The sequence below is a fragment of the Cryptomeria japonica genome, chromosome 8 (genome assembly GCF_030272615.1).
Source record: "Cryptomeria japonica chromosome 8, Sugi_1.0, whole genome shotgun sequence".
In the NCBI taxonomy this organism is placed as follows: domain Eukaryota; kingdom Viridiplantae; phylum Streptophyta; class Pinopsida; order Cupressales; family Cupressaceae; genus Cryptomeria; species Cryptomeria japonica.
The window spans coordinates 373247796-373536153 of NC_081412.1; the positions used below are offsets into that span (position 1 = coordinate 373247796).

Genomic DNA, 288358 nt, shown 5'->3' on the forward strand with positions numbered 1-288358 from the left:
AAGAGCTTGTTGTTTTTGTTGTGGTGTCCATGTATTTAATGTATTATGATCAGCATGTTCTTGGTATCCACCTTCCACTAATTCCCAGAGATCTTGGGATAAAAGTAGGGTCTTCATTTTGATACTCCAATAATCATAGTTTTTTCAGTAAATAATAGAAACTGAAATGCTAAATCTTTTACATTAGCCATCTAGAAATAACTGCTGCTACCTGCACAATCAAAAATAAAAAATTCTACAACCTGCTGTGATATCATAGCTGCTGCCATGTATCGCCCAACTTCTTTGGTACCGGTGGGAAGAATGTCTGTGGTCTGGCCTGAAATGATAACACATTTGTTAAGTAGGGTTTGGTGTAGGAGGCATTTGCCGCCACCACTATGAAATCGTGGTATTCTATCTTGAAAAATAGTTGTGTGTTGAGGGTAGCACTCACGATTCTCAAGAGATAGGTCTCTCCTAGTGCAACGGGAAGCCTAAATGTGTGTGCAAAAATCATCATCCATAGATTTATTAGTAATTATCTAAGATTTCTTGTTTGTATGAGAAGGTTATGCCATGTGGCGCGCTATGAAATAATAAAGAAAAAATATCAGATCTGTTGAAGTTTTAAGGTGGTGAATAGTGTTGATATTGTTTCTAGATTGGTCTTGTGTGAAGAAAGCCAAGGCTATTGGAATTTGTGGTGTGAGTCAAATCGGCTTTATGAAGAAACTGAATGTGAATGGAGATTGGTAAATCATTGTTTTTGAAGATGGGTGTAGCCACTGATATGCTGATCATAACAAAAAGGAAAAGAAGATGACAGTGTGATTGGAGAAGAGAATGTAGCTAAAGTCCGTCTATAGACTGTGTGAATGCTGGGTAGATAATGAAATCATTTGTAAGGAGGTATGTTACGAGGAGCAAGCCACTAATCATGTTTGCAGCTATCTCTGAAGCAAATGTCATCAACAGACTGTAAAAGAGGAATCAAAGGTTCAAAGAGAGACAAATGCATATGGAGGGACAACAGACCATATACTTGTAGACAACAGTGAAAAGAAGGAAGCAATCCTTCTTATGATTGACGATGATTTTTGGAGATTTAATATTTTACTGTAATAAGTTTATTTCATGTGCAGATGTAGGTAAAAGTGAGAGTTTGAAAGATGAAAGTCATTTTCTCATAAAACAGCCATGGAGGAGGCAACAAAGTGTCTTAAAATTTTTTGGAGAAATGTCTGGTGGTGACAAATGGAAGCTAAATAGTGAAATAGCAATGGAGGCCATAAAAAAAATTTAATTTTGAAGCAGACCTGCAATGGAGCAGTGTCAGAAGCATGGATCAGCGAAAGAGTATGTTGGATATTGAGATGGAGAAGTTATGTATACTGATGAATAAATTTCTTAAGAGGAGGCATACTACAGTGAAGAAGATGGTCAGCAATAGAAATCAATTGATCACAAGGGAATACATCAGCAGGGCAAGTGGATTATTACAAAGTAAAGTATGGAAACCAGGAAGATTGAGGACAACAATAGCACATCAACAACTACAAGAGGTGAAGAGGACAGAGTCAATGAAAAAGTTCAACACCAAAATGAAATTTGTTGAACGTGTTAATGATAGTAAAGCAAGTGGACAACAACACAAGGAAGTTTGGAATCTATGGGGAAATAAGAAAATTTGAGACAAGGTACAACCAACAGACTTTGAGTCTGATGCAGGAGCATCTACTACAAAATAACTATTAAAGAGGGAGTGTGAGAGAATAATTCATACTTGTAATGTTTAATGTTTAATGATTAATATGATGAAAATGTAGTAATGCAGACTAATTCTAGATCTCTCTTTTACCAGCCCAGCAGGCACTCCGACATCAATGCATTTCGATACAATACAGTAGGCGGGTGGCTTATTGGGGTGGGCGGGAAGATAATTGGGAGGGACTATAGTTGGGTGGGAGATCTAGTTCTTCGCCTGCTATAATAAGGAACCCTTTGATTCCCCGTGCCAACGAAGCCTCCGCCCCGGCAAATAATCTACCTCTGCATGCATGCACCGGCAATAGATAGAACCCGGCTATGGGCTTATGAATAGTAGTGGCGGATTGCCGGGGTAGAGCGATATTCTATATGTAACATGCGCACCCCCCATCCCTTCGCCTTCAACTCGATCCGCACCCGGGGCATAGAATTGATAGGGGATCAATTGATAGGGGGTTTATAGGGGGGGCAATTGATAGGGGTTCAATTGTAGGAATGAGAGAAGTCTACGTAGGAATGAGAGATGGAGAGAAGTGAGTGAATATAGGGATGAAGATTGTTGAGAAGATCATGGAGAATTTATTGAGAGATCATAAGGGATGGTTAAGGAGATATGGTTAAGGAGATATTGTAGGAAATGGTTAAGGAAATAGTTAGAACTACTTTCCAATTATAATGTATTTGTTATGGTCACTTCATATTATATTAAGAGACCATTTATGCAACATGGGTACACATAAGATGAAAAATTAAATATACTCTCGGTCCCTTGCTTCATATCATTGTGCTTTTTGCTTTCGTTGCCACTCTTATTCATCACTACCCTTCTTTCGAATCATTTTTTTCTACAAAACAAGTTATTAAAAAAGTATTTTTCTATCAAGCATTGTACCTATTTTTTCTATTCTCCAACAAAAAAGGACAATCAAAATGATTCACAAAAATAACTTGTGGGTCATCTTGAGAATTTTTTATCTCAAACTTCTCTCTAAATCAATTAGAACCTCTAAAGGTTGAATTTGATATCCTTAATTAGATTATCATAAAAGGGAAGTCTATAAGGCACTCTATTTCAATTGAGGACCTTCTAAAATCTATTCCTAGAGAAAGTAACCCTATCTCTATTAAAGGCCAAAAATAAGAGGTTTACCATTAGTTAATGGACACATTTCAAATGTTTTAAAATCAAATTACAAAATAAACAACATTTTAAATATCGTCCACAAAGTAGGAAATGAAATAATAAGAGAAAAATGTAGAAACAATCATGAATAAAATGAAGAATCAATTGATCCCAAAGAATCCATTTATCTCCTAAATGGAAAGGGATAGAGATATCAAATCCTAAATCTTCTCCCAAAACAAGAAAATGTGGTAAAATGAAAAACGCCAAAACACAAGAAGAAATTGCAACAATGATTCAAATGACCCTTTAAAATCTTTAAGATCAAAGAGATTTTGTAGCCCTATCCAAGTTCAATGAATGTACTTTATTGGAATGTTAAAATGCACATAATTAAGCATCAACTAGAAAATAATAATCATGATAATATTTGGTTAAAGAAACCAAGCTTCTAAAGGAACAAGGGAAGAATATTATGGTTAAACGGTCCAAATGGAAATTCTCTTCTATTGCAACTAAAGGTGTGTTAGGGGGTGTTTAGCAATATTATGGAACTACAAAGCCATATCCTTAGAGTTAATTTCTTCTAGTTATTCTTGGATTCTTGCTTCTACTCAAAGCCCATTTTCTTCGCAATTGTATTAGATCTTCAACATTTATGGCACATCCTCTACAACTCAAAAGAAGAAGCTTTGGAACTATTTGGGTTCTATTATTTATCCACTTTAAGAGGAACATGTAATACTTTGTGGGGATTTTAATTCAATATTAAACATCAATGAAAAATTTGGAGTAATAATCCCTCCCCAAAAGGTTATAATAGATTTTAGAGATTGCATTTCGTTTAAGTACCTATGTGCTTGTGTCCCACAAAATGGCAAATTTACTTGGCCAAATAGACACAATAGGTTTTCATCAAATAACTAAAATACTAGATATATTTATCTTATTAGACAATTAATTGTCAATGCCTCAAGAATTTTCCTCAAGCATTCTTCTTAATGTAAGATTTGATCATTTTCCAATTTACCTAATAATTTTTAAAGATCGGGCTTTTGCTAAATCCTCTTTCAAATTTGAAGCCACATGGTTTTTAAACTCAAATTTTCTCCCCCTTCCAAAATCCTTTTGGTTAAATTCCCCTTTTATTCAAGGATCAAGAATGTTTTAGCTATGTCACAAGTTATGTTTCATGAAAGAAAGGATAAAGGAATAGAATAAAATCTAATTCAAAAATGTCTTTACAAAAAAGATTGGTTTGAAAGAACTCTTATCAACCTTAAACAATAAGATACTTAAATCTAGTATGGACAATGAGTTATTATATTTTGTACAAGGAATAAATTTACTAAGGGGAAAATTAAGGGAGCTCTAGTTAAGAGAAAGGGGATAGAAGTGCTATTTTATTTCATGCTTCTACCAAACACATAAGACATATAAAAAATATCATAAGCCTTTCATCCTTTTAGGGTCAGTTGTTCTCAAAAAGAGGAAAATTAAATAGGAAGCAATTCTCTTCTTTCAAAAGCTTCTCACGAAGTCAAAAGTATCTTTTCTTCTTAGGACAACTCTATTCTTGATAGGTGGAATTTATAAATCCTCCTAATGGAGCTTTCTCTATGAAAAAGAGTAAAATAGACCAAAAAAAAATCAATAAAATGGAAAGCCTCTTCCTAATATGTTCAAACTAAATTTAAATGGAATCTCTCAAAGAGATCTTCGAATATCAAGTGCAAGATTGTGCTAAGAAAATCATTCAAGTAAAATCATCGTCTCAACTTCTAAGAAATAACATTGAAGAAATAAAAATTGTCCTACAAGTGTAAAAATCACAATTAAAAAAAATCCATAATTTAGTAATTAAATAAGAATATAGACAAAGGAGATTTATGTTATGGTTTGACTTTAAAAACTTACTCCAGTTACTATATGTATGTGTGTGTGTGTGTTAAGCTAGATTTCTTATCATGTGTATCCTTGAATGGACCTTAATGAAAGAAAGAAACCTTGTACCTAAGCATTGCTAAAGACAATCTTGTTACCTTGTCTCTCCCTCTTCCCTAATTTATATCACAAACAGGTCCATAGAAAAGTGTTTGTCTTGTGGGAATTCCATTGTCTTATAGATTTAAGAGCATTACCACTTGACCTTTTGCATAAAATTTCCTTGTCATGAAGGGTGTTCCATATAGAAATATGCACCATCCATTTGTTTTCTTTTCATAATTATAGAGAAAACAATATATGAATCTATAATGATCATCTTTAAGAAAACCTTCAATCAGCTAAGATCTTTTCTTCTTAGAATAACTCTATTCTTAGATAGGTGGAATTTACAAATCCTCCTAATGGAGCTTGCTCTATGAAAAAGAGTAAAATAGACCCAAAAAAAAATCAATAAAATGGAAAGCCTCTTCCTAATATGTTTAAACTAAATTTAAATGCAGTCTCTCAAAGAGATCTTCGAATATCAAGTGCAATATTATGCTAAGAAAATCATTCAAGTAAGACCACTGTCTCAACTTCTAAGAAATAGCATTGAAGAAATAAAAGTTGTCCTACAAGTCTAGAAATCACAATTAAAAAAATATATCTATAATTTAGTAATTAAATTTTTAATGGTAAATCATAAATATCATATTTGAAACAAAATCCACTAAGTGAAAGCTAGATCATGTGCTAGACCAAATCAATCAAACTTCAAAGAAAGCTTTACTATGAAGTAGTTGATTGCTTTAGAGAAGCTAATGAATACTAAGAGGGGGGGTGAATTAGTATGCCAAAAATCTTTGCACTAAAACACTTACACAGTCTAAAGATAAACCGGTTAAGCAGTCTGACAATCAAACCGGTTATCACACATACAAACCAAAATGCGAATAAAACATTCACCCACAAAAGCAATACAACCATAACACAAGATATTTGACGTGGAAACCCAACTGGGAAAAACCACGGTGAGATGGAACTCACAAGTCACTATCTGCAGAATAGAAACCAGACCGGTTAAGGTCTTACAATGTTCTTCACCAGAACAGATCCTGTTAGGAATCTCAATCTCTGTTAGGAGATAAGTCCGATTAAAGACTACCTTGTTAGAGGATTTTAGATTCACATGTGTGAACCACCTTGTTAGAGGATTTGACAAAGGCTTTCAGGCCTACCCGGTTAAGGGCTACAAACTTGTCAAAGATGTGAGTAATCAACAAGTGTTTGATCTATTTGCTAGCACAAATTGCTTGGTTAGATCCAGTATTGCTCACAGCTAATGCATTTCAGCATTACTTCAGTCTCCTCTATCTCTCTCAATTACAACTCGATCTTCTCTTATAAGATCGCTCTCCACTTCCACCTTAAACCCTAGCTCAACATAAACCCTATTCGCAACTTCTTCAACAACTTAAAAAAACTAGACATGATGTCCTTTTAAGGAATCTGATTTCATGTCGATCCAATAGGATTACATTACAATTTCCTAGGTTCAGTGAATCTAGACATACTCAATAACACGACACAAGAATCACCGTCAATGTGTCGGCACCATCAAACAATCGGTGGATTGGTAACTCATCACAAAATGTCGGTTGGTAACTCATCACAGAGTGTTACCGGTTCATACAAAATGTCAGTTGCCGGTTTGACAAAAATGAAGACTGATAAGAATTTGTTGTGCCGCTTTGCTTCCTCGTACCGCTTGTGATCTGCAAACCGCTTGGGGTCGACATGCCGGTTCAGATCGGGAAACACATTCTGCAAAATCACCAGTAGTCTAAAGACTAGAATACAACATACCGGTTGGAACAAATACCGGTTGAGCATGAGCTCATACATATAAAGGGGATCTCAATACAAGTGTGTGTCCATCAATGACAATCACAACATAAACATAAAAAATGCCAACAATCTCCCCCTTTGGCATTGATGGCAACACTTAGGAAAATAAAATTTTGACATCTAAGTGTTTTACAACAAAAACTTGCCATTAACAAAATTGCTCCCCCTAAGCATATACACTATCACTTAATCAACAGAGTGTATAGAAATTTTGCATTCAGAGCATAATCATCAGAGCATATAGCATATATCATAGAATATATCAAAATTCCAAAACAGATACTTCTCCCTCTGATATACTTCTCCCCCTGATATATCAAAATTTCAAAATTTTAAGACCATCAAAATTTTAAAACCATATACTTCTCCCCCTTTGTCAACAATGACAAAGTACCGCTGCAAAAACCTGTGTCCATATATATATAAAAGAGTTTATGACAATAATGAATAATACTTGTCAAAAACCGCTTTGTAGTCCTGCAAAAATTGTTTCATGGAGAGAGACCAGGACTCTAGTAGGGAGGTTGCCACTTCCTTCTCTGTCTACATTTGTGATACCTGCTCCTCCATGGCATCGATTGTGCTCAATTCTTGGGTGACTGTCAGTGCATCCAGGTTCAGATAGCATTTCTAGAGAACTTGCAGTCGTGGAAGTAATACCAGTTGAAGTTCCTGCAAATCCCTAGACCTTGTGCTGATCTCTTGCTCTATCTTGGCTGACTGGATCTGGAACCGGTGAACGGTTTGCCCATATGCTACAAAGGAGTCGTAAGGAGTCTTGAATGTGCTTAAGTAGGACTGTAAGTCCATTTGAATTTGTTGCTTCTTGGCTAGCACATCATCACAGAACAGATGAGGTTGAAAAATTTTGCTGAGTAGCAAGTTTCCTTCATCCAAAGCACTCCTTATGTCCTTTTGATCCTTTGACAGTTCAGTCCTAAGCTCATTCAGTTTCTTCACCAGAGCAACATTAAGAGCCTTTTGGTGCTCTTTCTTTACATTGGCCTCAACTACTTCTTCTAGGCTTTGCACCTGATCATCCACTACAGTACACAGAAGTTTGAGTTGTGCTAATGATGAATCAGTGCCAGGAAGATTAGTACTAGGGATTAAACCGGTAAGTGTGTCTACAGCTGCCTGAATGATGTCTTGTTCCTTTTTCCTGCGAATGATCTCAAGGCGCTCTTGAGCAACCTTGATGCTCTGTAGAAGCTCCGACTCGCTTGCAGATTGGAGATCGATAGGACTAGAAAGATCAACCAGTGAGGGTTGACTTCCGGTTGCCTTCGGAGTCTCCAACTGAGATCTTCTTGCCGCTTCACGTTCCTTGGCTTCTTCAGCTTTCTTCTTTTCCGCTTCTCTTCTCTTCTCTTCTTCCTTGTCTTCTTCTGCCTTTTTCTTCTCCTTTGCTCTCCTCTTCTGCTCTTCCTTTTCTTCTTCTTCCCTCTTCTTCTTCTCTTCCTCTTCCTTTTTCTTCTTTTCTTCCTCTTCCTTCTTTTCTTCCTCTTCCTTCTTCCTCTTTTCTTCTTCTTCTTCCTTCTTCCTCTTTTCTTCTTCTTCCTTCTTCCTCTTTTCTTCCATGTCCTCTTCTTCTTTATTTTTCCTTTCTTCTTCTTGCTTCTTCTTTTCTTCATCTTTTCTTTTCTCCTCTTCCTCTTTCTTTTTCCTTTCTTCTTCTTGCTTCTTCTTTTCTTCATCTTTTCTTTTCTCCTCTTCCTCTTTCTTTTTCTCTTCCTCCTTTCTCTGTTTCTCATCTTCATCCTTCTTCTTTTTCTCTTCTTCCTTGTCTTTTGCCACTTGTTGTGTGTCCACAGCTTGTTCACCACCCTGATCAACCTGTTGCCCCTGTTCAGTTCCCTCAGAAGGTATGTCTTGAGTGACATCTTCTATATCCAGGGCATCGACATCTATGGTGTCGATTGGTTCCTCCACCAGGTTTCCTTCCTCATCAAAAACTTCATCCGGTTTGGAAATAACCGGTTCCTTTTCCGCTTGGAGGTTGGCCATTCGAGCTTTGTGTGAGCTGATAGCATGGGCCATGTGTTGATGTGTATCCTTTTCTACATCATCAACTCTCCCTTCCAACAACCAGAGTCTTCTTCTCCTTGTGAAGAAGAGACCTTTATTTTGATCTAACACATCAAATAATTCTGAATTTGAGAGTTCGGGGAAGTGTTGTGCAAAAACTTTATCCCTAATCTCTTGTTCCTTTTCAATGGCAATGCACCATTTGTTATCCAATGCTTTAAACAATGAATCTGGTGTCTGAGATTTAATCTCTGATGGTGACTGATCATTTTTGCATAAATAAAGAATGATTTCCTGCAGTACTTCATCTTTTTCTTCACTATTGAAATCATCATAATAATCAATTAAATCATGAAGTAACTTTCTCCTAATATTCTTTACTGTTCTTTGACAATGTGTCAAAGGTTTGTAAGAGGAGATATCTATATTTACCGGTGCGGATGTTGCCGGTTCATTCTTCTTCACCTTCTTGGTTTGTCTAGACTTCTTTGGCTGTTCATCAGACTCAGTTTCTTCAGAGTCCGGTTCATTTGCCTTAGTCTTCCTCTTTCTTTCGAAGACTTTTTTCAGTGTTACCTCCGGTTTCTTCTTTGCCGGTGACTGCTTGGTCACTCTTGGAGTCTCAGTGGTAGCTGGTGTCGATGCCGCAGGCACTGCCTTAGCTTTCTTGGCTGCTCGTTCTTTTCCCTTTTTCACCGATGGTTCTTCAACCGATGCGATCCTCTCCAAGTAGGTTCCGGTTCGCTTCGCCTTTGGATCAAGAGGCGAGGCAGTAAGGGTTGAAGCATACCCTTCTAGCATGTCAAACATGACCTCATAGCCCATAGGCTCCACTTCCTCCATTCTAGGCTCAACAGCCTCCATTAGACATTTGTCCACTTGAATAGTGAAACAGATGTCATCTTCATACTTCTTCACTATGTCACCTGAGATTTGCATCCTCTGACTCATCTTTCTTCTAAACTCATCAAAGTATTTGTTCAGTATCTTAGGGTAGCCGGTTCCAATGGCTTGCACACTTTCCTTTATCTGCTTGGTTACCGGTTGGTCAGGGGACCACTGGACATCTCCTACACCCAGAAAGTAGCCTTGGAAATAGAAAAACAACCCTACCAGTAGTTGTCCAAATTTAAATCTTAGTGAATTGTCCTTTTTGATTGCCTTGAGATTTAACAGGAGTTGCCTTTGCATACCGGTGCATAAGTCAAATGATTTATCCTCTATAATCATCCGGTAAGCGGCATTTACCGCTGCAGCAGACACAGAATTAATCCTGCTGGCCGAGAATGTCCTGTAGCCTATCACCATGCAGGCGTATTTTACCAGTTCATCCTTGATAGGATTAACTGTCATACCTCATGAATCACTTGTCGAACCGGTGAGCTTGGTCATTTCCGTTTTGCTTACCATTCTCAGGGCTAGCACTTCCCCTGTGTTGCAGAAACTGGTGACTGCATGAATTGCCTCAGGTGTGATATCATGCATTCTCTCCAGGTACATCTTGTCACCATGGACTCTGCTCAAGATGATTCTGATGTGATCCTCTGTGAAATCTTCCAGAAAATACACCGCATTATGGAGTTTCTTCTTCTCTAAGATACTGAACTCCGATTTGATCCTTTTGTCCTTTCCACAAAATAGACCTAATTGAGTATGAATGGCTAAGGACCCTAGGTCTTCTATCTTGCAATCAATATAGTCTGAAATTCCTTCTTCGACTATGACTCCAGCTGGAACTTGTGACAAAGCATTATACTTGGACTTCCTCTGAATGAAATTTTCTGACTCAATGGATGTGCTTGAACTGGTATGAGATGCGGAAGCCATTGAAGAGTATTTCAAGAACACGAAAAATACCTTTCAAACGCGAATTTAGGGCTTCCTGATTCTGCTTTACTTCGCTCTCCGTCGGATGTCAAATCACCGCTTTGAGTTCTCCACTGCCGCTTGCAAACTATATTTGAATCTCTTTCAAATCTCTCCAATTCCTCGAAATCTAAGCTCAAATCGCCTTCTCTTCGCTCTACACTTGAAAACTTTTCTTCGCTTGAAAAACAGATAGTGAGAAATGATTTGAAAATTGCATTTATACATGTCTCTCACCTACCATCATTAATGCTTCTATATTAGGGCGTAAACCCTAATTTTCCTCTTTACCATTTCCGGTCTTCTGCCAAGCGACAGGTGTAGTATACTAGTTAAGGTCTTTTACCGGTGTTAACCGGGGGTTCGAAAGCATTTTGTTGTTTTCTCCCCCTAAGCCTTTGAGGCTTAGTTTGCCGGTTCCGGTATTTCCACACTGGGTGCAGAAACCGGTTCCTCCTCCAATAATACTGGTTTCTTCTTCCATATTTTCTTCATGTCTTCTTGAACTTTTTCAACCTCTATTTCTCCTTCCTGAGTGACCGGTATATCATCAGATATACTTTTTCTTCTTCTGTAGAATCTTGCAATGTGACCCAGTTTGTTGCAGTGATAGCAAACAAGTCCAGGTGCTTTCCAAGGTCCATTGTACATGTTTCCATTTTTCCTCCTGCATGTTGCAGCAGTGTGACCATGACCATGATAGATCATACAACTTTCTCTCTGTCTGGTTGCCGCTTGATGACCACCGCTTCTTGACTGATGATTGAAGACATTAAACCGATTGTGGTTTCGGTTCATAAAAGATTCAAGACCAGTTCCTTTGGTCCTCTGAGGATATCTTCCAGTGTTATCCATTACAGACCTGCATTCAAATGCTCTATGCCCAAACTTGTTGCATGCATAACAATGACCATTGAACTTATCGGATCTAGGTACATTGTTGATAAAATAAGGAAAATTATTGTAGGCTTTGCTCCTACATACATTGGCAGTGTGTCCTTCTTTAAGACAATTAAAGCAAACAGGTTTGAATTTTTGCTTACCTTTTCCTTTGAGTGTCGGTTTCTTCTTTGATGCTTCAACATTTGTTCTTGAGGATTCTCCTTCCTCATGTCCAGAAAAACCAAGACCATTGGTATTCTTTGCTAGTCTAGATGACTCAAGCTTTTGCTCTAGCCTTACTGTACTTTTGCCAAACTTAGCTAGTATGTCCTTTGATTCAAAGAGTTCTTTGGAAATAGCAGTGTTTGTCTCCATAAGACTTGCATTTTCAGAGATGGTAATGTTCAGTTCTCCTTGCATGTCTTCTTTTTCCATTCTACTCTCATGAAAGCGAGCAGTTAGTGCACTAATCTCATCTTTCAACTTGGAGATCTCATGATCTCTATCTTTTACCAGATCTTCAGCTTTTCTCTGGTTCTCAAGCTCTTGGCTAAACTGAATAGTCAGTCCTTCCAACTCCTTTCTCAAATTGGAGTTTGAATCATTCAGCTTATTCACTTCATCAATCATAGCTTCCATGTTAGCTTCATCTTCAGAAATACTTTCAGATAGTTCCATTAGCCTCTCTGCATGTTCTCTTCTTTTTTGCTTTAGATGCCTTTTATTTGACCATAAGATCATCATAGGCTTGCTCAGACTTAATGAGCTGTTGAGTAAGTTCCCTCAATGTCTATTCCCCCATATCTCTTTCCAAGTGGTTAAACTTATAGAAAGGTTGGCTCTGATACCAATTGATGAATACTAAGAGGGGGGGGGGGGGGGGGGGGTGAATTAGTATGCCAAAAATCTTTGCACTAAAACACTTACATAGTCTAAAGATAAACCGATAAAGCAGTTTGACAATCAAACCGGTTATCACACATACAAACTAAAATGTGAATAAAACATTCACCCACAAAAGCAATACAACCATAACACAAGATATTTGACGTGGAAACCCAGCTGGGAAAAACCACGGTGAGATGGAACTCACAAGTCACTATCCGCAGAATAGAAACCAGACCGGTTAAGGTCTTACAATGTTCTTCACTAGAACAGATCCTGTTAGGAATCTCAATCTCTGTTAGGAGATAAGTCCGATTAAAGACTGCCTTGTTAGAGGATTTTAGATTAACATGTGTGAACCACCTTGTTAGAGGATTTGACAAAGGCTTTGAGGCCTACCCGGTTAAGGGCTACAAACTTGTCAAAGATGTGAGTAATCAACAAGTGTTTGATCTATCTGCTAGCACAAATTGTTTGGTTAGATCTAGTATTACTCGCAGCTAATGCATTTCAGCATTACTTCAGTCTCCTCTATCTTTCTCAGTTACAACTCGATCTTCTCTTATAAGATCGCTCTCCACTTCCACCTTAAACCCTAGCTCAACATAAACCCTATTCGCAACTTCTTCAACAACTTAAAAAAACTAGACATGATGTCCTTTTAAGGAATCTGATTTCATGTCGGTCCAATAGGATTACATTACAATTTCCTAGGTTCAGTGAATCTAGACATACTCAGTAACATGACACAAGAATCGCCGTCAATGTGTCGACACCGTCAAACAATCGGTGGATTGGTAACTCATCACAAAATGTTGGTTGGTAACTCATCACAGAGTGTTACCGGTTCATACAAAATGTTGGTTGCCGGTTTGACAAAAATGAAGACTGGTAAGAATGTGTTGTGCCGCTTTGCTTGCTCATACCGCTTGTGATCTGTGAACCGCTTGGGGTCAACATGCCGCTTCAGACCAGGAAACACATTTTGCAAAATCACCAGTAGTCTAAAGACTAGAATACAACATACTGGTTGGAAAAAATACCGGTTGAGCATGAGCTCATACATATAAAGGGGATCTCAATACAAGTGTGTGTCCATCAATGACAATCACAACATAAACATCAAAAATGCCAACAGAAGCCAGTGGTACTACAAATAAATGCTCTCACAAACAAGGCCATTGGCAGTATGGTTCAATGTTCAAAATTTGAGGGAATTGATTCTTCCATTACGACGGGTATTTAAATTTAAGAATCTCTTCGTTGGAAATGTGTAATGACTCTCCTCATGAGGAATCTTTCCTCTTGAGCATTCCTCTGCCTCCACCTTTATTTCCATGCCATTCAGAGCAGATCTTATCATCGCAAGGAATGTTGTCCTGCTTTGGTCTTCATTTATATCCAAATTCATTCTTGTTTATGTCAATCTCAATCTTGCGTATCATTTTTGTTGTGCAACAAAATTTAATAGCCATGTCTTTGTCAGTCGAAAGGATTCTACAAAGCTATCCAATGTCTTTATTCTCAATAGATTGTGAAAAAGTGCACAAGCTCATCCCCACAATGCTTCAACTCTCTCTCTCCAACTCCATGGACTTAATCCAACATTTCAATCTTGTTTGTTCACAACCACATAATCCATGATGCTCATCTCAGTTACAACATATTTGAAGGTCTTGGGGTTTCTTTGTTTTCCAACCCAAGACCTTGTGAGAAGTTAAATATTAATGATTTTTCTTCTACTCTCTAAAATAGTTGTGGCGTGGCCTTCAAGAATTCTTTGTTCTCTCATCGACACGATTTTTTTCCAAAATGCTAATTCAACCTTCAAATCTCTACGTGTTCTCCTGAAACGTCCATTTTCAATAATGAAGAAAGGATTTATGTTTCTTTAGGTTTTTTTATAATTGATGTATATTGGGGCATTCTTATTCCTCACCTTCCAATATCTTATGTGGATATTTAAAATCACCTTCAATTTTGTACAGCTACTTATTTATAAATCCCTTTACAAAAATGGTTTTGAGTCTACATGGTTAAATTTGATACCACAAACATTTTTTTAAGCTAAGTGTTTAAAATGGTGTAAAAAAAAGACTCATAGTTGCACAATAAGTCATACAACACCAAAGAGTTATTCAATTCAGTTATCAGCCTTTGGGGAGTGTGATGGAGGATTTGAGGCGTCTCCCAGCCTTTGTGCCAGAGGGTTGTGGCCACCTCCAGACAAGAATGGTACGCTTTGAGGAACTTGGAGTATGTCTCGGTTGGACGTGAGGTTGCCTTGGTTGATGCACAGAAGGCTCGGGAGGAGCTGACCACCAGGTTGGAGGCAGTACTAGCGTGAGACTTAGCTCAGCTTACCCAGGAGTTGGATGCCAAGAGGGCAATGCCGGTGGCTATCGAGGACAAATTGGCTAGGGAGACAGTATCATTTGAGTAGCAGTTGGTGGACGCTGAGACTGAGAAGCATGTTTTGCAGACAAGTTTGGTTTAGGCACAGGAGGATTGTGATGTCAAAGGAAGTGCTAATGGTGAAATCTGCACTTGAGCATCGGATGGTAGCAGAAAAGGGTTTTTAGGCGAGGACACAGTAGGTGTATAAGTTCCGGGCTCGACTGGCGTCAGCAATTCTGTTTAATGTCATCTCTATTTTGTATTAAGTCATCCGGAGACGACTTCTTTTCTTTTCGGGGGGATGATGTTGGTGGCAATATTGTACATGAAAATAAAACTAGTTAATTAATTTGTAATTGTCTTGGTTAGTTGGCAACGGAGGGGTGGCAGTTGCGGTGCGACGGTTGGCGCTCTCACCCCCTCAGTATCTTTATATACTTTCGAATGTAACTTGTGATGGGGAACAATTATGAATGGAATAACATCTCTTATATTGCATCTGATATCTATGGCATTATTATTCTGCATTACGTGCTTTATCTGTGTACTTTAAGTTATTCACCCGAGAGGGTAAACAAACTTGACATTGAAAACATTGTGACATATCTCGGCATTATTTTACGTATATTTGTTTTTAGAATATAGGTATACTAGTTGTATTTTCAATTGTTGACATTTACAAAATTTATAATTTTACAATAAATTATATTTTGATTTGCTATACATCATCACATTTAAAACATTTATAATTTTGCAATAAATTGTATTTTTTTTTCTATGGAAGTTCAAACCTGCGGCAGTCCAACAAGAGCATGAAGCCCACGAGCACACCAGTCTAGCAAGGGCCATGAGCCTTAGGTTGAACCCTCTTCAACTAAGAGTTAAGGACTGAGGGGTATCCATTCCATCAAATTCACCTGCGCCATGATCTCAACCTCATCCCTTATGATGTCAAAGTCTTGCACTCAACAAGATTTGATCCCTAGTGGGCTTAACTAGGACAATTCAACTGCACCAATAGACCAATGACCCATTGAATTGTATTTTGAATTGTTATGCAAACATTGTCACATCAAACAATTTGACATTTAAAACATTTATAATTTTTTTATAAATTATATTTTAAATTACTCTACATCATCACATCGAACAGTGTGGCATTTAAAACATTTGTAATTTTTCTATAAATTATGTTTTGAATTTGATTGGGCCCTAACTTTTTGGATGCAGAGGGGACCCAACTCCACCCACCATGCAAGAAAAAAGGGTCTTTTTCAACTTTCAACGTGTTGGTTAGACCCAGATGAAGACAAGGTGTGCCAAATTGGTCTCCCTATTTCTTTTCTTCTATCTACACTCATGTATTTTTGCATTTTCTTCCAAAATGGGGTAAAACAAAACTGGTACAAATCAAAACAATATCAATATGCAAGACAGTATGGGGTTTGATCTTAGTGAGTCAAAGAGAAACTTAACAGTGTTAAGTCAAGAGTCCAGTATGAAGGGGTCCCATTTTTCAGCGGGAAACAATTTTTTATATCATCCAGGGGTAATGATGGGGGCATGATTCAATGGTAATCTCCAAGCTTAGTTGATGGGCTCAATGTTAAACCTTCTTTGCCAAGAGGACCGGAAACACTCTGCAACTCAACCTTAAGCACCTCAACCTATGGCAACTTTAGAAGGTTTAACAAGGTCCTAGGAATCTGCCATGACAGATGTTCTCCAAAAGCAGGCAAGCAACACGGACGAAAGATTGATACCGAAAAATGCTAAACAATACAAAGAAATTTTAAGACGTAGGCAGATTCGAAAACTAAGGCAAACACATAAGAAATGATTTGCAATGTTTTTGCCAAGAGTGAACAATATCTTTGGCAAGACTTACCAAACTAGTGTGGAGCAATCGGTGCATATGAAGAACGAAAATGAGGGGTTACAAGAACAAGTAGAAATTAATGAGAACCCCAAATCAAATTTGTTCCAAGAAGAAGTATGCACATCAAGCAAAGATGATAGCATGGAAGATAAACAAGGCAAAAAAAAGAATTATAGTCCAACATCAACACCACTTTTGTGGTCTTTTGAGTTATATGTGGAGGAGCTCATGGATGTAAAAAAGAGACTCGAGACTCTAGAAACAAGGAATTGGGAAGAGGAGAACAAAGTGTACGAATCAATAGAGTATACGAGAGAGAGAGAGAGAGAGAGAGAGAGAGAGAGAGAGAGAGAGAGAGAGAGAGAGAGAGAGAGAGAGAGAGAGAGTCTTAAAGAGAAAATCTCAAACATGCAAATCAAAATGAAAATAGGACAACAAGAGTTGGACGCCATAAACAGGAATTAGAACAATGAAAATCAAAGAGGAATAAGGGATCAGAATTGATCAAAGGAGAGGACACAACACAAGTAAAAGAAATTCAATTAGCCTTGACTGACATGGAAACTAAAGAGGCTAAATTAAGGGAGCAGGTAGAAGAGGCTAAATCTTGGTCACAAGTTGTAAACAGATCAACAAATGAACAAAAGAGAATCGTTGAGAAACTAATCAAAATATAAATAAGGGAAGAATAAGACAAGTGTGGCAAGGCTACAAATATCATTATCAAAGGGTTGAAAGACTTTAGAAAAAAAGAGAACCAACATTCTAGCAAGGGACTTTCTTAGAGATAAGCTAGAGTGGACCAAGGGAATTTAGCAAGCAAATAGGATAGGAAAGAAGATAGATGAAGGAAGAGATAGGCATATAACAGTTATCCCGAGAAATATAGAGGATAAGAATATGATCCTTAGAAATAAAAGGCTACTTAGAGGTTCACAATTCTACCTAGATGAAGATCTGACTTTTGCTCAACAGGAGGAACAAAAGGAGTGGAATAAAGTAAAGACACCAAGAAATGAGGGAAAATGGGCATGGTTGCAGAATGATAAAGCTCAAATTAGGGAGCGTTTCTTGAATAAGAAATAGGAAATAGGGACCCCATGAGACTGCAAGTGTAGTAAGTTGGAACTATAGAGGCTATCCATGGAGAAGAGGTCTTGGGGTGGGGCCTATAGCAGAGGACAAAGATATTATCATTTTTGTTGAAACACATGAACATGTCGGTTGCAAGGTCTCGGATTTTGAAGGCTACAAGAAATTTTCAGTTTGGAACAAAGGGAATGGGACAGGTAAAGGACACAATGGAGACACAATGCTTATAAATGAGAAGAGGTATGGAATCATAAAAGTTGAAAAAGAGGACCCAAATAAACAATACATTTCGGTGCCAATAAAAGTGAATGAGATAATTTTCAGGTTGGATGCTTGTTACTTCTCTCCTAAAAACTCTAAGTTCTACAAGAGAAGGAATTTAGGCAATGAAGACTCATATGCATCTTTAAAAAAAGATATCTCCCTATTTAACACCTTACAAGAAATAATGCTAATAGGTGACTTCAAAGCAAGGACAGCTAATAACCAATCTTTACAATTGACTAGTGGCAAAAAAGGAGAAAATAATCCTCTATGGTTAGAGGAAGGTGGGGATCAATCTTGGGAAGGAGCTTCACAAGATAATAATGGGGATGTCTCGCACTTTGGGGAAGAATTATTGGGGATGTGTAGTTTGTTTGGCATGGTTATTTGCAATGGAATGAGTGGTTCGAAAACTTTAGGGGGTATCATTTGCAAAACCTATTGTATGTCGAAAATGTGGTATCAACCTAGTGGAGGAGAAAACAATTCAAACACACACATGAAAAATTGCATTAGAGGTTAGAAATCAATCAAAACAAGTTAAATGAATCTAAACTCTTAAAATTGTTCCATGTTCCTCTATCTCCAAGGATCTTCAAGATTCAAGGTGGCTCTCAGCTTGGAAGAGCACTTGATTCTTTAAGATGACAACCTAAAGAACGATATTTATGATTCTAAGATCTAAATGGAATGCAACCAAGATCCTAGTGATGATTTAGATATGAAACTAGATGATGATACGATGCAAGATATTGATATGAAGCTTAAACTAGTATGAAAATGATACTAAGATAAAGCTAACATGATATGAGATTAACATGATATATCTAAGATTATAATGCTATCAAAATGATCTAAAATGCTATTCTATCAAAGAGAAATAATATGCTTAATGTTATGAGACTATAAGTTTGATGCACAAAGACTTGATTGTTTTGAAGAAGGAATGAGCTCTATTTATAGGGAAAATAGTGCAATGGATGGTTGAGATTGAATAATCTCAACAAGGGCTAGGATTGAAAGTTAATCAATCCATGTTCACAATTCTCACCAATGAAATGCTGACAATTGTCAACATAAGACTGGTTGAGAGGAGATGTAAGAAGCATTAAATGCCTGAGAAGACCTCATGGTTACCTTAGAAGGTAAGGGTTAAGGTTAGGTTAGGGTTATCTAATGGATAAAGTTTTTACCCAAAGGATAAACTCTTGTGCAAGGATTAAAGGGATAACCATGGTTAAAGCAATGAATGCTTGATGAGACCCTTGGGTTAGATGAAGGTTGAGTTAGTCAAAAAGTCTCTAACCATGCCACTAAGGGTTAGTTAACCATTAATGGTTTGAAGACTTTGGGGACAAATTTGTAAGAGTCCTTCCAAATTTAGGGGTATTCAACAAGTTAGCTTGTTGAAGGCATAAAGGCTTTAATGCCTTTTGAAGACTTTACTCCAAATTTGAGAAGTGACCTCCTCAAATTTAGGGAAAAGGGATAATGGATGGGTTCAGGTTAATTGATTAGGATTAGATCGATTCTAGAAGAAATTAGGAATAGGGTTAGGATGCACGTGGGAGATGTAGGAAAATGCAAGTGGGTGGGGAAAATAAAATTTAATTAAAATAAAATTAATTTATTTCAATTGTGGTTGCAACTTGCATTTGTAGGATTTTGCAAGTGGGTGGGGAAAATAAAATTTAATTAAAATAAAATTAATTTATTTCAATTGTGGTTGCAACTTGCATTTGTAGGATTTTGCAAGTGGGGGGATTTAATTAAATGGGATAGAAGGGGGATTTTAATTAAATGTGAATTTAATTAAATAGCTTAGATAGAAGAAGGGTATATTAATTAAATCTTAATTTAATTAATAGGTGATTAGAAGAATAGGGATATTAATTAAATCTTAATTTAATTAATTGGAAGAATTAAGAATAATTAAATGAATAAAATTCACTTAATTCATTGTGCAACTTTTAGGTGTCTACATTTTGCCCCTCTTTGAGTTAACGTGTAACCACATGTTGATTCAAAGAAAATTTGCTGGATATGCTGTCAAAATTTGATCGATATGATGACGTGGATATGGAAATTGATTTGATATGAAAAGTCAATATGATGCCCCAGATTTGATGAACAATATTGATGATGCTCCAGATATGAAGAATTGATTTGATATGAAAAGTTGATATTCAATACTAATGTCGATATGAAATTGATGTCGAGATTGAAACTGATATGAAATTGATGTCGAGATTTGATATGATAATGCCCCCTTGGGAGATCGTTCGTGCACAAAAGGCATGAATGATCTCTCGAAAGAAGAAGAATGCTATTTGAAAGATAGAAGAGTGGATAGTGATGACATGCATGGGTTTGATAAGATTGATTAGATTGATTGGATTGAGATCAAGTCTGGTTTCAGGTATGACACCTCCTGTATAAGACATTGATGATGGAGCATCTGGTTTCAGGAATGATACTGCCTGTATAAGACATGGATGATTGAGCGTCTGGTTTCAGGAATGATACCGCTTGTATAAGACATGGATGATCGAGCGACTGGTTTCAGGAACGATATATCCTGTATAAGACCAATCAAAACGCCTAGTTTCAGGAACAATATATCCTATATAAGAGCTAATCAAAACATCTGGTTTCAGGAATGATATATCCTATATAAGAGCTGATCAAAACATCTAGTTTCAAGAAAGATACATCCTGTATAAGACATGATAGAAGATAGTTTGGAAGAATGATGAAGATAGTTTGGAAGAATGATGAAGATATGAAAGTGAAGAAAGATTCCATGATGATGCGATAGATATGCATGTGAGGGATGCAATGATGAATGATATGCATTATGTTTTGATATGAGATTCTATGAGGATGATGTGATGCTTAGATAAATGCTCTTGATCTCGATTATGACGCGAATGTATGATTCATGATGAGATGAACGAAAATGTGATGATGTATTGCATTGATTTATGAGATGTGAGATGTTTATGATAATGATAATGATAATGAAATGATACTAATGCAAGATTAAAATGATATGCAACCTAATGCAAGATTAACATGATAATGATGTGCAGCTAATACAAAGCTTAATATGCATTCTTGTTCTCAATGTTGCCATCTATTGTGATCAAAGTGCCAGTGCTTCCTTTGTTTTCATCATCGAGCCTTGATTTGTTGAAAGTTGATACAAGCATCATGGTATATTTGAACCATAACGACTTGAGTATAACTTACATGGATTTTGATATTGCAAGACGACACAAGCATCGAGGTATAATTGAACCAAGATGACCTGAGTGTTGCTTGCGTAAACAGACAAGAGTTAACCTTTGTCCCATACAAATCCAAAATATCCTCAACGATATGCCACCTGATTGCTTTGTAGGACAAATTTGCATGATAAAAGACTTCACTCACAGATAGAAAACAAATAAAACATCACATTCCTTCCTTGCTTCTCTAGTTGTTGAGACATCCTTGAGTCACTTAGGAGATATGATAAGCAAAAATTAACAACCATAAGTAAGCATGCATGCTATTTGGAATGTACTCTTGTCAAATAAAACAACTTGCAAATAGATCTTTGTTTACTTGAAATCAGTTCAAATCTGTGATGTCTAGCCTTCATGCATTGTCATTTGTCATTTGTTAGTTGTTTTGATCCTTGTTGTCTTGCTATGTTCTTTTTGGTCTGATGTTGAAAACCCTGAAGGCGAAATGCCCCTAGCGAGGTCAGGATTTTGCCCCTTGCTGTTGATACTACTTCGATATGGATATGTACATTGATCACCAAGCTAGGGTGGGATATGATTTGGATAACTGATTCAGATAAACCAAGGACAGTGACTACGCTAAGTATGTCCAGGATTGATAAGCATTTGAGAATTTCTGGTGATGTCTCAGATGGGTGGATATGATATGTACAATATGATTTATGAAACATGTACTACCATCAATTGATAAAGATAAGGCTAACTAGAATAAAATCTAGCAGTCATATTGATCTATGTCATTATTTTTATTTGTTCGATGATTGATAAGAATGTCTGGTTTCAAAGAGTGAGTACCTCATATAAGACTGATATGTCTGGTTTCAAGTGTACCTATCCTTGTATAAGACATGTTTGATGTTGATAGATGGATTGATTATCAAGACTCGATGATTGATAGGAATGTCTTGTTTCAAAGAAAGAGTACCCCATATAAGACCAATCTGTCTGGTTTCGAGTGTACCTATCCCTGTATAAGACATGTTTGATGTTGATGTTTATGTCGAGTAATGAATTGATTAACAAGACATGTGATCAGTTTGATTGCAGACTTTGAGAGTTTTCCTGTTGTTGAATTGATTTGATGGATGGTCCATGCTTTCATGATTTTATTTTATTTTTAGTTTCAATTTTTATTTGATTTTGTCAATTTTTTGATTTTTAGTTTTTGGATTTTATTTTTTTTAATTTTTTTTTGAGTTTTGGGATATTTTGATTTTTTTGTTTTTGGATTAGAAGAAAGATGCATTTGGTTGCCCCAATGTATAGCAAGACAAGGAATATTATGAATGGATGATTGAACCATTGAGGTGTAAATGGATTTTTATTGTTATTTTTTTGTCCATAGTTTTGATCAAGATCAAGGATGGAAAAGGGGATTGGATAGAGATAGGATATGGATAGGAGAAACAAGGTCATAGATAGTGATAGATGATGAAAGAAATGAAGAGATAGGATAAGGGATATGGATTAGAGGATATGGATAAGGTGAAGCAAGATTATAGATAGCACTGGATGATAGAAGCAAAGAATAGATAGGATAAGAGATATGGATTTAGGATATGGATGAGGTGAAGCAGGATTGTAGAAAGAACTGGATAATAGAAGAAATGAATAGATAGGATATGGATGAGGTGAAGCAAGAATAGAGTGGATGATAAAAGATGTGAATAGATAGGATAGCAAAGCAAGATTGTAGAAAGAACTGGATGATAGAAGATATGAATAGATAGGATAAGGGACATGGATTAGAGTGAAGCAAGATTGTAGAAAGAATTGGATGATAGAAGATATGAATAGATAGGATAAGGGACATGGATTAGAGTGAAGCAAGATTGTAGAAAGAATTGGATGATAAAAGATATGAATAGATAGGATAAGGGACATGGATTAGAGTGAAGCAAGATTGTAGAAAGAATTGGATGATAGAAGACATGAATAGATAGGATAAGGGATATGGATTAGAGGATATGGATGAAGTTAAGCAAGATTATAGATAATGATGAAGTTAGATAGGGTAATGGATATTGGAGGAAGGATAATGGGAGATATGGTAAGAAGAATAGAGTGGATGAACTTTGCCCCCAAGCATAGAGGTTTCTAATTGCAAAAAGGTGATATGTAAGATTGTCACAACATTTAGCACCATGTGAATAAGTGTTCTTGAACTTTTCAAAGATAGAGACCCAACCCACACTTAGAACCTCTGGAAATTTCAACTAAACATTTCTAGCAACTAGGAAGTAGACTCAAAAGGGAAGAAGAATCCAAAACTGGATCAAGGTACTTAGTCTTTGATTACCCATGTGTGTGCAAGTGGGTTCATTCTGGCTCATATGATCATTGTAATCTTCAGAATCCAACATGGCTAGCTACATGAGTCACCCTGACTTCAAAAGCATCCTGGATAGAGCCTCACTGCCAGCGAGCGTCCATAGCCCCAACGAGGTTATCATTGTAATCTCACAAATATTGCTCCATTGCCAGCAAAACGTCCATAGCCCCGATGGAGTTACTTGCATGTTCGCATAGCCAATCATTTTGATATTGCATTTCATTGCATTTTGCTTTTCTTGATATTCATTTTCTTTCTCATGCTTTTGATATTTCTTTTTTTTTCTTTTTTTTTCTTGCATTGGCTTGTAAGTGATCAAACTTACATGGGTCTGATAATTACAGTGGCACTGAAGCAAGATTTTAGATTTTTCACTAGCCATGTCTTCAATTCAAGAGATCACAATGATTTAGAGCAATCAATTAGGTGTATGAGATATAGTAATCAAAAGATGTCAGTACCAAGATACGATAAGTGGTTCTTTTCTGGATTGAGTGTGTATCCCAACCAAAGAAAATGTTAAAGAGGAACAACCTCGGATTCTAAAGCATTTCATGAATAGATATCTAAGAAAAGGATTGAACATTAGATTCGAGCATGGGCAAGTATGTGACAAAATGAAACAAACACGTACATCACAGATGGTGAATTTATGCGAAGGATTAAATGATAGGGATGGAAGAATGAAAAAAAGGTGTTGGATAATAGATAGAATGTTTGACGATTTTTGCAAGGATAGATGGAAATGTAATCAGGATGAGTGTTGGTACACAAATCGAGAAGTGATGAAGAGATGGAGGAAAATTGAAATTTTGGGACAGAAGGACCCAAAATAGATAGAGGAAATGATAGAAGAATAGATTTGGGAAGATGTTTAGATAGAGGGTTGAAAGAAGTTCAAAGATATGTGCCTTTGTTAATCTTTCTTATGGATCATTTGAGGTGATGGAAAGGTGGATGGATGAAGGTAAGGACCCAAGATGGATGGAAAGAATGGAGAGTTTGATTGTGGAATGAAAGGACCTAAGATAGATTTGGAGGATGAAGAGATTGACTTTGGAATGAAAGAACCTAAGATAGATTTGGAGGATGAAGAGATTGACTTTGGAATGAAAGGACCTAAGATAGATTTGGAGGATGAAAGGATTCCTTGATCTTGATCTTGACTTGGAGTAGGATCAATTGAGTTTGTGCTTTCCTCTTGCTTTGGAATTAGATTAGTGGAGGAGATGGAAGGGATATCATGCTCTTTCTTAGGAGGTGGATGTTGAATGGGACTCTGCTCTTGAAATGAAAGGGGATCATCGTGGATGGAATACCAAAATTTTAGGGGATCATCATAAGATTCTTGATAGGTGGGATCTTATCAAAAATGGGATTAGATTGGAGAGCCATGATATCTTGATCTTGATTTACGCTAGGAGTCATTTCCTTTGACTGAATTTCCTTTTTCTTGGTTTGATAATGAATGGTCATACAAATTATCAAAGTTGATGTTTTTGATAGGTTGACATAGATAAATTTACTCCCGTTGATAAGGGTTCTAGGACTAGGTTGTCTCTTCTTTAACTTAGTTTTGTGATGAAGACTTGTTCGTCTCAAAATATGAGGAGTGGTCATACACGAATGATCAATGGTTTCCTTCGATGTTTGGATTGAGATACTTTGTTTGGAAACTTAAGTCTACTTTTATCAAATGAAGGTTTAGATGCCCCCTCATGACAAAGTGTGTCAAATGATATGGATAAGTCTCCCGATATAGAAACTTGATTTGACAACTTAAGGTTTAAACATGGTATGTTGTTTGTTTGATAGAATCCGTTGGATGGCGGACCTTTTGATCAGTGTGATGATGTAACCTGATTTTGATAGGAAAAAGTGTTATCTCTAGCTAGTTTAAGATCGACAAATTTGTTCTAAGACTGACTTGTTTGATTTGGAAATGATTTCTTTGGTGTTGCTGATTTGATTTCTTATGACCATATTTGATATTGGACCTGAAAGGATACTCAAGAAGTTTGAAATTTTTTGTTTTTTTTAGAAAGACTTGTTTTTCTCTTTGGTCTTTTGAGTTTTGACCATGCGCTAAGCCAGAGACTAGATGCGCTAAAGAATAATCCAAATGTGCTACAGGAAGACCCTGATGCGCTAAGCTGCCTTTGCTATGTGCTAACTCAGATTGTTTGATTTTGATTGGTCTGGATAGATTACATGCTAATATGTTCCGATTACGCGCTATTGTTTGAGCTCAAAGTGCTATGATATGCCTTGAATGCGCTACACTGATGTCTAAATGCGTTAGACTGATGCTGACAAGTGGTACATAAAATTTCACCAGTATGATACTAGTTATGCACTATTTTGACTGATGAAAGCGCTAAGATTTGGCTTCTATGTGCTAGAGAATGTTCCAGATGCGCTAGGAAGTTGCTCCTATGCGCTAAACTATCATGATTGCTCTGTTTTTGCTGTTTTTGAATTTTAACACTTGTGATTTTGATGGATGATTTTGTTTTGGATACTCAAGCTTACTAAGTCGAATAGATAAACTCTTGATTAATTGGTTTGATATTCCCCTAATCTTGTTGGATGAAAGTCTTTCCTAAAGATAGTTGAAATGTTGATAACCATCCCAAAAGATGCTTTGTTGGATTTGGAAATCTTCTCCACTTTATGATTTTTCCTTGTTTGAACTGACTTTTGAGTTTGATTGTTGGATACTTTGCAAGATCTTTTAACATTTGTGACAAGAATACATAGCACACATGAAGACAATGGTCATCCTAATGCTAAACATTGAGTGTATGTTCTTTTGAGGATGTGTTTAAATCCCCAATGTTATCACTGGTTTGATTTACAACAAAAGACATATCAGATAGACTCTTTATTCAAAGGTCATTGACAATATCATAGCCCACTAGTCTCGATACTCCGTCAGCTCAAACAACCTTGTCACCCCCTAGGGGGTGCCCTTTTTTTGCCTTTTGCCAGAAATTAACTCAAAGTGAATTGCTTCACAGTTGAGTAGTTATCTTGGGAGATATATGGTGAGTAATCTTGGGGGCGGATTCTTCCCCACCCTTGCACTATGATATTGCCAATGTTTGGCAACTGACTCAGCTCAAAGTTTCTAATGCTAAGGTTCGTAATCAGGCTTTTATTCGGTCTTCGGTGATAAACTCCCTTAGAAAGCTTCCCAACCTTTAGAACAAAGGCTTTACACATCGTAAAGATACTGGGGGAAGGCTAATCGTTGAGCAAAACCGTTGAAGGGACTTTTGTCAACCTCCACTTTTGATTATAGTGGGTTGGAACACTTGGCGTCAAAGTCGTTTCCCACTTAGGTCATTCCCTTCATACCGACCAAAGAATGGCTTTAAGAGTTTTTCAACCCCTCGGGAAGGCAGGCTTGCTAAAGGATTTAATGCTTGAAATACGAAAAGCGTAAGAGTGGTTTGGCTTTTTGATCACCCAGTTAAGGGGAGAGCATATACCTTCCACTTTTGAGACAAAGTAAACAAGGTTCTTTTTAGCCTTCAAGACAATGATTTGCTAACTTCTACTTGGAGATGTTGCTCCAACAAGCATGATGTTCTTTTTACCCTTTCATAGCAAAGTGTGTATTTCCAAAACCATTGTAAAACAAGCCTAGTCAACAAAGTAAATCATGATTTTGGTCAACAAAATTAAAGTCGATAAGGGAAAGTTTTCCCTCTTTGTTTTGCATAAAATGAAGATGAGGTTCTTTTTCCTTTTGCAATGAATTGAGATTGATCCTTTTAGGCACCAAAGGAAGGTGAAGTTTGTTTTAACCTTGCTAAAAGTAAGTTTGCTTGTTCTTTTTAGAGCTCCAAGCAAAATGTTTTCCCTAACTTGCAGGAATGAAAGGTTTGTTTAGTTGTTCTTTTTACCTTGCAATAAAGAAAGATGAATTTTCTTTTAAGCACCAAAAACAAGTTTGAGGTTCATTTTATGCACTCGAAAATAAAATGTGAGGTTTATTTTAACTTATACAAGAAGGGAGAGTGGATTCTTTTTAACCAACTTTTGTTGAAAGAAAGTAAAAAAAAAACTTAAAGCCTCTAAACTAACTCCTTCCCCTGCATAAAAAAAAGATTAGAACCTGCACACAATTAGTAATCAAATGTTAGTGTGGGCTTCACAAGCCTAAATTCTGATCTTGGTTACAAATTTTACAATCTTGATCCTGAAATGCTCTAAAATTTGACTAAGTCTGAATTTTGGAGGATCTTCCAAAAACTAGATTTTGCATTACAACTCCTAGAGGTTTGAAACCCCTCTCAAACATCCTGACAATATATATGGAATATAACTTAAAGTATAAGAAAGAGAAAAGAGAAGAGGAAATGTCACTTAAACTTAAATGTTATATTCCATATACATTCTGCCTCCCACAAGCCTAATTTTTTACTCTATCATAAATTTTTGCCTCTGCCAACTCTATGCACTAAACTATTGCACAGATGCGCTAAGAAATAATGTCTATGCGCTAAAAAAAAGCACCTATGCGCTATTATGTGGCCCGAATGCGCTAAAACAGTGTTCCTATGCATTTGACAAGCAGAAAAGGAGATGCGCCAAAAAGAAGATCAGATGCGCTGAAAGATGGTTTCTATGCGCTAATATGTGCCATGTATGCGCTAAAGTTTAGCACAAATGCGCTACAGAAAGTTTTGGATGCGCTATTCTGATATCTTAGCATGATTGTTGTCTTCTACCTACATGAAAAACGATGTTATTTTGGGGACGTGCCCCACGGTGGGCGCCAGAAATGTATGTCGAAAATGTGGTATCAACCTAGTGGAGGAGAAAACAATTCAAACACACACATGAAACATTGCATTAGAGGTTAGAAATCAATCAAAACAAGTTAAATGAATCTAAACTCTTAAAATCGTTCCATGTTCCTCTATCTCCAAGGATCTTCAAGATTCAAGGTGGCTCTCAGCTTGGAAGAGCACTTGATTCTTTAAGATGACAACCTAAAGAACGAGATTTATGATTCTAAGATCTAAATGGAATGCAACCAAGATCCTAGTGATGATTTAGATATGAAACTAGATGATGATAGGATGCAAGATATTGATATGAAGCTTAAACTAGTATGAAAATGATACTAAGATAAAGCTAACATGATATGAGATTAACATGATATATCTAAGATTATAATGCTATCAAAATGATCTAAAATGCTATTCTATCAAAGAGAAATAATATGCTTAATGTTATGAGACTATAAGTTTGATGCACAAAGACTTGATTGTTTTGAAGAAGGAATGAGCTCTATTTATAGGAAAAATAGTGCAATAGATGGTTGAGATTGAATAATCTCAACAAGGGATAGGATTGAAAGTTAATCAATCCATGTTCACAATTCTCACCAATGAAATGGTGACAATTGTCAACATAAGACTGGTTCAGAGGAGATCTAAGAAGCATTAAATGCTTGAGAATGTAAATGTATTGTAATTTCCAATTTAATGGACAAGTTACATGTAGGATGGTGTATTTTAATTTTGATATTATGCCTATGACACTAATATTGCTATCTTTCTTTTACTGCAGGTAAGGAGGATGAACATGTATTGATTTCAATGTCATCTCCTTTGATTGGAATGATGTATAAATAGTAGGATGGCCACGATCAAGTGGCACCTTGATCGGACATGTCTAGACATGTCCGACCAAGATGTCACTTGGTCGTGACCCTTACTAACATCAACCGATCCATAACTAATCAGTGTTATAAACATACCCGATAATGAATCGGTATCTTCAAATGATAACAGTGCTTACAAACATGCCCGATAATGAATCGGTACCATTGTTAATAGTAACAGTGCTTTATAAACATATCCAATCATGAATCAGTATCATTGTTAATGGTAACAGTGCTCTATAAACATATCCGATCATGAATCGGTATCATTTGTTAATTGTTACAGATATAAAACATACCCAATAATGAATCGGTATCAAAGCATATAATAATGGATTAATATAACGTAAACAATAACAATAGCTGTTAGCATTATATGCTATTGGGTTAATAGCCCGATAGCATTTAGATTGATGCTTAACATAGTTAAGCAGGTCGTCAATCTAATCTATCATTATCAATATCATAATTATGACCAATGTTATAGTCTGATAAACATAAAGCATGAATGAGTAAACTAATAACATAATAGAGGAGATTAATGAGTTGGGAGAGTCTTATCTTGCAAAAGCTACTAATGCATTAACACTCCCTCTTAGCTTTTGGAAGATAAAGTAACCTGCATCACATTTCTTTTTCAAAAATGTTAGTCTCCAAGAATATATATCATCTATACATATGATATGAAGTACCATCAAAACATAGGATACAAATATAAAACATTACTCTAAGTATGTGACATAGAGTATCACCCAACCATGTGATATAAAAGATTCATCATTTTATTGTGACAAGATATCACCTAAACACGTGATATTAGTATTGCCTAAACACGCAATACTGAGGATAAACATATGAGGATGGTTAAATTCTCATCTTTATCCAGGTTGTGATATGTGCACAAACATTTCATTCAAATGTTTTATCACAACACCATCATGGCACATCCATGACATACCAGAGATCCAACATGATAACTAGTTTGAGAATCATAAGATCATCACCTTATGATGTCTGCATACAAGTGTTCATAATCTGAGAGATCGTCACCTCTTAGATATGAACACAGGGGGTAAAACCCAGAATGTCTCAACATGACAAAAGAAGTTTACATTTTCAACATCTTATTTACAAAGCAGATTACCTTTCTATCATACCTAAACCCTTTCTGAAGTGATCAACCTTCACTCTGGAAAGTGGTTTGGTCAGAATATCTGCAGTCTGATCTCCCGTACTAACATATTCTAATTTGATCACATTTTTGTCTACCATGTCTCGTACATAATGGTATGGGATCTCAATATGTTTGGATCTATCATGGAACACTGGATTCACTGAAAGTTTTATGCAACTTTGATTGTCACAATGGATGATAGTAGGTTTCCTCGGATTACCAAACAATCCCACAAGCAACTTTCTAAGCCATACCGCTTCTCGAGCAGCCATGGAGGCTGCAATGTATTCGGCCTCGGTGGAACTTTGCGCTACGTCCAAGATATATTGGCTGATCCTAAACTGAAGCAGCACCCAGAGGTGCTTTTCCAATCAGTCACACTTCTAGCCCAATCTGAATCTGAGAATCCGTGTATATTAAGATCAATTTTCTTATACTTGAGACCAAGGTTTAAGGTGCCTTGTAAATATCTCATAATGTGTTTTACTGCTACCAGGTGTATCTCCTTTGGCTCACACATAAACTGACTCAAGGCATTTACTGCATAGCAGATATTTGGTCTTGTATTTACTAGATACATAAGAGACCCAATCATTTGCCTGTATAGAGTGGGGTCAGTAGAAGGCGATTCTGATGCTGCTTCTTTAAGTTTATGAAGATTGGTTTCCATTGGAGCGGTCATAGGTCTGCAGTTGAGCATTCCAAATCTCTTTAGGATGTCTAATGTATACTTGCCTTGATTTAGAACAATGTTGTCAGGATTCTGTCATACTTCCAACCCTAAAAAATAATGAAGGAATCCCAAGTCCTTCATATCAAATTCTTTGGATAGCTCTTTCTTGCATTGATCTATAAGGTGATCTTCTCCTGTGATTAATAAGTCATCAACATATAAAATCATTATTAGCATATCACCTTTATTTTGTTTGTAATAGAGATTAGGATCTGCATCATTTTTAGACAAGCCTAGTTTTGATAGATATGTGTCAATTCTTTCATACCAGGCCCTGGGAGCCTGTTTGAGCCCAAATAGAGCTTTCTTGAGTCTGCATACAAGAGATTCTGCATGATGGATCTCAAACCCTTCAGGTTGCTCTAGATATACTTCTTCAAATATCTCTCCATTAAGAAAAGATGTCTTTACATCCATTTGATGTACCTTCCATCCCTTTACTGTTGCAATGGCTAGTACAACCCTTACTGAGGTATATCTGGCTACAGGAGCAAATGTTTCTTCATAGTCTATTCCTTCCTTTTGAGAAAATCCTCTGGCTACAAATTTTGCCTTATATTTTTCAATGTTGCCATCTGCTACATGTTTGATCTTGAAGAGCCATTTAGAAGAAACAACAAACTTCTTAGTTGGCCTAGGAACAATTTCCCATACATCATTTTTCATTATGGGTTGATACTCTTCAGACATAGCATCCTTCCATACTTGATGTTTAAGGGCATTTGTTACATTGTCAGGTTCGTTTTTAGATAGAACATTCATAAGAGCAACATAGCTAGTAAATTTATTAGGTCTTTTGCTTTCTCTGAAGGTTCCAGAAGGAGCAGCAAACCTTTGAGCTTCTTCTACTGTTTTGGTGGCCCATAGTGGTCTTTTCTTGAGATTTCTAGGTGAGTTTTCATTTTCATTTTCAGTTTCATCTAGATTCTCCCTCTGAAACTCAAGGGCAGGATTTTCATATAAGTTAGAGGTAGGTACATAATTTCAGGTTCTATGAAGTTCTGAGCTCTTTTAAAAGCCAGGTCCTCTTCAAATATTGCATCCCTACTTAGTTCAATATTTCTTTGACCAGGTACATAGATTTTGTAGGCTTTGGAGGTTTCACTATATCCTACAAGCAATCCTCTTTTTCCAGAAGGCTCTAGTTTTAGTCTCTTTTCTTTAGGTATATGGATATAGACATGACATCCAAATATCCTAAGGTGGCTAATATCAAGCTTAATCTTAGTGAATACTTCCTCAGGAGTTTTGTCCTCAAGATGGGAGTGAAGGCACCTGTTCTGTATATATACAGCGGTGCTGGATGCTTCAACCCAGAGATTTGTGTTAAGGTTTTGATCTAGGATCATGGCCTTGGCAGCTTCAACTATAGTCGTATTTTTCCTTTCCACTACCCCATTTTGTTGGGGTTTATAAGGTATAGTAAGCTCCCTCTTAATCCCATTATCTCTACAAAATTCTTTAAATGAATCTGATGTGTATTCTCCCCCATTGTCGGTTCTTAGGGTTTTAACTTTGTTTCCTGAGTGGTTTTCAATTACTGATTTAAATTCTTTAAACCTAGAGAGGATCTCTTCTGATTTTTTACTTTTCAGAAAGTAGATCCAAGTCTTCCTAGAGTAGTCATCAACAAATATTACATAATAAAAGAATCCCCCTAGAGAGGATATAGACATAGGTCCGCATACATCAGAATGAACTAATTCTAGAATTTTGCTAGTTTTCCTAGTACTATTTTGGAATGCACCTTTGGTATTCTTACCTAGGGCACATCTTTTGCATGCCCCTGAGTGATCTTGCTTTAACTTGGGTAGACCTGTGACAAGGTTTCCCATTGAAGATAAAGACCTAAAATTCAGATGGCCTGATGTTCTATGCCAAACTTCATTTGCATTAGTGGCTTCATGGATTAAGGCTAGATTGGGTTCCGTGCACAGCTCATACAAATAGCTCTGTCTCTGTCCAATGGTCTTTGCCTTCTTGATGGAGGAGTTCCTTGGCCAAGCCAATACTCTGTTGTCCATGAATGTCACTCTGTATCCGTTATCTTCCAGTGCCGATATAGAGACTAGATTTCTTTTGATGCCGAGGACATATAGTACTCCTTCAAGCCACAAGGTTATGCCTGTCTTCAATTTGATGGTGCAGGTTCCTACTCCTCTGACTGGATGTGTGGAGTCATCTCCGATGGTTACGTCCTCATCACTCTCCTCTGTCATGGAATCAAGTACTTCCTTAAACCCAGTGATGTGCCTGGATGAACCACTGTCAATCACCCATGAGTTGATTTTGTTAGAAACTTGACTTGTGAGTGCTGAGTAGAATACGTATTTCTTGGAGTCATCTTCCCCTTTAGTCTTTACTGCTTTGACAAATGTAGCATGTTTCTTGGTTCTCTCCAGGCATTTTGCAACCAAGTGTCCGAACTGATCACATCTGTAACATTGAATGTGAGATAAGTCCTTCTTTGAAGTATTCTTGCCTTGACGACCTTTTCTCTTTCTAAACTGCCTTTTCTTGTTTTGCTTGATGGAGTTGGTGTTTAGAACTTGCAGGTCTTCATCTATATTCTTGTGTTTCATTCCCATCTTGTTTAATCTTGATTCTTCTTGGAGACAGTCATCCCTTAATCTTTCAAACTTGGGATATTTGGACCTTGCACTGATGCCTTGGACGAATGTGCTCCATCCACTAGGCAACCCATCTAAAGCAATGAGTGTTAACTCTTTGCTTTGGATCTCGTAGTCCAGAGTTGCAAGTTCACCTTTTAGAACTAATATCCGCATGAAGTAGGCATTGATTGCCTCCCCTTTGTTCATGGTGATATGATTTATTTCTCGTTTTAATGCTAGAGTTCGACTTGCATTTGATATCTCAAATGTGCTTTCAAGAGCTTTGAACATTTTATAGGTTGTCTGATGTTTTCTTATGATGAGCATTATGTTGTTTCTCACCCCATCAACTATTATTTTTATTGCCTTTTCATTTCCCTCAATCCATGTTGTTTTGTCAGGTTCATTTTCGGGTTGAGCATTTTTAGTTTGAACAAACGAATCCACTTTGTTCTCTTTTAAGATCATTTGAATTCTGAATTTCCAGGCTGAAAAATCATCGCCACCTCCGAGTCTGTCTTCGAATCTGATAGGACTAGCCATTTGAAGAAATGTGATGTAGTATATAAACTTGTTCTTAAATTTGTTTCACGAAATTAAATAGCCTCAAGTTCGATAAACTTGGCTCTGATACCATGTAAATGTATTGTAATTTCCAATTTAATGGACAAGTTATATGCAAGATGGTGTATTTTAATTTTGATATTATGCCTATTACACTAATATTGCTATCTTTCTTTTACTGCAGGTAAGGAGGATGAACATGTATCGATTTCAATGTCATCTCCTTTGATTGGAATGATGTATAAATAGTAGGATGGCCACGATCAAGTGGCACCTTGATCGGACATGTCTTTTTAGACATGTCCCACCAAGATGTCACTTGGTCGTGACCCTTACTAACATCAACCGATCCATAACTAATCGGTGCTATAAACATACCCGATAATGAATCGGTATCTTCAAATGATAACAGTGCTTATAAACATGCCCGATAATGAATCGGTACCATTGTTAATAGTAACAGTGCTTTATAAACATATCCGATCATGAATCGGTATCATTTGTTAATTGTTACAGATATAAAACATACCCGATAATGAATCGGTATCAAAGCATATAATAATGGATTAATATAACGTAAACAATAACAATAGCTGTTAGCATTATATGCTATCGAGTTAATAGCCCGATAGCATTTAGATTGACGCTTAACATAGTTAAGCAGGTCAATCTAATCTATCATTATCAATATCATAATTATGACCAATGTTATAGTCTGATAAACATAAAGCATGAATGAGTAAACTTATAACAGAATAGATGAGATTAATGAGTTGGGAGAGTCTTATCTTGTAGAAGCTACTAATGCATTAACAGAGAAGACCTCATGGTTACCTTAGAAGGTAAGGGTTAAGGTTAGGTTAGGGTTATCCAATGGATAAAGGTTTTACCCAAAGGATAAACTCTTGTGCAAGGGTTAAAAGGATAACCATGGTCAAAGCAATGAATGCTTGATGAGACCCTTGGGTTAGATGAAGGTTGAGTTAGTCAAAAAGTCTCTAACCATGCCACTAAGGGTTAGTTAATCATTAATGGTTTGAAGACTTTGGGGACAAATTTGTAAGAGTCCTTCCAAATTTAGGGGTATTCAACAAGTTAGCTTGTTGAAGGCATAAAGGCTTTAATGCCTTTTGAAGACTTTACTCCAAATTTGAGAAGTGACCTCAAATTTAGGGAAAAGGGATAATGGATGGGTTTAGATTAATTGATTAGGATTAGATGGATTCTAGAAGAAATTAGGAAAAGGGTTAGGATGCAAGTGGGAGATGTAGGAAAATGCAAGTGGGTGGAGAAAATAGAATTTAATTAAAATAAAATTAATTTATTTCAATTGTGGTTGCAACTTGCATTTGTAGGATTTTGCAAGTGGGGGGATTTAATTAAATGGGATAGAAGGGGGATTTTAATAAAATGTGAATTTAATGAAATAGCTTAGCTAGAAGAAGGGTATATTAATTAAATATTAATTTAATTAATAATTTAATTAATAGGCGATTAGAAGAATAGGGATATTAATTAAATCTTAATTTAATTAATTGGAAGAATTGAGAATAATTAAATGAATAAAATTCACTTATTTCATTGTGCAACTTTAAGGTGTCTACACCTATAATGGTTAGAGTGTGGTAGATTGAGTTATTTGCTCTCAAAACCTTACATCTAGAGTGTTGGAGTTTAACATTGGTGAATGCCCTATAGAAATGGAATCTTATCATATGCCTCTTTTTGTTTAGTTTGACTTTGCCCCAAGAAGCCCACAAAATAAACAAGTTATGCACATGCAAAAGAAAACAACTACTGCAAAATCCTCATAAATCGGGAAAACAAGGAAATATTCAGTGTTGTTCTTAAGCAGCGATTTTATGAAATAAATAATATTTTGGCTGATGAAAGGGTCAATAGGGAGAGTGACCATGCTCATAGTAGTTTGTTGATCCCTATAATCCACAAGGTTTTGAGTGCATGTAAAGGACTTGCAGTAGGAAGAAGGTCACAAATACTTTTCTAGCAAATCCATGGTATGATGAAGAGTGTAAGGCAACCAAGAGATATTTAAAGGGGAAAGATCTTAGCAAAGGAAACAAGAAGAAGTATGCAAAATTGAATCAAGCAAAAAAAAAAAGAATATGTAAATGCAAGAAGGAAGGAGTTAATTTCCATTGGAAAACACAATCCCAAGGATTTTTGGAAGGAACAACAACAAAGGAGAAAACACATTGAGAACAGTATTACAGATGCCCATTGGCTAGAATATGCAAAGCTTCTTTATGAGCGGATACACAAGAAGAACTTCCCTCCCATAGTGAACACATCAGTGGAACTATTCACGGTGGATGATATCAAACAAGGAATAAATAATTTAGCAAATGTTAAGGCTAGTGATATTGATGGGCTTCAAGATGAATTTTTTAAATGGGGAGTGGAGCTTCCCACACCTCACATAAAGAGAATCTTAAATAGTGTCATTCGAGATGGTTTCCCGATGGATTGGACAACTAGTGGGGATATCAAAATCTCATCAAACTACCACAATATTATAGTCAACCCCCTTCTAGGCAAACTTTCTGGGAGAATGGTGGAACTTAGAATTAGCAATTGGGTAGAAGGTGAAGTAAAAGGAGCAAAAGGTTAAGTTGGTTTCAGGCCTAGACATTCCACCAATGATTGTTACATCACCCCTCAACATTTGATAGAAAAAATATGGGACAATCAAGGGGAAGAGGCATATTGTTGTTTTGTGGACTTTAAGAAAGCCTTTGGCACAGTGCTTAGAGAAAAGCTATGGAACAAAATGGAAGAATTGGGTATTCTTGACATGTATAGAGCGGTAGCACATAGACTTTATGTGTGTGTGTGTGTGTGTGTGTGTGTGAGTGTGTGTGTGTGTGTGTGTGTGTGTGTGTGTGAGAGAGAGAGAGAGAGAGAGAGAGCTAAAATCAGAACTAGCAAAGGAATCTGAATGTTTTGGTAGTGACATTGGCATTAAACAGGGTTTCTCTCTATCCCCCACTTTGTTTGGTTTATACATTGATAAATTAGAAACATGGTTAAACAAAACGAATGGAGAAGATGTCCAACTAGCAGGCTTTGTGGTGAAATTACTTTTATATGCCGATGTTCTTATCCTAATTTCTAAAACAGCTCATGGATTAAGAGATCATTTAAAGGCCTTACTGCACTTTTGTTAGAAGGTGGGGATGCAAGTGAACATTAGCAAAACCAAAATCATGATTTTCTCTTTAAAGAGGAAAGAAAAACAAATTACCTTCCTTTTTGAAGGTAGTTCGTTGGAAATTGTGAAAGAATACAAATAACTTGGGATTGACTTCCACTATAAGCTCAACTTGGAGACTTGTAGAGTGAAAAGGATACAAGGGGGATGGAAAGCATCACATCTACTCCAAAATAGATGCAGAAAATCTGAAATGTGGGATTGGAAAACCAAGAAAACTCGGTTTGATTTGTTGGTCACGCTGGTTTTTCTCTATGGATGCACAATTTGGGCAGGCAGCATGTCAAACTGTGGATGGAGAAATAGAGAATTCAAAAACACCTAATCGCAAGCAATCTCAAAGTTAAAATCAATATCATATGAAATCATTTTAGCAGAAGCAGGTACTTTTCCGTTGGAGGTGTCGACAATAACTTGGTTAATAAGTTATTTAAAAAAGGTTGAAAACATGGATAACCAACGGTGGCCCAAAATTGTGATGGAAAAGGGTCTTGACAACAGGAAGAAAAATTGGATGAACAAGTGGAACATCAAGCTACACGAATGTCTTAATACCAATGAGGAAAAAAAAAAGTTTGTCATAGAAATGTTTCAAACTACCATGTGGACTAACCATATTGGACGTAAAAAAGCGTATTACATCAAAGAGTTTAACCTAACTTGGGAAGATGGACAGAAAGCATATTTAGGGACAATTATTGAAGGGAAAGCAAGGTTGTTAGTGGCACAATTGAAGACCGATTTGCATCATCTCAGGTGTGAAACAACCCAAAGAGGTATTGGAAGAGAGAACTTGTTTGTTTTGCAAGATGGGTGCAATTGAGACAGAATGGCACTTTCTCATTGAGTGCACAACGTATGATGATATCTGTGCTCAATACGAGATCATCTTGAAGGCTAACAACATGCACCGTTTATTTGACAGGGATAAGATCAACCAAACTGTTAGCTTTCTAATCAAGATACATAGCAAAAGATCAAACATTGAAAGGAATACGCAAATAGTTTAAGGTTGTGAATCCTTGGTCCCATAAATTGATCAGTCTCATGGACATCAGTAAAATCATTCATTTATTTACAAACTTTAAAAAAGTTAAACGATCACAATTTAGTAGGCTTTACAATGATAGGCATGTGTACAAGAGGGTAGGTGTGTGGATGTAGTGTACAACTTAAACTGCACGTCATAATGAAAGAGCATGGAATTCTATTTATTAATTTTTGAATCTCAAGAAAACCCAAAATTCAAAACAGAAAATTAGAAACTAAAAAAGGGATTTTTTTTCTAAAAATTATTTTAGGTTATTTTAAAAATAACAATGATGTAGCAATGCAAAGAGAGTCAAAACTCTTATAAAAAATTGTTACCTCTTTCGTATTAATCAAAGATTACCATAGCTCTATATCTCTTTAACATAACTACCTCACTAAAACTTAATTTGTTTCAATTGAGTTCATTTCTATTGCAATCGTTTCAATTCATTAATTCCATAAAAAATTTAGTGTTATCCACCGAATTGCCAATTGAAACAAGAAAAACGAAGACATTTTACACACATGGTGCTATAATAATAGAAATGTAAGCAAGAAGAAACATTAAGATAAACCAAACCCAAATGTAAATCAAATCAGGGATGTAAGCCAGTGCTTGCAAACCAACCTTGGCCCTATTGAACAAATTATAGAAACGCAAATGTAAGTTTCCAATTGGGTAACTTTGTCCTCAGGAAACTAACCAAGCTTCAACAATTAACTGAAGGAAAAGAGGATGTGAGATGAAATTATACACGACTTGGCCAAACTACATGAAGTTAATGAGATAAAATGAGAGACATCAATGTGTAGATGTAAGGATAGAAATATAGAGAAAAACATTTCATTTATTCCAAGTACCAATAATTTGGTCATTCATCAAATTCATTTTGCAATTATGAATATCACACCAAATATATTGATTTCAACCGCTTGAACAAATTGAGAGAACTGATTATTGTGTGAGTAGAGATCAAGGAATTGGCAAGCTCTTGAAATAGAAATGAAGCTTACTTTTTTTAATCTTGTGTATCCTAGAGATTCTTCTCAGCCACCATGAGTTCCACATCTATTGAAACAGACTTGTATGCAAATATAACGAACAAATTTTTTTCCTCAATATTAGTACAATAATCCTACCCACACAAATAAAGGTGTATTTTTCGTCCCATCACTTGTATAGTGTTAGCATTGGTCATCATTGTGAGTTGTGCAGGCAATAGAACCATAATATTTCTACATTCAAATATTTGTGATTAGTGAAAATCAATTTTGGAGGGATCACCTCACTCATGGAAAATAGTCACGTGTTTATAACTTGTAATGGGGGCACATCACTTCCCTATGAGAGGTGACTAATCTAGGTAGCAGTTCCAAACAATGATCTAATGACATACTAGAAGACTATTATCATATTGTAAAGAGTCCTATAGATTCAGAAGCAAACATTTTTAGAAGAATCGGAAAGCTTGGTCCATTTACAACATCATGGAATGATGCTTAACTCTCTTGAACAAAGTTCGAGCCCTAAAAGTTACATCAAAATCAGAGAAACAAAAATCGCCTGGAATCGCCCAAACTTAGCGAGTCCGAGTCCGAGTCACACCCCACGAGTTCAGCAAACTCGGACTTGGACTTGGCTGAGTCCAGGGGGCAAACTTGCCCAACTCGCCAACTCAACGATTTTGCCCCAAAATCGCCCAAACTAGCGAGTCCCGTCGTGCAAACTTGGTCGGCACTAAGCATGAAAAAAGGCATTCAAAAAACACATTTTTAAAGTTTTTTTAAGTTGTTTTTCTTTTTCTTTATTGTCCACTGATTGGGTCGACCAAGTAGATATAGAGGCTGAGGTTGTAGCCATGGCAGAGGAGCAGAGAGCACGAGCAAAGACAGGAGAGCCAGAGGCAGATAGTGACATAGATATTCCTGATGTTGGTGAGGTTGGCATGGTGTCACGAGGAGAGGCTATGGCTGCCGAATCATCCAAGACCTACCTTAGACGCCTTCGCAGGGGGTCGGGGCCGAAGGATGCAGACTCCTCTGAGCCATAGGCTTGTAGTTGTATTTACCTTTGGTATTTGTACGGAACATTTGATGATGATCATATGATGACATAGATTTTTTATTCCATGAGTTTTGTAATATTGTATACATTTGACAATATTTATATATCTATGTTTGTTATTTCCTTCAGCTACAATTTGCGTTTATGCTTATGTGATTGATGTATACTTGTGTATGTAATCAAATGAGCCGAGTTTGATGATGCTATTGTGTCTTAAAGGTGTATTTAATAAAGGGTGCATGAAACAAGTTTTAAATATTTAAAAATCTCTAAATTTCTTGAGTTTTTCACTTTGCCGAGTCTAGCCGAGTCTGACTCCAAGTCTCGAGTCCGATTCCGAATCCGAGCCGAGTCCGAGTCTCGTTTCTTTGTCCAAAATGTCTGAATTTTGTAAATACAAAAGAGTTCAAAATGACATCAACCCAAGATATTATTTTTAATATGTTTCATGTCGGAACATATCCTTTTCTGCATCTTGGAGCACTTGTCAAATGACTTTTTGATTTTCAAGTCAAAACACTTTATTTTCTATTTTTAGACTATTCATTTGCTATCAAAATTAGCTATAAAGGAAAAATAATCAATGTGAAAATAGCACGGTGTTGTAGCATAGTAGCGAAAGCAGAAAGCATGGCATTGTACTTGTAGCTTCACATCACTTCTAATCGACTACTACCTTGTTTTTGTAATAGCGTAAAAGAAATAGCTTGCATCTTCTTCTCAGAGATTAGCATTCTAGAATGATTTCTATGCTATAATAGTTGCAATTAATAACTTCTGCCCTTAAGACATCTAAGTTCCAACAATTTCATGTGTTGCAGTTGTCTAATGTTTTCTATATACAACCAATGTTGAAGTAAACTGTATTTTCTTAGAAACTCTTGAATATGAGGAACACAGTCCAATGGTATCTCGATATACTTGTGAAAAATATTAGATTGATGTCTCCTACAAATGACTAAAATAAGTTATTATCTTAATTTGTTCTCCATTGTGTATTCTATGGTGTTTCCTATGTATGTGCCCTTGTATGAAAGCTCAGTATCAGCATTATGAAAATATCATAAAGATCAGTATCATTTCTATTAGCAAAGATCAGTATCATTTTAATTTTTAACTATGTTTACAGCTACAAGCATACAAGATTGTGAAGCAAGTAAAATCATGTTAAGATATGCATTAACATCATGGGTAGGCCAAATGAAAATCTAAAACGTAACAAAAATGGTTGCTTTGTACGATCAAACAATACTTGTGAATAGAAGTAGACCATATAACTTCAAACCTCATATTGTAATCAGACTATAGAATACATATTTTTCTATAAGCAACTTCCTTAAATAAGGAAAGCAAAGTCAACTGTCGTTACTTGAAATGGCTGTTCATTGGTATACATTGAGCTTAATCCTGAATGATTTCATAATCTTGAAACTGTTTTTACATTCTTGCGGTAACCAGCCAATAGAGTACAATGTGGGCAATGGAGAGGATCAATAAGCAAGTGCGTTGGTGTAACCAACAGAAATTCATGTGTTGTTGACCAGATTTGTCAGCTGACATGAGTTGTATGAATTTTCAAGAATTTGGAACTTATATGAAGCTAAGCGAGAGGAATGTTAATTAATTTTACTCCTTGAGTAAGAAAAAGATGACCTTGACGGAATTGCCTGGAGGAAATCAAAAGATCCTCCTGAAGTTACTTTTGCTGCAGATGGTGATTCACATAGTAAAGGCTCATACATGGATGCTTTGTTGCTATTTGAATGTGTTAACGAGAGAGGAGTTACGTCCTTTTCTTCATCCTTTAATGGCGACTCTAGACTAGGACTTGAGTAACTAGTAAGATGTGAACGCTCCAGTTGTTGTAATATATTAATAGCACTTGACCGATATGTAAAACGGAAGCACTTAAGAGCAGTTATAGGGCCCATACCAGCAATAACAATGACCTGTATGGCACAGATAAAGAACACAAGGTACCACAGATTCCAAGAATTAGTAGTGAAAAGACTACTTTTCCCACAGAAGATTAAGGACAGACAAGGGAACAAAGAACTCACCAACATAGTTAACCAATAAGCTGGTTGACCACATACACGGAACATTATTGTGTACATTCCTGCCCATGGTAAAGTGCTCACAACAAAGTTGATCAGGTAAAATGCAATGAGGTTTCCCCAGATGGCAATATGCTGTAAAATTGTGAAAGAGCTGAACAATTGCAGACACAAAATTAGCATCTAATGCAATAAAAAAACCACCTTAGAATGTAGCAAATGGCTAGAATTTCAATTCCCTCTATCATCCAAAGAGTAAAGGATTTATATAATTGCATAATCCAAGATATTAATTACTTCGTCTCTAGAGCAATGACAAAAGCTTGCAGCCAGATGCATCCCGATAGAGCTACCATGGAGAGCTCTTCCAATTCACTCTTTTCATTGGAATATACATGGATTGTGACTAGGAATACAACGGTTGCCTGCAAATGGATATAAACATTTGTTAGAAAGTCTTAACATGCAGTGAAAAATACTTAGTTGTCAAAATCAACCATAGTTCAGTGATCTTTCTACATTTTGGATCTAACCTCAAACAGAGAAATTTAAACTCAGCATACATAATCTACTAAATTACCTATAAAATTAAATACTAACTTCTCATGTATTATGAATATATATGAAATTAAGTACGACTGTCATACATATTGCAGTCTATATTAATAATACTATTAAATTCTGCATTAGAACATCATCAGGCTTCATACAATAAGCATATGTATATTAAGCACATCCCCATGCATACCCCCAAGAACAAAGATGTTACTGCCTGTAACTAAATTTCATATAATAAGCATACATATTAAGCACATCCCCATGCATACCCCCAAGAACAAGGATGTTACTGCCTGTAACTAAATAACAGTTCTGATCTGATCTGATCGATGGTGATGTCCCTGGATGCTTTTGATACCTTTCCTGTATATCTCTCAATGTGAGGGAGAGGTCACACCTCTTCATCATGTATGCACTTTGGCAAGAGATACACCCTTTCCACAATTAGATCTGCATATCTGATTCCCAAATTATCCCCCCTCCCTTTTATATCTCATGTTTGGAGTCACAACTTTTCATTTCATGTCTTTTGACCATTCATTAACTTAATTAAATTTAAATTATATTTAATTATATTCTTTTATATTTTAATTTTATTATTATTTATTATTAAATTCTATTTCAAAGCAGGGACGCTACACATTATATCTGCAAGAGAGGCATGTAAAGTTTATTAGTTGCAATGCGGTGGTTCTTTATAACAGTTTGAGATGTTACTAAAACCACGATAGCTTGTTCAATTCTTAATGAAATTTAATGATTTAAAATGTTCTAGAAAGCTAACACATAAGATAACAAAACACCTAAATGTTTTAAAGAGATTGTTTGAATTGAAAAAAAAGGTTTGACAAAGAAAACAGAGGTATACTTGCTGATATGAATGAATCTGAATGCCTGAAACATGTTTTTAGCCTATTGCTTATTAAAAATATTGAGAAGATTACAGAGGGTTCACCAACAAGGAGCATAGGTATCTGAAAAAGCCTCTTGCATTAACATATTTGTATATATTTGTTTCTTGTATTGCTGTTGAAGTGTAGCATTTAAACAATAAGAAAAACATTTAATAGCAAGAGGAGCAAATCCAATGGTGGCATCAAAATGGAACAAAAATTAGTGCAAGGTATGTTTTTGGGTGTTATAAAAATATAGGGCTGTAGTTTAAAGTTTATTAAAGTTTTTCAAATTTAATAAAGTAAAATAAAATAAAGCTCACAAGTACCAAAAACCTAAAGTATGCTGAAACATTTTTTAGCTTGCCTGAAAAAATCGTTTTAATTTGATTTAATTACCTAGGAGCAGGGTAAGAAGAATAAGATTGTAAAACACTATCCAAAAGCGTTACACTCCAGCTCTTATGGTTTTCCTTGTTTTACTTAATTTTTTTAAACTCCCATAGCGTAATTTCATCTTTGTGATCCTACCTGGATGATTGGTTTAGTTCCATATATTTCTATTCAATGAGTGGATTTGATGAGACTTCCACAGTATGTATAGTAATGCATTGCAAACCATCCCTAAAAAAAATTGTGTTTTAGCTCTCACAGCTGTGAAAAATAATTGTTTTTTTTTTTTTACCAAAGAGTGCATTGTCAGTAATACTATTGTCACGTGAAATTGCACCCTGCCAAAACTGGTTCAGCATTCCAATGAAATAATGGGATTGATCTCAAGGTGTGGGACCTTGCAGATGAGATCAAACCTCCAGAGAAGGCCAATTTCCTTTCTAACCTGCATGCAAATTGTTGAACCAACCCAGCAATGAATAACCCTATAGACTAATTCTAATCTAACGAGTTGCAAAGGAAAAAGGAGAGAGAGAAGGAGGAAAATGCCCCTACAGATAGGGAACTAGCAGTTGTAAGCCTTAAAGTTAATGTTGTTGCAGAGGAGGTAGGCAGAAGAAACGATCCTTTGGTGTCATCGACTGTATATTCACAATATTGGCATTGGTTAGAACATGAGCATCTAGAACCAAGAAAAGGTTCCACTGGTTCCAAGAACCATTGGAAGCTCTGCCAACTATTCTTCCCTTGCTTTTCCATCAAGATATATGATAAGCTATGATAATTGTATCAATAATTGCTTGCCAGTAGAAAGACCTTGAAACATTGAAAGAGATACTAGAGCATTATTGAAAATCGACTATTTCTAGCATGTGCACATTCATCTCTTTTTCCATTAAGCTATGTTTCCAAAGTTGTTTAAGCCCAACAATGATATAGGTCACAAAAAAGGAATCCACATTGCCCCTACCAATATTATATATATATTTTTTAAATTAGATGTAGATACATCTATATAATGTCGCACACATCATAATGTAGAGGTCTTTCCTCCTAGTTTAAAAGTCCATTGCTATTAAACAACCTTGCCGATGACATGTCATTAGTCCATGCATTTATCACTTTGCTTTCCACAAAGGCCTCAAGGGCTATGTTCACTAGGAACACATCCCCTAGGTGTTTCTAAGCATACTCATCCTAGGGATGTAGGGATGGGTCAGGACAATCGACCCTCCCCTACCATGTGCAATTATTTTTTATAAAGAAAAGTACTAAAATTTAAAACAGCCTATTTCATTTTTATTATTTTGTGGGCTTTCACACTAATGGGACTGTCAAATTTCTAGGGTTTTAAGTGTTATTCGTGCCTTCAAAATTTTGAAAAAATCTCTAAACCCTAAACCCTAAGTCCCTCTACCTTAATGTTCAAAATCTTCTAATTTTGTGGTGACCCGTTATTTCCATTTTTCCTTTAAAGTCATGAACTAAGGGTACCACTGTCGTGTAAGCAACCAACCCCTTGCCTAGCGCTCTAATTTTTGCCTGGTTAACATTTTTTCCTAACTTGTGTTTCAAATGGTTCCTAAGTCTTTTATGTTGCCCCATGGCCCCTTGTTTCCTAGACGTCTAAATGTTTCCACGTGCGCAATTGTTTGTTTTAAGTTTTTTCATCCCTTGCAATCCTGCAACTCTATGCTTGCAGGCTAGGTTACCGGGTTCGCCTCTGGGCCCCCCTGGTACGGGTCCAGGTTCGACCGGGTTCGTGGTACGGGTCCAGTTCGACCTGGGTTCAACCAGGGTTCGAAAAACCCAGAGTGGGTTCGACCAGGGTCGAACCCAGTCGAACCCGGGGTCGAACCCAGTCGAACCCGGGCGGACCCAGTCGAACCTGGGCGGCTGGGCAGCCCGTAAAGTCAAAAAACAATGCAAATTTAATTTTTTTTTCAATTCCGCCTTGTAAAAAGTGAAAGTTATAACCTTAAAAAGCAGAAAATTAGACGTCTTAAAAAAACAGAAAACTGATGCACGCCATGGAGTTCCGTGTGGGTTTGAAGGTTGTGATTTGGTGTTGGCGCCCTGGGCGCTGCCCCGGGACCCTGCGAGGGGCGCTGCCCCTCGACCCCGCAAGGGGCTCTGCCCCTTGACCCCGCTGGGGGCGCTGCCCCCAGACCCCCGCAAGGGGCGCTGCCCCTTGACCCCGCTGGGGGCGCTGCCCCCAGACCCCCGCAAGGGGTGCTGCCCCTTGACCCCGTTGGAGGTGTTGCCGGCAAAATCCAGGTCCTCAGTTTGAAAAATTAAACTTGGATGTTCTTAGTTTGAATCCATTTAATGATCAAACTTTAAATTGTTGAAAGTTGAAACAATGATACTTGAATATTTTATCATTTTGATATTAGACTTGATGTATATGATGCTGTTATGGTATGATCATGATGCTATGATTACAAGTTTATGTTGGTTTTGTTGTTTATATGATGCTATGTGACATGCTAATCTTAATTCATGCTTATAGGTTGCATATATATATAATTTACATGTTTTTGTACTAACGAACCCAAACGAACCCAAACCCCTTTTCAAAATTTTGCCGTACCGGCGTACCGGGTTCTTCGAACCCGAACCGGTACCCGAACCCGAACCGGTAACTTAGCTTGCAGGCCAACGGGGTAGGTCTTTGTGACCACCACCTTGGCTTTTTCTTATGAGTATGTAGGTCCCCCACAGGGGCTAATTGTTTACTGCCTTGGCCCCTGCAGGTGAGTGGGATGGTTAAGCCAAGTGGTAGGGATTAGCGGTTAGCGGTTCCCCGCACCTCAAAGCAATGGGTGATGACTTCAAATGTTAACCCGTGGGTGTGCAGGGAATGCCAAGGACTTTGTGGCTAGTAGTGAAGAAAAGTGATCCTGCACCCCGGTCAAGGTGATGACGAGGTAGTTAGGTGGGCAGGAAGATAGCAAGCACGTGACAAGTGCAAGATGGGCCTGACAGGCATAAGGACGTAAAGAGGCCGTTGCATCCCCACAACGAGATCTGTGTGGAGCCCGCACGGCTCGTGAGCATGCAGGGAACGAAGAAGGAAATAATAATGCCCTGCCACGATGGAAAATGTTGCTGACTCATTAGGTCAAGGGGTCATTGACTAAATTATGATTGTCAATTCGAATCAATCAATGTAGGAAATTTGAAAGTATTGCACAGTTGCGCGAAGGCATGGTGATATTTGCAAAGGGATGGAGTTTTAGGAAGTGACAAGGAATAGAAGTAAATGCTAAATCTCTTTTGCACTCCAAGATCAAATCATCTGATTGCGGGATGGGCTCGACGCATGACAAGATGTGTTGCAGCTGTGATATGAAGGAGCAGATCAAATTTGATCTAGAGTGCAATTCGACGAATGTAATAACTGTCTCAACTACCTTCAGGCGATGATTTGCCAGCTATTGATTGTAAATGGCCCAATGCTTGTTACACTCTTATTCTATAAAAGGGAATTTCAAGGCCATTTGAAAGGGTTCCTTCTTTTGGTTCCAAATCCAGTTTCAGTAATGTAATTGATTGTAGAGGGGTTTCTTTATTAGGTTTTAGGTTGTCTTTAAATTTCAATTTTAGAATGTTTTAGTCAGACTCTTTGATAATGGCTACCAAGCTAGTTTGTCATTTGAGTAAAACATGCTATAATGTCTCCGAAAATGTATGCTACTTCTTTTAAATCAGAAATGTTAAGGATATCTATGATTTTCATCGCACATTTGTTGTAGTGAGTCTTCAATTGATTAGCTCTATTCAAGGAGTAGATTTAATTTGTTTTCAATTGAATACTAGAGAGTATTGGGTTATATTTAAGGATTAAGAAGAATGTTATTGGTATGTTCAAAAAAGATCTCATTATTGTAATGCAATAATGGTTTAAGGATCGCTAGTTATGTGTTCATGTTGTTATTAACTAGTTATTTCATTCTGACTCTGCCCAATGGTTATTATTAACTGGTTATCTCATTATTGTAATGCAATAATGATTTAAGGATCACTAGTTATGTGTTCATGTTGTTATTAATTGGTTATTTCATTCTGACTCTGCCCAATGGACAAGGCACCAGCCTAATAAGTTTTCTTGTGCAAACCCTGGAAGGATCCAAAATCATTTTTAAATCTAGAGGTCTTTTATTTTCTTGTTTGTAGCTTAGGTTTTAGTTTTCTATTTCTATTCAAGAAGTGCACACACAAACCCTTGTAATTTTATGTGAAGTTTTATCTGTTGTAGCATTACTGTTTAATGTTGTGATATATTTAAAAGTGATGTGAATTGAGGTAGACCCGCCTAGGTTTTGTTGAGCCTGAAGTGCAGGGGATCTCAACCTTTGATTGAATCATGTTCATTGGCCAGATCCAGTGCTAAAACTGAGCATGACTTGGCATACCTTTAGGTTTTAGCAATCTGTTGATTTGGAAACCAACACACACCACTCCTAGCCCTAAAGCAACAAAACAGGCCTCCATATCTCATTATAACTCATTTTTACATGCCAATAAAAAACCGAAGTCAAGCTGGAGTCAAAAATAAAATAAAAATTGAGAAGGGTTTGAAGTCGCAGCTAGAAAATTCAGCATTAGTGGGCAGTGAGGAGTGAGGTAGCAAAAGAAGCAGAAAAGGTAAGTAATTCTTCCATTTGTTTTTTTGTTTTTCTACTTTTTCCATAATTTAAAAGAAGAAATCTACAACTTTTTTTCCTCTTTTCAGTTTGCACTTTCATTATTTTTTTAGAAAACAAAAAGCAACAACAATGAGAGTAGTGAACATGAAACGGAAGAAAGATATTAAAATCAAAATGTGAGAGTTTCAAGCTAAGTTGGGGATTCATTAAGGTGTTGAAGAGTTGTGGGTGAAGAGGGAAAGCCACAAAATCCATTTGAGTGCCCCTTTTGCCATTTAAAAAACCCTATGCAAAGGAGTCTTTTAATCCCAAGAAGCCTCTTCTCCAAGTAGTGATAACCCTTGACAAAGATAGAAACAAAAATTTGTGGGGTAGTAGAGTGTGGTTGTGACACATTTGCAAATAGATTTTAGAGGGAGCGCACAAAAGTATATTCTCATCTATTTAGCTTTTACAAGACAAGGGATTAAGGTGTGTCCAAATATAGAGGGGGATGAGAAGATAAGAGGTTCATAGATTAAATATAGAAGCAAAAGCAAGGTCTAATGGTGCGTCAATGCCAACACATTCTGCACAATCAACTATGCATATGCCCTCTATGGTTGGTACTGGTAGTAGAGATATTTCTACAAAAGGAAAGAAAAACTATTGCTAGTCAGAAGGTGAGGACAATTGCAAGTATGTTCAATATGTAAGCATGGGATGCAGTAGAGTCTTCCATTGCCAAATTGTATTATGCCCATGCCATCTCAATCCAGGTAGCACATTCTCCTCCAAACAAATGTTCAAAGATGTAGCTTTTGTTAGTTCCTCATTCACCCCCTTGGAAAACATAAACTACGAACTACCCTCCTTGACAAAGAATATTCTAAGATAAATTTGGAGCTAGAAGACATGAGGCATACTTGGATTAGGACTCATTACTCTATTATCATGGATGGGTGGACCAATATTCGACATTGGCCACTCATCAACATCATAGTCACATGTTCAAATAGCTCTTGTTTTCTTAGAGCTATTGATTGTTTTGGGAAGCGCAAAGATGTGGATTTCCAATTTCATTTTTTGAGAGATGCCATAGAGTGGTGGAAGAAGCTAGAGATATTCATAAGTGCATTTGCAACCACCACACTTTGATGCAGAGGACTATGGAAAGGATGCAAACTAGGCAAGACTCAATACAAAAGGGAAAATGTATTGGTTTCACAAATAGGATTCCACACCCAACTCATCCTAACAGCTTGGAGGTAATCAACTATGGCTACAAAGGCAATCTTCATGGAGACTATGCAACATCAATGGGACCACTGACTTACAAGCATATTGAGCATTAGGGTAACCCAATCAACCCAACAAAACACTCTACAACTTTGCTTGTTCAAGACCAATAACACTTCCTTCACAAAACTCACCTAGGCCTAGTAGCCCTCCATTTTAGGACTAGTGAAAAGAACTCCTTACTCAAGCCCTTTTTCCACAAACTGAAGCCAAATTCAAATACCCTTTTGGGAGCCTTAAATAATATCCAGTGTTCCACCGACGTTGGGGACGGGTGGACCAAGGACCTAAGTTTGGGGACGGCGGCGCGGGGGGGGGGGGGGGGGGGGGGGGTGGCGAGGTGGTGGTGCTGATATAGTTATACATATGCATATAGTACTTGAAAAACTAGTTTTGAAAAGATGTATGACAGTATAATAGTATAAGAATTACATTTCAAATGAAACTATAGGAAATTTGAAATACTAAATCTAAATACCAATATTCTTCAATGCTAATTATGTTGTTATATGGAGCCTAATCAGACTTGCAGGTTAAATTTTCCCTACTTCCATTAGTGTGGTTTCCACCTATATTTTTCGACAGGGGTTTGGGGGCAGCGCCCCCAAGTTGCGATACAGGGCGAGGTTGAGGGGCAACGCCCCGTGGGGCCAAAAATACTTTTATTATTTTATAAAGGCGTCGGGTGTTATTTTTCTATTGGCCCACGTCCAATTAGGGTTACCCCTTAACCCCCAAAAAAGTCAATTTTTTAAATTTTTTTTAAATTTTAATTTTAAACATTACATATACGTGGGGCCGATGGGAGACGTCTGGGTGTCTCCCCGTCCCTCAAGAGACGTCTGCACGTCTCTCGAAGGATGGGGAGACGCCCAAACGTCTCCTTGGGAAACACGGAGACGTCTCCGACGGCACTTGGGTGGCAGTGGCAGGACGACGGGGGACGTCGCGTCCCCATCCCCCTGTCCCGAAGACGTCCCCGTCTCCGAGACGCGGACGAAAAGGGGGAGGACGCATCCCCATGGAACACCGATAATATCTCAAAATGGCTATGTAGTGTTTTGGAGCAAGTCTATCAAAAATGAAGTTTTCTCGCTGCACTAGGGCTCAATTAGCCTTATTTTACAAAGAAAGTACCCAACTCTTGCACTCCACAACTCAGTCAATGGCACTAACAAGTGTCTCCCATCTCCAAACTGACCAATCCATAGGTTTGGATGCCTGAACTTCATAAATCTCAACAAATTCGCAGATTAGATATCACAAACATACAATCTTAGGCCTGTCACATAGGGATGCCAGACCTAGGGTTTCCTTGTTCTCCCTCCAAACTTGACCTCCTGTGCTAAAACCAATTGGAACATTGAAAAGACAAGAAGAACTACCATTCCACCAGGTATTAGTTTCCCACAGTGGAATGGGTGTTGGCATATGGACACTCCAATGAGACATTGTATGTGATTGAAGGTTTTGTCATTGATGGCAACCTTGCAATCCTATGGCACCGGCAAGACATTATACCGGCAAAGCATTACACAGGCAAGACAGTGCACCGGCATCAACAGATCACTCTACACCGGCACCGGCACAGAAGAAAATATGTATACTGGCACAGAGGCCGACAGGATTTTTGTTATGTAATATTTTGTTTATTATTGTAAGCCAACTTGGCAAATTGTAAAATGACTCTTGTATATAAAGGAGATCATTGTAGTCATTTTAAGTTGTGATAAAAAAAAAAGGGCAAAAAGAAAATTATTAAGCAAACCTAATATGCGAATTATAGGTCAAGGGTATATGTAAAGAACAGAGCAAGAACCGGTACTGAATCTGGCATTGGAGATGCTATTGTAAAGCAATACAAGTCATTGGATTAGTATAATCCTTATTGTAAGTCAGTGTGACTTCCCATTGAGCAGTGAGCTCTAGGCAGTTGGCCTTCCTGCATGTGCAGGCCCCTATTGTAAGTAATATTCTCTTATTGGCCAATGAGTGAATATTGTGGGTCACAAATCCCACCGAGGTTTTTTCCACACCGGGTTTCCTCGTTAAACATCTTGTGTTATGGTGTACTTTTCATGTGGATGTTCTTGATTCTGTTTATTGCATTATTTCTTGCATACCGGTACACTGTTATATTATGTTCTGCATGTTTTAACTTAAGAAAATCTTATTACCGGTTAGATACTGATTCACCCCCCCCTCTCAGTATCTGTGGGACCCCTAACAATGGGAACTTATTAGCATTTTGTGACAAAACCCTTGTTGTTAGGGTTTCAAACCAACTTTCAGTAAATTGCTTATATATCCCTTATTCCTTTATGAAATTAGATCAAATCCGTTGCAAAACAAACTAATTTCAATCCACTATGAAACCATGTGGGTCTCAAGGCTCGATGCAATTAGTACAGAGCCGTACTAATCAGAGAAAGACATGAAAACCAAAGAATTAGCAGGAAATCAAATTTTGTTTCAATTCAATTTCTTCCCAACTTCATCAACAACCTTACCTCGACCATAGGGAGGCTATTTAAGCATGTAGGAACCAGTTCCCAACGATCCCTAACCAATTTTCAAATGGGTGACCGTTGGGTTACAAAGTTGCACTTTTTGCATTACAAACTTGCAAAAGTTGCTTATGCAAGATTTGGACAATTTTAACCAAACTCAACCAATTGACTCCAAATGACTTCATTTCATCCTAGACACGCCTAAAGAGGCCAAATAATCCTTATTACATCATCATTCATCTTGGTTGACACTTTGTTATCATTGGACCCTAATATGACAACATTTGGCCATATAGGACCAATGACCAAAAAGACTTACTCATTGAGTTCAAACTTAGTACAAATGGTCCATAGGACCTTATTAGACCTTACATGACATGAAACAAGAAAAACGACTTCAACAAGCCTCATGGAGGCATGACATCCATTGGGTGCCCCTCCACCATACACCGGGGGTGGAAAGAATCTCATGTTCCACCTGAGATCAGTTGCTGCACAGAGGTTCCGTGGCTTTTAATGTCTTCGTCAGATATCCAAGTTGTGCATCCTCAAGAGGTAGACCACACCATTTGATCATGTACTCATTGTAGACCCGGTTCCTTGTCCTTTTCACCTCCCTAGTATCCAAAATGGCTTCACGTTTCAGTGGTTCAAAGGGGGGTAAATCTTTCACCCATTCTTCATCAGCATCAGTACCTATACCTGCATCCAAAGATCCCTTAAAGGGGTACAAGTCAGTAACATTAAATATAGGTGAGATAGCAACTCCTGGAGGGAGTTCTATCTCATAGGCATTTTGACCAAACTTGTGGACCACTTTGCAAGGTCCAATCTTCTTCATTTGTAACTTGGTGCATCTCCCTTTAGGCAACCTTTGTTTCGTCAGATGGGCAAGCACCATGTCCCCAACTTTAAACTGAACATTTCTCCTCTTTTGATCTGCATGCTCTTTGTATTTCTCCACACTCTTCTTGAGATTTTCTCTCACTTGCTCATGAATGTATTTCATTGCTGTTGCAAACTCCTCTCCTTGAGCACTTTTCCTCTCCATCCCTTTCAGATCTCTGAGTTCAAATACCCCTCTCGGGCTCATGCCATAGACCACTTCAAATGGACTCTTTCCTATGCTCCTATTAATGGAATCATTATATGCATACTCGGCTTGAGGGAGTACCAAATCCCATTGTTGACCATGTTCCTTTGTGAGACACCTTAACAAGTTTCCAAGTGATCTATTCACTACCTCTTTTTGCCCATCCTTTTGGGGATGGTAGGCAAAACTATAAGCCAAATTTGTGCCCGATTTTCTCCACAAGGTCCTCCAAAAGTGACCTATGAATTTGGAATCCCTATCTGATACAATGGTCAAAGGAAGCCCATGGATCCTTACAACTTCTTTGAAAAATAAACCTGCAATATTAGATGCATCACGAGTGCATTTACAAGGGATGAAGTGTGCCATTTTACTGAATCTATATACCACAACAAAAACACTATCAAACCCTCTTTGTGTCAGAGGCATTCCTAAGACAAAATCCATACTTATACTCTCCCAAGGTCTATTTGGTACGGGCAAAGGTTGGTAGAGGCCTGCATTTGAAGTAGTTCCCTTTGCTCTCTAACATATGGCACAACTCTCCACAAATCTCTTTACATCCACCTGCATTTTAGGCCAAAAATAAAATCTCCTAACCTGCTCCAAAGTTTTATCAATTCCAAAGTGTCCACCAAGGCTCCCACAGTGCTTCTCCCTTATCAAATTGGCTCTCATAGAGCACTTTGGCACACACAACTGAGCCCCCTTGAAAAGTAAACCATCTATGAAAACTCAGAAAACTCACTATGAAAAGTATTTGAAAACTGATTGCAAACAGCAAATGCATCCTTGAAATCATCATCATCCTGATACATACCTTTTGGGGCACCTATGCCATTGCCAACACTTTGGAGTTGAATCTCATGCGCCATGAGTGACCTCCTACTAAGAGCATCAGAAACCTTGTTTGCTTGGCCCTTCTTATGCTTGATTGTGAAGGTGTAGGCCTGCAAGTACTCCACCTATTTCATGTGCCTATGGTTCAACTTGTCTTGACTATTCAAGAAGCTTAATGCATGGTTATCAGCGAACACAATGAATTCTTTTGGCAATAGGTAGTGTCTCCATTTCTTGAGTGCTTGTACCATGGCATAGAGTTCAAGGTCATATGAGTAATACTCTCTTGGCCTCATTCAACTTCTCACTAAAGAAGGCTACCGGTCTCCCTTCTTGACTCAAAGCTGCACCTATTGCTTGACCGCTTGCATCACATTCAATCCTGCATCAACCAAAAATATTTCAAGTTTTGTTTTTAGTTCAATTTAGTTTTGTTGCACTTCTATTGGTTTTTTGTAGCTAATTGGAAAAAATTAGATTCACTTTGGGCGAATTAAGGGCATCGCCTTGTCAAAGAGCTTAATTGGTACTTCCAATTCAAATTGGTGAAGAATGGATGAAAATTGACTAAGTCATGGGCATCCGATGTTTTGGTTTGTGACCAGACTTTATGGTATTAAATAAGACATTTTTTAAAATGGTTCCAAGTTATTTTCTCACAACTAGTTTTGACTCTTATTCCACATTTGTAGGAATTTCATGGCCAGCTAGATTTGCAAGCAAACTCAACTGAGCCAACTCCTTAAGTTTAGTCAATCGATTCAAATGAGCAATTCTAATGATAATGTCAACACGACGTAAGCAAAAGATAACATCAATATGATGTAAGCATGACATCAACAAGGGCGAGGTCACTTGCCAAAGGATGGCATAAGCATGATGTAATGATGATGTCAACTTTGTACAGTTTGCAAAGAAATGCAGTTGAACCAAATGAATGCATTGTTCAAAAGGTTCAATTCAATAGGCAAAGGAACTTTTGTAGAAGGGACAATGATGAAATGGTGACACTAGCTAGACATAGAGTGTGGGTTTTTCGAATTGAGCTTGCCAACCGAATCAATTATAACATTCATGTTTGGATGGACATTAGACTTTTGCAAAATGATGTAATGATGATGTAAGCAATGTACAAAGCGCAAAAAATTTCAAGTGAACTGGAATTGTACGAATTGTGGGCTTTTAAGCAAATTGGACATGCAAAATTTTCTACTTAAACCGACTATTTGTGGAATATTGCTAGTGAACTGAACATGCAGAGTTTCATAGTTTAATTGGCTACTTGTGAGATTATATTGGTAATTTGGACTTGTAGAGTTTGCATAATAACTGGATCTTCTTATTTGTGAATCAATCAATTAAATTCCTATAACTACCCGAAACAATTTAACTTCCATGTGGCCTTAATTATAAAAGGTTGTTGTAGGTTTTTGGGGGCCAATTTTTTGGGAAGGTTTTTGAAGGTGATTGTATGAGAATTGAACATCTAATTGTACTCTTTGAGGTGTTCTCACATTTGTGTTTGCAAATTGGAATAAAAGTCAAAGCAAGATTGTTCTTGTGTTTAAATTTGTGTGTTTGGCTGCTAGATTTTGGTTGTCTGGTAAGACACCTAGATATGGACTATGTAAAGAGGCATCGGAGCGAGTTGATTGCAGTCATGTTGAGAGAGGAGTTTTGAAAATTTTGTTGTAGGAAGGTGAAGAGAGAGATGGCACACAAAGGTCGAGGAAGCCTTAAAGCAACACAAGTTGGTGAAATTGCAGAAATGTTGAGAGGAATAACAACAATATTGGATGCCATGGAAACGGCACAAAGAAGGGGAGTACATGTAGAAGATGCTAGTGAAGATGGAGAAGTGGTAGACAAAGAGACAAAAGACGAAATGGACCAAGCAGAAGGAATATTTTTGAAAGCAATGTCAATAATCAATGGTGAACCTAGATTGGATCCTAAAGAATTAATTGATTGAATATCAAAGATGGAGAAATATTTTGATTTTGGATCAATAGAAGACCCAAAAAGGGTAAAATTTGCTTGCACCAAACTGAAGGGACATGCATCCCTATGGTGGGATCACGCACAAACAAAAAAATGGTGAAAAGGTAAAGAAAAAATAAAATCCTAGGGAATAATGGTAACAAAATTGAAATAAATTTCTACCAACAAATTATCAAATCAATTTGTTCAAAAAAAAAAATGAAGTAGAAAGAGACTAATGTGTAAAAGTCAGAGTTACCCGGGGACGCGTCCCCGTCTTGAAAACCCCCGTCCCTGTCCCGGGGATGTTTCGGGGACTTGGGGACGGCCAAGGGACGTTTCCCCCCGTCCCCAAATTGCTCTATATTTTGAGGGGACGTCCCCAAAATGGGGGGACGCTTGCCCTAGCTCTGGGGGACGTCCGTACGTCCCGGGGATGGCTGGGGAAGGCTGGGACATCCCCAATCCGTCTCGGGGACGGCCAGACGTCCCCCATATCTAAGGTCATTAAAAAATATTAAAAAAATAAAAAAGTTGTATTTTCAATTTTTTATTTAAATTTTCTAATATAGGCCCCTTATTAATTCAAATTGTTATTAAAAATATAAAAAAATAAAAAAAAACATTAATTAAATTTTAAATTTATTAATTTAATTCATAATTATTAATTTTATATCAAACGTTTAAAATTTAATGAGGAGACAACACAGGGATTGGTTGGGATTCCATTGTATGAGGTGGACGTAGACCATGACAGTGGGAGAGACTCAGAGGACTCTAATTTTGATGCAATGTTAGGAGAAGCAATTTAGGGGCAGCATTATACTAATATACTTTGCTTTTTTGTAATTAGTTTTACTCAGTACTATTTTGATTTTCATATTGTAATTGACAATGAAACTATATGGCAGCAGTGTAGCCTTTGGGCATTTTGTATGTTATTTCTTTAATATCTATTATGATATGCATATTGACAATGTGAATGAACTGAAATTCGTATGAATGCATAATTGCATATTTTCTATTGAGTATTAACAATGTTGTATGTTCAGAATTTACATTCTAAAATGTTTTTCAACTTTTCATAGTATCATACACATGCTATATCCATGTTTTCATATGAATATAATGTATATATGCATGCTTTATCCATGTTTTCATATGAACATTTAGAATTTTGAAATTTTCGTATATGTTTTAAATTTTTCCTATATTTTATATAGCCGTACCCTTTGCTGTCCCCTGTCGTCCCCAAATTTGGCAAAAAAATTTGCCGTCCTGGAAACGCGTCCCGCCGTTCCCTGTCGTCCCCGTCCCGGAAAGTCGGGGTAGCTTTGGTAAAAGTCTATCGAAGAATTTTATTGACTAAATATCAGGGTTGGACATACAATTACAAACCAGTGAGTACATTCAAAGCCAAAAGTTTTCATCGTTTGGTGAGCTTCGATAGGTAGTTCATAGGAAATTTCAATGGAATATGTGCACCTATCACAAAGACTATTAAGGGTGATAGGAAAGAATTTAAGGACAGTTGCAGGCTCAACAAAGAAAAAATTTCAAATATTGAAGGAAAAAGTGACAAAACAACCAGTTTTGGCATTGACCAACTTTAATAAAGTGTTCCAAGTAGACTGTGATACAAGTGGAACCACAATTGAAGTTTTGAGTCAAGAAGGGAGACCATTGCTTATTCTTGTGAGAAGTCAATTGAAGCAGAAAGGAAGCATTCTATGTATGATCAGGAGTTTATAAGATAGTGCAAGCACTTATGAAATAAAGACATTACCTACTACCTAAGGAGTTTGTGTTGTGCATGGATCACCACGCACTGTGGTATATAAACAGCTGTTTTTCTTCAGAGCTATTGTTTTGTTTTATAACATAGACGTGGCAGATCTAATCGGGTAGTTGATGCATTGAAGCAGAAATGTTTATTGTTGAATGAGCTGAGAAAATATTGTTGGTTTTGATTCAATGGGGGAGTCATATGAAGAAAATGTAGATTTCAAAGAAGCATGGGCAGCATGTAAGAGTCCAATGGAGACGAATTGAACTCCATGGCTAGAGTATTTCATTCAAGAAGACTTGCTGTTTAAGGGAAAGAGATTGTGCATCCCTTGGGGATCAATGAGGGGGAACTTAATTACAGAAAAATATAGTGGAGGCTTGAGTGGACATTTTGGAAGCGACAAAACATTGGCACAGCTGAACAAAGGGTATTATTGGCCTAGGATGAATGCATATGTGAAAAAGATAATCCAAAGTTGTAGACTTTGCCAACATGCCAAATGAGGAAGACAGAACACAGGGTTGTATCAGCCATTACCTATACCAAAGAGACCTTGGGAACATATAAGCATGTTATTCTTGTATTTACCACAAATAGAACAAGGTAATGATTCGATATTTCTTATAGTTGATAGGTTTTCAAAGATAATACATTTTATTCTGTGCAAGAAATCAAATGATGCTTCACATATAGAACTCCAAATCCAACCATCATTTCAAAACAAGGTCACTACCGTAAACATAAGTAAACACCATAAAATAGCATCAAACTATTGTGAGACAACATCCTTAAACTATAGATAGTCCATCACTTCAAGTGCAAAATAAGTTGAGCATTAGGTGAGATTATTTATAGTAGTGAGCATACTGGAATTGACAATGAAGAAAAGTTGTAAGATGCCCCCAAACAATATTAAAAGCATTGACCATCAATCCACCCACATGATAGATGGAATAAGGCAGTTAACCCAAATTCCACTTCTTAGGTGTGATGGATGTTGCTTATCTCCAAGAAGGATTACTTTATCAAAATACTATATGATTATTCCCAATTATGTATGGCAACAACTTCAAGGTGTCATCCATGCATAGAGTGCACGGTTGATTGTGTCCACTCTTAAAATGAGTGTCACTGCTGTACAGATCTATATTTGTGCTAATTGACTAAAAAAGATATCCTGAGTGGCATGCAGATAACACCATCAACTCACCACATACTTATTTATTTCACAATACCGAGAACCAAATCTAGCATTGCACAAAGCATAATTCACAATGGATAAAGTATTTTGGCCCATAATGTCATGTCCCATTTCCAATCAATCTAAGTCTGTACTCGTGTTTCTTGTTTTCATTTATTGTGTGTTTACCCTTGTTGAGTATGTCTTTTCTTCCAACTCCACCCTTCCCTGTTGTTTGTAATTAGGGATGGCGGATTCCAACTGCCTTGGGCAACATTGGAATCCGCCTAAGGGGGCCAGCCCCTTCTCCAACGCATAAGGGCTGGGCCCTATATCTCCACGCTACACTAAAGCCAAACACGCCATCATGATAGGGCCAACCCTATCCTAAACATTTCTCATTAAATAAATTAAATAAATTAAAAGGTTTTAATTTATTTGGCAAGCCGACATGTTTAAGGGATTTGCTCCACATAAATAAGCATAAAACCCACATCACAACTCACTCATTCAGTTTTCACTTCATGCGAAATACATGACTGTATAATGCGAACTTCAGGGAGAAAGACTACATCTGCACCTACAGCAATTACCTCTGCTACATCAGCAATTTAGATCTGCTAGTTGAGGTGTGAAATCCATTATTAGGAGTCAGCGAACTTGGTGAATATAGAGCGAATTCCTTGAAGGTCTGCAATCTGGGTTAAAGGAGCAGCAAAACAGCAGCAACCATCATACATGTGACAGCAAACTAATCTGTCATTCTTCCTGTGACAGCAACATCTGCCTCTACAAGTTCTTGAGATAAGTGTTGTAATGATTACATAACTATAATCCATAATCAGATCTGAGGATCTCTTCTGGCTGGGTTTTTCCTCCTAGGAGGTTTTCCCAGGGTAACTGTGTCTTGTGCTCAATTTGTTCATTTCTATGTTGTCACTAATTCCAAATTCTTTTAGCTAATCAAACTAATTAGAAACTAAATATAAATTCTGAGTTTATATCAATCTGAAAGTGTTAAAATTAACATTCCCTCCTTCCTATTGGAGTTTTAGACTTCTCCATCTTATCATGCCTTCTGGCTCTCACCCACCACACCATTGTACTTGTCAAACTTCTCCATTCTATCATACTCGTTGCTTGATCCTCAATGCCTCATCCATTAGTTGAGTCCTGTGTTAAGTTTGACCTCCAATCTGTAATGTCCTGTTTATTTCGTAAAGTTAAAATGGAGAAAAAAGAATTAAAATTATTTATTTAATATTACTGCCTTAGATAAAATAATTTAAAAGGTTATAATATTAATAATTAATTAAAAGTGACTTTAAAGATTAATTAAAATCACAAATTTAACTGCCCGAACTGAATTGGATATTATTTAAGGAAACTTTGGCATTGATGTTGGTATGATTTTGGATTAATAATTTAATTGATTTGAGAGATTTTCTCAAACTCGTCTCCCAACGGAAATCTAAGAAGGCCATTTTCGTCAATCTAAGAAGGCCCTTTTTGGAGGATTCAGACAGAATCTTAAGTTGGATGATCAATGAAGGCTTTAAAGTTTCTGGAGTCAGAGACTAACAGATTTATATGCAGAGATTACTGGAGGACATTCATAGTATCTGCGTGTGAACATAGAGCGATGATACCTGGGCGTGAATATGGCGATGCTGTGAGTTCTTTACAGGTGTGAGTTCCCTTTCCGATGCAGCTATTAAGTATTGTAAGGAGAAGGATACTTGTTGGCCACCAGACTAAATGACTTGGTGTGAGATGGATATAAGTGATAGCCGCTTCATATAAATATTGAGAAGATGGTGGAAGTATATTCTGAGCGCTTGGTAGCAGACTACGAACTCATTCCTCCTGTTGTTCTTTAATGTAGCTGTTCAGATTCTTGATATCAGATTATGAACACATTTCTGTTGGAATATTGCAGATCATTACCTGATATCGGGTATTTGTGCAGGACATACGAACAGGTGATTTTATTCAAATGTTTGGTTTTGATATGTTCAAGTCAATTTTCTTGGCTTTCTTTCAAGTGAGCGATTCCAAGTCAAGTTAGTTATATATACTGAGCATTGGTTTCCATTGTTTCTATCTGGACGCAAGCTTGCAATGACTGTTTCTGTAGCCGTCATGCATTTGAGTGGTGTAAAGTTAATAAACAATTGAAAGACAATCAACTATTTGATGGGAAAAACATTTAAGGGACTTTCTGTTGCTGCTAGTGGGAGATAGAAGTTGTTTGAAGGTTTTGTCGTCAGGTGCGAGCTGTTTACTCTTTTCTCCGGGCTACATACTTTTAGGGCATTCACATGGAATACGAGTAATTTTATAGTACATGAAGACCATTTGGTTTGACATTCAATGGATGGGCTATGTACCGGTCAGAAAAAGTTAAAACATATTGTAATGATCCCATAATTCTGAATTAATAACAGATTTCTGCTCCTTAGTACAATTGATATATTCCATGAGGTTCATATATTGTGAAACTGTTTAAAAGAATATAAACAAAAGAGTTTAGCAGAAATACTAGTGTGAATCCTAGACTAATCTGAAACAGCATAAACTGTTCGACAATATGATTAAGGATGTAAAAGGAACGAACAGTGACAATTGAAGTTATGGATAAGTGGTAGTTAGTTTATGTTATGTATTATCTTTGAAACACATATTGCCAGTACATTCAAACATATATAGATCTGAAACATCAGTCCACACCATGAGTATCCAACTCACACAACAGTATGAAAATCATTTAACAAAATGTACTTGTAAAGAAGAGTGGAGAATTCGTGAACTCAGTGTGATTTTGGTTTGGGTTCTTACACAAGTGTTGATATTTTCGGCTGTATTTCCCACTTTGCTTCTAACTTCCCAGCACACGTCTTATTGTTTCCAAGTAGTCTATTTTTGGTACCATTATTTGTAGAATCTTTCACAGCCATGATAAATATTCAAATTTGAAGTTGTAGGTGTGCATGGTGCCGCTTGTCTATTTGTGGAGGATATAAAAGCAAGTGTTTTGCAATGTCCCTTACTATAAATATACAGATTATATTGGCCTGAGATTTACAAAAAGTGAATTAAATCAGAAACAGAGAGAGTTGACTTATCCAAAAAGACTTTCCTCCTAATTACTATTAGACACCTGCTTCACAAATTACTTACAGCAGATAATTGGAAATTAAGAGTTGTAAAGTTAATACATTTTCGTTTTAATTAGGAAACCAAAGTACGACCAGGTTGCCCAACCGTCCCATACTGAGTCCAGAAGCAGTCACACGCCCTTCTGGCCTGCTCACTATATGGCGTAGGTCTTATCTCTGGATTATACCTTATTCCCCAGTTAATTAATTATCTTGTCTAGAGAGTCAGTGGATGGTAGAGGTGGCTTAATTTTGTCAAACCCAAGCCCAGGAGCAGTCACTTGCCCTCCTGGCCTACTGATTTATTAAGGTACAGTAGGTGGTTTACCTGGGTGGGCAATAATCCCCTCTACAGATCCCTTAACCTCTCTGGTACGACATCGACTTTGGTGTGTGCTGTTAAATTCATTATGCACGCTAACAATTACTCTATTTCATTGTTTTATTGAAAGCTGTTATTATGTTTAGCCCGAAATTAACAGTGTCCTGTAATGATTCCTATTTTCATAATTTCCTCTTTCTCATTTGTTACGATAGTAATATCAAATTGCAAATCAGTAAGTACTACTGAACAAACCATTGCATGTTACAGTCATATTGGGACTTTCTTGTATGTACATATACGAGTCATTGCAGTTCAATTAAATACCGTTCAGTTAAATACAGTTCTGTGAAGTCGTTTTTCTGAGTAAAGCCTGAATGTTAGCACTGGTGACTTTTCCACTTGCTATAATTCCCCCGGTCCTGTATCATTGAACTTAATCTCCTTTATATCTCTTGTGTGTCTATTCACAAAAGTCATATTCCTTTAACCATCAAAATGTTTGTGATTTCTTTTTAAAAAACATTCTCTTAAAACTATAATTGCACTTGTTATAGGAATGATTAATATCTATAAAAAATCGTGCCCTTCCCTTATGTGACACCGCACCTCCCTCAAGCTCTTAATTCACATAGCACACTTTGTATATCGGTAGTGTAATCTAGCGCTGCCTTTTAATCCTCCTTACCAAAGCAAATCGCATTATATAGTCTTCGGCTCCTCAAAGTTAATCACACCTCCGTTATTAATTAATCTATAACACGTCTTCTTCCTCATCAAAGGTCGCTGTCTTTTCCCGTCTATTAGACTGCTTCCAGTGCTGCCCATAAACTCCCTTCCATTGTTAAGACGATTCAGATTGGAGTAATCCAAGTTGCTGTTCGTTTAGGGAGACCACGTAGTCTACGTATCCATCAATATGTGCTCCTCATTAATCGTTTCTATATTCAATTCGTTGTGTCTTCTTATAGCACACAATAATCGCTGATTATATTTGACCAAACCCCTGCCTTGGCAAATAGCTATTGTGCCATCTCAATACCTAGTCGCTGTCCAAATTGTAAGGGATGTCGATGACTTCATGGTCCAACGATGATTTCCACGATAGTCCATCTATAATTCTTTCTCAACTTGGTGAATTGTTATGCCAGCGGTACTCTGGATATAATACTTGCGATAGACTTGTTGAACGTATGTAGCCTCCACGTGGATTACCTTTGCTGAGGTAGTCTTTATTAAGTTGTTGTAATATCGATAAGGATTCTGAATTCTCAATGATCTGAGTTATTCCTTAATCACTATCGTGGAACACTTGGTATTACTTGTTGCCTTCTCATACTTCTTATTTTCTAATCTTAGCCACGTCGCTTTAGATAATTCATCATGTATGCGAACATTGATGTATTGAGGAAATTATTTTCTCTTTGCTTGATAGTTTTGACTTTCCATGGGATAGGGCATTGACCATATGTGATGAAATTATATGCGACTGTGAGACTTAGCCCTTCCTTATACATTCCTCTTTAACATGAGTCGCTGCTTAATAGAGTAATTGCAATGCTCCCGTCACTAATTCAGTTGCTTATAAGTGTCCTCCCTTGGTATATGTGGTTGGTCTTCATATTAATAGAGCTCACAAGCATTATTGTTGTGTGTAAGATGGTTAATTAGCAAGGTTACCATTATGACAATAAAGCTTGGATGCTTCCAAGTCCTTATGCCTTTGTAATTTTGGTCTTATTGATAAGGATCATATACCCAGATTGTCTACTCCCTTATTCAAATCATGTATAGAGATAATACAAGGAGCTTTCTTAATTTGTTTGGTCCTAGAGATTTAGCATTTGAATTGGGGACATCACATGTTTTCATCTAGGATCATCATCTACGCTTACTAAATTCCTTTTCTAAATCCGTTTTGAGCATTCATGTTCAAGCGTGGGAATCTGTTGATGTGTTTTTCATGCACATGCGAAAACAGAATAAAATACCTAAAGGTACCTTATCCTCTCTTGAGCAAAGTTTCCCAACTGCTAAAGATCTCGCCGAAGGATCAATCGAGGCAACTCCAAGGTTCTTGTATGTAGGTTCTCTACTCGTGGATAAGCTCTTTGTGGTATGATGTGATTTTGCTGGAATCACAAGGGGACTTACACTTGATGACTAAACGTCTGATTTGCTTTGAATATTGCTGGAACACAAGATTTCACTAGCCTAGATTTTTTGAAAAAAAGGAAAAAAGGATGAGGGCGAGGAAAGGATCTAATTCTGACACTAAGAATGTAGGAGCAATGAATAACCTTTGATGAAATTCTAACTAAGTCTTGTTTTGACATCCCAGGACCATCTCCACAAGGTTAGTGTGATCTTCGGAGGAAAACTTTATGATATTCAGATCATCGCTACAGACATAGACACCATCAGGCTGATGCATATCAGTGAGGAAGCGACAATTGAAGTTAAGCTTAAACTGAATGATTCCAGTTGACTACACAAGGCAATTCTGCAATCAACAAACTGCTAGTAGTATGGATATACGAATTTCACCATCAATCAAATACATTTCTTCCACTCATCTAATAACATGAAATCAAATATGAGAAGTATAGAGACCATGCAAATTGTTGAATCGACCCATAGATTTCACCATTTCTTCAATGAAGTTTTACAAAGTCTTTTACAACAACATCTTGGCAACAATCTTTGCCTTCTCTTTCTATTATACTTTAATTGTTATTCTATCAACTGACTATTCACTATTTCTAACTATTCACCTTCTAACTACTGACTAACTATTCTTTTACTATTAACCTTTACAAATGAAGAGCCAAGGCTTTATATAGGGAGCTCTTTACATTTCAATGGCTCAAATTGATTTAGAATGAATGGCTAGGATTACAAGATGAAAACCCTGATTAGGGTTTGTTACAACAAAACCTTTTAGCCAATGAGAAAATTACATTCAATGTATGAGAACCAATAGTAAACGGGGGTAGGTGCCTCGAAGTTTGTGTCATCACTGATAAGTCAGGTACATTGAATCTGGACATGCTGATGTGGACCTATCTGACTGGAGGAACAGTGACTGGGATGCCACCTTGTCTGGTACTTCCTTTGTGATGACTTTTGTCGATCCTCCATCGTCCTTGATATACTTGATGAACAATGTACCCTTCCTTGACTCTCTTGTGTTTGCCTATGAGATCCTCTTGAAGAGGTCTTCCTTTGACCTTGATGTTGAAATATTCTTCTTGAGATCTTCGTTCCGATCTTCCTCCAACCTGGTCTTTCTGATTTCTTTCTTTTCCTGCTGCAAAACAAACAAATGAACATCAAACACATGATATATAGCCTATACAATCTCTGATTTTATGTGATTTGCAGGTCTGATAGGTGCATGTTTAGGGTAGATTGTCCTTTTCTTGAGCAAATTTGCTCTTGCTATGATGAATTCAGTCCTTCCTTTATTGAATTTTGTTGTTGTTAGAATGTACTCTGTGCCTTAAAGTGACTGATCTCTATAAGACCTGAAATTTGCCTCCTCAATCGCCAATCTGTCTAATGAAATCTGCTTTTGAAATTCGCCTTGATGAATTCAGTTGCTCCTCAAATTCGCTCTTGTCGAATTCGGCTTGTGAAGATTGTTGACAAATCTGGAATTTGCTTCTTAACTGCTGAAGGATTTCGCTCTTTGAAGAAGAATGTTTGAAATGAATGATGAATAATTTAAGAATCAACCTCCCTTATATAGGCGCCTTTATGGGAGAATGCACTTCTTTGATGAAAGCCAACTTTGTTTGGATGAATAAATAAATTTTATTTCCCTTTAGCTGGCCGACTTCTCTTTAAAAAATTCGAATTTGCTTTTGCTGCCAAAGTGAGATTGGTTTATTAATGCATCAAATGTTTCTAGGTTGACTTGCACTTAGTCTCCTCTTGATCTTTTCGGTTTTTTACCATAATGCAATTGCCTTTAATAGAATTTCGCCTTGGTACCTTAGAGAGGGACATGAGCGAGCTAGGATATAAGTCAAATTTTCATTAATATTTGATGAAGGCAAGCTTAGTTCTCACGATCTGCATGAAGTTTAGGATGCTTGAACACTTGAAACCACCATGAAGAAGACTTACAACACACTATCATTAGCATATTACTCATCCTCAATGCATTTCGCTCCTGTACCTTTGGAAGGTACAGGAGCGAACTAAGGGCTAATCTTAGTTTTCTCACTCACATACTCAATTTTCATTATCATTAGAAGGCTCATGCTGCAACAAAGACTTAAATTACCTTCAAGAAGGCTTGTCTTGATATCTTGATTAACAAAACATTCCTCTTCAAGTGGAAGGTACATGAGCGAATTTTTCTTCCTCTTGACTCAATTCACACTTCATTCCTATCACTTTGCCTTAGACTTGATTTTTGAAATTCTCTTCTCATCGTGCTCAAGTCAATCTACTCCCAACTTTGCTTAAAACAAGATCCTCTTAGTGCTTTAGGTGAGATAGGAGGTCCTTCCAAGAGATTTCGCTCTGGACCCTTAGAGAGGGACATGAGCGAAATTCTTCTTTTGATTCAATTCCTTCACCATTCCTCGATACTTCACCTTGAACTTAGCTTTTGAATCCTTCTTCCATCATGATCAAGTCGGTTTGCTCCCTAATAAGATCCGTTCAATTGCTTGAGTGAGAAATTAGGACCTTTCAAGGATGAGAAATTAGGACCTTTCAAGGATTTCGCTCCTGTACCTTTGGAAGGGTCAGGAGCGAAATATGCTTCTTGGCTCAAATTCCTCATGTTTTGCTATTCAAACTTGTTTCAATTCAATTTCAAGGCATGCATACATCATTTCCTCTTCAATCACGCCATAGGAGCAAGGATTTTGGTCCAACTTAGAAGCAATGGAGGGCTCTAAGAAAAATTCGCTCCTGTACCTTTGGAAGGGTTAGGAGCGAAATTGACAATATTGTTCAAATTCTCCGGACTTCATCATTCAACTTGGTTTGAATTCACTTCTGAAGGCACACATAACTCAAGCTTCTTTCAATCAAGCCTCGAAGGCATGAGTTTGGATCCAAGTAAGGAGCAAGAAGGTGTTTTTAAGAAAATTCGCTCCTGAGAGGTAAGTTCAATTTGATTCCTCTCCAATCAACACTCTAAAGTGAGATTTCCATCCAAATTAGAAGCACAAAGAGAGCCTAAGAAGAATTCGCTCCTGTACCTTTGGAAGGTACATGAGCGAAATTTGATAATCTAGCCCAAGGTCTCCAATTTTCTCCAATTTTACACGCTCAAGTCTCAGGAAAACCGGTGATTTTGTCCTCATTTGCCCAAGCAATTGTGCTTAATGAAATTGTCCTAGATTGTGTTGAATTCACTTCTTCCTTGTAAAATTCAGGTTTCCTTTTCCCATAAATCTGTCACTTTCAGATTGATGAAATCCAACCTGAATCTAATATGGACCAGGTCTGTAGAAATACCCCCGATCTGCTCTTCGTTATTCAAATTAAGATCCTTCTGCCTCAACCTTGAATTAAGCACAGAACTAGGCTTCAAACAAGTTGCTTTTGCTTCATCTCAAGCAGAAATTGACCTCAAATCAGGTCTGATTGTAAATTTAGTGTTGGATGATTATGATGGCTTGCATCTAATTAGGTCTGCTCCTTTTGAATCCTTCTTCCTGAATTAATTTAGGTCTGATCTGCTCTGATTTTCCCGAGTCTTTTATTTTTTCACCTGAAAGTAAAAAAAAAAAAGACAATTTCAATTAAGAAGAATCAAACAAAACTTAACAACATTATTAGCTTTATCAATCTAGAAATGAATTATCTCTCGGTACTACTGTCTTGAAATCTAATATTCTTCACCTTCCACCAGATTGGACCCTGAAAGATGACACTTGGTGAAATTCGCATCAACATGACTGAGATTACCTTCAAAATAAGTCTGATTCACCTTTCCCCCATGCTGGAAGTTAACTACCTTTATCTCTGCCTTGTTCAAATTGAGAGTTTTATGCTCTTCTGCTGTAGATCATATTCGAGCCTGCCCTGCTCTTCTTATGATTTGATTTTGAATTTAAATCCCCCGCAATGTTTTGTTTATGTGACACATCTTCCACTTCAGAGGCCAGCTTGTTTATTTCCTAAGTGCCACACCTTACATTGTGTTTCATCGTGGCATGTGTTGGGAATATTAAGCCAAATAAAATGATGAGGTGGCTGCTTTCCTTTTAAACAAATAAAAATAAAAAATGTCTCAAAAACTTTTTCCTTCACCTTAGAGTTTGGTGGGGCCCAATCAAGGCTACGGTGGTAAAGGAAGTCAAAGGAAATACTATGCCTTAAAACAAGCTTTTAAAATCTCCATTTAAGATTTGTGGGGCCCAAGCAATATGTGGCATGGTATTTAAAAACACTTAAAATCCCCAGGCTAAAGCTCGGTGGGTCCCAACAAGAGTCTTTAATAAAAAGTTAATTCAATTCTCCATTTTGAGTTTAAAGTGGGGCCCAAAAAGGTGATGAGAGGAATGTGAGGGAAGTGGTAAGGGAAACTGCTACGTGGAGAAAGAGGGGAAATGGGATGTTGGAGGAAAGGGGGACATAAGGGATATAAATGATGGAAGTAGGAGAGGCGTCGGGTTAGGAGGTATAAGAGGTAGTGGATGGAGTTAGGGAAGGTTAGGGAGTAAAATGTAATGGGAGGTATGAGGGGGTAATGAAAGGGAAGAGGGGTGTAGGTTATAATGGGATGAGGTTTAGACTAGGGGAAGGAAAGGTGGGATAGATGGGTAAGAAGGTTAGGGGTAGGGGTAGAGGTAAGCTTAGGGAAATAAAGGAAGTGAGACTTATGGGATGTGGGTTAGAATAGGTGATTTTAGGGGAATAAAGGGGGAAAGGAAGTTAGTGTGGATGGTAGGCTAAAGGGAGTGTGAGATAGAAGGTATGAGGGGAAGAGAGATGTTAGGATAGAATAGGGATAGGGGTAAGGTGGAAAGGAAGTTAGTGAAGGGAGGTGAGGGTGTAAGATGGAAGGGTAGCTTTAAGTTAAGTGAAGGGAGGTGAGGGTGTAGTGGTAGGACTAAATGTAGGTGAAGGGTAGTAGATGAGTATGTTAGGTGAAGGTGATAAAAGATAAAGAGAGATAGAAGGTAAGGGATAAGGAAGTGGAAAGGGTAGGGTGAAATGGTGATGGTAGGAAAGGGGAAGTGGAAAGCCGTTAAGATGGAGGGTTATGGAATGAAGAGAGAGACCGAAGGATGAAAGGGTGGAATGGTGATGGCGAAGGCGAGGAATGGAAATGAGGGTGATCGGGCCTGGGCACCCACGGGCAGTGTTGGGAGAAGTGGAAGTGATAAAATCTTGGCTGGGTAAAGGAGTGTCGAACCTCGGTTCATCTTAAAGAGACAAACTTGATCAACTTCTGACCTCTTGACCCACTATACCTCTTCAATGCAAAGGTTCATAGCGAAAGACTCAACACTAACCTAGAACTAAGCTAAGAGGACTAATCCTAGAAAGCGAAAAGTAGGGGTCCCCATTTGCAATGGGGCGATGTGTGAATACGTCACAACAGAATCCTAGGACGAAAACCCTTGTGATTTTGAAGGATGATCTCATACAAGGATCGCATTTGAGCTTCATTGGATTTGGACTCCAGATGCATTTTATTGATCCAATTTACCATTACTGTTGGTATGAATTGCTGTTGCAGTTACTAATATTCTAAAACTATTTGAATGCAATGAATCCATTACTGTAATATAACATAGTTCAAGATTTCATCTGTTATGTTGTTCATTACTGTAATAAAGAGTTATTTCTATCATTTTCTATTTGAAATGTAATGATATTGCTGATGCATAAACAGCAGTTTAAATCTGAGTTATCTAAGATATGATTGAATTCTAGGGCCAAGTGCTGTTAATCAAATAATAAGTGTTTGTAGAAGGTTAAGGATCAGATTTGCATTACTATTTTGACCCGAGTCATTACAAATATTTACATCAAATCAATTTTGGCATACGGACCTTTGAATCTAGAATACATCAAACTTTTTAAAAGATGTTGTAGTTTAAGTACCTTCATGACTATTTAGTACCCTCATTGGATAACCTCCAACAGAAGTTTAAAATGGGGGTAAAGAAGACTCACATGAAATAGAGAGCGACCAAACCAGCCTGCAAATGTACTTGGATTTAATAATCTGCAGTATGAAATGCAGGTAAATAAATTCCAGTAGCGTGATACACTCTTGTACAGTCAATTATTGCTACTTATACATAGCAGTATATAACAGCAATTTAAAAGGTGGTGCTGGCCATTTTACCTTCCTGCTTGACAATAGAAAAGAATCCGCGGATGCTGCAAGACAGTTCTTTCACTTAGGTCCTTGTCAAGGACACTCATGAGTACTGGAACACTTGTGTAGAAAACATTGTATGCCATCAAACTTACAGAATTGAAAAGACTGGTTCCAGAAAGACCTGATACAAAAGAAAAACTGCCCCACAAGTTCCAGTGTTATTGCTAAATACTTTTAACTTCAAGAGTAGAAAAACTCACATCAATTTAAGTTTCTTTGGAAACACATGGCTTTATACAATTAATAAAAACTAGTAATACCAGTGGCAAACTAAAATGAATCTATCACCTATGAAAAAATGCAATATAGAACTGCAAACAAAAGTTTTGACTCACAGAATCTGAATAAAACAAATCAGCAATGATTTGTAGAATGAATATTGGGATAAAAATGCAGTTCGATTGTATGAATATCTCCCATGTATGAGTATTAGACGTTTGAGGAATTTGAATTCTGCAAGAAAAAGAGTAAAAGAAAAAACTTACTGACATGATTAAATATTTATTAGCTTTCCAAAGATAGGAGTCAAACAAACATATTTATGCCATATAATATTCACTACAAAATTTGCTTTCTTTCTCAACATCCTAGCTTAGATCCCATGCATGCATTTTTAAACATCGGAATTCATAATTCCACTAACCTTAAACAATCAAAGGATAATTAATAGACATATCATAGTTGAAAAACTCAGACTCGGCAATGACTCAGCAAGCACAAAATATTTAAAAAACTTGGGACTTGCAAAAGCTCAGGGAAAAACTCGGCAACTTTATCGAACATTTGAAAGTATATTTTTTTAAATATTCTTCAAAAACACACATTTATAAAAATTTAATGTCATTAAATTTATTTTTTAATTATTTAGAATAAACATATATTAATAGAAAACTATTTAAGTCATAATAGTATTAATTTAACATCATATTATTAAAAATTCATGTCTCATAGTATTAATTTTACATTTAAATATGTTGGGTTTTTATGTCTCTGAGTCTTTCCATGAGTGACTCGGCTGAGCAAATGACCCGCGAGTACTCGCAAGTCTTGCAAGTACTCGCAGAGTTTTTCAACTATGAGACATATTATAACCATTAGCTGTTTTTATTCTACAGCTATTGAAGAAATTTTTTAACAAATTGAAAGTCAATGTTTAACGAGAAGGAAAGTTTTAAATTGCTGTGGACTCTTCAAAATGTGTTCTTTAGATCCCTCTTTTGCAGTGAAATTTGTCTCATTATCAACATAAAAGAGATCCTTTTTAACTCTGATTTCCCGACTTTATAAAGTTCATAAGAAAGCATTTGACACAATTAAATAATCCAATCTAGCCAAAAATGTGAGTGACACAAGCCTTTTATAGAATTCAAAAATAGACATATAGCTATCAAAAGGTCTCTACAGGGCTCTTTATGTAGATGGTAGTTCAACTATGACTTAAAACTTACTAAACAGACACATACCAAGCAAAGAAGAGATCATCTACAATTTCAGTTTCACGCAAACAATATCAGCTTTAGACCAGACAGGAGAAAACAATAAAATGGGCATGTAATTGTCTAAAGGGATATCACATAATATCCATTGCCCATTCCATTATTTACATGAAATATTGAATAAAAGATACATATTATATAATGTCAGTCGAAGACATGACAACATATACTTACACCATACATTTACAAAGAGATTAGTCTCCAAAGAAACATAAATTGATGTACCCAGGCGTCTACATACCATACATGTACAAAGGGTAGAAAGACTTAAATTAACACTTGAATAACTTGAAAGAGTAGAAAAATTTAAGTTTCTTTGGAGACACCCGGGTATGGTACATAACATGTTAACACATACTTACACCATATATGTACAAAGAGATTAGTCTCCAAAGAAATTTAAATTGATGTACCCAGGTGCCCCCATAATATTAATAAAAAGTAAAAGGTATATAACATTCCCTGCCTCTGTGAAACGCTTTCCTTTAAAGCATGTTTTAAACAATACTGATCAGTCTGGCTTCAATTTGTTTCAGCATAAATGCAGATGCAAGAACCCTTTACATAATGTATAGGTTCAACCCAGCCTACAAACTAGAATAGACTTCTGAAGATAAAGCAGAGCCAAAAAGAAAAAATCAAATGACCACTGATATGAGAGACATGTTCACTACCTTAACCTCACAGTGCAAAATGTTAACTAACATGTCTGGGGTGATTGCCAGTGCCAGGGGTACTCATACAAACTAGTTGAGACAGAGAAACCAAACATATGGTGCAGAAAGGATTGTTGCCCTACATATGTTTAAAGATAGAATCAACTTTTTATACCATAAAGGGAGTCTTTTTGGCCCACATAAAAAATAGGATTTGCTCATCAACTATATGTATAAATGCACAAAAAGAAAAACTCATTTTGAACAATTGTAAGTGTTAATTTCTCTCACCAAAATTGAGCATCAGTAGCATAAATGATTCTTTAAGAACCATCCATCCATAGTGATTCATATCTTGTGTTTGCTTTATTGTTTGAGCAATTTTATTTTTTTGATAAAAAATTTGGACCATTTCTTGATTTATGCATGTCATCCTTGTGCAGGGGCCACTCTAATCTTCTCTGTATCGTTCCAATTTTATCGGATGTCTCTGAAGAGACTATTGTTTGAGTAATTTTATCAATTAAATCAAAACTCGATTATATTCATTCCACCATTGTATTGATAATATTCATCTACCTAGGTTGCACCTTTGCATTGATGATATTTGTCTACCTAAGTTGCAACTTTGTATGCAACTTAGCTTTTCAATTCTTGGAATTGTGCATTCATGTTATTCCTTCAAAATCTTATTTGCATTAGAGTGTTGGTCTTTGTTTTAACTAGTAGGAACGTGTTGGCATTTGTGGGTTTAGATTAAGTAATTTCATTCAAAATCTGTATAACTTCACTTGTGAGGCAAGACTTGTTACCAGTCTTTGTACATACCTAAGTTAATAACTATATATGTTTTGTCTTTAACTTAGTGTCAGAAAATAGTTTAAATCTCAAGGACCCTCCCCTTATAATTTGAAGAGAGGTTTTGCCTAACATACTATTCGAGTTTGAGTTGTCTCAAAAAAACAAATTAAAACACTGATACATGTTTACTTGCTAAATAATTAGACCACTATTTATCACAAAGTAAACTGGTTACATACATATGAATGATTGCAACATCGCAATTGCTTCATTTATTTATAGATGCTCTTATACAAGAACTAGAATAAGGGTACAATTCCAAAATGTGGTCCCTTTCCTTTAGCGTAAAGGTTCTATATAAATTCCTCACTATTTACCAGGTAACTACAATGTTCGGCAACTACTAAAACTATTTCTTGTAACTACCAGAAACCAAAAAGGTATTATATTACCTGCTGGTGATAACCAAAACATAAGTAACACTAAGTATAATATCTACAACGCCATTCAGTTCTTTGATCATAATCAAACACAGCACTCGAAACAACATATGTAGGAATTCTTTCTAAAAGTCATATTTTTCTTTGGCTATTTATCTAAGAAAGACACTAATGAAAAATTTAATAAAAGAAAGATCCCCAACTTACAAATGTGAACTATAAAAGGCAAAGAATGAGGATAATGTCACCACCTCGGAGTTTTGCACAGCATCAAATGTAAGGAGTGTTACTGGATTACAACCTTAAAAATCTTCACGGATGGTATACTTGGGCATTTGTCCCTGTAACTTGTGATCCTGCTATTTCCTTCTAGGCTTTCTATGTTCACTTACTATTCAGATATCTCTTTGTACCTTTGGAGATGCATCAAGCACTACCTTTGTCTATTTTGAACATAGCAGTTTCTGGAGTTGATTTGGCCAATATTTGCCATTATTGGCCACAAGTAAACATTTTTATTCAGTTCATAATATAAACATACTCTGTGGTAGGATAAACCTGCACTTTCTACAATATATACATAATCTTGCAATTGCCTATAAGCAATATAGATTTTTATGTAAAAAAGAAATGTAAAAACATGTGCAGATATGATTTACATGAAACTAATCCACAGGAAAGCTAGATTAGATGCAGCCTCATTGACTGTCTTGGTTGTGTGACACTTAACAGACACAATATGGCTGACTACTCTTCTTGATGAATGAAAATTATCTAGCAGTGACAATTACCACTATGTAATTGCTCATTTCATAGTTTAAATCCCACTGTTTCACCCCTGTCAACATCACCTGATGTCACCAAGTGGAACATTCAAGCTCATGAGAGATGAGTTCATGTAAACCATTATCCACAAAATAAGATACGCATAGATTGACTTGATACTAAACATGTAATTGATTCTCTACAAAACAATATCTGATAATCATGTACTGTACAAACACTAAATACATAAAGATTGTGTGACTGAAGATGATAGATCCACCGATAATGTTCACTTGTTGATCCTGTTATTCCCATTAATTCTTTAATCTCTGTGACGATCAATATTTGTGATATGATATTATATTCAATGTCTATTACCACTAATGACAAAATATTTACAAAACTACATCAAGATACCAGCTTGCAAACAAATGATGAGTTAATTCACCATCCATGTACACAAGACAACCTTCTCTAATAGTTCTTCAACAAAAAACTTAATTCTGTAATATATAGTTTGATAATGGGAACAGCATAACATACCGCACATAAAACTCATCTATATTTTCATCCTAGTGAGTCTTTACAATATTTTGGTAGCATAGACTGACTAAACCAAAAAGAAAAACAAGGAAAACTTGGGGAAATAAGGGGCATGCCTCACAATGAAACTATAATCAATCAAAGAATATCTAAATGAAATACTAAGAGTACATTTGTAAACCAAACATGTATAATGAAAAATGAATCCATGCTTAAAAAACATAAAATGAGAAATCAAAAATAAAGAAAGGCACATATGTTTTCACTTCAAAGAAGCATACTTCCTATGCTGAAATCTGCAGCCCTTGCAGCCTGCATGCCTTCTCGTCCACTGATGCCTACCCCTATATGTGCCTCCTGGATCATCCTCACATCATTACCACCATCTCCAATGGCCAGTGTCCTGTAGTCACATGATTTAAGTAGCTCCACCAGCTACAATTGACAACAAATAATGTGATTAAAACTACGACATTGAAAAACCAACCATGAGAAGTTTAATCTGTCTTATTCTATAACAACCTAGTATTTTTTCTATGGCTTAAATGAGCATGGGATCATTATTTCCATGAACAGAATATAATTTTCTAACTCCATAGTAGTATAGAACAAAAATATTTTACATTTCAGTTTCTATATATAGAACTATCTCAAAAATATTCCTAAAAGACAAGGTTTGTCAAGCACGCAGATCAAAAGTAGACTACCAAAGATTAACCGTACCTTTGTCTAGCTCCTTACAATGACTTGAAAACAACGAAAAATATTAATATATAATGAAATGTACAAAACATTAAATTTTGGCATTAATGTATCGATCATAAAATGCCACCAATCAATATTTTTGCGTAATCATGCATACACTATGCTATTTAACTTTTAAGTTTAATTGGGTAGTTACTTTTTTCTTAAGTTGGAAACTCTAGTTATTTTCTTATTTTAACTTATTAGGAATTTCTTTTAAGAATAGGCATGTTGTGTAAGGAGTATATAACCTAACAAACTAGAATCAAGTCTGATGTAAATTGTGTTGCAAGGTGTGTGCGCTTGGTCTCCTTGTGTTGTGCAGCGTAGCGCTCGGGTTTGTGACATGGCTTAACCACCTCCCGTGGATTCATTATGTCTCACAGTTGTATCGAGCATTAACAAGTTGATCTTTTGGTGCAACAGCAACCGTGTTTCTAACAAATGGTATCAAAGCCTAGGTCACAGGTTCAAACCCCTTGCTTGCACTGGGGATCGGGGGTTGTTGCAAGGTGTGCGCCCTTGGTATTCTTGTGTTGTGCAGCAGCACTCAGGTTTGCGACGTGATTTAACCGCCTCTCGTGAATTCATTAAATCTCACTGTTGCATCGGGCATTAACGAGTCGATCTTTTGGTGCAATGGGAACCATGTTTCTAAAAAATTGGCCAATAGAATCACTTCAAGACTAGCCTTAGTAATTCTAGAAATTAATGTGTCACAACCACTCTATTATGAGAATTAGAATCTTATGATTAATGTTCGAGATAATTATGAAAATAATTTTTTTAATTAATCTATAAGAATAATTATTTGATTATTTGAAAATAATGTTATTAACAAAATCTAAAGTTATTTTGCTCATTTTTTAAATTAAAAATAAAATAAACCAAAATTTAAATAACAGATTGATTTAAAATAAATTAAATTGCTGTCTTTGTTGACAGATTATTCTAAGTGGATAATATAAAATGATTATATAAGAGTTGCTTTTTTTAATCCATCCTCTTTCAAAATGATTAAAAAGCTGTACATTTAGACATATATTTCTATTTTTATTTCTTTTGTGTTAATAGTTTAATCTTTTTATTTATCTTGTCTAACTATTTTAAAACAAAGAAAAAAGAAGAAACATAAAACATGATTTAAAATAAAGCAGAAGGAAAGAAAACACCTGCGGGTTATAAATAGGGGAGAGGAACAAACAATTTATGATCAGGAGACCAGTATGAGCACTTGCAAACAAAAAGTATTTATGGGTAAGCAAATCTACCAACAGTTTTCCTTTATCATAGCTAAACCTGATTTTTGAATCTAAATTTAATATCAAATCTAACTTTACTAAGCTTAGAAATTGAATCTAAATTCTGAATCTTAGTTATCTTACTAATGTTTTAGTTTAATTTTCAATTCATATCAGGTTGTTACAATAGGCAAGGGCAACAAAACTTAGTATTTTATCATTAGTTCATTTGATAAAATTGTAATGTCCCCAATTTTTAAGTGACAATTAAAAGTTAAACTGATTTTTATAAAGTTGTCAAAAAATAAATAAAATATTCTGAAGACGACTTAATATTAATTAATTTAAATAGAAAACAATAAAACAATAAAATATTATTATAATGTCACTTCATTAAATATATTTCTCCAGTAAGTCCGCCCAACTTCTAGATGCTTCCTGGAGATCTTTATAGGCGGGATCTTGGTGATGTATTGGATATGCTTGGATTAGATAAACGGTTTATGATTTCTGGCAATGAAAACATTCAGGAGTTGACAGAAGGGCTGGAAGAAAACTTAGTTCTTCCAAAGGGATGGATTTGCGATGGAGTCTACATCTGGGCAAATTCATGAAGTCTCCTTTGGAGACAAATTCGTAAGGGATTGAGAAATAATGATATTTGCTTCTATCGCTTATTTGAGGAATAAAATTATTATTTTCAGAATGTTTCATATTTCTGGCTATTGGAGGTGAAAACACTATATTGCTCTATAGCCTAGCGATTGATATATTTTATATTCCGAATGCTAAGTTGCAGGGTTCGCTGGTCTGAGGGCCTGGTACTGGTCCCGTTCGGTTCTGGTCCGGTTCAGTTCTGGTACTGGTTCTGGTCCAGTTCGCCTATGGGTTCGGCCTGAATTCGTGCCCAGGTGAACCCAGACGCTTGGGCGCCCAAAAACATTTTGTTTTTGTGCAATCAGCCACTTGAAATCTGCCGGTACCTCAAAATCTCACAAATATGTCTCTGACTTGACTGATAGCATTAAATTTGTGGTGAGGATTGGATTGTGAAGGATGCATGCATAACCATGTTCAAGTGCAAAGGACCCATTTTCAAGTTACAAAACACACCCAGTTTGATCAAGGTGTTGAATACCACCAACATGTACCCTTATATAAAAACAACCTTATTGCTCCTTACCACAGGGTTTGCAGTTAATCTTGTATACACGCAATCCTCCAAAATTTTGTTTCTGCCTTACTATATACCAAAAAGTGATAGAGGAGACTCCAAAATGTTAAAAGAGTGCCACCAAGGGCTTCACAATATCCTCAAGATCCCAAACTGGAGCATTATCAATCAATGTGAATGGGCATCAGATCTACTGGTTTAATGATCAGAGAACAACGTTGGGGTAAAGAACATTCAAATCAGAATGTTAGTGCCAGATGACCATAGAAAAGGTTTAACACAAGGGATAGGAGGTGTCAACACAAGTTAATCAACCAGAGTACAGTTGGCAGGTAGCAGTGGTTTCCTCTAAGAGCTCCAGTTTGCTAGGTCTTCCTCTAATGTAAACATTATTAATTGCAGATTAGAGCAGATATTTAATTGTTGAAACAATGATACTTGAGCTTGCTATTATTATTTTGATATTGAACTTGATGTATATGATACTATGATTACAAGTTTATGGTGGTTTTGTTGTTTATATGATGCCATGTGACATTCTAATCTTAATTCATGCTTCTAGGCTGTATATATATATATATATATATATATATATAGTTTTTGTACAAACGAACCCAAACAAAACCAAACCCCCTTTTCAAAAAATTTCCATACCGGCGTACCGGTTCTTCAAACCCGAACCGGCAACTTAGTCTGAATGTTATTAGAGGAGCCGGAAACATTTTAAGAGATTGGTAAATAAATATTATTTGAAGCCGTGGTGATTTATATTAATATTGCATGATAAAGGGGCTGACTCAGCAAAGGGTTTCATATAAGTGAAATTAATCTAAGAGAAATATTTGTGGGTTCCAACTATAGCCAGTAAAGATTTGTGAATCAATATTTTCTACACTAGAAGAAGTCTGAAGTTCGAAATAATATTTCATTGGGATATTTGGCCGAAGCCTCAAAAAGGGTTGTGGAACATGTAGATAGGCCTCCAAGATTAATATTTCATGGCTTTCCTTATCGGGGGAGATAGAGATTAATATTCGCTGAACAAAATCATATTTCTGGGAGAAATAATTATTACGGGCACCATTTCCTGTGGGTTCTTGTGATTAGTGCACATCCTAGTGCAGCTCCATAAACGCCAAGCAGCAGCTCCATCTTTAATTTCGAGGGATCATCACAAGGATGAAATTGTATAAGCCCGGGTACCATTCCTAGCAGAAATAGAGCAGAAGGAAATCCAAGTAGTATTCCAGGGAATCATTCAGACTCCAATAATCTTCTGTTTTAGCAGGAAAATGTATCGTCTAATATATAGAAAAGTTTGTGCCTTCAAACGCAAACCTTTTCTATTCTTTATTGCACCGAATAGATCCCACAGTCCTAGGCCATACAAAGACAAGCTCCAGTCAGAAAATGTCTATTTACAACCCTGAACTCGCAATCTCTCTCAGTCGATTGTATACTCAATTCGCAAGCAAGAGGTCAGACAGATTTAATATATATTGTTCTGCAAATAGATCTGGTGTATGTATTTTCTGAGTTGCTGTTAAATTAATGAATTGAGAGTTCTATTTCTGTGGTCTGATGTTCTTAACTCAGTTCAATTACTGTTCTGTATTTCATGACCACTAACCATAACAATTGGCAAGTCTGAAACTCAAAACATAGCAAGCATTGAGATAGTTTATGACCAGGAAAAAAAAAAATCAAAGAGGCTATTGGGAAGCTACATTAGGGATATTTCAAAAATTGTGATTGAACTCGTAAGTAATTGATACCATAGTCTATGACCTTTAGAATTCTATTGCTGTCATTCTAATTTTGTCTGGATCCTCAATTCTGTGCACCCAAACACAACCAGTTCCACATTTAGCAGTGAGTATGCTTACAACCTGTTGACTAGACCTGCTGATATTTAATATTCATGTCATTCTAGTTTTGTTTGGATCCTCAATTCTGTGCACGTAAACACAACCAGGTCCACATTTAGAAGTGAGTATTCTTACAACCTGTTGACCAGACCTGCAGATGTTTAAGATCCATGGCTATCCAAACTATCACACATTTATTATCAGTCCCATCTAACATTTGTCTGCTTGTGGATATGAATGAACTTTTCCTTCCAAAATGGGTGAATTGACCATTGTAACTTGCTAACATTTTTGAAACCATTGACTATAATAGGAGTTCTAGTAATTTGAATTTTCTCAAAATCCAACACACAGCACAACCTGATCCCTTCCATTGGTTATTTATTATGACAGCTTATTTATCTTAGAGTGAAATTAGTAAAGTTGCAATCCAATTGTTCTGGCAGGCCGGGGCGAGGCTATATGAAACTTCCTTTAAAGGCAAGCGTTGAATGTGCTTATAAACTCCTAGATGGTAATGGTAATCCAGCAATATTCTGAAATTAGTCAGCATTATTTACACGCTTAATCTTTCTCTCCTACAGACATTTTTTATCAGTTACATTTCCAAAAAAAATAGGGGGTGTTCTTACAATAGGTCATGATGATGAAGCTCCTGAGTTGTTCGACCACATCACTATCATAGTTGCACTCTTTAAGGAGATCATAATCATGGCCATCGTCAAGGACATCATCATTTGCCATCCACTCAGAATTTGTATTGATCTCATCATGGCTTACTGATTTTATTTGCACTTCCACAGTAAGTATGCATCCAATTCACAATCCATTCAGAATCTAGATATATACTTCCTACTATTCTACCTTACTCATTTTTATTCATCGGTTTCCTTTTCTCCACTTATTCTATTAGTAGTTGTTTGTTCTCCCTGGGTTCTTGTTATTTTTTGGTGTTAGGCTTACATATATATATATATATGTATTTACACATATTCTATAAATTCTCATGTATATGCCGCTTCCTTATTCTATTTCTTGATTTTTTACACCACTTTTTTATATCATTCATTCCTAAAAAATATGTTCACCTATTAGGTAGCTACACACACACACATATTTGTAATTATTTTATTTCTTTTTGTTCTTGCTCTCTTAATTTTATGCATGGGTTTTCTCCCGTTTTTCTCTTATTTGGTTTGTATCAGTCTGTTGTCTCTTGTTCCTCTCTTGGCTCCCATGTCACCCATCGAACTCCCTCTATTTAGTTAGGTTGGTCTACAACTTGCCTTTCTACTTCTCCTCTCTTGCTAGTTGCATCCTAACAATGGTTCACTAAGTATGATTCAAAACATTGATTAAAAAAAACACTCTACATAGTCAAATATGAATATATCCATTACACAATATCATGGACAATACAAATTTAATGGCTTTAATTACTAATTGACTGTAAATTCCAGTGTTCCACGGGGACGCGTCCCCCCCCCCCTTTTTGGCCGCGTCTCGGAGACGGGGACGTCTCTGGGACAAGGGGGACGGGGACGCGACGTCCCCCGACGTCACCGCCGGAGACGGGGAGACACCCAAACGTCTCGCGTCACCCCCACGTATATGCAATGTTTTAAATTAAAAAAAATTTAAAATGTGAGTTTTGTCATTTTGTCTTTGACTCTAGTCTCTTTTGTAATGCTATTGCTATTAGCATTTGTATTTGGCTACTCATTGTAATGATGAATCATGTAATCATCTTTATTATTATAGACTTTGCAATGACATCAGATATTCATATTTTCCTTTTTCGATATAATAGAAATCTCCAATTTGACAATTTCATTTGTCAAATTTTAATTAGCAATTAGCATTGAAGAAATCTTGGTATTTAGATTTAGTATTTCAAATTTCCTATAGTTTTATTTGAAATGTAATTCTTATACTGTCATAATGTCATACATCTTTTCAAAACTAGTTTTTCAAGTACTATATGTATATGTATAACTATATCAGCACCACCACCCCACCACCCACCCCCCGCCGTCGTCCCCCCACCGTCCCCAAACTTAGGCCCTTGGTCCCCCCATCCCAGAAACCCGTCCCCAACACCGATGGAACACTGGTAAATTCCCTGCCATTCCTTAAGAAATAAAATATTTTTTTAGAGCTTGAGATGCAACAAATCAAAATTAAACCATTAGAATAAGGCTCAAACACCTTTGTGAACAGTAACTCCAAATTCTCCTCAATCAACTTCAAAATAGTTGAGATTCCAAATCTTGTCTTTATATGTTAAAACATTTGCCCTAGCTGCTTCTGAATCTTATTTCTCAATTCAGTGTATCGACAATGTGATTAAAGGCCTATCACTCAAATTCACGGGTCACATTAGTTTCAAATGGGTTAAAAAAGCATGCAAAAACCTAAAAGGCTAAAATGCATATGCAGATGATTCAATCCCAATTTTATCTGATTGAAAATTGTTTGAACCAGAAAAAAAGGGTCAAAACTCATTGACCATAATTTTGTATATAACCCCAATTGATTTGGGGAAAAATTGCCACTAGCAACAATCCACAATTAATCCCAATTGTTTGATGTTTTCTAATTCTTTCATTAGAAATGAAGGAAAATGTCCTAATAACAATTCTCCATTGGTACAATTGAAGATTCATCATACTTTTCATGCTCCTAATGGCTCCTGCTCCTCCAACAGGAAGTTTTTTGAAATATTTGGTTGCTTCTCCTGTCCATGCCCTTAGATGTGCTGCCGTGGGGTTCTTAGTCATTCCTGGGTCTTCCTATTCTGCTCATGGGGGTTCTAGGTCTGCTCCAGCTACCTCCCCTACCTCCTTCTGCAACTGTCTCCAGGTCTGCTACTATGGTGCTAGGGACTCTTGCAGATTTGCTGTGTGATGAGGTTCCCCTTGTTGCTGCTATCTCTGGTGTCTTCCCTCCTCCAAAGCCTTTTTCTATTGCTGGTGGACGAAGCTTTGCTCATGTTGCCAAATCTACCGCTGCCCTTCCTCCCAAGGCGAAATCTCGTCTTTTTTTGCTCGTATTCAACACTGCGGATCCCCCTTGTGATAGTGTTCCAAATGATAGTGTTGCTTGGACTGTTGTTCGTCGTCGAAGGAAAGATCGTTCTTCCTCCTCTCCCCTAACTCTCCCCCGAGTTGTGGGTGATTTTTCTACCCACCATTGATGTGGGCTACTAGCTGTTCTACTAGTGTGTTGTAAGTGGTTTGTTTTGGCCTTCAATGTCAAAGGTTTGCTCTTGACCAATTGTGTGCGGCCTTTTCGTTTGTCTTTGTATTGAATCAGCACCCTTGTTTTGCTGCTTTTAATATCAAAAACAATTCTCCGTTGATTTCATTATACGTAGGTACCTTGGTAGGACTAATAACCATGATAATTTGGAAGGTTTTGGCATTCTCTTTGTATATGCTCCCTAAGTTGCACTTAAGGGAAGGTGTTGGTGTAATGATGTGTATGCCATGTTGTTCAAGTTTACATACGTAGGAAGTTTTCCAAAGTTATAAACTTTAGTTATTTTTCTAGTCTAAGTTATTAGGAAATAAGAAAAATGCCATTCTGTGTAGGAAAGCCAATAAAAAAGAGTATATGACCTAACCAATCAGAATAAATTATGATGTAATTTGTCCAAAGGAACCATTTTAAGGTTAGCCTTAAATTCTATAAATTAGAGCTTCCTCCTTTGAAATCACACTAAAATTGAGTATGGTATTCTCTTTGAGTTAATTTTTAGCTTTTCGAGTAAAATTCACAGTTTACAGTCTGTGTTTTCTATGGACCTTCTATGGAACATATAATCTTGGCTACTTTTTATGTAGACTATAGGGCTTGTGGATGGCCATCTCTTCTCACACTATGAACATGATGCCAAATGCCTACAGCAGCAAAATTATCTGATAATATATAGCCTCCTACTTCAATATGTTAAAGCGATAAAAACAATGGATGAAAACAAAATAGCAATATTAGATAAATATTCTAAAGAGAATATTGTTATCAGAGCTATTGCTTTCCAAAAGTATTACCTCCTATCCCTCTTTCTCTTTCTATGTTACTATTTGTAAATATTTATGTATACATGCACAAATAAGTACACATGTATGTATATACATGGGTGTGCATGTGTGTGAGAGAGAGAGAGACAGACAGACAGAGAGAGAGAGATGATGCACTTTTCTTAAGATAATCTAATTAGTTCCAAACAAAAGATACTCTACAGTCAAAATGAAAACTTTTTCTGAATAATTATGTAGCATTCATATTATATCTGATTGGGAAAGCAAATAGAGAAGGCATGAAGTTCCTCTTTCCCTGGTTTTGTATGCATTTGAGGGATAGATATAAAGAGAACCTGCGCTTTTTGTGATGGAGTTACACGACAGCAGATAGCTGTCCTTGACAGTGTAGCCAATTCTCTAAAAGCTTCATAATGATGCTTAAGAACAATTTCCAATGCCCATCCATCAACAATAAATGCAACATCCTGCACATGCATAAAAGCAATCACACACTCAAAAACAGAGCACGCTTTCATATAAGACAAACAAAAGATTTACATATAGATTCATAAAAACTCTAGAATAATGAATCATGATAACAATGATGTCAAGAATGTTTTGTACAGTTCCACAACAAATTTGTCAAAGCATTACTAAGACGCATTAAAGATAATTTCATTTGCGAATTCTTATGATTACCAACTTGTGTGCCCAATAAGTAGAATGCACCTACAATATAATCCTCTTTTCTTGGTAATTTTAAAGAATTGAACCAATGGTTTTTAAAGGCTGCCTTTGTATAAGACAAGAAAAGGTTTGAACAGCTATCAAGAGTGTGACTGAGAAAAGATCAGGCAGGGTGGGACAGAATTTAAAATATTAAAAATAGATGGAACCAGCTACATATATACACAGGAATATGCATTTTGAATATTATCTATTATGAAATCATATAGGTTTCATTTTCTGCATGTGTTTTGATGATTCAAACCTTGACTAATGTCAACTACTAAGAAATGAAGCATTATCTATGATATCAAAAGCTGCAAAAGATTAACAAGAAGCATGTCAATGTTTTATGATTTGGAAACGCATCATTTGAACAAACCTCTAATTTTCCTAGATTTATTTTAGGTTCCAAATAGATGTTAGAATTAATCTTTCCTTGGTCTTTAGAGTCCAGTTATTAAGCTATAGATCCATAAGATAGACTCATTTATTTTATTTTATTTTTCATACATTTTTCATTCTCAGCACTATTTGTTCTTTTGTGTATGGATTTTTCTTACACTTAAGGAGGTTTTGTTGTTAGTGAGGTGACTACAATTTTTATTATTTTATATTCATTAACTTAGATTATCTTATACCTCGTTTGTCTTTGAGCCAAAGATTCTTTGGAGGGTAACTTTTTGTTAGGTGTCACCATATTTACAATCAATATCGGACAATAACTCCCTTCTTAGGCATCACTATATTCCTTACAAAAAAAAGGAGTAGAACTCCTTTTTTTTGCACACATATTTGTGTTCACCTCTTTTTGTGACGAATAAGACACATGAAGGCACACACCAATATATGGTGGCAATATAGAGGCTTGGAGTTACATTCTTAACTCCTCTTCCACTTCTATAAAATAGAGGTGAACTCCATCTACTTTTCTTTATCGTGGTACATAGTTATCTTATTAAATTGAAACTCTCACGTTTTTTGTGTAGTAGAGAGATTGTAAGCATTGTAATATTTTGAAATGTCATCTTCATTGATAAACATGGAGTTTTCTTCTATCGATCAGTTTCCCCACTTCAAAATTGTCACATTTATTGTATGATTTTCCTGGTATGTCTGGGTACAATTGTACTATATATTTATAGTACCCATGTGTGTGTACTGTATAGTACCCATAATTTGCAAAAAAAAAAGAATATAAAAACAATATAAAAGATGGCAACTGAAATTTGAGAGAATATTGTGAAGATGATGCATATTATTTGACATTAAAAATTATAGATTCTAGCACTTTAAAACTATATACTTTTTGTGCATCTAAAAGATCTCCTTCATATTGTAACGCCAAGATGCTAAGCAACAAGAAATGATAAAATGTCATACACAAAGAAAACGTTCCTCTGCTTGCAATTATGCCTGCATGTTTGTTATCAATCTGGCAAGATGTGAAATAGTTTCATAATTGTTATGATCTATCTCCTTTAATGTAAAGCACTCATATAACTAGATTTTTCTTATTGATCTTTCCTTAATCCATATACATACAAAGAATGCCACTTGAAATGACTCAAATTGATGATTTATACAAGTATTTACTATTTACATTTGATCAAAAGTCATAACAGATATGAACGATATGGACTAAGAATGCAAGAGATATGTGTTGATAATTTCTGATTCAAGGCATAATAAAATTCATTTTTCTAAGCTTCAGCCTTTTCTTATCTTTGCATGGGTTCTCCTAGAAACAGCTGAGCACGGCCCTGATTTAACCTTGCCATCCCAAGTACCATGTGGGTACATTTGGGACATATCCACAGAATACCCAAAATGACAAGATTACGGCATGGCCATCCCAAAGCCATTCCCACTCCAGTTTGGTGTGGTGTGGAGGGAATTTCTCAAGGACCCACTAACTTAGATTTTGTCAATTATTTTATTTGATTTATGATTAACATTAATTAGTTTATCTCGATAGAACAATTTTCTAACATGGTAATGAAGCTATGCTACTAAACCTTGAATCTTAGGGTGTAGGTGGTTTATGACAAAGTTTTCTCTTTAGTGAATTTTGCGCAGCACATTTTTCCTTTCGAAATTTTTAATAAAATCTTCATCTTATTTCTTCAGTGAAAACTAAACATTTCAGCCCACCCTTCTTGAAGGCTTTATTACTTCCAAAAGTTAAGCTCAATTCCAGTAATTATCATACTGAAGATCTCATGTGTAGTTTTTTTCAGATCTGAACATCTTTTTAATATAATTATAGATAAAACATTTACTATAGGGCCACTTACACCAAAGGAGGATAAAGAAGGATCCAGCCTCATGTATTTCTGTCACCTATATTGCATGTTCATATTAATTCTTGTACTACAGTACTTGAGACTTGGGAAAAGTTATATATGCCAATACTAATGAAGCTAGAAAATTTCAGATTCAAGACCAATCACAAGATTTAAAGTATAATAATTTTAAATCTTCAGATGAATTTACTATTGATTTTGATTCTCTTTATAATCAGAATTACTAGGTGTAGGAACTAAATTTTAACCTCTAAAATTAATTCATATTATTCTTCAAAAATGTCTTTCAAAATCGTTTCAACAATTTTTTACCAATGTGCATCCTCAACTTACTCTTACATCTTCAGCTAAGGAGTATCTTTTGATTGTTTTGCAATTTACTTCTAGAAAATGAGGTAAACCTCATTCGATATGGTAGTCTATAAAGGCATGTTTTACTTTTAAATATCAGCCAAAAAATTAAAATAGCAATACCAAACATCAACCTAGGATCTTTCACAATGATAGTCAAAGAAAATTCACTTGCAATGATTGTGGAAGAATGGTTGTGATTTTTCAAAATACTTCTACAAAACTAAGTAATGATCAAGATGGAAAGGAAGTTAATGAGACTAATTACAAAAAAAAAAGAAGGTAACAAACCTAATACTAATAGAGATGATAATAAATTTCAAGAAAGAAGAGTTTTAACTTGTTTTTTCAAAGCAACTAAACCACTTGAGTGAATTATAGACTTTGGTTCTTCTCAACACATCAAATAAAGAGGTGTTTTGAAACTATGACAGTAGATGAAACAAACATTCCTCTTTAATTTGTGAATAACAATAGCTGTAAAGTTGAAGCAACAGGCATTATCAATGTCCACATATTTTCCTTAAGTATGATGAACATTTTCAAGCATGTAGAGTGTACAACTACTAAACTAACAAAGTTAGTATTAAAAGGGATGTATGCAATGCTAGCAATGGGATTTATGATCATTCTAAAATAGGCATGATTGCTATTTAAGATGATAATTTTAGTGTTAGTATGCATGATATTGACTTTGATAATAATAGAGAAATAGATTTTAGTGATAGTGAGAGTGGAATTAGTCACTCTTATGGTAGTGATGATTCACTTCAAGAATCTAAACCTATGCCTAAAAGGAAGCAGCAATTAATTGGGAGATGAATATTTGAATTAAAAAGATGCAATTAAAACAAGAAGAGCCAATTATTATAATTATGCCTTAATCAGTAAAAAACTTGTGACTAATGATCCTTATTCAATGACCGAACAAAAGCCAACCTCATGAGGAAAAGGCCGTGCTAGAGGAAATGAGTCTCTTAAGAGTTTAATCAAACTCAGAACTTAGTTGAAACAGTTGTTTAAAGCTAAGTTCAATGCTAATACTGAAATTCTCAAAGCAAGATTAGTTGCTAAAGGTTTTTGTCAAGTATAAGGCTTAGATTATAATGAGACTTTTCTCTTGTTGCTAAAATGCCTACTATTAAACTTGTATTAGCCTTGGCTACAAAAATGAATTGGCCCTATCATCCAATGGATGTTAAAAGTGTTTTTTGAATGGTGACTTACATCTAGAAATTTATATCTCAACCCGAGGATTTAGTTATAAAAGGAAAAGAGAATTTAGTTTGCAAATTAAAATATCTATGTACTGATCAAAAAAATCTTTTAGAGAATGATTCTTTCATAGGAATTTACCAAAAAGTAAAATGATCAAAACTTATATTATAATAACATTTCTAATCGTCCAAGGGGTTGAGCTTAACTGGTTAAAACACTGGGTTCTCACTGTGGAGACCCAAGTTCAATTCCCAATAGGGACATCTAAAGTGGAATTCTAAGTTGTGACTCTTGGCCTTCCATAGGATGGGGAAGTTCTTGGGGTCAATTTAATCAAACATAATAATAATAATAATAATTCAAAGATATGTAATAGGGATGGGACCCCCTACTGTGTCCCCACTGGTTCATAGCTCCAATCAAAAGCTATTCAGGCTTCGGCCAATTACCGATCAAAAAAAAAAAATAACATTTCTAATCACCTTACTATTATTATTTTAATGTAGACGATCTTATTATTATAGTGAACCTTCCATGATTGGAAATACTAAATCTAAGTTAGCTCAAAAATTTCAAATGAATGATCTGGATTTGCTTCAATATTTTCTTGGCATGCAAATTTAGCCAAATTCAAAGGGTACTTATTTTTCTCAAATGAAGAATGCTTCATTGGGGACTATATTAACGTTACAATCCAGACTGTAACAAATCTATAACAGAAATCTATACAAAACCAGATGGTTTGATTACCAAGCCTAAAAAGCAGTCAACAAAACATCCAATTAGAGTACACTTAATACTGCGTAGTCTAACACAACTCACAAACTTACTCGTAATTTTCAGTTGCCATTGTAATTATTAAAGTAATTTTGTAATGTTTTTTTAATGGTCAATCAGTTAGTTAGTTTAGTATCTTTCCTTTTCGTAGTTAGTTCTTATTTAGAATGTTTTCTTTCGTGTTTCTATTCTCGATCGTTTCCATTATGGAAAAATCCTTTTGTAATCTCTATTTAAGGAGCCTTCGTCTACTTTGTTAAATACCAAATAACAAATTATCATTTCATGGTATCAGAGCATAGGTCCTTTTTAGGCAAATTTTTGAAGTAAAAAAATTTGTGGTTTTTACCTACAAATTTCAAGGAAATCTCTGGAATTTTTTTATCGGTTTTTTTAAAACAACAATCGTATTTTTGGCGGATTTTTTATTGAATAAAATTCATGGTTTTTTCTACTAGAGATTGAGGGTTTTTACCAGCAAAGTTTTTGAACGATATTTTGATAAAAATCATGGGTTTTCTGTTTTCTGTGGAGAGGGTTTCAGCACGTGAAAACTTCATGCTTTTGGAGGGTTTTGCATGACTTTTTACACAAAAAATATGAAGGGTGTTGCTATTTTTGGGGGGTTTTCAGATTATGATTTTTAGTGTGGTTTTGAGAAGCTAATCTTGGTGTCTCTAGATAAAGGGAGGGATGGCTTTGTTACCCAACATCATGTTGGAAGGATTGTAGTAGAAGGATTACGGCAATCTTAGTCATATCCAGAAGTTTTGCAAAACCAGGGAGGGTCTCAACAGTCTCATGTCGCAGAGTGTTTTGAAGATAAGGGGGCAGCCTTTTATGCATTCATGGCCAAATGACTTGCAGATTATGTCAAATTGTCTATAGGGTAGTTAGTAGAATGACAATTAAGGGAGGGTATTAAAGTGATTTTGTAATGTTACTATAATGGTCACTCAATTAGTTTAGGATCTTTCCTTTCCGTAGTTAGTTCTTATTTAGAATGTTTTCTTTCATGTTTCTATTCTCGATTGTTTCCGCTGTGGAAAGATCCTCTTGTAATCTCTATTTAAGGAGCCTTCGTCTCCTTTGTAAAATACCACATAACGAATTATCATTTCAGTAATATTCAATATTGTGAAGCTTTGATTATAATATGAAAACAGTCAGTAAATACATAGTAAACTAAAACATCTTAGGTCAGAAGATTGACGATTATTTATCATGCATAAAATCAATTGCCATTGATTGATATCTTCAGAGAATTTGTTCATGAGACTGCAAGAGAAGTCAGGAAACTTGATGACAAACCTTATGTTCACTACTGGTTATTCTCATGGTAAGGAGGACTCGTTCCAGGCTTCTGGATACTTCATCAAGATTCTTCCCTTGGATAACCAAGAGTTGCCCTTCTGGTTCTGCAAAATCGGTAAAAATTTCACGTTAACTGCTTGAATGAACCAATTAAAACATTGTTCAAGTTAGAAGATGGCAACTAACAAATATGTTGTGATCATGTACCTCAGTGACAAACCAGTATTACAATTCAAAGTCCTAAATCATTTTCAATCAAATATAGTAATGATGAAGGCATATATTCCCATATGCAGCTTAAACCTAAAGGACAAAATCGAAGTATGCAATTAGCAAATGATGCATCATAATTATTATTTATATAACTGTAATAATGTCTACATGATATGCCATTACATAATTCACATATTTCCAATAATAACTTGAGAAACCTTGCTGACATATTTTCACTGTTTACCACTCTATTCACTTCTATTAGCATAGATTTGCCACAATGACCAAATCAAGAAAGCTAACATAAGCAAGACAAAGTCCTACTGTAACGTGAAACAGACTACTTACTCAATATTTACCATAATAGAAAGCATATTCACAATGTTCAGAAATTCCCTTACACATTCTGTTGGAATTCAACTTACAAATACCCATAATAACAATCATGGAAACAAAGAAATATTCCATGCTAGTCTAAATAATTGCAAAGTTAAGTATCACATGCAGAGAAAGGATTTCAATATCAAAATCAGCAATTCAGTTTGATATTAAATTCAGCAATTCAGAGCATTGTAGAATTTCACAGCAGAATACAACGAGAAGAATACATTATAAAATAAAGAGTGAGGATCATTCAGTCACAAAATCAAATGACTCAAAGTTTCATTCAGTAATATTCGAACTCAAATTCTATGCCAAAACTCAGAACAGACTCCGCAAAACTTGGCAAATTGAAAATCACTGAAAATGGTGAAATTTAGAGGGAAAACTCATTATATTGTATTGAATATCAAAATAGCTTCAAATACACAAAATAATAAATATAAATACACGTGCACTCACATACAAGCATACATCATAATCTTGAGATTTAGACCCAACAAGCCCTTTCAATCAAAATCTAAGCCAAAACAAAGAGCAGACTTGGCAAAAATTGGCAAATTGAAAATATCATTGAAAACGGTGAATTTCATGGGAAAAAGTAAAAACTAATTATAGTACATCTCATATCAAAATTACTTCATATACACAAAAAATTAATCAATTAAATCTACCATACACATGTAGACAACAAAATAAACAAAAAAATCTACAAGCTTCATACTTAAACTTGCAATACAAAAGAAAAAATTACTTTGATATCTCCTTGAGTTGTTTTCTCTACATAAACAATGGATTTAGAAATCCATGAACATGGTTTTAGCGAAAAAAAAAAAAAAAAAAAAAGACAAAATCAAACTAAGGTCGAGAGGAGCTAGTCCTCCCAACATTAGATCCATGTTGTTCAACCCTGCAATTCTTTGTGTATGTCAAAGAAACAATAGTCATTCTATGTGTAGAAGAGGTAGCAGCAACATCTTGGAAACTTTCTTTGTTTCTAGTTGTATAGGCTTGAAACTCTTCCTCACCTATTCTTACAAGCTCTGCCCCATGATCAGCCTAATTGACCCATGCATGATCCTACTCTATAAAAATTGGGTTATCCTCAATGATCCACTAAAATGCATGATCATGCTCCTCCCGATACCAGATCCAAGTTGTTAGACCTTGCACCTCTTTGTGTACATCAAAGAAGCAGCAACCAGTATATATGGAGAAGAGGAAAAAAATAATTATATTGCATCTCATATCAAAAGTAAATTTAAACAAACAAAAATTAATCAGTTAGATCTACCAAACACACGTAACAAAATAAATATATAAATGTTATTAACTTCATACTTGAACTCTAATACAAAGAAAAAATGCTTTGATATCTCCCTAAAATTGTTTTCTGTAAACAAACAAAGCACTTAGAAATCCATGAACATGCTTTTGCCTTTTAGCAAACATATACATAGAAAAATCAAACTAAGGTTGAGCAGAGCCACTCCTCTCAACATTAGATCAAATATTCCTCTTTGCATAAATCAAAGAAGCAATAGGCATACTATATGCAGATCAGGTGGCAACATCATCTTGGGAATTTTATTTGCTTTTAGTTGCATAATCTCAAACATCTTCCTCCCCCAAAATGAATATAGTGATTTAGTATTCCTTCTTAACCGAGTGATGGGGATGTTGCAGGGTGCAATATATGATGGATGGATGTTCTATTTCATCCAGGATTGTCTGAAAGGAAAGCTGATTAATTGGTCTAAAATCATAAGTGAATCTGGATTTTCAGCAGAGGAATGTGGAGAGATCCAAGTCATTCGCCATGACTTCCTATTTGGTGTACCTGCTTGCACGATTGTTACCTACAAGGGATTGATATGCAGAGCTGAAGTCGGGAATGGAAAAGGACAATTCAGGAGTTATGAATGCTATCCACAGCTGAACATGTATCGAATTGAAGATTATAAGAGAGTAAATGATGCATTCACTATGTACATAACACGAATGTTGCAAGGCGGGATCCACAAAAGGTTGTCCAAGGAGGCAACAGAGCTAATAGAGAAATATGGATCGTGGTACATACAGTTTCCCACTTTCACATACCTAAGGATTCATGGATTTCAATCCAAACCTTACAGGGTTCCTAGGTATCCTACTGACAGAATGATTTTGTTGGAAGTGGTGAGACAGCTTCTGGAATATGATTACAACCAAAAGGATAAACATACAACGGACATGTCATTTCCTATTTCTGTAGGGAAGACATTAGAGGTTTGCCAATCCGCCACAGCAGCTAGCACGGCAGTTGAAGAACTTGCATTCTATCGATTTGCAACCTACATGAAAAGAGAAAGATTTGGTCCAGATAAGAAAGTTGGAAGGATCAGGGGAAATAGGTTCATCCACAAGGTAGACATAGAAGATTATTGGGCCAACCTGACGGACGAGCAAGTAGTGAAAAGAAGAATGTGGTCCAGAATGTCAGTAGTTTTCATGAGGAAATGTGGACTTTTCCTCATATCTGATCAGGTATTAGATGATAAGGATCATAAGCATCCACAATATGAGAATGAAATGAAGACGGTGATTCTATTGCCTAATTGGTCAGAACTAGAAGAGACAGATTTGAATGTGTTGATGAGAGAGGTCTTGAGTTTCTCCCGAGGATGGGTAGACCATCAAATGAACAGGTTAGTTGACATGGGTGTTACCTTCACTTATGAAAGGATGAAACTGGAGGAATCCTCTTCCGAAGATGATCAAAGAACTATCAGTGATATCAGGATTCACGTGGATGAGGAGAGTCAAGCTCCCAAGCAAAGGAAGAACACACCAAGAGAAGTCAAGGCTAGAGGGAAGAAGATTGAGGAGGTTAAGAAGAAGAAACAAAAGACTATTATTCCTTCACCTATCATTCATTCACCTTCCCTCAGTGTCTCATCAATCAAGGAAGTTGAAGTGCCAAAACAGAACAGAGGTTGAGCAATGTTCCAACTGTTGGCCATATGATGGAATTGATTATGTGTTGCACTGATGTTTTGTCATTGATCTCAACACTTGCTGTTATGGTTGTTTACCGGCTTCCAGTAGAAGGATTGGATTGGGAAGATAATCAGTTGATTGTCACCAGTATGATCTGGTTGATGGAATAAGTTTGTATGTATGGTTCATATGCTTCTGAAGTATGTTTCAGTCAATTGGTATTGACTTAATGATCAGATACTATCTTATGTTCTAGCAAGCTTGCTTTATTGGTCCAGTAAGGGTTTCACCAGCAGAGCTTTATTGAATATTTTTTATGTATTGCATAAGTGGTGTTGGTGCAGCTTCTAGAAGGGATTCAAGATGCTGACGGTGATTGTGTTTGTGCCTCGACTGATTGGTGTTATTGCTTAGGCGTGTGTGGATCTAATTTAGGTCTGGTGCTATCTAGGTTATGGACCCGTTTGCACGTAACGTGTTGGTGGATCCTCGGATGCGCTTCCGGGATGTTTTATTGATTGGATGATATTTGTTTGGTCTTAGGCTGACATGTGTTATGATTTTATTTCAAGATTATGTAATGGATCTATTGTATTACCATTTGTGTGGCCGACCTAATTGGTTAGGTCCCAAGTTGGTATAAATATATGTAAGATCTCATTGTAGATCATATGTGGGAATAGGCAAGGAGCGAATAATGTAATAATCATTTGTGCAGAGGATTTGGTCGATCATAGGTGATCGAGTTGGGTTTATGTAAGAGGTTTTAGACCTTCGGTGTTGAGCTTAACAGGAACTGTAATCTAGCATGTTTGATGCTATCACCGGAAGTTCTTCTCTTTGGATTGTAGTTCAAATATCTTGAGATGGTTGACATCTTTGTAGTCAGTGAGACTCCATTGTGATGAGTAGTGCGTTCTAGACAATGTGCCTTCCTGCATGTGCAGGACCCTTTTGTAATCATATACTTGCTGCAGAAGTATCATCTGACTGTGGGTAGGCTTCCCACCGTGGTTTTTCCCTTTACCGGGTTTTCCACGTACATATCAGGGTGTTATGTGTTATGGTTGCATGATATTGATTCTCTGGTTTTCATTTATGCTTTAATGCTTAATCAGTTATTCCGGTATAAGGTTTTAAGTGTTTTAGTTCACATAATCTGTTAACAACTGATTCACCCCCCCCCCTTCTCAGTTGTTCACCGGTTATCCTGACAATTGGTATCAGAACCTGGTCCTCTTTTTGCAGAAGCTTAACCGCTTGAGGAAGATCCTATGGCAACTAATAGTTCAACTCATGTTTTCCGGAAGGACAGCCCTAAGCTTGATGGAACAAACTATGGAGTATGGAAGATTCAGATGGACACTCATTTAAGATGCATTGGAAAGGAAATTTGGGAAATAACTCATAAAGGTTACACTCCTCATAATCCGGCATCTGGCATTCCTACACCGGCAGACTTGGATAAGAACATTGAGAATGACTGCAGAGCTAGAGAAGCCCTCTTAAGCGCCCTATCAGATCAGCAAATCATGGGACTATCAGACAAATCATCGGCAAAAGCTATATGGGGCAAGTTGGAGACTCTAAATGAAGGTGACCCTACTCTTACAATTGCAAAACTTGAATGTTACCGGGTAAGATATGAAAGCTTGAAGATGGAGGAAGATGAAAGAATTTATGAATTCATGGAAAGGGATAATGAAATTGTATTGGGAATTCAGTGTTGTGGTGGATCTCTGAGCGAGGAAGAGATTGTTTCAAAAGTGTTAAGGGTTTTGCCATCGGCATATAAGATGAAGGTAACTACAATTAATGAGCTAAGAACTATTGAGACATGAACCAGCTAGGACTCGAACCTAGGACCTTCCATACGCTATTGGAGTACTCTACCACTGAGCTACTGGCCCCTCTTGGACCAGTCCATCGTCGGTCCGGGTGTGGCTTAGTTCCAACACCAACACTCCCCCTTAAGCCACACCTCTCGTGTGCTTGGGGCTCCTAGCTTGGACCTACCTTTGATACCATGTTGAGAGATGGACCAACTAGGACTCAAACCTAGGACCTTCCATACGTTGCTGGAGTGCTCTACCACTGATCTATTGACCCCTCTTGGACCAGTCCATCGTCGGTCCAAGTGTGACTTAGTTCCAACACCAACAAGAACCATGCCTAATTCTTATGTCAATAGAGATACTCTTGTTGGGAAGATATCTGCTTTTGAGCTTGAGGAATTTGGTTCTCTTGGAGCTACAAAGATTGAAACTGCATTTAAGGCATCTACATCATTAACCGGCAAGCAAGATTGGAAAGTTTTGTATGCAAAGGAATTGGAAGAGATCAAGAAAGAAGATGAAGAGCTTGAGCAACTTGAAGCCCTATTTGCTAGAAGGATACCTAGAGGTCCGTCAGGAAGTAAGTATGAAGGAAAATCTCCTTTCAAATGTTTTGCATGTAATAAGATATGTCATTTTACATCTAAATGTCCTAAAAGGGATTCAAAATTGGAAGAAAGAGCAAGAAGATCTTTTAAGCCTAACCCTGAATATCAGATCAAGCATAAGTACAGGAAATACAAAAACAAATCATGCTACTATGTTGATGAGGAAGGAGTAACTGATGACTCAGAAGAAGAATCGGCAAGAGATTCAGCTACTAGATCCGGCAATGGAAAAGACTGGGTATTATGCTATGAAGCAAGATGATCTGGAACCAGCTATCAAAAATGAGGAAAAGGCCCTTGCAGCAAAAGTTGAAGACACAGATGAATAGGTAATGAACAGTGGATGTTTTCATCATATGACATGTGATAAAGGGAAGTTTCTAACCCTGCAAGAATTTGATGGTGGTCAAGTCAGATTTAGTAATAACAAGGCATTCATGATCAAAGGAAGAGGAACCATTTCATTGGATGATAAGCATAACACTGATAATGTCTATTATGTTGAAGGTCTAAAGCATAATCTTTTGAGTGTAGCACAGTTGGTAGACAGAAGATTTCAATTACAATTCAAGGATGGAAAATGCAAAATCATTAGCAAATTAGGATTGGAGATTGCAACCGGTACTCAGACAAAAGGTAACATCTTTCATTTGAACTCCAGTGAAAAGACATAATTGATTGCACATATTGATGAAAGTTGGTTATGGCATAAGAGGTTGTGTCATGTAAATTTTGATTGCATTGTAAAGATCAGTTCAACTAAGGCAGTTAGAGATTTACCTAAGATTGTGAAGCCTCATAATCCGGTATGTAAAGAATGTCAAATGGGTAAGCAAATCAGAACTTCTTTTAAGAGCATACCTGATAAATTTAATGATGTTCTTGATTTGATTCATACTGACCTATGTGGTCCTGTTGATACAAGAAGCTTTCAAGGAGATAGATATTTCATGTTAATCATTGACGACTATTCTAAAATGACGTGGGTTGCTTTTCTAAGGGAGAAATCTGAAGCTTTTGAGAAATTCAAGATCTTTAAGGCTATGGTTGAGACAGAGACAGAAATGAAAATCAAGTGTCTAAGATCAGATCAAGGTGGTGAATTCACATCCGATGAATTTAACAGTTATTGTGAGAAAAATGGCATTAGGAGACAGTTATCTGCACCTCGGACACCTCAACAGAATGGCATTGTGGAAAGAAAGAACAGAACCATTTTGGATGCAACCAGAAGCATGATGATGGAAGCTAATTTGCCTCATATCTACTGGAGAGAAGCAGTAAGTATAGCAGTTTATACATTCAACAGAGTTCATATCAAGGGAGATACCGGTAAGACACCTTATGAATTATGGTTTGTTCATTTTCCTACTCTTAAATATTTCAGAATCTTTGGAAGTAAGTATTATATCAAAAGAGATGATTCCATTGGAAAGTTTGACCCTAGATGTGATGAAGGTATATTTCTTGGTTATTCAACTAAAAGCAAAGCATATAGATGTTATAACAAAAGATTGCAGAGAATTGTGGAGAGCGCTAATGTGAAAGTGGATGAGCAGTACAAAGACCAAGCTAAATCTTATGACAGTGAACCAGCAGTGGAAATGATCATAACTGAACCGGTAGTGCCTGTACTGGAACAGAATACTGAACCAATTACCCCAGCATCAACAGAAAACTCAACTGTAACTGAAGAACAGCACAGAGAACCTAAAAATCAGAAAACACCAAGGTATGTAAGGCTAAATCATTCTGAAAATCAGATCATTGGAGACAAAAACATGGGAGTTATGACAAGGAAAAGATTGGCAAATCAAGAGGTATGTTTCATTTCTCGAATTGAACCGGCATCAGTAATTGAAGCTTGCAAAGATGAATGTTGGATGAAAGCTATGGAAGATGAATTAGATCAGATAGAAAAGAACAATACTTGGACTTTACTTCCCCAGCCTAAAAATAAGAATGTTATTGGAACTAAATAGGTTTTTAGAAACAAACTGAATGAAGATAGACAAGTTGTAAGAAACAAGGCTAGATTGGTCTGCAAAGGATATTCTCAGAAGGAAGGAATTGATTATGGTGAAACTTTTGCACCGGTAGCTAGAATTGAAGCTGTTAGACTATTTCTTGCTTATGCAGCCTATAAGAACTACAAGGTCTATCAGATGGATGTTAAGTGTGCATTTCTAAATGGAAAACTTGAAGAGGAAGTCTTTATTGAGCAACCAAATGAATTTTTATTGACGGATGATAAAAATATGGTTTGCAAATTAAGGAAAACCCTATATGGATTAAAACAAGCTCCTAGAGCTTGGTATGCAAGGTTGGATAAGTATCTTTTGAAGCTTGATTTTATAAAAGGTAATGCTGACAGTAACCTATATTATAAGATCACTAATGATGATATTCTAATTATTGAAGTATTTGTTGATGATATCATTTTTGGAGGTGAAGAAAAATTGTGCATGAAATTTTCTGATAATATGCAGAGTGAATTTGAAATGTCTATGACTGGAGAAATAAGATTTTTTCTAGGTTTGCAGATTACTCAGACTAACAAAGGCATCTTTACCTGTCAAACTAAGTATCTAAGGGAATTGTTGAAGAAATTTGGTATAGAAAATTCTAAACCGGTTAGTACTCCTATGGTTACAAGTGAAAAATTGTCAATTAAGGATGTATCCCCTTCAGTAAATTCTTCAAGATATAAATCCATGATTGGTGGTTTGCTATATTTAACTCAAACTAGACCGGATATAATGAATGCAGTTAGTATTGTATCAAGATTTCACATTAATCCAAGAGAAAATCATGAAAGTGCAATAAAAAGGATATTCCGGTATTTGCGAGGTACAACTGAATATGGTTTATGGTACCCTAAAGATGATGACTTTACTTTATGTGCATATACAGATGCAGATTGGGCAGGTGATGTTGATGACCGGAAGAGCACATCCGGTGGAGCATTCTTCCTTGGGAAGAAGTTGGTTTCATGGATCAACAAGAAGCAGTCATGCATTTCTTTATCTACTGCTGAAGCTGAATATATTGCAGCCGCAACCAATTGTGCTCAAGTTCTATAGATGAAGCAGATGTTGAAGGATATACAAGTGAGTTGTAATGATCTGGTTGTTATCCATTGTTGACATATCAAAGAATCCGGTATTTCACTCCAAGACTAAACACATATCAATCAAGTGTAACTTTGTGAAGGAAAAGGTGGAAGCAAAAGAAGTCAAATTGGTTTATGTGAACAGTAAAGAGCAGATAGCAGACATCTTCACTAAACCTTTGTCTCGCGAATCATTTGAGTATTTGAGAGACAGATTGGGGGTTTCTACCCCTTCAGTAGAGACTTAATTGATGTAGATGTGCATCAATCCGATATGCATTATCAGAGCTATCTTCTACTCCGGATTGATGAATTTATGCTACTACTCTGGGGGAGTAGTCAGCCTTGAGATTTAGAGTTTTTTTATTATGTTTGATTCTTTGGCATTACTGTCAAAGGGGCAAGAATATTTGTGAAAAACCATTGCTATTTATTGATTGTACTCCTCAGGGGGAGTTTGGCAATATTTGGTCCTTTTGTTTCAGATTTGGTTCAGAGCTTCATTGCTATATCATTTTATGGGAGATTGTTGGCGGTCTTCCATTGGGGGAGACTTGTTTGGCATTTTCTTGGCACATCCAGTGTTGCCATCAATGCCAAAGGGGGAGATTGTTGGCCATATGATGGAATTGATTATGTGTTGCACTAATGTTTTGTCATTGATGTCAACACTTGTTATTATGGTTGTTTATCGGCTTCCGGTAGAAGAATTGGATTGGGAAGATAATCAGATGATTGTCACCGGTATGATATGGTTGATGGAATAAGTTTGTATGGATGGTTCATATGCTTCTGAAGTATGTTTTAGTCAGTTGGTATTAACTTAATGATCGGATGCTATCTTATGTTCTAGTAAGCTTGCTTTATTGGTCCAGTAAGGGTTTCACCAGCAGAGCTTTATTGAATATCTTTGATGTATTGCATAAGTGGTGTTGGTGCAGCTTCCAGAAGGGATTTCGGATGCTGATGGTGATTGTGTTTGTGCCTCGACTGATTGGTGTCATTGCTTTGCTGTGTGTGGATCTAATTTAGGTCCGGTGCTATCTAGGTTATGGACCGGTTTGCATGTAACGTGTTGGTGGATCCTCAGATGCGCTTCCAGGGTGTTTTAATGATTGGATGATATTAGTTTGGCCTTAGGCCGATATGTGTTATGATTTTATTTCAGGATTATGTAATGGATCTATTGTATTATCATTTGTGTTGCTGACCTAATTGGTTAGGTACCTAGTTGGTATAAATATATGTAAGATCTCATTGTAGATCATATGTGGGAATAGGCAAGGAGTGAATAATGTAATAATCATTTGTGCAGAGGATTTGGTCGATCATAGGTGATCGAGTTGGGTTTATGTAAGAGGTTTTAGACCTCCGGTATTGAGCTTAACCGGAACTGTAATCTGGCATGTTTGATGCTATCACCAGCAATTCTTCTCTTTGGATTGTAGTCCAAATATCTTGAGGTGGTTGACATCTCTGTAGTCAATGAGACTCCATTCTGATGAGCAGTGCGCTCTAGGCAGTGTGCCTTCCTGCATGTGCAGTCCCCTATTGTAATCATATACTTGTTGCAGAAGTATCATCTGACTATGGGTAGGCTTCCCACCGTGGTCTTTCCCTCTATCGGGTTTTCCACATACAAATCATGGTGTTATGTGTTACGGTTGCATGGTATTGATTCTCTAGTTTTCATTTATGCTTTAATGCTTAATCAGTTATTCCGATATAAGGTTTTAAGTGTTTTAATTCACATGATCTGTTAACAATTGATTCATTCCCCCTCCCCCCCTCTCAGTTGTTCACCGGTTATCCTAACACCAATACAGTGATATTACCAGAGAATATTCAGCATTTACATGCCACAGCTACATCTGCTCCACCTAATGAGGATGATGATCAGCTAGGAACTCCTACTGTCCTTTTGGAGGTTAGTTTGGGGAAGAATGTATACGATTTGACTAGGGATAATCCTAATGATGATGATGATGTTATCTTGGCATGGAGAGAGTTGGATTGAGAGATATGTCTCGATGATGGTATGGAGATGGCCACTATTCCTGATTGGCTGATGAAGAGTATGGAGAAAAGTAAGAAGATGATATAGGCACAGCCTATTGATGACATTGATGACTACTTAGCTAGGAGCAACAAGGAGAAAGAACCTAAGAAAGCTGAGATTTTGTCACACATAGCTAGAGATGCGACAGGAATGCAGATTGCGCGGGTGGTTGTTCCTATTGGGGATGTGATGACGAACATTACTACTCTTATGGATTTCTAGAATACTTCAGTTGCCCTTGGCCGTGCTAGAAAAGAGAAGGAATTTCAGGAGGTTGATGATACCCTCAAGGCAATCAGTGCGAGATTGGATAGAGAGATTGAGAAAAGAGAGAAGTGTGAAGAAAAGAATATCAAACTTAGAGAGTACATTGCACGGATAAGGCGTGAGAATCCCACCCTTATTTCCCCTATTGCAATTGATCGTGGACTACATTCACATTATGAGGCAGCGAGAGATACACTCTCGAAGGCAGAGAAATGGATTGAAAATACAAAGAGACGGGCGAATGATTTCCTTATTCAGTTTGTCCAGGCTTTTGACAAGACAATAGGGCTTATATTCAGGATACAGTATTTGGAGGGAGTTTGGGAAGAATTCCGACCTATTCAGGAGAAGACTATTCCACGCCTGAGAGCTTTGAAGAAGATTCCTATGTCCACATTGATTAGGGAGAATATTGTGCGCAAGGGAGATAGATGTGATTTCCATGGCTGGTATTGTTCATTGGCCATGAAGAAATCAACTTATGAGAGCGCACAAAAGAACTGTGTAGAGATGGAAGGATCCATTCATGATATTCAGTCGAAGATCCTTGCCTCAATTGAGGAATTATTGGGAGTTGATGTCAATGAAGCCAATGGTTTACACTTAGCAGAATTAAGAGACAAAATGAAGTTCATGTATTTCAATCAATTGGACTCTTTGAAGAAGAGTCAGATCGAAGATTTGGTCTCTTTGTTGATTCATGTTCATAATTCACAGAAGCTCATGCCAAATTGGGAGAACACTTTGGATGCTTGCTCGAATGCGTTGGATGTGATTGATTTACAATAGGATACCTTACCCAGCATTTCCATGGAGGAGTTAGATTCCGTATTGGCTAAATTCTTGGAGTATGCTAGGAGAGAGAGAGAGAGAGAGAGATGCAGGACGGAATCTTCTAGAAGATTTCTTATTTGATGACTAGGTGTCTTTCTATTGGGCCATATGTTGGTGGCACCATTTTTTATGTAAACCCTAATTAGGGCAACTCTAGGGTTTTGTTGGCATGATCTTGGCCCTTGATTTAGTTTTAATCTTGGCCATCCATTTTGTATGAGACTCTATATATACCTCATTGCCTCTCATTTGTAAGAGAGAGTTTTTTGTAGAATTGTTGGTATATGCTGCAGCTTTTGAATATAAATCATTGTTCGACTTGATGGTGATTTGGTCTTTCAAGTGTTGTTTTGCATTCAAGGTTCTCAATTCCTCCAAGTTAGATTAGAGTTTTAGATTAGAATTTGCTTTCAATGTTTGTTAGATTGAATGAAAGAATTGTTGAGTATATTTGTGTGGAATCCCTTTATCCATACTACTTGCCTCTTGTTGATTGTAAGTGTGTCTTGCGTGGTCAACTAGAAATTTATGCAAACTTAACTTCAATTATTATACGTCCATTGGTATGCATCAACTTGGGTGGTATCAATGATGGTAATAATTTGAAAATCTATGAAATATACCTTAGATGATTGTACTAAGCTCGTGTCAAAATCTGTTCGATTTGATGATGAGGACCTTGCCTAGTTTGATTCCACTAAATTTGTTCATCATTTCTTACATTCCTAGGTTTAGAATAGAATTCCTGAACCCTATTCCCTTTTTTCCCTTTTTTTAAAAAGTCTTGTTAGAATTAACTCCAAAACTACATTGCCAAATCCTAAGTTATCAGCACACCTATTCCACATTCATGATAAGCAAAGTTGATTCGAACAATTGTGTAAGTCCCCAAGTGAAAACAACAATTCACATCGACCATTGAGTTACCCACTCGTCAAGACTTGAATGTAGAAACCTTGGAATCATTTTAGTTGATCTTACCCTTAGCATCTAAGGTGATTTTGTTCAAGAGAGGGTAAAGTACTTTGGTATTTTATTTTGATGCTTGCATGTGCATAAAACACACATCAACACGATCTTGAATTTTATTAAAGCTGCCATCTATTGTAATTGGCAGAGGCATGACATTTTTGGCTTCCCAATTTTTCCCCTAATTTTTGAAAATAACTTCATGGATCAAAAATTCCTTCATGGATTGATTAACAGAGTTGCAAAATAAACATCCACATACAACAAATGAGTCTAGATCACAACTTCTATCAAAGGAATACTGTCAATGCTTCCTCATAATATTCAAACAATAAGCATTCCAATGTGACAGTAATTGTAGGCCTCAAACGGTATGCTCTATGCCATTCAATATAGTGCTCAAACACATAAGGGAGTGCAGAAATTAAATATATATCACTGTATAAATGTAATAATAGAAATGTCACATAAGATTAACAGCAATTTCACAATCTAGTTTGTAAATATCGGCCATCCTCTTGGGGGAAATCTGAAGAAGCAATCTCATTAAAGAAAATATAGAACCAATATAAACTGAGGCATCATACCAACTATTGCCACATTGACTCTAGTAGGATCCATAAAGCTAAAAAAATAACCAACCTATTCAGGATACCATCCAAAACTTTTTAATGCCCCAATGTCAATCTTTGAACCACACAGTTAGCAATCCATTCTTCTATGTAGAAGGGCTATATAAAAAGTATACAAACCAGGAGAAATGAAGTTGCACAACAATGCAATTTGAATGGCAGTATTCTGTTTGTCACCAGTAAGCATCCAAAAGTTTATCCCTGCCTTTCTGAGAGTCTCAATTGTATCTGGAACATCATCCTGTAGATCAACAAATCATTTGAACTTAATGTTTTGACTAACATCATCAAGCAACAGACAACAAAATCACTTTTATTAGAACTACATCAAGTGGCTCAATAAGCATGCAAGAGATTGGGAAACTAAATAACATGCTTAACTCCTAATGACAAAATGCTATGTTTATGGGTTTTAAACACAGATTTCAGGGTTTTAAAGAATAGAAAATAGAATAATTCTTTTAATGTAATTTTTGTACTCGTGCACTAAAAGTAGGATGTGGGCAGGCATATACTATTACAACTGTGAACGTGTATAAATTAACCCTTTTTTGATAATTCCATTTAGAAAACTAAATAACAACTACAAGTGACTGAATGTATATGAAATTTAACTTCATTTTTGGTTATTCAATTGACCAAATTGAACAAAAATAATAATAGTTCAGGTGTCATACAGACAATTGTAGCCAAAAATTGAATCAATGAACTACAGACTAAATAGAATTGGGTTTTAAAAACCTGCAAACGATCTTCAATAGCTGTAGCACCAAGTAGTATAAGATCACGTTCTAACTGTTGGCAAACCTCAGCTACCTTCCACTGAAACACAGAATAAAAATTACATCACAGAAAACCAAAAAAGTTTGCAGCATTTAAAAGAGTCTTAGCAAAAACCAGAGAATAAAAATTCAGGAATTACAATTCTAATGAAAATTGGATTCTATCAAACAATATAAGAAACAACCATATGTAACTGATGATATAATTTGACAGGTAAAGTGAGAGCTGAGAAGAACAGTAAAGTTTATCAAACAAAATAAAAACATATAATATTTCTTGCTAAGAGTTGACAGGAATAAGAAAAATTGGTTTGACAATCGGTTATTGCACATGACAGATATCAGCCTTCTATTATAGCCATCTTACCTAATTAATTAGTTGCTATCAGGTTCATATCGATTGTTACAACTTGAAGATAACTGGAAGTTCTATACAAGTATTAGGTTACAGGTATGCATGATAATTGGAAGCACGTATAATAGACTGACTGATTTAAATAGGTAGCCCAAAAACCAAGTTTCCAATAAATTTCTTACTCTTTCCTTTTGAGATCAACATGATCTTTAGATTCGCTAGTGTTCTTTTCCAATTTATTCCTTACTTGTTACACAATTTGTGTCAATATTCAACAAAATCTTCTACTACAACACTGTCTTTCCAAAACAACAATATATATCAGTTCACCTACTCCCCTCAAGTTTTAGCCATGAACAATCTGAAAAGGACTTTTACCTGTAGTTCTATTGGCTGAATTATTGTAGGAAAAACTACCTTGTGCCAATATTAAATCCCATTTTTTTGGTATGAAAACCTCAATAAATTCCAATGACTTCTATTTACAACCTCCATTTACCCAGCAAATTCTGGATAATGGGCTGAACTGAAAACCAACTTGGTATCTAACTTCTGTCGTGTCCCCAAATGAGCAGTCATTTAGGAACACGAAATAAAGTGTTTTTAAAACACTATTTAGTAATTAATAATATTAATCTTTTAAATAATAATAAAATTATTAAATAAATTACTAATATCCAATACTTTTGCCTTGTGAGGCCGACTTGTCTTGGATGATTAATTTTCTGTTTTGTGGCCAACAATGATAAAAATTTATTTTTCTTTCCTTTTGGCCAACTTGGAGGATATGTGTGTCTAGCGCCTATTTAAAAGAGATGGATTCATTAGAAGACATTAGAGTTTATTATTCAATTTGCATTAAATGAATGCTGTCATTTGAGACAAAAACATCAGAGGCCAGGAAGGTGGGACGACACCCACATCTTCTATTCTTCATATTGTATCAGTGTTGTTGGTGCCAGTTAGCAATCCATTTATATTTGTAGGTCTGAGACATCGCATCAACAGTGAGTAAGGAGGTCAGCAGCAATCTATTTTCCTGTCACATAAAAGGATAAACGGCACCCCTGCCAAATTTGAAAAGAAATTTGAGAAGGTGAAGGCACAAGCAACTATACAAGAAGCCATTGCTCCTAATTTTTCAAGAGAATATTGTGTGGATATGCAAGGCACTATGGGTTCTATTCGTATTCCAAGTGTATGTGGCCCATTATACCCATCCAACTCGAGCATAATTCCATCACAATGATTTTTTGTGCCTAAAAATGTACAGAGAGCACAACCTTCATTGGAAGCCATAGGGTGGAATAGGGAAGTGCACAAGAAGCAGATTAGGATTATGTAAATTTTTGATATTACAACAACATTCCCTTCAATCTGGCAAGGAGTCCATATTGGGAGTATTTGGTGACAACACTGACAGTAGCAAGGAAAGGATACAAGGCGCACTCTCCAAGAGATTCAAGTGGCAAGTTTCTCTAAGATGCTATTGGAGATGTACAACAAATTGTGTAAGATCAGAAGAAGCAATGGCAAAAGTTTTGGATGCACAATTCTTTCAAATGGATCGAGAAATGGAACAAACTGCATCCTCGATTTTTTAGTGGCTTCAAATAGTGGGTTAGTTTTTTTTAAGTCAATTGATGCCTCCGAAAAAATAAAGAAGGCAGAAAATGTTGGAGGAGATTGTTTAAGAGGTGGGCATAGGAAATGTAGTCCAAGTCATTAATAACAATGTAGCATCATATGTGGTGTAAGGAAAAATGCTTCAAAAGAGGCATCAAACATATTTTTAATTTTTTGGAATCCTAGTGCGGCTCATTGCCTTGACCTTATTTTGGAGACATAGGTAAAACTGATTGGGTGAGAATTGTGAGATCGATTGTAGATGATGCAAGAGATATAACAAAATATATTTAAAATTAGCCCATGGGTTCTTCACTTGATGAGAAATCATACAGGGGAAAGAGCTTGTGCAGGTGCTACAAGGTTTGCAACTGATATTTTAACGTTGCAAAGCATTTCGAGTTTATTAACTCCTTTGAAGTAGATGTTTGTAAGTCAAGCATGGGCAGCCTCAACTTACTCAAAGAAGGCTGATATATTGAGGACCTTACCAAGTTGGAGTTGTTGAAGGTAATTTAAATTTTAAATTTTTTTAATTCTTTAGATTTTATTTTTTATAGTTGATATATGATGTGTATTTTTTATGCCATGTCATATTGCCGAAACATGATTTGCATCTCACATACTCACCTTAAGACGACTTGTGAAGGTGTGAGAGGCCTTGAGTGCTATGGTCATCAACACCTTGTGGGGTGTATGAAAGCAATCAAACACCAAAAGGGCCCAAAAAGTAAGAGCATTGATCCTTGTTGATGATTGGTGGGATTGTGCGGAATCTGTTTTGAGTTTCATCGAGCCCATCATGAGCATGATTGGGTATGCTAATACTGATCGCCCATGTTTGAGTAAACTTTATGATGGCATGGACTCAATGGTGGAAAAAATAAGAGCAATAATAGAGGCCAAGGAACATGACCCAACGGAAACATTTTTAAATTTGTGCAGCAAATTATTGTTGACTATGGCATGTCCCCTTCCTAAGGCAATTGTGCTCTAGCAGGATTAGCCTATTGACAGGAGTCCCCATAGGCTAATACAATGGACAGGGGACTTACACAGTGGGACAAGAGGCGTTAGGGAGGCATATGAGTCATTTCTGGAGTCTTGAGCCAGTTTCCTTTTTTTTTAGGAAGGGCTCCTATTTTTTAGGGAGTGACTGTTAGTTCACTCGGAGCTTGGGGAAGCATAGCAGAAGACACTAGGAGCATCCCCAGTTGTTCGGGAACTGTCTCCTAAGTTTTAGGGAAGTTCTTATTTTTTAGGAGCAGACTGGTAGTCACCAGTGGACCCACCAGGATGTCAATCCTCCCGACATCCTAATTTTTAGGAGAGACTAGCAGTTGGAGCTCTACACCAAATCATCACCCCGGGTACCAGTGGCAGCATCAGTTTCAGTTTGGAGATTATTGGGTGTGATTTCAGTGAATAAATTGAATATTTAAATAATGACTTTAATGTATTCATTTATTCAAATAAAGAGCCCAAATAAGTTTATCATATTATTACAATAATAAAAGGCGAGTGGACCCCCTTGGAAGTCATGATGCCTAGTGACATAACATTGTTGTTTTTAAAAACTACTTAAAGAATTGACAAGAAAGGCATCCCAAGAAGGTTCGAACTTCTTGAAGAGGGAATATACCATGGCATAACCCAAAGAATATGCCAAAAGGTGCTTTTGGAGGGAAATTCGATCCATGGGGAGAATAAAGTAACTTTGGTTGAAGTCTTTTATTGTTATTAAGAACTCATTTTTACAGCAGAAACTTGGTATTGGAGCCTTGTGCAGGGTTTCAGCAGAGATTGCAGAGCTTTTGAGAACGTACACTCTCAAAAGATCGAATGCCTACAGGTGTGTGAGACCATCTAAGGGCATTCTACAGGACAATTTCTCTTTATCAGCTTACTTTGTAAAAGAAGCAGTAAATCAGTCAGTGTAAAGAGCAGAATCAAAGGGGCAGGTTGCAGATCGGACCTTAGTATTGGCAGATCAGAATCCTGCTGTTGTAGATCCAGTAGTTACAGCAGCTTACAAACAGGCCGTACTACTTCTATGACAAGTCGAACTACTAACAGCAGGAGTATTACATCATATCAGACTGGTCCGGCATTTCCAGCAGTAGTTCACAAATAATTCATTAAATTTAGCAAGTGGGAATGTGAATTTGATTGTATCAGACCTGGTTATGCTGTTAAAAATCAGTTTTCAGACCTGATCCTTCACTTCCTGCCAATTGCACTTACATTGCAAATATTTTGGAGTTGATGGTATGTTACAAAATTTTCATTGTAAGCTTTCTAGTTGAAATCAGCACTTGTTTCAGTTTACTTTGCATTTCCAGAATTTGGCATTGTTTTCAATCAATTACAAATCACATAGAAATCAAAAAAATATCAAAACACAAAAATCAAAAAACCCCAAAAAGAAAAAATCAGAAAAAAGAAACAAAAAATCAGATTTACAATCGGTTGTGATTCCGTGATCCGAGGTGGGTCACTACAGTGGAATCAGAGCAGTTGTATCCTGCCAACCCGTGAAACAAACCTAGATGACTGATCCGAAATTTAGGACTTATTCCAGAGGGCATAAAAGTCAGTAGTGGCAACCTCCACCTATTCCAGAGGGTGAGACAGGTTTAGATCTAATTGGACTTCACAAAGCTGATTCCAGTGAGTCAGTGAAAGTGAGAGTGTGATAGGGGCCATGGCAGATAAGGAGAAGGGACGAGCTAGGTCAATCAATCCAGGTGCTCAGATGGAGAATAAATTTGATACCATGATGGATATGATGTCTCAGTTACTGGGACAAATTTCCAAACAGAAATACTCACAACAGGACCACACTCGACACACCTCCCACTCTGGAGAGTCTAGCAAGATGCAGGGAGAGGGGGTGCACCATAGTGGCTCAAGGGAGCGTACTACTACTGTCGAGTACATTCCGAGGCCTTTACAACCTACCTTCATCCAACAGGAGGCTTCACCTTTCCCACATGGCTGAGAGACTGGACTTCATGTTTCTTTAGCTGAAGAGGTCAATCACCACTACACGGAGTACATGACACTAGGTTAGGGAGTTGCTAACCCTTGATCAATTCGTTGGACAGAGGAGATACAGAGAAGGTCCAACCACTAGAGGAGAGCACAGGGCTTCACTTGGTCAGAGAGATTTTCAGCAGGTTGTGAGCAAGTTAACCTTGCCACATTATGATGGGAGTGATAGGTGTACTACTTGGGCTTGGGTTCAGAAGGTCAATAATTATTTGTCATTGAGGCCTATGACAGAGGAGACGATTAAGTTCGCTACTCTGCACTTGGATGGCGTAGCACACAAGTGGTGGTACCACGGTTTGATCACATTAGGACATCGCTCAATCACCTCATATGATGAGTTCTCAAACAAACTCATCGACCATTTTGATAGGAAGGATCCAGAGATGTACTTCAGGGAGCATGCGCAACTCAAGCAAAATGGATCTCTAAATGTTTACATAGCAGATTTTTAGAGGTTGTCAGTGATGGTGTCTGGTATTTCTGAGAGGCATTTGGTTGTACTATTCATGGAGGAACTTATTGAGCCATTGTGTGGGTGGCTTAAGGCTTTTGATCCACTCACCTTACAAGAGGCTATGAGGAAAGCACGCAGTATGGAGCTTGCTGCTCCTAATAGTAAAGTCGCATCTAAACCATTCCATCCTAGCAAGGACAAGAAGCAAGTACAAGAAGGAATGGAGCAGCAAAAGAAAACCCCTCCAAAATTGCATGAAGAGACCTTCAATGACCTCAGAAGGAAGAAATTATGCTTCAAGTGTCATGGGCCCATGGGAACCAGGGCATAAGTGCTCCACAAAAGGCAAAATTAATCAGATGGGGTACTATTATGAGGATGATACAGGGTCTGAAAATTCAGACCAGCAATCTGATTTGGATGTGAAGAAGGTTGAAAATGCATCTGAAGAGTCAAAAGGGGAAGTAGAAGATGAAGTACTTGAGGCACTACTCTCCAGCATGCAGAGTGATAGTTCATTCAGAATTAGGGGAGTATAGGATGGTCACCGCGTGATAACATTGTTGGACACATGGGCTACTCACAACTTCATAGATGAAGGGCTTGTCATCAAATTGGGACTTGAGGCAAAGGAGTTAGAAATTTTTTGTCATTAAGTCTTTTGTGTGTATGCAAGTTAGTGCGCTCAAAATTGGAGGTTATTGGATTGAGAGTTCAGAATACTACAGATAAAATGAAATCCTTAGCTCTTACTATTGAACACCTCTTTGACAAATATAAATTGATAGTCTTCAAATAAAAACATTCCAAAAACAATGATTATGAATCATTCATAAGTGAGCCTTCCTACACATAAAAAAGACTCTTAGCTGCCTTTATGAAATACGTTTGGCTATGTTGAAAAGCTTTAATAGAAGGGGCTTCTCAATCATTTTGAAATGGACTATTGTAATTTAAGATAAATGAGAAAGTTCAAAATTTTGTATGCATATAATGAGTTAAATAACAACAAATCTCAGGAAGAGTGTTATTAGACCTACATTCATGGTAAAATAAGATTCACAACATTGGTGGAAGAATTTTCATAAACACCAATAAGTGAACTACCTACATTGAGGAGATTTTATTCTCTCAATAGTGAATAGCATAATCTGGATCAAAAGTTTCACAGTAATTGATGTGGCCAAGATTCAAAATTAAATCTTTTGTATTTTACCAACACTTCAAGGGGGAAATTTTCCCAGCAATGTGGCAAAGACTAATTAATCTTGGTTAGTAATAGAGGATTTTATACTGACAGATCACTTCCTCTCATACATAACCCTTGCATTATGTGTATTCCTATTCATGTTGCCAAATAAATGCCTCCTTCTGGGCTCTCTGTATTGTGTTTTAGGGGCTAGGTTGGAGCGGTAAAACTCAACTTAGACAAAAGAGAATTTCTATAGTTACGAAATTTGTTGGAATAAATGTCAGCATACTAGGCCATTGAGCATATCCTCACTCTACACATTATAAGGCTTCTGTGTAAACAAAACAGGCTTTGTCCCACCTGTATCCATATATTTATGGGATCTATTGGATTCACTATATCATATTATTCCTTTTTCTTTATGAGTTTATTAAGTGTTTTGCTTTCTAAGGGAAATCTACCACTGTACTTATTGGGTATATGATTTATCAAATATGGGTGGGTTTCCTTTTTTCTCAACCATGAGATTTTGTGATCGAATCTGACAATCAGACTGTTTGTATAAATCAGCAAAAGTAAATAGAAATTTCTATCTGACAATCAGACTGCTGCTATAAATCAACAAATGTAAATAAAAATTTCTTACACTCAGATAGAGAATATTAAATCCTCTCAATCAATTGCTACACAAAGAACCCAACACTCAAAAAAAACTTGTTTAGCTGCCACGCTGTGAAGTGCAAGTGTTTTAGTGCAAAATATGGTAATGAGCCAGCACCTCACAAAGACTCTATGGGCATAAAAGGGATGTTTGTAATTTTGAAGTGTTACAGTTCCATTAGGTTTACTAGATGGGTCCCTCACAAAAATAGATGAGAGTCCTTCTGTGTGCACAATTGAGTTGAAACACATCTAGACATTCCCACTACAAAAGACCAAGGAAACATCCCCAAGATATTCCCTGGGTATTCCTTGATGGGAATGAACATCCCCAGCATTTTGGGATCATCAAGGACATTTCCTATGCTTCGCTCTATCCCCCAAATTTTGGGTATCTACGAAACACATTCTGAACCACCAAGGGCATGTTCTCCTTTTCCAATGGATATTATACTTATCCTTGATATCTACTCGATTTCCAATATGATTGATTTGTATCAAAACAAAGATGAGATGAATATTCAGTAATTTCAACTTAGCATTGAGAATTGGACTCGGCAGATTTTGTTTGGGCTCAAACTAATTTTTCAACACAAACAAGCTTAGCAAATGAAAACAATATAAAATACAGAAAATTTCACAATAATCAAAGTTTCAAAATGTTTTCCCATCATTCATTAGACCAGAAAAAATCAACAATAACTCTTGGACTTGCCAAAGGAATTGGTTAGACTTGCAATTGAATCCTCTGGGACTTGCTCTTATAGACATGACAAGCAACTCAGCAGGATTTTTCAAGAACTCAAGTATTAAAACTATAGTGTCAAGCAATGTCCCAAGAAAGGCACAATGAGCATCTCTAGTAACCCTAAACAGGGAAGTGTAGCTTATGCATTCAACAGTCAAAATTTGGTCAAGAATTCACCCACAGAGCTCATTTCAGAAGATTTTTTTGCTTATACAGTTATACAGATGATGCAAGCAAGGGAATTGATGTGAATGGGATCTCAAGATTTGTGTTTGTGCCTGCAATGCCTAGAAATGGCCAAAAATCATTTTAAGAGGTTGTTGTGGATGGAATTTCAAAGCCCCAGACTGACAAGGAAAGAAAGAGTGGATCTAAGCAGCCTGGATGAAATATTGGATGTGGTGGCCTAGTTAAACAGGCAAATAAGATCATTCTTTTGAAGTTGGGAGAGGAAGTCATGAAAGAAGTGGATTATTATGCAGAGATGACACTGATTTACAGATTCTCCTTTTTGTCGCCCAGTTTACGAGATTGCAAAAAAATACTTGTCATTTTCTTAAAGGGTCTCTAGTGATTTATCCCTATCTTCAGGATTTTTTTATTATTATCCATGATTCAGAAATAGATAGAGATAATATTATGGCTATAAGTCCATGGTCTTGGTAAAATGTTGCCCTCTGTATAAAACCCCGGTACCCAGGTTTTAACTCCCTTTCTTTTGATTTTGCCAGTTTAGGTTCAAATGTTGAATCTGTCATTGCATTTCTGGGTTCCCTCCTCTTTGAAGGCTATTGACAATTCCCTGTCTAAATTCATTTCTATATCTTCAGATACTCATTTGTGCTCTCATACTACTCATGTCCATATCTTGGTTGATAGAGATTTCTAGTTGGGTCTTCCAGCAGAGATACGGTTGATAGTGGATGATTCTTTATGGAAGCAGGCATTGCACAATGAGAAACAAACTTTCAGATGTTGGAGCTGCCATGGGATAGGGCACTTGTCTAGATCATGCCTTAGGGAAAAAATAAAGAAGACCAGGAAAGGCAACTTGATGGCTTTAAATTTTAATGCAACATTGCAGTATAAGCTGCTTGGCAGCTCTTTGGATGATTCACACCCAGCAGGAAGAAATCTTCAGATATTGGAGAAGATGGGCAGAAGAAAGAGTTGTTGAAGGATGAAGTGAGTAATGGCTATGGATGTGGTGATACAAGTGGCTTTTGATATGGAGGAGCTTCATTGTGGAATGCTTTTGAAGGGCATGTCAATCTAATGCTTGGACTTATGGTGGGAGGATGTTTTGAAGTATTCAGTGTTCTCACCAAAGAAGGCTGAAAGTTCTGAAAAGATTAGTGATTCTGCAGCTGTATATCAGAATATCCTATATCATATGAAGAGGATTTTCTTTGGGATGGAGGTTTGGAGGGAGAAGGAGAGGAGAATTAGCAAATGGCTTATTCCAAGTATGAGCGTTCAGCAATCGTGGCCAACCAAAATGCAAAATATGAGAAAATGTCTGCGTACAAAACAATATTAAAGTCCCAAAGCAAAAAGGAGAAGAGATTTATTATGTTAAAACTAAAGAACAAATTGAATGCTGATGATTTTCTTTGAAATTGTAAGTCTTTCAAAAAAGAATTGCAAATCATAACTTTGTTTCTTTCGTAGGTGGAATCCAAATAGAACCCTGGCTGATTTATCTAAAAAACACTAATAAAAGGGAAGGTTGACCTTCTCCAACAAACCTCAAATCTCAATAAGGGCGGACAAGGGCCAACCATTTCTTCTCCCTTTAGCCTCAATTCTGGCAGTATCAGGTATTCTGACCTGGATGAGTGTTTAATAATTTTTCATTTGACCCTTCACCATGACATTACAATTAAAGGTCTTAAGAGGTTCAGGCAAGATAAAAGGTACCAAAAAAATGATTAACAGGATACCTCCCAACAAAAGAAGATATATAAGTAGAAGAATAGATAGGGAATCTTAGGAGAGTAAATCCCTCTCAAAGTATTTCCTTCCTCTCCTACCACAACCTCCCTTCCCTTATCCTTTCTATTCCTACCTCATCCTCCAGTCATGTACCCTCCCTCCTCCTTTTGGTATTTGTGTCTACAATCTACATATATATACAAACAAAGAAGAATATATAAAGTATGTGCATTTTACATACCTCTCTGTCAATCAGAGCACTGTTAGCTTCCTTGTAAATAATGGACCAATCCTTGTATTCATCTTCCTTTAACTCACGCCAAGCCAGACATAGTGTCCTTAAGCCCAATTGTGAGTAATGCTCCACTGCTTCCAATATAGGTCTGGCTTGCTGCTCTGTAAAATTTGTAGCCAGCCAATAAATCTAAATGAACACTTTTTACGACTACAAAGAGGAAATATTTATAAAATGATTAAAAGGATTACCCTGCAGCCTCAATTTTGGCCACTTACAAATATCACAGAATAAACAACATATAGTCTAAACGGAATACAAATTTATATGTTAAAATACAGAGTTAATTGTTCAGTTTCAGGAATTAATGACCACAAATATATGTATTCAATAGTTTTGAAAATGTATTCTTTTTTATCTAAACATCCAGAAAGAAATACAGTTAAAGTTTGAACTTAATATAATTAATGACTACAAATATATGTATCAATAGTTTTTCCGAGGAACTTATTCACTACCCTTACGAGTTTCCAAAATAATCTCTTCCATTTCATTTCATTCACGATAAGAAGTGGTATCCTGCATGCCTATTGTGAAATGGCCCCTTTCCCTTTTCACACATTAACAAGCACATGCTAAATGTGTGTATTGCATGCATACTTAATGTAATGTCCCCTTTTTAGATAACTAGGAATTATGGGACAATTACTTAAATTCCATAGAATTACGATATCTGATTTTTACAATAAACTTACACAATTGGAAATATGAATACAATTATATAAGATATGACAATAATCAATGCCACTTGCTCCCTCTGATTTGTAAAAAAAGTATGCCTAAGTGAATTGATGAATTATTTGCACTAAGTGCAACAATCACTTGCTGTATCAAATATGACAAAGTAAATATGCAATGATATGTAAAGTGATATTGCCTATGGCAATATGGACTGCTGTCTCACATATAGTCACTTAAATCATGCAATGTCTGATTTGTATGATCGCCTTAAGCAATATAGCTACAGTCTCTGATTTGGATATAATAACTTGCAACAATGATGAGATATGCTGTTTCAGATCTGACAAATATATCTTGCACTTTGATGGGGCTGTTTCTGTTGGGTATTACATCATTCCCATATGGTTTGTTTGGTTTGTTTATGTTTGTAGTTTGTTATGGGTTGTTAGTCTATTTAGGCACTTGTATTTGTTATTTTGTTAATCCTTGAGTGCCAGATTAAGCACTGTTGCAATCATACTCCTGTATAAAAATCTTTCATAATACAATATGATTGTATCCGATTGCTCTGTGATTGTCAATATGGTATCAGAGTGGGGAATGTGGGAGTAGTAAAGAACAGTGAGAAGTCTTTGGTGGCCTGTACGAGATCCTCGGGTTCGGGTTTGCTGCCTGATTCAGGTGATGCATGGCAGAACGCATTGATCAACGAGATATTCGTGAGTAAGCGGCTGACCATCGGCTGCAGCCTGATCACCAGCTCACAAGATCTGTGTTTTGTTTGAACTTCTTTGGTTTCATGTTCTTTGAAGACTGAAGTGTGAAGGTCGTGGTAACAATGCTTTATCATCTTGTTTACCTGGCTTCATATTTTCTCCTTCAAGCTTTGTAGATCAGTGACAAGTGACATCATCACAGTTGCTAGGCATGAGCAAAAGAGGAAATGGTGCAGTGAACTCATCGCCAATGGTGTGCAAAGGACGATGTGTCAAAGGTAGTCGAGGCAAGACAAGTGTGTCTTCCTATGAGCTTTTTCATGTGCAAGGAGCCGTGATCTTGCTGATGCTCTCCTGTAAACCAAAAGCTTGATGCATAACTGATGCCTGTGAGGCGGTTGCTATAGCAGTAGTTTTTTGAAACCACATTCAATCGAGCATTCGCACAGGCAAACTTCACTCTGTGGATTATTCTGTGATCTTAGCCATGTTTTTCCGTTGGCATTTTCATATGATCTATGTAAATTGATTGCTCGCACGATTTATGTTTTGTATGTTGAGACATGGACCAGCTAGGACTCGAACCTAGGACCTTCCATACGCTGCTGGAGTGCTCTACCACTGAGCTACTGGCCTCTCTTGGACCAGTCCATCGTCGGTCCGGGTGTGGCTTATTTCCAACACCAACACCCCCCCTTAAGCCACACCTCTCGTGTGCTTGGGGCTCCTAGCCTGGACCTAGCTCTGATACCATGTGGAGACATGGACCAGCTAGGACTCGAACCTAGGACCTTCCATACGCTGCTGGAGTGCTCTACCACTGAGCTACTGGCCCCTCTTGGACCAGTCCATCGTCGGTCCGGATGTGGCTTATTTCCAACACCAACATTGTAATGCTCATTTCCTTTGCCACACCAACATGTAATGCTCATTTCCTTTGCCAAAGCTGTTTGTTCATGTTCCAAGACCCAGTTTGGTGTGGCCACATCTGGCCGATTCTTTTCAGAGAGATTGAGTATGCAGGGTTGCGTGGAAGGTCAACGTTGCTTCATTTTTTATGTGGCGTGCATTTTGAATCTGATGAATGGAAAAGTTTGCAAGCAGGCATTCTTGATTTGTAGCTTTATATTGTATTTTGTTTGTCGCTGCTAAGTCTTGAATACCCAACTGCGCCCTCCTCCAAGCCCATTGAGGCGACATTGATTGAAGCTGCCTGTGGATCGAGAACCATAGTGGCACGACTATTGGCGGACTTACACCACAAACGAATACTACAGCACTCAAAGAACTTTTGTATGCCCTTTACAAACCCTTCCAACATGGTTGTATTCAATTAATTTGGGTATGATTCCTCTCATTTTTCAGCGAATAGTTTTATCGCTTCCTCAGCAATTCCTTCTTAGTGATGCCTTCGAACAGTCCTTATCACTCAAATAGTCCCATCATATAGTTCCTTTTTTTTTTTAAAAGTAAAGGGTAGTATTCTTTATTGATTTTAGAAAGTTAATAATTTATTTTGATCAAAAGTTGAGCCTTTATTTTGTTTTGAATTACATAATGGGGTATCCGTATTATAGTTCGCTTATCTCCCCAAATGTTTTCATTTTAAGATATTCATTGTCATATAATACTCCCATAATGGTACAGTTAACTCTTGGAGATGATACCACCCATGACATCAAAGGTATTGGTGACATCTCTTTGAAGTTTGCCAATGACACCACTTTGAGCAAAGAGGATTTCCCATAGCCTTGGCAAATGAAGTTTGCCAATGATACCACTTTGAGCAAAGAGGATTTCCCATAGCCTTGGCAAATGGATCAAGTGTGAAGTGCCACACCATAGCAACAAGGCTAGAAGTCACCATCAGGGACTACAAGCCGTGTGATGATTTTCATGTGTCCATTCACCCAAGATTTCAGATCTGTGATCTTTAAATTCAGGGTTAATGGAGAAGAAGTCAAATTAAGAGGGATACAAGAATAGGTTCCACACAAGATAACAACAAGAGCAGGTCATGAAGAAGTAAGGAAAAGAAAAAGGGAAATGCCCAACTTTTCATAAGTAAAGATTACTTTATAAGTGCATTTCTCAAACATATCCAAAAGATCAAAGAAAGCATGTAGAGTTTCTCAAGGGATGGTAGAAACCAAAGGGACTGCGCATAAAGGAGCATGTTACAACCTTAAAGAGAGAAAGGATACATTATGAAATGCTTGTGGACAAGCATCTCCAAGGAGGGGAGATTGTGATGTCCCCATCTTAATCTTAATCTAACTTTATTAAGTATATATTCAAGGGTGGTAGCCCTGAACCCTTAATTAGTTATAGTTTAGAAATAAAGATTAGAAACTGCAAAATCTTATAAATAAGATTGTTTCCTTATCAATTGGAACAAAATAAAGGCAAGAAGAATGTCAACCTTAAACACCTCCAAGGAGAAGAGCTTCACTGATGGTTCTTTGTATACCTGCAATGAAATAGTTAGCATCACATCATAAATAATAAAGACTTGCAAGCATCCATGAAGTAAGCGATGATGGAATAAGTAGATCATCCATAGATGAAGTCCATCATTCTGAATTTCTCAAGCAGTGTTGTGGCATATTTTCTCGGTGACACAAAGATATTGCTATAGGTGAAAACACTGCTTGAGAAATTCAGAATGATGGCATACAAATCCCTATATCTTTGTGTCACAAAGGAAATATGCCAAAACACTGCTTGAGAAATTCATAATGATGGATTCCAAACCCATGTCTACACCTATGGAATTAGGTGTCTACACCTATGGAATTAGGTTTGCAGTTATCTACATCTAATACATCTCCTCAAGTGAATGCAACTCTCTATCGACAAATGATTGGAGGTTTGATTTACTTGACTTACACCAGACCAGATATTAGTTTCATTATTAATTATCTATCTAGATTTATGCAAGAACCAAAAATGTGTCATTGGAAAGCAGCAAAATGGGTACTAAGGTATATTCAAGGTACAATGGATCATGGTTTAGAATATAAAAAGAGTGATCAATTCTTCTTGACAGGATATACAGATGCAGATTATGCAGGTTCTGTTGATGATAGGAAGTCCACATATGGATTTGTTTTCTTCCTAGGTTCAAGACCTATTTCATGGGGAAGTAAGAAGCAACCCACAGTTGCTCGTTCCTCAACAGAAGCAAAATATCGTGCAGCATGTGCAGCAATTTGTGAAGTAGTTTGATTGCGTCGCATACTAGAAGCATTGGGGGTACCAAGCATATTGAAGTTGACTGTCACTTCATACGAGAACATCTTTAGCAAAACAACATTCAGCTTCAATTCTACTCTACATAGGAACAACGTGCTGATATCTTCACCAAGCCTCTTGCACGCATGAAATTTCAAAAGTTTTCAGGGTTCTCTTATTATTACTTTAATGAAATGATGTAATAAGGGGGGGATGTTGGGTATTACATCATTCCCGTATGGTTTGTTTGGTTTGTTTATTTGTTTGTAGTTTGTTATGAGTTGTTAGTCTATTTAGGCAATTGTATTTGTTATTTTGTTAATCCTGTGAGAGCCAGATTAAGAACACAGTTGCAATCATACTCCTTTATAAATATCTTTCAAGATGCAATATGATTGTATCCAATTGCTCTACAATTGTCAGTAGTTTCTAATATACGATTGCTTGGAATATGCACCCGATCATGGGCCTTGGGCCTTGCTCACTTCAAAGTTCAAACTCTTCCAAACTGGAATAAGAAATAAGATATAAACACAATCGACATCCTTCCTTCCATGAAATGATTGCAAATATATATTTACACAACCGATTGGTTGTGTCTATTGCTGGATAGAAACATGTTCATTTGTTAAGTCATAATTACACCACCTCAAGATATTAACTGATTATGTTAATTAATGTGATCCTCTATTAATCAGTTTGATCATTAATACTTCCTTAATCATGATCGATATCTTTATTAGATCGATAGAGTATGGAGATCGTTGTCAAGGTAGTTGGTAATCACTGTGACTCGATGGCAATAATATTATCAAATTATTCTTGGGCAGTGATTATCAGTTTGCAAAGATATATCCATGGTTGATCTCTATTATCGGGTTTCTTACTTATTATCACATAACTGGAATGGTGGATGAATATCTTCATTTAGATTACGTATCAGTTAGAGGGATTGGACATTCTCATATGATGATATCATTTCTACTATTTTCTTTTTATCTTTCTTCGACCATCAAGCTGTTGTCATTGTGCATATCTCATCTCAGTCTGATTACTAATCAGTAATCATATTTCACCAATTCATGTATTGTATTGTCATGGACTTCATCATGTATAGTTGGACTGTGGATGGATCCGATTATGGCCATGTGCTTGTCATTATGATGATGCACTTCATCTATGGATGATCTACTTATTCCATCATCGCTTACTTCATGGATGCTTGCAAGTCTTTATTATTTATGATGTGATGCTAACTATTTCATTGCAGGTATACAAAGAACCATCAGTGAAGCTCTTCTCCTTGGAGGTGTTTAAGGTTGACATTCTTCTTGCCTTTATTCTGTTCCAATTGATAAGGAAACCATCTTATTTATAAGATTTTGCGGTTTCTAATCTTTATTTCTAAACTATAACTAATTAAGGGTTCAGGGCTACCACCCTTGAATATATACTTAATAAAGTTAGATTAAGATTAAGATGGGGACATCACAATCTCCCCTCCTTGGAGATGCTTGTCCACAAGCATTTCATAATGTATCCTTTCTCTCTTTAAGGTTGTAACATGCTCCTTTATGCGCAGTCCCTTTGGTTTCCACCATCCCTTGAGAAACTCTGCATGCTTTCTTTGATCTTTTGGATATGTTTGAGAAATGCACTTAGAAAGGAATCTTTACTTATGAAATGATTATTTTCCTCAAGTTGTTGATGCATATGGTGTTGAGGAAAGTTGGGCATTTCCCTTTTTCTTTTCCTTACTTCTTCATGACCTGCTCTTGTTGTTATCTTGTGTGGAACCTATTCTTGTATCCCTCTTAATTTGACTTCTTCTCCATTAACCCTGAATTTAAAGATCACAGATCTGAAATCTTGGGTGAATGGACACATGAAAATCGTCACATGGCTTGTAGTCCCTGATGGTGACTTCTAGCCTTGGTGCTATGGTGTGGCACTTCACACTTGATCCATTTGCCAAGGCTATGGGAAATCCTCTTTGTTCATAAGTGGATCTCTTGTGTTCATAGGAGAGAGGAGTTTATAAAGTTGTTTGTAGATCCATTATCGATAAAGATGATGATGGGATGTATGTGACGGTATCCTTGGACTTTAAATGTGGAAGGATCATAAGCTCCCATAATGGGGACGGATGGCGTCGATCACCAACATCATGTTGGAAAGCAATCAAGGCTTCAACGAAAAGAACTACAACACGTCGAAACAACGCATGCTCACAATATTTGAATACGGTGTCTAGACCAGATTGTTTTTGGTAAAATTGCATGTCCTTTGGTGGCAGGAAAAGACCAAGATAAGTTTGATGAGCGCAATCAGGAAGCAATTATGCTCATTAAGTTGTCAGTCACCGAGGACATGCTTCCACAAGTGTTGTGTGGCAAGACAGTTGTAGAGATTTGGACACATCTGAAGGATCTCCATGAAACGTCGGACAACGGCAAAGCATTCTTTCTAAAGAATATGTTGTTTTCAATCATGATGGATGATAAGATGCCTCTACAAGAGCATCTTACAAAGATTAAGGATATTTGCAATCAACTGGAGGCTACTGGTCACAAGATGGAAGAAGAGGATATGGTGGTTATAATGCTAAAAAGCTCACCACGATCCTACGAAAACTTCATTGAAATGCTCAACATTACATCCACAAATGTTGACCTAAAGTTTGATGGCCTATGCAACAAGCTTCTACAGTAGGATAGATGGAAGCAAGAGTTTGGGAGTAGCAACGAATCATCCAATGAAGAACATGCATTTACTACCAAAGCCAACGATAAAAAGAAAGGCAAAGGCAAGTCCTTTCAGCCAAAAGGACAAAGCAAACCTACGGAAAGCTCCAAAAAAGTTATCACATGTCATTATTATGGTAAGCTTGGCCACATGAAGAAACAATGCAAAAAACGGTTGTCTGATGAGAACTCCAACTAGGGAGGGTCTCAGCAAAAGGCCCACGTTGCAGAGCATACTCAGCAAGAGTCTTCTTTTTATGCATTTATGGCCAAAAGACCAGTGGACCATGTCAAATCATCTACCTAGTGCATTAATTCTAGAGCTTCTCGCCACTTTACACATAGAAGAGATTGGTTCACGAAGTACAAGGCTCGCTCCCATTCTGTGAAATTTGGAGGAGATTAAGAGTATACAATTGTCAACAATGGCAAAATTCAAATTACATCTAGTGGGAGAAATCTCACATTTCTCGACTTATACTATGTTTCGAGCATGGAGCTCAGTCTTCTTTTTGTTAGTCAGATAATATGACATTGTCTGAAGTTGAATGTCGTCTTCAGTGCACACAAGTACCACATTGTTGATAAGGAGTCCAAGAATACAATTGTAGTTGGCCTCTAAGATCATGGATTATACAAGCTGGTTGATATTGGAGAGTCTCAGGAGATGGCAATGGCTGCAAAGAGTTCTTCCATAAGCACTCTTTGGCATCAACAATATGGACATCTCAACCTATCATATCTCTCTCAGTTGGCTCGGGAGAATCTGGTAGAAGGCTTACCTGAGATTCATCAGCAGACACATGGTGTGTGCAAAGCTTGCCAAGTAGGGAAGCAGCATCGAACTCCATTCTCTGATGGACAAGCTTGGAGAGCATCCAATGTATTGCAGCTGGTCCATGCAGATATTTATGGACCAATGAATACGGCATTGGTCATTGGTGCTAGGTATTTTCTTCTACTTGTCAATGATTTTAGTAGAAAAATGTGGGTGTTTTTTCTCAAAGCAATATCAAATGTGTTTAATGAATTTAGGAATTAGTGGAAAGAGTTTGGACATCAAATCATATCTCTTAGGTCAAATAATGGAGGTGAAGTCTATCCCATAGAATTCACGAACTTTTGTGCTAAACACGACATCAAGCGTCAACTTACCACACCCTACACCCCTCAGCAAAATGGTGTTGTTGAGCAAAGGAGCCGAACCATAACAAAGATGACTTGGTGTATGCTAGAAAACAAGAATGTGCCTAAAGAATTTTTGGGTTGAGGAAATATACCTTCTAAATCGATCTCCCACGCATGTCATTAAGAAGATGACTCTCGAGGAAGCTTGGTCTAGGAGGAAACCAAAAATTAGCCACCTCAAAGTTTTTGGTTCAACAACTTATGTTTGGATTCCAGATGCAAAAAGAACAAAACTGGATTCCCAAAGTGAGAAGTTGATGCTTACAGGCTATAGTGACAATCATAAGGCCTATCAGCTAATTGAAGTAAACACTAATTGTCTCACATATAGTAGAGATGTGGTTTTTGATGAAAAAGGCGGGCCTTTTTTGCTCTCTTCTCCCATCTAACGTCTTGAAGATCAGCCTTTGTAGACAAACGTTATAGGTGTTAGGCTTCCATTAGCTCCACATAAAGGGAGGGATTCAAATGATTTCGAACCTAAAGTTGTGGAATCTCCTAGGCATAACATTGTTCCACCAAAGTTACCTTAGGAAAACCTAGATCAGCATCCAATTTATTTTATTCCAAGCAGCCCAAGTCATGTTGATACACCTGAATTGGAAGTAGATGGTTCTACTCTTTGTCCTAAGTGGCGGGAAAAGCTTATTGGTGATGTCCGTGATGATGAGCTTGTTGAGGGCATAGTTGAACTACTCACCAAGGCCTAAAAAACACTCGAGAAAAACTTGGCCAGTACTCGGCAAAAAACTCGGCCAGTACTAGGCAACTTAAAAAATTGCTTAAATTTAATTAGAAATGCTTTTTTTTGCAAACTTCAATGAGAAGATGCATCCAATGAGTCAATCAATGAGAACACAAAAGAAACAAGCTGAGTCTAGATATGTTTAAATGCAAAGTGGGTACAAAATCGCATCCTCATGCAGAACGCTGATGGCTGGAAGCAAAATAGTAAATAGCTTTTGTAAAACTAAAAGTAAATACATCATTACAATTATATATTCCTCTTCCCAGCTCTAGTAAAAACTAGGGGAGAGGTAGAACTAGAGGGTCTAGTCCTAGAAGTTTGTTGTGGGCGTGATTGTGCCTCCTCGCTCGGTATGTTTGGCTCAGGCTGTGGCTCGTCCTCCATCCTCGATGAACCTATGTCAATACCTGCTCCTAGCATTGGCAATGACTCCTCATCCTCCTCAATGTCATCCAGTGTGAAACCAAATCCACCCCCCTCCTCCATAGCCTGCCTCTCCAAATCAAGGATGTCATCCTCTGTAAACAATGGAGGCTTCTCCTGTGATGTCCAATCACTGTAAGGATCTATATCATCCAAGTCAATTGGACCAGTTGGTGCTTCCTCTACGTTCCTTATGCGCAACCAAAGATTATATTGCACAAAGACAAGGTCATTGTGGCGTTTTTGCGCTAACTTGCTCCTCTTCTTCATGTGGATGGCTTCAAACAAGCTCCAATTGCGCTCACAACTAGATGAACAACAATGCTAACATAAGATTTTGAGGGCAAATTTTTTGAGATTTGGGGTATTTCCACCCCAACTTTACCACCAAGCATCTGCAAAATAAAAAAAAATTGAAAAGTTAGAAAGCCAAGAGAAAAGCGAAAACATAATTTATCAATCACTTTAGACCCCAAAATCCAAATGGCAAATGTTATACCTGGGGAATGAGTGGTTCTTCCTCTCCTGGCCAGCTCTGAAGAGAATAGCTTACCCCTTGCTTCCTCATAATTTTGGAGTTCGGCCACAACGAGGTCTCTCACCTCAACCTTAGGTATCATCCTCTGAATGCATGTAGTGAGGCCCTCCATGACCTCTCCATTAGGATCTGAGTAAGAACCCCCGAACTTAAAACGAGGGTTGAGGAAGTACCCCGCTACATGAATGGGTTGGTGGAGCTGATTGTTCCACCTCTTATCAATAATTTCCCAAATGGGATCAAATTTGAGTTATCCCCCTTGTAGTAATTTTTGATAAACTCCTTGGCCCTATCCATGGCCTCATTAATATATACCCCATTGGGGTTTTATCCCCATCTGCCAAATAGAGAACTCTAACCAAGGAATCTAACACCTACAATTGAAAAACACAAATTACAAAAAAATTAATTAATGAAATTACAAATTAATAATGAGAGACTTGAATCAAGAATAATTAAAAATTCAAGTTTTGAAGTTACCATCACAATCTTTGCAGCCTTTTGTGCAAAATGGTTGTCAAAGACTATGCATGCGACACCCTCTCCTTCAACCTTCTTTGAATAAGGTGAGTCTAGCCATGCTTGACTCACAAACATTTGTTTCAAAGAAGCCAATGCAGCAAGAATGCTTTGCAACGTCAAGAAAATTGTTGCAAACCTTGTGACACCAGCTCGCACCAAATCTCTCTCTTGGGTGTGCTCTCTCATCAAATGTAGAACCCAAGGGTAATTGTAAATATATTTCGTGATCCTCCTTGCATCTTCCACAATTGGAGTCACCCAATCAAGTTTTCCTATGTCCTCCAAAAGAAGGTCAAGGACATGTGCTGCACAAGGTGTCCAAAAAAGAGTGGGGTGCCTATCTTGGAGGATTCTACCAGCAAGGAAAAATGCTGCTTAAAAGAGACAACAAGAAGAAAGTACACGATACACCAGTTGTAAAAGAAAAGCTTACTGCAAGTGAGATTACTCCAAAAGAAGAAGTTATTGCTAAAGGTGATAATTCAAAAGGATTCTACCTGCTACCACATATGTTGTTGCATTATATGTGATTATTTGCACCACATTCTCTACTCCCACCTCCATAGCAATGTGCTCCAACATTCCAACCAATGTTTCTGCATTTTTCACCTTATTGGAGGCATCAACTGATTTCAAGAACACCACATTGTCCCTGCAAGCAACCAAAAAATTAATAATGGTGTGGTTTTTGCCCTCTGTCCACCCATCGGAAAGAATGGTGCAGCCATATTTTCTCCATTCATTTCTTTGGTCCTCCATTTGTGAGTAACCTACAAGAAAAAAGTGAAATTAGGTCTTAGTACACAATTTTGATTTAATAAACAAGAAAAACAATTAAAAATGAAATCAAGTGGACTATTTACTAACCTCCCACCCAAATCCCAACGAGAAGGGGCCTAGTACCTTTATCTTGAAACTATCATTGCGGTCACCAAATTTAGCCAATAAGGACTGTCTGCCACATTGAATGGGATGTTGTTGAAGTACCAAAAATCAGCACATGCAATGTTTGTTTTCTCATGTGCCTCCCTATTCCATCTAGTGGCCTCTAATGATGGTTGTGCTCTAGGTGTCTTCTTGGACACAAAATAACTACCTATAGACTATGTCCCTGATGGTGATGCAGCAAGTACTCTACTAGAGGAAGCAGAAGTGGTGGCCGAGGTGGTGTTGGGTTTGCGGATACGTGGGCCACGATGAGAGCCCACTATGCCCTAAAGTGCTTCTTCTTCTTCTTCAATGTCAATTGAAGCACCTTGAGATTCAGCTATGGCTGCTCTCATGGCTAGTTTTGCCCTCTCCCTTTGCAATTTCTTCTATTCCCCAGCTGAAAGTAAGGCATTAATATCTCTATTTATTTCTTCAATGGCCCCAAGACATACTCTAGCATCATGCTTTGTGATGCCTGCAAGGTGGTATTTGAGGCGGTTTATGCCTCCATGAATTACTTTTTCACATTTAATGCAAATCACCGACCCAGGGTCCGATCCTTCATAGGCATACTTCCAAGCCCTATCTCTAGCACCTTTAGGACAAGTGCCTACATATCCAGATGGGCATGGTTCTAATGACCAATTATACCCTAAATTTGCCATACTCAATTAATGGTTAACTGTTAACCTACACATACAAAGAGAAAGACAAAGTTAATATTTTAGTTTAACAATTTAGCAAACTATCTAAATTAGTTTTAAAAAATTTAGACATCATTCAAAGTTGAAAAAAATAAAAAAAAACTATTAGGGTTTTTTTTTTTATGAAAAACTAGAGATTCTTAAAAAAAAAATAGTGAAAAATTCAACAAAACTTGTAAAAAAGTGTTAAATCTTGTTCCAATCACTCAAAAACATTTTTGACTACTTAGAAATGATTTTCTATTTATCTAGATGCAACAAAAAATAAATAAAATGTTTTAGAAAATCAGAAGAACCTACCTGGGAATCTGATTTTTCTTCAAAAACCACCTCAAATCCACTTCAATTCCGCCTCAAATCCACTTCAATTCGATGGAAATCAGTATTCAAGTGTTTGGAAGAGTTTTTATCCCCCTCTCAGCAAAATAGAACACAAAAAATGATGAAATAAAACCTTTTTCTGCCGTTTTTTGCACTAAAACGCTGGCGGCCGAGTTTTTGATACGGACTCGGCGAGTTTTTGGCATGAGTTTAAGTAGTAAAAACTAGCTAGTTTTTTACTACTTGCCGAGTTTTCGGCAAGTAGTTCATCTATGGTTGAGGGTATATCTTGTGGAGGCAAGAGCAAGAAGAACATAGTCAATTTTGCTCTTATGGCTAACATTCAGAGTGTTTATGAGCCCCACATTATTCAAAGGTAAAAGGTAAACCTGAACGGGAAGAGGCTATGAAGGAAAATCATAGTCTTCTGAAGAATAACACTTGAATTCTATTAGATCTTCCACCAAGGAAGAAACCCATTGGCTACAAATGGGTCTATAAAGTGAAGTACAAAGCTGATAGCTGCAGCTTAGCCATTGGAATCATGATGAACCAAGTTTAGACTCCCAATGATAGCTGCAGCTTAGCTTTTTGTGGTTTAATCAATTCTTGGAGGTTATGAAGGGCCAGAATCTTAAATTGAAATAAATCTAGATCTGTTGCCTGAAAGAAAAAAAAATTATTTTGTTGTAAAAATGTCAGTCTGACAGTTTATTAGGCTAGTAAAAAGAAGCATTAAATATTAAAGAAGCTCAAGTCCATCAGGACTCTGTTGTCAAACTCTCATTTCTAAAGTTTTGTAGTTGCGTGATCTTAGCAAATTCCCCTACACACAACTCTTCTGTGTTCTGCAATTCTGTAATTTACCTCCATATAATAAAAGAAATTTTCTTATTTTGCTTATTAAAAACTATAGAACTTACAATAATCTCTACTCAAACACACTGCCTTGTTTTGAATTGTCACCCATCATTCTGTTAGTCATTCATCACATTCAAAATACAAATTGGCATTAGCTGCAGAAAACTGGAAGGGGGGAGAATGTTCAATGTCCAGTCTTTTTATATATGTTTGATAATTTTTTGGATTAAACTGTGTGCAATTTTTTCTTTACAATGTTTCAGATCATACTTCATGATCCATCATCAGGAGAAATATTTAGAGAGCAGAAATGAGAGAATAGCAGCAAATTGAGAAGACTAAATAGATTAAGGGGAAGGGTTCTAGAATCTAGGAGGGAAGGGAACAAGAATCAGACTTGAAAATAGAGAAAGTGAGGAAATTATCTGATTTATCTGTGCATATCTTCATGGACTGGAAATAACACGATTTTAAAAATCTTTTTAAATTTAGAATAATCAAGAAAAATTCATGGAAGAACTCAAAAGAATTCAAGACTTCACAATTGACATATTTTCCTAAGAAATAGATCTTCATTAATCTATGACTCTAAACACTAGTAATTACTTATGCACAGATAAATCAGCCCTTGGACAAAGCGTGCACTTATTTCCCTCAAAGAAACCTTTTTGACATTAAGTCATACAAAAATGATCCATGTTACAGCTGAGTATGAACCTATTACAATCCACTGATCTTACCACTTGAAATACACGGAAAGATTGCTTCATCTGCACCTTTAGATAAAATCATTATCTTTCTACTCTGGCAATCTCTAACAATCACGGACATGCGCTTCCTATCAGAAGTGAACTCCAATACATCCAGAATCTCATATTGCAATATCAAACCATTAAAACTGACATCTGCAAGGCATATGTAATGTTACAAAAAATGATATCAGGAACACAGAACACTCATGAAAATTTGTTCTTTGAAAACTCTCAGCCATATAGTCTTATACTGGCTTTCAAATTTATAATACTAGTTCCCCAAAGTCACAAGCTTAAAAAAAAAGGGATAAAAGCATTCACACTAGCTAAAACATATACCATGTAAGTCCACAAAATAAACTCTTGGACTACAATAATTGGGTCTATAAGGGAAAATAATACCAAGCAAATTTCCTGTTTTCTTGAGAAGGACCATATGTAGACGAGCAGCTGCATTGACTAGGGCATCCTCATCCTGGGACTGTGATTTATAGCTCACTGTACCATTAGCACTGCAAATTAACTAACACTCTTAGCTTCTAAATTAGCACCAGAAATCTGAACCTGAAAACAAAATAAACCATAAATAGTTGACTACAAATAACTTTCTCTAAGTAAAAAATACCTTCTATGAGGGACAACTGTATTGCAAATTGCCATAACTGTCAGAAATTTCACAACATCAGGCACCTTGTTTACAACAGCTTGAGCCAATTCAGAGTCTGCAAGGGAAACAACAATAATTTAAACAGAATACATATATCCAAGATTCCAAAGTATTTTACAATAATTTTTTGAGCAATGCATGTATTCAGATTATGGAAAAAAAGGTTCTTTTGAAAATTGCTTCTGTGCCAAAGCTGGCACCTAATTAACATCAATCAAGGATTGCTGAGGCAGAACTGACAAATGATTGCCTTCAATCAAAGATGAAACGTGTCCTTATTGATTACCAAGGATAAACGTATTAACGAAGTAAACTTAATAAATGAGATGCAATAATTAACACAAACTGTGTCAGGAATTTTTTATTGTGGCTATTTTAGACCACTCAAAATTTTCTATCACAGTTTTTACCCAAAAATATTTTTTTCACATTTTCCATGTTATTCTGCATATCAAAGTTATGGCAATTTTTATTATCGAGTTGAAAAAAGTTAAATCTTAACAATTTGCATTCCCAAGCCAAAGCCAAGTCTGAAGTTTTGGAGTTATGGATGGGCAAAAACTGAATTGCTTATGTCTGATGTTCTTAAATGTGCTTTGCATGTCTGTTAGATATATTATATCAAATTGGGTGACAATTATCCAATGAGTATTAAAGTATTACAAGTGTACATTACTAATAAAATCTCTGAAACTACCACCTTTTAGAGCATCACCACTTTCATTTCCATAGCCTATGCCATTGATGCAGCATCTCCTAAAAACCATCATATTTTCAGTAAGCGTTCCTGTTTTATCTGTTAAAATATACTCCACCTGGCCCAAGTCTTCATTTATTCCTGTACTGTAATCAGCAATTGTGAATCAGTTATCAATGCAATATCAAAAACAATATAGTACGTTGAAATGCATGTACAACACTATTTTTATTGGTCACCCAAAGAAAATTTGATATTTGAACTTTCTATGCACACAAACAGATTTACTTACTTTGCTGCATGTGCTGGAGTATTACTATTTTCATCATACATTTGCATGTCCCAATCAATAAACTTTGCATATAAACTCTTCACCAAATCAAGGGATACCTGTGACATATTTCAACTGAACTTAAGGCTAGTCATTTCAATGATATGGAAAGCAAAACAGCATACAACAAAGAAAACAGTAGATTACAAAAATGAAAAAACTGAGAAACAAATCTGTAAAGCTGTACGCCTGAGAATAACTGCATTTATGTTAAGCGTAATATAGAATGCTATTGCAGATTTTATATATATTAAACCTATTCGTGTATATAAGAGGGACAATAAAACTGATAAAGAAATAATAGACTATAGAAGGTTAATCAGTTAAAATATAACCACTTAGAACCAGAGCAAAAAGACCCTAGGCTATGAAAGTAGAAAAATACAAACTACAGAGCACAAAATAAAGAATGGAAGCATGAGAATATAAACAAAACACAATTACAAGCCCAAAAGAAAACATCTAAGTACCATTAGGCAAGTTCAAAGTATCAGATAAAGTATTACAAGATCTATAAGCCAGCAGCTATCATAACTAGTACAGAAACCGCTTCACTGAACACCCTCCTCTTCATCACCTGACATTGGGATTGAACGAGGCTGCTTATCTAGCCGTTCTTCAAAATCTCTTCTCGGAATAAGCCATCTCTCCAAAGCCTTAAGATACTGACCTACAAATTCACATATGGACCTACACACTCACATATGGCATCAATTTTCTTGCTCTACAGCTCAAAAAAGACATAAATTTTCCTACTCTGCACCACTGTCTCTCTGGCTTGGACTTGTTGCAAATCCTAATTTTTCTCCATCATATGAATAACGCCAAATTCCAAATACTCCAGATCCTAATGAATAGCCAAATTATTACTAGCCCCAAACAACAGTATCTACACCTCCATTAAGTGAACCACCTTCATCGAATTCAAGGCCATAGACTAACCCAAACGTTCATGGTGTACAACACTACATTAAAATTGGACTAGTTACCCATTTAGTTGCCCATATGTGCTCTGCCAAGATTCACACTGGCACACTTAAGCAACTTGTCACCTCTGATGTCCTCCACAAGAGGATTTTTCCAAAAAGCAATGGATTGATCAGCTATCACCCTTGTTCTCTCATCATTGAAAAAGAATTCATCCATCGGCCTTTGAAGCTTCAAGTCCTCCACCAACCCAACAAAAGATTGGTGGACATATTCCAAATAGTAAAGATTGACCCATAGTAGCATAAAATTCAAAAAACTCACAATTAATCCCAAGTAATCATGACCCAACACATTTACTGTGCCAGAGCCTCCTAAGGGTTATACTCCAATAGGTGAGACAAGTGGCAAATTTATACGAAGTTGTGGAAGGGTCACAGATATTTCTCCCGGTCCCCCCATCAGATTTTTGGGTTGAACAATCCCACTCAGGAAGGGATGCTAGCATTTATGGAATTGTCTGTTGTCAGCCTCGGTGGCTTTTTTATAATCATTACTCATTGGGTTTCTGAAATAATGGAGCAAAGTGCTGATTTGGTTTTATGATTTTTAGTATGTGGGAGGAGAGTATGAGGACTCTGACTCAAAAGGGCTTCTGTTGGGTACTTCAATTCTGTCTTTTAGCCCTTTTTCCAATGGCCTTCTCATCCAGCAATATGAAAGGCATATGATGAAGCATAGAAGAAAAAGGGAAGAACAGTTTCAGTGTTAGGAGGAAGGAGTAGGTAGGAGGTGAGGACATGATTGATAATTTCACAAAGTGCCGAGGGAAAGACATATCGAACCCAAATCTGTACTCCTAGCTATTGCACATTTGGGATTTGGCAACAAGTATGGACAAGGCTTCATGTACAGGTAAAAGGGATGCTATGTTGAAGCTTTTGCTAGACATCAATCAGTCTATTGAGAGAAGAAATACGTATAGATGGGATTGGAATTCAAGTGGAGAGTTTTTTCAATTGCCTTATGAAGCACGTTCATGGTCTGATGGGCAGCATCAGCAAGACTCACAAGGTGGTGGCAGAGGTTGCGAAAGTCCTCAAGGTAACTCTTTTTAAGCTGGTTTTGCCAAAATGAACAATAAAACAAAGGAAAACAGTAGGCATAAAAACACTAACTCTCCAAATACTATAAAGTTTCAAAAAGAAATCAAGCCTAAAGAAAAAATTCTAATATTCATCTGACAGAGAAAAAAGGAAAACATTTGAAACTCTGCACCAAAAAAAGTCAACCTAATACTTTCCAATTTTATCCAACACAAATTGCACACCCAAACACCATTTCCATTCAGCAATGATAAAGAAACAAGCAAAGCAAGGGGGCAAAGATAAAGAAGTGATTTTGTGATACTTGGTGAGGTTTCTTCAGATTTAGGATTCAACCACTCTTCTAACAACTTCCCATTGAAATGTCAAGCCCTTAAGATCACAAAGGAAGATAAAGTGCCCTATATGCATAAGGAACAACTGTCCTAAATCCAATAACTCCTTAAAATGAAAGCAAACAAAAACATTCCCCACCATAAATCTCAAAGTTCTATTCTTTATGAACATCAATTCAATGGGATTAACAAGCAGGATTGGGAGAACCCCCCAATCCGTATCAACCAATTGATTAGGCAAGGTGGCTCCTGAATTTTCGAAATATTCTGCCATCCTATTGTCTTTTCTTATCACATGGCAGAATTCTATCCATTTGAACAACTTGCTCAGGTGTTTACAATCTTCAACAATTTTATGTAGAAAACCAATGCTTACAATCTCCCTTCAAAACAATTTTATATAACTTGAGACGATCTCCTTTTACACAGAACTTCTAACAATGTTTCTTTATAGCTAACCGTAATTCTATCAATAGAAATTTAGGCTCCACGACATTATTAGTAGTAACTATTGCTGCCTCATAGTATGCCACTACCACCTCATTATTACAATTCCCAAAAATCCCCTCCCTTTCCAAACATGTATGTGATCTAATGAGAAACTCCATCAAAATTTAGTTATAGAATTCCACTTTTGGGAGGAATCCATTTCTGCATTACTCCTCTTTGATTGTTTTTACCAACCACTTTATCAAGGACATAGATAAATAACAATTAAGTCTCATGAAATTGACAGGTGCACTGGTCAGCACAAATCTAAATATTGTCTTTACCAATACCTTTGTTGAGGAGAGATAAATAATCAACCACTCAAACAAATCCTTCTTGTACTTGAAAGCAATCTACATCAACTAGCTAAATAGGTACCTAATGATACCACTTTTGTGAAAGATTTTGCCCCTTGGCACTAGTCTAGAAAAGTGTAAACATGAGGGATCAGGTACCTATCCTCTTTAGTGATCTTATTCAAGGCAATATAATCAATGTCAATTCTCCATATACCATCTTTCTTTCCAGAGAATACAAATGGGTTTCCACAAGGTTAATTAGTAAGACAAAGGTGACCCTTTTGAATCAACTCCAGAATTTGCTGCATGATCACATCATTCACAAGTACTAATCTTGTAACCCCTTTGGCAGTGGTGTCCTGATGATGAGATCACTTGAATAGAATATTCACCTAGCAATGCAAAAGCATACCTATATTCACCTAGCAATGCAGAAGTGAAATATCCCTCACAATATCTTCTTCAAATTTCACTCTCAAATTTTACAGCTTAGAGTTTCAGACTAGCTGTTCAAGTGTGTCTAGGTCATGATCTTCGATTTGTTTGTTTGCTTAATACAATTAGGGAACTTCGGCAATAATATTCAATGCATACAGAGAACAGAATTAAATAAATGAGTACAGAACAGAATATTCAGAACAACAAGACCTGACCTTTTTAGAAGATAGCACCAGAATACGTTCTATTAATATTCAGTGTTTGAAGTCGCTGATATTAATAAACAGAGATAACATTAATAGATTTTTCATTTATATTCTCACCCTTTCTACTGCAGCTATGCTTAGTACAGTAATTTCCAGGCCCTAATGGAATACTCACTTCAGAAAGGAAAATCAACCGACACTTCAGACATAATCAGCTCTGTCTCTGATATAGGCCCAGCTCATATAAGCAGTTCCCATCACAATAATCCTTTGGTGATAATATTCTTTGTTTCACAAATATGACCCGGCACAAATGAAGGAAACACTCCAGATTACCTCCCAAGGTTTATAAATGCCGATACACATATTATGGTTCATATTAATTAATTCCGCCAACTCTTCTAAAGCCCATCTCACCAATATTAATGGCTCAGGTTCATATTATTCAATCTGTCAAATAATTGATCCAATTCGGAAGCTGCGGTCAAATAATTAAAGCTGATGACTATACAGAATTACCGATCCCACATTATGACATTATTCCACTAAAGTCAATATAAACAATACATAAATAAGCGGCTGACATCATTAACTTCAGAAACAATTCTCCCCATCTTAATATGGGCCAAACTATGGAAGAGTCGCCTCAAGCAATGAAGCTCTTGATATTTGGAAAGCCACAACAATAGTCTCAAAATGAATATTTCGATCCTTTAAAACATCAAATCCCTTTCATTTATTCAGCAGATTAATATAATAACCAATTTCCGAGTAAGCTCCCAGTAAACAGAAATAAGGAATCAAGTTTATTAAACTTCCAATACCAAAGACTCACTTTATTGAATCGGCATTGTATATTTTTCTCACGCCAAGACTTTAGGAATGAAGCCCAATATGAAGTTGGAATCAATCAAACATTACACCAATATAATCTTCAGAATAGAATAATCCTTATTTTCCGAAATATCTCGGACCTGTGAATACTTTTTTTTCTGCAAATTTGACCCACCTATGAACAACGTTGCGAATCCACTCCTAGGAAGAGTAAGGTTTTTGTCCAACCCTTCTATCAATTCCTAAAGGTTTTTATCTCCAAATGGGGGGAGGGGGTGTTGAATCAGTATTAGAAAACTTTAATTAAATTCCACTCTTTAAAACAGAAAATTAGAAGAAAATAAAGCATGAAGACAGAGACACCAAAATTCATCACGTGGAAAACCCTTTCAGGTAAAAAACCACAGTTCAACTGAATCTTTCAAAAAGAATGGGCACCAACCCAGTTGACAAAAGGTGAGCACCAACTCACTGAAAAACAAACTTAACACCATAGTTCAACTGAATCTTTCAAAAAGAATGGTCACCAACCCAGTTGACAAAAGGTAAACACCAACTCAATGAAAAACAAACTTAACAGAGCACCTACTCTGATTACATTGGCACCAACCTCTGACTAAAACCAGCTCATATAGAAGTTCAAAAATAAAGTAACAACTTCGCAGTGACATTTGATAAGAATGGCATCTCATAACTTAAAAACTCCTCCTGTGAACGGATTATGATTTTTAATGATAGCAATTTGCCTCAGTAATTCCCAGCATCCATTTCACACCCACAATATACTGTCACCGCTCAATATCAATATATCAGTTTTCCTTAACATACCACAAAAACCAACTTTCAAAACTGTATAAGCAATCAGCACTCCACAAGAAAAATTAAGGACATCATAGAAAATGTTCTGTAGCTCGATGCACACCCAAAAGCTTTCATAGGATTTTTTTATCTTTCTAACCTCACTCAACCAAAACTTCAAAAGCTTTACCACCTTACGCACCTCACAACCAGTAGAACACACTCAACTTACAGCCCATGATAGCACTGTTTCAACTTTTTGCTCAGTCAGCTAGGAGTAAGAAGATAGTCATTTCTTTTCTTCAATACGCCCCCCTTTCTCCCTTTAAGAAAAACTTCATCAATAAAATACGATCATCCTTGTTCCTCTTTTTTTTACACCCAAAAAGCATGAACATATTTTTCAAATCTCCTTTCTATTCAAAAAGACGCAGCCTCATCCTCTTCTTAAGAAAAAAACGTATTGCAGAGAAATCGCAATCTTTAAAAAACAGCAATTCTACATTTTTTTAATGCCAGCCATATTAAGGATACTCAAAAATGGCAGCTCCCTTTTTAAAATCGATCATCTACAGGAGACATTGAATATGCCAAAAACCGACGCATTCCAAAAAAATGGACTCCATTTATTACTTCCTCTTTTTAAAAAAAATCGGGCTCACCACATATTGCCCAGCACAACTTCAAAAAAACGGTTCAGTAAATTTTCATGACTGCACCTTTTCCCTTTTTCTAAGGCACTTTATTTCCATATGCCACGAAGGCACCATGATCTTAAAACCATTTACCATATGCCAAGGTGCCACGAATTTCTCCCACAACTTCTTACACAACACCCAAAAATAAATCTTCACCATTTTAACCTATACCATGTTCGAAAATATTCCCAAACCAAAAAAATTAATTTTGAAGCCATTCAGAAAAAATAAGATACGATTCCACTAAAACTTGATCCTTTTGACTATTCAAAGCTGACAAGGCAAGTAGAATATTCAACTCATGACATGGCGTAAAATCTGATTTGGCTGTTGACAAGAGACAAGCAGGCACACAGCTCAAACAGGCAGGCAACCAAGCACCTCAAGCAGGTCAAGCACCTCAAGTAGTCAACCAGGCAGCTCAAGTTTCAACCAAAAACTCTATTGCACAGAGTAAACCAATGACATCAATGACAAAATGTTCAACAATGCATTTGCCACAACAATAGGAACTCCATATAAAGCCCTCAAGGAAACATCTAGAAGATGAGACCGACTGGAGAACTTTATTTAGTGAAGTGACCTTATAATAATATTTTATTATTTTATTGTTATTTAATTAAATTAATTAATATTAAGTTATTGTTTTATTGTTATTTAATTAAATTAATTAATATTAAGTTATTGTTTGAATATTTTATTTTTTCAGCCTTGGCACTGTTCTGGTTCTTCATGAGAAGCTTATAACATGCTGAGCACAAATTCATTGTTTCAAAACATCTGAAGAATACACATTTGTTGCCGTAGAAGATGGTGCCATTGCTGCCCTCCTCTGATTGCTAATTGAAAAAGCTGGCCATTCCTGCTATAAATCCTTTACTTCCCACATAACTTGTAAGCTTCTTTGCACTCAGGGGTAGACACAGAAATTCACATTTCATTATTGCTCCATTGATGCTTAAACCTTGACGTAGTTTTTTTCTTCTGCCCAAGCTACTTAAGTCAGTCTAAGTTTGGAAAAGCAACCAGTTCCAAAATTAGAAGAAGTCCTAATTCCTGACAAATCAAGATCAGTAATAATTTTTGGCAACGTGACAACATGAGAAATGTGGAAACCTCCCATGGAACCACATCTCTGTGAGGCATTTCTTCGAAGAGCTTTAAAGCCTCATGTTGTGCCTTACATACACACATTGTCCTCGATAGGGAACCCCCTTTTGCCCTTTTGGTCGTTGTCAGTTTTTGAGTCGGAGTTCTGCATCATGGTCTTGGTGAGAAGGTGAGTGAGCCTAAGATGTGCCTGCCCAGGAAGGCTGAGTGAAGGAGAATCCATAGGGAAGTTTTAAGTAAATCTCAACAATTCTGAGTCAAAAGTATTCAAACCCTGTGCAAAAGCCTCCACTCTGATGCCCAAATTTGACTAAGTATAGTCTATTTCTTCAGAAACTCGGTATCTACACTAAAAACAGGAATATCTCTTATTCCTAAAAATGTTCCTAATACGGAAGTATACCCCGGAATTCTTTCAAAGCGGCTTCAAAATGTTGAGTTGGGTGAGTTTAATGTTTTAAAGAAAAAAAATCGGTGGTCTTGTTCCAATTATCCTTCCTAATGCCGAAATTTACACCAATCTTTTCCTACCAAGCCAAAAAAAGTCGAATTTAAAATGAAGATTTATTAGCAAACTCTAAGTTTGGTCCTAGCACCGAAAAGGTGAAGCAACGTTATTCCTAAATCATCTCCCATTGTCAATATTCACCCCGAATTTTGAAAAAGGCACCCCAAGCTTAATCTCTAGCAAAGTTTTTTGTAATTCGATCAAAAGTTCAGCGTTTTCCATCAAAAGTGGAATAAGTTTATTCTTATTTATATTCCTAAGCCCGAACTTTTGCCGAACTTTTTTAGGCTTTCTAAAAGTGATATGGAAACTGCTAGCAGACCGTGTGTTGTAATGTGCGCATATGACACCAACGAGGCTGATTGGAAGCATGAGATAAGGAAGGTAGACAATCAGATTGAGACTAGCATATATAGGATCAATAGCACTCCCATGCCTCCTGATAAAGAGATAAAGCCAATCCTAATAAAATTCTAGGAATATGTGTGAACAGAGCGAGCTACGTGGAGAGGTATTTGGAAAAATTATTTAAAAGATGAAGAGGGATTTTTATTGTAAAAAGAAATATCTATTTTGGGATAATATAAAGATAAAAACACAAAGCCCAAAGTTGGTTATTTCTCAAACTATAAAGTTGCCTTTTTGTGTCTTGAGCCCCATGCACTTTTACTTTTTGGTGGGATTAATTGTAGGGAGATGCAAGTTAGTTAGGATATGATGTGAATCCTTAAATGGGTATGGTGCAGTTTTTAAGGGATGAATCTGGGCCATTGAATGGATTTGATCCTAGCCATTCATCTAGCTCCCAAAAATCTATAAAAGGGGCAAGCCCTCTTTCATTTTTGTAAGAAGTTTACAAAATTGTTGCAAAAACTTTGTCGAAATCAATACAGAAATTGTTGCAATATAATCAATGTGTTACTTCATGTGAGTGCATGGTTCTCCCTTCTTCCACTTATTTGTTTTCCTTATGCCCGTTACTATGAAATGATTTATGAGTTAGTATTTGATGAAGCCTTTGTTCATACCATTAGGAATTAACCTACGTAACCCGGGGACGCGTGCTGGGGCTAAAATCCCCCGTCCCCGTACCTGGGACATTTCGGGGACTTGGGGACGGCTAGGGGACGTCCCCCCACCGTCCCATTGCAAAATGTGTGTGAAACGTCCCGGAAACTTGGGGACGGCAATGATTCTCAAAGGGGACATCCCCCTGTCCCCAATATGGTTGGGGGACGTCCCCCCGTCCCCTAACCGTCCCAGAGACAGCCAGCCGTCCCCCTTTTCCCAGCACATTAAAAAAAAGACTCAAATGCTCAAAAAAAAACATTTTTTAATTTTATTATAGGTCTATAAAACTGGATTTTCACTAATATGATGGGTAAACATGTCTGAACGGCTTCCAAAAGCAGTTAGAAATAATGAGCAGCAGCCTGGTAATAAATTTCACAAACACTTAGAACTTGGTAGTGCGTAAAAAAGTGGTTGCAGGTCTGCAATATTGGACTTTTTCACAATTATGAAAGGCAAAAAGGTCTGAATCATAGACAAAAGCACTCGGAAATATGAATAACAGCTTGGTATAGAATTTCACAAACACCCAAAACTTTGTAGTGCATAAAGAAGCAGTTGTAGGTCATGATAGAAATGGAAGACTATCAAAATATCCTCCAACCAGAAAGAAACAATGAACTACATGCAAACAAGTGTTGGCATATTGACAGTGTATTTTCAATTATGAATGCATATTGAGCATTGACAATGAATTCTGAATTATGAATGTGTTGTCATTTTATGACACCCTTGGTCCATCAGTGAGAACCGATCAGAGATATGTTCTATGGACCAGCGTTGCCTCAGTTGATCAAAGAGAAAACAATGGAATCATGAAGTGTGAAGTGTTGTCTTGCCAGAACTCCAGAACCCCCAGGTTCCCAAGTTCCTAAGTCTTCTCTTCCTCAACCCCGGAACTCCAGAACCCCCAATGTTTCCAAGTTCCTAAGTCTTCAACCCCGGAACTTGGGAACCCCCAGGTTCCCAAGTTCCTAAGTCCTTGACCCCGAAACCCCCAGGTTCCCAAGTTCCTAAGTCTTCTCTTCCTCAACCACGGAACCCCCAGATTCCCAAGTTCCTAAGTCCTTGAAAGTCCTTGACCCCGGAACTCCGGAACCCCGAGGTTCCGAAGTCTTCTTCCTCGCTTCCCCTTTTTCTCTCCGGAACCCTGAGGTTCCGAAGTTCCTTCCCCCTTTGCCTTCTCTCTAGTTCCTTGCTGCCCTCCTTTCTCCCAAGGTTCCACGGGCGTTGGGGACGGGGGGACGTGTTGTGACCTTTTTCCACACATCGCCCCATTGCTACTGGGGACCCTCTGATTTTCCTGCTTTCTAGGGATTTGTTAGCATCCTGTGACCTTTTGTTGCAGTTTCACCAAGCCTTGTCCAATTCAGAGCATTCCAGGCCCTGACGATTGAAAGTTAGTTTTTGCAAGTTATGTGATTCCGAAGTATGAACACCACCAGAGTGCTTAGAGAGGCCAAAGGACGAAGATCGCAATTGATTTGGACAAATTTGGACAACTTTCTATTTTTTAGAAAGTTTGCTTTTTTGCTGTTTTTCCTATTTTTTAGGAAGTTTCGTTTTTGGCATTTTTAGCCCAATCCTCGATATGGCTATTTTTAGAAAGTTTTTCCTATCTTTTAGGGATGTCTGCTTTTTGCTTTTTCGGGATGCAAACCTAGGGTTTACACTTGTGCCACTGACCAGCTTCGACCGGAACTCGAAAATTCCAAGTTTTGACCTAAAAAAGCTAAGTCCCTAGATTTTAGGCTTTTTGCTTTTTCAGGATGCAAACCTAGGGTTTACACTTGTACCACTGACCAGCTTTGACCGGAACTCAAAAATTCCAAGTTTTGACCTAAAAAAGCTCCCTAGATTTTAGGCTTTTTGCTTTTTCGAGATGCAAACCTATGGTTTACACTTGTACCACTGACCAGCTTCGACCGGAACTTGAAAATTCCAAGTTTCGATCTAAAAAGCTAAATCCCTAGATTTTAGGCTTTTTGCTGCTTCAGATGATCCACCTAAGATTTTAGGCTTTTTGCTGCTTCAAATGATCCACCTAAGCATGAATTTCAAATTTCAAGTTAATCCAGTTAAATTAGATTAAACTGTGAAATTTTGAAGTTTCTCTGAAAATTATGCTAAGTCTGGCTAACAAAGGTTTTTGAAGTATTTTTGCAGGTTCAAACCCCACCACGATGCAAGAGAGGCCATGAAGAAGCCTTGCCAGAAGTCCGCCATGCCTTACAAGGCTTTGTGGGTGCTCACCCTGAAGTCCGCCATGTCTTGAGAGGTCACAGGGGTGCTCACCTCAAAGTCCGCCATGCCTTTGGGGGTCACATGGGTGCCAAGCCAGAAGTTTGCCATGTCTTGAAGAGGCCATGATGGCCAGCACCACCAAAGTCCGCCCAAGCAAGAGGAGGGATGGCTAAAGTCCGCCCAAGTGATGGTGGAGCTATCCTTAAAGTCCGCCACACCTCAGGGGGCCATGAAGGAGCTCTCACCAAAGTCCGCCATGAGTTTGAAGGAGGCCATGTTGGAGCAAAGGCTAAAGTCCGCCCCAATGCCTTAGCCAAAGTCCGCCATGCATTTGGAGGCCATGTGGGAGCACTCTCCAAAGTCCGCCCAAGGTTGGGAGGCTAAGGAGGAGGAGTGATCAAAGTACGCCCAATAAGGAGAAGCACTAGAAGTCCGCCCAAGATGGAGAAGACACCAAAGTCCGCCATAGTCATGTGGGTGCCAAGTCTAAAGTCCGCCCAAGGGCTTAAGGGGTCATGTGGGTGCCAAGACTAAAGTCCGCCATAGGCTAGGAGGGTCCTGAGGAGAGGTCACCAAAGTCCGCCCAAGGTGGGATAGATGTCTAAACTCCGCCCTAGGCCATACTGGAGATGTGTTCAAAGCCCGCCAAGGGTTATGAGGCCATGAAGGAGCAAAGCCTGAAGTCCGCCCCATGCCTTAGCCAAAGTTTTGCCTTGAAGAAGGCTAAGAGGAGAGGTCTCCTAAGTCCGCCATACCTTGGAAAAGATGGAGATAAAATTCCAAAGTCCACCTACGCATTGAAAAGTCAACATAATGTCACAAAATCCACAAAGATTCCAAAATTAAATCCAAAATGAAGAAAATATCTAAGAAATATCTAGAAATCCTCAAAATAAATCCAGAATGGAAAGTTTTTTTGAGAATATTGAGAGAATATTAAAAAATTATTGAGATATTAATTCAAAAAGGAAATTTTTTTTGAAAGGCAATATTGGAGGATTGATGAATATCTTCAAACTTAAATCAAAATGGAAAGTTTTTTTAGAATTAGAAGTATGAGTTGGATGATTTTAGGGGTTTTGCTTAACCTTGTCTACAAATACTTCATTATCAAATTCATTATTACACCAAGAAGTTCAAAATTACTAAGGAGAGCTTAGTAAAGTATGTCAGTTTGAGGATCATCTGGAGAAAAATCTAGACATTGCTGGAAGTTGGATAATATTTTTGGCAAAAGGTTTACAAATTTCTGGAGAAAGGCAACTAGTACGAGGAAGAATCATCCAAACTTTTCTGAATTTTCTGAATATTTTGGAGAAAATTCTAGCCTTACTCCTATCCAAGTCAGAGGTGAAATTAAAATTGTGAATTTTCTGAATATTTTCCAGAATTTAATAAATGATTTTTTCGAAAATTTTGGAGAAAGAAAATCATTTGTTTTTTTGGCTAAGTATGAAATTTTTTTGGAAGTTTTGACATTTGATGGTGACTTCAACCGGCCTCAAGGCTGAGGATCTGGAGGTGAAAATTCAATTTTTGTGGCTAAGTATGAGAGTGAAAAATGGAAAATTTTCCAACACTTAGCCATTTCGCGGCCCCGTTATTTTTTTCGAAATTTTGCAGAAATTTTCTAACTTAAAGTTTTCATCATTCATCTGCAGGTCTTAGGCACCATGAAGTTCCAGGTAGATAAAGATGCTCCTCCAGAGTCGAGGATGACTTCCAAGTGGAAGAACATCAACGACACCAACCTCGGACACATCAACCTGAGGGAGTTTAAGAAGCGAATGTTTGGTCTAGACAACCTTGTGCCTACCACCATTGCGCGAAAAATGATGAAGAGTGGTATCGTGCACACTGCCGGCTTCCTCCCCACCATGCAGTGCAATGAACTAGTAGTTGAATGTGCCAAACACTACAACCCCATCAGTAAGGATATTGTTGCACCTAATGGAAGAGTGTTGGCGAATGTCAGCGATGAAGCCATCAAAGAGGCCTTCAGGATCCCTGAGTACCACAACGCGGTATATATGACCAAGGACGAAGCTGACAGTCTGTACCACGACCACCTGGAAGAATATGATGCCATAGTTAGCCATTCCTGGCTAGACAAGCTGAGGAAGGGTGCCTCCAAACTCCAGAGGAAGAGCCTAGTGCGAGCATACTTCAAGGAGGACATTGGGGACATGATTGTCTTGCTCAATAGAATAATAGGAAATCCTCAGGGAGCTCCATTCGAACCCTGGATGTATTATTTCATTAATGAAATAATCAATGGAGTAAAAATGATAGACTGGGCCCGTATGATCAGCGAGAACCTAGACAGCCAGCTAAGGAATCTGGAGGCGAATAGGACTTTCTTCATGAGTTCTTACTTGTTCTATTCTTTAGCCAGGACCTACAGGTACAGAGGTCTCACTTGTAGAGGCGAAGGTGGGAACAAGGAGAACCAATTTCCGGTATATGATTGCTATCCCCAGCTCCATATGGAGGAGAAGTTCCATTTCAAAAGGGTGAATGATACCTTCCTGATGCACATTACCCGGACCCTTCAAGGTGGCCTGCACCAGAGGCTCTCTCAAGAGTCTATGGACTTCATTGGTCGGTTCGTGTGTTGGTACATCCAATATCCAAAGTTCACTTACCTCCGAATTCAGGGATTCTCTGGGCCCCCATACAAGCTTCCAGCTTACCCTACCAACCGAGTGGTGTTGCTCGAGGTTGTGAGACAATTGGAGGAGTATATAGTGATTCAAAGGGATAAGCAGAAGAAGGCAGGGACATCCTCACTTACAATTGGTAATGGGCTGGAAACATGTCCATCATCACAAGCTGCAGCTACCGCTGAGAAAGAACTGGCCTGGTATCCCTTCTACCAATACAAGGCAAGAAAAGATTTCGATCCATTCCATAGGATAAAGAAGATCGAAGGGACAACGTTTGAGCACAGACTGGATCTAGAAGACTACTGGGCTAATGCAGCTGATAGTTTCGAGATCCGGAAGAGGTTCTGGTCAAGAATTCCTTTGAGTATGGTGAGAGCAACGGAAGTATTCAAAGTTGCTGATCAGGTAGAAGAAAGCCTAGAACTTCAGCAGCCAGGTTTTGAGAAGATGAAGAACGAACCCTTAGTCTTGATAGATTGGACAGAGGGAGAAAAATCAGATCTAGCAGACCTCATGAGGTCGGTGGTTGAGTACTCAAGGTGGTGGGCGTCTGAAAAGACAAAACAGTTGAAGGCCAAAGGTGTGGTTTTAACTTATGAATTAATGGGAGTAGATGATACCCTGTCCGTCCATCCTTGTACCTCCGCCGGTGATGCTCGGAATCCAGAAAGTGTTGGGTCTCGAAAGAGAAAGGAGTTGGGTGGAAGCTCCACAAAGGTCACAGGGAAGAGGGTTGTAGGTGAGAGAAGAGAATCCAGCGAAAGTCACTCCATCCTAAGTGTTGCTTCCATTGCGCCTAATCAGAGTACAATTGGGGAGCAAGAGATGAACATCTATGTGATTGAGGATGAAGTAAGAGTGTTTTCCCAGCCAGTTGAGGAAGTGGTGGAGAAGGTCTTCCGAACTCCAGACAGAGGGCAGATTGAAGCCCCTACAATCTTCTTGGATGGCATACCAGCGAACCCAGGAGAAGCAATTGATGAGTTTGATCGGAACACTGTAAAACAATCAACCATTCCTGATTGGCTGAGAGCAAGGATAAAGGCCAAGGTTCCCAAGGATGCCCACTCAACCAAGGAGGTTACCGCAGCATTCCTGGAGAAGGTGAATGAACCTGCTATAGCTAAACCGCCCAAACCAGCTAGGAAATTTTCCCTGATTCAGAGAGACAATGCCGAATTCAGGACAGTCCAGATAGCAGTGCCCAAAGAAGGGAAGACTAGGGACAATGTCACTGCAGATGATTACAAGATTACCACCATAGAGATGGGTAAGCCTACCCAGGACCAGGAGATCCAATATTTTGATGACTCCTGCAACGTTCTAAAGATGAGGCTGGCTCATGAAAAAGAAAAGAGGAAGAAAGTGGAAGAAGAGAACCAGCAGTGGAAGAAGTATGTTCTCCATCTTACCAGCTTGCTCAACCATGAAGTCCCGACTACTCCACCAGAGCATCTTCAGTAGGGATCAATGAAGGACTATGATGATATGAAGGGATCATACACTCAAGAAAAGGAGTGGATTTCAGACGCTATGATACATGCTGACACCCTGGTAGAAAACTTAGTATCAGCACATGAGGCAACTTCTTTGTTGATTGATCGTATCTAGGATCTAGCATCCAATTGGGAAGAAGTGGATGAAATTCAGAATGAAATACTCCCTCACCTGAAGGTTATCCGAGGCATGTCAAAGAAGAGCTTAGTGGATGCAAGCATCATACAGACAGGAGACAGGTACGACTTCGGCACGTGGTACTATGCTCTGGTCACTCGGATTGAGGTTCTGAAGAAATCCGAGACCAAGTGTTTTGAGACAAAGCCAAGGGTTAGAGAGATCCTGGGCAAGGTATTCCGTGTGGCATTAGAGATCTGGCAGAAGGAAAGCCTAAGGGAGAAGCATTTACAAGCAGAGAACCTGAGAGCCAAGATTCAGGCAAGCTTCTTCCGAGATTCAGGGATGATTAACAAAGGCGATCTTTCGAAGATTGCAAACTTCCTCTCCATCGATGACAACTTCCTCACCCAAGTAGTGGAGTGGGAAGGCATCCTTGCCGCATGCGCCAACGATGTGGATCTCATCGACTTCCAGATTGGCGGTTTGCCAAGTGTCACCATGGAGGAGGTCAAGCTCGTGGTGTCCAGATACGTTGAATCTCTGAAAGAGGAAAGTGGCCACTCACCTCAGTAAAATTAGCAACTGCGCCACTTGTCACTCTTTCATTTGCTTGAACTGATAGTATTTCGGGAAACCCTAATTAGGGTTTAGGACTTTCAATCTTGGCCCTTGATCACTGTTTGATCTCGGCCATTCATTTATTTTTGAGAAACTATATAAGGTTGCCTCCTCTCATTTGAAAAGTGTGAGGTTTTTGATGTATTGTTGCTTAAGGTCATTTCCAGATAATATATTGCATGTGCGCTACTTTGTAATCTCTATTACTTGAATGATTTGCATGGTTTCAATTGCCTCAACACTTAGTTAGAATTAATTTAGATTTGCTTTCATTGTTGATAATTTGAATGAAGGATTTGATAAGTGTCAATTGATGGTGTATCTCCACTCATACTTTTGGTAAATCGATGATTTCCATTCTACCGTGCAAAGTTAGTCTGAGCCCATCCCCTGTGCATCCCAACATCTCGATCATAAGCACAACCCATTGAAGATTGCACCGGCCTTGTGTAGTTGTCCCTAGTGTGGCGAAGCAAGGTTTGGTTTCTCGAAAGCACCCAGTTGATACCATCTCCGAAATTCGTAGGATTATATTAGCCTTCCTAAACCCTACCTCTTTTTCCCTTTCTTTTGAAAGTCTAAATCCCAAAAAATTCCCAAAAAAAAAAAAGAAGAGCCTAAAATTGCTAAATCCATCTAAGTCCAACAGTTCAAGATACTTGTCAAATGTAAGTTCCCCTTGAAATTTCAGCATACACTACCCAAGAAGCTATTCCACTAAAGTCGCTTGTTCGCACATATAGACCTTGGAATCAGTAGTGATTTTTCAGGAGAGGATAGAATACCTTCGGGTATCCTATCCTAATGTTTGGTAGATGATAAAATAGACACCAACAGGACACAGGGAAGCGGGGACGCAGGGACGAGACGGGGGGACCAAGTGCCTAAGTTTGGGGACAACGGGGGGACGGCGGCGGGGGGGGTGGCAGGGTGGTGGTGCTCATATAGTTATACATATACATATAGTACTTGAAAAACTAGTTTTGAAAAGATGTATGACAGTATAACAGTATAAGAATTAGATTTCAAATGAAACTATAGGAAATACCAAGATTAGTAATTGGCTAATTGCTAAATGCTAAATAAAATTTGACAAATGAAATTGTCAAATTGGAGATTTCTATTATATCGAAAAAGGAAAACGAAAATATGAATATTTGATGCCATTGCAAAGTCTATAATAATAAATATGATTACATGATTCATCATTACAATGAGTAGCCAAATACAAATACGTGTAGCAATAGCATTACAAAAGAGACTAGAGTCAAAGACAAAATGACAAAACTCAAAATGTAGCTAATGGAGGCCTCTAATCATCTGTGAACTCCTCCTCGCTGGAACTGTTGGACTCCTGAAGATCAAGGTACCTCAAGCTCACACCAACTAGCCCTACATCTGAAGTGGTAGGATCATCCTCATCAATCTGTGAAGGCTCCTCTGGCTCTACATCCCATCGTGCCGCTGGACTCTCCTTGTACACAAGTGTCTTGCGGTCCATGAGACGCAAAGCACTGTGTACAGCCACAAGCTTCTCTGCTCTCTTAGAGGTAAGTCTGTTCCTCTTAAGAGAGTGGATGAAGTTATATGTAGACCAGTTCCTCTCAACAGCTGAAGAACTGGAAACCTGGGATAGCAGACGGATGGCTAGAGTGGTGGTCAAAGATTTCGAGCCATGACAATTCCACCACAAAAGTGGATCCTCCTGTGCCATAGTGTCTATATCCATCTTTGCCGCATTTGAATAACCTCTAAGAGTGGCAAATCTTCCCCACTCAGTGCAAATTGTGTCGGCATCTCTGGAATCAAACATCTTCTCTATGCACCTAAACAAACCCACCTTCACCTCATCATCCTGAATCAGTGTCACTCTACTCGGTCTAGCCTTGTACCACTTAGGATTCAAGGGAAAGGCAGCCATTTTGAGATGAATAGGGAAAAAAAATCCAAAAATGACATAGAACAATGAAAATCAGAAAATAAAACCAAAAAAAAAACAAGAAAAAGTTAAAAAACCCTACCTTGTGCTTGAAAAATCTCTCCAAAATGCTTCTTCCTCTTCTTCTTCCTCTTCTTCTTGCTTCTTCTAGCTCCTATCACGCTTGCAACCACTTTTCTCACCCCTTCAATCAGTCTTCTTCAAGTTTTTCCTCCTCTCCAACTTGCTGGAAAAAAAATCAGTTTTCCAAAATGAGAGTGAAATCTAAAAAAAACATGGTTTTGTGATGTTTTGGGGGAAAGGGTGGGGCCCACGTTCAATTAGGGTTACCCCTTAACCCCCAAAAAAGTCACATTTTTATTTAAAATTAAAATTGTCTTTTTTAATTGCTTTTGACGTGGGGAGACGGGAGAGGTATGGACGTCTCCCCGTCCCCCTGGGAGACGCGGAGACGTCTCGACGTCTCGGCGGCGATTGGGTGGCGGTGGCAAGACAACGGGGGACGTCGCGTCCTCATCCCGAAGACGTTTCCTCTTGGGAGACATGGCCAAAAAGGGGGGGGACGCATCCCCATGGAACACTGCTTTCTCCTATCCCGGAACTCCGGAACCCCGAGGTTCCGAAGTTCTTCCCTTGTCTTCCCACTTCGGGAGTCCGAACTTCCGAAGTCTTTGGGCTTCCTTCCAACTAGCAACACTTACGAATGGCGTGATCGACACTCGAGGCTTTTAATGCTCCGACAATTTTGGTGACTTGTGCACTTTCTTTTGTGGAGACACAAGGGTGCATTAAATGTTTTTGGCAAGATTTTCATCAAGGGAGGTACGGGGCCATGCTTGGTGACTTATGTCATGACTGACTTTGGAAGGTTAGTCAATCCACCTTCTCAGGATTGCCCTTTGTGGGTATGGCTAAGTTGCTTGCATGTACAAGTCAAGTGCATGCATTTCCAAACTGACATGCAGGGGTCATGATCACCCTTGTAACCATTTTTCTATATAAGGTTGTTAAGCCTTATTGTAAAGGGTTCTCTCCCTACTTTCTTGAGCTTTCTTATGCTCTTCTCTTCTCTTAAAGACTTGTAATATTTTTGCATTTCTGCAACTATAAGTTTGGCCTTTGGCCTTTGAATGAATTGAAACTACCATTCTTGCCTTACTTTAACTTATGTATGTCGTGTATGTGCTCTTACCTCCATTATAAGTGTATGTTTGTGGTTTTCTTTCACATGTATGATGTGTTAACTTGTTTTCTAAGTGTGACTAGTGGGAATCCTTCTCCTCTCTTGACACTTAGAAAATCCTAACCTCCACATGCATTTGGGTCACTCATGCAATTGAAGTTTGTGTGTCTCTTGGGCATTTCAATTGATTCCTTGTGCCATTTCGGGTGGGGAGAGGAACAATCTCTTCTTGGTGCATCACCTCCTTCTACTTCCAGCATTCTCTCTTCCCTTTACCTCTGCAAGTTGTTTAGGTAGGCTTAGGAATTAGTTTTAGAGTATTGAGTTGGTTCAACACCTGTACCTATTTGAAGAAGGAAGTTGACCTTCTCCGGAGATTCAACCCCTTGCGCAAGGTCCCACACTTCGGGGTTGTTTCCATGTTTCACAAGGTTCCTGAGTTGATTGCTTAGCAAGGGTGCAAGCTTTTGTGATAACAAAATGCATATTGAGTATTTGACAATGAATTTTGAACACAAATGTGGTATGTTAAGGTTCTATAATGTACATATACCTGCTTTATCCATGTTTTCATATGAATATAATGTATATATACATGCTTTATCTATTTTTCATATGAAAATTTAAAATTTCGATATATATTTTAAATTTTCCCTATATTTTATATAGCCGTCCCCCTGCTGTCCCCAAAATTGGCAAAAAAAAAATTGCCATCCCGGAAACTCGTCCTGTCGTCCTCATCCCGGAAACTCGGGGTAAGATAGGAATTAACTGAATGCTAATTTTTGTGTATGGTTAGTCTGAACTTTTAGAGCTTTAGTTCAATTGTTGAATGTCTGTATCGGATTGCTTGATGTATTTTTGAGTTCAATATATGCATTTTGGCAATCTGAAAATTTGTTTGATCCTTTGAAGATTGCACCAGCCTGTGCTAAGTTGTGTTATACTGGCAAAGTTGGGCTTGGTTTTTAAGGGCTTTGTCTACTGCTTTTGGGAAATTATTTCATTTAGGCTAGATTAGCTCTCTAAACCCTTAACTTTTGCTATTTCTTTTAAAATCAATCGTGGAAGTAGTTCATAAAACATCGCATACGTTGAAAATCTGTTGTTCATAAGGCCTTTGGATTTAGAAGGTTGTCTGTAGCATTTATTCTGAAAATCCATCCAGAAAACTGGCATAAGTCCCCTTTGTGATTACCAGCAAATCACATCAGTTATGAGTTATCCTGAGCTTAGTCATGACCTGACATTAGGAACCTTGAGGTTACTTTGTTTGGACAGTTGGAAGGCATACAAAGTTCCCTTACTCAAAAGAGAATAGTACAGGCTTTGTGCATTCTATTTTGTGTTGATGGAAGTGCTGAATTTCCCCATCAACACCTCATCAAGAACACCATTTTTGCGAGGCATTTTGTTGAACTATTCACGTGCTGTGTGTGTGCTTCCAAACCGCATACATATCTACAAGGGCACTTGCAACTGCAACATATGACAAAAGTCCAGTTTCGATTATGGCTTGATGGATTTCTATACACTGTTTTGAATCCCCCATTAAAATAATTAATATTAAGTCATTGTTTGAATTTTTTTCTTTTTGATAACTTAATAAAAATCAGTTTAAATTAATTGTCACCTTAAAATTGGGGAAATTACAAAAAGCATACCTATTGGTGAACTCAACACATCCTTGTACTGTAACAACATCTAGTCTTTTTCTACTGTACTGTTAAAGTTGATATTTTTGCATACGTGGCAACGATAAGTGCCCTAGCAGGCAATCACATGATGGCACAATTTCACACTAATCAAAGACACCAACTTTGTGAGAGTCACTTTTGGTAACTGTAGTTTTTATTGCAAAGTTAAAAAAAAGGCAATCCAAGGTCCAGCCTCATAAACACAATGATGCTTGTAAATTCCCAAAAAACATTACAAATGTATAGGATCACCACACCATGAAATCCTTCATCTTTTATGGACTACATAGGATAGGAGAAACAACATTTTCAATTGATATCTCTACCTCTTGACTATTTTGGAAGATATCAAGTTCTAATGACTTCCACTATTAAATATGAAATGCAATGCCTTTCCATTCACCCACATCCATGAGTGGAATAAGTACTCCCCATCCTCTAGTAGAAGGATCTTTGTAGTTACAATCATGGCACATGGATCTAAATCAATGATCTGATGTCCTTCACCTTGTCCTAACAAATTTGTAAGAGATTATGTGAGTCTTCTTGGTACGAGAGTCCTAGCCTTGCCACAATTCTTGTGGGTCTCACACCACATGCCAATAGCTTTAGAGCTTTCTTTCAAATTTTCTTTGGTGTTGAACTTATGTACTGTTTGTAAACAGCCTGAGCGCATTAGACACATCATCTTTGAATGTTTGTTTGCAAAAGAGATTTGGAACATGTTATCTTCTGATCTTGTGGGGTGGGGGGATAAAGGTAAGGTCAACTGGCAGGTGATTCTCTGTGGTTCTGTGGAGAGTTAAGTCATTCTTATAATTTGTTTTGGCTTATTCTGTCATCTAATATTTTATGGACAATCTGGCTGAATCTTTGAGAAGGCTCATGTTTTACAATATTTTTGTGCAAGTAACGATCACTATGGAGATTTCAAGAGAGAAATTTTTGAAGCTCCTAAAGGAAGGAACTGTGGATATCAACAAGACAGGTTAAATATGGAAAGCATTGACTTTCAATAAAGCTTATAATATTCCTTATATGAAAAGTTACCTAGAATTTCAAAAGAAGTATAACAAAAAGTACCCAACTGAGACATTGGAGAAAGACCTTAACTTCCAAAAAGGACCAAGCTTTCATGTAAATCGTGGAGAGGACTTCACTATAGAAGGGTTCAGATCCAACGAAGACATCTCAGATATTATTCCACCATGAAATGACAATGATACTTACAGTGAAAGTATGAACTTCTGACCGGTCTTTGACAGGATGTTTATTTATAGTAATTTGTCCATATCATAGTTTTGTGACTATCTGTTCATAGATCACTGCAAAAGACACCTTAGTATATAGATCTGTATTTACTAAACAAGTTGTTTTGTATGCTGCAAATGAAATGATACAGATCTAATGGTCTCTAGCATATTATTTTGGTAAGACCCTCCGTGGTCTTTAATATCTCGTTTAGTAAAAGACCCTGCATGGTCCACTCATAGGCAATTCTGCCTTTTCAGATGATTATGTAATTCATTTTTGTTTACAATCTTTGATACAAAAAAAAAATCTTTGGTGTTTGAATTTGTGGCAGACTATTCTTTATCTTTTCCTCTCACCACTAACCTACTTTTGTTGTTTCCTTTTGGCTTCACTCTTGCAAAAGATTTTTTCTTGCTTTTGGTCTTCCATTTTAGTTCAACCTTCACCACATAACAATAGGCAGTCCTTAAGGTTTCGATATTCAAAAATGCCATCTAAGTATAATAGTGAAGACCACTATGGTACTTGAGAACCCAATGCTTCTCCAAGTCCTTGATGCTAAGCTTTATAGACAACGCATGGAAAGTGTTGTAGTCTTGTCCCAAATTGACCTTTTGTCACAATAATTTCCAATGGATATACTGTTCTTTACATGTGTCCTATGGAAAACATTCTTCTTTTGATTGTCTCAACAAAGTCTCCACAAGTGAAATTCACTACATCTAAGTGGAGCCCCCCAATCCCTCCTTGGCTAGCAAAGTAGCCTATGACCATTATTGAACATGGGGTTCATTTTTTCCCTCAAAAGGTGGGGATGTCAAATTTAACCTGGACTTTGAAAGGAGAATTGCCAATAAATAGTCTTTACAGTAGTGCTCACAACATATTTAAAACATTTATAAGCAATTGTAAAAACTAATTCATCATCTCCAATCTTTGTTTTTCAAAAGCCATCTTAACACTTTAAAGTTGTGTTACACGAGGACACACCCCAACCCTCAAACCCCCGTCCACATCCCCTTAACTGTTTTGTGGTTTGTGGATGTGGGGACATTAGGGAATGTCCTCTAGCCGTCTTCCCCAACTAAGAAAATCCAGAAACGTCACAGAATGCGTCCCTAAAATTGGGGACGGCAGGAAACACATAGGGGACACCTAGCCATCACCAAGATGGCTGGGGACATCTCAGACGTGCCTCAACCATCCCAAGGATGGCCAGGCGTACCCTGAGGAAAAGCAATTTTTTATCATGTTTGAAAAAGAAATCACTCATAGCATTAAAAAAAGGCTGTTAATTATAGCATGGCAACATTATAACAGCAGCAATAAATATATCATGACACCAGTAAAATAGCACTTAAATTAATCATGACTGCAGTGACGGCAATAAATATATCATGATTCAGATTCATTGTAAATAATATAGGTTATAAACTTATATAAGAGTTAATTCACTAACAATAGTAATTTGGATTTCCGATTTCACTATTCAAAAATGAAAAATGTCTCAAACTTCAAAATTATTAATATTGTATTAGAGTCAGTTATTATTGTCAGTGGCAAAAGAGATTGAAGGTGCATTTGCCATAGTCTGGTACAGTGTGGTATCGTGTGACAAGTACAAATAAACAATTTCTTTTTTGAATGTGGTTGGCATACAAGCTTTTGTAGACACCATCTCACATCATTTTAACATTGTCATGTTATATTGCTGCTGTTATAATTGTTGATTGTAATTAGGGAATGGCAGATTCCAATTGCCTTAGGCAACATTGGAATCCGCCTAAAGGTCTGGTCCCTTCTTCAGCGTGTAGGGCTGGGCCCTCTCTCACGGCACTTACTAAACCTCACGCCACATTCTAATGTGCTCCACAAATAGGGCCAACCCTATCCTATTAAGGCAATTCGATAAAAAGGAAATTAATAAATAAAGGTTAATTATAAAAGTAAGGCCGACTTAACTAAAACAACCTTGCTCCACATATAAATGAATGTCAACTTCACATTCATTATTGAATCATTCATCATTCCATGCAAATTATACATAACTGCCTAATGCGAATTTGAAGGAGCAATATTACAGCGAATCACATCTGCTATACCAGCGAATTACATCTGCCATTAAAGGTGCGAAATTCATCCATGAGGAGAGCGAACTGAGGGCTAAGGATTGCAGTCCAACAAAATGCAGACTTCATGTGCAATATAATGCAGACCTAGGGTTTGGACCTGATTGCTGTTGGAAGTGGTAAAGGGGGCAGACTTGACAACTTGATGCTTGTGAAAGTGCAGTCTTGTGGAAGACATTATCAGCCCTAAGTGCAATCACCTTCAAGTACTTGAGATAAGTGTTGTAATCTTCATATGAATATAATCCATAATCATATCTGAGGATCTTTTCTGGCTGGGTTTTTCCTCCTAGGAGGTTTTCCCAGGGTAACCGTGTGTTGTTCTTATTTTGTTCATTTCTTGGTTATGCTTAAATCTGGAAAACTATTAATCTTTCATCTAATCAACTTAGTTAGCAATTAAATTCTGATTTTCTGAGTTTACATTAATCTGAAAGTGTTAAAATCAACATGGTATCAGAGCCAAGTTGTACTAACCGTAATCAGATCTAGCATCTTGTAGCCTAGATCTTGCACTTTCTTGCTGTCATAAAATTGATGACAGGTTCCAGGATCGAGGAGAGACTGAAAAGGTTTTGTGATCAAAGGTTTAGCATGGTCACATCTTGGTCCTGTATGCTTGAAGATCTGATTCTTCAGCGTCATTCAAGCTAAGTATTTTTGAGTCATTGCATTCTTGATTGCAAGATATATTATACTCAGCTTATCCAAAAGATTGAAGTATTATCGTTTGGCTGACCTAGTTCTAGGTCGTATAGATTTTATGTTTCTAATTGCCTTAGTTGGTAGACTTATCTAATATAGAACATTATTTAGATATCATCATGATCTTTGATTTGCATACTCTTTTTGTTAGAACTTAGAAGGTATTCTAAATTTCTGTTTGAGTGTTGCAAGGTATTATAGATCGATTCTTCGTTAATGTTTTGATTGGAATCAGGAATGTCTTGGACTCATCATCCACAGTCGTCATCTATATAACTATGATCTAAATACTTGTTATGTTCTCTGCATATGTAATTTAGATATTGTTATTATGTTAAATAATATGTACTGGTTCTATTATTGACTTTTGATCTAGAAGTTCTAAGTATTCTTGTGATGAATACTTATATGCATTCTAAGTGAGTAGCTATGCTTGGTTGAGTTATGTTTTTTTTAATGATCTTCATTCATGACATTTTTTTGTTGACTTGAGTTCTACTTGACATGAACGACTTATGGAGATGTGTACAGTCATGAGGAGCTAATGATTGTTTGCCTTGGCATCATTGATATAAGTATACCGACTGAGGTGTAGGAATTTTATGTTCTATTAATTATGGAGATGAACTCTTAATGAACAGACGGAGATCACTTTGACTTAATGTTTTGGCCTATGTTTAATTTTACTAATAGGTGTTCCTGATAGAAAAGTTTAGTTGAAAGATGACCTGCAATCATGTTCGTAGTATGCAAGGGTTAATGCTAGACGAAGAAACTTATTTCTCCTGTCTATTACACAGCCCCGTAGTTCGTATAATATAGATCTTCTTCATGTGCTTTTTGACGTATGGGATTCTTCTACTATCTACCTTGAGATCTGTTTGGTTTTGATCAAGTATAAATTGTGCTTGGTGGTTAACAAAGAGTATAACTAATGAGTATTTGATTAATATCATTTTGCAGAATGATGTTTTTGTTAGATCAATTTTATCAATGCTCACTTGTTTTGATTTACTTCTGATTACTTCCTCTGGACTGAACTGCAAATAGATGAACTAATGGATATTTTGGCTGCATTCAGTCTTTGGTCTTTTCTATGTTCTTTCTTCTGATTTGAGTGAACTATTACTTTCAATGTTATAAGTTGTTCTAGTAATCATGTGTTTCAGAACATAGCTTTGAGATGTTCTCAACCTTCAAATCTGACCATTGATGTGAAGAATGAGATCTACTATAAATGTTTTATGAAGAAGTCATGTGTGGCTCCTTGTTGTTTTAGAAGTGTATTAAAGATCCCTTTTTTGCTCTTGATGATTTAGTGCAAACCTTTCTTGTTTGGTTTTGTAATACCAAAGATTCAACTATGTAATACCAAAGATTCAACTATGGACCTTAATGGAATCTTGAGTTCTGATTCATCACTTCTCCTATAAGAGGTTGATGGGGCACGGTTGAATGATTTGTGAGGTTTGAGTATTCGCTATTGTGCTTACTCCGTCATCTGTTCCAAGAGATTGAATTTATATCTTGTCTTACTAACGTTGCATAATATTGCTATTCATTGGCTGAAACTATTTTCTACAAATCTGTGATTCTATTTGTGATTCCTCTTTGAAAGATTTCGCAATTGATCTCTTAGGATTTTCGTTTTCTATTGATGACATTTGATTGGCAATCTTGTTGTGTAATCTCTTGATGGAAGTTATCCTCATCTTATCTCAACAATTGTGCTATGAGTCCACCTTATTGATTGAAAGATAGATGGACAGGATCCTTGAGATTAACATAAAAGATTGATTGTGCAGAAGTTAAGAGGGAGCGCCTCCTTTTGAGTTTGGTATACTCTAACTTATGTTGGTTGATTACCTTTTATTATGAGTATTAGCATGGAATTTTTTTCTTGGGTCAAGCATTTTTAATTTCATTATGACTGAAATGACTTGATGCTTAAGTGTATGATTTCCTATCCTTGATTACAAGAAATTGATTGGATCTTTCAGTGGCTTGGAGTGCTTCTGAAACAAGGCATACTAATTCTTCAAGGGAAATTATTGGGATGGGCAATTCGAGTGCTTTGGAAGCTGTGATTGGACACAACTGCTACTGAGAGGGAGTTCCAGCTACTTTGGTATATGTTGAGGGTTATTAGATTCAGGATAGAGTAACTCATGTGTGCAGATTGAAGAAAGCCCTGTATGGCGTCAAACAGGCCTCTCGTGCTTGGTATGAAAGAATTGATAAATACTTGTTAAGTTAGGATTTTGTAAAAATGATGCCGACTCTAACATCTACTTTAAGTTATCCAATGATAAAATGCTAATTCTAGTTCTATATGTGGATGATTTATTTCTTACTAGTAAAGATGAACTTATCATTAGATGTAAGAAAGAACTAGCTTCAGAATTTGAAATGAAGGACTTAGGTCTAATGCATTATTTCCTAGGTCTAGAAGTATGGCAAAGATCTAACAAAATGTTTCTAAGTCAAGGAAAGTATACTATTGATATCTTGAAAAGATTTAGAATGATGGATTGTAAACCTATGTCTACTCTTATGGAATCTAACTTAAAGAAGTTAAGTGTTTCTGCAGCTAATTCTGGTTTTGCAGATCCATCGGAGTACAGGCAGTTGATTAGATCACTGATGTATCTAGTTAACACTAGACCTGACATATGCCTTGCAATGAATGCTCTCAGACAGTTCATGAGCATGCCCAGACATGTTCATCTTGTTGCAGCCAAGCACATCCTAAGATGCTTGCGAGGCACAGTTGGTTATGGGTTGAAATATCCACTTAACACTTCAATAACATTGGACAGTTATTCAGATGCTGATTGGGCTGGAAGCGTCAAAGACAGGAAAAGCACTTTCGGCATTTGTTTCAGCTTAGATCCGCAGTGATCTCTTGGGCTTGCAGAAAACAATCCTCAGTGGCACTAAGTATTGCTGAAGCTGAGTATATTGCAGCAAGTGTAGCTTCTAGAGAAGCAGTGTGGCTTCGTAAGCTTCTTGCTAGGTTGTTTGGTCAGCCTTGGGATCCTACAGTTATTCATTGTGATAATCAGAGTTGTATCAAAATGTCTATCAATCCAGTGTTTCATGACAGGGCAAAACATGTGGAAACTCATTATCACTTCATTTGAGATATGGTGCAAAGAGGCACCATTCAACTGAAGTATGTCAACACTGATGAGCAGGTTGCAGATATTCTTACCAAGCCTTTGTCCAAAGTGAAGTTTGTGTACTTCAGGGACAGACTCGGTGTTTTGGAAAATGAAACCCTAATTGAGAGGGAGTCTCAACCTCAATGATACATTGTGTTGTATCAAACCACCCTCTGCGGGCAATGTAAGGTAGTATTGTAATCTTCTCAGGGAGAAGAGTAATTGTTAACCATCCTCTGCGGGCAATGTAAGATGGTAGAAAAGATCCTTTCCACCCTCTGCGGGCAATTTAAGGTGGTATTGTAATCTTCTCAGGGAGAAGAGTAATTGTTAACCATCCTCTGCAGGCAATGTAAGATGGTAGAAAAGATCCTCTCCACCCTCTGCGGGCAATGTAAGGTGGATCCAGTCTATGCTTGTGTGCGAGCTGGAAGATTATTTTATGTAGTTCCATTATATGCTTGTGTGCAAGATGGAAGACTACAATGATTTGATTATGTAATCCATTCTTTGCTTGTGTGCAAGATGGAAGATTATGGTTATGATTCTCTTCCCTAATTAAGAGGGAGTGTTGATTGTAATTAGGGAATGGCGGATTCCAATTGCCTTAAGCAACATTGGAATCCGCCTAAAGGTTTGGTCCCTTCTTCAGCATGTAGGGTTGGGCCCTCTCTCACGGCACTTACTAAACCTCACGCCACATTCTAATGTGCTCCACAAATAGGGCCAACCCTATCCTATTAAGGCAATTCAATAAAAGGGAAATTAATAAATAAAGGTTAATTATAAAAGTAAGGCCGACTTAACTAAAACAACCTTGCTCCACATATAAATGAATGTCAACTTCACATTCATTATTGACTCATTCATCATTCCATGCGAATTATACATAACTGCCTAATGCGAATTTAAAGGAGCAATATACCAGCGAATCACATCTACTATACCAGCGAATTACATCTGCCATTAAAGGTGTGAAATTCATCCATGAGGAGAGCGAACTGAGGGCTAAGGATTGCAGTCCAACAAAGTGCAGACTTCATGTGCAATATAATGCAGACCTAGGGTTTGGACCTGATTGTTGTTGGAAGTGGTAAAGGGGGCAGACTTGACAACTTGATGCTTGTGAAAGTGCAGTCTTGTGGAAGACATTATCAGCCCTGAGTGCAATCACCTTCAAGTACTTGAGATAAGTGTTGTAATCTTCATATGAATATAATCCATAATCAGATCTGCGGATTTTTTCTGGCTGGGTTTTTCCTCCTAGGAGGTTTTCCCAGGGTAACCGTGTGTTGTTCTTATTTTGTTCATTTCTTGGTTATGCTTAAATCTGGAAAACTATAAATCTTTCATCTAATCAACTTAATTAGCAATTAAATTCTGATTTTCTGAGTTTACATTAATCTGAAAGTGTTAAAATCAACAATAATGTTGCTCATTAACTTGCAGAAATAACACCATGGAACATAGCTTTCAAGAGATTGAAGGAATGAAAAGCTCATTCTGGGGTACTCACTCATTTATGATTGTGTGCATCTATAAAGACCATAATCCGATGGATGTCTTGTCTTCAACCCAAATTTTTTATATTTTGACAATGTTCAATGGTACATGCAAGAGTGATTAGGTTGTGATTATACTGATCTGAATTAAGCTAGTAATTTACCAAACAATACACTAGTTGGGGAACTTAATGTTTTGTAGGCAGCAATTAAAGAAAACTCAAACCAAACAAGCCTGACAATTATCAAATAGCTGAACAAAATAGATTCTTATTTTAATTGAGATCTTATACAAAATGGGCAAACTGAATGAGAGGTGCCCCTACTTGTTGGGATCATAAACAGCTAGATAAGGAGAAATGTATAAGGAAAGCTAAAAAGTTTATTGGAGTTGTGTAATTTTGGTGCCCCTACTTGTTGGGATCATAACTCTTAGCCCATTACTCAAAATTTTAAGATCATATATGCATTGGAAAGCTTCGGTCATGAACTAATTAATCCAGGTTGAACAGAATCATGGTCAAAGTGTTGCATCATCAAATTTTGCTCAAAAGAGCCTCAAACATGCAAAATACAAAAACATAGAAAATATACTCAAAAAATGATTTTTCAAAAAATCGTAGTAGATCTGCCCAAGACTGCCACTCGAATGACCTGAGATGTTTTCTAGATCAAAAAACCCCTTAAATATGAAATATGGTCCACAATCCCCACAATTTATAATCTTGTTGGTTGATAATTTATTGCCTTCTACGTAGTAAGATAAATTAAATTTCATGTGCACGGTTTATTTGATTTACTAGCAAAGTTAATGTGAACACTTACCAATTTATCCATCAAGACTTTGACACTTCCATTTAGGAATTATTTTGTTATAAGCATCAGTCAAACAGAGAGAGGTTTATGATTTATGTTGTGTAATGCATATTATGTGGAGACATTCCTTTTCTAATCATATCTTTTCAACTTGATCCAATATTAAGTGGGCTATGAGCCTTTACACATAATTAAATTTGTGTATATTTAATAGAGCTTTAGGACCGTACCCTCAATGAACATTATTGATTCAACAAGCTGACCCACAACTAGAAAATTCTCATCTGTAGCATAGGGCCAGGGATTTCAAAAAACACAAGGATTGGAGAAATGCAATAGTTTTTTTAATGGGTACAAATTTGATTATGCATTCTCAAACATTTGACTCAAACAAATACAGTATTAGAGAGTAATATAAATGCAACGTGCATTCAAGAATTTCAATGAAAATTTTATTCCAAAGTGATTTGATTTCTTGGTACGTGAGCTTCCATTGTACTCCTTTACCATGGCCATTTTCCGGTCCACAATGTGCTGGAAATATAAGCACTAACGATCTGTTCAACTCAACCATATGTAGCATACTTCATTTAACAATATGAATTTCTAAAATAAATCCCTTTTCAAATATTGAACTCTAACTATCCAAGAAAATTTACAGCATTGAATCTTAGCAATACAATAATGATACCATTTGTAAGTTTCTGCAATCAACACGAGGAATGTATACTTACCAGCATTGCAAATCACAAAATCAATATGAGCTACATTTATCTACATATATGTAGATAGGTATGTATGTATGTGCAAAGGTAAAGCACTGGAAAATTTACGTACGCTAACCTTAAATTAGAGTGGTAATTATTTTCTTTAATTGAAATTCTAATATTAAGTGATGCTTCTTTTCAGCTGAGAAGGCAAACCTTAATAGATATGGGAATCATGATTGAGCACAGAAGCTCGAAACGCAGTGGAATGACAATAAACTCATACCATGGCCCATTTCTTGGATATTGCACATACCATTTCTGCAAAAGAAACAATAAGATTTGAGTTGATGTCATCCAAGCTTTTACCAATCCTATAAAAAAGCATCACCTCGGTGAATCATTTTTTAAAAATAAATGCAAAATCAAATTTGGTTCTAGGATTAAATGCATAAGATATCAATAAGGGAACATCCAAGGAACCGTAATAATCAAGAAAAATGCTGAAATAGACTTCTATGAAATGTTCACCAGTTTGTCAGGGCTTAAAATATCAATATTTCTATTGTAATATTGTTTACAAATATTTTCTCATACAAGCATCAACACAGCACAAATACAAGCTCTGGCAAGCTCTTGGTAGAGACTAATGCAAGTCCTTTACGAGCAAACACACTAAAAATCACTTATAAAAGACCAAGAGTCACTACTAAGAAATCCACTTAATTTTGAAACCACATCCATATTAGAAGTCCACTATGGAAGACTGTGAGTTACAACATAGATTTTCACATTAGATGTCCCTATGGGGATTTGAACTTGGATATCCTCAACAAGAAACCAGCAATTTAACCCATTAAGCTCAATTCCTAGGACTTAACAAAAAAACATTTTTCTATGTGTATTGTTTAACAAAATACAAATTATAGGACAAATAGAAGGTGAGGGGAGAAAAGAAAATGGAAAAGGAAAATATACGAGAATATTGTAATATAATACTGGAAAGCTTGCTTAATCTTGCAATAAGCAGTGCTATAAACAATCTATTTTTTTTTAATGAATAGAAATTACGATGTGTGGAGTGAACTGATGCCACAGATGGTTGTATTTCTCTTGCATTCTCATGCAAGAGAGGTCAAATGGGAGGAATGAATTTTCTTAATAGTTTGTCTTCATGGTAAGCGGAGCACATATAGAGTTAATATTCCCACAAAGCACATGCCTTTGGTGAGACAAAAAAGAGAGGAGAATGAGACAGCTTTTTACTTGTTTTTTTGCACTGTCCAACTATCCTTAGTATAATGTGAAAGAGGAATTAATTTCAGCTTTTTGCTTCAAACCCCATTTTGTGATTGCGCTGGACAAGTAATTTTCTTGGGTAAGGCACCCAAGAGCTACAAAAAAATGGTATTAATCACCAGATTTTGGTAAGAAGTTCACCAGACTTCACCTCATTCTTTAGGAGAAGCCTCAATCTATTCCCAAATAACTGTAGCAGGAAGAGAACGCTCATAAAAAATCACCTATTTCTCTTGAGCCATATATATTCTAGGAGATAATAGAAGGCTAAATCTCTTATCATCTCCTTGAACCTATAATTTTAATTCACAAAAATCAAGTTTGAAGCAAGAACCTAGATTCACTAAATAATACACAAGCCACACTCCACCTTGCAAAAGCCCAACTCCATAGTTGAGCAGAAATGAGGAATGGAAAAAGAGATGGTCATCGGACTCCTCATCCTTTCCAAACAAAAAGTACTTATAAGACAGATGCCAGGCCATTCTAATCAATCTATTGTACATCTATAATCAGCTTCTAATCAACAGCTGAGGGAAGGCATTTGCAATAGGGGACACAGATAGATCTATTTTATGCTGTGTGAATCTCTGTCTCCTTTTTTAACAGAAAGTAAAGATTTCACTTCCAACTACGAGGAGTTGAGTCTCAAACGAAAGAATCAAAATAAATTAAGAAATAACTTTGAATTGCAATCCTTCTTTCTTCCAGTGCCACAATTTTTCATATAAGATTGTCATAATCAACCTTTCTTAAACCAATGTTAGGGAGTTATCTATACTCAATCAATGACTGATTTTCATTGTAATAATCAGTCGTTGTAATTTCACAATACTTACAGTTATTTGAAAAAATTTAGAACTCTTTTTATTGATTTGGAATCACATAAAAATTCCTGCATGGAGCAGTTAAACTGAATGATCTCATCTAGCTACTTTTATAGCATGTGATGATGTAATGGTGACTTTCACAGGTCGACTACAACAGCTCACCAAATACATTCATAATAATGACCATACCGTCTTAATGGACATTCATACGTAACATCTAATGAGTATGGAATCATCACCATATCATTTGATATTGTGAACCATTTGGAATCAGGGTACGCTCATCATCATTCAAACTATTAATTTGCATTATTAAGCTTACCTATATTAAATTAGGATTGTCATTACCCAAATCAGATGTCTTCTAAATTAAAAAATATTTGTTATAATTTATAATGAATGCTCAGATGTTTCACACCTAGACATAATAAAGAAAATTCATTAGGATTACCAAATATTTCTAGACCTGTCCTGGCTGCGATAATGAACCTCAGGGATTACTAGGGTTTATGGATGTGGGATATGCTATTTAAGGAATATGATAACCTGAGTGACTTAGTGTCACCAAATTAATATTCATAATTTTGTATTCTAGTGTGCTCAACATTATCTTTGTTAGTTTGAATTTGTATGGCTATTGACAGTGAGAGATATGTTCACAATGTCAATTTGCAATGCATGGTATTTAGCAGATAAATTTGTAAATCCAATCTCTACCATTTGTTAGCACTGATGAAAAAATTATGGACATACTATCAGCTCTGTGGTTGGTGGAAAGGCACTCCCCTAATGCTCTTCCTTTCTATTATCATTCATTTTTTTAAGAACTTGGCTATCGGGCCTGAATGACCTCTAATTCATATGATGATCTTAATGTCATTTTGACCCACATTGGACTTTAAACAATGTCATCAATCTCTGATTCTTTAACTGTACTCAAAAACCTTTTGAATCATATAATCCAAAATCATTATGCATCCTTTTGGCTTTCAAATGGGATGACATCTAAATATTTGATCTTGAATGTGTTGCATACTTTGTGGCACCTCAGCATTCCTAGTGGCACCTCAGCAAGGAAATTTGAGGGATCACATGTGGAATTCAAGAGATCATTGATTAGAAGGTGAAATGTCCAGTCCAATTGTGCCCTTCTGTCATGCCTCCAACTTGATTCACAGCAGTACAAATCTTAAATCGCTGCCTCCAGACTGAGGCAAAGGGGATAAAAGGGGAGCAATTCATTTTTTGTGTTTAATTATTAACCTAAGTGTCATGCCCCCCCCCCACCAGACTAAGAGTCACAGCATCAATCACAGCCTATGATCTATACCCTAGGCAAAGTGATTAAAGTTACCAAGATGGGGTTGATTAATATTAAACATTTAATATTAATTAATAAAAGAATGTCATGGGCAGCAATTTTATTAAGCATTTAATTAACAAAAGAAGGCGGCGCTTAATTTATGAAAGGATACATCCTTTCCAAACGTAATGGTCTCAATGAAGAAGTGTGACTCCCCCTCCTTCAAGAATATAAAAGCGAGAATAAAAGATTTGAAAAGGGCATCAAGGAATCGAATGATCAAAGAACAAGTATAAAAGGAATCAAGGAATCAGAACTGATCTAAGAGCAGAAATAAATATTTAATAGCAGCAAATAGATTAAAAGATAAATTCTATGAATAGAGTAAATTATAGGCATCTATAAATGTGTTCAAGCCATAGTGATACTTGCAGAATTAATTATCTTTGTGAGTAATCTAAATGCTACTCTTTGTTATGGAAATGTAATATTAGATTTGTATAATAATCCATTTTCAATTTAGAGAAATGGATTGCAAATGGGAAGGACAGCCAGCCTTCCAAGTTCACAAGAGGTGAAGGCAGACTGGCCTTCATGCTCTTATCAAATACACCACCCGAGTTGGAATGGACGGCCAGCCTTCCATGCTTGTGGGCCAGGAGGTGGAATGAAAGACCGGCCTTCTATGCTCTTGGGTTTGATCAAGGAGGATGACCAGCCTCCAAGGTGAACTGAGGGATAGAAGGGCGACCACCCTCCATGCTCTCGCAATACAAGGGTGACCAACCTTGAGATTGTGGTTTCCAAACGTTTCAATGAATCGCTAATGAGATTATTATAGGAATTCACATTGGAATGGCTATTGTCTTAATTGGATTTCAATATGAATGATGTTTATGTGATAGCATGATGCCTACTAATGCTTAGTAATAACTAAAAAATTAAAATAGATGTTATCATGGCTTATGATTTAATGTCAATTTCTAGTGACTAATATTGAGTGTAGGACCTAGACTAGGATTCCTTTTATTAAGGTAAATTTATACTCTTAAATGTATTTCATTTCTTATTTTAATTGGAATTGTGGTTTTAGGAATATCCCAAAAAGGGACATTACACCTTCAAACTCAATCTTGTTGAATGTCTCTAGAGAAGCCAACTCAAAGGAGCTATGGGATAAGATAGAATATTTGTATTGGACAACGTTCCTACTGAACTATATTTTTCTTCAAAAGAACTTGTATTCTCTTGAAACGAATGATGATAAAGATGCGGCAAAGCATTCTAATCAATTCAACATTGTGGGAAGTTAATTATCGTTAATTGGTGTTAAAATTGAAGAAGAAAATAAACGTATTGCATTGTTATCTTTTTTTACAAGATTCATTGAACAATCTTGTTATGGCCATTACTAATACATCATCTTAGTCTTGTTATGGCTATTATTAGTACATCATCTAAGTCTAATCCTTAGGAGATTTATATCCTTGCTATTAAAAGAAATGAGGTAAATTCAAGGAGGATCTCACAAGGAATTCATTCTTTATGAAAGGTTGTTCCCAATACAAGGCAGCAAGGTATGTGGAAACACTTCCCAAACTAATCTTAAAGGAGAGTATTGTACAAATTTTAGACCTTTATAGTTATGAAAAAAGAGATACACATATAAAACATAAACAAAATTATACTGCAACACAAGTGTACATGGGGAAAGCCCTTTCAAGAGAAAAAACCCACACTCTAAACCAACCCAATATATTATTCAGTAATCTCAACATGGTTACAATACACTTACACAGCAAGCCTTTACAAGGGTATCATCAACTAGAGATCTGGAGTAATTCTGGCAACATAACAATACCTACAAACTCACTCTTCATACCTCCATCTCAAGTAACCAATAAATAGTAGACATAATACACAAAACCGTAAAATAGTACTTACAAAACCATCAGCTAAAATCACCAATGTTATGGCACCCAAATACCTAGTTAGAAAACCAACACTCAAATCCCAAGATAAGTTCACAAGCTAAAAATAGATATTCCTTCCACCTATCTTAAATGCACTATAATCCACTCACCAACTTGGGCGTAACACATATCATATATCGGTCAACAGCATAATGCCCTCTTACAACACTTTTCTATGTCCTCTATGATTTTACATTTTCAATGTAGGGCCCAACTTCTAAAGTCTATTGAGGGCCTTTTCTTTAAATTGTAGAGTTTGAAAAAATCTACACAAGCATCCCTAGAAGCAATGTTAAACAACTTGAAATTTTTAATTTTCCCAAAAACAAATTCTATAGCCAAAAAATTGAGTTCTTATGTTTAATAGTTTGAAAACTGCATTCTTTATGTACTTAACATTAGGAGCAAGGTTGAGACACCTTTCCTAAAACCCAAGAAAGAAAAGAAACAAGTTAGCAAATAGACAATAAAGATATATGATCAATCTGAATCTCTTGGAAAACCCAAGAAGAAATGTCCAGAAACCATGGTAAAATGGCCATTTTAAGAAGCAATATAAATTTTATATGGTTAAAAAAGATTAGGCCTTAATGATCCCTCTCCATAGAAATAAAGACCTCCACTAAAGAAGTAGAACGCATACTCGGCATCTTCAAGTATACATTCATGTCACGAGGCACGGATGATCAATTTGAGTGCCTTTTTTTATATGCTCCCCCATAATGAGCAGTTTTGTGAATATCAAATACGTATCCTTTGAACCTCTAAATATAGTTCATAGTATAGGATAGGTCCAACCTCTTCCTTTGGGCCTTTTGGTGAGTATCAATATCTATTTTTGTAATTTGGAACATTCCTCAAGGTATAATACCACTTCACTTTAGCCTATTTACAAGGTTTGGGAAAAGAAAATGAGATTTTTTCCATTCAATTGGCTAACCATATTTGATGCATGCAAACTACAGACAATATGAGCACTGAAATTTTAAAAAAGTTACATAAGGTTGAGAATCTCTTGGAACACCATTGCACAAGATTTTAGATGAGGTTAAATACCGTCCCAAATAGAGAGATGATCAAGCATAAGTTGGATACCGTTCTTGACGAGATTTGAAATCTTAAGTTGCTATTCATGGGTTTCATGAAACTTATTCTACATGTATTAGTGAGGTCGGGAAGGCCATAAGATGTAAGCTTTCTTATTCTTGAAATTAGATATATACATGACAAAGTACACCACCTAATCAAATGGAGTGCTTTTTTGATATGTTACACCAAGTTTTCAAGACAAGGAGGCACATTTCCAAGATGGTTTTTTGAGAGGCCATTTTTAAGAGGACAGTTGGGGCAGCTATTAAAAAAATAGGGAACAATTAAAAATATCGGAAATTTCATATACTCGTGATAACATTGATAAGGCATTCATCATATACATTATAGAACTTGAATACATAACATTAGAGTTGAATTGAGATTTCACATGAAATTCAACAAACAAATTAATAAAAATTAATTGCTTTCATTGTTAATGTGTGTATTATATAAAAATTACAATAGAATGCTCAAAGCCTACAAATTTCAACTGCAAAATGCCAAAAACAAGAAAATATGCCACTAACCCTAATTAATATCTAACTTTGTATCAAAATCAAAATCATGAATCTAAGTCATTGCCAGTATGAGGGATTGTCTTGTCCATTGGAACGCAACCAATCCCTTTTGTGTCTCCTCTTCAATCCATGTGGCATTTTCGAGATCAACATCCCAATGTGCAGTTAGAGTGGAACAATATTGTAATGTCCCCTATCAGTCTAGGTCCGTGTTGACGTGTATTTTGTACACCATCATACACAGAATAAAATACCAATAGGCATCTTATCCTCTCTTGAGAAAATAGTCTCTAACTGCTGAAGATTCGCGTAAAGGATCAGTTAGGTAGACTCCAAGGTTCTTTTAGTAGGGTCTCTACGTGTGGACAAGCTTCCAGTGGTATGATGTGATTTGCTGTTTCCTCCAAGGGGCCTTACGTATTCCGAAAGTTCAAGATTTTACTAAACTAAGAAACTTTTCAAAAATAACAAAAGAGTAGGGTTTGAAAGAGGTCTAATCTAATCTAACCCTAAGGATGACTTAGTATGGACAAGACTTGGCAAGATTCAACCAACTTCAATTTTGCCATAAGATAACAACTCAATTGAAATTAGTGCGATCTTCTAAGGTAATAAAATGATATTCAATGCATCAAAGATCAAAGACACTACCACGAAGGTACATATCCAAGATACAATAATGATTGAAGGTTAAGGGATTCAAGGTATTCTCCAGTCGACCACGCAAGGCGTTCCTACAATCAGCAAGAAGCTAGTGGTTTGGATTACGAATCCTACCAAAGATCAAGTCTCACACTATGTCCTTCAAATTAACAAGCTACTTTGATTGAGCATGATTCAAGTAAGTTAAACAACCATGAAGATAACTTAAGAAAGTTGCAACGAAACACCATAACTTCAATATTTCATTGATTTCCAAATCATCATGTACAACAATTGCTTGAATTTCTCTCTTCAAACTCAATCTTGCTACAAAATAAAATTGCTTCTAACTCTAATCTCTCTTCTCTATTACATCAATTATTGACTATTACACTATTAACTATTACCAAATGAAATGAAAAATGGGGGTATAAATAGCATCCCCAGTTACAATGAAAGGTCCAAATTGAAAGTAGATCAACGGTCAAGATCATGACACCTAAACCCTAATTAGGGTTTGTTACAAATGGCCTCCTTTTTACTGAACAATATTAAATGCATAGCCAAATATTAAATTTTGGCACAAAAACCTAGGAGACATAAACCGATGAGAAATAAGATGTCATGTCATCTGTAACAACCTTTCATCTAGAATCTTATTCCCTTTCCAATTCTCTTTCTTAGCATATGCAATGAATCTTGAAACGATTCCTTCGATTTCTGCGATTGGAATCTCGGGAAGATTCTTCATACTCTCTTCTAAGTGGATGACCTGATCGAATGCATCTAGAAGAGCTGCGTCCCATGAAGGTTCAAGTTCCTTCGTTCTTTCAATCAGGAGCATGGTGGCAAACATTTGATCATATTGCTCATCTGTAACATTTGCGTCCTTGCAAAAGATGATCTTGATTCTATCCTCTAATTCCTGCATATCCACATCTGTCTCGACTTCGATCCTTTTGCCAAGAATGGTACGAAGTACCTCAAATACTCTGTCCTGGATCGGATTGATCACCTCCTCAACTTGGCTACATCTAGTACTGATGTCTTCAAAGAAAACATTCTTCATATGGAGTAAGGTTGACCAATGGAACAAACTGTGAGATTCTCCTTCCAAGATCTTCTCCTGCGCTAAAATCTTCCTTGAAGTATGTTTAATAACTTTCAAGACAGGAATGATAACGTCCTTGGTATGGGCGAATGCAGCTACTGTTATCATCAAATTGTGGATCATCTCAAGAACCCGGATAGCTTGATGAATAATCTTCATCATCCTTGTTACAAACTCCATAGCCACTGTATGAGATCTATCCATCCAATTACTTGTACGTTGGACCATGTTCCTGAATCTTTCTGCTTCATTGATTGATTGAAGCGGCAATGCTTGTACTGGTGATCTAACTGGATCCTGACGTCCCAAAGGTTCATTGATGTGACTGAAATATGTCCTCCATGCACCGACCTCTCTCTCAAGCTTTCTATTCTTCTCCATTTCTTCTCTAAGCTTGTCTTTCAACGCTTCAAATGAATCGGTAGCATCATCTAAAGTCTGCTCTGCTGTAGATGGTCCTAACTCAAAAGTCTGTATATCATATTCTTCTGCTAGGATCTCACCTTCATATTTGTCTGCTGCCGGTGTAGCTATCTGCAATTTCCTGGATCCAGTCTCATCTCGAATCATCTTGGACATCTTGGTAGCCTTCTTCTTTTCTGTTACTTCATGTGAGCGTCCAACAAGGCTCTCTAAATCAATTGCATTGTCCTCGTCCTCTACTATGATCACCTTGGTTAATCTTTCCTTCAACCAATCTGGGATAATCGATCTTGTTTCTTGAACTTGAATCTCTTTATGCACTATTTCTTCTTGTCTGGGAGGAGATGTTATTTCATTGTCTTCTTTGTCTTCATCTAACTCATAGTCTTGGAGAGATCCATCGGATGAACCATGCTGTGCCTGTCCTTCTTCCTGCCTATCGTTCTGTACCATCGACTCCATGGATTCTTCCACTTGAATTGTTCTCTTCTCAGGTCTAGAAGAAGTACCGGATGATCGATCTCTGTTAGCCTCTTGTTTCTTCTTGGAAGACTCTCTCTTTCCAGGTCTCTCTTTCCTCTTCGAACCTCTTGAATGGAGATTGCCCTCACTGGCACATCGAAGGTTTCCTTCACCTGAATTTCTAGGATTAGGATTGCCTTCACTCACACTAGCTCCACCTTCAGCAGGTTTCTCTTCCAAAGTGAAAGTCATGGCTATGCCTTGTTCTCTCAACTTCTGATGCTGAATGTCAACCCATCTGCGAGTACAAGACAAGACTGGTGCCATCAAAGTATCTAAATCCACGACCTCGGGCTCATTCCAATCTAACCTTATTGTTTTGCTTTCTCGATCATAGGAAGACTGGATATGTCTGCCACTGTCCTGAGCTTGGTCAGCCACTCTGTAAATCCTGCATTTCCTGATGAAATCCAAAGGCAATCTAGAATGCATTTTTCGTTTCACTTCAAGATCATCTAAGAGATTCATCATAAAATCTTCAATCTGATACTCATGTCTAAACTTTCTGCCGACTGTCTCCTCTAAATGTCCATGTGGATCAAAGCTTTCTCTCAAAGCAAAAGATGAAAAAGAATACAAGGCTAACTCCTTCTCTGCGTCATCCATAGCTAAAGCATTAGGACATACCTCAACTGAATTACCCAAAATAATAGGTACTGGAACTCCATTCTGATGTCTGTGTCTGAATGCCTTCACATATGCTGCCAACTGTCTTGTTACTTCAAGTAACACAATTCTGTCTGTCGGATATCTCGGCAACATGTATGGAGGTAAAGGACATCCATGCACTCTAATATAAGTGAACTTGGGAAACTGAATGAACCAAGCACCGTACCTCTTTATGAATTCCTGGGCATCCTGAGATAATCTGTTGTGAATTCCACCTTGCAGCGTCCTGGTGATGTTCATCATGAAAGTATCATTAACCAACTTATAGTTGCTCCCTGGCGGATGATGCAAGTAGGCATAGGAATCACAAGCTCTGACCTCGCCGGGTCCTCTTCCAATCACTCCTCTGTGAGGTAGTCCTGCGTATTCAACACTCCTGATCAAGGCATAGATGACATACGAACTCATGTGGAAGGACTTAGTAGCCTTGAGTCTCCTCAACTGTACGTCCAAGCAATGGCTAATTATCCTAGCCCAATGTATCGTACCTTTCCCTTGAACAATCACCTGGATGAAATAAAACATCCACTTCTCAAAATAGAAGGCATGAGGAGCTCCAGTAACTCGGTTGAGCATGGTAATTAAATCTCTGTACTCCTCCTGGAAATCAATCCTGTGCGGTGTGTTCGGGACCTTGCTCAGACGGGGACGGCTCTTAAGTAGCCAGTTCTTATTGATAATGCTTAGACAAGCATCTGGATCATCTTCGTACATTGATCTGGCTCCTTCTATGCTCTTGTATATCATGTCCCTGTGCTCTGGAAGATGGAAAGCTTCACTTATAGCTTCCTCTGAAAGGTACGCCAAAGTGTTTCCCTCATTGGACACGATCGTGTTGGACTGTGGATCATAGTGACGAGCACACTCGATCATCAACTCGTGGCACTGAACAGCTGGAGGAAAGCCGGCCGCCTTAATGATGCCACTCTCGATTATTCTCCGGGCGACAGGTGATGGCTTGCCAATGTAAGGGACCTCTCGAAACTTCTTCGTGCTGAAGTTCCCCAAGTTGGTATCTCCAATGTTGTTCCACTTCGACACGATCTTGGTCTCCACTTCTTCGGTCTTCTGATCTTCTTTCATGAGAGCTGAGCGACTGGTGGATGCTCCCGCCTTCGGGGTCGCCATACCTACACAACATTTCATAATGAGAACTAGATTTTGCAATAAATAACATAGATTAGAGGATAAATTTTAGGAAACGTCATGATAAGTCTTTAGAGTTATCATTTCCTAAAAAATAACGATTGAGCTAAGAATTCAAAATTCAAAATTCAAAAATTCAAAATATGACGATGAATAAATAAAACAATAAAATCAAATCGCCATACCTCAATAGAGAGCTAACTCTAGAATGCAAAAAGAACAAAATTCGCCTAGGCAAGATTGAGGTATAGATGGTCTTCAACGTGATCTCCTCAAGATAGTAATTTCGCCACCTTTTGTGTCCTTGACGTGATCTTCAAATTCCCCTTTAACGTGATCTTCAAGCCTTGGCAAATTCGCTCAATATAGATTCGCACCACCTTGGAAGTTACTAGCGCCACCTTGGATTGATAGTTCGCACCACCTTTGATTAATAAACTCCAAATCGCACTTTCAAACACAATTTTGCACCTTCTTCCTCAAAATCGCATGTAAGATAGGTAAAATGATGATGTGAAAATGAAGATTTCACTCTCCCTTTATAGCGCTCACCTCTCCATTCACCCCCAAGGCCGACTTTTATAAAAAAATATAGCAATTAAAAACGATTTTTTTTATAAAATAACAAGGCCGACTCTCCAAACCAAGCGCTCTTTTTAATTTTTTATTAATTAATTAATTAATTATTAAATGCCTTTTATTTTTAATTAATAAACTTCGATTTTTTTACAAGGCAAAAAAATAATTAATTAATACCAAGCGCAATATTTAAATGCCATTTTTAATTAAAATATCGATTTTGCTAGCATTTAAATAAATTCAAAAATGTTTATTTGAGCGCCAAAATATTTTGAAAATGAAGTATACGTACCTCATCGCCCTGGTCCCTTGGAGAGGGGCAGGAGCGATCCATCATGTTGGTCTTGATTTTTGCATTTTTGACGTTCCACCTCTGCATTTCTACGTTCAAATCATCATTTTTGTCGGGTCCTTCGAGTTTGATTGAATTGCATGTGTGAAGGGATGCCCTTGGATGTAATATCGCCCTGGTCCCTTGGAGAGGGACAGGAGCGATCCTAATGTTTTCACTTGAAATTCTCCATTTTGACATCAACTTTTCCTTGTATGGTGAATAATAATTTTGCTTGTTCATTCCATGCTCGTCCCACTTGCTTTTCACAAGACATTTCGATGTTTAAAGGATCATCGCCCTTGTCCCTTGGAGAGGGACAGGAGCGATCCTTGTCTTTCTCCATTTTAAGCTCAAATCGGTGATATTTAACGTCCATTTCCCTTTGCATCGCCTTCCAAATGATGATTAAAACCATGTGCGACTTTATCTTAACGTGATCTTCAAAGGATATCATGTGTTTTGGCAAATATCGCCCTGGTCCCTTGGAGAGGGACAGGAGCGATCTCCATGTCCTAGCTCAAATTTGTAAACATTTGATCTTCGTTCTTCGTTCATTGTCTTCCAAAGGTCGTCTTTAACTTCACCAATCCTTGCATTGTCTTGATTTTGAAGGAGCATGAATGTTTTTGATGAAATCGCTTTGGTCCTTGTCCAAAGGACAGGAGCGATATAGACTCCTTAGCTTAATTGATAACATTTGGACGTTCCAAACTTTGATATATCACTTTCAAAAGACGCCTTGAACCTTGTATGACCTTGTGAAGCCTTGTCTTAACGTGATTTTTGCATGAATCGGTCAATACCTTCAACATCGCTCTGGTCCCTTGGAGAGGGACAGGAGCGAAGTTCAACATTTTGAGCTTGTTCTTGTTTTGATCAACTTGCAATTGTCTTCATCGTGTAGAATGAAGCCCTTTTCGATTCCCTTGGATACTTGGGACGTGATCAACTTTCAAATTTCATGTCCTTATACAAATTTCGCTCTGGTCCCTTCCTGAGGGACAAGAGCGAACTGGGGATTTGAGTGCAAATTCCTTCAACGTGACGACCTTTGTAACTTCGTGCTTGATTGAAATGCCTTGAAACGCCTTGGCCACCTTGTTCCTCGTCTTGGAATGTCTTGAACTTGAATAAGAAGCAATATAACCATCATATCGCCCTAGTCCCTTGGAGAGGGACAGGAGCGATTCTAGCTCTGTAGGCCTTATTTCACTTCGTCATCTTCAAAATTTATATTCAACGGATTCGTCATGTTCCATTCCATTCATCTATGCCTTGAGGCCGGTTGCAATTTAGCAAGAAAATCATCTATAACAAAAATCGCTCTGGTCCCTTCCTAAGGGACAGGAGCAAACTAGGCATTTTGGGACCCTTGTTGACGTTTCAAAATCTTCAATTTGTATTCAATGAATTCATTTCACCGTCTTTCTTGCCTTCAAACACAAACTTGACTTGATCTTTGCCTGAATCTCGCCTTATGAAAAATATCGCTCTGGTCCCTTGGAGAGGGACGGGAGCTACAATGTATTTCGCCCTGGTCCCTTCCTGAGGGACAGGAGCGATTTTGGCATTTTGGACCATTTTTCTTCATGTTTGCTCTTCAAGTTATATTCATTTGATAAAACATCTTCGCTTGGACCTCTTCAAATCGTCAAGTCGTTGAAATCTTGCAAGGACAAAGCAAAATTTGATTTGTAGCTCCGGTCCTTCACTGAGGGACAGGAGCGAACTTGACCCCTGGAGGCATTTCCGTGTTCATGAAAATCTTCAATTTATATTCAACGGAAAGATCACGCCTTCCTTGATCACTTCCAATTCGTAACTCATCTTGACCCTGCAGGAATAGTAAGATATTCGAAAACGAGCTCCGGTCCTTCACTGAGGGACAGGAGCGATTTTGCTCCTACAGGCCAAAATAACATGATTTTATACATTTTATCACTTCACAAGGCGAAAACAAATCATTCTCAATGTCCGGGATCAAAAATCAAAAAACTCAAAATTTGGTCAAAAATATTCAATTGGACAAAAATTCACATTTCATCATCAACACTTAGACAAATTTAAGCTTTGTACTCAAAATTCCAATTGAAAATAGACCAATTTGGCGAAAACATTGCATTCAAAATTTGCATCCTTCGAAAGGAAGCTCAAAAGCTCTCAAAACTGACCGGATTCTGGCTTGAAAAGACGTTAATTAAAACCCTAAGGGTTAACCCTAAATCCAGACAACTGACCGACTAACAAAATCCTAAAAGCGAAGCGAAAAGCGAGCGAAAAACGAGCAAAAAGAGGGGGTCCCCATTTGCAATGGGGCGATGTGTGAAATGGTCACAACAGTCCGGAAATAGGGACTACTACTTCAATTCATCACACTTGCACTATCTAATCTTTGTAACTGAATTATGGTTTGGACAATATCACTTGCTATTTCTGTTATGTACAATAATCTACATGCTAAAAGTGAATTTATTGGAAAAATCACATTTATAACCTTTTTAAAGATCCTTCCTCATTATTATTTTTCTCTCTCCTCCAAGCACTCACTCTCCCACTAGATAAAAAGGTTATAAATGTGATTTTTCCAATAAATGGGAATAAAGATTAAAAGGGCAAATATACGAGATACTAAAAGTGGAGCCTTTAGTAAAGGGTCTTAAAGGCAAGTAAGTGAAAGATTAAAAGATTTTATTAAGACCATAAAAAGTGAATATTATGAATTTATTTATTTTAAGTGAACTCAATATTAAAACATAAAGTGGGCTCCCACTTGAAAACCCTCATTAGGGCATAGCTTTTGGAGGCTATTAAAAGGGTTATTTGGAGATCATTTGTTATGTTATTGTTGTTAATTCACCTTGCCTCCTTACAGGAGCTTGCTGGACCAGATTTGAGCAGGTTGTGGAGACAAAAACCTCCATTAGCAAACACACTTGCAGTTGTGGGAGATCAACCAAGAGCGTGCAAGGGAAATCTCATAGCAGGGGTTTCAGTGGAGCTTCAAAGATTTTCAGTTTTGAAGAGTTGCTTGTTGAAATCTTAAGTGAAGTGTTTGTGTACCAGGCCGCCCCCTATTTTGGCTCATTGGTAGCTAAGGAGAGGGTTTCTTATGCAAATTTAAGGAAGTTAGAATATATTTACTGAATTTTCTGAGTCAGCTCCTTGCTTGCTAAGCTGACCCCTTTATTGGGCATATTTGGAGCAAGGCAAAGCCATTACCCTTGCTGTTTGGTATTGGTTGTTTAAGTTTTTCACTATCAATAAAGATAGAGGTAGTTTTGTTGATAGTTTTCAAGCTTTTTGAGATTTTGAATCAGATTTCTAAGTGAGGTGCTTGCTAGTTTGGCTGATCCCTTTCTTGGCCATATTTGGAGGTAGAGTAGCTATTTTGATGCCATCTAATCTTCAGAACACGAGGTTCTTCCCTTTGCAGCAGTTTGCAGTATGATTTCTACATCAGACCTGAAACTTTTGTAATCAGATCTATGATAGTAATGAAATAGTTTATCTAAGGTTGAGTTATCATATCTCTTGATTATGAAGTAGAAGTACTTGTTACTATTGTTGTTTATTCATTGAAAAACTCTTATAAACACACAAAATCGGTGTATAAGTACAAGACCAAGGTTTAGAGGCAGTTCACAGTGCCGCACACTAGGGTGGGACATTACAGGAGGGTACATGACAAATAATTAGGAGTCTATCAATCAAGTCACAGGGTACTGTGCATAGCTACCAACTTCTCTAATCATTGACAAGCCAAATCCTCTTGATTGACTATATGAAGTTGTATGCAAGGTTGAGGGGCAACAACCTTCACAGAATTTGAAGGCAATGACCCTAGTAGGGTTGAAAGGCAATGCCTCTCAAGAGGATCAAGGGGCAACACACCCAATGGGATCAAGGGGCAGCAACTTTGAAACCACACAAACCTTCAAGGTATATGCCATTTTTCATAATTTTATCCTTTTAAGTTAATACTATTAGAATAATATTCTTTATTGTATTAATGGTCAATTATGTAGAATAATGTAACTATTGTATTTTTTAGATTCTTTCTAATAACGATTGTTTCTTATTTAGAAACATCGTCCTCTTGTATATTATTTAATGATTGTTTGATCATTTGTAATTAATCAATCTAAGTTTTTTATCAATTACTCTCTAGTAATATGGTATCAGAGCCTTCAGAACCGGAAAAATAAAAAATTTGAGATTTCTTGTTATTCTGAAAATTTTTGAAAGGAATTTTTTTTAGAAAAATTTCAAAAGTTTTTCGCAATCTTTCTGGGCAATTTTGCAAAGTCGTGTTTGTCATTTTCGTGATTTCCTTCCTCAGCATCGTGGGTTTGCTACACCCGACGCATCGTCATTTCTCTCTGCACGTGATTTTGGAACGAAGACCCTTTTGTTATCCATCGCGATTTTCTTGTTGCGCAAAGCATTTTTCCCGATGGCCCTTTGTTTGCATGCGACGGCCTCTGTGAAATCGTGGTTGCTTGGTTCATTTTCGTGACCTTCGACACGATTTCCTCTTTTAGCCTGCATTTTTCCTGTGCATGACGACGCGATTTCGCGTCCTTTCGTCTTTATCCGTGGTGGCTTTGCATTTTGTGACTTCTCTGCTCCACGCGACGTATCTGCAATGTCAGTTGTAGTTGTTTTCGCATGAGGGTTTGTGTCTTCCGACGTTTTTTTCTATTTGCAATCACACAACCTCCCATCCCTCTCTCTGTGCGATTTTAAAATCGCAACGCATGGTCGTTTTTTTCTTTGGTTGCATTTCACGATTTTCACCAAAAATCGTGTTGGCCTGAGACGATTCTTGTGGATTTCGGCATTTTTTTCTGCAGTTTCGGTGACGGGATTATTTCTCCCACGTTTCACCTTCTTTGCAACGGTGTTCTCCAATTTTTTCTGTCATTTTTTGACCTATGTCTAGGGTTTTGATGGAAACCCTCTATTCATTGTTGCCTTCGAAAATCAAACACCAGATTCCTTCTGTGTTTTTTATTCTCTTTTCTAGGTCAGCCGAAAATTTTTCTCGAAATCCATGCCAGTCGTACTTCATTTTTAAGTTTGTACATGCATCTGCTTCTTTTTTTTGCATTGGGATTCGTGCTTCCTATTTCGTGCTATCGCCTCTTCTTTTTTTATTTTCCATTCATTGGGAAACGTGCAAGATGGCATCATTGATCAACTTAATGTTGGAAGGCAGTCAGAGATTCAACGGTAAAAATTATAAAACCTGGAAGCAGTGCATGCTGACAATCTTCAAATATCACCACCTTGATGATCTTGTTTTGGACAAAGAATCTCGTCCTACCGCAGCCAGATTAGATCAGGACAAATTTGATGATTGCAATAGAGAAGTTGTCATGCTTCTTAAGCTCTCTCTCACAGATGACCAGTTACCTCAGTTTCCTTCTGGCAAATCAGCCTCAGAAATCTGGAAGCATCTAAAGGAATTGCATGAAACATCCGACAAAAGCCGAGCGTTCTTCCTGCAGAACCAATTGTTCTCCATCATGATGAACGCATGTCCTTATAGGAGCATCTCACAAAGATTAAGGACATTCGAGATCAGCTCGAAGCTATACGACGAAAAATGGAGGAAGAGGATATGATAGTCATAACCCTGAAGAATCTACCAAAATCCTACAAGCACTTCATAGAAACTCTCAACATTACGTCTAAGAATGTTGATTTGAAATCTCCAGAGTTGTGCACCAAACTTCTGCAATAGGATCGTTGGAAACAACAGTTTGGTAGCGGTGCCACTTCGTCCTCCTCAGAGCGAGCCTTTGCAGCCAAATCCTTTCACAAGGATATAGACCAAGCTCAGTCCTCTCAGTCATCTCAGCAAAAGGGCTCCAGTAAGTCTCGGGATGGTTCAAAGAAGAAGAAGGTTCAGTGCAACTATTGTCATATCCTCAGAGCGAGCCTTTGTAGCCAAATCCTTTCACAATGATAAAGGCAAGGCTCAATCCTCTCAGTCATCTCAGCAAAAGGGCTCCAGTAAGTCTCAGGATGGTTCAAAGAAGAAGAAGGTTCAGTGCAACTATTATCATAAAAATGGCCATATGATCAAGGATTGTCGCAATTGGATAGCTTACGAACAGCAAAAGCAAGGAGGGTCTCAGCCTAAAGCCAATGTCGCTGAGCATACAGAGCAGAAAGAGTCTGCCTTTTACGCCTTCATGGCTAAAAGACCTGCAAACCATGTGAAATCTTATGCTTGGTATATAGATTCTGGTGCATCTCGGCATTTCACTCATAGGCGTGATTGGTTTACAGAATTCTCTCCCTATACTGATTCAGTTATTTTTGGAGATGAAAAGTATACCATTGTCGGCAAGGACAACGTTTAGATACAGTCTGGTGAGAGGAATCTCATATTCCTCAATGTGTACTACGTTCCTGGCATGGAACTGAACCTTCTCTCTGTGAGTCAGATTATGCGGCATTCTCCTCAACGTGATGTCATCTTCAGTGCACATAAGTGTTCGATTGTTGATCGTGCGACATGCACTATTGTTGCTGTTGGTATTGAGGATCATGGTCTTTACAAACTTGTGGATATAGGTGATTCTCTTGAGCATGCCTTCGCAACAAAATCCTCCTCTATCACCTGTCTATGGCATCAATGATATGGTCACCTGAGCATTCATTACCTTGCTCAGCTTGTTCGAGAAGATTTAGTACATGGCCTACCTGAAGTTCAAACTCAAAATCAGCGAATTTGTGAAGCTTGTCAGGCTGGGAAGCAGCACAGGACGTCGTTCAAGGATGGTGACTCATGGCGAGCATCTAAGGTACTAGATTTGGTCCACACTAATGCATGAGGTCGAATGAATACTCCTTCTGTTACTGGGTGCAGTATTTCTTACTTTTTGTTGATGATTTCAGTCGTAAAATATGGATGTACTTTCTTAGACAGAAATCAGATGTGTTTCCTCTATTTCAGAAATTTAAGGCCTTAGTAGAAAAAGAGTTTGGTTGTTCTATTATTACTCTTAGGTCTGATAATGGGGGAGTTTTGTTCTACTGCTTTCTCCACTTTCTAAGATACACATGGCATAAAACGTCAGTTAACCACACCATACACCCCTCAGCAAAACGGCATTGTAGAACGTCGCAACTGCACCATTACAGAAATGACTAGGTCTATGTTGGGACACAGAAATATTCCTAAAAAGTATTGGGCAAAAGCAGTGTTTACTGTCGTCTATCTCCTTAATAGGTCTCCCACTCATGATGTTAAGGGGAAGACTCTTGAGGAAGCCTGGACTGATTGCAAACCCAAGATCAGTCATTTGAAAGTTTTTGGCTCTCTCGCATATGTCTGGATTCCAGATTCCAAGCGCTCAAAGTTGGATTCCAAGAGTCAAAAGCTTATGTTTACAGGGTACAGTGACAACCATAAGGCTTACCGGCTGATTGATGTAGACACTGATCGTCTTATCTTCAGTCGTGATGCTGTCTTTGATGAAGATCAAGGACCATTTCAGCTTTCCTTGTCTGAGCAGAATTTTGAGGATGAGCCTTTGAAGGCTTCGAATTTGGGTGTTCGTCTTCCATTTGGTTCACCTAATGGGAGGGATGATGCAGATTATGTATTTGATGATGCACTGCCTGAATTTCCTCCGAATGATGCTAATCTTCCACCTGTTCCAGATCCTCTTCCACCTCCAGTTCCAGTTATTCCTCCTACATCTGATGTTGGCACATCTACTCTCTCGCCTAAATGGTGGGCTAAGACAATCAGTGATCTTCATCCTGATGAGCTCATTGAGAGTAAATCTTCCAGAAATAAGGGCAAGCAACAAACTATAGTTAACTTTTCTCTCATGGCCAACATTCATAGTATTTATGAGCCTCGGACCTATACAAAGGCCAAAGGGATTCCTGAGTGGGAACAGGCAATGGACGCATAATACCAGAGCCTTCTGAAGAACAACACCTAGGTTCTCTCTGATCTTCCTCCAAGGAAGAAGCCCATTAGCTGCAAAGGGGTCTATAAGGTCAAGTATCATGTAGATGGTACCTTGGATAGATACAAGGCCAGATTAGTTGCTCGAGGATTCACACAGCGGAAGGGCAGTGATTATGAGGAGACCTTTGCTCCTACTGCCAAGATGACTACCATTCATCTACTTCTCGCTATTGTATCTCAGTTTGGATGGAAAGTCCATCAGATGAATGTTAAGAGTGTCTTCCTCAACGGTGAGTTGCAAGAATAAGTCTACATGACGCAACCTCCTGGATTCAAGGTTGCCGGCAAAGAATATCAAGTATGTAGACTCATTAAAGCACTCTATGGACTCAAACAGGCTCCTCGAGCATGGTACATTAAGATTGATCAGTACTTGGTTGCGAATGGTTTTCAGCGTAGTCCTTCTAACAGTAATCTGTATATCAAACACTCTGGTGATGATATCCTCTTTCTTGTTGTCTATGTGGATGATTTGATCATTACTAGTAGTTCAACACATTTGATTGCAAAAATCAAACAGGACCTGTGCAAGGATTTTTATATGACAGATTTGGGGCTTCTCCATTATTGTTTAGGTGTTGAGGTCTGGCAAACTGATGGTAGCATTTTTATTTCTCAGTCTAAGTATGCGAGGAACTTGCTTGACAAGTTTCGAATGCAGGATTGCAAACTTGCTTCCACACCTATGGAGACAGGTCTGAAGTTGTCAACCAAGTCTGATTCTCCTCCTGTAGATGAAACACAATTTTGCAGTGAGCTACATTTCACGGTTCATGACAGCCCCCAAGGGTGATCATTGGGTTGCAACGAAGCGTGTCCAGCGTTATGTGAAGGGCACCTCTGATTATGGACTTCTGTACACCGGAGTCATGATCCTAGACTCAGTGGGTTCACAGATTCAGATTGGGCAGGTTCGGTTGATGACAAGAAATCAGCCTCTGGATATGTGTTCAGTTTGGGATCCAATGCAATCGCATGGACTAGTAAAAAGCAGCAGGCAATGGCTCTCTCCTTGACGGAAGCTGAGTATCGAGGAGCAGTTAAGGCAGCCTGTGAGGCAGTTTGGCTTCGTCGAATGCTTGTGGATATGCAAATATCTCAAGCAGGTCCGACTCCCTTGTTTTGTGATAATCAAGGAGTGCTCAAACTTGCCAAGAATCTTGTCTTCCATGAAAGGACCAAGCACGTGGAAACTCACTGTCACTTCATCAGAAAGCTTGTTGAAGACGGCTCAGTTCAATTGCTGTATGTTCCAATAGCAGAGCAAACAACAGATATTCTCACCAAGTCGCTCAGTCTAGATAAGTTTGTTAAATTCAGGAGGCAGCTTGGTGTTGTTCACAGATTGACCATTAAGGGAGGGTATTAGAATAATATTCTTTATTGTATTAATTGTCAATTATGTAGAATAATGTAAATATTGTATTTTTTAGATTCTTTCTAATAACAATTGTTTCTTATTTAGAAACATCGTCCTCCCGTATATTATTTAATGATTGTTTGATCATTTGTAATTAATCAATCTAAGTTTTTTACCAATTACTCTCCAGTAATAAATACTATAGTTTTAATGCTCTCTTGCTTTCGTATCACTACTATTATGTTCTCATCTCACAATTGCTCTCCTTCTTTACCTTCTTCTTCACAATATGGAAAATGGCAAAATGAGATTGTTTTCTATTTTTAGTTGTTAGTGTCCTTTTTAGGTTTAGGGTTGGTGTAAAGGGGTGGGTAGTCCTTATGGGCCCCCCATCCCTTCTCTTTTCAATTTTGTGTTTTTTTTTAAATTGCATTTTAAGCTGACTGGGCAGTCGAGGACATCTAGCTGTCCCAAGTACAGTTGAGATAGTTTAATTGATTCGACTGAAGACCTACACACTTCCTTCTAGTTGTTGGCTTTCAACAATGTATATAATCTGAGTATTTAGGTTTGCAGGATGAATATATATATATATAGCATATAGCATATATGTCATCAACAAATTATACAGCAGATATAGTGGATTGGTTTCCAGTTTCCACGTATGAACACAGCATATATCGTGGATTGGTTTCCACGTATGAACACACAGCAGATATGATTTGTTTCTACAGCAAATTTACTATCTACAAGTCACAAGGTAGATATCGCATATATCTCAGTATACGTCACATCGATACTTGCTTTAATGCTCCGATCAAGGGACCTGTATACCCGATCAATGAGAATGAAAAGACACGACTTGATAGTTGGGACATGACCAATTCAAGAGATGCATAAATTCAACAGCCACTAATCACGTTAATCAAAGAATAACTAAAGAGTTATTACGTATAAGTAATTTAGTAACAAGTTAGAGAAATAACAAATAGATCGCTGATATAAGACAGCAATAAATGTATTAATAATTAATAATTAAGATAGCAGACAGGAGAAAGATATCTCCTGCTGCTATAACATCAACACATAACTTCTTCAAAAACTTTCATTAATTATCAACTGTCTAACTTTTGGATTTTGTAGTTTGTCTTTGTACGCTTTTGTGTCATTTGCTATCTATTTAACTAATTTTCTATGATTTGAACCATTCCTAGTTAGCCTACTGGCATATTATTCTTTAGCTTTGTCTCCTCTTAACTTCTTTCCCTAGGAATTCATTGTAATAGTCTTCTAGGCCTTTTTTTCTAAATAGATATATTTAACCCTTTTATTTATATGAATATAGTTTAAACAAGGGCAATAATTAAAAAAGGAAGGAATGAACCCTTCTACAGTTTTGATCCTCTGAGGTTTTCGCTGTTTATTGGTTCTGTATTATAGTTTGATCCATATGCCATAGTCAAACTCAGAAATCATGGAACGCATGAACTCTTCTAGGGTAAAGCTTAACTCAGACTCGGCAAAAACTTATATCTTGCCGATTATATTTTTTTTTAATCAGGGCAATTTTTCCAAAAGACAGCTTTTTTATGATAAATGACTATAACTCAATCTTCCTTTTCTTAATTTCCTCAAGCATATTTAATTAAAATCTACCTATAGAATTATTTGTATCACTATTTTCCCAAATAGATTCCGTTTCTGATTTTTGCAATTGCGGCTCTCTGATATAATACATAGTTGGCAGACTTAAACACTAGTTAACTCCCTGGTATTTTAATATCCCAATTATTTCTTTTTTAAATTGTTATCCACAATTTTCAACTTGGAAAAAAAAAACTGAAATGTCATGCAAAGGTCATAAGCCTTGGGATTGCAAATATTTTTAAAGCTGTTTACTAACACAGGGCTGCTTGATGATGTTGTAAAGCATTGCCTTGAATTAGTGCACCATGTGCATTTTCAATCTTTGGATCTGTTTGTAAGTCATGTAGGAAATGAGTTCAGAGCAGAGAGTTCTATACGGTAACAAAATATGTAGGTACTCAAGAAGAATGACTCTCTGTGCTTTATAGAAGATTCAAATGGATTGCTAAATCAGGCCAGGGAGCATTTCAAGAAAATGCAGCGAATTGGATTGGCAAAGTTGCCAATGTACAAGCAAGCAAAGGGCTTTCTCTCATCTAAGGCTGTCGTAGAAGGCAAGAAGACCTTCCAACCAAGTAGACTATAAACTTTTGATAGTATCTCTATTTTGTGGTAAGATCATTAAATGTGTTAAAACGTTAAGTTATTCTTACATGATATCATCTCCATATAATGTGTTTTTCAGCACAACGGTGGGATTTTTTTGGTCATATAACCAAAAACCTTAGATGGATAGCGGGACACGTCTTAAACCAGCCATGCAGTTCATCCACTTCTGAGAGTACTTGAAGTATTTTTTAACACATATATTCCAAGAAACACAACCGCCTAACACAACAGATGAATGACTTGGTCTTTGTTCACCACAATCTCCACTTGAATCTCCACTTGAAACTCAAGAAAGCTCAAGGTTACACTTTTAATATACTTGCAATCGGTTGAAATTGTATTCATTAGGTTTTTCACTTGTAAGACAAACACTAATTTCTTCATGGACAAAAACAGGTACTACTGAAGATGACAAGCCAATCGACCTTGATGAGATTGATCCAAAGTCTGAGTGGACTGCTACTGATGATGAATTTCTTGAGCCTAAGGATTTTGAGATCCTAACGGAGGCTAACTTGGATCCCCATGATATTGAATGACTTAGGAGAGGCTCTTACTCAAGATCTTCATCATCAGGACATCCTGCCCTCTAGCATAGCTCTATTTGTAGTAGCAAGAGTCATTGGTTACATTTTATTTTTTGAAACTTTGTACTTAGTTTATAGGTTGACTTTGTACAAAGTTATAAACTATATTGTAATTAACATTGTCAATTGTCAACATCTAGTTATTGAAATATGTTTTGTGTAATGCAATATAACCAGTGATATGAATATAAACAACAAAAATCTATTTTCTGCATTTCATGGGTTAAAATCTCTATATTATTTGCTCTCTATATCTCAATGCTATGGAAATGCCCTTAAATATCAAAAAAAAAGGTAGTTTTTGTCTCTTTTTCTACAATTTTTTACATTTTTTAAATCCAATTTTTTCCCAATTTTTTTTTAAATCTTAAACTTTTGGTTTGCCAATTTTTTCCCCAAATGATTTTTGCTGCTATGATCAATATAATAAAATGTCTTCTCAATGTCTCCTCCTTGCCTCGCCTCTCTCAAATAGTTTTTTCCTTCCAAGAGTCATAACTCTTCAAATGTCCTTCTAATTATTTATTTGTATATTATTATTTAACCCTTCCATGATTTTGAAAGTGATGTCTCAAGCTGTGATGGTATTAATCCCTCAACATACTGCAATCCTAATCTGTACTGTTTATAATGTATATTTTCTCTTTAGAAGATGTACGGAAGCTAATGAAGTTTCAAAGCCGAAAAATATTATAAAGCAGAATCAGCCCAGGCGATTCAGATTTCTGTGTCAGAAACTGTCTCCTGTTCAACTGTCAGAACTTTTCTGGCAATTAGCTTGCCAATCCTGCAAAAAATGCCCCAAAATTTTCAGATAAGTAACATTTCTCAAAAAATTCATGAATCGGCTAGTTTTTAGGTGATTCTTTAATCTATGGCTGACACAGCCAACATGTTATTTGTTATTTGGCCCACCAAATAACAAACAATATGCCAGATGTTTAATTTTGGACCTGTTCTAGGGTTTTAAGTTTTTAATGTTTTGAGGTTTTCACTTTTTCTTGAATTCATCATTATCTTTGGGAATAGAAGAATTTCACATTAATTTTATAAATTCTTAGAGGTAGGGGGCTTCTCACTCCCTGGATCATCTTTTACAAAAATGGAGGGATGCAAAGCTTTGGCCTCAATGATGGAGCTGGAGAAACAAGGAACGCAGAGGGAAACCAAAAATGCAATAGATCTCCAAGATGTTTAAGTGTTTGCATGCATGTCATGGAGGAAAACCCCATTATATGCCTTGAGAGAAATGGAATTAGCAAAATCTATCTTGTCTCTATGTCAGAAATCTAAATTGCTGATTCTTAGCAGACTGGCTTTCCAATGATCTAAATTCATGGATCTAAAAAAGTAGATTATGAATGGAGGTGGAGATTCAAAATATGTCTGAGAGGTTACTTAATTACACAATTTGCAAATTATCCTGATTCAGTTGACATCTTCAAAGGGATTCCTTAATTCCTTTGAATCTTTGAATTATTCACAAGACACTAGCATCTAGGTTTGAAGCCAACTACAACTCCAGTTTGGGTCTTTTTACATGCTCTCCCACAAAAATTCTAGTCAAAGTATGTATTTTATTCTATTGTTAACCAACTCAAGATGCAGTAGATCACAAAAACAATTTTACAAATTATGCCATATTGACAGTGGAACTGGACCTAACCTTCAAAAAAGCATCATGCTGCATTTGCTAGAACTATACTAGACTATAAAAGCATTCCTTTTTGGTGTAAAGAATGCTAAAATATGGATACTTGATTAAATAGTGTCCTGTTGCACGAAACAATCCTATAGTTTTAAAAGATAATGAGGAAACCCATAAGGGCAATGATGGTTTCATGATCATCAAACCTAAATGAAAATATGAAAGATGGGGAAATGAAGATTGCAATCAACATTTAGTTATGGCAAGAAGATTTAGAATAGAACACATTAGGTTTATGGCCAAGCGCATCGAAACATGCAATTCTTTTATACTTACCTAATCACAAAGGTTTATGTGCAAACCTGTAACAAGCTCCATAAACAACTAAATCCTAACAATTGAAGTATAGTGACATACCTTCCATGCTTCAGAAGCCTTCCAAGCATTCCCAGCAACACCAAGAATGACAACAACAACTAACTGGAACAAAAATATTGCGCCAGTCAGCTTGTCAATCATTGCATCTACAGCTGTAAGCTTAGGTTCTGGTAGACCTCTGCTCATGCCCAATTTTGTTTCATTACCTGCCAAGGGTAACTTTGTCAAATTAGTTCATTTTAACAATCCACTGCTTACGAAAAGAATGCTCCACTCACTCGCAATGCATATTTCTTTGATTATGTAACTAATGATCTCTTACAAAGACCCTCAGTCACTCACACTGCAGCCAAACACAGTCTATTTCTTTGATTATGTAAGAAGTGATCAATTGCGAAAAGACATGGCATACATCTTCAAAAACATATCATAGGTATACAGAAAACATTAGAGACTATACATAGAAACTGACTAGAAACAATTTGTTACCATGCAGGTATCAGCCAGCTGAGAAATCATTGCCCTAAAGATGTCAGAAGCTAAACAATGGGGCAACAGGAAAATTTATCATGAAACAAATCACAAACCATCCTGTTTCAAATTATCTCCTTCCACAGTGATGGATATGGAATTAACTACAAACAGAAGTTTAACATAGGAAGTTTCTAATTTAATTCTGTTTTATGCTTGTGCAAAATAAATTCCAGACAAAACTTATACGTTATACCTGCAATGTACTCCAATAACAGATCAAAGAAATAGAAAGCTAGTATTATTTATGTTATAAAGCTTTTCTCAGTTTTCAAATAAGATCTACAAACTGTCCAAGGGATTGAGCTTAATTGGTTAAAGCAAGGATGAAAAAATCGTGTAAATTGCGATTTCTCCCGAGTCAAAACTGCAAATGATTTAATCGCAGAAAAAATCAGGAAAGAAATTCTAGAAAAAATCATGCCGATTTTGACCAAAAAAATCGTTGAAAATCGCGATTTAAACGGTGGTAAATTGGAGGCTTAAAAAATACAAAAATGTTTGGAAAAGTGCGAAAAAAAAACCCTAAATTTTATCCCTAAAACCTTTCGACCCGCGGAAATGACCTGATCATTTTCGTGCGGGAGAGACGGCAATGGTAGGCAAATTTCGCGATTTTCAAGTTCTTGATTTTTACAAGATCTGCAACTGCAAGTAAGTTTGTTTGGGTAAACCATAAAACCAACACTGTTAAACTTAATGTTTTGTAAAAAAATAGAATCGTGCATAAAGTTATATGATATTGATAATATATATTAAACTATGAATATATTATATTATTATCATATATTGACAGTTAAATTAAAAGATATACTCAGTTTCATTATTCATAAATTCATACGATAATTCATAACAATGATGAATCATTAGACTGTGAATACTGAGTAAGTGATATTAGACTGTGACGAATCTATGATATTATGAAATTCACAGTATAAGTGATATTAGACTATGACGAATCTATGCTATTATGAATTTCATAATATCATAGATTTGTCACAGTCTAATATCACTTATTCAGTATTCACAGTCTAATATACCAATCGTATATTAGATTGTGAATATTAGACTGTGAATATTACAATGTGTATACTAGACTGTGATCACAGTCTAAGACTCTAATCATAATGATTCATAGTCAAATATACGATTTTGAAAGAACAATTCAAAATCATATATTAGACTATGTATATTATAATTAGACTATGTATACTGTATATGAATATGATTTTTAATGTTGACTCTCTCTTTTGCTACGTTTCTTTCGAATATTTATAAAAGACAATGGCTTTTGCAGCTAGAGGTGGTGCAGCTAGAGGTGGTGGTAGAAAGAGGGATCCTTTATGGAAACATGGCACACTAGGTGCATTGGTAGGAAAGGTTATTTGTAACCATTGCACGAAATCTATGACCGGTGGCATACACCGACTCAAATATCACCTTGCACAGATCACTGGCCAAAATATTACGATATGTGACAATTGTCCTGAGGAGGTTAAGAGGGAGACAAAAGCAAGACTTTCAAATTATGAGCAAAAGAAGGCAGAAAAAAAAAGGACAGCAAAGGCAATGGCAGCGTCGATGACATATCTCAATTCTACAGGATCGAGAAGTATGGGGTTGGGCAGCAATATGTCTAGTTTTTTCATTTCCCATAACATTCCTAGTGTGCAACCTAGATTGCAAGGTACTTCATGGAATAAGGAAGTGCATCAGCAAGCAAAGGTGGCATGTGCTAGATTTTGGTATGACAATAGTCTTTCGTTTAGTATTGTTGATAGTCCATATTGGGAGCAATTGGTCACTGCATTGACCGTGTCAGGTAAGGGGTTCAAAGCCCCAAGTCATTATGAGTTGAGTGGGCCATTATTGCAGGATGAGGTCCAAAACACACTACAACTAGTGGAACAACAAAAGAGGATTTGGGAAAAGAATGGCTGTACCATTTTATCTGATGGGTGGACGAATAGCAGGAATAGGACACTCATCAACTTTCTAGTTGCTTCAGGGGGACAGGTGGTATTTTTAAAATCGGTTGATGCCTCAAATGAAGTGAAAAATGCAGAAACCTTGTGCAACATGTTAGCTGAGGTGGTGACAGAAGTGGGAATGCAAAATGTTGTTCAAATTGTGACCAATAATAAGGCTGCATATGTGGCAGCCAGCAAACTTCTACAGGCTAGGCATCTGACATTATTTTGGAGCCCTTGTGCTGCTCATTGCCTTGATTTGCTCCTTGAAGAGATAGGGAAACTAAGTTTGGTGAAGAATGTGGTTGAAGATGCAACGGAAATCACAAAGTACATCTACAACCACACATGGGTCCTGGAGCTTATGAGACAACATACTGATGGTGAGGATCTTGTGCATTCAAGAGTTACACGTTTTGCCACTAATTTCCTCAACTTACAAAGCATATTGTGTGCATTGCCCAAACTAAAGCGGATGTTTGTGAGTGAAAGATGCTTGGAGAGTCCTTATTCTAGGAAGCCTGAAGCAAAGAAGGTCATGAAGACCATTTTTTATGATAGATTTGCCAAAGTCATGGAAAAGATCATCAATGTAAGTTTTTAAACTTCGATTGATGATTTATTTTTAAATTTTCTAATATTACACTTTGTTGATTTTTGTTAAATTTTTCAAATCTAGTTGTCAGAACTATTGGTGAGGGTTCTACAAATGGTGGATGGGGATAAAAAACCCATAGCGTATCTATATTAAGCCATGGATAAGGCCAAAGAGGCAATTCAGCACTTGTATGGGTCAAACAAAACCAAATATGAACCCATATGGTGCATAATTGATCGGAGGTGGTACCAACAACTCCACCAACATATTCATGCTGCTGCCTACTATTTGAACACAAAGTTTTTTCCTCCCCTACTTTCAAAGAAGATGCAGAGGTTCAAATTGGCCTCGACACATGTATTCAGAGGTTAGTTATTGATGAAAGAATTCAAAACCTCATTTGTGATGAGTTACAAAGTTATAAGAAGGAAGATGGGCCATTGTTTTTTTCACCTATTTGTGTTTGTAAGAGAGATACCCTGCTGCCAGGTTAAAAAAAAATGTGCTCTTAAATTTAATTTACCATTTATTTCAATCTTTAAGTTTATAAAAATCTTTACCAAGTTATAAATGTCAATTTGTATCCTTGTAGATCTGTGGTGGGAATATTATGGTGCCACAATGCCTAATCTTCAAAAGCTTGCAATCCACATATTATCTCAACCTTGTAGAGCTTCTGGTTGTGAGTGCAATTGGAGTGTCTTTGAGGCCATTCACACAAAAAAGCGCAATAGGTTGACTCAAAAGCGCTTGAGTGACCTTATATATGTACGGTACAACCTTTGATTGCATGAAAAGAGGGTACATGGGCACAATTCATATGAAGCACTTGACCTAGATGAAATTGATCCATCTTCAGTGGATTGGATTGCTGAACCTGATGGTGCTACTAGTGATGATGATGTGGAACCATTTTCCATTGAAGATCGCTTAGATGAGTTGGAGAGGGAGGCAGCTGAATGGGCAGCAGAAGTGGCAGAACGTGAGGAGGCAGGAGATGAGTTTGCTAATCCAATAGAGGCAGTTTCCTCACCTATTGAGGATATTGCAGCAGCAGCACCATCTACTTCAGCACCCACTCAGCGACAGAAGAGTTTTTTGCGCTTTAGTCGTAGACGCAATCTATGATTTGTACTTTTCATTGATACGAAAGCTTGAACTTAATATGTATTCAGACTTCAGAGATTGTATTTGTTTTGTGGTCTAGACTCTACGATATGTATTTGACTCAAACTTATTTAGAACTTGCACTTGTTTTTTGGTATATGGTATGTATTTGACTCAAACTATGATTTATATGATGAAAACCAGTAATATGTTATTATGTTCTATAAATTTAGTGTATATGTGTTTTTTTTTAAGAATATTTTAAGAAATTATATATTTTCAGATGTTCGATAAATTTGCCGATTTTTTGCCGAGTCCTAATTTTTTTAAAGTTTTGGGCCAAAAGATTTATTGCCGAGTAAGAGTTTTTCATCTTTGGTTTAAAGAATTGAGCTCTCATTGTGAACACCCAAGTTCAAATCCCAAAGGAACATCTAATATGGAATCCTAAGTTGTGACTCTTGGTCTTCCATAGTTGGCTTCTGGTGTGGAATATTAGAATAATTAATTCTTTTAGTCAGTTACTTTTGAGTGGTTCTATTAATGGTCATTTAGTTATCATTTAGCTTTTTAGTTCGTCATCTTAGTTGTCGACTTATTTAGCTTTTTAGTTCGTTTAGTCTTTTAAGTGCAACTATTGCTTCTTTTATTAGAACGCATAGTTTGTTTTTTAGTGTTTAGCTTTTTAGCTTTATTTAGCGATTTAAGAGATTTAGCTTCATGTTGAAGCTTTAGATTAACGGTTCGTTTTTTTTAGAACACCATCTTGTAATTCCTTTATATACAGTTGTATATTCGTAATTAATTCATCCGATTATTCAAAGATCATTCAATTATTTTTCATGGTATCAGAGTAGGTCGATGCGGTTTTTTCATTATTTAGCTAATTTTTGAATAAAAATTCATAGCCTCCCTATCTGGAAATAATTTCCAGATATTTTTTGTTCGATTTTTTTAATGAAAAAATTTCAAGGTTTTTGTTGGCACATTTTTGGAGGTTCAAAGGTTTTGATCTGAGGCAGATTTGCAGATTGGAGGGTTTTTTGGGCATCCTCGTCTGCTTTTTTTTTCGAGGGTTCTTTACCCTCTAAAAATCGCAGGCAGTTCATGGTTTTCTGAAGTATTTTCGGTTCATTTTTTTACGCATTTTCTATAGATCGTAAGCGCTTTTCACTTCATTTCTTGGCGCCAACACGAGAAGGGTTTCATGGTTTTCAAGAAATTGCGGCACCTTTGAAAGTCTTTTTTTGGGCCGATTTTTTTTTCCACCACATTTTTCGTGCCATGTTTTTCGCGATTCTGTGCAAGTTTTCCAACAGCCATTTTTTCTCTAGATTCGTTGGCTCCTGTTTGTGCTTTTTTGCGATTTTTGCAATCTTATTTGGCGTTTTCTGGTTCGGCTAGGGTGAGGGCGGCGGCGGTGCTTTTTCCTGAAATCGCGTTTTTTATGTTCGCAAATTTCACGGTTTCCAAAACCTGCGATTTGGCCCATATCTTTTGCTTGCGATTTTCAACAGGTTTTTCTGGTTCTTGATCCAACTAGTTTTTTTCTGCAACTTATCATTTCTGATTTTTTCTCCAAAAAAAAGGTTTTTTTGCAGATTGTTTTTATCGGAAAAATCTGCACTATTCTGGGTTTTCAGATTTTTGGGGGGTTTTCCAGAAGTTCACCATCTTGGGTTCTATGCCAAGATTTTTGCCCCGGGAGCAATGCCAATTTTCTTTGCTGATTATTTTTCTGTGACCAAAGGTTTGCAAGAAAATTTTTGAGTTTTTTAGCAATTTGCACATTGGAATTTGTGCCTCGAATTTCATTCCAAGGTTTCAGATCCTTTGTGCATTTGTTTATATTCTGATTTTTAGTCAAATTCTTTTGTCTCGTTGTTTGTGCCTTCACAAGGTTGACATCATTCAACCTCAATTTCCGTGATGGCATCTTTGACGAACATCATGTTGGAACACAGTCAGAAGTTCAAAGGCCACAACCACAACACCTAGAAACAGTGCATAAATCATGGGACAGTTTTGCTTTATTTTTTCCTCAAAAATAAGGGTTTTGTCATATGATGTCTGTTGTTTTGCCACGCGACATTTCTCAGTTTTCACGATTTTTTCCTCAACAATTGATTGTTAAGTTTTCACAATTTTTCCTCAAAAATTGTTTGTTTTTTCAATTTTATCCTCAAAAATCATTTCTACTTTGTGAAGTTCATGTGAGATTTTGGTTATCTGGATTTATGATGTGTGTTCCTATCTTTGGCTTTTTAACATTTTTCCCGAAAAAACGATGATTTGTGAAATCCAATTTTCAAGGTTTGACAATTTTTCCCACAAAATTGTGCTTTATTGCAGTCAAGTTTGGGTCCCACGTGGAGTTGTTGGGGTGAGCATCTGCAACCGTGTTATCTTGCAGTCAATTTTGGAGTTGCTGGAGAAAACATTGCTCGGTTCTCTTCTGCAAAAGTTTATGTAGTTTTTATTAAAATCTTGTTTGTTGCTCTTTGGAGGGTTTGCCAAATTTTCCTCAAAATCATGGTTTTAGGCTCAGTAATTCGCGTGTGAAAGTTCTATAATTCGCATGTGAGGGTTACAGGCTTGGATAGCTTTTGGTACTCTTGGTCATTTACATTTTGTGTTACATCCCACTTGTGCCCTAGTTGATTATGTGCAGTATTTACGACCTGATACATGTTAACCCTAGTGCATTTTGATATACTTGTAGATGTATAGTGTGCCCTACTTTCATGCTTTAATTGATGGATATGTTCGGATGACTATGCATATGTGAATGATGATAATTATGCTTTCTATGATGATTTGATGGACTTTGATTGGTTAATTGATGAGTTTACAAATGACAATATGATATAATGTTTTACTTTTGTCATGAATTATAATTGTCAAAACTGAGCAAGATTTGGATCTAACTAATTCCATTGGCCAAGTGTGTGCAGGGGACCGTCGTCCTCCGCAAAGGGAGGGAAAGTATCATTAGGTCGGGAGGTGAGACCGTTTGAGGAAAGGACTCAATACCGTTTGAAGACCCTAACCTAGCCAGGTAAACCTATGTTGACCTTGTTAGCCAGTGCGCCAAGTAACCTAGATGGTCAGTGCAAAGAGTTTAAGGTTCATAACCCTAGGTTTTTTCGCTTCTCGAGGTAATTATTAATTATTACCATTTAACTAATTATTTCATTAATTATTAATCAAGTTTAGCTATGTCTAATGTTCTTCTTATTATATTAATATATATTTATATATATATATATATATATTGTTGATTGTAATTAGGAAGGATTACGCGGATTCCAATTGCCTTAGGCAACATTGGAATCCGCCCAAAGGGCTGGCCCCTCCTTCAACGTGTAGGGCTGGGCCCTATCTCTCACGACACTCCTTAAACCTCACGCCACACTCAACATGCTCCTAAATAGGGCCGACCCTATTCCAACAAGTCAATTCGCTCAAAGGAAATAAATAAATAAAAGTTAATTAAACAAAAGCCGACCTAACTAAGATCTTGCTCCACATATAAATAAATGACAACTCCACATTATTATTCACTCACAAGATCTCTCCATGCGAAATATATATCTGCCTAAATGCGAAGTCTTGAAGAAGGAATGATTGCGAATTCTATCTGTCATTAAAGGTGATAATCTCAAGTGCAAATACCATCATAAGGAGGGCGAACTGTTCTAGATTCAAGGTGCTATGGTTGCAGTCCAGTCTCAAGTAAAGGTGCAGACTTAAGATGCAATAAAGTACAAATCTAGGGTGTGGACCTGATTGCTGGTTGGTGTGTTAAAGGGGGCAGACTTGATGCTTATGAAAGTGCAGATTTGTTGAAGACATCATCAGCCCTAAGTGCAAACATCTTCAAGTACTTGAGATAAGTGTTGTAATCATTATATGAATATAATCCATAATCAGATCTGAGGATCTTTTCTGGCTGGGTTTTTCCTCCTAGGAGGTTTTCCCAAGGTAACCGTATCTTGTTCTTATTTTTGTTCATTTCTATGTTATGTCTAAATCTAGAAATCTCTAAATCTTTCAACTAATCAATCTAGTTAGAAACTAAATTCTGATTTCTGAGTTTATATTAATCTGAAAGTATTAAAATCAACATATATATCCTATGTGAATACCTGGGTACGGGAGTGCGTATATATGGTTGTATACGTACTTCCACAGTCAGGTATACATAGGATGTATGGGTCGTATATATATATATATATATATATCGATTAATAATTTGCATGGCAAGTTTATTTTAATTAAATAAATTATTATTTTGCCAACTTTAATTGGCAACTCAATAATCAGGTAAATGTTATGTGAGGGGGAGATACGAAATTAATCTCTCCTAAAGTTGCTAGTTGATTGGCTTGGAATATTTTTTTAATAATGTCAAGAGGAAATAAGTTTTTAATAAACCATTTTATATCGCTTCTCCATGTCGTTTTAATTATATTCGGGCATAAAGGAGGTTTAAAAGAAGAGTAAAGGAAATTAAAACCATGTTATTTCGCCATCCTTGGTACATGAGTATCGGGCATTTGAAGGAAATAAAAATCAAAAGGTTAAAGAGAAAATATTTCATACTATATCGTTTGGGGAGAAGATATAAACGCGTGAGGCCTGCAATCACGTGAATCATGAGGCAGGTTTTGGAATTTCGCCAGGTATTAGGGCGAAGCAAGCAGTAAAACGTTTTGGTTGATACATAAACAAATGAGGAGGGTAAAAGGATCATTCTCCTTACTAATTTGACGGCGGAGAAAGGGTTTGCTCAGCATTTTCATCCTTGTCTTCCGGCCTGCTGGAGATTCACCATTACTGGACTGTGTTTCACGAATAAGGGATTGCAGTGAGAAACAACCTTGGGAATAGTATTCTTCTAAGATACCAGGTCATGATACCCTTCATAAACCCTGTGATTTATTCTTTATTCTTCCATTCTTAAATTTCGAAATTATAATGGGGAAAATTTGCAGAAATGTCTCTATTGTATTTAAATGCTTGTAGTTTAGTGAAATTACTTGGAATTCATGTGGGGTTGAAACCCTTTTGCATTATTATGAAGTATATAAGTTACTGTTTCTGCTAAAACAAATAATAATCAGCATGATGTTAATTTCATGTATACCGAGAAGGGTTTGGGTAGTTTGAAAATGAGAAAGGAGATGTACATACCACAGCTGCATTATTCTATAGTTAATTAGAGTTACTGGCTGTTATTTGTAAATTAGGAAGTAATTTCTCTTCCAATCTGCTCTTAATTCATAAAGAAGGGTTATGTAGCTGTGGCTGCATTTATTTATTTTGTTCATCTTAGTATGAGAAGATGTACTAGGTTTTTATACATGTATATTGGTATATACATTAAGTATATATAAGTGTGTGTATAAGAACCTACACTGCGGTTTCTACAAGTCTGATGTAAAATGTGAAGGTATAAAACTTCCGATGTTAGACAAGGGTTTGAACAGTTTGCAAATTATAAGGAAATTTAGACATTATTTTCTTCTATGACTATGCTGTTAGCTTCTTTGAACAGCAAAACCCTGTTTCCTCCATAAAAAGATTTTGGGCAAACTATAGATATATGAGTTCTTTAATAGAACTACCGGTTCTTCATTATATCAATGTTGGGTTATAAAATTTATTTTCTCTCTATTATGAAATCTAAACTACAGTAGCAGCCTTTGTGAAAACCTAAGCATATTATTGCAAACCATTGCTTACGATCTGGCTGTTACGTTGCTTTAATAAAATTAAGCATAAACCTGAAGAGTCTGATAATACTTAAGTATATGTGAGGGTGCAGGTACAGGTGCACATTTGCACACGTACTTCGACATATACCGACAAGTATGTACCAGTGTGATTTATAACTGGTAATACTTGACATATACGTAAAGGTATTTGTGCTTGTGTGTCCGTGTATGCGTACCTTAATATGCACTGGTAAGCATATTTCGGCATAGTGGTGCAGACTTTTACCATTCAATGGAAGAGTGTTCATTTCCGAGACAACTTAATGAAGACTTTGACCTCTTATCCAAGATTTCAGAACTTCCTTAGACTGAAAGCCAGGACAGCTCTAAGATAAAATTATCTAATTGAGATTACCTCTCTAGTTTAAGAAATTAACCTATACCCTAGCCTAGGAAGGCAGTGGATAGAAGAGCACTATTGTACATGATGCAATTAGCATCGCTACTAGGAGGTCACTCTCAAGATGCCAGGACAGCAGAGACATGTCCGGCAAAGTTAAATTCCATACTTAGGAATTATGCATACAATTGGCGGCTCTTATGCCCCCTAACTTTCCCAAGCCAGGGATTCAGTTGAAATATCATAAATCATTGCAGTCTTGGATGAGAAAGAAATTAATGATAACACTTTAGAGTACTTAAACTGTGTCAATTGAACGCTAACACAAGTTTGGCCTTGGTTTCCTTTTGAGTTCAGTTGAACTCCTAGAACCTAGACTTGATAGCGCGTTAAATTGTGCTTACAATGTGAAACCTTGGCCAAGGTGGTGTTGCGTAATGCATGCACTCATCTGATCTTTAGTACCAGATACACCTCTAGTCAAAGCGTCATACTAGCAGGGAGTTACCCTTAGCGTATGACCGACTAAAGCATGTAGGTCCTAACACCAAGTCTCAGATGGCATTGAATTATCTTTTTCCATTACCTCCCTGCGAAGAGTCGGGCCAATCCAAATGGTTATGGCACGGGGGACTAGATAGTATGTGGTTGGGCGGAAAAGCGCCCCTAATGATACTTTCCCTCCTCACCAATTTCATGACAGAGTTTCGAAGTTCAGAATTTTAGCATCAGTTGAAAAGTACTCTCTAAACCATTTCTCTCTTTTATTTCATGCAATGTTATTTTTCTTTATCTTACATATATGTTTAATTTTAGTTCAATGAAATTACTTTCAGTTATCGTCATCCTTGTTTTGAAAAAAAAAGATCTCTTATTTCTATGTTACTTGCAATGATTATGTTAACGGCTATATTTGCAATGGTTACATTCGTGCAGTTAGTTACATTTTTGAATAAATTTTTCCTTTAAATTTTTAGCATGTTACATTTTGCAGATCCTGGGAGGGTCTCCATAGCAGCAGAGTGTTCTTTGCATTTGTGATCAAAAGACCTGCAATGTCTTATGTCGGGTAATTAGTTGATACAATGACCATTAAGGGAGGGTGTTAGAATAATTAATTCTTTTAGTCAATTACCTTTTGAGTGGTTCCATTAATGGTCATTTAGTTAGTCATTTAGCTTTTTAGTTCGTCACCTTAATTGTCGATTTATTTAGCTTTTCAGTTCGTTTAGTCTTTTAAGTGCAACTATTGTTTAGCTTTTTAGCTTTATTTAGCGCTTTAAGCATTTTAGCTTCATGTTAAAGCTTTAGATTAACGGTTCGTTCTTTTTAGAACACCGCCTTGTAATTCTATATGGTTGTATATTCATAATTAATTCATCCGATTATTCAAGATCATTCAATTATTTTTCATGGAGATGGCTTCTAGATAAGTGGGAATTTTTAGTTGTGACTCTTGGTCTTCCACAGGTGGTTTCTAATGTGGTTTCTCTAAATGAGCTAATATTAGTCTCATTGTTGTGCTTGCAAGACTTGTCTTGGTCTCATGTTGATGCTTGTATAAGAAAAATATTTGTAAACAATTAGCAATATAAAAAAATAAGATCTACAAATTCATACCAGTGTAAACAGCTACTCCACATGCCCATTCTGTGTTCCTCAGATAACAGGATTGTAGCAGCGTGTTATTGATAGTCAACGGGCATACATCATTATCAATAAAAGGTGGAAAAAGCCTTAGATTTGCATCAAATCTTCTTATATCTTTATCTGGACCTGGACACTCAATGACACCCTGCAAGACAAATAAAATCCTTAGTTTTCCAGATCATCCTAATAAGAAACAAAGAAACCCAGAGGAAGCATGCCAAGAGTGAAATAGATAAATACCTTGATTTTATGCAACAGATCTGGAGTGAGACCAGAACAAGGAGGAGGTATGACTCTTGTCTTCAAATCAGTTTCACCGTCTAGTGCTGCAGTCTAAATTGATGTTCACATTTGCCAGAGCACTATGTTAGGAAAAAAGCAAAGCAAGGAAACATTAAGTCAATTGATCCAAGTACTTAAAGGACATGTTTCCAGACCGTCTGAGAGTGCACAGGAAAAAAATTCCTCAGAAAACTTCAAAACACTATAACAAGCTCAAGCTTTAAGACCACTTTCATTTAAAAAAATATTCAACAATTGGTTTCCCCGTCTAGTGCTGCAGTCTAAATTGATGTTCACATTTGCCAAAGCACTATGTTAGGAAAAAAGAAAAGCAAGGAAACATTAAGTCAATTAATCCAAGTACTTAATGGACATGTTTCCAGACCGTCTGATAGTGCACAGGAAAAAAATTCCTCAGAAAACTTCAAAACACTATAACAAGCTCAAGCTTTAAGACCACTTTCATTTAAAAAAATATTCAACAATTGATCATGCTTCTGTTATGTTATAGTCCAGATCCCTTTCTAACATAGATATATGATAATTATGGTGACCTATAGGGGAAAAGAAAAAAGTGTCCAGTCATGAACAATTCCTATCAGCCAAAAAAGAATTACCTAACAAAATCATCAAGAAATACAACCAATAAACAAGTCAAAAAATTCCATTACAAAAAGATGAAATTATGATCTAGATATTTTGAGAACATTTCAGAAAACTGCATGTATTGAAAACACATAAATAGGGATTCAAGCACTCATTACCCAGCTAATCATTGATTTCCCCATGCAACCAACACTCATTTCAAAAAACCATTATCTATAAAAGCTCTTGAATCTAGGACATGAAAAATTCTATAACTGAAAGTATGAGTGGGATGCCATATGAAATAGTTAAATCCATAATTCACTTTAGCGAGCCATTGTTTTCTTGTAGCATTTCTGAATTTGAAACTGAAAAGTAATTTCTCGCCAGTCTAGAATCAAAAAATCAGTTCTGTCATGAGCCTTGCTCAAATAGCATAAGACAGTTCAATTATAACTTAAACTTTTAAGAATAGGTTTAATAAGCACTTCAAAATGCTTTGGAAACTCATCTTCAGGATACTTGAATATGCACTCTATTCATTAATTCTTAGTTAATGAAGCATGTTTTTGCACAAATCAATAGTGCAATCGATATTAGTAGAAACTAGAATTGAAACAATTTATCAAAAGAAGCAAAGAGGATATATACTCACTTCTACAAAACATGTGCCCTGTGATTCAGAAGTTCCCAGAAGAACCAAATCGCATGGCACTTCATCATTTTCACGAAGCCATACTATATCACCAATGCGGATCTCTTGAGCTTGAATCTGCATGTGTGTTCATTTGTTGCCAGCATTAATAGTTGCAAAATCCAAACAGTTTCCAACAGATGCAAAATATATTTAAACTTAGAAAGTAATTGTGTCATGTCAAACTGGTTAGTGTAAACAGAAATAAATTTAATGAGTTACAACATATTAATTGATTTGCATGAAGCAGTAAGAAAGGTAACTTTAGTGTGCTGTCAAGCCCCGCCATGATTTCTCTACCATGTCCCTAAAACGTGTACAAAGAATTATACCTTATATTACATAAAAATTGGGAATAATTTTCCTAAACAAAGGACATAATAAGTCCCTGTTTACATGATCTTTCACTCTCAAGATTCTTGTTAAGCTTATCATGTATAGTAATGGTAGTTTGTTGTCTTCAACTTCAACTTCAACTATTGCAAGGTTGCCTTATGGCACAATTTAAGCATTATGCTACATGCCATAATAATATTGGAAAGAGCAGATTTCTTTTAGAAAACATTCAGATATGCTAAGTCTTATTTCTCTTTAGGGAACGCATCTCTTTTTGTGAGGTCTTTGTGATTATAAGAGTAGATGATTGGGAGATTGTTTTCTAAACTAAGCGAGTAAGATATGCATGGCCTTTGATAAATTTATATTAATATTTAATGATAAATATCTGTTAATAATTTAATATTGTGCATTGCTTAAAGTTATGTCAACAAATTATCTTTGACAGAGAAATTGAGATTGTGTTCTTAATTATTGTTTATATGATTGAGGAAGAACTTGCAATATTGTGTGGTATTGTTTTGGCTTAAATGCTGATTGCATCAGCTGAAACTCCCTTGTTCATGTAGTCTACGTTTTCTTGGGGTTGTTTAAACCATGTAAAACTGTTATTAAATCAGTGTTTTATGTTGCCTCTTGCTGGATTGTCTTACCTATGAACATCCTTGTCATGTGGGCAAAACAAGGTCATTTGTTTTAAACTTTTACCAATAGACAAATTCTTGGAAGTTATAACTTGTCTCTGAGGAGTAAACGGTTGCAAAAGTCACTCAGACTTTGGAAGCAATTTGAATATGATATTAAGTATAGTCCTACATTTGGGCAATGTTGAAAAATTAATTCCAATATGACTTATTGCCTACAAGAAGATAGTTAAATGGGTTATTAAACTAAGTTGACTTAATTAAACATCCACATGAAGGTGTTTATAAATATTTAGAAGTTAGAACTGTTCTTTTGGCAATTGTTGTTCTGATAGGAATTTTAGTAGATTTCCATGCAGAGAAAAATGCTCTGAAATGGTTACTATTATTGCAAAATATTTTCTGGGTTTCATTCTCTATTGCTCCACCTTTCCAGATCATCTTGAATTTTTAAATTTGGTTGAGGGATGTAAAAGTTGTGACAGTTTGAACACTGTCCCGTTTAGCTAAAACCTGCGAACTAGGAATTGTTAATTATAATTATATGTTGTTACTTACTTGAATCAATGCCAGCTATCAGTTCTCAGACACATGATGCACTAGATATAGGATGCATAAACATATAGGTATGGCAGCTTGTCAGATTTTCACATAGAGAATAAGATTCCATCATCCTTTTTGGCCACACAAGGCTAGATCCTTTGTGATGGGTCAGGCTTCTCCAATGGAGTAACACGGGGAAGCTAATGCTTCATGGCAGGGTGGATATCACCATAATGATGCTCTCTCTCTCTCTCTCTCTCTCTCTCTCTCTCTCTCTCTCTCTCTCTCTCTTAGATTCTCAGTATGGTTCAAGATGCATGTATTTGATTATGTAACATAAAATGTTTTGCATTTTATAGTTACGCCAAACTATTGTAAATGGATTTGAACTAACTTTATGATTACAGAATCATTTTCTATATATTAGAAAAGAACAAAAGCTTAGTCAAGTGTGACTCCTTGAGTTAGGATTACATTTACTTTACTCATTAATTACCATTATTTGTTAGTGATTATTGGATATGGTGTTACAAATAATTTAGTTGAATTAAAAAAGAAATCTTGGAGCATTCAAGAGTTTAAATCTCAATGAAAATGAAGGCAAATTGAAAGTAATTGACATTGTTCATATCCTGAGACAAAGACTATTTGCTGATGAACTCCAAAAAGTGGGCCTGTTTCTGATTAATAAGGAATAGATGTCAACCAATCAATGTGCAAACCATTTTAAATTGTCAAAGGTTGCCAATGGTGAAGAAAAGAAAATTGGTAAGTGTGTTTCTATTCCACTCTCAGTTTTGCTAACTTCAAATCTATAAATTTCATGATTACGACAGTTTTCAGATCAATGAAACTAACATGCATGATCAGTAACTATCTTGCCAGAAATGAAAAACACAAAAAATAACAACAATCCAATGGGAGACAGCTTTGAGGAGGTTTCAGCGTCGAAATTTGCGCCTTTATAAATGTGTATATGCATAATTTAATCTATAAGAAAAATTATTTGAGATCTATCATTTTTAATTTCAAACACTTTACTTCTGTTTTATCACGATTCACCAAATGCATGCTCATTTCCAATACATGATAGATGTAGCATAATCACAAACCAAAGCAATAACCAAAACATCAACACAAATAATAAACATAAAATGTTTAAATTTGAAAACAAATGAAGGAAGCAAACATCAATTAGGAACAAAATAGTGCTGACTTCTATCATTCAAGGTAATTGATGTCACATCAGTAGTTACACAAATGGGTCAATGCCATAGTAAACAAAGTCTACCCTTTGCAAACAGCACATGATGTCTCACAATTTAATGTTACAAAAAAAATATACAAAGATATGATGAAATACTTGGTAAACATGAAAAGAATAAAATAGCCATATCGTGAAGAGATAACTATATCATCCCACAGCATATTTCTTGGTTTGGCAGGCATCCAAAATATGTTATGTTTCTTGCAACGCAGGTCAGTGCAAACAAGGCATCATTCGAGAAAGAAGCTATTCATAAAATGATGGCAGTCATGCTCAAAGCTGGCCTCCATAACCAGGGGAAAGGGGAGCTATTTGGCTGAAATCCTGAAAACTTAGCAAATATGGAGAATCAGAAGACAAGTCTCAAACAAATCCATAGAGTGTTACAAGATAACTCCCTAAGTCAAGTGCATTCAAACTCAATAAACTACACTTGTTTGAATATACAAGCAACAAAGCAGGAGGGGAACATTGTTGTCCACTGTAACCGACTCTTTGGCTCCTACTGGAAGTTAATATTTAAAATTAGAAAAAAAAGGTTTAGAAAATCTTCAATGAGACTACTAAAATACAATGAAACAAACTAAACACTTAAGTAGAAAAGAACCAGTTATATATCAACTATATCAGCCCACTACTAACTTGTACAAGGAAAAGCATTAGTGAGATCACCAACAAAGAAGATGATTAAAAAAAGGCATCTAACTGTTTCATTATTATCATAACCTTGTATAAAAATTGTCCAAACACAAAAGAAAACAGTTTATAAGTTAAATTCTAGAATCTAATTATGGAACCAGAACTACAAGTGTATTGTACATACATGTTTCTTGATGCCTTTCTTTACCACCCACACCTTTTTCTCATTTGCTTGCTTGTCAGAAAGATATCTGTTATAATCATCCCAGGCTTCTTTTGTTGCTGAAACCGCAAATATAATGAGAAGGGGCCCCCACGTACTTGCTGGATTGACAGGTGTAATAAGAGGCCACAACTGGAGGCACGCAATCAGCAAAAAGTATTTGTTCATAAACCGACTGCACAAATGCAAGAAAACATCAAATCAGATTAGGACAAATCCATAATTTTCAACATTCCTGAAAATTTAAAATATGCCAAATAAATTGAAATATATTTATGTTCTAAAACATAGTTGACTTTTCAAAACCAAGGTTTTTGCCAAAAGTTGGGATTTAATCGGGATAAAATGGTAATCAAAAAAAAGCATGAAAAGGAGAAAAATGGAGAAAATTTGTTGTTTTGCATAGATTAGAAAGAGTGAAGTGAAATAAGAGTTACACCATGAATTTTGAATATAATTTTTTTCATTAACTTGTGGAATGCTGATTAAATTGCATTATCCATATTACTACATGGTAACATACTACAAGTGCAAAGTTGACTTCAGAGTTTAAACCCGAAAATATGGTACGATCTAACCTATAAAGTACAAAGTAAAAAAATGGAGTGAGACAATGACTCTTGCTGCTAAAAAGTATAACTATATGCTACACTAGTTACTATGTATCCTTGAGATGAAGTTCCAAGTGTATAGACCCTCTTAATTCAATCCATATCCTTAGAATCGATCTCAGCTCCCCAAAAGATATAATTGTTTGAGATCCATTCAGAATCTAGACCAATCTCATCAAAGTCAACTGACTAATCTTCCTGGACAATACCTGATATTGTCAAAATCCAAATCAAAGTTCCTTATCGTAATTCGTGTTGATGTGGTCACTGCCTGTGCAACACCATCCATTACGGCTTCACATCATACTCATTTAGATTAAGGCTTTTTCCCATGCCATTTACAATGACTAGACCGCTAGGGAAATGCAAAAACTCTCAAAGGTTGTCATGAAATTTGGTAGGTATGGTTCAGTTGTTGAAATTTAGAGTCATAATAGTATTTCCTTCATTTATAGATCAAAATACGATTTCAATTCACATCATATTATCATAAATTACAATCCATATTAATATATTATAAATTTAATCTATGGATAACATGAACCAAAAAAAAAAATTATCTTTTGCTTTCTAAAGTCAGAGCAACCATCTAGGGGCGGCAACCCCCAGAGAGTTCAAGAGGCAACACCCCTCATAGCATCTAAGGCAGTGCCCTTCGCACATTCCTTGTAAAGTCAAGAGGTGGAAACCCAGCAACCAAACACAAGTTAAGGCCTTTGAGACCACACAAATGTCATGTCACATTTTTTGATAGAATTCTATAATGGCCCAAATGCCCATTTCCCGTGGACGTAGGGTAATAATTTTATTCATATTTTAAGTAAGTTATGTTTTTAATGTGAAATTTGGTGATCAGATTTATAATTTCAAAAATTATCAGATGGTTGTCTAGAATCACCTCTAAAAGAAGAATCAACTTGGTTTAACAACTAGGTCCAATATGCTTTATTAATGGTAATCTGCTGAATAGATAGATCATGTCACAGTGATAGAATTTGTTCTAACTGTAACTGATGAAATGCAGATTGAAAGGGAATATATAATTTGCAGAACAGCGAGATCAATCTGCTGTTGTTTTGTATGAATCCGATATGATGAATGAGGGACGGTAGATAATATGTCTAACTGCTGTACTGATCGATATTCCAAGTGCAGGGAGAGATTGAATAGATATACGTAGCATCATATCTATTCAACCAGCACGACTCTCCCTTACAATCAAGACTCTCCCAAAGTCATTTAACCAAAACACTTATTAACAGCAAGTTAACAAACAAGTTAAAAATCGTTCATTAGTTAACACGTCAAAGGCAAATTAATTAATATGGATTAATACGTAATCGATTAACATAGAATTGATTAACATATGAATCGATTCCTGTGTAATATGCATTACATAGAATCGATTAATATATTAATCAATACATGTTAATTATCAAAAAGACTGAATCCTATAATAGACGATAATGCATATTAATTATTAAACTGAGTTATTTGGATGACTCAGTCAGATCAGATTACTGACTGATGCTAAACTTCAACACTCCCTCTTAGCTAGGGAGGTAATCTGCTCAAGATCTGAGTCACAAAGGTATCACCTCACTGTGATAACAAACAGTATGGCATGACATAGACATCACCTCAAGTGATGTCCACCATTATAGCTTATCCACGGATATCACCTCACATGATATCCACCATAGAAATCTCCTCAAATAATATCCACCATTATGGCTTATCTAGAGATATCACTTTACATGATATCCACCATTATGGCATATCCATAGACATCACCTCATGAGATATCAATCAGTATGGCATATCCATAGATATCACTTCATGTGATATTCACCATTATGATTTGTCCATAGATATCACCCCATGTGATATCAACCATTATGGCATATCCATAGATATCACCTCATGTGATATCCACCAGTATGGTTTATTAATAGATATCACCTCATGTGATATCAACCATTATGGCATATCCATAGATATCACCTCATGTGACATCCACCATTATGGTTTATTCATAAACATCACCTCATGTGATATCAACCATTATCGTGAGATCGTCACCTTACAATAATGGTGAGATATACAAGTGTTCAACATTGTGAGATCGTCACCTCACAATGATATTCACCATGGCTCATCCAGAGGGTAAACACACAAGTACAAGAAAATCATCACGGACTCTCTCGCATGATGTTTGTCATGGCGTCACACACATGACATCCACCATGAACCATATCAGAGGGTGTAGATAAGGGCTTTCACCTTAAGCCTTTCTCAAAGAGAAATGCAATCACAAGAATTTACACTTTAAAACATCTTTTGAAAAGAAGAATACATTAGTGAATAGCATACCTTTCCACCATGTCTCTAAAAAGCCTTTCACATAGTATCTTAACTGAATAGCATGCCTTTCCACCATGTCTCTAACATAGTGATACTTGATCTCCACATGCTTTGACCTTTCATGAAATACAAGGTTGGAGTCTGCATCACTCTTGGTGTATTCCAAGCTCACCAAGTATTCATCTATCCAGGAATATCATGACCTGGAAGTCAGCATAAAGGCCTTCCAGCCTACATAAATGGGACTCCATCTCATGAATCATAGTCCTTTGACTGATCACTAGAGAAACCATCTTGACATGGTCCACTCCCTCTGAACCAATATAACCAAGATCCTCGGATATCAATAGAAGCACATCCTCTTAGTTGCTCCCTCTGTCACGGAAGCATCCCCTGCTCACATGGTTCCAATCATGGAAGATATCTTGCTTTAGAAGACTCTATTGTCATAATAAGATCAAGTGATGTCCACCATTTATCTACTGTCATAAGATCAAGCCCTAGGCAGGAATATGATCATCTTGAGATTTAGAACAAAATCCCCTTTCACTATGCTCCCTCTCACTGAGAGAGCCCTCTTGTCTCAATCTTGGCTTTGTAACCCTAGATGCTATCATTACCAGCACAAGTGCCTCTATGGCTTTCACAAGTGAACTGTTGCACCTCTGCAGGTAGATATTTGTTTTATAAAAAATGGAAATGCAAAATCTCAGAATCTCCACTAAAGTCCTCTACATATTCCTCCTGAATTTTAATCTCTTCATCACAAATAGAACTTCAAAACTCTATAGCCTGAAAAGCAACAGACTGTGATTCTAAAGATGTCCTAAATGTAAGGGACAGATTTCTCACAGTAAATTAAAGAAGTTTAAAACACAAGATATCCAAATGCAGCTTGTCGTAAGCCAACATCTGCTGACAGAGTTGTTTCACAAATAACATGCATAATGTAATGGCATGAATTAACAAAAAAAACTACATATTAAATTCATGAACATTATTCAACCAAAAAGAAAACTTATCTCTTTCAAATCAAAATATGAATCCATCTGAATACTTTTGTGGAATAGTCTCACCAACATCCGCAATGGAGGCTTGAGGCATAGTCCTGGTTGGACATTTCATTGCGTAGTGACCATATTTGTCACATCTAAAGCATTGGATTTTTGAAATGCCCTTCCTTCTTTTGTGTGTAGGAGCACCATTCGATTCCTCATCTTTCTTTCTTTTGGAGTGTCCTTTCTTTCCCTTCTTCTTTGAGGAGTGCGCGGCAAGAACATGAATATCTTCATTTGTGGAGCATTGGCCAATACCTCTTGTAGCCAATCTTGACTCTTCTTGAATGTAGTCTGTCTTCAATCGATCAAACTTAGGGAGTTTTGATCTTGCGCTTATCCCTTGAATAAATGACTCCCATGATGAAGGAAGACCATTAAGAGCCAACATGGTTAATTCTTTGCCATTGATAGTGTGTCCAATGGTAGAGAGTTGATCTCTCAATTCAGTAATCCTCATGAAGTAAGACATGATGGATTCTCCTTTCGTCATCTTGATGTGGTTAAGTTGCTGTTTCAGTGCGAGAGCTCGACTTGTGTTGTTGATCTCATACATCTCCTCTAATGTCTTGAACATGTCACATGCCTTCGTCAACTTGGAGATGATTGGCACAATGTGATCTTTCACAGAATCAACCAACATTTTCATTGCTTTGTTGTTCTTTCTCTTCCATTGAAGCTTCTCATCCTCTTCTTTTGGTTCCGGTACAGCATCTTTCACGAATTCGTCGAATTCATTTTCCCCCAAGGCAAGCATAACTCTAAACTTCCAAGATACGAAGTTTAATGCTCCTTCAAGTCTGTCCTCAACTCTAATTCCATTCACCATCTTGACGTTGATAGAAATAGATGAACTTGAAGACAATAATAGAAGATAATCTTGCTTATATCAATCTGATCTTGATCTTTGCTCAATCCTGCTCTGATACCATGTTAAATTTGGCGATCAGATTTATAATTTCAAATATTATCTGATGGTTGTCTAGAATCACCTCTAAAAGAAGAATCAACTTGGTTTAACAACTAGGTTCAATATGCTTTATTAATGGTAATCTGCTGAATAGATAGATCATGTCACAGTGATAGAATTTGTTCTAACTGTAACTGATGAAATGCAGATTGAAAGGGAATATATAATTTGCAGAACAGCGAGATCGATCTGCTGTTGTTTTGTATAAATCCGATATGATGAATGAGGGACGGTAAATAATATGTCTAACTGCTGTACTGATAGATATTCCAAGTGCAGGGAGAGATTGAATAGATATACGTAGCATCATATCTATTCAACCAGCACAACTCTCCCTTACAATCACGACTCTCCCAAAGTCGTTTAACCAAAACACGTATTAACAGCAAGTTAACAAACAAGTTAAAAATCGTACATTGGTTACCACGTCAAAGGTAAATTAATTAATATGGATTAATACGTAATCGATTAACATAGAATTGATTAATATATGACTCGATTCCTATGTAATATGCATTACATAGAATCGATTAATATACTAATCGATACATTTTAATTATCAAAAAGACTGAATCCTATAATAGACGATAATGCATATTAATTATTAAACTGAGTTATTTGGATGACTCAGATCAGATTACTGACTGATGCTAAACTTCAACATTTAAATCATCATAAAGTGCCCACTTCAAGTATTATTATAAAGTGGGTGACTATAGCATGGGACCTTTTGTAAACTATATTATTCTTTTATCTATTCTCCTAAGTGCATTGGAAAAGACACTTGAGAAATTTTAAAAGGCATCTTTTAGAGGGAAAGGAGGAGAGTTAGGAGAGTTGGAAGAAAAAAAATGCCATGCTTTTAATAATAAACCAATTTCTTTCAAATAGATTGAGCATCATGTTCATCTATTCCATCAAGGACGGAAACCCCTCGATTTCAATCACTAGATTAGTGAACAAAAACTCCCTGATTCAAACTCTGGGTAATCTCTATTCAAAGATTGCATTGGAGCTTCAAATTGATAGGCAGTTCGAATTCATGGTGAAATCATTCCAAGATAATTCTGAATTGTTGCATTTATAATTGATGTTTTTAGGGGCTTGTTTAGCGCCTAAAGACACTTGAGCTACAAGGGCGCATTTAATGTTTTTGCAGGATTGCCATCAAGTGGAGTTCAAGGCCATGCTTCTTTATGGTTACTTGATGGCTTTCATGTCGGGCCTGCATGCTCTGACTTTGGAATGCCAGGCAATCCATCTTCTAGAAGTACTTTTCTTCTTGGGATTGCCTTGTCAAGGTATGGTCGGGTTGCTTGCATGTACACTATGTCAAGTCCATGCACTTCCCTGCATTCCCTGACTGACATTCCTCTGCACACACAAGGGTCTAGGCTTCTCTTCCTTGACCAATGGTCTCCCCTCTGCAACCAGTTTTCTATATAAAGGTTGTTAAGCCTCATTGTAAAAGGTTCTCTCCCTACTGGCTTGAGCTATTCTTTGCTCTTTCACTTCTCTTGAAGACTTGTACATTTCTTGTATTTATGCAACTGTAAGTTTGGCCATTAGCCTTATAATGAATTGAAATCATCATTCTTGTCTTCCTTCAACTTATGCATGTTGTGTATGTGTTCTTACCTTAGTTGTAACTGTATGTTTGTGGCTTTCTCTCACATATATGTTGTGTTAATTTGTTTCTAGGTGTGACTTGTGGGAAACCTTCTCCCCTCTTGACATTCAACAAGTTCAAACCTCTATACATGCGTTGAGGTCATTCAAGCAACTGAAGTTTGTGCATCTCTTGAGTATTTCGATTAATTCTTTGTGTCATTTTTTGGGTGGGGAGAGAAACATCACTTATCTTGGTGCATCATCTCCTTTCATTTTAGCATTTTTTCTTCCCTTTTCCTCTGCAAGCTGTTAGGATAGTTTTAGAAGTAGAATTTGGAGTGTTGAGTTGGCTTAACACCTGCACTTGGATTGAGAAGGAAGTCGGCCTTCTCTAGAGATTCAACCCCCATTGCGCAAGGTCCCACACTTTGAGGTTTTTTCACAAGGTTGCTGAGTTGACAAGGTGCAAACTTTTGTGACAACAGAACCCTATCTGTCATGCTCAAAGCATATTGATGTGCAGCATAATTTTGTTAAACACATGGTTGAAAGCAAAAATGTGTTGTTGGAGAAGGTTGATACCTTGGTGAGCATTGTCAACTAATTGACAACATTTATTAGTATAAGAGGTTTCCTTGGTGTAAGAAATTAATAGGCAAAGCTATCCTTACTACTTAATTTATGTATGTAGGCTCTCTTTACAAAGTATGCTACAAGTGTGAGATTTGATGAATGTGTTGTATGTTTTACATGTTTTACACGCCCCTTATAGACAATACAACCCACCAGAAGTAGTCAGCAACCCAGTTGGGGGATATAGGAGATCACTGGCTCCCCATGTGAGAAACAAAAAAAAAAAATTGGGCCCTTATAGTGCTTTTCTCAAGCTATGGTTTTATATTAATTGTACTATAATTTAGCTTAATGCTTTCCTATATTGATGTGCCTACAAGTACTAGCACATGAAATACGATTACGCACAAGTGAAATAGTTTTTTATATTGCGAATAGTTGAGTTAATACAATGAGTGTTATTTTTGCTGGTTTTTTTCACAAAAGGGTATCCCAAATGTTATACTATTAGTGTGTTATGATTTATTTGTAGTGCATTTAAGATTGCATTTGCATTGTTTGTCTTTGCATAAGTTTATCAATATTGATTCTCTAGATCAATGTCTTTTGCTTGCATTAGAATTGGCACGAATTGTATAATAAATGATTGATGTGTGTGACATTTGGAATAGTTGTGGCTGTTAGTTATGTGGCACTAGCACCACTGAGCCTTTACTTCCTCTTGCCTTTGACTAGCACTAATGACACTTGGACCTTCTACACAGCCAAAAGTTTGCTTCAGCTTATTCTCATTGGCACAAAGGTTTCTACTTCTGTATTTAAGAAATTAACTTATCAGAAGCAAGATGAACCTTCCAGAATCCAAGCAACAACAAAAGAGGAGTTGCTCTTTTGCTTCGTCTTGGCCTTCACTTTGATTTTGAAAGCATGCTAGTATGCTTACACAAATGTATAGCTAGTGATAAATTTGACTTTGGCCACATAAGGGTAAAGTTCCCTGGTGTACTTTAGTACCTTATTCTACTTTGTTCCACTATTTTGCATGCGCACAAGGAAGTCATACAACTCAATTGTATAGTATTGCACCAATTGATTTGCTGTATGGTGCAACTACTTTCTTTTCATGTACTTGTCCTCATAATGCTTTAGAGGATGTTGCTCTTCACATACAGGACCAAAAAACTTCTCCCAAGTTTCAAAAGTTTATAATCTTGCTCAAACTAGGAAGTGGTCACTATAAGCTTACCACCAATGTAAGACCAATGTAACATCTTCAACATGATAAAGAGAAGTAGGACTCAACTTTTTAATACAATCATCCAATGTTGTTTATATCGACCTTGCATGGATAAGATAGAACTGTTTAATCTAAGGTTATAACTTAAGTGAATTACCACTGTTAACATTTAATTATGTTGATACGACCAATGGTTTTGATTTTTTTTGTTTTATTTTACTAAATTTCAAAATTATTAAATCTGTTACTTATAGTTATAGTTATTGTAGGCACTGGCTAGCATAGTTATGTTTTGTATTTTCATAAAATGGTTGCAATAAAATATACATGAGATGTTTGCTTCTATTTTCTCAAATATTGTGGGGTCCTCCTCCTGTTGAACCTACAAGTCTCTGAATTATATAAACATACGAAAATGTACAAAACAGTAAAAGTCGCTTTGAAAATCTAAAGACTACTGTAGGAGAACACAATTACAATACATTTGATAAACCCACTGAAATCACAAAACAGAGAATATAGACTCCAAGTCCGTACACAGCAAGTTATCCTGCACATGTGATGCATTAAGAAATCTAGACAATTCAGCATCTACTACTAAAAATCTAATTGCAATGTTTCAATACTAATCTGAGAAGTTAAGCTCTCAATAGAAACACCATCATACACAGAGGCACACATTCCTCAAAACCATACATCATGTTCTCCTCTTTCCATCCAGATAAAATGTACAAAAGCACAACAAACTGATAATATGAAAGAAAGCCCCTTCACATTACACCCTGACAATTTACTTCTATTTAAAATAACTCAAGTAACAACAAATACAGCCCAATAGATTTTGGTAAAGTTCTTACAGAAAAAAGATGGTGAGATTTTGGTGAGGTTAAAACTAGGAGAGAGACATCTTGTTAGCACAATATCAAGAAACAAAGAGCTACTTATAATAGCAGTCTGACTTTCATGATTATCTATATAAATAGCATTAAATTATAGCACACTTAACCTCATAATACAATACAAGGAATCATAAACTATAATGCACTTAATAGGTGTATCCAACACGATCATGACAATAATGTGAATTTTTGTGGAGCCAAAACTAAACAGTTCTCAATAGCATGTGAGAAAAATCACATGAAAGACAAAAAATAATACGTAATATCCCAACATATTCATATAGTTGTTAGTGCATGCTTCAAATCCCATTGTTCTATGCAAATTCCAAAAATATTTGATAACTGAATTTGTAAATATACAGTAACATATTTTTTGTTTTGCAACAACAATTCTGAACAGGAAATGCCTCTTAATAAGCATTTTATACAGATTATTTTTAGGAGAGAAACCTAAATAAAAGAAAAACTAACCTGAACTGCTCCCATAGATTCTTTGGAAGGAAGTTAATTATTGTATACTTTCTATTGGAAACTCTATTGTCACAACAAAAATCTGGAGAAGTGTCATTGTCATTGATATATACATATCGCTTCATTTTGTAATACAAATTGAAGTTATGTTTCAACTGGATGGATATACAGTAGCATAATCATTGCTTAAGCTGTAACTTGGCTTCGCAACAACTCAATCATTTGAAAAATCTGCATCAACAGAAAGAAGCTCATAAGCAAAGTCCACCTAAAATTGTGTTTGTATTTTAAATTGGGATCAGCAGATACAACAGCATGGATAGAAACATTATGTGGGAAAAGAAAATTCAGATTCTGAGTTTAAATTAAAAATCATGTCAAATGGTTGTAACAGCATAAATTGAAATCCTTAAAAGAAAAGCAGAAAGCAACCATACAGGACTAACTTCACAAGAACACACTATTAAAAATATAACATGGTTTCAAATTTCAATATAAAACTATCCATCTACACTCTAATTGCCACTTCCAGGAACAAAAATATGCATTGCAATAGAGAGAGATATGCATCTAGAAGCAAGCTTGAGAGAAGGCTAACAATGTATTTGCTTAGAGATTTAATCAATTGTTGAATCATTGAAATTGTATTTTCCACCTGTATAGTGCCTCAGTGATCAGGAAGTTCTGAATCTCTGCTACCCTGCTAAGTTAAAAATTGTCTCTTAGGAAGAATATTGTAGTCCCAATGATAAACACATAAACTTGAAGCTGAAGGTGAGGGTTGGAGAGGATGTCAATTTAAACATGTATACTAAAACCAGAGTTAGTGTTCCTAATACATGTTGATGTATTGTTAGAAATAACTTCTTGTGAGAAGATGTATGGCTATAGATGCACCAAAAGATTTAGTAATGATTAAATATCAAATAATGAAGAAATAAGCAACGTGCCACTTTCTTCACACACTCTCCTTCAAATGTCTTTTGCAATTTTTCTAATGGGTATGTGCCAATATACCACCTCCCCATTTTGCATAACAATTTTTCCCAAATAATTTGCTATAAAGTTGTAATATCCTCTTTCTAATAATTCAATTCCCATGGGCTTAGGAAAAGTAATAAATAAATAATTTCAATTTACTATTTCATTTTTCAGTGTCTTCTATACTTTCATAAATTGAATTTAAAAAGGTGTTCAAAGCATTGTCGGTCCCAATTTGTCCACAAATCTTGTATTTTCATTTTTTTGTGTAGGTCTTCCAAAGATCTTTCCAATGCACCAAAGAAGTTTGATTTTCACCTATTTTCCACCAATTTTCGAGGATGGGGATGGTAGGGAACGGCAAAACATGTTTCCAATACAGGGGTACTTTTGGGCCATTTTTTAGGGGACGACAAGAAACGGCTCTTAAAAAAATAAAGGACGTTTTAAAACTATAGCGAAAGCATTCATCCGAGACATTGTAGAAGCTTAATACGTTTAGAAGGATTTGGAAAAGTGATTCATCATTGTAGAAATTTTCATTGTCAATGTGCATACATATTATATTCGAATTATAACAAAAACGCCCAAAGACTCCAAGTTTCAACTATGAAATGACATAAACTATAAACAATATGTTAGAGCATATTTAGCTATCAGTTGCTTTTTTACAGCTAGTTATACTTTTTTGCTTAAGTTCACTTATAAGTGCTTATTTTAGTTGTGCACCTAGTTTAGCTTTTACGCGTCTAATTAGCTAGAGTTGAGCTCTATTTAGCTCCTCAGATTGCACTTTAGTTCTCCTAAATCTAGCTATGTGCTTTCTTTATAAGCACCTCATTGTACAATTGCAATTCATCCTGTAATTTTGTATTCTTTGCTTTTGAATAATATAGCATTCATTTGTGCAGCTCTCGTTTGTGGGAGGTGTTTTTGATTATCGTTTAATCTTGCAGACTTGCGTTGCAATCTTTTGTGTTGCAAAATTCAACATGGTATCAGAGCTTTAAAACTTCAACATGGTATCAAAGCTTTGAAAATTCAACATGGTATCAGAGCGTGGATTCAGCAAGCCCCTTCTCAAGCTTTGAGGGTTTTCATTGCTCAAAAGCATTGCAGGGTCCCAAATTTGTTTTTTGGGGGATTTGACTGTGAAAAAAAAATCATCATCTTTGGAGCAAAACAAGCATCACCATCAAAACATTCGCAGCATCAAAAAACCCAAAGAGTGACTGTGATTTTGTCAAATTTTGAGCAATTGAAATTTAAGGTCAAATTGGCTGAAAGCATATTTTTTTATGCAAGTTCCAAGGGTAGCTGAAAAATATGCTTAGTTTGGCGCAAAATAGACATCACCATCATGCTCAGGAGGCTCAAAAACCCTAAAATCCCCTGTCACTCGACAGCTTTCTATTTTTGGAAACTTTCTATTTTGGAAACTTGCTATTTTTTAAAACTTTCTATTTTTGAAAACTTACTATTGTTGGAAACTTTCTATTTTCGAAAAATTGCTATTTTCAAAAAAAATCTTTTTTAGGTCCCTTCAAGCCTTCCAAGCCCTAAAAAACAATCTTTAGTATTTTGCTCATAACTTCATCATATGGAGTCCAAATCGAGCAAGCAAGATATAGTTGGAAAGTTGGTTGAGAGGGCTATCCGATTTTGTAGGGGGTTTGATCAGATTCTACACCACTTTTTTGTACCAGGCCGTTGAAGTCAGCCTTCTTTTTCGCGCTCCTAGAGCCATAAGTTGGGCAAACCGACTTCATTTTTTGACTTTTGCATATCGTCAAAAAGCTCTCGGAATCACCTATTCATATCTGCTATAAGATTTTCCAGATTTTACTCTTCATAACTTTTATTCAGTCTTTTTTGTTTTCACTTCATGGCTGATTGCTTGGTCATTCTAGCTCCTGAAATCTTTCTATTTTGCAATGGATGGCTTCTCTTGCGCTATCATACATGTATTTGTAGCATTTTGCCCTATTTGGGCATTTTGAGCATCCTTTTCATGCACTTCTTTACTTGTAGATGCACTAAGATAAAGTGCCACCTTTGCATATAGTTTTCGGGGATTTTGCACATTCTGTTATACATTATTTTGTACATGCACTGTATTATAAAGTGTCATGGAGGGTTGTGTAGTGTCTTTTGTTTTGCCATCACATCTTTGTTCGATGAGTGTCCCTCCACGACAACATCAAATTCTAGAGACTCTTGTCCCATGCGTGAGTGCATTAGCTGCATGCCCTTTTTCAGTTGCAGGTACTTTCTTGAGCACGTTCAAATTCTCCTTCATGCACTTCATGGTGACACATAGTTTCATTGGACCTGCCATGCCTCTACCTTGTCATCATTATGGGGGGGTTTCTACTATTGGTGTCAATGCTTCCTTGGTTTCGTCTTGGAGGCGACCTTCCATCCTCAATTGATTAGAGTTCTTCGGACTAATGGCACCTGTATTTTCGACTAACAGTTTTCTCTTGCATGGTTGAGTAGTGTCATTATGGTCACTGATGCAGATTCATGTGCCATCTGTATCTTTGACTGAGAGATGTTTTTGCCTTTGTTTGCCATCTAATTGTTCAAGTAGTGTCATTGGGGACACTCATGTAGATTGTTGTCTTCTTGATCTTGATCATTGTCTTGGTTTCAAAGGAGATTCTTCATTCAGCACTATAGCAGTTATCATTCGACAGTTATCTACAACTTATTTGTACTTCCAGTTTGTTCTTCGTGTTCCTATTCTTTTGGGACATTTTCTTGGAGGCTTCTTAGTCCTTCATTCCTTTTGCAATTCATATTTTTTTATGCATTGCATTTCTTGCTTTTGGAGAGGGTTTTTTTCCCACATTGTTTTTCTCCTTTTCTCCACTTAGAGAGACTTCATTGATTTGTACATGGGTACCTAATCAGGCCTTTTGTTGTCGGGACCCGTTTCTGCATTCATGCATTTAGAGTTTTTTTACTCACCCTAAGTTTCACTTAAGGGGGGGTGTTGAGCATATTTAACTATTAGTTGCATTTTTACAACTAGTTATGTTTTTTTGCTTATGTTCACTTAAGAGTGTTTATTTTAGTTGTGCACCTAGTTTAGCTTTTATACATCTAGTTTAGCTAGAATTGAGCTTTATTCAACTCCTCATGCTTGCACTTCAGTTCTCCTAAATCTAGCTCTGTGCTTTCTTTATAAGCACCTCAATGTACTATTGTAATTCATCGTGTAATTTTGTATTCTTTGTTTTTGAGAAATATAGCATTCATTTGTGCAGCTCTCGTTTGTAGAAGGTTTTTTTGTTTATCATTTGATCTTGCGGACTTGTGTTGCAATCTTTTGTGTTGCAAAATTCAACATGGTATCAGAACTTTGAAACTTCAACATGGTACTAGAGCTTTGAAAATTCAACACAATAAACATAGAACTAAGAAAATATAATAATATATCGCTGTCCATAATCAGCAGATGGTAGATCTAAGAGTCTAAATCAAGTAGATTTGATGCCCTAACCTCGTCTTTCAACTGCTATTCACTTCTTTACCAGCTGCTCCTTCTCTTGCTGCTCTTCTCCTTCTTCACAAATGTGAAAATGAATGTCTTTTTCTTCTTTTTGGTTATTTTATGCTTGGATCAGATTTTGGTATTGTTTAATGTGGTTTGGATGTCCTTGTGGGCCCAACCAGCCCTTTTTCAAATTAAAAAATGTGTTTTTTTTAAAACTGGCCGTCCAAAAGTGGCCTAGGCCATAGGGGATGGCCAAAAGTCCCTGGGACACAACCAGGGGACGCTTAGGAGTCCCCTTGCCATCCCGGGGACTTCTGGTCGTACCCTACATCCCCAGCCCCTCTCAGAGATGTCCTAGAAACATTTCCAAAATTCTGCATAGATTGGGGATGGGCAGAGTACTTCTAAATGCCATCCCCGGTATGGGAACGGGGGTACCAGCACAAGGGATGTGTCCCCATGGAGCACAAATTTTCACCCACCAGGCTAGGAGTTAGGATCTAACCAAGTTGGGTTATCTAAAATGAATATTTTTGTTTATCTTATCTAATTTTGTAGCCAATATGTTCTCATCTGGCTGTCCATTTCAACTTCTAATGAGGTGTCAAACTTTTCACAGGCCTTATGTAACTCTATTTTTTGGCATATTATATGACAAGATTTTGTAGAAGAGTTACCAACTTTTCAGCCAAGAATTAATTGGAAGTTATTACATATCTTTTTGTGGACATTTTTGGAGGGAGAACATTTGCTAGAGAAGAGGGCATTGGAATTTGAGAGAAAAGTTGGGCATTCGGCATCTATAAAATACAAGCAGTTTCTTCATTTCAACATCTTATAGTTTACATACCAAAACCCCATAAAAATTGTTTGAGCTCTTGAATCCATTTATCAATCTGAGAATGAAACCCCTTGAAGGTTCAAATTAGAGTACAAAACCCCTTTGGTTTCTTAAGGGTTAAGAGCAGTCTAATATAGAAGTTGTAGTATACACTTCAAAGATTGTATGGTTTTCAACATAGTTTTTCAGTATTTTGTTTGTACAATTTGTAAAGGGAGAAGCTTCAAGTTTAGAGTACAAAAAATTTTTTGTAGATTTGAGAACCTTTTGTTTTGCTGTTATATATGTTGTATTTTAGCTTATTGCAGCACAATACAGATTAGCTCCAGCATATTTGGAAAGTCACTCATTGTTTATGCAAGCAGCAAAACTTTCAAATTGTCTTGATTGTTTTGAGAAAATTTGGTTCATGTATTTTCCATATTTGTTCAAATTATATTGAGGTGTTTCAGGTCTGATGTTATTTGCAATAATATATGTTTGGGTCATTACAGAAGTAGACACATATACATAAGAATCAATTATTCTAGAGATTAATTTTGTCAACTACAAAGTATTAAACACAGAAATATACGTCCTATATCTCAAAAACAGTGGCATGAAACTATTTCTGCCCACCAATAGTCCAAGTATAGCACTTATTTCCACTTCTATAATGATCCATATTTGAATCCATCAAGAAACGCGCTTTGATGAAGACCTGAGTGCATGAATGGCGAGACAAATATAAAAAGGATAAGTTACTGTATCCCTAAATAACATAGCAGCAAAATCTCACGAGTTCCATGTAACTGGGACAAAAAAATGTTTGTATGGAGGCCATTAAGTTTTGAAGGCAAACTAAGAACTTTCACAGGATGTTAGATCGTATTTCCATGTTACGCTAACTTAGTCCTTTCTGATATTGGAATATTATTTTCCAGAAGTAAAGGCATTTGAAAAATATGATTTGGGCAAGGAGGAAATGTGAAGCTTAGGTATGTAGGAATCCCATTTTGTGGGTAACCTGCCTACAAATTTCATTCCACCAACTGAGCCTCGTGGTGCAGACAAAAAATCACAGAATGAGCTAAGATAGGGTACAATTTCGGAGATGGGTACCTGAGTTAGGGACGGGTATATGCAGGAGACATATCCTGAAACAAAGAGACTTCTGTTGCAGTCAGAGGATGTGCCCTGAAATTTATTAGTCCTGAGTAGGCACCAACTACTACAGATAAACAGAACGAAAAAGAAAGAATACAGCAAATAAGTAAATTCCCTAAGCCCTCGAAGGTCAAAAAAACCCAACTAAACCATTTTCAATTCATTCAGTCAAATAAATTACCAGTAAATCTGGAGGCCTTGCACAACATGTCACCGGAAATTTGAAAATTCTAGAACAGGATTTAAAAGTTCTGCTGGTTTTAGAAAGATGGACTTGTAAAGAAAATGAACACACGATAAAGGAACAATGAGAGGAACAACATCATTTTCACTAATATTCAATGTTCATGAGTCAGCCGTAACCTGATACCCCTGTAGCATAAGTCTCAAAAAGGCATCTTTATCCCTGACTACGCCTTCCTCCAAAGAAGAATACTTTGTCAGAATTAAACATATTACACAGTGAAATCCAGTCTGGCTATGAAAATCTCGAATCTTGAATAGATTATCCTTCTTATTATCGAAAATATGGAAAGAAATGGAAATGTGTCGCAATATACAGAGAATGTGACAACAATTAGATTGGCTGCTACAAAAAATGTGGCAACAATTACATTGGCAGCTTGTTATCACAGTGCTCTTAAAAACAAAGATGTGCAAGGGTTATTTAACGGCATAGATTTTGTATTCTCCAGCTTATTATTATCAGTGTAAACAGACCTAAACTCATGGATCGCAATTTCTGCCTTCCAAATCGAATATGAATGAAATCAGAGCAAATTGGGTAGACCAAGACAACTTTACCGGCGGAATTGACACAGGAAATCCTCCTTCCAACGCAAAATTGTAATTCAATTCCTCTTTCGATAAAATTTAGAAGACCGCTTTACAGTTCGGCTCACGGTTGCGAAACAACGCTCGTGGAAGCCCAGAACTGTCGAAACAGGGAGGATTTTAAAGATGTAGGAAGTTCAATAAACAAATTATAATATAATTGGAATAGTGAAAATTCCATAACCCTGCGCGTTCGCTAAAGGAGCTTAAATAACTGAACAGTGGAAGGTGTAGATTTATTCCCGAGAATTTGGAATACACTTATACCGTGCCGTACTAGAGTTATTTGAGACACTTTCGACCGTTCTTTCCTCCCTATGTTTTGGGCCCATTTCGAGTAGATTGTCTTCATGATATCAAAAAGATAATTAGGAATAATTAATTTTTCTATGTTAGTTTTTTTTTAAACTTATGTTATTTTATTGAACAATGATTTTTTTTAACTCATTTTTCTTTTGAACAAATTTTGTAAAGATGTTACAACTAAAATATTTATGTAATTGGTCTAAATGTCATTGTGAGTTTGTATTCTAAAATAAAGTCATTTTAAAATTTAATTATTTTATCTATATAAAAGACACAAAATCTCTCGTCGTGATCTTCTTTTTGTCTCTTCCATCTGCTTATTTCAAATGAAGACGATTTGAGTTATTCTTTAATTGAACTATGAGATTTTTTGCTCTCAAATGAATATTTGCTCTTATATATGCCTTATGTTGATTATTATAAGTGGTATTAAATGCATCAATGTAAGATTTCTTCTTTCTCTTTAATATTTTTTTCTCACATAGACTCGCAAAATTTATCATACAACAAATACATTAATTTGCTATTATTACAACATGTATTTAAGATGATCTAATGTTTGCTCATTTATTTGATGTTTTGTTTCATCCATTGTTTTCTTCTCTCACTCTAGACTTTTTTTATGACAACCTTGGGCCATCTATTCATTTTTTTAAGATAACTTATGAGACATGCATAGCAAGGGGTTTAATAGGAAATCTACTTGTTTTGGCTATAAGGGTCGCATAGGGGATTGAAGCTTTCAGCTTGAGTTTGCTTTTGATCGTGCATTTTTAAAATCTCTCTATTTGCTTTCATTTTAAGTTTAAAGTATTTCTAGTCCATAACCCACACCTATAAAGTGTCACTAAAATTATTAATAGCCCAAATAGATTTCAAATAATTTTCCAACCTCGTATGATGTCACTAATTACTCCTATCATCATCATAGGGACACTTGGATGCATAGTGACCTACTTTACCACAATTTAAGAATTTGAAAGGTAACTTACCATTATGCTTGCTAAATCCTTTCCTCAACTTTCTCACAAATTTGTCCTCTCCATGAAATCATGATCAAATCCTTTATCTTTGGTTTCCTTGATAGCAAATTTCTTCATTGATATCTCCTTGTTCACATTCCTCTTTTCATATGCAATAAGAGAGTCAAATAGTTCATCCATGGTAAACTTGACTAGATATCTAGCCTCTTCAATAGTAGAAACTTTTCGATCATATCTTGAGGGAAGTGATCTAAGGACCTTCTTTACAATCACAACTTCCTGCATCTCTTCACCTAGTCCTCTAATAGCATTGAAAATTTTATCAACCTTGAGTAGGTAGTCAACAATATTCTCTTCCTCTTTCATCCTCAAACTCTCTAACTTGCCTTTATAGGTCTGCACCTTGGTTTGTTTCACCTTATCATCTCCTTCATAGATGCCTTGAAGTTTTTACCAAACGTAGCATCATAAATTGTACACCCTTAATTAAGGTTGTCCAATTCCATGCTTAAGTTAGCACCCGCCTTAGTGTGCCCCATTGCTTCTTGCATTAATAGGGCTTCTTTAGGCATTTAATTAAATCTAAAGTCCTCTCTCATCAATTCACACATCATAAAATTGGGTCTTTAACCCTAAGTGCACCCCTTTTTATTTTATCTTAATCCAATCCTAATAATGTCCTAATTTCAATCTTCAAAGTATATTTTTGCATATCTACGCATCTTGGATTGACCCACTATGCTATATTTAGCATTAGAATCATGATATCTTGCATCCCTAGAAAATCAAAAAAAAGTTGGTCGAACCAGGTAGTATACTACCTAGTCCCAAACTTTTTTCCCCAAATTTTAGGAGCTTAATTTGGTGGTCTTATATTGATCAAATCCCGCTTGATGTCAATTTTTATCAATTCTAAGTCGACCTTTTATCAAATTAAAATTAGGGTTTCATATATAAATCCTTTTTTTCCCTCATTTAAAAAATTCCAATCTAGCAATCTGAAAGGAGATCCTTGTGGAGTGAAAGGGAAGCTTTATGCGAAGTCTCAAATCAACAAATTCATCCATCAATAAAGTCTTCATCAACATTTTCATCAATTATGGAAGCTTTAGGAGATATTAAATAATGATAAGGGAATCACTAACTATTGATTGTCTTGTACCTATTCCTTAGGATTTGGTATGATTTCATGTCTCTATATTGAGCTTCAGATCTACATAATACTAATTTTTAGATCTACACTATTGCTTAATATTTTCATTGCATTTGTGATTTAAAGTATCTACATTACACTGATTTTAGGGTTTTGCTCAAAACATAGGGTAGAACTCTAGTTTGCATTTAGCTCATAGGAATCTTACAAACACATGAGATTCTAGGGTGCACAAACATTTTCAATACAATATCAACTATTTGTAGAGGTGGAAATTACCAAAAAAAGGGGTTTGACTAAGGTAAAACCCTATATAACCACAAACACACCATTTTTCAAATTGCAGGCACAGTTACAAGTTTTCATCGGAGCAGGCAATTTTTGGGAAGTCTCAATCAATAGGCATAGACCCATCTTTAGGAGTTGGTCTTGGATTTTAGGGACCAGGGCGCCCCATGTTGGTCCTCACAACTAGAATGGCAACTAGGTTATAAAACACAATTCAAAGATTGAATATCCTTGAATAGCTAACTTTTCCCGTGGCAAAGGCTCATTTAGTTATCAACCAGCGACGTAAACCTAAAATGGGCCAGCACTGTATGTGCACCAAGTTCATATTGCAACCATTTTATATAATTGTAGGAAAGGAAATTCTTCTTAAAGTAAACACACAAAATCTCTAATAAACTAATACTTAATCCTACAACTGGAAATTGCTTTAAACAATTATTGTTAAAAGATAAAGTTCTGGCGAGCAGCACGAACTGCTCTGCTGTCGTGGCTACAGGAACAGACACAGGAACTGTTTCCTATGGCTGCGGGAACAAACAACTGCAGAAATAACTATTACAGAAGTATGAAAACTAGTTAAAACATACAAAGGATTACTCACCAAGTGGGACCCCTTGAGTGAGTATTTCCAAAACTTTAGATTACACTTATCTAATCATCCAAAATCACGTTGATCTCTTTATTTCATCTTGACTGGAAAATGCATACATAACACCAAAAATATGTGTATTACAAAATACTATCTTTTTCTCTGCTATCCCTGAGAGGAGAGAGATCATTTTATTTATAAGAAAGCTTATATCAAACTTCTAACTAACTACCCACATCCCTGCGGAATAGGTGAACAAGATTTATTAACAAAAGAAGAAGAAGAAGTCAGCACAGGACAACAGAACAACATCTGTCCTGCAGCTGAGAAAATATAGCTTGACCACCTCCTAGATCTGAGATCCACTAAAAACAGTTATAAATGTTTTCATAAATCAATCTGCTGAAGAACCGGTCAAGTGATCCCAATCATAACTACATTCTTTTGACTGGATCTGCATTATGGTTATATACTTGATGATCTTTTGAACCGCCATTTGTCTTTACTTCACCTTTACTGACCCTGCATCAAGATATTAACACGCACAACAACATATTTATATACTAATGCTAACATGATATAACATAAGCCATATTTATAATTAACTTTAGATATTTGCATAGACAGATCATTTGAAACCACTATATGACATCCTTAGGTATAGGTTAAACCAGTTTCAAAAACACTTAAAAGGTATCATCTTAGGAAAGCATTATAATCCAAATGTCATCTAATCATAAGACCTAGGTAGGAGTATTATATCAGAAATCTATAAAAAATAGAGTCATTGTTTAGGCTCATCATCTCCCCCTAACCTAACTTCTTATTGATCCTTCAGCAACGAAAAAAATTTCGGATTCTGGCTTTACTTCAGAAATTGCCTGGAGTAACCTGCCCAGAACCGTCATTCTTTAAGCTCTAGTAGAATCCTTTCATTTTCTCCAATCTCTTCCACCTGGTACGTTATGTTGCTTCACTGTATGGTGGGTCGCTGTCCCTGCAGCCCATCAGTGGCCATAGGAGGATTGGAGGTTGAAAAATGAGAGGAAGCCAATGTCGTCCCTTTGTTAGATTCCCAAGTACATGTACTTGGGTGCTCTGTTTAATGCTACATGGTAATTTTGCACAAAGTGTGGTTCAGATTGCTTTAATTCATTTGTTAGGCTATCCCAGCGCTGGACTATATGTTATTTTGCTTCATGTCCTTCCCTTGGAGCCATTTGTTCATATTCTTTATACACTTCTTCCCTCAGGGGTAGGATTTCCTTTGCATGGTCTGGCTCATATACAATCTTTTGCCAGTCAAAGTAAAATCGCCTAGGTTCTCTTGATTCAACCCTTAAGGGCAATGAAAGCTCAAGTTCTTCCCTGTGATGCACCCGAAACTGCTCTCCCCTTGATATTTCATTCTGCATCCATGACATAAGAGCCCTTAACTGAATATCTCCAATGTAAAGGAGAGGGTTCCAATTAACATCATTAGGGACAACATAGTTGTGGACATACAATTCACAGAGTAAGTTTTTGATTGTCGTAGGAGACGTCTGAAAAGCACTGTAAATTTATTCTGGTGTTTGCAATGAGGGACTTAAATCCCTAACAATCCTCGTCATTTTAAAACTGATGTGCTATTCTTTTAAATATAGAGAGTAGACACGAGGAGGAGCTCGACATTGCATCAATTGTGGAACCATGGTGGCTATTGTTTCCACCTTAGCTTTAAGCTGGGCTATTTCCTCATCCTTCTGCTCAATAACCTTCTTCTGCCATTCGATTATCATTTGCATTTTTACTTTCTCCAGTTCCTAATCCTCATAAAGAGCAAGTCCCACCGCATGACTAGTAAGAGAGGTAGGTGGTCTATGAACAGGTGCCCTAGGTTTCTTCATTTCTACTTTATTCCCTGCTTCAATAACCTGCTCTACAACAAATGCTAAATTGTTTAATCTCTCAAAATCTACTTCTTCCTGTGGCTGCTCTATATTTGGAAGCTCCTCTTCTTTCTGAAGCTGCAGTTCCCGCTCTTCCCCCATATTTTGCAGTTCTTCCTCCTCTTCATGTTCCATTTGAGGTTCATTAGATGGAGAAGGAGGGATATCATGATGAAGCAGATTGTATTGATCTTGTTCTGGGGAGTCGATCAAGATGGTAATTTTTGGCTCGGTTGATTGGTCTTGGCTTTTATGATTTTTACAGAGCCTACCACTACTTCTTCGAACTTTCCCTTTTTCGGTTGTGGGGCTACTTCCTGTAGCCACCTCTTCAACTACCTCAACAGTTACTATAGGAACTGGTTTTACAATTTTTCTCTTCTTGGCCGCAGGAAGGGGTAGATTCTCATTTTTACTTTTCTTGTCCTTATGCTCTATATCAACTTGTTTTTCTTTGCCCTTTTCCTTTCATGTGGTAGCCCTAATTTTTCTTGAACCTTGAGGAGGAACCACTGCTTCAGCTTCTTTTTGTAAGGGTTCCTCTGCTACAGGAAGATTTTGTTCTGAGGATTTCAACGAGGACGAGGGTTCAAGAGGGGAACCAGGTTCTACAAGGTCATCTTGTTCCTGAGATGGAAGTGGTTCCTCTATAACTATGTGCTCTACCCTAAACATTCTAATTTCAACAAATTCATTCCAGAGAATTGGAGAAACATCTCTCAAGGATTTTTCAACTAAAAGCTTAATTAGACAATGGTGAGAAACAAAGTGAGGCCTACATTTCCGAGTCTCTGTTGCACTTATAGAAAGAAGGTTGTACAATAAGCTTGGAGCATTCATCCTTCTTCCATGGCGCAGATGACTTAGGAGATTGAAGTGGTGAGAATGCAGACATGAAAACCTTCCTTCGCAGGTTAAATATTTTAAGAGATACAATGCCACTACTCTCCATTTAGGCGGAAGGGATTCTCGCCTAGCTCCTTGCCTATCTACTACTAATGGGGGGTCTCCTGAACGTGTAAATTTTGCCCTTGCACTGCGTGCATCCTTGGACTCTGAGTACTTCTCCCCATCTATTGGTAGCCTAGTTACCTCTATTATTCTTTCCTCTGTAGCCACTACTCTTAAACATTTTACCTGAGCTTCTCCATTTGACAGTGTGCGGGTAAATTCCCTCGCAATTTCTTCATTAAACTCTGTCAACTTTAAGAAATAATCCAGCCATCCATTGTTCCTAAATACTGGTTCACAATCTTGGTCCTAAAGAAGAACTTCATGGACTGTCGGCTCATGTCGAATAGGTGGACTATCCATTACAACAATAACACTTTCAACTTTAAAATGGCGTAAATATGCTCAGTTTTTGCACTATGTTCTATACTATAGCATACTCAATGTTTTTACTTGGTCGGAACCTAGCTGCAATCTTAAAAATAACTCTAAACAGACAGACAAGCGGAACACAAGATATCACCTCAAACTAGCAATTTTGAAAAATAAAATGCAATCCGAGAGGACATCACAATTATCTGCTAGAGTAATTATCAATGTACTTCCCCCCCCCAACCTAAGGTTTGATAGGTGTCCACACATGCGGAGGAGGATTAATACAAATGATCATATGCAAAATATTATAATGAGAAGTAATATGGTTTAATTATACACATGCAACAAAAATAATGACACACAAGCGTACCTTATATCACGCAAGAATGACTACAGTTGAAAGATATGATGCGGTCATGCATGGAAAACGATGCAATAATGGATGAAGTGAAAGGAAAGAAATGAGTGAATACGGAATGAGATATTTATTATGCAAAAAAGTACTCCCTCGAAATGCAGAAGTGTTTATTAGGATCATGCGACAAAGATATTAAGCTGGAGTGGTGACGGCCAAGCCGTCATCAGTGGCTGCAAGAATCTCGGCATGCTGGGCAGTGGAAAACTATCGTAGGAAGTCATCTTTTCTCAGAGGTTTATGGTATAGGTGTAGCCAATGACCATTGACTAATAATTTAAACTTAACAGGATCTATGGTAGATAATCTGACATCACCGTTAGAAAATGTTTCAACTATCTCACAAGGGCCTAACCATCTGGTCCGCAATTTGCCTAAGTTATATTTGTACCTGGAATCATGGAGAAGAGCCCAATCACCCGACTTGAATGATTTATCCCTGATATAGCGATCATGCCATTTCATGCGCTGATTCTAAATAGATTCAGTATGCTGCAGGGCAGATTTCCTTATTTCATCCAAAGCATTAAGCTGCAGGATCCTTTCTTCTTGTGCTGTAGAAAGTGTCATATCTAAGGAAATAGTTGTTCTCAAAGTTTTATGTTCAAACTCAATAGGCATCATTTCTTTTGTTCCATACACCATTTGAAATAGTGTAAACCCTGTTGTGGTTTTCCAGGTGGTTTTATAAGCTCATACAACCTCAAAGAGTCTGCTACACCAATCTTTCATGTTGAGTGCTACGGTTTTTGTCAATATTGATTCGAGATCCCTATTAGTAACCTTTGCTTGTCCATTAGCTTGTGGATGATAAGGATGGATTTCCTGTGCCTAACATTGTATTCATTAACCAGGGCTGTGATCAGAGTAGAAGTAATCTGTGTCCCTTGATTCGTTACTATTTCTCTAGGAACTCCATACCGAGTGAAGATTTCTTCATATAAGAACTCGGTCACTATATTATCTCGGGCATGCTTGAAGGCTTTGACCTCTACCCATTTAGTAACATAATTAGTACAAACAAGAATATAGGAGTGACCATTGGATGATGGATCGATTGGCCCAACAAAGTCTAGTCCCCATTTGTCAAATGGCTTAACAACCACCTGAGGGTGTAGAGGCATTTCATCAGACCGAGTTGGTCTTCCCATTCTTTGACACCTATCATATTTCCTAGTGTATTGAGTCGCATCCTTGTGCAAGGTTGGCCAATAGTACCATGTAGTTAATATCTTAAAAGTTGTTCTCTTGGCTGAAAAATGACCTCCACAAGGTTCATCATGACAGGCATGAAGTATGTCATATGTCTCATCTTCCCTTACATAGCACCTCATAACCTAATATGGACCTGTGTAAAATAAGCAATCTGAAATCCAAGAGAAGTTGAAACTCTTTTCTACCAGCAATCTCTTTTCTTTGGGTGAGAAATGTGGGGGTGTCTTGTTAGTTGTGAGGTATTTGGCTATGTCAGCATACCATGGACTATTGGAAATGATAGAAAATAGATGATCATCTGAAAAAGCATCATTAATGACTTCACTATTGTCTGGTGTTTGAATCCTTGACAGAAAATCTGCCACCACATTTGCTTTTCCAGGCTTATCAATGATAGTAATATCAAATTCTTGCATTAATAACAACCATCTTGCTAATCTACCAATAATGGAGCTTTTGTTCATGAGGTACCCGATGGTTGCATGATCAGTATGCACAAATATTTGATATCTTATTATATAGTGCCTGAACTTATTAAGGGCATAGATGACAACTAACATCTCTTTTTCAGTAATAGTATAATTCAGTTCTGGTCCTTGCAAATTTTTACTAATGTAATAAATTGCATTTTCCAAAACTCCTTGCTTCTACCCCAAAACTGCTCTCATTGCAAAATCAAATGCATCAATATGAATTTGAAAAGGAATTGACCAATCAGGTCCTTTAAGTACAGGGGCCTGAGTTAAGGCTTCTTTTAGTTTAGAAAATGCATCTTCACATTTAACTGTCCATTCAAACTCATCATCCTTTGTCAAAAAGAATACAATGGCCCTGCTATTTGACTAAAGTTCTTCATAAATCTCTTATAGTACCCTGCATGGCCTAGAAAACTTCTCACATCCTTTTGTTTAACAGGGGCAGGAAGATTAAGTATTACCTCAATTTTAGCTAGATCTACTTGAATACCTAATTTTGTAATGCCTCCTTAAATGTAGTTCCATATGTAGTGAAGTCATCCATGTAAATTTACATACAATCATGGGATATGTCTAAAAATATACTGAGAACTACCCTTTGAAAGGTTGCAGAAGCATTACATAAACCAAAAGGGAGGACTGAATAGGCATATGTGCCCCAAGGGCAGGTAAAGGTGATCTTGTCTTGATCTTCTGGAGCTATTCTGACCTGGTTATAACCACTAAATCCATCCAAAAATGAAAAGTGTTGCTTACCTGCTAGAGAGTCTAACACTTGATCTATAAATGGCAGTGGGAAATGATACTTTTTAGTAGCAGTGTTGAGCTCCCTATATTCCACACAAACTCTCCATTTTCCTCCTTTCTTGAGAACTATAACCAGAGAAGAAACCCATTGACTATCTAAAATAAGGTAGATGAATCTTGCATGAAGCAATTTTTGCAGTTCCTCTTTAACTATTTCCCTTAAAGCAGGATTATTCCTTCGTTGATGTTGTCTAATTGGTTTACAATCCTCTTTGATATAAATTCTGTGGGTATGGGTACACAATGTAGGATTTAATCCTTTCATGTCTTGATAATCCCATGCAAAAGATTGTTGTTGGGCTTTGAGTAGTTCTATCAATGACAATCTTTGATCTATTGGCAATTGACCATTGATATTCAAATTTTTCCCTACGGCAACTTCTATTGGAATTACTAATTCTGCATTAGATATTTCAGACAGACGAGAGGTTTGAATCTCATGTGGTAGCAATGTGTGAAACATATCTATGGCTGCAGGAAAATTTAATAAGCCTGCAGATGGAAGAAGGGTATGCAGAGGACTTACTGGTATACCCACTGACTGTGGAGCTGCTCCATAATGATTCCTTATGATGTTAGAAAGTATTGTATCATCCTCTTGAAGTGCTAGGAATGGGTCCCTTGATAACATCATTAGTTTTTGAACATAGTTAATTTCCTCTGCTTCTTCTCCTGTGTCTGGCCACACTACTCGTTTTTTTATCAAGTTGAGGTTGTGTTGGAGAATAGAGTGCAAGTGTTTTAGTAGTAATACCATTTGAAATTATCATATCTCCATATCTACAACCTATATATGCATCAACTATTGCCAGCTAAGGTCTTCCCAAAATAATTGGATATCCTCCTAATGTTGCCTTGGGAGAGAGGATTATGAAATCAACAGGATATGCCCAAGAATCTAATGTGACAACAATATCTTCAACCATTCCTTCAGGCCGAACAGTTGAGCTATCAACAAGCTGTAGGACTGTTGGAGTTGATCTGAGATTAGTAATGTTGAGTTGCTGCATGACATCCTTAGCCATCACATTTATTGTTGCTCCCAGGTCTATCAAGGCATTTTTTATTTGAGCTCCATTAATAACTATCTTGACAATAGGGCTACTTGGATCAGAATATTTAGGGACTGTTATTTTTTCCAACATAGTATTAGCCAAATGTCCTACTACATGCACTGTTTTTGGATCCTTTTTCTTCCTCCCAGGTTTCTTCAAACATGCTTCTTTAATAGCTTTTCCATATATGGGAATATCTTTAATAGCTTGAAACAGTGGAATTTTAACACATATATGTTTTAGCTGATCAATAAGATCAAAGACTATATCATCCTGTTGCCTAGATACTTCTAATTTCAATCTTTGAGGAAATAGGGGAGTTCTTATAGGTATATTTGGGGTTTCTGACTACTGAACTTTCTCAGGATTTCTAGATTTATCAGGCAAGCTTTCCTGAGCAGTCTCCTCTGCTGGTAACTCTGTTATGACTGAGGAGATGGAGTAGGCAATGTTGTCCCTGATCTCAAATGAATATCACTTATATTGAGAGAATATGCAGGATAGTTATTAGGATCAATTGAAAAGACTTGTTGTTGTTGTTGTTCTGGTTTATTATTTGGATTTGGAACAGGTTGAGTTGGCAATTGGGTTGGCTTGGATGGAGCAGCATTAGGAGGTGGTGGCATTAAAGTTGATTGTTGGGACTGTTGTTGTGGCTGCAGGAAACCTGGTGAGTGGTTTGCCCATTTCTGTCCTCCCCTCCATTGTGGTGACTGATGCCAATTACCTTGAGGAGGAGACCAATTCCCTTGTGGTTGTTGTCATTGAGATGAGGAATTTTGATAATTAGGCCAAGGGTTTTGAGGAGTATAATTTCTAAAATTCTGGGAATATGGAGGTTGCCACTGATTGTTTTGTGCATTGAAATTCATATAAGGATTAGAAAATGATAATGGATCATGTGGCATACCTTGTCTTGGAGGCCAAGGCCTCCGTTGTGCAACATAGAAAAGTTATTCATCATTTCCATAGACAAACATGAAATCTGGGGAACTTTGTTGGCTATCAATTTTAGCTAACATTTTGCATCTACAGTCCTTCTTCTTTTACAGATAGTGAGGACAAAATTCAGCAAGCATAGCCTCTGCCTCCTCATGCTTCTTCTTTACCTGCAGTGTATCCAATTGGGTAGCCATTGAAGAGGGAAAAACAAATTTGAAAGGTAAATTGATCAAAACATAACGAAATAAACATGCAGAATGCTAAAATATCATTAAAAGACCATTTCACCTTGCTATTTTACCTTCTCCTTCGGATTGAGCTTGATGAAGTGAAGGCGCCCCTTGATAATGCTCCACTTGATGTGCTCCTTTGATTGCTAGATGTGGATGACTCTCCAATATTGTGCACAAATGATAAGGATGAATGATAAGGATGAGATGATCAAGTTGCCAAGATGATTTCCTGGGCTCAAAAGGGCAGCATAAGCTTACTGGATTTCAAGATGTTTTGAATGAAGGGATGGAACCCTATTTTATAGGAAGAGGAGAGGAAAACGGATGGCTAGGATGAATTCGAGATGAAGGGCTAAGATTTACTTGTGAGGTCACACAAGGTCCAAGAGAGGGTGTGGAGACCAAGAAATATGCCTTAAAGGCATTTCGTATCTCCACACTCTACAAGATGCATTGGAGGAATTAAAAATTCTCCAAAAATGGATATTATGGGGGTTAGAAGAATAAAAAGGAATTAAAAATTCCTTGGGAGAGGGAAATGCCTAGAGGAATGTGAGATTTCGAAAATCTTACATTCATCTAGAAAAAGAGCATTTAAAGCTAGTGGTTGGATGAAAGGACAAAGAGTTGACTTTGTGGCTAATCATGATGATTAGCCATTAACGACTCATTAGGAGGGGAATTAGAGGAAATGTTAGGTGGGATTTATATTTGTAGGAGAATTTGACTAGGAGAGAGAATGAGTGGAGGGAATAAAAAAATTAGAAAAATAATGTTAAGTGAGTTTCTAGAAGAATTTATTAGGTTAATGATGAATTAAGAAGATGATTTGTAGGAATCATGTAGGTTAACTAATTAATTGAAATTAATTAGCTAAGAGGAAGATTTGTGAGGATTTGATTTTTAGAAGAATAAAGAAAGGGATTGATTTATAATCAATCATATGCTATAGTGACAATATTAATTATATTTAATTTAATTAATATTGAGAAGAATTTTAATTAACATAATTAATTAATTAATTATGTGAGGAATTAAAAATAATTAAAATAATTATTTTTAAGTGTCTACAACCATATTATTAATTATATCTTCTTTAAAATCCTTCAACAAATGAGTTATTTCCATTCTTGAGACCGTTGAAGATGACTTTGCAATTGAAGAACCAGGCCTATAGTGTCTTCCCCTTTTTGCTGCAGCTCTTGAATATTTTTGACATATTTGTCTGATATCATTCCATTGAACTTGAGTAATATCTCCTCCTCCCATTATATCTAAGGAGTCAACACAATCATCATTGATTCCCCTCAGGAAGTTCAACTTCATAGAGTCTTCACTTAAGTTACTATGTTTAGATTTGCTGACACTAAATAAAAACCTTTCCAAATAGTCTTCCAGGCTTTCATCTTCTTTTTGTGTCATTCTGAAGATATCATCACCATGTCGGTCCATTCCTCTGCAATAGTCTTTATATTTATCCAAGAAGTTTGTCTTCATTCCCTCCCAAGTAGTGATTACATTCCTTCATAAACTCATAAACCATCTCAAAGAAACTTCTTTCAAAGTAGCAAGGAATAACTTGAGTTTATGAGCTTCGGTGGTATAATCATAACTCCTACAAAGGATATCAAATTCAAACAGAAAGGTGTCTGGATCCTCTGTTACAAACCCGTGAAATTTTGGAAGTGAAGAGGCTTGTATGTTTTTCAAATTTGTATTATCATGCAAGTTAGGAATGGGAAACTCAAATGTTGGATTTACAAGCGGAGGTGGAGGATTTGCTACCATTGGTCACTGATAAATAACTAAAGGTAAAATGTTTTGTTCAGGGGGTTCGTTCAGGAAGTCTAGGTCTCCTTCTGACAAATTAAAGACACTACCATTTAGCACATAGGTTTCTACAAAAGGGTTTACTTCAGGTTCTTGATTTGATCTTATATCTCGAGTAGAATGTGAGAGAAGAAATCTTCCTAATGCATCTCTTCTCCTCCTATGAATGCAGATTAATGAAATAAATTCAAAAATCTAATTAAAAAAACTTAAAACTAATGGTTTACAATAGATTCTTAGCTTGACACCATCCTCGACAACGATGCCAAAAATGTTGGTCCTCACAACTGGAATGGTAACTAGGTGATAAAACACAATTCAGAGATTGAATATCCTTGAATAGCTAACTTTTCCTATGGCAAAGGCTCATTTAGTTATCAACAAGGGACGTAAACTTGAAATGGGCCAGCACTGTATGTGCACCGAGTTCATATTGCAACCATTTTATATAACTGCAGGAAAGGAAATTCTTCATAAAGTAAACACACGGAATCTCTAATAAACTAATACTTAATCCTACAACTAGAAATTGCTTTAAACAATTACTATAAAAATATAAAGTTCTGGAAAGCAGCAGGAACTACTCTATTGTCGTGGCTACAGGAACAGACACAAGAACTGTTTCCTATGGCTGCAGGAACAAACAACTGTAGAAACAACTATTACAAAAGTATGAAAACTAGTTAAAACATACAAAGGATTACTCACCAAGTGGGCCCCCTTGAGTGATTATTTCCAGAACTTCAGATTATACTTATCTAATCATCCAAAATCACGTTGATCTCTTTATTTCATCTTGACTGGAAAATACATACATAACACCAGAAAACTGTGTATTACAAAATACTATCTTTTTCTTTGCTATCCCCGAGAGGAGAGAGATCCTTTTATTTATAGGAAATCTTATAACAAACTTCTAACTAACTACCCACATCCCTACGGAATAGGTGAACAAGATTTATTAACAAAAGAAGAAGAAGAAGTCAACACAGGACAGCAGGACAACATCTGTCCTGCAACTAAGAAATATAGCATGACCGCCTCCTAGATCTGAGATCCACTAGGAACAGTTATAAATGTTTTCATAAATCAATCTGCTGAAGAACCGGTCAAGTGATCCCAATCATAACTGCATTTTTTTGACTGGGTCTGCATTGTGGTTATATACTTGATGATCTTTTGAACCACCATTTGTCTTTACTTCACCTTTGTTGACCCCGCATCAAGATATTAACACGCACAACAACATGTGTATATACTAATGCTAACATGATATAACACAAACCATATTTATAATTAACTTTAGATATTTGCATAGACAGATCATTTGAAACCACTATATGACATCCTTAGGTATAGGTTAAACCAGTTTCAAAAACACTTAAAAGGTATCATCTTAGGAAAACATTATAATCCAAATGTCATCTAATCATAAGGCCTAGGTAGGAGTATTATATCAAAAATCTACAAAAAAAGAGTCATTGTTTAGGCTCATCACCCCATGCCCTTGTTCTCTAGAACCAAGGCACCCGACGCCTTGGTCCTCCTATTTTGGCTTCAGATTTCACTAGTTTAGCTTAGTCAAACTCAAAAATCAATCTTCTAGTTTGCATCTTCTCATTGTCTCTGAGACCAGGGTGTACAACACCTTGGTCCTATTAGACCGCACTTAGTTTTGTATCACAGGTGCACATCAGATCCTTGTTCTCAGAACTATACTTTCTCTCATATGAAGAAGTTGAGAAAATACAACTTCAGGGATCCCAAGAACACCTGCAAGCAAAATACCCGTCACAAGAGAATAATGGAGGCAAAAAAAATAATGGCTCTACAGAAGAAGATTATCATTCAGAGAGGGAATCAATTGAATGAAAAAGTACAATACAATCCTTATAAAATGATATTAGCAACCCTAAAGGGATAGTGTGTATTTAGTAATTAGAATAATTATTAAATATCTACAATATTATTAAATGCCTAAGTTTAGCTTAAGCATATATTATAATAGATTAATAATTAAATAAATAATTATTAGCTAATACAAGATAACTCTAACACCCCCCCTTAAGATGAACTTAGGGAGTAGCTAAAAAACTAAATGCACAAAGCAAAAAAAATGCAACTACATGAGAAGGCAAAAAATTTGGGTCCCGGCAACAAGGCCTAATGAGGTACCCAAGTACAACCAAATCTCTATGAATCGGAGAAATAGAGAAAACCACGTGGGAAAAAAATCTACTCCAAAAAGATATGGAAAAAGCAAGAGAAGGACTAAAGAAGCCTCCAAACAAGAATGTTCCAATAGATAGGAACAAAAGAAGAGCAGAAGAATCACTGAAGCATGAAGAACCTGCAAACACTGACGAAGAATAACTATCGATTTGAAGAACCTCCACTAAAAGATAAGATGATCAGGTAGAGAAGACTATAATCTGCATGAGTACCCTCAAATAACACTACTCGAATCAAATGTCAAACAAAGGCAAACAACTGAACTCGAAGATATAGATGGCATAAAATACCAAAACCTAAAGAGTTGATCCAACGAACCAAGGAAGCATTAGAACAACAGGAGAACCCCCCCCCCCCCCTAAAGCAGAGAAGGGTGAGGGATAGGTTCACTGAAAATGATGGCCAACAAGAACTGTATGACAAAGAACCAGGAACATCGAAGGTGCAGAGAAAGTACATAGTGTCATGGAAGGAACACTCACTTGACACACATCATGAGGCTAATGTTGTGGAAGGAACACTCATGTGACAAAGGTAGATGTCAAACAAAGGCAAACATCAACCCCTCCATGGCACTTTATAATGTAGTGCATGTACAATAAGGCACAAGATGTGCAAGATCCCAAGTATACAATGCATAGTGGCACTTTATCTCAGTGCATTTGCAAAAAAATAAATGCTTACAAAATGATGTATACAAAGATCAGAAGAGACATAAGGCTAGAAATACAGAAAGAACAACCAAAGACGAGACATCCTACTCAAAAAAAGAAATCTCAGGCCCTGAAACATCCAAGATATTCACTAGAGTGCTGAAAAACAAAAAACCGAATAAAATATACCTGGGGTAGAATCTGAATTAAAAAACTCATAAGAATGGAAAGTGCACAAAACAAGTTTTCCAATGATATAAAGTTTTTGAAAAACGAAGTTCGGATGCTCAAGTTATGTCTCCTGGAGTGCAAAAAGGAACTTCTGGCTTTGACAACAAAAAAACCATCAAAAAAGAAAAACCAGAAAATCAAACCTCCAGATCTAAAGAGAGCTCAAAAAGAGCTTTCCGACGATATAAAGTTTTCGAAAAAGCACCTCCGTATGACCAAGTTACAACAAAAAGAAAAAACAAACCTCTTTTAGGGCATAAAGAGGGTATTTTTTTTGACGAAAAATTTCTGACACATTTGCAGGTATAGCCGTACGGATTTTTGTGTCTTGTAAAGCGTGCCAATGAAAAAATCATGACCCAGATGCCTATGTCACTGAAATAGGTCGAATTATATATCAAAATGACTGGAAATGCCCTTCGGAAGCCAACAATGAGGTAATTTTTTGGCCCAAACCGCTCTAAAAAATTCTCGAAATTTGTGCCAAAAAAAGTCCAGAACCCAAATTTGTCGAAATTTGACAAATTTTATATGGACATGGGGGTTTTGGGGCATTATGAGTTCAACAGTGAGGTCTGTTTGAGCCCAAAATGGTCATAAACAAAATAGCTACCCCATATCCATTAAAAAAGCCCTGAAAAAGCTTGAAACCCTCCAAAAACTCTTTTGAAAAATCGGGAACAAGCAGCAACAAATGTAGGCTCTGATACCATGAAGAAATTGAGAAAATACAACTTCAGAGATCCCAAGAACACCTGCAAGCAAAATACCTGTCACAAGAGAAGAATGGAGGCAAAAAACACTAATGGCTCTGAAGAAGAAGATTATCATTCAGAGAGGGAATCAATTGAATAAAAAAGTATAATACAATCTTTATAAAAGGATATTAGGAACCCTAAATATGTGCAACCCTAAAGGGATAGTGTGTATTTAATAATTAGAATTATTATACCTACAATATTATTAAATGCCTAAGTTTAGCTTAAGCATAGAGTATAATAGACTAATAATTAAATAAATAATTATTAGCTAATACAAGATAACTCTAACAGTTATGTTACTTTTTTAGTATGTTATTATTGTTGTTCTAGTTACTTTCATTCATCATATTGGCATAGCCTTGCATTCTCCCTCATTAAGTACATTCCTTTTCATTTCAACAAAGGAATAGAAACCCTAAAAGTGTCCCTTGACTCTCTTTCACAAGAGTTGGTCAAAGACGATCACTCCTTAGGTGCTTTCATATTCCAATGTTTGGATGAAAGTGGGATTAGGTGGTAAAGCTACTTGATTCCATTTTTACCCTAAACTCTAGATATTGTTAATAGATTTATAGTGCATCACTTTCACAAATTTAGAATTTGACAATCCACATAGAATACCATTATTTTCTTTGGCATTGTTCTCACATGCCTTCTCACCAACTTGATTTATTGGAGGTGTAGGGTATCCATCCATAATAGATTTCCAGACATCAAACCCTAATGAGGATAGATAAGCCTTCATCCTTATGCTACAAAATACATAATATGTTCCATTAAATAGTGGTGCCTTGTTGGATGAGGATCCTTCTTGATATCTCATGTGTTACAATATAATATTTACCTTCAACTATTAGGATATGCCAAGGAACCAAGAGCTCTAATACCAATTGTTGGAACACACCAATATACTAGGGTTTGAATTGATATATCATTAAATATTAAATTTTACTTCTTTACATCCATTCATCACTGGGTTGTTAGGAGCATTGACAAAATCATCAAAGAGTGCAAGAAATAATCACAACCATATAAGAACACATAACACTAGATATTACATGGAAACCCTATAAGAGAAAAAACATGGTGGCATAGTTGCTTGGATCTACTACCCAAATCTAGCCTCTTAAAGAAATATGAATATTACAACCAGATATGAAGGCACCAACCATTACGAAACTTTAATCCCCTCTCCAATACATCAATTATGGGTACCAACCCAAAAGGACTATAATACCCTTAATAGATCAACTCAACATCACAGAGGCACCAACCTCATAAAGAGAAAGAGGCAACAACCTGAACAAGATTCACTACTAAATAAACATACCATTGTTTTAGATAAAAATAGAAAAATATTAGAATGGACCTTTATAATTTTGCTTTGTCATTTAGCCAACCTTTGGTCCACATAGTGTGATGCACCACACACTTCACCTCTACATCAAATGATATAATGTTGATCTTCACTGCTTAAGCCATAGAGAAGTTTACTCCTCCACTAATGACGTATGTTACACATGCATACTTACTCTCCATGCATACCATTGTACAAAGGAATGACCCCCTTCACACATATATGTGTGTGTGTAATAATATGCTATTATTATGCTGACTTTGATCCTCTTAAATGACACAACCAATCTTCTATGTTATCCTATAACACATTTGATCCACCACTTCACAATCAACTTTAGAAAATTCAAACTTGAACCATGAATTAGTTGTTTGCCAAGTTTAAACCTTAATATTTAGTCTCTTTATTTTGTGGCACAATGAAGAAACAAGATGTGAGATCACAAATGAACTTAGTCTCTTGTCTAGGTCCACCACAAACATGTGGCACAATCACTTTGTTTTGCAACTGCTAGACACAGTCCCCCAAAGCTTCTTTGGATTACACACTAGTTGTTGATCATTTCTTCCCAATTCGATGTGTCATATTTCTTTTTCTCCATAGCCAAATTAGATAGGGTCCCACAAATACTTTGTGGAAGAGAAGAGTTTTTTGATAACTTGGCATAGAGCTAACTTTTCCTTATTTTGTGATTTCAAAACTAAGGACAAAGGGCCCCACAACCATCTTGCACTCTTGCAAAAAAAATGTGATCTTTAAATATTTCATCGTGAATGTTTATCTAATCCAAGAAAGATATTTATCTTTTGACTTATAAAATATTAAGTCTTTGCCCATCTATTTAAGTCAGTAATTGCTCAACAAAGAGGCCAATAACTCAATGAACTTGAAGGCTTAAGGGATAACTGAAGCAACTAGCAACCACAATTAGCAAGTAACCAGTTATATAGAAAATTTACATTCAAACAAACCTAAGACTTAAGGTTTTAGGAGTGTAGAAAATTTGTGAACCCTAGTTGGGCCAAAGAGCTTGATAAAAGAGTATAGGGCCAAAACTGTCAAACCCATCTTATCTAAGCTCATTATAATTTCTACAATACCATGCCCAACATCTCCATTCCATTGTCTTATAAATTTGAAATAGGAGAAATCCTATGCACTTTTCAGAGCAACTCATGACCATTTTATAAATGTTCATGACAATATTTGGCAATATTTGCAACTAGGCTGCAAAAATAATCTCCCCCTATGCTGAATATCATAACAACGACTACCAACATATTCCCTTTAGCTCTGCATCCTCATATCAATGACAACACCTATTGCCAAAAATAGCAACAACATATTGGGGAACAACTAATTTAGTCACCCTTTCTTTCTCTTAACAAAGTTTGTTGTAGTTAAAAAGAGGAGGAACTAGATGACATGCTTGTAATATGTGGGGGGGATGGTGATGGCCATGTAGGTGAAGTAGTGAATGGTGGAAAAATATTATCAAAGGATGATATATTGGTTGATGAAGGAGGAGTTATGATTGGTTGCATGAGATGGGTTTGAAGTGGATGCAAGGGTGAAGAAACTAGTGATGAATGTGATGAGGGAGATGGAGAGGTACTTTCCTAAGAAGGAGATGAGGGTATATCAATGTCATCTTCTTCATCTTAATCTTTCTTAATACTATGTAGTTTCTTATTATTTACATTCAATTTTCCTTTACTTTAGTGATATCCTTGCATGATTCTCAAGGTTTATTTTATTTGAGAGATTCTTGTCATCACCTCCTCCGTCACCAAATTTTTTAGAGCTAGTTAAGGATGAAGGATTGGAAGTAGACTATTTCACTTTCTTTTCTCCCTTCTCTTTTCAAGTATCTTTCTTATTATAATCTTTTGTATATTATTATTTTTGGCTTTCTTCCTCATCCATTCCTCACTTCTTCTAACAATCAATGCCATTATTTCCTCTAAATATTTCACTTCCTTATTACCCCAGTTGATTGGTAAAAGTGTTTGTGTTTGAACATATTCAAAGTAAATATGATCAATCAAATTAGGCCATCATCTTCAATCCCATGAATTTCCTAGGTTAGTTTGAAGACTTTGATCTATTGTAGCTCTAACCTCATCCCATCCGTTTTCTAGCCTCATAATTATTTTTACAATTTGCCTAAAAATTATCGAATTCAAGATAATGATGGAATCCAGGTCCAAGGTGTAGATTGTCCCTAACAAAATATTTACTATCAAAAGGAAATATTATAGAGTAAAAATGCATAGTAAACTTAACCTAGACCTTTCAATGTTTAGTGTATTTGAAATGGTCTACATTTACAATGCACCAATCCAAAGAAGAAGGGGATTCCTATCTTCTTCCTTTCTTTACACTTCCTATTAATTTTACTAGTTTTCATCATTCTTTAATGAGGAAAAAAAATTTATTTTCATACTTTATAAATTTATATGAAAATTCATCAAAGCCTTCAATTCTAATATAAGAAAATCTTTGAAATTGAATGAACTAACTCCTATAGATATCAAGAAAATAAATCAGTGTGAATCAAATAATAGGCCAACATAAAACCTTAGGAAACACACTAGATATTAAATCTTCAACAATATAGTATGTATGATGCAAGCAAGAAATTAAACAAACAAAGAAACAATTATACTTTCATGTATACACCATGTTTACCTCCATTGCTCTTCTCAAATTTTATGAATTTTAGTTATTGTTGGCATTTGATGATCCGGTGATGGTCCGGTGAAGATTGTTTGTTACTAATGCTTGTAGATTCTTAGGAGTTGTCATTGATGGCAACTCAACCTTTTGATCTAATCCGGCATAAAGTTTTGGTTAATCGGTTGTCTTGAGTATGTCTTCTGATATCAGTTTGCCTGGTGCTCCTCAGTGCACAGTTTTGTGATTGTTCTCACTTCCGATGAAGCAGATTTTAGTTTTGGTGATCAGTGATTAGTTGGTTGGATATATGAAGCAGATTATCATGACAATCCACCCTTCGTTGTTAATCCCTATGCCTGTTTGAAGATCCAGTATCTGGTAGAGCAGTAAAGTAGAGTATTCTTCATGTTTGGTGGTGTATCGTGTGTCTGGATTCTTGAAGTTGATTTTGGTGATTGGAAATGTGTTTGGGGCGATACGTGAGACCTATAGGAAGCGTGTGATCTTATAATTTGGGTCCAAAATATGGTTCAATAATAGATCTAATCCGACTCGCAGCTACACGTTTCACATTTTGATAATTGATGAAGCCAACTTGTGGAAGGTTAAATTTTGTACATGCAGATATAAGACCGATTAAGATGATGCATTTGGTGTGATATGTGATGTGGTAGACTATTTTGAAGCGATTAAATGCAGTTTCACGTGCGTATCTTGATCTTGGTTGATCTGGTAAGCAGTTGTAGAGCAAATAAGCATATCAGTTACATCATATCATTTTGAACTTAACCGAAACTTATTTTTGGCATAATCAGATGTTATTTTCTAGTTCACTACTTATTGTAATCAATTTGTAATCTCTTGTAGGGAAGTGAGCTTTCATCCAGGGTTGTTGCCCTGTTTTTGTATATTGAGCAGTGAGCTCTAAGCAATGTGCCTGAATGCAAGTGCATTTCCCTTCTGTAATATTGTTTTGCTACTAGCCATAGTGGAATAATATTGTGGGTTCTAATCCCACCGTGTTTTTTCCCTTTTGGGTTTCCACATAAAATATTGGTGTTATGGTTGCATGGTTATTGTTTTGTGTTGATGTACTTTACTTTCTTTCTTATGCATCTGGTGGTTAAAGAATCAACATAAAAAGTTTAAAATTTGTAGAACACTAATTCACCCCCCCCCCCCCAGTGTTCATTGACTCCAATAGTAATGTTTCTCTCATAATTATATTGTAGCACTATTTGCAATTGTCTTTGCATGAAAGGTCAAAGACTATGGTTGTGAATGATGGAAGATTGAATGTTTCTTTTATATATTTCTAATAATGATCAACAATAGAGATCTTATGAGATATTGAAAATCAATGGTGAGATTCAACAAGATGCTATGATTAGCAGATAATTGATTGCATGATTTAGAAATGTGGATGTATGATTGAAAAAGTTGAATTTATTAATCAGTTGAACTCAGAGTGAGTGTTAGTTGAGAGGTGGAAATGGAGATTAAATTAGCATTATATAATTAAAAATTAATTAATTAAGTGCATGAGAGGAGAAAATAAATAAATTAAAGATTTTGTTTATTTTTAAAGGAGCTATGTTTAGAAGAATGAATAATTTTTTGTTTAAAACAAGGGAGTAAAAATTTATTGAATCAGAAAGACCAATACAAAACCAAGGGCCCACCAACCCAACAAAGAGAGTAGAACAAGAAGTCTTAAAGATAACAACATCCAAAAAGGGCCACAACTACCCAATCATGTCATCCATAATAATCTTGTCTACATAATTAGCATATTCCAAGCACAACTGCTCTCATTCCCCAGATTTCCAACTATTCAGGTGATCTGAGGCCCACTTGGCTAGATAGTTTCTTGCCTTATTCTACTGACAAGGAATGTAAAAAATTGAGACTAACTCCATAGAATTTATCATAAGAATATGTCTACCTATAATAACAAGACATATATCAACATCCTCCAACCTTTACTTATTTAGTGTCTCCATAACAACCTAAGAATCAAATTCATAAATAATCTTGCATCATCCAAGAACACATCCTCTTCTAAGCACATAAAGAATGACAAGAGCTTCCATAAGGTTATTATTTTGTTTCTTGTTATACTTATAAAAGATAAAGATAACATTTTAAAAACTCTCCCTACCAATACCTCCTATTCTCACATGCCCATGATTTCCTCTAGAAGAACCAACAATATTAATGTTCATGACTTCTAGGGGTGGAGAAGACAACTTACCATCTCGTAGAACTTTCCTCTTAGCATGCGAACACCTAACACATCAGATCCTATAAAATTTTTGTCTAATATCTCCAACAAAGATATCCAAATTTTGAATAATAGACATATCATCTAGATCCACATCAACAAAAAGATCACATTTAGCCAACAAAGTTTCCTAAAACATGCCAATAACATTGCCATACTTATTACACCAACATCTTCTTATCCTAAAAAAATCCCATGATTTATTTCCAATCATGACCCCCATATAATGAAGGAGAGGTCAATATCCCAAGTAACATGGAGGAAAGAATTCTTAGTTGGGGGCTTGCCAAGACTATAGCAGGACTCAAGTAAGGAATTGGCATGAACACAAGCATACCTCCAAGCTCCCCACCAAAAGTGTCAATTTTTCTTATAAAAATCACACTTAAAAAAAAGATGAGAAGTACTCTCATTATTATTACACAATACATAGACAGAAGGCCCTTGAAACCCTTTTTTTTTTTAAGATTCTCCCAAGTAAGAAAACTATTCTACACAACAAGCCATAATAAGAAATTACACTTGGACCATGAAAACCTATTCCAAACCTATTTCCACCAAGGAACGTTCCCCTTCCCATAAGTCAATTTATCCAACTCCATATATCTTGAAGCCACTAAAAACTTACCCTTCGGATCTAGGTCCCAAGATAACATCATTTTCCTTCAGTGAATTACACAATATTCATACTAAAACACTAGCAACTTCCTCTTGAGAATCCATTAAACCTTTAGGAGGCCATTCATGTGGCTCTTTCCATCTAACCATTTTTCCTTCTCATAAATTTGAGGTAAATTTTAAATCCCCAACTTTACTCCAATTGACTCCAAGAAAACTATCATATACAAACTGCAATTGTGGAAATTGGAAGATAATGGGTAGAAATCCATCCCAAGAATCATTCTAGAAAAGAGCTTCAACACCTTTATTACATATCCAAAAAATTCATTTCTCAACTGACTGCACTCCCCTCTTTAGAGTGTTCCATATCATGCAACCTTTACTTGTCATATTGTACCAAGGGACATCGTTATTGTCTACTTCCCCTAAATACTTTATATTAAGTATTTTGGCCTATCTCTGATCTTGATTAATGCACCATCTCTAAAAAATCTCAATAAAATTTGTTGGATTTGTCTACACAAAACATCTATAGATAGGAAGATCCTGAATAATAGACTTTAAGAGAATCACCCTCCCAATAGTTGAGAGCCATCTATAAATCCAATGGCTAACTTTCCTATGAAGCTTATCCAAAATGTCTTACCAAAAGACACTAGAAAAAAGATGAGCTACAAGAGGAATTCCAAGATAGACAAATGGAAGAAGACCAATTTGAAATCTTAAGATCCTAGCAATATTGGCTTGAATAAGTAGAGGTGTGTTAAAGAAAAAGATAAAGGATTTATCTCCATTAATCTTTCGCCCTAAAGATACCAAATAAATATCCAGTCTTTCTAAAGTTAGTTGCCTCAATAGTTCTTGCAACACCCAACAAATCTATATCATCCACAAACTGAAGATGAGAGTAGGGAGTCAAACCATTACCCCAATTCCAACTCTTCATTAGTCCTTGCCTAACTCAAGAATCAATAAGTCTTCCTAACCCTTCTGTCATAAGAATAAACAAGGATAGAGAGGATCGCCTTACCAAAGACCTTTAGAGGCTCCGAAGAATTTCATAGGCTCACTATTGACAATGATTGTAAAAGAATAAGAAGTGATACAACTTATAACCCAATTAATCCACTCATTCCCAAAACCAAAGGCAACAAGCACTTTGTGCAGGAAACTCCATTTAACTTTGTCATAAGCTTTAGCCATGTCCAATTTTATGAACATAGCCTTCTCTTTAGAAATTTATATAGAATGAATAGCTTTAGAAGAAATGATAACTTTATAAAGGATTTGTCTCACCACAACAAAACATCCTTGCTCTTCTGAAATCAATTTTTTGAACCATGGCTTGAGCCTTTCTGCAATAAACTTCATAATAATTTTATAGATCACATTGCATAGAGCTATTGGCCAAAATGAATCTAAAGAGTTAGCATATTACTTTTTAGGAATGAGGGCAAGAAAAGTAGCATTCATAGCCCTTGACATTTGTTTACTTGTATGAGACTCATGCAGCACCTCCAAGAGATCCAACTTAATTATCTCCCAAAATTCTTGGTAAAACTCTATAGGAAATCCATCTGGACCAAGATATTTACCTTTCTTCATTCCAAATGCAATTTTATCAACTTCCAATAAAGATATGGCTCTAAAAAGGACCCCATTAATCTCATTAGAAATAATAGAGGGAATAATGTACAAAACTAAACGTTATTTTATATCAGCAAGGAGAGAGTCATCTTTGGTAAATAAAGCCATAAAGAATCTAGATGCTTCTTGCAAAATCTTCCTAGAGGATGAAATTTGAATTTCATCCGAGGATAAAAGAGATGTAATGGAGTTCCCAAATCTTCTATCCTTAGCGGAATTATACCATTTGAAAGTTTTGAGTGTTTTTCAATCAGTCTATCAATCAGGACTATTGTCAGAATTCAATTAGAAAATAAATAATAATTATTTATTAAATTCAAAATAAGACAAGTCTTATATTGTTGGAAAGCTGAGAACGTCCTTAAAAAACCCTTTTCATTTTATAAATTTTAGCTACAAAAAAAGTCGTCAGCCACCAGTGTAAAGTCTAGAAAATCAAGGAATACTGAAAACACGTTTTTTTAGTTGACTTTCCAAGCTTGTCACTTCCAAGCCAAATCCCAAAGCATTCCCGAGCCAAAATTTGAAATTTGAAAATTGTACAACAAAAATCGGATATCCGATTTTAATAAGTAAATTCACTGACTAAATTTGCACATAATTAATCTATTGTTCATTAATATATTAATATATAATATTTTAATATATTAAATTATAAATAAATTAGTATATGATATTAGGGAGAGGGAGAGGGAGAGGGGGGAGAGAGAGAGAGAGAGAGAGAGAGAGAGAGAGAGAGAGAGAGAGAGAGAGAGAGAGAGAGAGAGAGATATTAGGGGAGAGAGTTAGAGAGAGAGAGAAGGAGGGAGAGAGAGGCGGGAGGGGGAAGGGAGAGAGAGATAAAGAGATTAGATATATATATATATATATATATATTATGGGAGAGAGACAGGGGGATAGAGAGAGATAGAGAGATAGAGAGATGGGGACGGTGAAGGGAGAGAGATAGGGGGATAGGGTGAAGGGAGAGAGACACGGGGATAGAGAGATATAGAGAGATAGAGATATGGGGAGGGTGAAGGGAGAGAGAGATGGGGAGAGGGAAGGGAGAGAGAGATAGAGAGATTAGGGGAGAGATAGAGATAGAGAGAGATATGACCCTTTACGGCTCTATACAATGTCGTTATGGGTCATATGACCCCTTATGACACCATATGGTGTCGTTAGGGGTCCTATGGTGTCCTAAGGGGTCATATTGTGTCCTACGACCCCTTAGAAGACTATATGACCCCTTGTGATACCATATTGGGTCCTTATGGGTCCTATGGTGTCCTAAGGGGTCATATTGTATCCTACAACCCCTTAGGACACCATATGATCCCTAATGACACAATTTGGTGTCTTAAGGGGTCATATGGTGTTATAAGGGGTCATATTGTGTCCTATGACCCTCTAGGACACCATATTACCCCTTAAGACACCAAATTGTGTCGTTATGGGTCATATGGTGTGCCAAGGGATCATCAGACACCATATGACCCCTAAGGACAACATACAACCCCTTATGACATTATATGTTGTTGTTAGGGGCCATATGGTGTCCTAAGGGATCATATTGTGTCCTACAACCCCTTAGGACACCATATGACCCCTTACGACACTATATTGGGTCATTGTTGGTCCTATGGTATCCTAAGGGGTCATATTATGTCCTATGACCCCTTAGGACACCATATGACCCCTTAAGACACCATATTGGGTCATTATGGGTCATATGGTGTCTTAAGGGGTCATATGGTGTCCTAAGAGGTTGTAGGACACAATATGACCCCTTAGGAAACCATAGGACCCATAACAACCCAATATGCTATCTTAAGGGGTCATATGGTGTCCTAAGGGGTCGTAGGACACAATATGACCCCTTAGGACACCATAGGACCCCTAACAACACCATATGGTGTCATAAGGGGTTATATGATCCATAACGACACCGTATAGAGTCGTAAAGGGTCATATTGTGTCCTAAAGGGTCATATGGTGTCTTGAAGGGGTCATATGACACAATATGATCCATTAGGGCACAATATGACCCATAACAACATAATTTGGTGTCTTAAGGGGTCATATGGTGTCCTAAGGGGTCGTAGGACACAATATGACCCCTTAGGACACCGAATTATGTTGTTATGGGTCATATTGTGCCCTAATGGGTCATATTGTGTCATATGACCCCTTCAAGACACCATATGACCCTTTAGGACACAATATGACCCTTTATGACTCTATACGGTGTCGTTATGGATCATATAACCCCTTATGACACCATATGGTGTTGTTAGGGGTCCTATGGTGTCCTAAGGGGTCATATTGTGTCCTACGACCCCTTAGGACACCATATGACCCCTTAAGATAGCATATTGGGTTGTTATGGGTCCTATGGTTTCCTAAGGGGTCATATTGTGTCCTACAACCTCTTAGGACACCATATGACCCCTTAAGACACTAAATTGTGTTGTTATGGGTCATATTGTGTCCTAAGGGGTCATGGAATACCATATGACCCCCAAGGACAACATACAACCCCTTATGACACCATATTGGGTCGTTATGGGTCCTATGGTGTCCTAAGGGGTCATATTGTATCCTACGACCCCTTAGGACACCATATGACCCCTTAAGACACCATATTGGGTCGTTATGGGTCATACAATGTCCTAAGGGGTTGTAGGACACAATATGACCCCTTAGGACACCATATGACCCCTTAGGTCATATTATATGGTGTTGTTAGGGGTCATATGGTGTCCTAAAGGGTCATATTGTGTCCTACGACCCCTTAGGACACCGTATGACCCCTTAAGACACCAAATTGTGTCCTAAGGGGTCATGGGACATCATATGACCTCTAAGGACAACATACAACCTCTTATAACACAATATTGGGTTGTTATGGGGTCCTATGGTGTCCTAAGGGGTCATATTATGTCCTACGACCCCTTAGGACATCATATGACCCTTTAAGACACCAAATTATGTCGTTATGGGTCATATGGTGTCCTAAGGGGCCATGGGACACCATATGACCTCTAAAGACAACATAAGACCCCTTATGATACCATATGGTGTCTTTAGGGGTCATACGGTATCCTAAGGGGTGATATTGTGTCCTACGACCCCTTAGGACACCATATGACCCCTTAAGACACCAAATTGTGTCGTTATGGGTCATATTGTGTCCTAAGGGGTCATGGGACAACCATATGACCCCTAAGGACAACATACGACCCCTTATGACACCATATTGGGTTGTTATGGATCCTATGGTGTCCTAAGGGGTCATATTGTGTCCTACAACCCCTTAGGACACCATATGACCCCTTAAGACACCATATTGCATTGTTATGGGTCCTATGGTGTCCTAAGGGGTCATATTGTGTCCTACGACCCCTTAGGACACCATATGACCCCTTAAGATGCCATATTGGGTTTTTATGGGTCCTATAGTGTCCTAAGGGGTCATATTATGTCCTACAACCCCTTAGGTTACCATGTGACCCATTAAGATAGCAAATTGTGTTATTATGGGTCATATTGTGTCTTAAGGGCTCATGGCACACCATATGACCCCTAAGGACAACATACGACCCCTTATGACACCATATTGGGTCGTTATGGGTCCTATGATGTCCTAAGGGGTCATGGGACACCATATGACCCCTAAGGACAACATATGACACCATATGGTATCGTTAGGGGTCATATGGTGTCCTAAGGGGTCATATTATGTCTTACGACCCCTTAAGATACCATATGACCCCTTAAGACACTAAATTGTGTCGTTATAGGTCATATTGTGTCCTAAGGGGTCATGGGACACCATATGACCCCTAAGGACAACATATGGCCCCTTATGACACCATATTGGTTGCTTAGGGGTCATATGGTGTCCTAAGGGGTCATATTGTGTCCTACAACCCCTTAGGACACCATATGACCCCTTAAGACATCGTATGACCCCTAAGGACAACATACGACCCCTTATGACACAATATGGTGTCGTTAGGGGTCATATGGTGTCTTAAGGGGTCATATTGTGTCCTACAACCCCTTAGGACACCATATGACCCTTTAAGAAACCAAATTGTGTCATTATGGGTCATATTGTGTCCTAATGGGTCATATTATGTCCTAATGGGTCATATTGTGTCATATGACCCCTTTAAGACATCATATGACCCCTTAGGACACAATATGACCCTTTATAACTCTATATGATGTCGTTATAGGTCATATGACCCCTTATGACACCATATGGTGTCGTTAGGGGTCTTATGGTGTCGTAAGGGGTCATATTGTGTCCTATGACCCTTTAGGACACCATATGACCCCTTATGACACCATATTGGGTCGTTATGGGTCCTATGGTGTCCTAAAGGGTCATATTGTGTCCTACGACCCCTTAGGACACCATATGAACCCTTAAGACACTAAATTGTGTTTTTATGGGTCATGTGGTGTCCTAAGGGGTCATGGGACACCATACAACCCCGAAGGACAACATATGACCCCTTATGACACCATATGGTGTCGTTGGGGGTCATATGGTGTCTTAAGGGGTCATATTGTGTCCTACGACCCCTTAGGAAACCATATGATCCCTTATGACACCATATTGGGTCGTTATGGGTCCTATGGTGTCCTGAGGGGTCATATTGTGTCCTACGACCCCTTAGGACACCATATGACCCCTTAAGACACCATATTGGGTCATTATGGGTCCTATGGTGTCCTAAGGGGTCATATTGTGTCCTACGACCCCTTATGACACCATTTGACACCTTAAGACACCAAATTGTGTCCTTATGGGTCATATCGTGTCTTGAGGGGTAATGGGACACCATATGACCCCTAAGGACAACATATGACCCCTTATGACACCATATTGGGTTGTTATGGGTCCTATGGTGTCCTAAGGGGTCATATTGTGTCCTATGACCCCTTAGGACACCATATGACCCCTTAAGGCACCATATTGGGTCATTATGGGTCATATGGTGTCCTAAGGGGTCATGGGACACCATATGACTCCTAAGGACAACATAGGACCCCTTATGACACCATATGGTGTCGTTAGGGGTCATATGGTGTCCTAAGGGGTCAATTGTGTCCTACGATCCCTTAGAACACCATATGACCCCTAAGGACAACATATGACCCTTTACGACTCTATATAGTGTCGTTATGGGTCTTATGGTGTCCTAAGGGGTCATATTGTGTCCTACGACCCCTTAGGACAACATATGACCCCTTAAGACACCATATTGGGTCGTTATGGGTCTTATGGTGTCCTAAGCGGTCATATTGTGTCCTACGACCCCTTAGGACGCCATAATGACCCCTTAAGACACCAAATTGTGTCATTATGGGTCCTATGGTGTCCTAAGGGGTCATATTGTGTCCTACGACCCCTTAGGACACCATATGACCCCTTAAGACACCATATTGGGTTGTTATGGGTCCTATGGTGTCCTAAGGGGTCATATTGTGTTCTACAACCCCTTAGGACACCATATGACCCCTTAAGACACCAAATTGTGTCGTTATGGGTCTCTCTCTCTCTCTCTAAAATATGAGTAATAAAATCGGATATCCAATATCCGATTTCTGTCATTGCCATTAATGTGGCAACAGTAAAAAAAAAGGTGACAACGACAAAAAAATTTGGGACCACAAATTTATAAATTAAAATTGGATATCCGATTTTATCGAATATCCGATTTTTGTAAATAAAAAAGAGCCTTGTGGGCCATTTTTGTGGATTCCAACGACCCACAGTCTGCATATTCCATTTTAAAATAATATTATATTATATAATATATAATATAATATAATAATATATTATATAATACGTACTATATAATATATTATTATATTATATATACGTATTATATAATATATTATTATATTATATATATTAATATATAATATAATAATATATTATATTATTATATTATAATATAATATTATATAATATATATAATATAATATATTATTATATTATATAATTTATATAATATATAATATAATATAATATAATATTTTATAATCTAATATTATATTATATTATGTATCATATAATATATAATATAATAATATATTATATATTATATAATATGTAATATATAATATATTATTATATTACATTATATATTATATAATATGTAATATATAATATATCATTATATTACATTATATATTATATAATATATTATTATATTACATTATATATTATATAATTTATTTTTTAATTTAAAATTACAAGTAAAAATTGGATATCCGATATTATCGGATATCTGATTTAATCGGATATCCGATTTGCTTAGGTGTTTACCATGCCAAGGTGTATTGACACCCAAGCCAAGCAAAAATTCAACATGGATTTTCGCGTTTTTAGGCGAGTGTAGAAGGCTATTTTTTTCACATCGCCACTTTTTGGACCCCCATGATCCTGCACTAACCCAACTCTTTCACCACAAAAAAATATTCTCTGTATTATTCTTTGGTTAGGCTTTGATCTCTAATTTGTCAAGTAATGTCATCCACTCGAGATAACACTTCAATCTTAGTTAGGAAGACATTACCAAAACACTGTCTATTCCACCTTTTAATTTTCTACTTAACAAATTGCAACTACTTGACAAATGAATATATTGCAGTACCATAAGGAGGTTTCCCATCACACTACCATTATAACACGAGACCATGAAAGGGTGGATCTCGAAGCCACATAAGTGGGAACTTGAAGGAAGGATTAATTGAGATCTAGAAGTGAGAAGCAACAAACTTGATAGCCAATGATTAGATCCTTCCCAATCCAAAATTTTAGAGCTAGTCACACAACTATCACTCATCCAATAATATGAGACCCAAAACTTGTCTAATCTTTCAGCTATGTCTTCCTCACCATATCTTTTGTTTTTCCATGTAAATAATCCATTTTCAGGCTTAACATCAATCACATTCAAGAACTCAATATTATCTCTTACTAATCCCATAGAAGGATCAAGCTTGAAATTACGACCCCTTTTCTCATCCAGACCAGAAACAACATAAAATCGCCAACCATGATCCAAGGGAAAAGGGCATGAGAGTGAACATATCTAATAGGAAAACATAACAAATATTTTCCAAGAAGATTAGTTGGAGCATACACATTAGTGAACAAAAAACTCTCACAAGATTCAAGACTTGAAGCAAGCATAGAAATTGAAGACCTACTAGAAACCCACCACAATGAGATAAACTTACATGGGTCCAAAAGGCAAGCCATGCCCCCTGAACTACCCAACACCCCAATGCATTAATAATGACTTCGAGCCCAAATTTTTGAGACTTTATTAAGCAAACCATCAATTGATAATTTAGTTTCCTGAATGAAAACCATATCCAAAGAATAATAACCAATCAACTTTCAAATAGCCTTTTGTCTAGGGATGCTTTTCAACCCCCTTAGAGAATAATAAGTTTTGAGTTGAATAGAAATGGGTGTCAATAGGCTTCACAAAACTAGACTGAACTAAAATCTCACTGATTAGCTTCACCTTATCCTAATCCTTCTTGTGATCCACCTTAGCAAGTTTCTCAGGAACACTCTTTTTGATAGTTTTTTGTTGAATACCCAATACTAGTGAAGATCCCTTATTTTTATTAGCCTCTTAAGGATCTTTCTCCAAGATAACCACTGGACTAATTGAGACTAGATGTCACGAACAATTTTTATCTGTATTTATTGCAATTATTAAATTAGGAAAATGATATATATTTTATGTTTATATGGATGGAATTGAAAGTTGAAATGAAATTGAATTTAGATTGATAATGAAATTAAATTTGGATTGAAATGGAAATTTAAATGCAAATGAATGATTTACATTATTTTATTGTGAAAATTTGGGATTGTCATTTCTAATGAACAACCAAGTGCAAGTGAATGGATGAACAAGTGATCATGGATGAAGGCGAAAACTTGGTTCAGGAAGAGTTGTTTTAGCTTTTTGAATTTGGTATGGAGATGGAATCTCACACACCACATTAAGTTGCGTAGAATGCATCTTGCATAAATGAATGTTTTAATTTGCTCAAAATAGAATGTTTATTTAATATAAATGATGTAATCTTACATGGAGAGTTATAATTGATGTCATTGTTTAAGAGATAGATTGATTTTAGTGTTTGTTTCAATTATGCATGCATTTTGATGTTCATTTTTATATACAATGTTTATGTATATGGAGTGATTGTCTTAAAAAAGAAATATGTAGTACGCCTACCCTGTTCAGACCCTTTTTGACCTCATTGACCAAGGTTGACTTTTCAGTGGCTTATGTGGATGGTTGATTTATTGTGATTGTGATGTGTTATTCTGGTATGATGCTTCAAAGTGCGATTTGGTGAATTTGATTATGCATTATTGCTTATTGATGAGTAGTTGTAAACTCTGCTTCTGCATTGTATTTTATAATTGATGAAATGTTAAGTTTATTTATGTTTTACCAAACGATGGACTAACACATTTAATTCATGTGCGAGTTGCTTTATGTATGTGTCGTCATGTTGTGTGAAAGTGTATGAGGTGAGAGGAGATGATTTTCCGTCACTCACTTTGGTGAGACACAGAACCTCATGATTCTTCTTCACCGGTGTGTTTACCGTGTTTGTGTATATATATGTATGTGTGGTTTGGTGATGCAGGAAATTGCAAGTACAAGGTATCGACTCCACCTGGCTCCACAGGTCTAAGCGTACCTAATTAACCCGATGGAAGGGGAGGAGATGGTTCTAAGACCCTAATGCCATCCCTAGCCTTGCTCGATTGTGAGCATCATTAGTCTTTTGTCTACCCTGTCAGGTCGCCAAGTAGGCCACTTTTCTGACGTCGGTATGTGGGTCATGTCCTTATTTTGTTTAAGTTGAGTTTTGCGTGTTATGCGTTCTGTGTGATTGATTATTCTCTTCTTGAGTAGTTAATGTGTAATTAATGTGTGTTGTGGCTTTTTTAAATGGAATTAAGGATGAATTAAATTAAGATCCTTTTTGCGGTTAATTGGATAATCGATTATTCTTAATTGTCTAGTTAGGGTGAATGTTGAACTGTAGGACTTAGATGACTTATAGAAACATAGTTTCCATCAGTGACAACATACAAAATAGTCATCATACTTAAATCTAATCTCTATGCACAATAGGCATATACCGGTTGCATCAAGCAAATACACATTACTGGTTTAGTACAAATGATCAAATGTCAACAATCTCCCCCTTTGGCATTGATGACAACACTTAGGAAAATTTTGTCAACCAAGTGTGCAAAACAAAAATTGACTTCATGACATACACTCCCCCTTAGCAATTGTACGCCATTACAAAAATGAATCATTACTCCCCCTTGATAGTATATACCAAATTTTGACTCTTAAACTAATTCTACTCCCCCTTTGACAACAATACCAAATAGAAAAGTAAATTACATACATTACATCAAAATTCGTCAACAAAAACCGCATATATAGATAGATATAAGAGTTTTGAAGTCTTTACAATACAATTCTCAAGAAAATATCACTAAAATGAAACTTCAACTATTTAAGGTTATTATGGACTCCTGTACCGGTATGTAAGCATCACTTATCCTTTATAGTTCCTTCTCTATATCTTCTCTCTTCTTCTTTAAGTCGGAACATAATAACTTTAGATATAGTGGCCAAAATTTTACCTCCGGTTTCTATTCCAGTTTTCAAAAGATCTTTGTTCACTGTTAAAGCAACCTTACCTTTGCCAATTCTGAAAATAATTGTTCTCCCCTTTTCTTCTTGTAATATTTTTCTGATAAAGCATTAGCTACCTCTTCAAGTGATTTTCATTGTTCACCTGCATCAACAACTAACTGTCCAATCTTTGCAATAGGGGTGGATAGATTATTTGCATTACTTTCTGGTAGGAGACTTGATAAAATTTCAACAACAGTTTGAATGGTCCCTGCTTCTCGTTCCTGCTCTTTCAACCTCTTCTTTTGTGCTTGGGATTGCATAGCAGTAGCAATCTCCATTAATTCAAATGAAGTCAGATTGTCCATGTCTATTGGACCTTGAATACTCACGAAGGCCTCATCATCATCATTGATTAAGGTTTTCTTCTTCTCCTTTGTTTTCTTCTCTTCATCCTTTTTCTGTTCTGACTTCTTCTCAGGTTTCTCTTTCCTTGTCTTTGTTTGTTTGTTCTGCGTTGTTGTAGTGACCGGTGGCATTTGAATTTCAACATGATGTTCCTTTACTAGTGGTGGTTGCATTTTCACTGTCTTTGTTTTCTTCTCGACCTCCTTATCTTTTTTTGTCTCCTCTTCCTTAGTGGTGTCTTTGACCAGTTGCAGATTTTCAATAGTCTGTTCTTTCATCGGTGCTTCCTCTTCTTTATCAATTGAATCCTTCTGATTATCCTTAGTAGCAACAGTTATATTTGCATCTACACATACATTGATTGGTGCAGTCTGAGTCTCTGTTGACTGTGCATTTATAGGTTGCTCACTTGAGCTCTTATCAGTTTCCTTCTCACCTTCATTATTTACATCTTGTTGTTTCTCCTGGGGATCATCCATTTGTACATAAATATCTACTACATTTACATTATCTATGGTATTGTCAACATTATCTGTGTCATGATTAACTGCATTACTGGTGTCATTATCATCTGGTATATATATAGGATTAGTATCAACAAGGTCATCATGCAAGTACATATTATCCGGCTCCAAATCTATAGGCTTAACACCCTCACGAAAATCTTCTCCCTTTAACTTAATAGGTGTATGAGCCTCCTCTTCTTCATCTTTTTCTTCTTCTTCAGGGATGAGACCTAAAGATTTCTTTATCAAAATTTAAGTCTCCTTTTGGACTGATTCAGTATCACCTATCAATCACCTATCAACATTCTAGTTAATCTCTTCTTTGATCTATACAAGGCTTTTGAATTTACCTTTATCTGTTCAATTTCCTCTTCAGTTGCTTCTGGTTGCAAGTGTTTAATTATATAATCAATAAATTCTTTATCAAGGCTAATTGCCCCTTGCCACCTAGCATCAATCAAATTATATAAGGAATCTGGAATTTGCCCTTGTAATTCAATGAGGGCTCTACTAAACTTGTTCATACTGAAGATGTCTGCATCTTCAATCTCCCTCTGTTGACTCTCAAACAAGTGAGTAAACAATATGTTTAAACCTTTGTAAATACCATACTCCTTAATAATTCTAATCATTCTAGTGAAAGAATCTTCTAGTGTCAATTATTTTGTAGCTGCTTTACCTTTTCGAGTAGTCTTATGCTTCTTAGAACTTGCCCTTAATGCTCTCTTGTCTTCTTCTGATTCTATTTCCTTAATATCTGTCACCGGTTTGTGAGCTTTCTCCTTCTTACTTTTTCCAGTTTGGACAGGCACAACAGGAGGTTCAATAGTCTTACCTTTCCTTCAGAATTGTATTTTGGAGGGTTTCCCTCTTTGAGATTCAACAGTCTTTACCTTAGTTTCTTCTGCTTTCTTCTTCTCAGCTGCTTTGGCTGCTCCAGTCTTATTGGAGGGGGTACCAATTGGTACACTGGAAGTTCCACCTTATTGAGGCTCATAGTTGGCTCTTGCTGCAACTATTTGTTCTTTTGTGAATCTGGCATGCTCAATAAATGCCTATACCTCTTTTCTAACTTTATTTGCAATCATCGGTTTTTGTATTTCAGAATGCACTTTTAGTAGTTTCTCCTTGTAGGTTCCAAACCTCTCAGCAGTAGCATCTACCGGTTGGCCTAACAAATGATTAGTATAAGCAACAAGTAGATCTTTGTCTACTTCATATCCCATAGGCATTACCCATGTGGCTCTTGGAATCACTTCCATTAAGCATGTATTTGTGTCAACCATGAAACAAATGGAATCCTAATACCGATTGACTACCTATGCCGGTATGCGTTCCCTAGCATGCATTTCTTTTTGAAATTTCTTAAAATATCCCCATGAAATATCATCGAACTTGTTTTTGATCATCCTAATGTTGTTCTTCATCTGCAATAGGGCAAGTGCCCTGGTTATCCATTGTACATCATCAATACTAGGGAAAAACTTTTGGAAATAAAAGAATAAGCCCATGATAAGTTGACCAAATTTAAATCTTAGCCTTTTGTCCTTCTTCACGGCTTCAAGATTCACCATTAATTGACTTCTCATTGCTTCACATAGATCATAATCAACATCCTCCTTAGTCATCCGATAGGCAGTGTGAATAGTTGTTGTCAGTATACTATTCATTCTTCTTAAATAGAAAATTCTATAGCCAATCACCATAGATGCAAATTTAACAACAGGATCATTAATGTCATTCACTGTTATGGCTCGTTTATCTCATCTGGATCCAGTTAACTTCACAACATCATCCTTAGGTATAGACCTAAGTTTTGACACTTCACCGGTTGAGTAGAAGCCAGTTACAGCATGGATTCCTTCCTTAGTGATTTTGTGAGGTCTGTCCAACCGCATAAACTGATCATGAATACGGCTCAAAACAAATATCACCAAATTGTCATCGAATTTATCAATGAAATTGATCGCATGATGAAAACCTTTATCAACTACGCTTCTGAAGTGTTCTTTCAATCTTCCCTGTTCATTACACAGAGATCTATATTGCTCATAAATAACTACAACTCCCAAGTCTTCAAGTTTGCAAAGGATCTTACATCCTCTACATGCAAAACACCATTCGGTACACCAGATAGGGCACTGACAGGGTTAGTTTCCTCCGACTTATATGGATGTCATTTGTATTAAGGTATTTACCTCTCGCTCACATCATCTAGATGCAGAGTATCCATACTACAATATGAAAATCACCAAGCAAAGCGTAAGATTCATTGATAAATACCTCTCCTGCTTCAGTGCTAGGGTTTCCAATCGTCAAAAAATTTCAATACTCGATCACCGAATCAAACTTCACTTTGATCACCTCAAATTGCTGGTAAATGATGTGAATGCTTCTTGCACAAACTTATCTTTTCTCTTCTCGCTTTGCCAAGAGTTCTCAAGATGCAAAGTGACAAATAAAATTGAAAAAGTTCTATTTATTTGCATTCTAACTACTGCAATAAATGCATTTACCGACAAAACCCTAAAACACCTTAACAAACTCTAAAGCATATTATTGATAGCAAAAACTCAATGATATTTACCAGTTATGATCCAAAAACATATCAAAACATCAAAATGCATCAGAATATGTAGATTTAACTTATAGTACATCATCTAGGGGTTCAACTCAATATTTGACAATAAGCTCACCCCAAGTTGTAAAAACAACTTAGTTTGCCAGAGATAAATTCTCCATATTAGGTGAAGAATCTGATTCCTGAGATGGTTTTTCATCACTCTTCTTCTTTCAAGTCTTATTCATCTTAGCTCTAGTTTCTTCAATATCAACCTTCTGCTTTCCTTTCCAGTCTGCAGGATGATTCACCAGTTGGTTCTTCTAAGTTCTATAAAACTTGGCAATGTGTCCCGGTTTGTTGCAATGATGGCATGCCATTCCAAATGCTCTCCAAGGTCCTGAGTTGCCTCTACCTGTTCTTCTTCTGCATTTCATAGCAACATGTCCATAGTTGTTGAAAATTATGCAAATCATATTGACTCTCTTTTCCATCTCATAAGGACTAGACCGGTTTGCATAGGGTCTTTGCCAATTTGTGTTCCTCAGGTCAGTGAAATTCCTTCTCCAGTCACCAATAGGTCTTGGATTCATGTGAGGTGCTAGATTGTTTGCTCCATATCTGCATTCAACTGATCTATGCCCATACATGTTGAGGTACATATCTAGTATTAGGTCTATAACCAATATTAGCATCAGATCTGCTTCTACAAACATTAGCAGTATGTCTTGGTTTATGACAGTTAAAGAAAACAAGTTTGTAAGCTTTCTTACTGGTACGCTTCTAAGCCTTGGGAGCAGTTTTACCTTCATGCATGTCGCTTTTGGTACCAGAAGGTTCACCTTTCTCAAATGTATTGTATCCTAACCCAAATTTATCACCTTTCACCTCTGAGATTGGATTTTTTCATCCAACATAGAGGAGCTCTTGTTGAATTTATCAAGCTTCTCATTGGCCTCAGCAAGTTCCTTTGCAAGGTCTTCATTTCTTTTCATGAGGGTCTCTCTAAGAGACATTGCCATTTCAAGATCTGACTGTAATTCTTCTTTTTCTTCTTTCTCCTCATGCCAATGTTCATATAGAGTTGCATTATCCTTCTCGATCTTAAAGCTTTCATGCTCTTTATCTCGGATCTGATCCTCAACCTTTCTTCTACGTTCAAGTTCCTCACTCATCCAGATTGTAAGTGCTTCGAACTCTCTTCTTAGGTTAGTCTTCTCACCATTCAACTTCTCCAATTCTTCAACTAGTGCATCAATGTTTGCCTCATCTGAAGAGCTACTGTCAAAGATCTCCAATAATTGCTCGGTCGATTCTTTCTTTTTATCTAGTGAAGTTTTATATTTGTCTCTTAGGGTTTCTAGCTCATCCTTGGTTTCAAAAAGTTCTCTAGCAATCTCTCTATAGCTCATTCCTTCACCCATATTTGCCTTAGGATTAGAGATCCCTTCCAAGAGGTTAAGCCTTAAGGAAGCTAGGCTTTGATACCAATTAATGAACTTATAAGGCATTGAGAGGGGGTGAATCAATGATAGTAAAAATAATACAAAACTGAATATCAATTTCACAAACTTAAAACTCAATAGACATGCAAGAAATAACACCAAGTATGCAATCACCACATAAAGCATAAACCACATGACACAAGTGTTTATACGTGTAAAAGCCAAATGGGAAAAACCATGGTGGGAGTTAGTAACCACAAGATCCATTATCTACAGTATAGAGATCTGACCGGTTAAGGTTTACAACACCTGGTTAGGGGCGCACCCTGTTAGAAGTGTCTAAGCCCGGTTAAGAGCTTTACAAAAAGGCCTGTGAGGACCACCCCTGTTAGGAGACACCCAAGTTACTAGGATTTGAAAACATAAGCTAATGTGTCACCTAGTTAGAGGATTTAATGATTAGAACTGTTAGGATCTGACTGCACCCTTTAGGAGTGACCTTGTAAGAGGATTTTCTTGCTACAACTATTAGGAAGACAACAAGTTAAAAATGATCTTAGTATAACACCTTTTGTGTCTGATAAGATCCGCTTTAGAACATTACAACATCACAAAGAAATTATCTCTCAACTCCTTTGATCTTCACATTATCATAAATACAAAATTCACTCATCTCTGATCACACTATCAAGCTCATGTATATATCCTTTCATACCTCATCACACAATTTAAAATTATCATAAGGTCGGATAGAACCTTATTACAATTCCCTAGGTTCAATGCATCTAGACAATCTTGCATTGTATGCTTTAGTTATGTCGGCCACTGACATAACAAATCCAATTCTGTGTCGTTTTACCAATCTGAGTGATTTTCATCACTATTGGTTAACTGTGTTCCTTGGTCTTTGCATTGTTGATCAAATCTCATTCATCTGATCAAATCTGCTCGTGCGATAATGAAGTTATCTTCATCTTGTTGGCAAATGCACACTCCAATGAGACATTGTAGGTGATTGAAGGTTTTGTCATTGATGGCAACCTTACAATCCTATGTCACCAGCAAGGCAATTCACCAGCACCAAAAAAGTTAGATTCTACACCGGCACACAGACCACCGGCACCGATAGTGAAAGGAAGCATACCAGCACAAAAGTGGACAGGAATTTTATTGTTAATATATTTTGTTTATTATTGAAAAATCATTGTAAGCCAACTTGGCAATTTGTAAAATGACTCTTATATAAGAGAGATCATTGTAGAATAATTATGTAAGGATAGAGGAATGTAATTAGGCGAAATAAGGCAGAACTATTATGCGAAATATAGGTTAAGGGTTTATGTAAGAAGCAAAGCAGAAACCGGTACTAGATCTGACATTATAGATGCTATTTTGAAGCAGTACACGTTACTAGATTTATATAATCCATTTTGTAAGTCAGTGAGACTTCCTATTTTGTATTTGAGCAGTGAGCTCTAGGCACTTGGCCTTTCTACATGTGCAGGCCCCTCTTGTAACAGTAATATTCTCTTATTGGCCAGTAAGTGAATATTGTGGGTCACAAATCCCACCGAGGTTTTTCCCACATCGGGTTTCCTCGTTAAAATATTGTGTTATGGTGTGTTTTTCATGTGGTTGCTTTTATCTCTGATTATTGCATTACTTTCTGTTTACCAGTACACAGTATTAATATGCTCTACATATTTTAAGTTAAGAAATTCTTATAACCGGTTAGATATTGATTCACCCCCCCCTCTCAGTATCTTTCGGAATCCTCACAATTGGTATCAGAGCTTGGTTCTCTATTTTCAGAAGCCTAACAGCTTGAGGAAGATCTTGACACCGGTAGAGATGGAAAACTTGATGAAGCAACTTGAAGGAGCTCTCTCAGACTATGATGCAGAAAAATTGAAAAATATCAAACTTGAAGATGATATAAAGGCTGCTCGGGATATCATTCAAGCACTTCAAGAAAATCTTACTATTTCAAGAAACAAGAGAAGAGAACTTTGTGAAAAGATGCAAAATAAGAATGATGAAAAAGAAACTCTTAATGATATGATAAACAAGCTGAAGCAAGAGAACATGACAACAAAGAATGAGATGTAGGATATGACTATGAGATTTTGTAAAGAAATTGAAGATAGAAAGAAGAATGAAGAAGATTTGACTAGAAGACTAAGTGATGCTGCAAATGAAAACACAAGACTTAGTTATGAAAATGATTTGTTGAAGACAGATCTGATGCACACACAGAATGACTCAAATGAACTGATGAGGCAGAAGAAGTCTTAGAAAGAGAATTAGATACTGCAAATCAACATAAAGAGAAATTCAAGAAAAGCTCAGAAGAACTTGGTAACTTGCTGAAGAATCAAAAACCTAAAGGTGACACTTGTGGAATTGGCTTTGAAGTTGGTGAAAGCTCCGGTACTGCAAACACACAAGATCATATCAAACCGGTAAGACAACCTACTACTTATAAATTCAATGGAAAATGCTTTAACTGTAACAAGTATGGTCATAAAGAAAATCAATGTAGATCTAGAAATTATCAGAATACCAATGCACCCACCAGTCAATGTTCAAAATGCAACAAAGTTGGTCATAATTCTGAGAATTGCAGAATGAATGTGAGATGTTATGTTTGTGGAAGATTTGGACACTTATCTAACCAATGTAGAACACAAACCAGCATAGGTTATGGGAAGGCTATTCAGAAAAATAATGTGACTTGTGATTCTTGTAACAAGATTGGACATATTGCAAAATTCTGCAGAAGTAAGGCACCACTGGTAGACAACAAAGGTTCTAGTTTGAAAGGAAAAGAAAAGGTTGAAGAAGTTAAGCAAGAACTCTCAAAACAATGGACTAGAAAGTTAGACCTAAATGGTGTTGGGAATACTCCTCCACCGGTAGAACCAAGCAACACTCCACCGACAGAATAGAGTAGCACTCCACCGGCAGGAGTCTCTTCATCTAATTGAAGAAAATTCTTTTGAGGATTTGGCAATCAATGTGAAATATGCTATTATTCCCTCAGTTGATGGTACGAAGTTGAAATTACTTCTATACCGACAGATATATTAAGTGATTACTTAACCGACAAGCATTAAATGTGGTAATTGGTAGATTGACATTATAATTAGTGTTTTTGGCTCCATTTCACTTCACCGAGCATTCAAACATTCGAAGAGCGCAAAATTTCCAAAGCTAAGGAATTTCGAGCAAAGAAGCAAAGCATTTCAGCAACCGATCTTTCCAAAGGCAGAAAAAGGTATTTATAATCATGGCATCCTCTTCTGTACCTGAATTCATAGCAAACCCTACGTCAAGGTAATCAAGCACCCTAGGCCTGTTTTTCAGTTAGTTCCCGAGATAGCTAAAAAGGATGATAATATTGGTGCATTTTCCCAAATCCCCAAAGGAGTTGTTTTTGTAGAAGACCCTAGAATGTACATCCATTGCCACATAGAAGAATTAGGTGATGAGGAAATCAAGAACATGTACAAAACTGTCATATGTGATGACTCCGGTAATGTGAAGCCTGAACACAATATTATTGAAACCCTAGGATTCACTAAAATCCTCAGCATTCTAGATTTCCCTAAAGAAGTTATTAGGATAGTATTGAGCAGGGTACATGGTGCATTCTTTTGGCTAGATTCGGTTCATAAAATTACAAAGGAAGCTGTGAAAGCTGTAACAGGATTACCTTCCACTGGTAACAAACCGGACAAGACAAAGAAGGTCTCAAATGACCTGGCAATGAACCTAACAGGTGCAACATCCAACAAAAGGTCCTTAAGGGTAAATGATGTAACTGAAATAAATGCGAGATTCATTAGCATGATTTTAGGTTACAAAACAACACATGCAAACAGACTTAACCCAGTTTCTAGCTTATGCATAAAAAGTGCACATGATATGGTTAAAGATAATGTAAAAATTGATGTATGTGAATGGTTAAATGATGAACTTATTGACAATCTGGGAAAGATCAAGAAGGACAAGAAAGGGACATTCAGATTTGGTAACTTACTTGTTTGCTTAATGCTACATATAACCAAACAGGTGCCCGGTATAGGTAATAAGAACCTTGGATTTGACATACCGGTAGGCAAACGGTTATCTGACCTATTGAACAACATGGGTGAAAATAGAGAAAATAATATTAATGAATACTTTCAAGCATTAAAGACCAGAATGAACACTAGAGTAAGATTATCACAAGCAATTGTAGATAAATATAAGGATGATATATGCTTTGTGATTAAGAAGGATGAGATCTGGATGGAAGCAGTTATCCCAAGAACAATTTGGGTTACTAAAATGGGTTATGAGATAGATGATCACATCATTGAAACATATGCTAAAGCCCTTCTGGAAGCACCCAATGAACCTAAGGAAGAGGTATTTGGCAGTGCTGAAACCATTGAAAAACAAATTCAATCCAAAAAGAGAGTGAAGAAAGTAGAAGCAACAATGAGGAGAGGTTCAAGGCAGGCTAAGGCTATCAAAGAAGATGTACTAAAACAAACCGGTATCACTGAAGATGAGTTACAGGCACAACAACCAGAAACTCACCTTTCACCGATAGAAACTTCTTCAGAGAGTGACATGCCAGCTAAATTTAAAAGAGTTGTAAGGAAAAGACAACCTTCACCGGTATCGACACCTTCACCTAGAAGAACCAGGCAAAAACAACAGGTAGTGAGGCCCCCGATCAAGAAGTCTACTCCTAAGAAGAAAAAGTTGACTCCAAAGAAAAGGACTCAACAAAATATTTCTCCGATTGACAGACTGTTGGATGAAATCATAGAAGAAGGAAAACTTAAAAACATCAACAATCTATATGACTCACTATCAGTTGATGATAAAGAAAAGGTTAAAAATAGTGCTATTTTACACTTGGATATCTACAAAAAGTTCTTGATGCAAGTTGTAGATGAACTATTCAAGAGACTGGAAGCAGGAAGACAATCTGTTGTAGAACTTGACAAGAAAATAAAAATTGAAAAATTACTTGCTGTCTACCCAGTTAACTCTCCAAAGGAAATAGATGATCTAATTGCAGAGGCTAACCGGTCAGTATTGTCTACTGCACACTGGCATATTGCACTAATGGTTGGAAGAGTAAATGAGGTTGCAAAATAAACTAAAAATGCATGGGACATATTCCTTGTTGAGAAGGAAAAACATGAAGAGTATAGAAACCCTAAACCAATCAAGGTATATCAGAAAGACAAGGATAAGGGTAAAGGAAAGGTTGGTGGTCCTCCAAGCATCAAAATAAGAGATAACTTATCCCCACCGCCTTTGGTTACTCCACCGGTAACAACAACTGAAAATCAACTGGCTAATGAGAGTATGGATGTATCACAAGAGGATACAAATCCCAATTCTGAGGTACTTTACACAGTTGATGTTGATACTCAGAAAGTCAACTTTATGATAGACAAGGACACAACCGGTAAGACAGATATGACTAGTGAGCCAACGGTAACTGATAACACAGATAACACTGAAGGTAAACCGATAGATGGGAAAATAGAACAACAAGCAGAACAACAAACAGAGCAACAAGCAGAGCAACAGGCTCCAGAACAGGAAAAGGTTCATGTGGAAACAGTGCCATCGGTAACAGGAGAACAACAAAAACCTTTGCTTAAGGAAATGGAAACATAGACTGACCTACCAGAGGTCACTGGAAGCAAGGATATTGCTCCCACCGGCGGAATTCAGAATGTTAGCTCTTCAACTCCAAGATTTAAATCAACAAATGTAACTGAAGTACTTTTGGACTCTCTAAAGAAAATAACAGATTGTAGTTCACAGGCATATAAAGCTATAGATGACACAATTCCAATTTTGAAGATGATAGCTCCAAAATGCAATATAGATAATAAGGATTCTTTGAGTCAACTTGACACTTTGTCTAAGTATATTACTGACAACACAATGACAGTTGAACAAATAAAGGAGGAAGCATTCAAAGAGAGGTTAGAAAAGGAAAAACATAAATTCTTTGAGGAACAAATAAAGAAGTGTACAAGGTAGTTTGACACACTTCTACCGGAACTGTGCAACACACTCAAGGAGTTCAAAACTTTGTATAGAGACACTTGTAAGACAAAATTTTTGATAGTTGACATAGACAAGAAAATAAGCAAGATACAGGAGGAAATTAATAAGCTACCTAACAATTTTATTAATTCATCCGATTCATTATCAATTTTTGAGCAAAAGATAACAGGTTTTGAGGAAGAGTTACTAAAGCTAGAAAGAGAAAAGGAGAGAATAAAAAGTAAGGCTAAAGATCTGAAATTAAGACTAAGTCCACAACTGGACTACCTAGCATCTTTAAGTAAAGAAATATCTGATGCATTGGTACAAGGACAGAAAACACCGGCAGAGAAAATGCAACACCTCACCGGTATGGTTCAAAGAAGAGAGGCAGCAATAAAGGACAGTAAAAAGTTCATTGAGAACTTGAATTTGGTTCTGGCAGATCTCTTTCAAATTGTAACCACTTGGATACAGATTTGAGATAAGAAACCATACTCTATTGACACTTTGACAACCTTTGTCATTGATGCCAAAGGGGGAGTGGTGGTATGAGAAAATAATCAGGACTCATCTGCTTAGGGGGAGTTCACACATTTTTGGTAACACATTTTTGGACTACACTTTTTGAAAATTTCTCATGAGTGTTGCCATCAATGCAAAAGGGGGAGATTGTTGGCAAATTCACACTCCAATGAGACAACCAACAAAGTTAGATTCTACACTGGCACACAGACCACCGACACCGACAGTGAAAGGAAGCATACCGACACAAAAGCCAACAAGAATTTTATTGTTAATATATTTTGTTTATTATTGAAAAATCATTGTAAGCCGACTTGGAAATTTGTAAAATGACTCTTATATAAGAGAGATCATTGTAGAACAATTATGTAAGGATAGAGGAATGTAATTAGGCGAAATAAGGCAGACCTATTATACGAAATATAGGTTAAGGGTTTATGTAAGAAGCAGAGCAGAAACCGGTACTGGATCTGGCATTATAGATGCTATTTTGAAGCAGTACAAGACACTGGATTTATATTATCCATTTTGTAAGTCAGTGAGACTTCCTATTTTGTATTTGAGCAGTGAGCTCTAGGCACTTGGCCTTCCCGCATGTGCAGGCCCCTCTTGTAGCAGTAATATTCTCTTATTGGCCAGTAAGTGAATATTGTGGGTCACAAATCCCACCGAGGTTTTTCCCACACCGGGTTTCCTCGTTAAAATATTGTGTTATGGTTTGTTTTTCATGTGGTTGCTTTTATCTCTGATTATTGCATTACTTTCTGTTTACCAGTACACAATATTAATATGCTCTACATATTTTAAGTTAAGAAATTCTTATAACCGGTTAGATACTGATTCACCCCGCCTCTCAGTATCTATGGGAATCCTAACACATCTGATAGTCATCAACATTGTTGCAAAACCACATTCCTTCATCCTTCATAGATTTCATGTACCAGTTGTCGGTGTAAGACTCTGTCAGTCATTTTACTGGTTAAAGTCCTAATTGCCGGTTCTAATGAAACTGTCTCTGCTTTATCGGTTAAGTCTATCCAGTTGAACTGTAGGACTTAGATGACTTAAAGAAACAAAGCTGCCATCAATGATAACATACAATATAGTCATCATACTTAAATCTAATCTCTATGCACAACATGCATATACCGGTTGCATCAAGCAAATACACATTACCGGTTTAGTACAAATGAACAAATGCCAACATATCTACCACGTTCACTTGAACCTCTGATAGTGTGTTAAGGGGGGGACACCACAGAGAGTGATTCTAGGCATAATGTGGTAACTAAATAATTAATAAGATTAGTTAAGGAAATAAGTGTATTTTCTTTGATGAAATTGGTTTGTAATCGTTTGAATTTTAAGATGTAGTAGGAAGAAGTGTGAACTGGATCTAATAGATTGTGTCATAAATGTTAGATAAATATTTTTGATTTGTAGATTTATTATCTCGTTGAGTGTTTGAAAAGCCTACTTGGGTTCTAATTGAATTAAGTAGACCTTAGATGGCTGGATGTAGGTAATCATATTTGTTTCTTCTTTCGTATAAGTTGTATCTTGTATCAGGAGTGATGATCTGGTGTTGTTATTGATGTGATTCTGCACCCTAAACCTTTATTCATTTAATGTGTATGCAATATGTACCTTAGAGGTCTTGTGAAATATTAGTTACGACTGAATTTTAGAGTTAGATATGAGAGTATGTCGTGCTTAACCTGGTAATGCAGGAAGTGTGTATAATTAGGATATTGCAGTAGACATGTAGATACCATCTTTATGATGCTTATTGATATAAAATAAATATTTTCATGTTTGGATACACTAAGTTATGATGCTTTGTACAATATGATATGTATATTTTGAATAAGGATTTCTATAGAAGATCTTTTCTTGTATGAATGTATGTTGGAATAGTAGTTCCTAGAAGTTGAATAAGGGTGTTAGTATGTTTAACCTAGGTAATTAAAGATGACGCATCTTGTTGTAACTCTTTTAATGCATAGATTTCCGTAATTGAGGAGTGTAAAAGGAAGATTGTTCAATGTTAACCATTTGATTTATAAAAAGCTGGAAATGTTTATGTTAAGTTAGATGACTTGGATGTTGATTTGTATACATTAGTATATTGATTTTGTGGATTGCAATTCTCCTTAAGATAATTTATGATTTTGGGTTATGATATGTGAGTGCGACGACTTGGTGTCCTTGTTGTTCCATCCTAGCCTTATGACTTCTAGGAGTAAGTCGGACCCTAGTGGGGGAGAATGGAGTACCCCTACCTTGTTCAAACCCTTTTTGACCTCTTTGACCAATGTTGACTTTTCAATGGCTTATGTGAATGGTTGATTTATTATGATTGTGATGTGTTATTCTGGTACAATGCTTCAAAGTGCGATTTGGTGAATTTGATTATGCATTGTTGCTTATTGATGAGTAGTTGTAAACTATGATTCTGCATTGTATTTTATAAATGATGAAATGTTAAGTTTATTTATGTTTTACTAACAATGTACTAACACATTTGATTCATGTGCGAGTTGCTTTATGTATATGTCTTCATGTTGTGTGAAAGTGTATGGGGTGCGAGGAGATGATTTTTTGTCTCTCACTTCACTGAGACACACAACCTCATGATTCTTCTTCACCGGTGTGTTTACCGTGTTTGTGTATATATATGTATGTGTGGTTCGGTGATACAGGAAATTGCAGGTACAAGGTGTCTACTCCACCTAGCTCCACAAGTCTGAGTCTACCTAATTAACCCGATGGAAGTGGAGGAGATGGTTCTAAGGCCCTAATGTCGTCCCCAACCTTGCTCGATTGTGAGCATCGTCTGTCTATTGTCTACCTTGTCGGTTCACCAAGTAGGCCACTTTTCCGACGTTGGTATGTGGGTCATGTCCTTATTTTGTTTAAGTTGAGTTTTGCATGTTATGCGTTCTGTGTGATTGATTATTCTCTTCTTGAGTAGTTAATGAGTAATTAATGTGTGTTGTGTTTTTTTTTAATGGAATTAAGGATGAATTAAATTAAGATCATTTTTATGGTTAATTGGATAATCAATTATTCTTAATTGTCTATTTAGAGTGAATGTTGAATTGTTAGTGAAAATTAAATTATGTTTTGAGTAATTGTTGTTAAAAAAAAATAAAAGAGAAAGAAAGTTGATTTTTAGTTATTAGTTATTAAATTATTTGTTGACTTTCGTGTTGAAAATAAAATAAAAGAATAATAGAAATTTGTTTATATATGTCATGTTAATGTTTTGAATTAAATAAGATTTTCATTTTTTATTAAAAAGTGAATTTTTGCCCTAAATGAGATTTTGGGGAAACTGCTTTATATATTAGGAAATTTTTTCAAAAGGGAGATTGGTTTTTCATTCTCAAATTTTTTCCTCTCTGTTGGAAAATGAGGTTTTGGGTGAAAGCTCTGGAATCTGGGAATGGGGAGCTCTTCTCAGTTTTCTTGTCAGGAAAGCTATGGAAGGTTGGGTTTTTGAAACCTCTGTCTGTTTATTTGTGCATGTTTGTCGATTGTTTATTTTATGGTTTTCTCTTTGTTTGGGAAGAAAAAAGAAATGGGGAAATTGATTTTTATTGCTTTTTTTTCCTATCTGTTTGGATTGTTTTATGTGAATTTATAAAAAAAATAGAGGGTTTTAATTTGCCCAAACCTCTCTGGTTGTTGTATTGGTAGAAGAGGGGTTCCAGGCCGGTCTGGAAGTAGTCTGTGGTCCCCAAGCTATGCCTATCCTGGGTCCTAGCCTGTGCCTCTCTTTCAAGTGCAGTAGCCAAATAAGGGAGGAGGGCTTCACGAGTGCTACTTCTAAAAATAAACTGAGAAAGGTTGGGGAAGGCGGGTGGCGATGCCTTAAGTAAAAGAGCGGTGATGTTAGGTGAGTAAAACAAATGACTAAAGGGAGTGAGTATGAGCCAGTTCCTTGTCCTAATGTTTTTGGACCGATGGGAAATGGATCGATAGGTTATTTATTTCCCTGCTCGAATGATGGATGTTGGGCCTAGAGCAATTCATGTCCCTAGACCGATGGGTCCAACTCTTAACACAAATTATTGGACTGAAATCTGTATGCTTTACTCCCCGTACGATAGGTAATATGTGTTCTCGACCGGTCAGTGAAATGTGGTAAGCCTGGGCTTCGCTTATCCCATATACTCTCCCATGGGTAGAGGGATAAGTCGGTTTCTGCTTCGCCGGTCCCGGAGTCAGGAGTGAGTGGATAAAAACTCTGGTGGGGTTGGAACAGTATCCATTCTCATTTTTATGATTGTGGTTCTTGATTGTCCCACTAAGTGGGGTATGTTATCATCAGGGGAATGGGAAACCAGGAGGTGGTGATATGCAACTAGACTTATGCACGACTTCTACTACTTTCTCGTTAAGGCTCGTTAACAAAAATTGGTAAGTGGCCTATTTAAATAGTGAATCTTTTGATGATCCCAAGAACCCTTTATTAGTTGTGGACAATGGAATGGGGGAAACCATCTCCGTTGTGGATGATATATCTGATCAACAATAAAACACGGTCACTAAAGTGGAGTCTCAGACCAAAGAACAAGCAATTCCATGGGAGATGCACTTTCAGACGGTGACACCTTCGTCATTTCGTACACTAAATAAAAACTGGTGAAGCCAGACAGATCGGATGTGAAAAGAATCAACATAGAAACGCTATCGTCCGGTGCTCCGACTGATAGTTCGGAGGATCCTCTGAATAAAAGCATTTCAATTCAAGAAGAGATTAATTCTTAAGAAGACGCATCATCGAGGGCTTCCATTAACCAATAAAAGGGATGTGCGTTAGAGGGAAGCCTATAAATAAGCTAACAAGCTAAAAGAGGAAAGGCACAATCAATGAATCAATCAGTGAATCGCTTTCAGTATTTCTTGCTTTTTTGGCTAGCTCAGTTCATGAGTCTAGTTCTGGAGTGCCGGATCTGCCATCGGGAAAGGTCCTTTCCTTAGTTGAAAGATCCATTGCTTCTACCCTATCCCTTCCTTTACCAATCTCTTCCCTTGTCTCAATCGGGAATCCTTCGTACTCTATCGCCTCCCTTCAGATCTCTCCTTCCCATTCCTTTCCGTTCTTATTTCCTGTAACTCTCGTAACTATCCAATCAATACCGGTTCCTGTCTTTTAATTAAATATGCTTTTCCCTATCTTCGGGAAACTCTTCAACTAGTGCTTCTTTCCTTTCAATACTTCTTTCTATCTTTCTTTCCCGATCGACATCTATCCAACCAGTCCTATCAATCCAAAAATTATCTCTAGAAAGAAATGCGAGAAGTATGTATAAAGAAGGAAAGGAACATCACTTCATCCCCAAAGTTGTTAACATTGCATTTAGGAATCTGAGATCGACTCCTTAATCAGGTTAGGAAAAAAGGAGAAATCAAGGAAAAGGAAATAAGCTCTATAGTATGCTTTTAGATAATACAATACAAGGACTGATTTTCGGGTAGGGGTAGGAAGCATGAACTATGTAAGGCCCAATAAGGGAAAGGTATGACTGCCATACTATACTGCGATGCTAGCTCCATACTGGGATATGTGGGGGAAAAGGGAACACATAGGGTATAGTTTGTCAAGGCAAAGGTTGGAAAACTTTGCGTGGGAAACCTAACGAAGTAAGGAAAGAAGGAAGAACCAAGCAACATTTGGGAGCAAAGAAATGGGGGTTGCTGTTTTTCCAGCTTGTGTTGTAAAGAAAATTAAAATTGTGTTTGAAGACCAGATAGAAAAACTAAATCTTTAATTTTGAAAACCCCAGGAATACATTTCTCTTATGAATTTGTTGTTTTAATAAAACTCTTGTTTGTTGCTATGTATGTTATTATAGAAAAATACCCTTGCTGTATTTCTCAGAGGAGAAATTTAAAAGTAACATATAAAAATAAATAAAAAGATATTTATTTACCTCTGTTGATTTTAACAGAGAAGAATTATATTAAAAAAAATTAAAAAAAAAAGAATAATGACATGGGGCGGGGCTGTGCACCCCAAACCCCACGACGTGGGGAGAAGGCACCACATCGTGGTGCCTCTCAAACCACCATGGTGGGGAGTGACACCATGATGTGGTGCCTCCTCACCACAACCGTGGGGGTGGGGGGGAGAAACCCCACACCACCACATAGTGGTTGGGGGGGGGGGGGGGGTAAACCCTCCTCCCCACACCACATAATATGTCGTGAAAACAAAAAAAAAACACAGTCAGTAAAAACACAGTTAACACGTTTTCGGTGATTTCGATTTGTTTATATTTTATGCGATATTTATACATACATACATACATACATACATACATACCTACATACATATATACATATACATATATACATATGTACATATGTATATACACATACATATATACATATGTCTATATACATATGTATACATATGTCTATATACATATGTATACATATATATGTATATATATGTGTGTGTATATGTGTATATATACATATATTATATATATATATATATATCTATTGTATATATACATGTACATATGTGTATATATATATAGTATATATATTATATATATATATGTATAAATATACATGTATAAATGTGTATATATATGTATATATGTGTATATATATGTATATATGTGTATATATATTGTATATATATACATGTATATATTGATATATATATACATGTATATATGTGTGTGGATGACTCGACCAACCCCGGGGGCCGATTGCTCGTGATGGTCAAGTAGGGCCGGTCTCAAACTTTTGATGGTGAGTAGGTTCGACATTTGTTGGCTGGTAATTAGGCAAGTTTGATGGATTGCAGGTGTTCGTTGCCCTTGGGTGGGAGGAAGTAGAAATTTCTCTTGAATGAAGGAAGGTTGAATCTTGAATGAAGGCTTTCGTTGGGTGGGAGTACGAAGTTAGGGCATTCATTAAATAAATATCGGAGGGTAGGGTGGGAATAAGAAGTTGGGGCTATACTTTCTTTCTGTACACTTATGCAACTTAGAACCCTATCCTACTATGAATCAATCAAGCAACTACTTATCACTAAATTCATCATGTATATATATATATATACATGTATATATATATATATACATGTATATATATATATACATGTATATATATATATACATGTATATATATATATATACATGTATATATATACATACATACACACACATACATACATACATACATACATACATACACACATATATGTATGTATGTATGTATGTATGTATGTGTGTGTGTGTGTGTGTGTGTGTGTACATGTATGTATATATAAATATATATAATTTGTAATTTTCAATTTGTAATTTTTAATTGGAATAGGGTGTTAGAGGAATTTCATTTTCTTTAAAAAATAAAAGGGATTATCAGTTTCGAATTTAATATATTTATACTATGTATTTTGAATTTACAAAATAAAGAAAATGTTAAATCTGATTGGATATAATTGTAGATGATTTTTGTGAAAACAAGGCTATATGAATAAATGCCAATAATGTTTAGTCAATATGATTTTTAATTTGGAAAGGATTATTTGATTTAAATATTGAATTTAGTTTTCAAAAGTATTTTAAATGTTATTTTCATTAACTTGAAATTCGAATTCAAATGGTATTGTTATAGCCATATTGGCTTAAATTGAAATGATTATATATTTGTTTAAATGATGGCTTAATTAGCTTACGAGTTGTTGCAATTCTTTTAAGGGTGTATGGTTTTAAATCATGTATTGAGCAAGTTCATTTGGGTGTATGTTTAAGTAGACCTTTTTTATGCGTTATTCTCTGTTGTGGATTTTCTTATTATGAAAGAGTTAGTTATTGAAATAGATGCAATTAGATGATATTTTCTTTTAATTATAATTTAAGTGATTGTTATGATTCCATAACATGAATGAGTTTAGAGTGCAAGTGTACTCGTTTGAGTTTTTACTCTGCTTGGTAGATTTTTGGTGCTGATTTGTAAGAGTCATTTTCATGTCATGATGGCATGTTGTTGAATGTAAGTTTATTGTGTAAGTTGATTTGGTAAATTTTTGTTTGTGGTCATACTTGCATTATTTTGGTTTTGGTCTTGTCTTGTGGTTAGAACAGTTGTTCATTTCACACCTCTAGTGGTTTAACCTTGGTAGAAGGTTTGTTTAATCAAGTTGTTCTTCAATTTTTCTTTTTGAACTCCTTATGTTAGTTGGCTTTTGTGTTTTGCCTTGGGGTTCTTTGGAGGTTGTGTAGTGTCATAAGGAAGAGTGGCTTTCGAGTGGGGGCTGCGCTCAAAGAGGTTAGCAGAATAACCCATCGAAAGTTGTTTTAAATAAGTGATAACTAAATTAATTAACTAGGTTTGGGTTCTGAACATTAATCAAGATTAATTATGCCCCGCTCATGGTTGAGTGCTAGTACAGACTCAGGATGCAGTGGGAAGGCCTGGAATGGCAAACCAACTACCTTGTCTTCACGAAAGGTTTGTTGGGTCCGCATGAGTCATGGATGGGGGTTGGAGGTTCGGGAGAGGCTACCAGGATAACCCAAGATGGGGGTTGGGGCCTATGGAGGCCTGCTAGGATAACCCATACCAGCTATGCGATGAAAGTCTTCCCTTATGTTCACTAGTGTGTAGTCATGCATTGGATTTACTTGAAGCACTGTTATGAGAGTCATGTTTGTATGCTTATGTCTTGTGTGAGTACCTGATGTTCATGTTAGACCATGTGATGTTTTGTTGTGGCTTGCTTGAGGGCCTTAGAACTATCACCTAGCACAGAGGGGTGGTTCCTTTTTGGGCCACATGGTCGGGTGGTAGTGCCACTTTCCATTGGGTATTTTGTTTTTTCCTTCTTGCGATGGATTAGCTTCGCAGGTGCTCTAGATGTTTCTCTTGGATTCATTTCATTCTGTTGTACCAATTGGATCCTCTTTGTTTCCTTGAATCATATTTGTATCTCTTGGATCCTTATGTGGTCGATTGTTTCATTTGTTATATGTATGCCTTCATGGTAGTTGTAACTTGATGTAATCATTATGTAATTCTATATGTGACTTGATGTATTAAGTGCAGTTGTAATACTAAGTTATCCTTGCAATGTAAAAGAAGTGTACTATGATGAAGGTTAGATGTTAGCAGATTCTATCTTTAATTAAATCATTAAAGTAATGTAATTGAATGTATTAATATGAATGAAGTATAGTAATGTTGTTGTTATCTCGTTCAAAATATAAACAATCATTGAATTGTATAATTAAGTTCTTATGTATATCTTGAATGGATTAATTGACCTTAAGGAAAGATTAGTTTAAATAAGTAATTCACGTTGGGAAACCCTTTAAGAGTTTTAGTTAAATCTTCCGCATGTGCAACTTCAATTGTAAGGTTTATCTTTTACATTAGTGTGTTCTAATTATTTAAAAAAATAAATTTTGCACTCTTTTCAAGTGTTTGTAGTTGTTTCCTTTAGGGTTTCTTGGCGGGGCATTACAAAATAGATGAAGTACAATGCTTATATTCCATCCACTTTGAATTATATATATATATATATATATATATATATATATATATATATATATATATATATATATATATATATATATATATATGTATGTATGTATGTATGTATGTATATGTATATGTATATGTATATGTATATGTATGTATGTATATGGTTTTATATATATATGTATATGTATATGTATGTATGTATGTATGTATATGGTTTTATATATATATGTGTGTGTGTGTGTGTGTGTGTGTGTGTGATTTAACTTGAATGGTATTGATACTCAATGATAAGTTTATATATATGTATATATATAATGTTTTTATGAAGATAAATTATTACGTTAATCGAATATCAACTTTGCATGTAATATTCCATGCATTGATAATCAAATATCAACTGCATTAAATACATTACATGCATTGTTAATAGTATGTTATTATATTGAATCTTTGGGTCGATATTAATATCGACCATGCTGTTTAAACCAATTCTCATACTACATGAGTTCGAATGAAATGGGATTGTGTTTGCAACCAAACTCACACTTAGCTGGCATTGAAGTTACACCTCAACCTCCATGCTTATAAACCACGATGAGGAAGGGAAATACGTGCCTCTCACAGGCTACAAAACTATTAGTCGTGGCAATGTGAAACATTAAATAATATGTTAGTTGAGCCCTCTACGGGAGGATTATGGTTATGCTCAGCCATCATAGGAGGAGTAAGTCTTTTGTTGGAGGGAGACACAGAAAGTAAAAAATGAAAAATACACATCTGATTAGGGGGATACTACAGAAAGAAAGAAGAGATAGTAGGGGTCGATAATAGTAGGGTGTTGCATGTTTCATAGGAAGAATATGAATCACAAAGATTTTTGCTGAAACTTAGATACAGGGAACAAAACTCAGTCTTTCATCTCCACAATCGACTCAGGATTCATTTCACAGGCAGGTCTCAATTTGAATGTGATGAATCCGTGTGAATATAAGAATTTTGATTTAAAATATTTCTTGAAAATGAAATCTTTGTCAAATTTGTATCTTTGTTTGTCAAATTAGAATCTCTATTTTATGTTGAAGGTAGGATCAACATAGTATGAGCCTATTATATGTGTGTGTGTGTGTGTGTGTGTGTGTGTATACATATATTATTGGCATGTTGGCATAACTAATTGAGATGATGGTGTACCGGTAAATGACTATTGGTGATGATATATTGATGGATTATTGGTGATGATATAACTATGATATAATGATAAGTTATTTGTGTCATCATTGATGGCAACCATATTTGTCCATGTTTTTCTATGCTTGGTATGTCATCTAAGTCTACTAGTTAAGTCTAACAAGTAATAGATTGAATGGAATTGAGTTGGAAAGCAAAACTGCCAAGTGACAGTGAATCGATAAGTAGGAATAGTGAAGGAGATGGTTGTGGTAGTGATGTGTTGAGTTAGATGTTGCGGTTTGGAATGTGTGCTTATGACATCATAATGAGTCTATGACATGAACCACATCATGTTTGGAGAACTGAAAGTCATGTTTGTAATTGACTATTGTATAATCAGCTAGGGTTTGAGAACCGATATCAAGATGTTTTGATCGGTGATGATTTATGGTTTGGCAGTGATTCTTTTCATGTTCATAAGTTGATGATGATGTGTCAGAATATGTGTGAAAAGATAAGATGTTGTTTTGGCACATACAAGGATTAAATTTCTTGAGAAGCAGTGAAGTGCTTAGCAGAATGTGTTAAGGGTTTGACAGCTGATCAGATTGATGTGCAGTGATGAGTTATGATCATTCAATGACTGTAATTGTCTTGTAATTTCTTGTAATGATCTGTAATGATTTGTAATGATCTGATATGATCTATGATGTAGATTCATTGTAGGTTAGGGTTTTGTAACCGACCTAATTATAAAATGTATTTAGGTCAAGTTTGAGAAGGTTAAGTGTGTTGGTGATCAGAGAAGTGTGTGTGCCAAACTAGATTGAGATGTTTGTATGAGAGAAGTAGATTAGAGCCGACAAGGATTTGTTATAGAAAGATATGAAGTGCTGAGTCTAGATCATTTATTTTTTGTTTCCTAACAGTTGCAACAACATTAAAATCCCTTAACTGGGTAGGTCCTAATAGGCCTAATCTTGTAAATCCCTTCACCGAGTGGCTCATTAATTTGGGTTTAAATCTTCCAGCGAGGTTACTCCTAACAGGGTAAAGCTCTTAATAGAGCTAAGTTGTAAAATCCCTCGATCGGGTGACTCTTAACAAGGTCTTCCTTAACTGGGCATTGTTGTAAAGCTCCTAACCAGGCTAGGCTCTTAACAGGGTGCATTCTGAAAGAGTGCAATATTTTGTGGGTCCAAATTCCCACCATGGTTTTTCCCATTTGGGTTTCCACGTAATAAAAATCCTTGTGTTCATGTTGTGGATAGATTGTTAAGTTGTTCATTTGATGTCTTTAATATATTTTCTTAGTGATGAACACTTAAGTTGCTATTGCTAATGTTTTGGTGAATCTGCATTAAGTGATTGTTTGATCAGCTACCGAATTGGTTATGAACTATTTTTGGTGAAGTGTTTTCAGATTGGTGAAAAGTTTTAGTTTATCCTTATTACTAATTCACCCCCCTCTCCGTAATAACTGGATCCTCACAATAACAATTGGTATTAGAGTGTTAGGTCCTCTTTGTGCAGAAGCTTAACCACTTGAGGAAAAGATCCGAGGAAGATGATGAAGAAGGAGGGTCCCGAATTCACTAAGGACAACAACCAGATATGGAGTGATAGAATGAAGATATATATCAAAGGTATGGGTACTCAGTTTTGGAAGCATGTTATTACTCAGTATGTACCTCCTACCGGTCCTCTGACTGTAGATTAGTTGAAGGAGCAACAAGAAAACATTCAAGCATTAGAATCCATAGTAAGTACACTGGCTGATACTGAATATATTGATGTCCATGGTTTAGAGACCACTTTTGAAGTTTGGGAGAAGTTAGAATTAATCTATGGTGGTGATAAGCATGTTCAAAAGGCTAAAGAAGAGAGTCTTTGAGGAAAGTTTGATGATACAAGAATGATGGAAGGTGAAGATATTACTCAGTATGGATAGAGGATTAAAGAGGTTATCGGTGGAATCAAAAGTGCTGGTGGTACTATAGAAGAAGACACTATTGTGAGTAAGATGCTTAGAACTCTATTGCCTGCCTATGCCATCAGAGTGTCTGCTATTCAAGAGTTGAGGTCAGTTACTAAGGATAAGGTTACTATTTATTCTTTTATTGGTAAGCTCACTGCTTTTGAGTTAAATAGTTTTGATAACAGTGTACCTAAGACAAAATCTTCTTTTAAAGCATTTGTATCTAGTGCACTGGTGAGAAAAGGAAAAGATGTTTGTCAAAGTCATGAATGCAAGTCAAGTCATCTTGGCAGTAGTAAAGCTGATGTGGATGATGAAGGTAATCTGATGGAATTTGAAGCTCTATTGGCTAAAATACTTCCTAGAGGCACATGTAAGTACAAAGGTAAGTTGCCTCTAAAATGTTTCTCTTGTAACAAGATAGGACATATTGCTACACACTGTCCTAATAATGATCAAAAGGAAAAGTTTAGAAAATATAAGGGAAAAGGAAAGAAACAATGTTATGTTGTAGGTGATGAAGGTTGTACTGATGGGGAATCTGAGGATGAAGACAATGAGGAGATTGTTTTTATTGTTGTTAAGGAAGATTTTTCTGATAAGAAGGCTTTAGTGTCTTGCATTGACAACAATAATGAATGAATTATTGATAGTGGTTGCTCACACCACATGACTGGTGATAAGAGCAAGTTTATTTCTCTTAAAGAATTTGATGGTGGTGTAGTAAGATTTAGAAACAATTCACCTTGTATGGTTAAAGGTAAAGGTTCTATCCCTTTGAATGGTATAAGTAATGGTGACGATGTATTTTGGGTTGAAGGCTTAAAACATAACTTGTTGAGTGTTGGTCAGTTGAATGACAAAGGTTATCATCTTGAGTTTAAGAGTGAAGTTTGCAGGATCTTAGGATGCAAAGGAGAACTAATTTCTACTGGTAAGCAAACCAAAGGTAACTTATTCCATTCGAATGCTAATGTGAATAGTTGTTTGGTTGCTAAGGTTGAAGATAGTTGGTTATGACATAGAAGGTTTTGTCATGTGAACTTTGATAATTTGGTTAAGGTCAATAAATCTAGTATGGTGAGAGGTATGCCACAACTTGTTAAACTAGACAATGTGATGTGTAAAGAATGTTAGTTGGGTAAGATGACTACATCTTATTTTAAGAGAAAATATTTTTCTTCTGAGCATATTCTAGATTTGGTGCACACTGACTTTTGTGGTCCTATGAGGACTAGAAGTTTTTATGGTGACAATTATTTATGATATTTACTGATGATTTTTCTAGAATGATGTGGGTTACTTTTATGAAGGAAAAGTAATATGCTTTCAACAAGTTCAAGGCATTCAAGGCCTTGGTAGAAAAAGAAACCGGTAAGAATCTTAAGTGCTTGAGATCTGACCGGGATGGAGAGTTTACATTATATGAGTTTATGAGATATTGTGATGAAAATGGAATAAAGAGGCAGTTATCTTCTACAAGAACACCACAATAGAATGAAATTGCAGAAAGAAGAAACATAACCATTGTTGAAGCAACAAGGACTATGTTGATACAGGGAGATGTACCAAAGATGTTTTGGAGAGAAGCAGTCAACACTTCTATTTACACATTGAACTAGGTACTGGTGAAGAAAGGTAATGACAAGACACCTTATGAGTTATGGTATGGTAGAACTTCTAGTGTTAGTTACTTCAAAGTTTTTGGCACCAGATGTTTTATAAAAAGAGATGATTATATTGGTAAATTTGATGCTAAGAGTGATGAAGGAAAATTTCTTGGCTACTCCACTAAGAGCAAAGCTTTCAAGTGTTACACAAAAAGGACAAAGAAGATTGTGGAGAGTGTGAATGTAAAAATTGATGAATTTCTTGATAAAACTGATAATACTAGAAAATCTAATCCAACAGATGATGAACAAAAACTTGTGTTTATTGAACCAGATGTACAGAAAGATGTTGAGAAGAACAATACAGTGGAAGAAGCTCAACCGGTAGAATATGAAGAAGATGAAGAACAAGAAGAGGTTGTTGCACCGAAACAATTAATTCCTAGATATGTAAGGTTAAATCATTCTGAAGATTAGATAATAGGTGACAAGAATGTTGGAGTATAGACTAGAAGGAAAATCAGAGAAATCTCTTGTCTGATTTCTATAGTTGAACCAAAGACATTTAAAGAAGCCCTTAAGGATGATGACTGGTTAAATGCAATGAATGAAGAACTTGATTAGAGTGATAAAAACAACACTTGGTCACTTGTTCCTAGACCTGATGTTAAAATGTAATTGGTACAAAGTGGGTATTTAGAAACAAGTTGAATGAAGATCGTGAAGTCATCAGAAATAAAAAAAGACTAGTTTGCAAAGGGTATGCACAAGAAGAAGGTGAAGATTATGGAGAGACCTTTGCACTTGTTGCTAGGCTTGAAGGTGCCATGATGCTACTTGCATTTGCAACTTTTAAAGGTTTCAAAGTCTATCAAATGGATGTAAAGTCAACATTTTTGAATGGTATTCTTGAAGAAGAGGTGTATATTGAACAACCATATGAGTTTGCATTGTCAGAAGATAAGGATATGTTATGCAAACTGCATAAGGCATTATATGGATTGAAGCAAGCACCAAGGGCATGGTTTGAAAGAATTCATGCACATCTGATAAAGATAGGATTTGAGAGAACCAGTGAGGACAACAATATTTATTTGAAGGCTAAAGGAGACAAGATGTTGATTGTAGAAGTATTTGTTGATGATACTATATTTGGAGGAAATGATGATATGAGTATGACTTTTGTAGATGAGATGAATAAAGAATTTGAGATGTCTCTTATAGGTGAGATTAAAAAAATCATTGGATTGCAGGTCCAACAGCTGAAAGGTGGATTTTTTATCTGTCAGTCCAAATATGTGAAGGAAGTGTTAAAGACCTTTGGAATGGAAGACTATAAACTGGTTGGAATACCTATGGTTACCGGTTACAGATTGTCAAAAGAAGATGATTCACCCTCAGTGGATGAGAAGGAATATATGTCCATGATTAGGAAACTGCATTATGTTGTTCATAGTAGATCGAATATTTCCCATGCAGTTGGTTTAGTAGCAAGATTTAAGAAGAGCCCTAAGGAGACACACATGACAACAGTGAAGAGGATATTTAGATATCTTAGAGGGACAGTTGGTTA

General features: G+C 36.6%; 1 protein-coding gene, 1 long non-coding RNA gene and 1 other non-coding gene across 4 annotated transcripts; all 3 read right to left on the bottom strand.

Moving 5' to 3' along the window:
- Window positions 1-41922: 41922 nt before the first annotated feature.
- LOC131062648 (phospholipid-transporting ATPase 2) lies at window positions 41923-225475 on the bottom strand. 2 transcript variants are annotated; one of them, XM_059209548.1, is made up of 26 exons: window positions 225254-225475; window positions 217980-218210; window positions 208150-208363; window positions 204498-204614; window positions 203216-203308; window positions 202946-203120; window positions 191039-191205; window positions 164550-164654; window positions 133235-133332; window positions 132946-133088; window positions 132204-132300; window positions 131981-132090; window positions 131567-131731; window positions 128508-128780; window positions 117163-117317; window positions 106857-106937; window positions 106236-106356; window positions 92224-92330; window positions 85888-86019; window positions 76764-76917; window positions 72117-72234; window positions 71746-71919; window positions 71571-71622; window positions 43068-43195; window positions 42774-42924; window positions 41923-42662 (listed from the first exon to the last, which is right to left on the bottom strand). In XM_059209548.1, the coding sequence occupies exons 2-26, from the start codon at window positions 218102-218104 to the stop codon at window positions 42330-42332; spliced, it is 3588 nt and encodes a 1195-aa protein (XP_059065531.1). In that variant the 5' UTR covers window positions 218105-218210; window positions 225254-225475; the 3' UTR covers window positions 41923-42329. The 2 variants fall into 2 exon arrangements, with proteins under 2 accessions (XP_059065531.1, XP_057852337.2); XM_057996354.2 differs by lacking the exon at window positions 128508-128780 and having other exon boundaries at window positions 225254-225470.
- LOC131062649 (uncharacterized) lies at window positions 68384-71306 on the bottom strand. Its single transcript, XR_009110922.2, has 2 exons — window positions 69351-71306; window positions 68384-69153 (listed from the first exon to the last, which is right to left on the bottom strand). It is a non-coding gene; the product is annotated as an uncharacterized LOC131062649 (long non-coding RNA).
- Window positions 74331-74433, bottom strand: LOC131062660 (U6 spliceosomal RNA). The gene has a single exon (XR_009110925.2). It is a non-coding gene; the product is annotated as a U6 spliceosomal RNA (small nuclear RNA).
- Window positions 225476-288358: the final 62883 nt, after the last annotated feature.

Excerpts from the sequence above, each read along its gene's own strand:
- LOC131062648 (XM_059209548.1), bottom strand. The coding sequence starts at position 218,104 with ATGAAGCGATATGTATATATCAATGACAATGACACTTCTCCAGATTTT. Across the intron at positions 191,206-202,945 it reads TGGAGTAGCTGTTTACACTG|GTAATGAAACAAAATTGGGC; the intron begins GTATGAATTTGT and ends TACCCTTGGCAG. Across the intron at positions 42,925-43,067 it reads GTCATTGCTCTAGAGACGAA|CTCTTTCACAATTTTACAGC; the intron begins GTAATTAATATC and ends GCAATTGTTCAG.